The sequence below is a fragment of the Blastomyces dermatitidis genome, assembly GCF_000003525.1.
Source record: "Blastomyces dermatitidis ER-3 genomic scaffold supercont1.5, whole genome shotgun sequence".
Taxonomy (NCBI): Eukaryota; Fungi; Ascomycota; class Eurotiomycetes; order Onygenales; family Ajellomycetaceae; genus Blastomyces; species Blastomyces dermatitidis.
This window is the reverse complement of record NW_025544778.1, coordinates 819,186-1,070,677: the sequence shown is the minus strand read 5'-3', so window position 1 is coordinate 1,070,677 and position 251,492 is coordinate 819,186. Positions and strand designations below refer to the sequence as shown.

Sequence of the window (251,492 nt, the reverse complement as noted above, 5' to 3'; positions counted from 1 at the left end):
TGGCATTCAGATCTAGATTCATCACATCTGAGTGTGTGACTTGTGTCATAGAAGTCTGATTATCTGTTCTCTGCTGAGATATACTCAATTGCAGTATTTTCTGTTATAATTGACTCACTTATTTCTATACAATGAGAATATTGTATACTTTCTTCACTGTGTCTGACTGTAAGATTAAGCATTTTCATTCTGCTCTCAACTCAGATGTAAGATCATGAATGAAGATCTGTAAACAGAAAGATGTTGAAAGCTCTTCATTCAATGTGAGATAGTGTAAACTGAAGTGTGTGAAGTACAATGTAAGATCACTCACTTGTCTACACTCAGTGAAGTGTTTGTAACACTTATCTCATGTGTTCACTTTCTCAAAGTTGTGCAAGATTCATTTGAAAAACTCATTTCATGTTTATAGAAATGAATATTGCTCTGAGTCTGTGAGATTCATCTTTTTATCAGTTATTCATAATGACTTTGCTTTTCTGTGTAGAAACACAGCAGATCTTAAGACTTGTTGAAATTCTGTTGACTGTCTGTCTGTGAGTTCATATTTGATTTGATAATATAATCACATCTGACTTAGTCAGCTGATTACAGCATCATTTTTTTAATTATCATTGAAGCTTAGTGACTTCAGCAGATCTTCTGACTTAATATATCTCATACTCAGATTCTCATCCTGCACAGCAGTCTCTGATAATGTATATACTTCTGAAGAGATTGTGAATAATTGTGATGAAATCTTCAGATTCAGTATAGTCATCTATCTGTATAAACATTCAATCTCTCACTGCAGGTCTAAGATCTGGTTTTCTCTATTCTTATTGATAATGATGATTGTGTTGGCAAAGCTCTTCATAGTGAATACTTGATTCACAGTGAATGTCAATTGTTGTTTGACTTCTATCTCAGCCTGCCACTGTGTACACAAGGCCTCAATCTCATTTAGAATTCTCATACATATATGAAGCTTCAATTCCAGTTCAGCAGTCTCAGCTGCTTTTCTTACTGTTTTAAGTAAATTCTCTGAGAGATTCTGCATATCTTCCAGTTCAGGTAGTAGAGAAGAGTGTTGTTTGTATTAGCTAGAAGAGGTATTCATTTCAGTGATTTTCTCATTAATTGTATAATGTCTATCATTATATTATTCTATCACTATATTATTATATAATTTCTGTTATCATCATACAACTTCAGTGATGATCACTTCTCTCTTTTATCTCTTTGAGTGAAGAGTGATCTTCTTTGAATCTGATTTATCACTCTCATTTCTTTTTTTCTCACATCTCATTCATTCGCATACGTGGCATTCGCCTGGGTGTGGAGTTTTCCCTCAACAAGTGAAGCAGTATCAATCAGATGCTCTTTTGCTCACTGCTCTTTGTACACTATCTTTTGAGGCATTCTAGGACCACACTGGCATGATAACTATGAATCACTTCATAGGCAGAATTATCATGTTCTGAAGGAGCCTGTGCTTCTCACCAGTTTTTAGACATGCTATCAGATGTGATTCAAAGGTTGCTTAAGCCAGTGTATAATTACAGATGTACACCGGCTTCTTATATTGTAATCTTGTACACTAAATTAATTAGCATACACTATGGCCCCTTTACACTCATACGCGTACGCTAGTAGTTCGGAAGCGGCCGCGGTATTATCCGACGGTCGTACGTTCTTCCGAACCACAAATGTACAATAGTTAACTTTACAGACATAGAAAAAACCCTGAGAACTAAAGTTCTCAGGTAGATGTCATAGTCTCTGACTGCATACATCTATAATTGAAGAATAATAATAATAATAATAAAGATAATTTCTAATCTGATAATCTTGAGAGCATAGAAACTATACTTTTAAAGAGAAGAGTATTATCACACTTCTAACTATATTAAGACTCTGTTACAGTTTCACACAGCTTATCACTTTTATATGAATGATTTTATTCATTTCACAGACTATCTGAACTGGTTTTCAATCACTCTATAACATCATTCAGATATATTATAGAAAGATTCAATTGATAAATATAAGAACCTCACTTCTATATAAGATTAGCAGATTACTCTTTCTTAACAATGAGATGCTACTAAGATATCACTTCAGCTATTCTCACTCATGAAATGAGAGAAGAGTATTCACTTATTATTTATATAGAATAGCTAGATACTGACTTCTCATTAAAGAAATCAGTAATTTATTTTTCTTCTACTAAAATAGATACAAGAGTTACTGTATATCTTATACAATCTTCTTAGTATACTAAGTATCATATCTGTGATATTCAATCTCACTCATTTTATTTGCAATATACACTGCATATCTATTTAAAAATAGAAATATGAGAATAGTGCGATCTCTGAGTTATGTGAATGATATTGATCTAGTCTACAGCTCAAAAACTATCAAAGAGAATTTGAAAGTAATTGAAGAAGCTGTAAAGGAAATCTTTATTAGAGCAGATATCAATCAAATTCAATTTAATATAAATAAAACTGAGTTAATTCACTTCTTTTCAAGAGTCAATGAGAAAGAACTATCTCTAACTCTTTTAAATAGAGAGATTAAACCCAGTGTAAATGTCAAATGATTAGAAGTATGATTAAACTCCAAGTTGAATTTTAAATATCACATTCAACAAAGAAATGTCAGAGCAGAAAGACTATTGAATAATATAATCAGACTATCAAATACAGAGAGAGGTCTATTCTTCCAGGCTATGAGACAGTTATATATAGCCTGTATTACATCAGTAGCTGATTATAAAGTTCAAGTTTGATGAAATAATCAAGGGAATTTCACTGAACTCTTTCAAAGTCTGTAAAACAGAGCCTTGAGAAGAATTCTGAGAGCATTCAAATTATCTTCTATTAAAGCAATGAAAATTGAAGCTTCAATTCCTTCTTCTGCTATTAGATTTGAAAAGGCCTGTATAAACTATGCTCTGAGAGTTGTAAAGATAAGCTTAAATCATATAATCAGAGAAAGAGTCTCTTCTTCATTTTCATCAATTAACTCTGGAAATGAACTGGATTGAAATAGATTTCTTAATTGAAATGAAAATAATTCTTCAAAGAAAATGCCTTCTCAACTGTACAGACTATGCTCTCTGATTAAAAATCAATTTTCTTCTTTAAATGTTGAAAAAGTTGATCATGAGAAGTTATCTCTCTGAAGAGAAAAGCTTGAATCTCTTATAGACTTACAAATAAGTGAACTATCAAAAGAGAAAGAATATGAACAGTATTTGAAGAGAATTTCTACAATCAATATAAAAGACTCTATTCTGATTTATTCAGATGACTTAAAAAATGAGAACTTGAATAGATTAGACACAGGCATTGCTTATACTGAAGATAATATCAATTTTATCTCAGATTTCTGAAATCTAGGCTCTGAATGTAAAGTCTTTGATGCTGAACTATTTGCAATAGTGAAAGCTTTCAAACTCATTAAAATAAAATCTTATAAAAGAGGAAATTGTTTGAAAGAGATATGAATATTCTCTAATAGTCAAGCTGCTTTAAAAAGACTTAGAAATAGTCAGATTCATAATGATCAAATGAATCTTAAACTGATCTTAAACTCTATTTTAAAAATTCAAAAGAGAAGAATATCAAAGCTGATAATTCATCTACACTGAGTTTCTGCTCATATGAATATTCATAGTAATGAATTGACTGATTCAGCTGTAAAAAAGAGTACAGAATTAAGCAGATCTATTCAAAAAATTATGTTCTGATCTTTTATAAAGAGAAAAATAAAAGAATCTTGTTTAGACAAGTGAAATGAAAGCTGGCAGAAACAAAAGAAGAGTATACATTATTCAAGATTTGAAACAAAATCCAAGTGAAAATCTTGTTCAATTAAATGTAAAAAGAAAATATTCTCATCTATAATACAGCTGAAACTAGGACATGGCTATTTCAAATCTTATATACAAAGATTTGATGATAGATTTAACTCAATAGAATGCTCATTCTGTAATATAAATGAGAATTCTGAGCATATTGTAATGCACTGTGCATTATACAATAGTTTCAGAGCCAGATTGAAAGAGAAGTATGATCTAAATCAATTAAATATGAGATTCTTATTCTCAACTGAGACAGGAATTAAATACTTAATAGACTTTTTATCAGAAACTCAAGCAGCTACAAGAAAATGACTAAATTCAGAATTATCTGAATATGAAGAGAAGAAAATCAACCAGATATAGTCTGTTAAAACAGCTATATACTATCTTTTAATAATTTGTTTTATTACAGTCTTTCTTTATTTTATCTTTTTCTTTCAATTTCTTTCTGTCTATCTATTTAATATGTCTATCTTTAAGACTGTGTTCTCTTTTCCTTTGTCATGATATTGTCAAATGATTTCAAAGTATGAGATGATGTTAAAACACTGTAATTTGTAAACAGTTTTTATATTCTGAGCTGAAATTTTCTGATTTTGCATATCTGAAATTGATGAATGTATAATAGTTAACTTTACAGATATAGAAAAAACCCTGAGAACTAAAAGTTCTCAGATAGATATCATAGTCTCTGACTGCATACATCTATAATTGAAGAATAATAATAATAATATCTGTGATATTCTCACAATAACTCTGTAGTCTATGAGCTCACTATCTAAGCAAGATAGTTAAGCTCATTTATACAGCTTTTCAAATAACTATCTCTACATGACACTGCTGACTAGCTATTACTTCAGTTCCGTCACATTACAGATATATCTGAAGATTATATTTAAAGACTTAGTTTGAGAATGTTTATAGATAGTAAGTATTTTTTATAGAAAAATAGCTTAATTCTGTAAGAGATGCTCAAGAATATTCTTTATTAAGATTGATTTATTTATAAGTTTAAAGAGTTTCTCTATTATAGATATAGAGAATAATATTCTATAAGTAATTAATAAGTTCTCTAAGACTTCTTTTATAAGAATTATTCATAATTTAAATAACTGCTTCTGAGTGTCTGCAGTAGAGTTCACAGAGATTGAAATATATAAGTTTTTAATTCTTTCAGTTATAATAAGCAGTTACTGACTGACTGAGCTTGAAATATAAAAATAAGAGCTCACAGATAATTATTCAGATATTTATAGCTTGATATAATATATACTATTAACTACTAGAAGTATTCACAGTAGAAAGATAAAATATAGAGATTAAATATATAATAGTATTCAAGCTGAGTTATAAATAGTATTTATAAACTTCAGTTTATATAGTTATATATAGTCAAGAGCTGCTAACTCTATTAATTATATAAGAGATAGAAATAGAGGTAAAGAATCTGTGAGAAGCGGGATTTCTTACAATATAATAATCTTTAACTATATATATTTATAATTGTAGAATATAATAATAATTATAAAAACTCTGAAAAATAATTATTTTAAAAAATATTATAAATTTTAGATTTTAAATTATAAGTTTTTTTATATTTTATATTTTTTATATTTTTTTATAATATTAATTTTATTTATTTTTTCATTTTAATTATATAAATTATAAATAACTTTAGTTTAATTTTTATATATATTTAAAAAAGTAATAATATTTTATAATAATACTCTCTGTTAAATTCTTAATAAATAAATATTTATATTATTATATTATATAAGTAAGAAATAATTTTATAATTTTATTTAATATTATTTTTAATAGTGAAATTAAAATTAAAAATATAAATATATTATTTATCTAAGATTAAATTTTTATTTAAAAAGTAAATCTGAAATTTTCAATATTAAAAATAAAGTGATTTAAAATCAATATAATAAATATATACTATAATTAGATAAAAGTAATACTTTTTAAAAAATATAACTACTATAAAGTTTAATTCTAATCTTAGACACAGTTATACAGTCAGTCTATATATAGTCAGAGACTATAATATAATAATATCTATTTAAAAACTGAAAGTTCTCAGAGTTTCTTTTATACTTTATTTAATAATTATTCATTTCAAATATATGAAGTAGAAAATTTTGACTCGAAATATACAAACTCTTTTATATAGTATATTAAACTTACTAACTCTTTAATATATGAAGAATAGTTCAGAAAGTATAAAGAGAGCTAGTCTTAAAAAAGATAACTTAATAAAAATAAAGAAGAAAGAAAATAATTAAATAATTAAATCTTTAAATAAGAAAAATTAATAAAGAATATATAAATTAATAAAGAGAAACTTAAACACAGTATTAATACCTGTTTAAATAATGTAAGATAATGATAATATAAAAGATAATAATTAATAGATGAGAAATTAATAACAGAATAATATTTTATAATAAAAGCTTTTTTATATATTTATATATATAAGTCTAATCATGTTTTAGAGTCTATGTAAGTGATAAAAAGCTTCTGTAAAAGAGTAATTTAACTGAGATTATAGTCATGACTCCTGTCTATATAGATTGTGTGGCTCTAACCCTATCACTCTACTAATTATATAAGTGGCGAGAATAGAAGTAAGGCCATCCGCGAGGAGTTGGGATTTCTTAGACAGAATTTGACTAGTGAAACACTTTAATTTCTAGAAAATCATTCATCACTTACAATAACTGAATATTCGCTCAGAATCAATCAACTTGACAAATCAAAAACACAGTAACGTGGCGGCGCGGGGGCGGTAAGACCACGGAGTCGGCAACGTTGAGGGGTTTAGGGTATGGTATATATCAGGCAAGCCGTTCGGGTGGGCTTAACGAGCCGCTCGGTGGCATCCCAACGGGGTCCATGGTGCCGCAACGGCGCCGTGATCTCAGTGACGTAGACCAACCGCCTTGCGGCAGTAACCAGCACGCGGCATACGTATGGCAGACCCATCCATTATCATATGAATGCGAGGAATATCCGATCGAACTGATCAGTGGAGGCCCGTGATAAACACAGGTAAATGAATCTTATAATTAAAAAAAAGAAAATGAAAGAGCGTATAACAAAGGAAATAAATTTTAAAGAGAGAAGAGATTTAAATGTCATTCTGTCAAATCAAGTTTATACTATAAGCTATAGCATATTTTGACACCCCCCCTATGTAACCAACGGCTTGCTTCTGTCCTCTTGGTCCACTGTTAGAGGTCGTTATTCCCCATAGAATGCCGCCACCCAGTTAAGCTCTTTAACTAACCCTAGAGATGCTCACTCTTAGCTAATGCCTAACGGTCAGCCCTGGGAGGCCGGGGGCAAGAGCAGGGAAGCCCCCACTACAAACATAGGTGCCGGGCGCGGTTGGTGAGGAGCCAGCCGTCTGATGGTCTTTTTAGGCCTAGGTCTTGAGCCTACCGGCAGCTCTTAACTATGACATAATGCCCCTAACCTTGCAGCTGCCTATCTCAGCATTCCAGCCTTATCAATAGGCTGTCATTTACAGTCTTGCAAACCACTCACTCAGGCGGTGGAGTTGGGGCGTTAGGTTCCTCCCTGGGCTCTATAACTATGACGATTCACCTCCCGTCCTCCATTTGCCCGGAGGTTGTGGGTTCAAGATGGCAGATTGGGGCATGCGAGCTCCCTAGAACGGCTGACAAGGACAGGGGTTGACGTCATGTCCAGCGTGCTTCAGCGTACCTGCCAGGTGGCAACTGAGTGGCAAGTGAAGTGGCAATTAGTTGCTTAGACTTGCTATGCTGGACACCGGCCTGCTCCTTAGGGGATGGTCACTGTGAGTAGTAGGCGCTCGGGACAACCCCCTATAATTTTGGGAGGAAGTTGTAACCGGGGGGCCGGGGCAGGCCGGTACGAGCATGCCCCTACTGTAAAAGTGGGTGGTCGGCGCGGCTGGCTGAACACCAGCTATTTTGAGGTTGAGGGTCTTTCGGCCTAGTGATTAGGCGCTTGGGCCCAGCAGCTCCATCATGACATAGACTCTAGATTAGAGTTGATATTTTTTTCATTTTTTAATTGTATAGTAAATATTATTATTTTCTTTATAGCAAGTTTTATTACTATAAAATTTATTTTAATTATTAGTAAATTAAGCTAGTTATAATTTTTTTATTATATAATATTTAATTTCTTTAATTCTTATATTAAAGTTTAAATGCTTTTAAATCAGATAATATTTAATTAATTAAATAAAGTGTTAATAACTTTACTTTTAATTTTTATACTTTTAACATTTAAGTTTTCTATACTATAATATATACTTTTTCATCAAATCAGATATTTTATCTGATTATAAATTAATTATAAATTTTAAATTTACTAATTTAATAATGTAATCATTGAATATGAAATTAATATGTTTATAATAAAAGTCTTAAAATCTGTAGAAGAATCAATGCTAATCTGTATAGAGTACGGAGTATAGAAGATATAATCTAGCTAGTGAAAGTGAGACACGTGACTGCAGTAGCCGGAGCAAACAACCCACTCACACTCAGGCCAGTGCCACACACTGCCAATGCTTTCAAAAACGCAATAACAATTAAATAATACAAAAAGTGACATCTAGTTTCCTAGGATTAGACCCATACGTGCAAATACACGCAAAAGAAAACGCCGAATTCCGTCCTTCCTAGATTGGTGTTAACCGCCGCCCCCAGTCGTTCTATCGCCGCGGGGTCTCACTGGTACCGGTAAATTATATCATTCTGGTTCTATATGATCCCCCCCTGTCAACCAGTAGGTTTTCTATATCCTCCCCTGGCATCCGTAGGTTCTCGCATTCTGGTTCTATATGATCCCCTGGCACCGGTAGGTTCGAGCGTTCTGGTTCCATACCATCCATATCATCCATAGGTTCTAGCGTTCTCGTCCCCTGGCACACGTAGGTTCTATCGTTCTGGTTCTCGTCTTTGGTGGCTTTGTTTATTCGCATCGCGGTTATTGAGCGGTTAGAGGAGTCAGAAAGGTGATTATCCGGCGTTTCTTCACGATAGGATAGGGCGACGTTGTGGTGACAGGCATTTTTGCTATGGGGTTATTTTAATAAAAAGGGACACTTTTAAGAGATGAATGTTAAACGGGATAGAAAACATGGGACACGTGACTGTAGTAGCCAGAGCAACCTTCTCAGATGGAATGGGTGGGTGGATGATTTGTCATGACATGGTCACAACGTACGAAGATCATGATTCTTGGCTCTAACCCAATTCAGTTAGTTTTTTTAGTTCCCGAACAGAGCAACAATTATCAGATTAATTAATGAGTTACATACAGGTTGTACAGGTTGTATACGGAGTAGATGTACAGAAGAGAGTACTACTACTCCGTAGTATTTTGCTGTTTCTCTGGGTGGATATGAAGGTTTTGTTCATTTTCTAGTGTCAAAATTGAGTCTCCAATAATAATCTCTCTAAGGGGCCCCACAACTGAACCGAACTGATAAATTTCTTGGGCTAAACCTCTTTAATCTTCGGAGAAATGATTGATAGCAGAGACTCAGTGAGACATCCACTCAAATTCTTTCTCAGGATATCAACCAAAAGGTTTGTGGCAAAGCCACAAGAGACAACAGGAATGTTAGAGTTGAAACACCTGAAACGCCGGATTGCTGTCCAGCGGGCGGAGAGGAGAAAACTCCGAAAGCAGAGCACTATTGTGGTCCAGTAGAAGCGGCGAAAGGAGCTGCGTTTCAAACAAACTCGCGAGAAATGGGGCGGACGCTTTGCCACAACTCCACTTGATGCTTCTGGGGCGCCTGGAAGGGAGCAGGGGCCCCGGGGGGGGGGGGGTTGTTGGCATTTGTTCCAGGCGCTCTCAAAGGGCGCTCTGGCCAGTCAGAGCCCTGAGATGTCGCACCGGACGTTCCAACGACAAGCCAGCCAGCAGCCAGGTTACTACTGCCAGTGTTGCCCTGTGGAAAGCCCGCGACCGACCCGCCAGCAGGCACGCCCGCCCCTAACCCCCTGGCTCCTGGCTGGCTACATCATTTCCATGCTCGCATCGAAACTGACAGTCGACTGGTTGGGCCGCATTTCTCTCCCCTCCCCCGCCCCCCACCAGGGCCACTGGGACTGTATGAGACCAACTAACTATCTATGCTGTAGAATCAATCAATTTGATAATGAGACTACCAAATACTTTGGTCCCGGTCTCATGCACGGAGCGGTTCAAGGAGCGCCCGAAAGACACCAAGTTCGGCTGTTTCCGATCAAGGGTGGTTTTTAAGAGCAAATCCTCTAGAAGTAGTGCCTCGCAGCTTGCCCTTTTTCTTTCTTCCTTGATTTACTGCTTGGAATCACGCCTCTGTATCCCACGTTTATTCTCCGCGATCACGCCCAACGGACTCTTTCGATTCAATCCTCTCCCTTCGACCAGGGCCAATTATCAGGAGCCACAGGCTACGGCATATCCCGGCCGTTGTCCGCTGATACCTGCCTGGTCCTCTGGGCCAGCCTTCACTTGACAACACCTAATCACCAATATCTCGTGCCCATATAATCTGTAAGCCTTCAATGCCAACTCACGACCTGGTTGATAACCCCTCTGGAAGGATTTTGGCTATCCCGCATGCTCTGGATAGCTGCATAATAACAAAGCTCACACTCACTCACTCACTCCCTCTCTCTAACTAACATAGTTATTACAGGAATTCCTGATAGCGTTACCCTTTTCGAGTCCTCTCAATACATTCCCCTGTTGCTTCGTTTTCGATGGCGATCACGGAAGGGTACAACTACCCCAATGCTGGAAATACCAGTTATGTCGTGCAGTACACTCGAGGGTTGTTAGGGGTCAATGTCAAACTCGATAACCTTCTCACACAGATAATATGCGGTACCCTTGGAGCAGCTTGTGTCGCCGTGCTGGCAACGAGATTTGGCCAGATGCTGAATGCCTATCTGCGTCGAATTACTTCCGCCCATGCAACCCCCAGGCAACAACGGTACTGGGCTACTGCGGAGTCGGCACTCTGGGCGGATATCAAGAAACATCTGGTATATGCACCGCTGGGGAGGAAGCGACATAATCGAGAATTTAAGCTCTCAGATGCTGTAAACGTGGGAACCTTGCCGTCGCGCCTGCATACGATCCTACTCGGTTCATATTTCTTGAGCCAAGTAGCATATCTCACTATCCTCGACTACAATGTCAACGAAAAGGCTGCATTGATTGCAGAACTGAGGGGCAGATCTGGTGTCCTTGCCGTACTTAACATGATTCCGCTGGTTATACTCGCGGGTCGAAATAACCCGCTCATTCGAATTCTACACGTCAGCTTCGACACGTACAATCTCCTACACCGATGGATAGGGCGGATAGTGGTCATCCACAGCGTCATACATACTTGCGCCTGGATGACGAACGCTGTTACCGCCAGTGGTTGGTCAAAAACCTTTCATGACTTGGGATCCACGAAATTTTTCACAGCAGGCCTCATCGGGACTATAGGCATGGTATTATTGCTGCTTCACTCGCCATCCCCAATCAGACACGCCTTCTACGAAACGTTCTTGCATCTACACATACTTTTGGTTTGCTTGGCAATCGCGGGAGTTTATATACATCTTAATGTTGATGGGCTACCGCAACTTCCGTGGTTGCAGTTCATCATAGCCTTCTGGGGAGCGGAGAGATTGGTTCGCTTCCTACGGCTGGCTTATCTGAATGTTTCTCGCCGCCATGGCCTCACTCGGGTCATGGTCGAGGCCCTCCCCGGAGAGGCCAGTCGAGTAACTTTCTTCCTCCCCAGAAACACCCATATACACCCTGGCAGCCACGTCTACGCTTACCTCCCCAAAATCTCCCTCTGGATGTCACACCCTTTCTCTGTCGCCTGGACAGAAAATGGCAAGTATCTCAAGCCACCGTCAAGTTCAGACGGCTCATCCCCACGCAACCTCCCATCATTCCAAAAACAGGAACCAGACCTCGACGACGCTACAAATTACCGCACCCAACCTACAAACGTAACCCTAGTCATGGCCGCACGCACAGGCATGACCCGGAAACTCTACGAAAAAGCGCTCGCCTCTCCACAAAACATTCTCTACACGACCGGTTTCATCGAGGGGCCCTACCGCTCCCACCCCTCCACCTTCTTCGGCAGCTACGGCACCGTCGTCCTCTTCTCCGGCGGCGCCGGCATAACCCACCATCTCATGCAGGTGCGCGAGCTGCTCGAGGCCGCGCAAGCCGGCACCGTCGCCACGCGCCGCATCCATCTCATCTGGTCCGTGCGAACCACCGAGCAGCTCATGTGGGTCAGCGGCTTCATGGACTATATCCTCCAGCTGCCCATGCGGCGAGAGATGCTGGTGACGAAGCTATTCATCAGCAAGCCGCGCAGCCATAAGGATATCAAGAGCCCCAGTGGGACGCTGCTGATGTTTGAAGGGCGGTGTCGGCCGGATGTCATCATTGAGGAAGCCATGGAGAATCATGTGGGCGCGACGGCTGTGTCTGTGTGTGGACCGGGTGCGTTTGCTGATGAGGTGCGCGCGTCTGTGCGGAAGCGAGTGGGCAGTGGGCCTGTGATTGATTTTGTGGAGGAGGCATTTACGTGGTGATTTCCTCTTGACGCTTTTTTTGAACATTCATATGCATAGCAGTGATGCAGGAGTCTGCAGGAGTCTGATCGGATCGTATCCTAAACCTTCGGCATACATATCGGTACTCTCTTTGCAGAGCGTCCCTTGTTTTGAATCCTAGGCCGTGTTTTCGTTTGCCTTTTTGCTCATTGGATTTCTATGCTGCGGAATCATCATCTACCGGGACTTTACTTGGGTACTCTCTCCCCTCATTTCCTCCGTTCTGTTCCTTCCCCAGACACTACTGCTCCTGCCCATTAGCCATGCCCTTTCTTATCAAAAGATTTTCCATGTAACGCATGCATCGCTATTGCTCGACATCGTTTGCAGATACTCTAGTATCACACACCCTCAAATTCTCCCCCTTCTTTCCACATGCCTACAGCCACTTTAATGCACCCACTTCATTTCTCAATTTTTTATTTCTTTTCGTACTTTTCCATTTCTCTTTTTCTTCTTCAATTTTCCATCTCTTCCCAACTATCTCAAAAGATCCCCGTTTGGATCCCATCAAATCTTTCCCTTTTGTAGCCAGTCAGGTGGCCTTTTTTCTATTTTCTTTCATTTTCTTTTTTCATTTTTCATATTCATATTCATTTTCATTTTCATTTTCATTTTCATTTTTTTTCATTTTCTTTTGTTTTCTTTCATTTTCTTTCATTTTCTTTCATTTTCTTTCATTTTCTTTCATTTTCTTTCATTTTCTTTCATTTTTTTTTTTCATTTTTTTTCATTTTCTTTCATTTTCTTTCATTTTCATTTTTTTTTTTCATTCATGCGTACATAATACTACTCATTACATACAATTTAGCTCACATCTATGGACATAGACAGAGATAAACATTTGTACAGTACATAATTAGACAAATTCAAGGGGGTTGATTTATACAATGCTATTCATTCTTTTTATTTCCAGACCCTGTGTGTGTTTGTGTGGTGGGGGGAAAGGATGAGATAGATGATAATAATATTTAAATAGGAATGATAAAATACAAAGTGAATTGTTTTGAAATCAGGAAGACACATCTGTGTAAGTGAAGAGAGAATTTTTTAACTGAGTTTTGAATCTGCTACAATAATGGTACGGTACAGCATAGAATGGAATGAATAGTATATATACTCTCTCAAAGAGAGGGGGAAGGGCGAGTGAATTCAGCCCCAGCAAGCAAGCTACAATACAGAATGTTGGTAGTTGCTCCGGCTACTTGCTGTCAAGGACCTCGCTAGCTAGATTGAATCACAAAATTTTAAAACACCATATATATTTAAAAGGCAAAAAGGAAATAATTATCAGCAAAGTGAGAAGCAATGAGAGATACCTATGGGGGAGGAAACAATGAAATATCAAACATTCTCAGATTTAGTTGTACCAGATATTTGATATTATTAATACATCACCGCCATCCACACTAACATTACACTACTACTGCCAGCCAGCTTGGACATATAGAAAAACTACATGCTTCTTAAAAAGCACCTTCAACAGTCATAAAAACCACAGCATATATACAACTATAAAAGAAAAGGCAGAGAAAGAAAGTCATATTTCAGTCATGCTACTCCTTACTATCGCCACCACCAACCATACTACCTACCCATGAACAAAAAAAACAAAGAATCAGGCAAGATTTCATAAAGGTACAGGCGATCGAAAGGAGAAGAAGACAAGGCAAGGCAAACAAACTGGGAAAACGTGGCGCAGCAAAGGGCGATATATACATGTGTATGTATGAAAAAAGACAAGTAAACACCAAAAAAGAAGGGAACAAAAGAAAAGAAAACAAAAAGAAACAAGCGAGATGAGCCGGTTCATTCAACGTGCAAGCAGAAGCAGAAGCAGAAGGAGAAGTAGAAGCAAGGGGCGGGTTCGTTTCATTCCATCAGGAAAAGCAGAAATAGGTATAATGAGCAAGTACCAAAACAAAAAAGAAGAAGATCGAGCGATCGCCCCTAGCCCCCGCCCCCCCCCCCCCAATCATATCAAATCCCATCCATCCATCAATGCAAGGCATGCAAGGATTCAAGGTAAGCGAGGTATGTAACATGTAACAACGACCAGCATCACAACCAGCCATACCCCTTACTTAACCTTCCAACCTCCAACGCCCAACATTTAGCATCAACCCCTCTTGGTCACTAGCCCCCGCATCCCGTAACCCGTATTCATCTTTCACCTCCCCCTCAAGCCTCCAGCGGTGGAGCCAACCGCCCCGCCGGCCCCGGGCATGTTCCCATCAACCATCACGTTCCGCGCATCTGGGTAGTACGTGCTACTCGTCAGGGGTTCGGTGTCTGTATCTCTATCTGTACGTATTACGCCTATACCGCGTACACCCCCCCTGGTCGTGGTCGTGGTATGATTACTGTTAAGATTATTATCGGGCAGCGACGTGGACGTGCTATACGTGTCCGCGAAGGGGTTCTCGACCTGGAATTCGCTGGAGTTGTAGTGGTATGGTGACGATGTGGCGTTGTTGCTGCTCGTGTGGGTTGCGTGGCTGGTTAAGGCGGCGGTGCGGGACGGAACGGTGGTGGTATGCTGGTTGTTCGTGGAGGGGAGCTGGGGTGGAGTTGTGGCCAAGGGGGAGACGGCGGAGCGGGGGCGTGGGGTTTGGGTTGTCCACCGGGCGCCGGTGGTGGTGGTGGTTTGTTCTGGAAGTGTTTGGGGAAAGGAGGCGGGGTGTTGGTATTGGTGTAGTTGTGCGTCGATTGGCTGCTCTTGCTTGTCTGAGCGGAATTTGTTCAGGGCTTTGCGTGGGATGGAGAGGAGCGGGACGGAGCGTTTCCCGGTCGGTACTTCATAGTTCTGTTGTTCGGGCTGATGTAGATGTGGCGGCGGAGGCGGCAGCTGCTGCTGATATGGCCACTGCTGCGAAACTGGCGGAATCTCTTGCTGAGAATTAGTCCTACTCGCGTTCCTCCTGGCGATAACAGCGGCGCGCTGGTATTTCGAGAACGCGTCGGAGAGTTTATCATTCGTCTCTATCAGCGTGAGCATGGTATCTTCGTCCGGTGCGGGATTCGTCGCGTTCATGTATCCCTGGATCGATCTGGAGGCAGCCTGGCAGCGCGCAGAGAATTCCCCCAAGAGGTCGTTGGAGTAGAACTCCGCTGTTGGTGTTGACTGGACGAGCTGAACAAGGAGTGAGGCGGAGGTGTTGGCTTCTGCTATTCTGGCGGTCAGTTCTTCGAGTGACGGGAGGCCTCTGGGCCGATGCTGGCGCGCAAAGTAATCGTCTCGCTGGCCCGGGTTGAATGGCTGCGCCCATGGCCCCTTTCGACTTGCCATCAGTAAACCAATGGTACAATCTTTACATTAGGTAATTGAGGGGAGTATCCTTACCGCACTCACACCCATTGCCTTCTCAAACTTCGCCTTCTCCCTCTTCCACATTTCGGCCAACGGCGCTAGATTCGGGTCGTGGCTCTTCTGTACGGAGAGGAATTCCAGCGTCTCTCGTAGGATCTGTTGTACACTCATATCCCGCCCGTCGCGCAGCATGACTTTAATCGTCGAGACGAATTTGGCATCGAAGTTGCGTGTGAAGGACGTTCCTGGGTTATCGGCCAGGATCCGGATGAGCATGATGGCATTGTACTGCTTGTAGCCTTTTTTACTATCTGGATTTGAGAGGACACGGCGGATCGCGTCTGCGGCTGCTTTTGCGGCGCTCGGGCTTGATTCCGCGGTCTCAACGATGGCGGGCAGGTGAAGGTATTCATCTCCCTAGTTTGTAAAAGAATACGAGAAATAGGGCTGTTAACGGCGGAGGCAAATAAAATCGATAAGGCCTCGTGGGGGTTGATATAAAATAGAGAGTGGCGGATGAAAACATACTGTATTGTTTGGTCCTCCAGACTCACAAAAAGCAGTCTATAATTATTATCATTACAACTATTAGTGGATTTTGTTTCTGTCATTCTGAGATGGATTTTTTTTTTTTTTTTTTTTTTTTTTTTTTTTTTTTTTTTGGCGCTTCTGCGACAGACAACAAAGCACCTACCAGTTCAGCCAATACGACAGCCTCTGACGAGCCTGGAGGGTAGGAAGAAGATCGAGATACGGATTGGGCTGAGCGAGAGAGGAGTCGTAAACGCGTCAGTAAGGATGTCATGATGGATCAACTCTGGCCGACGGGAGGATGAGTGCCATATAAAGAAAGGAGGGGGGCAAAGGCCTTCTCCTTCGTCCTGATGGATGGATGCGGCGTATGGACTCACAGGTATGTTTATTTATACTCCCTACGAACCGCTTCATGGTGAGGAGGAGGATCTGGATGCGCGGTGAAGCGCTACTATTCGCGATGTGTGGCCAGAAACGAACCAATGACGATAAAACGATGACAGGAACGGAAACGGTTGGCCAGTAACGAGAGAGAAGCAGAGATTTCCACAGGCTGCAGAAATGATATAAGCGTTGTTAATATAGAAGAGGTCGGGGTAGTCGGTCAGTCCGTCAGGGCGGGTTGCAGCGTTGGAGATGAAGCGGTGTCACTTGTACGGAGTAGTTAGTACTCCGTCCGTACAGAGTAGCGCGGTTGACTGCCGCAACGCTAGTTAGTGGAAATGAGGGTCGACAGGGCACGAAACAAAGAGGATGGATAATATAGTTAAAGAGCGGCACGGAGAGAGAGGGGAGAAGATGGAGCAGAGATATAGATAGGGCGAAAGGAGTTGATATCCGCAGGGATGGATTTAAGGGTGCAGCAGTTGACAATCTTAAATAATAACCTAGCAGTGAAGCTGACGCCAGATGTTTCAACAAGCTGGCGATATCTGAGGCTGGTGTCGGATGTCTGTCTGACTATCTGGCTATCTGACTTCTGACTATCTGACTGTCTGACTATCTGACTGTCTGATTGTCTGATTTTTTCACCCGTTCGCAGTGCGCCGGTTGAAGACACAAAAGTCGCGCCGGCTTAGCGCCACGCGGCCCTGGAGGGACAATAATAATATTTAACTAAAGTGTGCATAGTAAGTTAACAATTATTAATGGGCTATTTTGGAATCAATATCAACTAATTCCTGATCTCCCAAATTCATCAAACCTCGTCTCCTCTCCAGCATGATTCATCCCAATTCCCATGCTATGCTCATACATACTCATGCCCATGCAGTCTAATAATAATTGAATAAACCTGTTAAACTATTTGTCAACATCCGCTCCGCCGTTTTGTTATGTAGTTATGTATGTACTGTACTCCTGTTAATGTATATATGTATGTATGTATGTATGTATGTATGTATGTACATGTACATCTCAAGGTTCACTAGATACTATAATCTGTACCTAAATTATCTCTCGAATATTTAATATGCGGACCCAGGTGGTGTCTGGTGTGGGTGGTGTGGTGTAACTAACCGCGCGCTGCTCGTTCCTGTAATAATAATATTCAAATCAAATTCCTCCAAATGTGTCCCCAGCACACTCTTTTCCTCGCCTCGAATTCTGTACGCCGCCCACCACCGCTTCATTTTTTTTTTTTTTATATCCAGCCAAAGCCAGAGGAGATGTTCCTAGGTTACCTTACTCCGTTCTTCCCGGACAGTCCTCACCAACCCAACCCAACTCCACATACAGTCAGACACCAGCAGCATCCATGGATGGATTGATAGCAGTCGGAAACCTCGTCAACACAGTTGCTTTGGACTTGTGGTTCTGGTTATCTCGACCTCCTCCTGACAACTAACTAGTTAACCGTTCGAATGATAGCTAAGCTAGCTAGCTACTGGCGTGCACATTGAATTAATATCGTCTTCTTCCAACCCGACTCAGTGCCAGTTATAGTCGCGTGGATTCCCCCCCTTTCGTGCGACATCTGGATGATCTAGAAGAGAAATATACATATATATAACTACATATAACTATATATTTATATGTATTTAGTCCGCGGGGATAGACAACCCTTACACGAGGAAGTGCAGTTTCCAGCATGCAGTCCCAAAATACGACTCTTGGACAACATATCTCCCCTTCCCTCGAATGGCTCCAAAAAGAAAAGGACAATCGAACCTCGGGAACAGACCAACAAACCAACCAATCAACCAACCCAAACCCCCCCCCGGACGTGCTGCCCCGCTGAGTTGGAGAGTGTCGGTGGTGACGGAAGCAAGATGTTGACGCGTCAAGTTCGATCAGTCTGGGAACTCGACGTCACTCCATCCAACTGGAACGGCGGAACGGCGCCAAGGGAGGGGGAATGAGTACAGATTAGTTTACATGGGAACTCGCGGCCTCCGAACCTTTGGAGAATCAGATGACCTCATCCGGAGTATAATAAATCTTCTGAGATGTGTTCGAGTTTTCGATTTTTCGAGACCGTTTTCGCGGCGCATTCTCACCTTTGCGAAACTTCTGCACCCCGAACGAACAATTCATTAATGGGTCAGTCAGCCAGCCAGTGACGACGGATGGTTCGCCAGCTTGTTCTTGTCCCCGGTTGTTTTCATGCTGCGGGGGGGGGACGGCGGAGGGAGCAGAGGATGATCCAGCTTAACTAGCTGCATGCACTTTATTTTCCAATACCCAATAGCGCCTCGCCGCGATGAGAATTTGGGTGTGAATTGCACAGCCTCACGGGGACGCGTGCATCCTTGGCCTTGTGTGGCGAGAGTCCTTGGTGTTCTCGAACCCTTGTGGTTATTCCTTTTTCCCCTCTCTATCTACAGAATTTGGGAATGGGATGTCTTTGAGTAGAAAATGCGGATCATGCAGGAATTCCTATATTCGTCATCACAGGCCAGTTAAACCCCGGTTCACATCCAACATTACGAAGGCATAATTGTTCAACATGTTCAATTTCATCAATTCCCGAATTTGGGGAGGGGGTGCAATTTGAGATGCATACATGCAAGCTTGGCTGAGAAAAGAACATGCAGTGTTAGTACGAATTTCGAACAAAAGCGATCCGACAATCCCATCGCAACATCACAGTGTGAGAAGGATTTTCCCCTTCGAATGCCCCTGATCCAACTTCTCAAACGCCTGTTTATATTCCTCCAGCTTCCAAACACTGTCAACCACAGCCTTCACCTTCCCCTCCTCAAACAGCCTCCCAACCTCCAACAAATCATCCCCCCTGGGCTCCATAATGAAAAACTCATTCCTAACATCGTTCGCCGCACACCCCTCCGGCTTCTGCCCCTCAGGTGGCTCACAAATTGAAATAATCGCCCCGCCGTCCTTCACAGCACTCCAACACTGTCCCAGCGACTTCCCACCTTTACAATCAATCACCAAATCCACTTTCCCGCCCTCCCCCTCCCTCTCTGCCCAATCCTTAACACTGATCTTCGTATAATCAATAACCTCCGTCGCCCCCAACTCCTTCACCATCTCCACGTTCCCACTCCCACACACCGCCACAATCCCACCTACCCCCGCCTCCCTCGCCAACTGCAACAGCCACACCCCAACCCCACCCGACGCAGCCGTGACCAATACTTTCTTCCCCTTATTCCTCTCCCTCCCGCCCTCCCCCTCCCTCGACCCACTCAACCCCCCGCGCGTAAATAGCGCTTGCACCGCCGTTTCCGCGCTCAACGGCACGCTCGCAGCGGTAATCTCATCCACAACCGCGGGCCGCCGCGCTAACTCCTCCGTCGGCGCAATGGTATACTCACGCGCATTACCGGGCCTCTTGACGTTCGTGCGGCCCCAGACGGGCGTACCGGGGGGGAAAGGGGAGTTGGGCGGCGCCTGCACGACGGTGCCGGAGAGGTCGTAGCAGGGGACGATTTCTGCGGAGAAGAGATCGGGGTTCCAGGCGGGCCAGGTTAGTTCGCCGGCGCAGGGGGAGGTGGCGTGGACGCGGATGAGGTGGTCGGTTGGGGAGGAGGGGGTGAGGGTTGGCGGTGGGGTGCTTTTTAGGGTTATTTCGGGCTTGAGGGGGTCGGGTTGGTGGAGGGAGCGAATTGTGGTTGGGAGGGTGGTGGTGGCCATTTTTGGGGTGTTTTGTGGTGTTTTTATATATATATATATTTTTTTATGTAAGGTAAATTTGTAGATTGGGCGGTATAGGTAAAAAGCTCTTTGATTGAGATAAGGTAAGGTGAGTGAGATATAGATGTACGGAGTTCTTCTACAGTATCACATCACATACGAGACAAAACAACAGCCAGCATCCCTCGATTTTATATATACCCATCACAAACACGACAATATGACAGGACAATATGACAGCAAAAGAGCCCAGTCCAACCATCTACCTAATCCCTGGTCGCCAAATCGGCAAGTCGGCGGTTCCATAGCCCGTCCTTGCCCGCCACAGTGGGAGAAGCGCGACAGCTGATAATATCAATAATATTATATTTTCAAACAAATTATATCATATCGAGGCATCCAGACGTGGGAAACTGCCGCCCGATGGTCCCGATGCCCATCCATCGCGTAGTGCCGAGATCTATTCTGATGTCATTGAATCCCAATAGGCAAAAGAAGGGGGTCCAGAGCGATCTTTATTAGAAATTGTGCTGAATAAGTCTTGAATACGAGCGCGGAATACTAACTTAGCTTCGCTATGAGTTAACTTAGCTTTATAACCATACACAGTGATGTTCGTTGATATGAATTAAAGGCAGAGCGTAAAGAATTCCGCTCCTTGATAGATAGATTATTACTTCTTCTCGCCACTCCACAACAAGTTCAACTTTCTTTCTTGGTAAAAGCATCTGATTTAGTTGCTAATCCTGTTTGCACATTACAGCAAAATTTGACACACGGCGCGATAGTAGTGATACTCCATCCCGCGCGGCACGGTTGCTCGGTAGGCGGATGGATAAAGGTTCAGATCCACTTATCGAGGCCGTCAGTTTTTTGCTGGTGTGGGGTAACTAACTAGTTAAGTAACCCCCCCAATTTTTCCCGCGTGGATGGTGGGTAAAACCTGGACAAGAAGAGAATATGTTTTGAGGAATTACTACTAGCACACGTTTGAAATGAAACCTCAGAGGAAATAAGGGCTTGGATGTGTGATGTGTCGTCTCGTGGCCAACTACTAATTATGGGCTCAGGATCTCAGGATAATGGCTTCTCATTATGTCTGTGAGAGCTGAAGAAGCTGGACAATAACTATAGAATGGCAGGAATGAATCGTTGATTATTTAGTAGTGGTGAAAAAGAAGAAATGGAGAAAAGATACATCAGCTTTAGGGAAGGCAAATATAACAGATGTAACTAGTAAATCATAACCATACATATGTACATGTACACTAACAACCCTTAATAGAAATCCTTTTCCCCGCCATAACGAAACCATCCACATGAGACGCAGGACACGGGAATCAAGGAAATACTCATTCACTCTGCAAAACTATCCCACAAACCAGGAACATCCCGATAACACCCAGGACCCGCCGAATATCTTCTCTCGGTAAACCCACGATCAGACCCAACAATAACGCCAGAAAACCTCCCCGCGCCCCCTTGCTTGAAGCCATCGCTCACGACCTCCCGCCGTTTCTCGATGTCGTCCCATGACCCCCATCCCATCGTCAGCCCGAACGCGCATTCCAGAACCTGCTCCTCGTCGCTGCCTATGCATTGAACTATTGTCCCGTTAAGCCTGCAGTCGATGTAGGAACGCCTTTCCGAGGCCTCCTCAAAGCCAGTTTCTGGGATTTGCGGCGCTGGCACGTGCATTTCATGTGCGATTGGACCGGGTGGCAGCGCGGCCATGGTGGCGTTTTGATGCTGTGTGTCTGCCTGGACCTGTTGCGTAGGTTGTAAAGAAACAGCAGGGTCGTCGGCTTGCTGGTTTGTTTGCTGGGTGTGTTGGGCGACTGCTGGAGGAACAGGAGCGGGTCCTGACAGCACAGGATACTGCTGCATTATCAGAATATATAGAGGTGGGCTAGGAGGGACAGTCGCAAAGTGGACAGGCTGCGTTATTGCTGGATTAGGAGCGAGATTAGGAGGTACCCCCAGAGCAGGGTTCAGAGATACTGTCGCGGGATCTTGATTTTGGGCAGTTGCCAGTCTTTGACCCACGTTTTGCATCGCTGTAAGTGGGATTGGGTTCAATTGAGGTGTTGGCCATGCAAGGGGATCTGTGGGAATGACTTGCGCTAGATTTGGGACAAAAAATGGTGGAACATCCAGGATTTGATCTGTTGGAAAATACGGGACGACGAGGTTGTTCTGGTTGAAAAAGGGGGCAAGGCGAACATATCCGCAACTTACGAATTCCAGTTGTCTTAGGCAAGGTGGGACATCCTCGCGTGGAGGTGGGGAGTCCTTCAAACCCATCGAAGCCATTTGCTCGGATAGTGAGAGAGCCGGTGTGAATTGGTTGATAATATCAGACCAGGTACCTTCTCGGAGCTCCTGAAGATAATATTCGTCTCGAGTGCAACTTGGACGAACTTTATTGCTCACATAAGGACGAGGAAGGGTGCCTGGTACTGCGGTCAAGGAACAAGAGTCAAATTTTAAACACTCCAAGGAGCTATGGCACGCCGACTTAAAGAACTGAATCAAAAGGATCGGGCTGAACCAGCAATTTTTAAAAGTGAGCGTTTTGATGTGAGGAAATTTAAGTGGAGGTTCCGGAAGGCGACCATTGGCAGCATCCTGTGCAAAGTAAGTGATGGGGGCCGGTAGGATATGTTGGTTTCGACAGTACTCTCCCTTCGCATGCTCGCCTCCTCCAATGTATCCAACTGTAAGTCGTTTTAGTTGCACCAAGTGCGAGATGACGTTTTCTAAAAGGCGAGTTAACAGGGTGGATGCAGCACTTGGGGCAATATATTTTATCGGGCTCTGCGAATCCCAGGTCATATCTGATTCCTTCCAATCTGGAATAACCAAAAGGATGATGGTTGTTAGACATGGGAAAGCCTCAAAGAATCGAGGCTGATTGAGATTACCCAATAACCCGGAGGAAATACTAGAAATATTCAACGTGTGGACGCGTTGAAATGTACTCTTGGCATCAATTACTGCGTATATACAGGAACCTAGGGTAGCTTGAGCTGCCCAGGACGTTTCAAGCAGCCATTCAGTCTGTGCACGCGTAGGGTTTCTAGGATAGAGTCCACAATCTCCAATGGCGCGGTGTTCTCCATACGTTTTCCCTCTCTCAATTGTGGGGTCAATAGGTAACCTCCTGCTTCGAGGGAATGATAAACGTGGAGAGTCCAAATAATCCTCGTTGATCGCATCTTTAAGCCGGTATAAGCTTTTCGATGCCCACTCTGGGAGTATCGATTCAAGATACTCTTTTAGCGACTGCGATGATATTGACGCCACACGTTTGTTTCTAGGAGCTGACGCTACAGCTTGCCCGCAGAATACGCTGCGCTTTCCTTCAAATTCCAGTGAGTCGTCCACAAGAGTTGGGGGGTTAAGCCAGCCATAGCCGGTATCGAAACTCAGAGCAAACTCAGAGACATTGGTCAAGGTCCGAAACGCACGTTTCATTCTCTCTGCCTGGTCACCCACTTCCTCCACTCTTCTCAAGTAATCATATTCAACGTAGTCGGGCTTAGGCCATTCATACTCTCCCCAGAAGGTTTTCACCGTATTGTTATATACCTTTTCCGGAGGATCGAATAGTTGAATCTGGTCCAGCTCGAAACTTAAGCCAAATCGAGAAACACATCCCCCAAGTGTTTCAAAAAGATCAATCTTTTCGTCTGACGCTTCATCGGATGAATATATCATAGGCCCGAAGGGAACCACGGCGGTGCGAAAAAGGACTCGCTGGAGCTTGAACGCACACTCTTTATTCACCAAACGAAGATTGCAAATATCTTGACGGGACAGATATGCGGCAACGCAAGCGAAGAGCTCCACAGGAATGCCGTATGGTGGCCAACCTATACGTTGAGATTTAAAAAAGGATCAATGACATAGTTGGGCTGATATCTTTATTACCTTTTGCCATGTTGTGTACTTTTGAGATCAATCAAAGCAAAATCGATAGTTTCACCTACTTTTGCAAGTAAATAATGTCAGTAATCAGTAATTTTAACAATAATTAAAAATTAAAACATGTAGTGGACACTGGGCAAATGAGCTCGACCACGATCACCACTAGTCTATGCTTGTAGTTAAGGGGCCGAACCATTCCATCTATACCAACAAACAGATATAGATAAATTCTTTTCATCTCAAACTCATGCTCTAAAACATTCCACCAATATTGAAGACGATGTGGTTTTTTCCTTTTTCCATGAATCAGCTTGTGATGTATGAAGAACTTGAGAACTATTGTGATTGAAATGGAGATGGAGGGAAAAAAAAAAAAAAAAAAAAAAAAAAAAAAAAAAAAAAAAAAAAAAAAGAGAGAGAGAGAGAGAGAGAGAGAGAGATCAATAGTTGATCAAATGATTTCTTTTGAAAGGTAACACCTGTTCTCTGACACAGGATAAACAGAAGACTAAGGGGAGTGTAGCAGATAAAATATCCACTGACATAAACAACAGTACAGTACATAGAGTAGTTTGGGAGAAGGGGGGTTACACCTGATAGATTCTTTACTTTTTATGCCATGACTTCCACTCTATATGACAAGACTGCCATAATTGCATAGAGTGCAGTAATTGCCATATATCTTGCATACCTTGGTTTCTTTGTTGCACGTAGCTCTTATACCTCGTTTTGCCGACAGGAGGAGTTGGAGCAGTGCCCGGCCACACACTTATTCAGCAGTACTTATGGGTGGAGTTGTCCCAAGCTAGTACTTTTGTCCACGTATATAAGGTCAACAAGACGGAGTGGTAGTTGCGTAGGAGATCCAAAGGCCTGATGTGATACTCCTTCGTAGGGGTGTAACGATTTAATAAGTGACCATGCCGGAGCAGCTAGTTACCTACTCAGAAGGCACAGGTAGAGTTTATCCACCTGCAAAGAGATTAAGATGCATCCGTTTTCCAAGGCTTTGTCTACTGATGTATGGAGGAACCTGGGTTGGAGACGATCGATCACATATGAGCTGGCAAATGGAAGAGCTGGACATCGATGCTGGTCTGTAAATCTATCCGTTGATTCATTGCGCAGTTGGGAGAAAGGAATTCATTCGTTTTTCATTCAGCAAGGCCGAGAAAGAACAAGCCAGCTCCCAGGTCATACTCTTCGCCAGACGGTAGGAATAAGAGACCTTGATGATCGCACAAGGGAGGGCAACCCGCTAATAATATACGAATAGGTGGTGAATTACGTTAGGAAGTGTCGCCGGCTCTTCCCACTTACGTCATCCCGATCCCCTTGCCGAGAAGCTTATTTCAAGGGCATCAGCGGGATGCCGAGACAGAGAAAAATGGTAGGGATGGGGCTGGGATATCATTTATTTGTCAATCCTCCTCTTCAATTATTGCTATTTGTGGCACTTGGGAGCTACAGGTAGATTGCCTCATCAAGTGATCAGCCTGTCAGTGATCATACATGAAGCAATTCAATGTGAAGAGTTATATTAGAAGTCTTTTGACTATCAACTCTTGTGATATTCTCTTCTGCATGCAGAACAATTCTTTCAAAGTCAATGCTATATATATTCAAGATACATGAAGCTGAATCATCTTGTTCCAGGCTGTTCCCTGTTAATTATGCTGGGCATCTCTTGAGTGTCTAAGACAATATCCAATTCTTAGAGAGAGTTTTCTTTTTTTCTCATGCTGAGCAAATTCTTTATAGATATTACTTCCATCACCATAGTGATAAGAAGAATAGTTCAAAATGATTTTTACACTTGTCCATTTCTTCTCCTCTTTCTGATTCTCTTTCTCTGTCCTTTTTGTTTCACCTCGTTCACCATCAAAGCATCTCAACGGGAAGGTAAAAAAGTCAACTAGAAGACTTCGTAGCCGGCGATGAAGCCATGGATTTTCCGTCGATTGCATCGTCCAACAATATCATCCCTTATTGCAAAAAGCACTGGTGTTCACTCTGCAACGAGTTTATCGCAGAGTTTCCGCGCTTCGTGGAGCCAGGCAACCCGACCATAGGCCTTTGGAGATGGGTGTGTTCAAAGTCACCTTCCCACGCTATACTGATGGAAGATTTTGCCGTAGACAGGTGCAACGAACGCAAAATATCACATAACCAGTCCCGGAATGCAGGTGCTGAGGACTACCTCTTATGTTTCCAAATCACCGCGGCACCATCAACGAGATTGGATTCACCTATGGCGCACACACAGATGGCGGGTTGAGGAATCCTAGTTACTTCCACAGAGCATGTTTCGATGCTTTGATCGCGAACTCGAAAGATCCGCGCATCTATCGGAAACTCATCTACCTGTGTGCGGCCTTGGTTCCATTGTTTAAAGCTGTCGCGAGGAAATCCAACAACCACCAATGATTTCGCGTTGCATAGCATGACCATCCGCATGGCTAAGAGAGAAGTTGTGTCGGAATGGGTGTCACGGATGGATATGTTGGAGACATATGAATCTTATGTGTATCAAGATCTGCTTGTTATATTATCCGTGCACTATCTAATATATCTATTTCATACAAAAGATAGAGCTATTTATAGTAAAATATATGTGCGAGCCAAGAGAGCTAGCATAAGCGAGTATTAGACGAGCGTTGTAGTAAGCTGATGATGATGAGAAATATAGTAGTAATACGATGTTGGTGGCGTTCAGTAGTGTATAACCTCTTTTTCCTGACAAGTTGGCCTGGGATCACTTGTCCGCGGAGGAAATTGCGACAAAGGCTTTTTAGAAAGGACGAAGGCCTCAATGAGTTGCTCCTTAACATCTAGTGGAAAGCTCCAGCAAATATCAAGCTGGATATCTGTCGAAACAAGCGCCTCACATTGGCCAGAGCTTTTATTCCATTGCTCCAACTCCACGCCTGCCTCTATGACCTCACCATCTTTTGTGCCAAATCCGGTGGTATTTTCAGATTTCGTACGGATTTCTGATCCATATCTAATCCCAAGGACGTTAGTCATTATTGCCTTGGTGATCAAGCTGGTGTTCCCCTTCACTCTCGCTTGAGTCCGGACGAAAGAGTGACGGTTATATGGAGATATGAGAAACTTGGTTCGTATGTGCGAGCCCCTGGGATGGTGGCAAGTGGTAAAAAATAATAGTTTCTAGAAGCTATGCCGATACGATTACTAATTCAGTATTCACCAAACCCTATGAATTAAGATAGCGTGCGCACTCGATGGGGTCATTCTCGTCCTCTTTTACACTGAAACAAAGGTTATATAAGAGGCAACCAAATGACAGAGTTCGGGGCGTTGTGTGCAGAACCATTCCCAATAACCGCGCAACCTTGGGAGTTAGCTGATCTCCAAGCCCCTACTCCCAATTGATATCGGGGTTCCCGTCGGTGATAATGGCCCGCGTCGGACATTCATGTGGCCTACTAAAACGGCAGTCGTTGCTGTGGCCCCCTGCTTTGGCATTATTAGAGAGGATTAACCGATATCGTCGGGCGTTGGTAAATATTGACAAGGACAAGTATATCACAGAGGGCGGATCCGGAAATGAACTCAAGACCCCTCGCTGCCACTTGCGAGGGTCGGAGCTTGATACCATTGTCCATGATGTTAAAGCCCTCACGATGATGACTGTGGGGATAACACAGAAAACAGAATTATTTTAGATATTGCCTCTGACGTAAGTCATTTCAGGCCACTTTGTCCTCTCATTTGCTAATAAGTGTCACCAATGCTGATAAATAGGTAGTCTCGCTTCGCCTGGTGGTTCACCGAGGAGGTTGATATGATCCGCACCATCTAAAACTCGGCATTATTGTGAATTTACAGGGGGGGCCTTGAGAACCAAGACTAATTGTTGATTGGCCTGGTGACATGCTTTTGTTGGCTGTTGCAGGCGTGCGTCCAATTTGCCCCTTTCTCTCGAGGGAGTTCTCATTCGCTTTGTTGTGCTTGTCTGATGTTTTTAATCCATTTAATAATAAGGTAAGTCGGGAGACGTTGTAGAGAAAGTAGTTGGCGAGCTGTAGGATTTTTCAAGGAACATGAACTGTAACAAGTGTGCTTATGCTTATTAGAGTTCTTGTGGAGCAAATAATGAACGCCTGGCAAAGGTCTGGGGCGGCTGAGGCTGTGTTGAGGCTAACTACGGAGTAGATAAGATAAGATGGATAAGATAATCTCTTGGCACCTCGCCTCGGTCTCCAGCTAACTTTGTGCGGGACTGTCATAAAAGAGCAACCGATATAGTCGATGCTAGATTTCCCTGAAACGTTCCACCATGTTTCCGTGTTTGGCGGACTTCACCATCCGAGAATGACGTTGATGTGACAAATTTCTACATTTGACCGCCCGTCTAGATGTCCTAACCACCTCTTGGCCGTTTCGAACCAAGCCAATAACGTGCCTAAGCTTGCCTGCCCCAGTATTCTCCAGCGGACACCTCGAACCAGCCGAATCAAAACCTAATATAAAAAGAAGCAACGAGCCATTCAAGATTTCTTACGGCAGAAAAGCACAGAAAATGGCAGATCACATCCATGGTTCTTCCCCCGGCCACCCTCTTCACTCGGGACAGCTCCATCACCGCTCAGACACACCCACGCTGCCTCCAGCCATACCGGAGCAGCAGGCAACGGCCACTGGCGTCGAACCATTGCCTTATCCCATGCAACGGACGTCTTCTGACGAGGAAGATCAACGCCCGCCGCGTTATACACGCGACAATGACCCTTTCCAACTAGCTAGTAAGCTGAAGTCTGATGACGAAATCGATAGGATAAAGGCAAATACGGCACGAAAGCGAGGAGGCTGGACAAACGACGGCGTCAAGAGTTCCTCGAGAAAGTTGCAAGGCTTCTACAAATCCCAGAACGAAAACATTGAGAAGCTGCTGAAGCCAGTCGATGAACATGTGCGGCTGGCAAGGGAATACAACACCCAGAACCAGCTCAAATACAAGATCGCCGTCTATGGCAGTTTCGTTGCGAACGTCATCCTATCGATACTCCAACTCTACGGCGCCATTGCATCAGGATCTCTGTCACTGTTTACAACAATGGCTGACGCGGTTTTTGATCCGCTGTCCAACCTGACTCTGCTCATCAGCCACAAGGCTGTGAAACGTGTCGATGCACGCAAGTTTCCCGCCGGGAAGGCGCGGATCGAAACGGCCGGAAACATCTTTTTCTGCTTCCTCATGACTGCCGTATCGCTGATTTTGATTGCGTTTTCCGCCAAGAGCCTTGCTGATGGGAGCACGGAGGAAACATTGGGGTTCAAAGTCCCGCCCATTGTCGCCGTATGCATTGCGTTTGTAACTAAGCTCGCCTTGTTCTTGTACTGCTGGGCACTCCGGAACAAATATTCCCAAGTCCGTATTTTGTGGGAGGACCATCGCAATGATCTCTTTATCAACGGACTCGGTATTTTGACCTCCGTCGGTGGTAGTAAGCTCAAGTGGTGGATCGACCCAACGGGCGCCATGGTCCTCTCTTGCGTGATAGCTGTCCTATGGCTTCGAACAGCATATTCTGAGTTCCAGCTCTTGATTGGTGTCACTGCAGACACACACACGCAGCAGCTGATCACATATATATGTATGAATCGCACCCTCTATTTTTCTTTTCTTTTTCTTTTTCTTTTTCTTTTTCTTTTTCCACTACACTAGATACCTACCCTTCTAGCCCTGATACTAACTAAGCCTTCCGTCACTAACAAATTTACTTGGATGTAGCTATGACGCATTCCCCACTGATCCAAGCCATCGACACCGTACGCGCCTATACTTCAGGGCCGCGTCTGCTTGTGGAAGTCGACATCGTCATGGACCGCAACGAGACCCTTCTGGCCACCCACGATGTCGCAGAGGAATTACAGATAAAGCTCGAAAGCCTTCCGGACGTGGAGCGGGCCTATGTCCATGTTGACTATGAGACGACTCATAAACCAGAGCATTTCTTGAAAAAGGAACTCTGAGTTGAGAAGCCAAACTAGACATGTATGGCATTTTACTTGGCTGACTCTTATCGCACGACGTGGTATGTGTATGATAAATTCTTATATCTTGTGCGCAGGCAAGATTGGTTTTGAAGTTCGAGTGGCATATTGTACATGTACATCTCCTCTCTCCTCGTCTCGTCTTAATCTTTTAATGTTTTTATATTTTTATGGCTGGGGAGGCCATGGAGTTTCTGTATTTTTCAGACTCGATAACCATTTTTGGAAACGAAACGAAATAAATCATGATGAGATGAACGTCTAGACACCCATCATACTTTCACAATATTCTTTATTATTAGGTGAAAATATATACTTATTCATGTGGCTGTTGAAATACGTCAATTGGAGCGTCACACACCCTAAAGAGCACAGAAGAAGTTTTTGGAGAAATCAAGCATATTCTATCAAAGCAGTCATGATAAATTCGCTATTAACTGGCTCTCTCCATACCCGTCTACAGTCTACAGTCTATCCATGACACCCCCCTCGCAGAAACACCTTTTCAAAACTCCTTACCTTTACCCACCCCACTCCCAAAAATCTCATCCCTCCGCGCCTCCCGATCCCACACAACCCTCCCATCATCCTTCCGCTTGAAATACAAAATCCGATGCTGCGGAATAAACTCCTCGTCCGTCTGCTCCGACTTCCACCGATCGAGCGAAATCTCCTTTTCACCCAAGAACCGATCTTCATAGCCGATGATATACTCCGTGCCATGAAGTGACGGGTCCCAGCGGAGCCGACTAAGAATGTCGGAGGCTGGGCGCAGTTTCGCGGGTAATACGGGAGGTTTGGTGGTGGATTTGTGGGTATTTTTCTTTTTGGTGGATGGGAGGAGGTCAGATTCGGTGGTTGCTTCGTCGTCGTCGGCGTTGTCATCACCGCCCTCCTCTAGGTATATGTCTGAGTCGTCATCTTCTGAATCGGAGTCATCAAAGTCGTTGTCTTGGATGATGTAAGCACCCCAGTCTCTGTCGTCGAGATTCAGAGGTCCTAGATTGCCCTGCTTGACATGGGACACGTCTACCCAGGCCGATGCGGAATCGAAGTATTTCTTATAGTTGTGGATATTACTTGCAAATTGATCTATCGACGCTTGCAGTGTATCGTGCGCGAGTTTGCGATCAGATTTGCTAAGCGTGCGCGTTGGATCAGTGGCATGCTCTGCTTTTGTTAAACTGATTAGGTAGCAGCCCTGGTATTCACGCTCCTCTTGCGCTGGGGTGGAATCATCGTGGTCCTCGATCTGTGTAAACCTGGCAGGCCATATTCTGGTCTGGATGTCTGGAAATTTTCGATGTAGATCTGTTTGATTTGAAAGAGCTGGTCAGTTAAATGTATTAGACTAGATACTACTGTGATCAAGGGGCGCTCACCAGCAAGAAGGACCAAGCATCTGGATTCCAACCATCCCACCAACGAACTTCCCTTCGCTAGCGATAACCCCCAATACTGCACATTTATCTTGATATAACTGTTGTATGATCTCAGAAACTCATCGCCAGAAACGGATAAAGACGACTTTCCAGTGTTAGCCACAATCCCAACGAGTTCTGCCCAATTTGTATTTCCTTCTGAAATGAGATTATCTGCTCGTTTCATTTCATCGACTATTGTTCTCGTGGAAGGAATCGAAGCGGAGCGTGCAACATTCATAACAGGAGCATGGAGCGTTAGTATAACCATACCCTCCTGGGGCGTTCTATGATACAGAGGCGGTTTCTTATGGAAGCTCGGGTCATACATGACGCCTTCCTTCCAGTTGAAGTTTCCATAATAATTAAAAAATGTACAGAGGATATCTGCAGCGCTGGGTGCCGGAGCGGGAGAGGGGAGGAGCTTCATCACCTGGGACAGCATCATCGTGATATGGATTCCGCCAAGGTAGCCAAATTTGGAGGAGTAAATTCCACGGTGCTTAGCCCATGCCTTGATGATACGATGTAGTAAACGGAATGTAGCTGGATTTGGGACCGTTCGTTGAAGGTACGCTTGGTCCCGGTACGGTTGGAGTTTCATTAGAGGAAGCAATGCTAGGTCAAATAAGGGGCTAGATCGAGGTAGGTGAGGTACTTCTAGCCATCTATCAACCCACCCACGTTAGTTTCTGAATGTAAAGCTGAGTTTACCATCTTAAATTAAATCAAACACACCTTTCAGCAACAGCTGCTGCTGGACAATACTGCAAATCGAACTTGACGCTGTTGATTTCAAGCTCCAACATTGTCCCCGTAGCAGCCTTAACCTTCCTCAGGATTTTCACATCCCATTCTGCTCCCTTTTTGAGTCTCTGTAGAGTAAGCTCGAAGAAGACCTTCGAACTAATCGAACCAACACACAGACAATCCACATCTGACGAATCAGTCCAAACACCTAGTCCGTAAGAACCCACTGTAGTAACTACAATTGAGAGCCTCGGCTGGTCAATCTCTTTGCCTTTGCCAGACTCTGGCAATGAGCCATGCTGAATGAGATTTTTCAGAAGCGAAAATGCAGCTTTCCGTTTCTCTGCATCCTCCGACGATGGAACAATTGACTTGTCTGCCAGACATACTTTCAGCCCGGCAGGATTATCAAAGTTGGAGTGGGCCAACTTGGCATAAAGGGGCATAGATTTGAAGGGGTCAACGTCTTCTCCACCATTCGGGTCGAACTCCAATGACGCTCTAATCCCCCAATGGTCACTTGGAAATTGACGCTCAATATTTCCAGTTGCTTCATCAATTATTTCTACAGGAAAGCCAAACATATTGAACCCAGTCACCCGCAAATCGTCCTTGCTGAAAAGTATTCTGTCATATCGCTGAGGTCTTGGGTTTGCCGTGCTGTCAGATGAAATCGCGGCAAGCGAGTTCTCCAGAGGGTCAAATGTAGCCCCCTGCTCTCCGTCATATAGCTGTGTGAAATCTCGTTCAAGCCTAGCGGGCGACATCATGTCTCTGATCTTGGTGTGGGCTACTGACCACGAATCCCAGTAGCCAGCGTATTGTAACATAGTCTCTAGCACGGGCAGAGTCTCGATAGATCGCGAAGATATTGACTTTCTCCCAGAGGCTTCTTCATGAGTGATGGTAGAAGTTGTCATGTTAAAGTCACCGGCGATAACCTTGGGGTTGTTGGTATAGTTCGCAGAAAGGAAATTTGATAATTTCTGGAGCTGTTGCTTCCTTGCCGCAACAGCATAGTCAAATAGACCACTGGAAAGGTGAATTCCAGCGATTATCGCCGGCACGTAACCGGACTCATCAATTTTGCCAATATCGCTCAGAGCGAGAATAACTGCACCCTTGTGGTTGGTACCTAGAGGGAGCCAACTCCACGTAAAGTTCGAACGGCTCAACGCAACAACGTTTCTAATACTCGGTAATGGGCCGATTCCCTTCTGCTCTGGTGGACCATGAGTAGCGAAAGGATATGTTGTTCGAATAGCGTCGTGGCCAAGGATGTATGTCAAAAAGCTATCTGAAACTTCTTGAAGTACCAAGACGTCGGCCGTGGAAGCTTTGGAGAGAAGGGTCTGGAGAAGGATTTGATGCCTATCCGTTGCCGGAGGATATATAGAATCGACTAGGACATTGTAACTTGACACCTTCAATGCACTCTGAATTTGTTCCTCGTCTTCTGACCCACCGCTTGCTTCCGCAGGAGTCCAGATTCCAGCATCAGCTGCAAACATATAGGTAATCCTGGATTCAGCGCCTGAACCACCACGTTCTGAAATTGAATGCAAATATTGCGAAGAAAATTCCGAACTCGTTGGGGAGGTGGAAATTTTACTTCCATCTCTACCCTGTTCCATATCTTGAGGCGTGTCAACAATTTGATTAAATGTGGCCGCCCCATCCAAGTCAATTGTTCCCCACAGTTTCATCCTCCTCGTATTGCCCGCCTTTTCGCGGACCATGATTGCAAGCTGTCCCACCCGCCATTCAATAGGTGGGAGTAGTTTTGCTTTCGACAATAGATGATCACGAGCATTATCATCATTGGCCTTACTCTGGCCAATCGTCAGATGGGGTTGGTATCCTCTCTGCTGCTCGTTGGCGGGCTGCTTGAAGCCCTTCAGAATCACATTCCGAAAGTCGTTGAGATTAAGAAAACCGTCGCTCTCATCCGGTGCAAGGTAGACGATATTTCCGTGTCGTTGTGTGAAATTTCCGGGCTTATTGAGACGGACATGGAAGCAAGTGTCCTCAACTTCCGTGAGCCATGAAAAAAGATTTGACCGGATGAGATCAACGGCGGCTGGCAAGCGGTCAGTTGACACAAAGGGGTAAATAAAATTGACATGAGCTGGCCATTTTTCAAAGGCCTGGTCATACAACGCGCGGAGTCGATTAGTGTCTTCAACAAATGGTGTGGGAGGAATAATGCACAGTGCTGTTTGATATGCATTGAGAGTTAAGCTGGTTGTTCGAGGGGGCTCCGTGAGGTCCGCCATGGTTTTCAGAGAGGAAGTAACTGCCCTTAAGGAAGTCAATATTGTGGAATATAAAGTGAATATACTGAAAAATGGTTATGGTATCTCTTGAAGAAAAGTGGGAAAATTAGGAAAAGTTAAAAAAAAATCCTCATACAACGACGTTTGGATAGAGAATTTATACAGAAGCTGGTCCTGGCTTCTAATATCTCAAAAGCTTCTGCCGCTATGTTCAATATTTTTCAGTCATAGGTAACTATGGGATGACTGCCTCATAGAGATGCGTCAGAGCCCGCTCCCAAGGCATCCATCCACCCTGCTCCATTTCCAACCAGGGCCGACTTTGGTGTCCGTCTGCACACAGCTCACGAGATTGCTGAGATGATGCTGAGATGATGCTGGGATGTTGCTGGGATGTTGCCGCGGGATGAAGGGGGCTGAATTGAAGTTGGCGATGACTCCTGTTAATAACCACATTTAACAGCCACCCCCAGTGGATGCGCGAGGATTTCAAGCGCTAAATGTGGGGGAGGATTTCGACTGTCAGCTTCTGGTGGTAGCTCGAAAACGAGTCACAGACTCACAGCACGGAGGAACTAAGTACAGAGCGCAAGTGAGTCATTGAACAGTCACTCTGAGAACGAGTCTGCTTAGAATAGGCATTCTTCAATATGAATGAAGAAACGCCAAATGGGAATTCCCAACAAGACAGGTAAAAGCAAGTCGCAAATGAAATCAAGCTGCAACTCCAGGATGGGGAGGCGGAATGGCAAAAGATACCTCAACTGGCCAGCTTCGCCGCTGTTTATGTTTAGCGAAAAATTGTATGCTCTTTTGTCAGTCTGACTAAATATAAATGAATCGCACTAGAAAATAGAACCGGCAGAATATATAAAAGAGTAATATTCTATTGAAGTTTAACAATCGGTTCGTTCTTCTACCATTATTATTGTAGGCCAAGATGGGAGGAGTTAGTTCCCTTGGCACAATACTAGGACGTACGTCTACGGTCTAATCCGTTCTCTATCCAAACGAAATAAAAGAAAAAAGAGGCAGAAGAAAAGGAGGCAGAAGAAACAGTGACAGGCATAAATAAAACAACCAAAACACATAATTTTGAAAATTTTGAAAAATTCGCCGAACGCCTCAGTTCAGACACATCACAAAAAGCCCACAACTACTAACGTCGCAGTCAACATGGAACCCCATAGTATCACGCGAGCCTCTGCACTATCTCCAAACGCCCGATTGGAACCCCCCGTTCCATCTTTCGGCCGTGCAACGCCAGGACCGCTCCCGGGCTCATTGGATTGTGGAGGAGGCGGTGGCGTCGGCGATGCAAACGATTTCTTCTCCTGATTAAACGCCAAGCACGCTGTCGGGAGCGCGAATTCCTTGGAAATAATGGTGTGATCCGCTTCAAGCTTCTTTTGGAAGGCACCGATACCGATTTCCAACTCCGCAAGGACACCCACGTTGAGTTCGACGGTGGGGACGATGTTGGTGAAATTCCCAATGAGGTCTTCGAGGGTGGGGATGCGGTTTTTCTCGTCGTCGTCGTCGTCGTCGTCGCCTGGTAGAGCGGATGAGGTTGGAAGCGGGTTGCATTTACCGTCGACGTTTTTGAGTTGCTCGACTTTTACGTTGATGGAGGGGATGGTGAAGAAGGCGCCGACACCGCCTGTTGTGCCACCGATGAGGGAGTTGACGCCTAGAAGAACTTCGGGGCGGAAGCTGATATTGAATTCAAAGCCGGTTGGAACTTGTGCCTGGTAAGGAAGGGATGAGAATTTTGTGCGATCGCTGATTGAAGGGTTCAGTTAGTGCGATTCATGACTCGACCTTGGAGCTGTAAAATATGGGAAATTGGTAGTTATCAAAGTAGAAGTAAAATACACATACAAGCCTTGTGTGGTCGAGTTATTTAGGTCTCCAATATCGATCGTAAATCTCGCGTCATTCGGCACCTTCACGGAAATAAAATCATTTGGTCAGTTTCAACGGACGTTTTCTACCTTCATGCCATGACAAAGGTAAAGAGTGATAAAGTGTATAGGAAATATAGTGCTGCACATACGGAAACATTGAATCCATAGTCAAACTCAAGAGGTTCAGTTAGTGTCAGTGACATCTCAATCTCGGGCTTAAAAATTGGACCAAAAGCGACAATGCCGGGTATCTATCACTCCAAGTTAGAAAAATATTGCCCTTACAAAATGAAACGAAAGCGGCACAAATAAAATAACCCACTCACCATAAAGGGCGTAATAGGAATTTCTGGCAATGGTACTGAGAATTGCAAACCATTTTCTGCTAAATCCAGCTTCGTTGAAAGTTCGATATGCGCAAAGAGATTCTCGACATCGATCTGGATTTCACCATGTTCGAAATATCGAATGACATCAGTCACTAATTCCACTGGGTTGTCTATTGGATCCTCGAGCCTGAAGGATCCTTGAGAGAGGTCCACACTGCCAGCGACTGTACAGTTTTTGCATTTTAATGTCACTCCCTGGGGACTAATGTGGATGTTAGATCTGTGGCGTTTCTCTTGAACAGGGGCGGAAATAGAAAGATATATTTCTACTCACATGAATAGAGAAGATCCTGGGAATTCAGGAGGCATAATGACTTGGTCAATCACTTTCACTTCAATGTCTTCTTTGGATTCAGCAGGCGCGCTGGTGGCAGCTGGGGGGACCACTGGGAAATCTCTTTTTGTTGAACTTGGTTGTGCCGTCTCTGTAGGCGGATCTACCTGACGTTTCTTCAAATTGATATTTCGTCGTTCCAAAACTTGAGCTGATGATCTGCGGGCGAATGAGACTTCCACCATGCTGAAAGCATCTTTCCAGCTACTCGACATTTTTGATAGAATGATGATTTTTCTGTCCCTGAGGATAGTAACTTTTGTGACCCTGTGTTGTGGCAGTTTAGCATCAAACAACCAGCAAAATCAAAGCAGATCCAAGAGTCTTTCTTACATATGGGGTGCTCTTTGGTCCGCTTCATTGCAATTTAAATGCGATGACACCACGACAAAATCAGTAAGCTGTTCAATCTCCTTCGCCACTCGATCCAGGGCGTCGATCGAAGCAAAATGAAGTTCTATTTCCGTTGTGGAGCAAGAAACGTCAACAAGATCACTCTCAATGTCTTCAAGGGTCAAAATCGGCTTTTGGCTCCTAACCACCACACTGGCAGTAAAGACAGAGCCATCGGGAGCAGAAGGGGCGCTGCTGCTACGGCCTTCAAGGAAGTCATAGCTGGTTTCCCTTCTCAAAAGAGCGGCAGACACATCTCGTGTCTCCAGCGAGGATCTCAATGTTGCTGCAGACAGCACTCGAGCGCGGGCGAGTGCCGAACTAGGAAATGCACGAGCCAGCGACTCGTGAACAAACCCGGCCACGACGAACAGGTGCCATAGGAAAATACGGGAAATTAGACAGACGCCCATTCTTCCTCAGAGAAAATATAATGACGGGATGATAAAGAAAACCCACACCGGGAGGCTAAACCAAACCTCTGCGTACATGGAAAAACTCCCACAGTCGTCCATGATACCGGCGGGCCCTTATATATTTAATAACTTGCCCATCCCAATTGTCGCGACACAGGTCCCGACATTGCCAAGCCATTGATACGGGATGTTGGGGCTAGCTCAGGAGAATTCATTTTAAAGAATCATAGAGGTTCGCCCGTTGAGATCTGTGGGAGCCCTAGGCTTCCTAGTACGGACTAGCGCCCCGCACCAAGCATATATCGCTCACTAGATAGCTATCAACAATACAATCACTCAGATGTCCAACAGGTTATAGCCTGGATAGCTTTTTTTTTCATTAAACCTTCTGCAATCACTACTTTTTCTCTTATCTGAGGTATAAAATGTCTCGCGAGCTGCATCACTGAACTGCAGAAGGAACCTGACAAAAAGCAACTGTTTTGAAAGCTTTGATCGTGGGAAAAGATTGATTCAAAGAGGGGGTAAACAAATGCCTTCAAGAATGTGAGCTACTGCAGGATTGTTGGATACACCTGCAAGCAACATGGATATGGATGAAGAATACGGGCAGGATACACCTACTCCCATGCCGAGGGGGGGTGAAATGGGATCTCAAACTGGAGGTCAAATGAATGAAAACGCCATGATTCGAATGATGATGAATTATATGGAGAAACAGGACAAACGAATGGAAATGCTCATACAAAAGCTAGAGAGCAACTCAAGCTCTCTGTCAACTACTCAGGACCCTATTAGTGAGTATCAAAAGAATGCCAAAGCCAAGCTGGAAGGAAAGCATGTAATCATTCTCAACAGATTCATCAACTACTTGAAATGGAAGAGTTCAATCCTTGCAGATGCTCATCTTATTCAGGCAAAAGATGTTCTTATCAAGGGAGAAACAGTGCCTCCTACCACAGTGTCTCTGGATATTGAGCTTTGAAATTGGAAAAATGAGCTTCTCTATACCCAGATTTTCCAATCTTTGAACATCACTGTACGCGATTCTCTGGGACCATTGAATGAAGATGCCTATCTTGCTGTCACTATATGGAAGAATCTTGCTCGACACTATACTATATCTCGCGCAGAAGAACGCCTTCTAACCACTAAAAAGATGAGAGATTTACATCTCAAGAACAGCGATTTCCACACCTATCTTGCGAATTTCCGAGACCTTAAGACAAAGCTGGTATCTCTGGGGAAAAACTGGGCTGAGTGTACCTATCATGATCTATTCATTCTAGGATTGGGGGATTGACAACAGGAATTCATTAGAATGAAGCTGGATGAATTCTATGCTACTAAACAGAGCCCTATTCAGAATCTGAATCTTGATGATTTGATGAATCAACTGGCCATGCGAGTCACCATCAACATGCCTGCTACTATCACTCATCCTTTCACTGCGAGCCCTGTCACTGAACAATTTGATAAACACCAGTGCCACTACTGCAACAATACTGGTCATATCATCAAATACTGCTGATTTAAGAACCCAAACCTTGTGAATGCTGAATGGAAGAAGCGTAACAAGGAACATATCAAGACATTGAAGACAGCAAAGGATAAGAAGAATAAGGATAAAGATGATATTCTCATGAGCCAGCCAGACTATGAATTCTTTGCAGGAGTTTCCCCGGATGTCTATGAACTTATGAAGAATCAACCAAGTTATTCACAAGATGGATAAGAATATGATGAATATGACAGATGAATAAGATGGATTTGATTTCATGTATCAGACCTAGTCCTAATGAGGAAACTAGGTGCTGCTTTTTGTAATTAATTATTATTGCGGATTTGAATGATTTGAGAAAGATAGATAGGATAGCTGCACGGTAGCTAGTCCGAGGGGGGGTGTGGGAGCCCTAGGCTTCCTAGTACGGACTAGCGCCCCGCACCAAGCATATATCGCTCACTAGATAGCTACCAACAATACAATCACTCAGACGTCCAACAAGATCAGCCCAGTCAGCAAGAATAGGCGCGATTTAGCACAAGATTTTGCGCTGCTAATGCACGCTACCATGATGCGACGGTTTCTCCGCTGTTAGCTTGACATGGATGGGGGAGAAAAGCGGGATGAACTGTCAAAGCCAGCCTGCAAGGCTGCATGCCGGGGGAGCAGAAAAGGCGGCCGAAGTTCAGAACCACGGGCTCGGTACTAGGGTTACGTTGCTTTGCTGGTGACAGAAATAGCTTTGAGAACGCACCCCCCCCTCTATATTTTTGAGTTCACACTTCTGCAGCATTGCAGGGCCAATACTGAAATATCCCCATGTCCACGGGACTCCAACTTACGCTGTAGTACATGGCATGGATGTGCGATGGAGCACATAGCCGCAATTTGAGGATGATAGTCTGCCAATGCAGTCCCGAATATGGTTGGCGGAAAGCCTGTCCCGATTTTATGGAAGGCTCCCCAGAATGCAGTGAAAAGGGATCTTCAACTTTCCTCCCAGGAGCCCATGATCTCCGTGTACTCATTCTCTAGGTGGACTTGCGGGGTTTCAAGATACTGTTCTTGCCATGTAGTTATAGCCTGCGCACACTAACAGCAATGTATGGCCGTGGTTCAGGCACCCAGTCAATGCTTTCAGGTACACTTACATTTTCTAAAATGAGAGCTTCGTCCTCAATGCGGTTAGACGGTATTCGACATTTGTAGGATTGCGAGAGGGGCGGGATCCTAAACACAGCATCGAGGTGTGAGGTTTCACGATTCAGCTTTCGCCCGTTGAGGAAAATCGTAGCGCGGGATGATGCCCAGCCTGGCTTGGTCAATTCGGCGATGGCTGTCAGGTAACTAACTAACGAGAGAGTTCTATTTTTGACACTCAGCAACTCCGCCGTTCGCGCCTCTGAAAATTAGTTCTTTTGCCCTCATGAGAAGATTGATTGGAGTCATGAAGTGATAACTAATGATTCCTGGCTGTCACACCAAATCTTCACCAATTGAGGAGTTTCCCGCTTTGGCGCAATTGTTAGGCGGAGAAACGAGACCACGACCGTTTCGTTCACAGGTCTAAATCAAGCCGGGCACTGTAACTAGCTAAACTAGGAGAAAAGGGGGCCCAGCTGTTAAAAAATGAGGCTTGGGGCTTGGGGGGTGCTTGACTCTAGCGTCGACGTTTCTAACGCGTAGTTATGGAGTAAGTTAACTAGTTAGTTAGTTCTACGATCCATCAGCCCCGATAAGCTATATATAGCCGTTCTTATTCCTCGAGGATTGGACCTGACCTGCGGAGCTTGTGGTTCAATCGCCAGCCTGCAGTGCAAAACCTCCATGTGCGAATCGATGTGCAGCACAGGAACGTCAGAAACTAGAGCCGTTTTATCATGGGCCGCCGCGAAAAGTTGTTGAGATTGGTGGGTATGTATATAAACCTGCATCGCGCTGTACCTTAAATATATCCTGGGGGCCGGCTTGCAATGCTTCCGCATTGGGATTCGTCCAATGCCCCGCTTCTATTCTTGAGATATGCATGTTCGGCGTAACTGCGCATGTATCTACATGTACTGTACATGTACATACATGCATCATACGAACTCAGGCTAGATACTCAGATACTCCGCGGAAACAGCTAAACAGAAAGGAAAGGAATGTTATTGAGAGGCAAAGTTGAAAGAATCGAGTTCCTCGTCATAAGGCTGAGCGGTTCCATGCCATATTGCATTGTTCAAACGCTGTAGTTTTACTTTATCCACTTACTGCACATACTAATACGTATGCAGCCGGGCCCTGCTCCTTCTTAACTCACTCAGCGAAATCTCCGCAGGCTGCATCGGGGCTTGAACACAGGCAATTCCGACCAATGTATTGTATGGGTTCTTTCTTGGTTTGCTGACCGCGAGGTATGACCATTTGCTGAAACAGAAGAGCGGGACGGTATCTTCTGAAACAACATCCTAAATCAAGACATATGTGCCTAGGTATGTATGCAGTACGACCGTAGGTCCTTTACATCGTCGAAGGAGTCCTGGCGAGTCTGCTCCAGTTAGATGTTTCATATGTCCCATATATACGGTGTATGTACCGAATAGGTTGTGAAGCCCTGTTGGCCGACCCCATTTTGAAGTGACAATCAATTACCAGCAACTTGAGAGAAAAGAGGAAAAGCATTGCTGAATATTTCCACATTGTTTACGCTCATGAGCAATTATTGCTAATCATGTAACATCAAACTTCTCACCTAAATCAGGAAGCGTGTCGCTGAGGTGCAAGTTCTGAGGTGCAAGTGACTTGTCATGAGGTAACTAGAAGCGAGAAAATGAGCCTGTTATGCTCAAAATACGTCATAAAGTGCAACAAGCGAAGCAAAACATTTTAAATCCTTGGAATTCATTCCTTGGCGCAATTGTTCCTGTATGGAAATTTTCTGGTAGGAAGAAACCGCGGTTGAGTGTTTTCGGTAAACTGTATAAAGTTTCAGGGGCACCCCATCCCAGCGAAACATTGGTAAGAAAAACAAAAGAAAGAATGGGGAAGAATATAGGAAAGTTAAAAATTAGGATTACTGGCAACTATTAACTAACTTAAAAAGTTGAGTTTATATAAGGAACTCCTTCCCCCCCCCAAAAAAAAAGAAAGAGAACAAAAGAAAGAACAAGGGAACAAACTTTGAAAACATAGAGAAGAAACAATGATGAAAAAAAAAAAAAAAAAAAAAAAAAAATCAGCGCCGGCTTGTATGCGATTTGTGATGTATGAGTGAAATTGGGGAAATCAAAACAAACGCCAGAATGGTGAGTGGACAATGCGAGAGCAGAAAAACAGGGATAGGGAAAGAAGAAAACAAGAGGTTTCGCAAAAAGCAAGGGAATGAATATGAGGGGGAAAAAAGAAAAGAAAAACAAGAAACTGAAAAACCAAGCTTATGCAGAGTAGCGGTCTATTAAAGCGATCTTTAATTCTTCCTTTCCGTTCACCAAAAATCAAAATAAGCATATTGGCATAGTTGCGTTCAACCAACTTCTATGGGAATGAGAAAGAGAGAAATTTCGAGACGATGAACGCAAAAAATGAAAAGTAAAAGGGAGAGAATGCGCACAAGAAAATCCCAATGTGGAAAGTGAAAAAGAAAGGAAAGGAAAAATGACACCGCCAATCCGCTTCTAGATGTAAATAATACAGATGCGACCGAATGTCCAGCCAGCGCGCAATTAATCCAAAATATTGAAATCGCAAAAGTGAAACAAAAACCATAGAGGAAGCCAACCAAAAAAAAAAAAAAAAAAAAAAATTAAAGCACAAAAAAGAGAGTTGATTAAAAAGGGGATAATTCACTTCTTGGACTTGTGCGAATTTTTATTAGGAATGCTCTTAAGAATATCATCAAAACTCATCGTGGGATTATGGCTCTTTGGTCGCGAGGGGGTTTCAAACGGCACCACACTCGGGGGAAGCGGTAGTGCTTCCAAGCCCATGTAGAGGGAGGCGCGATTACCGCCTTTCAGACCTGGATGGAGGCCCGGCGAATGCTCCCTGGGTATTGGGATGCTAACAAGTGGCGGTGTTTGGCTACCAGGCGTTAAGAGCGGGGTGGGCTGTCTGTCTGACGAGGATCCTGTTACCGAAAGCGGAGGCGGCGGTGGTACGCTTCCCCCCGTGGACGAAGGCGGATACTGGCTCTGGAGTTGCTTCTCTGCTCCATCGCCATCAAGCATCACTGGAGACAACATCTGTTGTTGATTCGCCCACTTCATCGCTACTTCCCAGCAGTGACTGCGGCGATAGGCGCTGTCGGGGGCATTGGCGACTGAGTCATTAGGTAGACTCACTACGGCGGAGCCGTCGGCTACGCCGAACCAAGTTCGTCCGGATTTTAAATCATCACGGCACCATGGCATTCCGCCCCACGGGGCTATGGACAGGAAGTACTCCACCCCTTGCGAAAAGCGAACATCGGGCGCGTCGATAACGACCCTGGGCAATGATTGCAGGACGGAGTACATGAACAACCATTGGCCGCAGCGGTAGTCTGAGAGGTCGTCGCAGGTCCTCTCTTTATCTTTCGCTTGCTCACGTTCGAAGTGCATGAAGTTCGCGAGGAAATCTGTTGGTTTGATGCTGGCGTGGTTGTATGAGCCGAATAGGATTTCGCTGGCTTCACCGGGTGCGAGTCTTTTAGCCCGTTCCTTGCTTGCCCTTCCGGGATCCATTTTTTTGCGGATAGACATTATACTTGGCAAAATGGGTAGGTCAAAAGGAACCGGGGGTTGCACAGGTGGGGTGCTCCGGTCATATTCGCTCATCACCTGCCGAAGAGCACGGGTGGTTATATCCTGAGAACCTATAGAATCGGATTCATTCATCATCGTCATATCGGCTGTTCGAGTAGTCAAGGAAGTTCTATCGACAAGCATGTCGTAGAGATCCGAAAAGTCTTGGTAGAGCTCCATCAGAACTAGGCGACTCAAGCCGCTTTTGTCAGATTGGTTCTTTTCGGAACCTGGTTTTGGCGGCCAAGAGCCAAAACGCTTAGCATAGTAGGATTTGACATCTTTCCTGAATGCTAAGAAGGCACTCTTCCAGTTCTTGAACCGTACCTGTTTGGCTTCGTTTAGAGTGGTCGAGTTAGCGATACCAGCGAAGAGGGATGGGAAGTCAAAGTCGTCTAGCTTATCATGAATTATTTTGAGTTCTTTTTGTAGAGCACTAGAACCTTTTTCGATATTCTCCCGCGAGAGGTCCGAAATAAGGAGATACTTGGGGTGTTTAAAGTCTTCGTCCTTCAGTCTGCCAACACCATGAATGAATCCTTCCCGATATAACGGAAAGAACTTCATCCGCTCTCCTAGGATGATCGCTTCAAGAATTTTCTCGCGGCTCTTTCGCACGTCATAAATTCTCAGTTCGTCGCAGTACGCCGCAAAACTAGAGGTCGCAGTCTCTCCTAACCCTGAGCCGTCCAGATTGGCAAATTCGAATTTGGAAAGGAGGTCTGAAACTCCCATAAAAATATCAAAGACTTTGGGTCTTTTCGGGGTGGCAATTAAACATTGGCCAATTAAAAATGCAAATAGATTTCGAAACAGTATGAGCATGTGGACATCTGCGTCTATTAAGGTGCAGTTCTGGTTGGAAAGGTCACTTTCTAGGGGTACAGGGACATAAAGATGCAGCTGTTGAGGAGGCTCGTCAATCGAGTAGTCCCTAGATGCTCTGCTGGCCGAACTGCTCCGGTCATCCTCAAGAGATCCTATTTGGTTGTGTGCTGGTGGAGAACCTGTAGGGGGGAAGTTGAGCTGCGGCAACTCTTCTGGAATAGTGCGTCGCTTGAATTTAGGGGTTGGGTCGGAGCCTCGAGCCAGGAAGGTGAGAGTTGGAGAGGAGACGAAGATAGAAGAGTCGACCTTGAAAGAAGGTCCTCTGTTTGTATTTTGTGGGAATAAATATACAAATGTATCGGCGTGGTCATCCCATAGTTCATCAACCTACGTGGGAATAAGAGTTTAAAAAGTTAGGATAGCCACGGGCCGCAACCAGGAAAGTAAAAAAAAAAAAAAAAAAAAAAGAAAAAGAAAACCCATTTTCTCTCTCCCTTTAAATTCTCAACAGAGGAATATACAAAAACTAACCTTCTCCCCGCTCAAGAGCGGATTTAAATTATACTCAATACCCCGTCCAGCAATCCATGCCCGCATAGGCCGCTCGGGTCGTTTCAAGTCAACAGATGATACGCGGCTTTTCCCAGGCAGCCAACTCCGAGTCTTTGAGGACCTGGAATCTGTGCTGACTGCGGTCAAGAGCCCCGATCTCGAGGCAGGCCGTGAAAGCCCGCCCGCCATATTTGAAAGCCCACCACCACTCCAGCTCTGGCGTCGCTCAGCAGTTGAGTCAGGCAGATCAGGATTTACAGTATTTAGAGGCGGCCGAGGGGCCCGGTTGCCATTGTCGTCATGCGCTGAGGTTAGGGTGGGGAGCGGGGCGGACACGTTCCTATTATTCGAGGGGAGAAAGCCTAGAGAATTTGTCGAAATATGCTGTGCAGAGGCAGCATGACGAAGACCCAGGGGAGAAGAGGCACGATTCTGCTGTGGCTGTAGTTGGGCGCGTTGGCCTTGAGCGGTTCCGTACTGAGGAGGAGGGGTTTTAATAAGGGTGGCATGGCGGGAAGCCTTCCCGTCGTCATCTTGTTTATCCTTAGAGCCAAGCGAGAATAGAGAGGAAAGTCGCCTGGCAGATTTCCCGGGTATAGATAGCATTGTTTGTTTGATTATGGATTATAAAGAATGATTGGGCAGCAGGTAGGACTGTGAAAGGGAGGGCGTGAAGACGGTGGCACATTCATTGAGAAAAAAGGCACACAAGGCAGCAGACTGGTCACTGAAACATCCGAACTGATTAGCAGAGGCGAAAATAAAATAGAAAAGAAGTTTCAGAATCTCAGAATCATAAAATATAAAGGAAGGCTAGGGACAAAGCAAGGGATTCGGATCTCCCTGTCTGGGCTGGGTCTGTGAGGACGGAAGAAGATGGAGAAGAAGACGATGTAGTAGTAGTAGTTGTAGTAGTTAGTTGTAGTAGTAGTAGTAGTTGTAGTTGTAGTTGTATAGAATAAAAACTAAGTTCATTCATTAATTGGAACAACAACAACAACAACAACAGAAACAGAAACAACAAATAATATTAATAACAACTTATAATAGAGGGGATTTTGCAAGAGCTGCGCATGTTTAATTCTTGGCGCACATAAAAACCTAACAAGGTTGGGCGTTGATAAACCACCATGTATTGTTGTATTAGATCTTGATAGACTGGGTGTGGGGATGGGATGGATGGGTAGGGTAGGGTAGTGTGATATTTTAATAATCTGCTAGATATTCTTGACAGTTATTAGTTTAATAATATTAAAATAATGAATGAGAATGACAATTCATTCATGGCCTTGATGAGAACCACAAGGAGATGCTGCTGCTACTAACCTTCTTGCCCGCATGAATGGATACCTAACTACGGAGTACGCCTGTATGGTATGCCCCAACTCACATTCTTCCCAGTTTCTTGCGGCCGAACGAAGATTACAGGGCGCATAACTCTACTCCGTACGGAGTATATAAAGAAGCCAGCATAAGCATGGGAGTGGCGGACGCCAGCAAATTCAAAAAGACGGGACTTCATTTTTGCAACTTGCTAACCAAGACACAAGGTCCGGTCCTGGTCCTGGTACGTACTTTTGGACTGGACAACAAACCGCGTCCACAAATCGAGATCCGTGGACTTTCTTTAGTTGCATTCATTCTTATTTTGGGTCTCTTGGTTTTGCTCCACTTCGCTGGCCTCGCCTCAGACACTCACACTGCCTGCGTTGGGTTTCTATCTCGTATTCAGTCCTCTTCCTCTTTCTCTTCCTGTTATCATCTTTCTTCTTCTTCTTCTTCTTCTTCTTCTTCTTCTTCTTCTTCTTTCTTTGATACCTTGCCGCAGCAAAATATGACCAAGTTAACTGACTAGAGAATAGGCTACTCTGATGCCTCTCGCGCTGAGGTGACCCTGCTCCAGAACATACACAGTACCTACCGGTTGCACTGTCTGTCTAGCCGGGCCATTTGGATAGGTTGGTCGATAACCAACAAATATTCACGCTTTTATTGATCCGGCTTAACCTAAAATTTAAGAAAAAAAAAATGGGAGAAAAATGGGCAGAAATAATCTCAAAACAAGCGATTAGTAGGAGACCACCCCCCTCCCTCTTCTTTCACTAAGTCGACTTTTTCTCAGGCAACAAATTGAGCATCAGGCCTGAAATCTTGCATTCAAAGTTACTTCCTAAGGGTCTATGCATGATATCGTCAGCGTGCGAACAAATGGGGTAATAATTCGCCCAACGTCATTAGCGGATTCTTGGCCGTTTTTCAACAACCACCCACTGGATACCTGTGTATGGATTTTGGGACCCGTGTGGTTGAAGGTGATCCACATAGTGGCTCAGCAGCCGACCAGCGACGGCTGCCCGCTAACTGGCGAATTGACGCCTTGACGCCTGTTCTAACAAGGTAACACCACCACCAACCTGAAATTTCGAACTTTTAATAAGGCGGCGGTATTTGTTAGCCTCCCTCCGGTGGGCCGAACACCTTATTGTCTCCTCGAATCGCCCCATTTTTGGAGTGAGAACTGTCCGACCTGGGTGGTCCAAGAAAGATGTTGTGAGATGCTACTGCTGCAAAAAGCCCTTGAACAACTGGGAATATGGCACAAAGTAGATAAAGCAATTGTTTGTCTTTCTCCTGGTTCTGGATGAGTACAAGAACAATCTGGAAAAAATAGCAGCTTCTTCTAAAACCCGCTACCAGCGCCATAGCGCCATAGCGCCACTGGCTGCAACTTAACTAACTAGCCCAAGCTGGGCAATCCGATTGTGGCTGGTTTGTTTGTTCGTGAAGACCGCCACACGTTCATGTTGAAACACGCCGCCTTAAAAATAATTTATAATAATCCCGGATGATGCCCTTTTGCCCCTGGACAAAGACTGGGTGGTCAGTGTCAGATTTTAGCCTCACTCTGCCGATAAAAATAAGCACCTTATCTGCATTACTCTCTACCCAGTGACATTGGCCAAGCCTGTCAAAACAAGGGCTAGAGAGAGAAAAATAGGAATGCAAAAGAGCATTTCTCCAGAACGCAATTCTCGTTATGCTAAACTCTACCGGAACGCTCGAGCGCATCATCCACTGGCGAGATCCAGTCTGTAGTTTCCTGGGACGCCGCCAGGTGGAAGCTTCCGAGAAAATTACGCATGACAGCTGTGGTGTCCACTATGATTCGCAAGCTCGGCACCTTTCGTCCATCAGCCCCCTTCGCGGGGCTTAGTTAACTATTGGGAGCTACGCCAAAAACCATCGATTTTGGAAATCCCAAACCCGAACAACTCCTCCATTAGTTACACATTTATGTACTGTACGGGAGCGAGGGAATACGAGGGCTGCGGTTTTGCCTATCATTGATATCACCGTTATTCTTCTTCCAGTATTCCTCGGACTCTTTGTCCGGCAAACTAACGTTGAAGAGGAACTGAGGCAGAGGCCGCATTCCTTGCTTCACTTTTTCTCCCCTTTATTTTCGGAGAGATATTTTTTCAAACCCTGTATTATCCCTGGCAAGGCCGCTTTTTCTCGAGTGCCTCCAATCCAGCCTATCTCATTTACCAGCCTTTGTTTTGCTTTTCTTTTTATGTACTCCGTACTGAGGGTGCCGTGCAGTACAGTAGTGATGTCGTTTTCCCCCTTATATCTTTATTTTCTCTATTTTTTTACGTCCAAACAGCTGCTTCCACCCCAGCTCTGCTATACGTATGTAGCTGCCAAGGGGCGGTGTTTAACTTTCGAGGTCCAATGGACACGCCCGCGTTTCCGAACAGGAGCTCTTTTGTCTCGGCTTTACTCTGGGAGCACATCTAGCGATGTGCTTCGACACGACACTATGGTCCAGCAGCGAATCCGGGAACTGACGGACCGCATAATTCTTTATTATTATTAGTTACAGGAGTTTCGCCATGCGTGGCCGCAACAGCAGGGCAAATTCCAAATCCAAAACGAGCCGGCTCGGGTGGCGGCTCAACCGGCTATTTCTGGCTTCGATAACGTCCCTCCCTGCCCCTTGCGCCTCTACAGGGTCCATTCAACCTCCCTTGCCGCGCTAAACAACGATGAGAAAAAGAAAAGAGGACAGTGGCAAGAGAAAAAATTGCAATATGAAAATTAATGAAGAATACTGAGATGTCCCGAACAGAATCGAGACTGACAGAACATCATCATACTGTGAAGACAAGACTACTAGTACACTCATAAGAAATGATATGTTTAATTAAACAAAAACTGCTGTTGAACGATTTGTTGATTCCTTTAACTTTAAAAATTGAAAGTGAAAAAAATGACGAAAAATGAAGAAAGGGAGGCTAATTGTCGCTGACATGCGGCCCCGCAATCATCAAGTGTTGCTATAAATAAACACAGAGATATGGAAAAGAGCAAGGTATTTGATATGTATATTAGGAATTCAATAGCTTCAATCACAAGTGAGTTCACGGATAGATGTTCAGCCCCCTCATGCGATTATATATATATATAGAAGTTGTTGCCAGTTTGTTTCAGAATTCCCTGCTGAGCTGTGCCGATTTAAAAATGAAGAAATGAGGGTTGCAAATGGTGAAATGACGTAGTTGTGTGTACGGATTAATGTACATGTACTTTGTACCGTAGATAAGAAATACGCATGAGCGGCAAGACCACGGAATATCAAAGGTTAAAGAATTTTATATACCATGAACTCCGATAACTTAAAAGAATAATAAACAAAATTATTGCCCACCAAGTTTCTTTCAGGTCGGTCCTCGTCGACAGGGGATCTCGCTAGGACGGATTACAAAACAGCCAGAGGGCTAGCTGATATCCACAGTAATAAATCTGTCCCGCCAGCGGGGGTAATTTGGATGCTACATGTCTGGTAGTCTATACGGATTGATGTCCTTCTGTCGCTCATAATTGGATATTTTGCAAGCCTGGTGACACAGTCGCCGCTCATCAGCCAACACTTTAGCCGTATCCTCGCGATAGAGTTGTTCTGTTTGATTGAATGCTCTCTCAGATCGCTGATTGGCGGCTCTCTAAACTTCTTCAGCTAAAATTTTCGTAGAATCTAGCGAGAACCATGTCAGTATGGGTTTCCTAACGACGTTATTGAAAATATTAAGCGCTACCAGCAATTTCAGTGGTCACTTACAACCTTTGCGTGCACCTCCTTCGAAGAATTGCCTTTGGGTACATACCCCAGCAAGTCTTTGGCATACGCTGCGGCCGCGAGGGCTGCATATCCTTGCCATTGCTTGTTCTTGTGCGAATCCGAATAGTCGCAGATACCGCGGATAACGAGGCAATGAAAGTCGGCCACCATACCCGCTGCCTCCATATCAACACACAGAGCCCCAGTTTCCAACTGAAAATCTTCTCTTTTCCGTCCATCCTTTATAACGGCATTCCCAGAGGCGATAATACCGTAGTGCGTCCGTGGATCATTGCATTCGCGTTCATGTCTAGACACCTCCCACTTTTTCGGACATCCCTCACAGCCAGCCGCGCCAGCAGGGTGTTCACGCTCGATTCTGAATAACCGATCGTCTTGCACGCTAGGTCGATTGAAATTCTTCCTAGTCAGGGCATTTCTGCCGACTGCATCTTTCATGTATTGCGGATAGCGAGGATCCTCTATGAACTCAGCGGCCCTCATAACGTTGGCTGCTGCCAACAATAAACTTGGAGGGTTATTCAAGGAAGCAGTCCGATAAAGCTCACTACCATCGACGCACTTTCCCAAGTCATATTGAAGTAACCCTCCACATTTATCAAACGGGTAACTAATGACAACATCACCAAGGCGTATGTCGTGTACGGCAGACGGAAGACCACTTCCAATCCCAACCTTGAGGCCGATCCGCAAGGATTGAGGGAACGTGCGAACCATATTATTAACGACTATGGCAGCTGAGGCAGGTCCATTTGGTCTTGTAGATGGGCAGGCAATCACAATGTTGTGTTTGCCCATTCGGCCAAGTTTGTAGATATTTTTATCTGCTGGATCTTGCTGATCGAGAACTCCAAATTCTTCATCGAGCATTGCGCTAGCGGCGGCAGCCTCGATTGGAAGGCCACAGATCCAACCGATATGAAATTCGCCGAGTGGAGGACAACTCATTATGTTTGTTTCTGCGTAGTTCCGCGGGAAAGATATTGTTCGAAAGCCGCTGGGACGTGGAAGTCAATCCTTAAAGGCAACGCGGGATATATTCTGGAAGGGTTTGCCAATTCTAGATGGCTTCTCGATAGGGGACAAACTAAGATAGTGAAGTTGCAGAATAGTGATTATGTTGTAGAGTCATTGTTCGCAACGTGGGTGCCCCATCGATGTTTATATATTCTCGACATACACACGGTACGTTCAGGGGCTCCCGCCCAGAGACCTTTGAACAGCTTGAATTCTGCCAGCGGGCGGTTATAGAGAATTCATGTTGGAAACATTGGACTGTTGCTTGAGACAGGCCAATGGCACCTGCAGGAAACTCACCAGCTCGCCCCTGGAAAAATGATTGTCAATCAGGAACATATTTATTTAATCCTTGACCTTGCAATAGATCCATCCAGCCTTACACAGTTCACAGTTCTAAGCGCCAGGATCCCTGGTGAACGGGCCCATGTCTGACACCAATACAGCTCCTTATCCCCAGGGCCAGCCTAACCGTCTTACATAGCCCTTGGTTCTAAGCGCCCGGATCCGTGGATGGTGAACGAGCCCATATCCGGTGTCAATACAGCTTCTTGTTCTCAGGGCCAACGAATCTCAAATATCGAGTAGAACCTGTAACAGGGGAACAACGAATGGGAGCAGCAGGTCCCATAAACTGCGAAAGAATTGATATTTGGCTCAGGATGAAGGTTTGTCCAAAGTAGCAGACGACTGTTGAGACTACAGTTGTGCTAAACCTGGAGCCGCGCGCTAATCTAAAACAGACTAGCGGCGTACTTGCCCTAATTGACCTCCCTCCCGCTGAGCTGCAAAGTAGTTATGCGTTTTGGTATTTATTTATATACGGAACAGTAAATTTATTACATGGATAATTATAGACATTGATAAGGCATCATCAATTGCTTTAGATTACGCAGCCTCATCCCAAAACCAGACTCCATTCCCTTCCCTGAAAGACGAAAGTAACAAAAGAAAAACGGAAAGGGATGCCGATAAACTTATTTCGAGGATGGCCGAACCCCTCCCTCCATCCTATTCCCGCTCTTACCGCCGCCACATCAGCGGTTCTGTCCAGCCCTCTCCTCTCGACTCCGGCTCTCAACTACGGTCCAGATGAAGGAGACCCCGGCCTCCGCGACGAGATAGCCCGCTGGCTGTCTAACTTCTACTCCCCTCCATCCCCCGTAGCTCCTTCTCGCATCTGCATCACCGGCGGGGCCAGCCAAAACCTCGCTTGTCTACTGCAGGTGTTCTCTGACCCGTTGTACACGAAGAACGTATGGATGGTTGCGCCGACGTATTATTTGGCGTGTCGGATTTTTGATGATGCGGGTTTTGCGGGGAAGCTCAGGGGGGTGAGGGAAGATGAGGAAGGGTTGGATATTGGTGGTCTAGAAAGGGGTTTGGAGGCGAGTGAGGAGCGAGCAAGGGCAGAACTGAAGCGGGAGGGCGATCGGAATCGAAATTCGGGAGCAGAAGATTTTGAACTGGTATGCTGTACCCAGGGCTGGTAAGATGGGCTGTTCCCTCTCCCCTGCGTTGCAGTCATTTGCATCCATGACCGTCGGTTGCTCATTCTATATTCTCCCCTACGAGAATTACAGAGACGGGCCTTCAAGCCTTCCCGCCCGTGGCGGAAGCTATATAAGCACATTATATACACAACCCCGACCTTCTCCAACCCTTCCACAAGAATAATGAGCCTCCGACGTCGGGAAGAACTTGTCCGGCTTGCGAGGAAATACGACGCCCTGATCATCTCCGATGATGTATATGATCACCTCCAATGGCCCGCCTCTCCCTCTACATGCCCTATCCCAGAGTATCCAGGTGAAGCCACTGTCCCTCGCATCGTGGATGTCGACCGATTTCTCGATGGAGGGCCATTAGGAGAGTTCGGAAATGCTGTTAGCAACGGTAGCTTTAGCAAACTTATCGGTGCTGGGTGTCGCGTTGGCTGGGCGGAGGGGACTGAGAAATTTGTCCATGGCTTGTCACAGGCGTATGCACTATCCTTCTACAGTTAATATTAAAGAATTGGCTTTATAAAGACAAGGAATTTATGACTTGGAGACAAGCCTAGCTAACAATGACATATGCATTTATATACGGCACAGCGGGTCCTCGCGTTCAGGCGGCTGCCCCTCCCAGTTCACATCGACATTTGTCCGCGAGCTACTAGCTTCAAACTCACTGCAGACTCATATCAGAACCGTCCTGCAACCTGCGTACTCAAAGCGCTTCCACTCCCTCACCGCAGCCGTGCGAAAACATCTTTTCCCGCTTGGTGTGTCGTTGCCAAACGACCCTGCAAGTATCAGTTCCACGGAGACCGACCCGAATGCCAACACCATCAGCACTTGTAGTACCGGCAGTCAAAGTGGTATTGCCGGTGGGTACTTCCTCTGGCTCCGCCTCCCGCCAGGCCTGAGAGCTAGCAATTTAGCGAAGAAGGCGCAGGAGGAGGAGGATTTAATGATTGCGGGTGGAAATTTGTTTAAAGTAGTTCGGGAAGATTATGGCCATGGGAATGATGATTGCGTAGAGAAGAATCCAGAGGACTTTGAGGGGTTTGTCAGGTTGTGTTTTGCGTGGGAGGAGGATGGGAAGTTTGACGAAGGGGTTCAGAGACTTGCAAGGTTGATAAGGAGGGAAATGCGTGAAATTGAAAGAGAACCAATAATTTAACTGTATGGTTTACCTTGTTATTCGGCAGGCGTTGAACTGCGGCCTTTCCCTTCTTCACCCTGGTTTCGCCCTCTTATTATGGCTTGTTCATTCTCGGTTTACTCCACCCCAATGGCCCCTTACAATTTCATGTAAATAGCCTGGATCTTATCCCCACGACAGTCATGTAGATACCGGATCTAAGATCCTTACACCTGTTTTGCTCAATGATCTCATCCCATTTTAAAATCCACCTTGGTATGTCTGCTAAATACCAGTAGATCGCACTTCTCGAAGCATAACCCTTTTCCACCAGGTATCTATCTACCTACCTTTACCTTGTCTTTTACGTTTCATTTCTTCTATTGCTTTTTGCTTAGACACTTCTCCCACTTGTCTCTTGGCATGATTATGAATGGTAATAATCAAGCAGGAGTGATTCATGATTTGTGGTCGTCATATTGAAAGGTGGGTTCATCCTGAGAACCCAACTAAATAAGAATACTTCTCCTACGGAGCTAACTGGTAGTTAAATCGTATGTACCCAGCCGGCTCCAGTACCGCTCCCTACGAGTACAGAGCCCCTGGCCCCTGAATATCATGTGGTCACTGACACAATCCCGGAGACCAATCAGAAGCATATATATACCGCCTATTATATGCCGTTGGGTTTTCAACAAGCGTGGAAGGAATAAAGCCTCCTTCAAAAAATAGAGCAAAATACAAGCCCAATAGAAACGCAAAAGAACCCACTCTTATTAATCCCATTTTCCAAACCTCATCGTGGAGCCAGATTGTGTTCAGAGCCCGATTACAGAGTGTATCTGAAGTCTGGGTCGTCGACGAGGATCTTTTCCCCTCTATCTGCTTTGGCATTTTGCCACTTGAAGTACACAGTCATGAGGCAAATTGTGATGGCGACGCAGGCGCAAGCACTAGATAAATGAAGATATATGGTTAGAGAAAAGGGGTAATCCGTGAAGCGTGCTGGGAGCAGTAAATTCCCGGGATACATACGCCATTGTAGCAATGATTCCAGGGGTGTATGATGGTTTATCCTGCGTGCGGAAAACAAGACTTCCTGCGATTCTATGTGGCGGTTGAGGGTTAGCGTTGCACGTCATGCGGGGAGTCTCCGGTGCTTTGGCAGAGGAATGAATTCGTACCCTCCAATTCCTCCAAAGCCGGTCAAGGTCGCTGAGCAGAACGCGCGCTTCCATTGTCCTCTGATATTGTTGGCCTTTTAATTAAAGAAAGAAGTTCAAAGTTAGCCACTGTAATTTGAATCAAATCAGAAACTCATCAAGCGATATGGATAATTCTTTTACCTGGTATGCCATCACAAGCGGAACATTGGCATTGGCACCTGCAACACCAATGAAAACACCAAAGTATCTCACAGAGGGGTTATAATGGAATCCCATGATCGGCAAGCCGATCAGCGAGAGCACACTATTGAATACAATGAAAGGCGCTCGGAGTCTAAGGCGGTCCGCGAACCATGCTGTTGTAAACATTAAAATTGCGGAAAATGCGTATGGTGGTGCAATCAGACATTGAGAGGCAGCCATGGAAAATCCTAGGTTATCTTTGAGGATGATCGGGAGGAAAACTAATTATTGCCATTAATTAGTTGATGAGGGCATGCGATCGTGATTTTGGCCCATGAGGGGAGACTTACACGAAAATGAATAGGTGACAGTCGTAATACAGCTAGATAATGTTGGAAAATGAGCGCAAAGGAAGGGGGCGTTCTTGTGTAGGCGAACAGTTCGGCGTCAAGGGTGAGGGAGGTTAGAGGCAGGCAAGCTGCCAGCTACATAAACCAAATACTTACAAGAACATAAAGGCGAATCCCCAAATTTCGATGTCGCCAGCGGGTTTCAAGAATTTGACCAAGTTGAACTTTTCAGGCTCAACGTCGCCCCGCTCTCTGTCCAAACGCTCGACAATGAATTGGCATTCTTCTGGCTTCAGGAAGCGGAACGACGGCTTCTTTTGTTCTGCATCTGGGAAGCGAACAATAAATAGGTACCCGACAAGGGCGATAGCGACAGTAATCTTTGCTTCGCCATTAGAACACGTTTTGTCTGGTTTCTTCGGTAATAATACTTACCACACCCTCCATGATAAAAATCCTACGTTAAATTAGCTAAAATCCAAATTGGACATACACTGTACGAATAAGAGCATACTCACCAGCGCCAGCCCCGGATTCCTTGTACACCTTCCATCTGCATGAGCCCGTATGCGAGAATTCCAGAGAGTGCACTTGCAAAACTCCCAATCAGATAGAAGACCGAATACCGCCGTGCCACCTCAACTAGAAGAAGTCAGAGAAGAAGGCCTGAAGGGGAATTGATTTGATCTCCGGATGACTTACACTTCAAATACCATGTTGATAGGAGGTAAATCGTTCTTAAATTGGAATTAGTTAGGAGCTTTAGGTAGGCCCAGAGGGTATCTTACCCTGGAAAGTATCCCGCCTCGAGAATTCCAAGTATGAGTCTCAAAGCCACCATCGTGGTCCAATTATTGGCAAACCCAAAACAGATAATCACAATCCCCCATAACAAACAGATGCCCGGCAAAAAGAGGCGGGGGCCAATTTTGCGGCACAGGACTGTCATCGGAGGCTGAAAAATGACGTATGTGATGAAGAAGGTGAGAGTGATCAAGCTGTACCGGTACCCCTGTAGCAAATCGAGATCCTTTCGCATGCCCGCGATGGCGGCGTTGGAGACGTTCTTCCGGTCCATGAGGGAGATGCCGTACATCAAACCCAGCGCTGGGATGAGTCTGAAGTCTATCCGACGCCTAATGGCAGCGGCTTCTTTGGCTGAGAACATTCCGGCAGACTCTTCCTCTCCCCTGGATTTATCCTCGATCTGATCCGGAGGCAACTTCTCGTCAGAGGACGACATCGTGGTCTTGGCCATGGTTCCAGTTCAGATCCTCCTGCCTCTCTTTGGTTTTCAGGTGCCCAAAGTTGAAAAGGAAAATTAATAGGAAGATGGATAGGAGAGTGGGTTTGGCCCTGGTCATATTCTGTAGCCGGCTTTGCGAGGGCATTACAATTTATATAGGCCCGACCGAATCTGGGATTGCCCGCATGTTGCAGTCTCCCTGCCTTTCAAGAACGAGAGTGGCCGAGAACCTGGGTCCATCTCGGAAACTGAGGTTGCCATTCATTCTCGGGCAAAATGTGGATAAGATGGGAGATCTGAGGCAGTGGCAATGCATTGCGTTGTTCAAGACGTTATGCTTGATCCACGTCCCCGCGTTGTCTGTGAGCCGTGTCATAACCCAGAGAATTGACGCGGGGAAACACGAAGGACCCGGATGCAGGCCGAAGCCGGGACGCTAAGGAGTGCTTATCCATATCCGCCAGAAATGCTGGAGCGAGCCCCAAATGTCGACATGCTTGCTCTGGAGTCTGGAGTCTGGGCTGCTATAATTGCCCCTATATCCTTGCGATCCACACATAAGCTCCAGCGGACATCCACCGAGAATTGGAATTATTCGTGAGCTTCTTGAGTCAACTCTCAAAAGTGGAAAGTCATAGTTGGCGCTATCAAACAAGCCAACCCTGCCAACACTGCTCAGGATTCAAGATCATCATGAATGCTGTACATATCCAGGGCTTTCTATTCGCGAAAGAGTGTTAGTAGCCCTACGATCTCTACAAGAACGCCACAGTTCCCACGTGGATACTTTCTCCTGAGCTTGAACGGAGGAACTCTTTGGAGGGAGTTGTTTTGGGATGGCAAGTTCAAGATCCATCATCCCGACTACGCTAGATGAATAGAAATTTCGCATCAACAATTGGTCACTAAAATTCGGTCAATTGCCTAAAAGTACGGATAGGGGGTCAAGAGGCACAACCTGGCACAACTGGCCTTTTGCTGCTGGTTGGCCTTGTGTGTCATGAAAACTGCTTCTTGGCAATTAATAATGATAATCGGACTAGCCCTTCCGCTTTGTCGTGTCAGGAATACAATTATCAAAATCGATTTATAAGACAATACTAAAAAACATACGTGAAGGATAGGACAAACACTTACTGCGGGGGCAGGGGCCTTAGTTACTGCTTAACCTAACTGCAAGTAGTGCTAATGCTTTCCTCTATCCTGCGTATCGTATCAAGAAGGACGCGAACTCACAACCGAAAATATGAAGGATGACAATAATCAAGCTCGATTTCTATCACGCTCTGGCGTCTGGGACTATGGACGGAGGAGAAACCATGGAATAAGCCCAACTTGGGTAAAGTTGAGGGCCTTGTAGGCTTGTAGCCAGCTCAACTCTCTCAAATGAAACTTTTGTAAAATAGCTTTGGTAGAAGTTATAGTGTCACATGATACTTAAATCACCCAACTCATTTACTCTTCTTCAGTTCTTCTCACACATTTTCTTCAGAATAATATTTATTCATGAAATTAATAAGAGTTTCACTCTGATTATATTTTTTAAGTGTATATTTTCTAATTATTTATATTTATCTATACAGATATATACAGATTATTTATTAGATAATTGTAACTGCCTGCAGTCATAGAAGTTAGAAGTAGAGAGGTGAAGACCAGGAGATAAACGGTGAACAAACCAAATTACTTTGTAATTTGACTGGAAGTCACAAAAGTTTCATGCGGTTCCACTAGTCTTTTTAAACTTTCTTGGGCTTCGAATAAATTCATTCGAGTCATTAGTGGCCCCGGCAATACCGTAGAGAACTTTCAACAAAGGAAGAGCTGGCAAATTCCAAACAAAGCAACTCGTCTCAAGACACAACAACGAAACATATTTGCAAACGGCGGTCGTTTTGGCATATCTGCGGATCTGTGCTGCGGAGAGGCCGCGACCTATCCTCCTAGGCGGACACCACTCCTAGGAAGGGCATGTCCGCTGTAGAGATACTACCTGCTCAGTGCTCATTGATGTTGAAAATACACTTTGGCCCACGGAAGGAAGCTGGGCAGCGTGCAGATCTGTGTCTTTTCGAGAGCGCCCTGCCGGGGACCATCTTGGTGGCGTGCGAGCCCCGCCCGGAGGCCTGAGTTGAGAGGGTTTGGTACAGTCACTGCCCAAAGTAAAAGGGGCGGCACTCTGCGGCCACACGAACACCCGAGATGACCAATACAAAAATATGATACTTGACTCGGGTGGCAGCAGAAACATCTTTGATGATCTGAGGCAGGATGTGTATCTTGATAACGATTAGCCAGAAAACTGACAAAAATGTGAAAATGAGAAGTAGATATCATCAAAATGGAGGACGGCTGCGTCTACATGTTGCCGGAGTAGAAGCCAAGCATGTATGTCCTCTACCGACGGCAATGCCGATGCTCCGATTTCGGATTCTGCGGCTGGGGATCTGTTGTTGTTGGTTAGTTAGTTATCCCTTTGGCCACGCTGCACTGCACCACACGAGGCCAGAGTTCAGACTCCATACATAGGGTCGTTTGACTTGGGCGTATTCTTCAAAACCTCTCCACTGCAAGGTTAATAATTAGGAGTTTCGGTGTTCTCAGAGGGCAGCCTAATGGAGCTACGTGGGCCGTGAACACACAGCAAAAGACCGCGGTGACTTGGATTGGTGGGCGTCTCGAAGCAAATGGGTTTACCTGACGAACGTCCTCCAAATCCGTGATCCGAGCCCTCTACCCATCAGGAAATAGATCTACACAGTAGAGTAGCCTTGATGATGAATAGCCGAACAAGAGAGGCAGCCGAGCCGAAGCAGCTTTTCCAAAAACTAGGGCGGAAGGCTGGGAATTGTAGCAACCAATTTACCTTGAGCTAAAACCAGCCACGCTCTCAAAAGCCTGCTTGGCACTGCACTGCAGGGTATGATGGGCCAATGATTTAACCTTGCGAAAGGTAACACGCACTCTGTACGCTGCGTAAACTGCGTCGAGCAACCGGCTACTCAACATGGAGGGATTGCAGAAATGATAGTTCCAGAAGGATCAGTGCAAAAGCAACCTTGGAACGGAGTTACCCGTGTATGGCTCCCAGGATTTCTTGGTGGTTGGTTCGTTGGGGTATCAAATCCTGGAGAAAGTCTGCGCGCAAAAGCATCTCACGGGTGCAACAGGTTGGGATGAACTTTGAGAGCGATCTTGTTGCCTGAACATCGCTAAATCTGATGTGCGCAGCTGGGGGTAAAGAGGATTCCCCAGTAGTGGAGGCTTGCGCCCTTTCTCAATGCTCCGAAAGAAAAGCAATGGTTGATATTCCTGGATAGGGAGAGGGAAACCACACCCCGCGCTATACTCCCTATACTCCCCCAGATTCCAAATACTACTATTGATCTGCAGACTGTGAGAAATGCAAAGCGGGGCGAAATTGCCAGACGAAAACTAGACTGAGTAAATCTGCAAAAGGCGCGACCGCTGATGCCTTTTGAAGTGGCATCTTGCCTTGATAAGAACCATTGCAAGTAACTAGCATTTCCTAGTCATATTTTGGATTTCAGCTTCGGGCCTCCTCCATCCGCTGCATGCGGAATCCATTCTGGGAGATGTCAGCCGTGGCATGGAAAGCAGATATAAACACTCCTACAGCCAAAGTCCAGCTGTTGCAACTTCGGCAAATCGTCATCTTATGTAACTAACTTACTGTAGTTACGTCCACAGAGTCCATGGACGAAATTTCGTGTCTGCCCAACAAAAAAATAACGAGCTCTTGCATCGAACAACTGTATGCCACTCAGTTCAGTCCTCGACGCATGCCAATGCGATGGGAAATCCGCACCTACAACCGAATACCCCCACCCCAGCTTGGGCTCTCTGGCCGATCCTTTCGGCTCCTAGACTGTGTACGAAACAATAATCAAAATTATGTTCGAAAAGGCTGCGGAGCGCGGAGCAGAACCAAACCCGCTCTCGGAACAGCTCGTAAAAGGGTAAGCTGGGACCTGCTGGACATACTCCGTACAGACTAGGGTTATTGACCATATGCGAAATATTTCCCTAAGGGACCGGCGCCGCCACACAAGCTTGGATCCTAGATCTGGTTACCCCATCTAAATCAACCGATGGAAGGAATATACTTGCTCCGGTGTGGGCTCTTAATTGATGTGGTTGCTGACAGTTGAGACAACGGCGTTTGGCCAGCAACCAGGAGCGCGCGATCCCAAAACAGCAAAATGTTGACCACGAATTTTGCCAGATAATTGAATCTCGCGCCCCGTTCTAATAAAATCAGGGATGGGTGCACTGTTATTCATTACTGGGTGTTTTCCGATTTGTTTCCATTGACTCGATAAACTACCTGAATTGATAACCGATACAAGAACGCCTTGTGGAGTTAGAAAAGGAGAGTAAAAGAGAAGCGGACCTCCCTTGAAGTAAAAACGTTGGCGTGAAAGGATATAAAAGGGAGAGATGTAACGCCGTGAACTAAAATAAATAACAGGAGAAGAAAAAGAGTGACATGTTTCACTTTTAGAAAAAAACAAATTTCAACATTATTAGAACACATATACACGCGACGTTGGATGCGCTTGGAACAACAGTCACCATCATCCTAACTACGTGGGCATCCCTTCGGCATGGCAAGAATACATGGAATTGAAAAATAGAGGTAAGTTACAGTACAACTATATCTACGCCGTCGCCTGCTGGAACACAGCCAAGGTCGAGCAGAACGTATTGCGATTCTCAATCTGCTTCACAAGCCCTTGACCCCCTCCGCTTCTCGTGATCATGTTCGTGCTGGCCTTTGTACTAATGCCGTACAGGTGCACGGGAGAACAATCCACTTCAATCATGTTCTCCTGGCAGGATTCGGTGGCGAGACATTCCTGGTCGTAGTTCTCGAAGAAGCTGTACAGGCCGCCGCCGTAGAGGAACACATCGCTGGAGTCGAAAATGCGCAGGCCCCAGGCTTTCTTGCATGCGTCTGTTTGACAGTGGGAGAAATCTGGGTCGTGAAAGTCTTCGTTGGGTTTGAATGGGACAAGGGCGTTTGGATTGGCCTGGTAATATGGTGTTTCCACCTGGATCAGGGCCAGGAAAACGTTCTTTGCACCGACGATGGAGTACTGGTAGAGCTGGGAGTGTTCACTCGCGGAACCATAGAGCCAGACTGGTCCAGTACTTTCGATCAGTAAGCCACGGCCATTGTAGATATTAATCTGGCCATGATCCGGCAAATCCAGTTCATGATCTGAAACCCAGAGCCAAGTATTTTCAAAGTACCCAGAGGCTTCTTTCGTGATATGCATGAGCATGAATGCACCAACGCATTTGGGGTCTGGTGTGGTGGTGCTGTTGGGAGTCTTGGCACAGGTGTCGCTCTGTAGTTCCGTACCGGCAGAACCTCCAACTCTCATGTGCACGTCCCACATTCCGACCGAACCTTGTGTTGTTTCAGCAACATTCCACTCTACCAAAATGGCACCCGGGGCAGGTCCCTTGGTTTCGAGCATCAGGTCACTAATTTCAACGTTTCCTTTGTCGCCTGGCTGCCCGACTTGCAGCATAGGGATGGGTTTCGATTCGTCGGAGAAGGCCGGTCCAGATGCCATGAGAAGCGGCCAAATTTCACCGGTGATCTTGATTTCCTTGGGCACTTTGAGCGTGGAAGTGATAATATAGGCTCCGTGGTCGAAGTATACAATTTGGTCTGGCGTTGCGCTATCAAGTACTGCCTGGATTGCTTCTGTGTCATCCGTTACACCATCTCCCTTGGCCCCAGCACCCTTGACGCTAATAAACGACTTCGTGGGGACGTCCTCATACTGTGGCTTGGTCCGTTCAAATACCTTTCCAGATGGGTCAAGGAGAACTGCTGGTTTGGTGGGGCTGGCAAGTCCAGCACTGATTCGAGTTTTCTGGGGAGGTGTGGTAGGGCATGATGCAGGGTTAGGATCCGTTGGAGAGGGCGTGGGCGACGGTGGTACAGAAGACGCAACAGACGATGGGGTTACAACTGATGACTTCGACTCCGTAGCGTATGGCTTACCTTGCGATGGTGTTGGAGAATTGTGCGTGGACGGCGGCGGCTGGCGTGATGGAGTGGGCTCCGGGGAAATTGGAGCTGGCTCGGGTGCAGGTGGCGCGGGGGCACTGCAACTATCTCTCCCGATAATACGTTCCACTGTATAAACAGGAGCTGGTTGAGGCTCAGCCCCCCTCTTGACAATTTCTTCCACTATGTAAACAGGAGCTAGTTCTTGGACGGGCTTTCTCTTGGAGTTCTTGATGGGTAAGCTTCCCGCAGGAGTGAAGGCATTGCCCTGGGCCCATGAGGTGACGACTGAGCCTCCATTAAGGACAACGGAGCCATCGAGATGGGCCACCGCCACTTCAGAGCCTGTGAAGTCAACATTGTCAAGGATGAGAGTTCCTCCTGTTTCAGGAACACTGTTATCATCGTAAGAGGTGACAATCCCTTTTGGTGTTCCGATAAATGTGCTATCAAGGATGAGTACCGAGCCAACGGTCTGGTTAAAACCACCGTTAGACATGTTCAGACCAACGCCACAATTGTTCACGGTGATCGACTTGAATGTCCACGCCCAGTTCCAGTTCATGAACACTGCTGTGTTGCAGTTCTTAAACGTGAGGTTGCGAGTGGTAAACTGTTGGTTGCCCAAGAAGGCGCCGTAGTTACCACCATTGAAAACGAGGTCTGTCATGAAGCCTCCAGAACCGTTGTCCATAAAAATACCTTGTTGCCTATTAGCTTCACCACCACCTTGGACCATTTCGAAACGGATGTTCTGCAGGCTGCTGGCTTGTGCCACCTGCCAATGGATACCAGCACCAGATCCTTGATCCATGCCTGTCAAGTCGATAACGAAATTTCGAATGGACCGGAAAAAGTTGTTTTGGTTGGTATACCAATTAGCGCCCGAGTCGGTGTATGGATCAGCATCGATAACAGCAATTCCTTGAAAGGAGGCAGCAGCCTTGATAGTGGGCAGACCCAAAGCATCACCAACGAGCTGCGTGTAGTAATACTGGATAATCGGCTTGGAGACAACGTAGGTGCCTGCTGGGAAGTAAACAATGGCAGGGGTCACAGTAGACGAGTCGCAACCCAGTCCGCATCGATCTCCGGTTGAGATAGCTCGGTTGATCGCTTCAGTATCATCTGTGGTACCGTCGCCTGTGTCACGTATGGGTTGTTAGCAAAAAGCTTCGTGTGGCACGGAATGAGAAGGGGGAGCAACAGGGTTATCCAATACCATACCTTTTGCACCGAAGTCCTTAACGTTACGATATATCTGATACTCGCCGCCGGCCTCTCTGAATGCAGGGGCACCTTGGCGTTCGATAGAGCTCACCCAGAAATCTGATGCTTGAGGAGCCGGGTTCTCTTGGGGCATAGGAATAGCATTAACAACGCCTGATAACCCCCCCATCCATAGCCATATATGGGTGGCGCCCAAGAGGGCTGATGATAACCTCATCGTGCTTTGGTCAAGAGGCCTAGACAGCCCCAGAAGATGGAGATGGACACAAAAAAAAAGGGCTTGAAAACCCGTTAGGGTTGGTTGGAGAGAAAATATCCCAGCGCACAGCACCGGGTCTTAACTTGATGAACAGTTGTTGGTAAACAGCAGTCTGGTTTGAAAGTTGATAGCAGAGGGAGTGCAAGAAGAGAAAATGTCAAGAGAATGGCGAAGGGACGAGGAAGAATCTGAATGAGATAAATGACAGACTATGTATTGCAATGGGAAGAAGATGAGGTTGCTAGGAGGGTGAAGGAGGGGAGTTGGAGGTTGTGGACGCGACGAAGGGGGTAAGTTCCCCCAGCGCAATGATGGTTGTTGTGTTCTCCGTAGTCAATGAACGACCGCTGTGAATCAAGCAAGCGAGAGGAACGCTCGATGTGCCGCGCACGAGAATAACACCCGCTGCACACACAAAGAACAAGTTACAAAAGTAATGAGGGTGGTAGGGCGCAGCGAAGAAATAATGAATAGGAAGATAGATAAAAGAGAACGGAGTCGAGCAGAAGACAGGCTGCGATGCAGGACTTTGCGAACTATGTGTATTTTTGACTCCCATACATGCGTAATGCGCCGGTATTTTGGCGCCGCCGTATCAGCCACCGCCGCGCGCTAGCCCCTGATTTGCAGCGGTAATCCGGTGACAGAACAACGAACCCCTGAATCTTAAATGCGCCCAGCAAACCGCCAACCACTCACAAGTACGACACTCTGGCACAAGCCGCCAAAGGACCCTGTTTCCAGTTTGTCGTGATGAAACAGTTGGGATAGATTGTTGTTGATGGAAATGCAAGGTTTGGAAATTATTCTCAGTGTCTCCGCGGTTTGACAGGGCCGGGTTCGTTCATTATTGGTAAGAGGGCTAAAAGTTGAGTTTCTTTCTGTCACTAACTAGCGGCCTGCTTCAATTTATATCAATAACAAGTAACTTACTCTTTCTCTGCGACTATTCTGACTTCTCTATTCCAGGAAACCTGCCCAAGAGTCATCCATCGGGCGCTCCAGAACCTCCCCGCCCAGCCCTGGAATATTCATTCCTGTAGGAAAGCGCCCTGTGATGTGCTTCCCGCGGGCATCTGGGGATCACTCCCCCGTGCTCCAGTTTCAACCCATCCGAAGCCAACCCCAATACCGCTCTCTGATAGAGTGCCGCCCAAGATCTATTTGTTCCCTCCCCTCCAAAAGATTTCTCTCATGATCAAATCATCCCCTCCCATACACCACCATGTGGGCAATGTCACACAGGACTTCTGGGCATCAAGCCATGCAAGCATTGACAGAACAGGGAGCATAATGTGACGTGATGACCTGGAACAAGGTTGTTATCCCTGCTCTGCACATTCAATAATGCGAATGGGGATCGACGGTCCAGACGGTTCCGGGAGTTAGCACGCGCCACCAGGAGGCTGATTATGATTAGCCTAGCCCAGCTGCCTGTTAGCCCCATAAACAAGATATGTAACTAAGTGACTGCCGAGTTTCTTTCCTCGGCCGCCCTCACCTGCCGAAGACTTTGCTCTGCCAAATACAGAGTACATAATGTGGGCTTCTCGGCATTTATTTTTAACAATGAGAGCCTGGTTAACTCCCCCTCTCCACATCTATCAGGAAGACTTCCAAGATTATATGGATCTTCCTTTAGGCGGCCAGAGCATCGAGCGCTGGAAATTCCGGGTGCAGAGTGAGCATTAAATTTGGGATAACGGGCCGCCATTCAGCGCCTGGAAACGGGGACAGGGGAAGCTTGCCCGAAACAGAACAAAAATGACCAAGGCTTCAGCTGGAAAATAGGAACGGTTGGAAATTACCCCACTTACCCAATAATTATTATAATTTACTAGTGTTAAATTCTTCGAGGAAGTCTGAACAGGCACAAATGTCCTTTCCCCCTCAAGATCGATGTTTCCCTGGCTTCTGAAAAGGTATTAATTTATTCTTTAAAGTGTTTGCAGACAGTGGTCAGCAAGACTGCAAAGACGTGCATTATTAGGAGCACCTGAACTCGTAGTATTACCTACATGTACGGAGTAAAGTCAATACTAGTTGTTGTGAAATTTGTTCCTTGCGAGAGGAGTGCCGGTGCCCAAGCTCTCTCTGTGTGGCTCTACAATATCCCAAGACCTAATGCCCGTACTCAAGTCCAGCGCATTCAAAAGGAAAATGTTGGTTCAACTCCCCTTACACCTTACACCTTACACGGGCGGTTGGCTTCTCAACCTTCGAAACAGAGTCAGCACTAGTTAACTAACCCAAAGACCGCCCAAACCAACCCTTGACGTGTTGACTCTGGCGGGCGTTCCAAGGAATCTTCACCTGGGAGACTTGGCTAAGAATTTGACCGTGCATTCAGTCCTCTGTACCTCACCCATCCTCCATGCTCTGACATGATGTGATAATCCCACCCAGGACCGCTTGTCGGAAATTTAGACATGGATTTCCAAAACTATGGTGCAACGTCTTTTGGGGTGACAGACATAATAGCCACGCGATGATTCTGCACGAGGAATCCGATGCGCACTTTTACTCACAAAGGGCGCTGTTTCGGGATCCGCTCTAGGGACCTCGCGCTCCTCCTACCTCAGAAGGTGATTTAAGTTAATGCGTCTTTGTATCTAATAATAATGACTAAACCGTCGAATTTCGCGGGGAAGGATAACGGAGTGTATTTTGAAAACAGCCATGCTCTCAGCGGCGTAGAACAAAGAAATCCAAGGTGTAACAGACGCAGCATTTGGGATCGAATGCTTTTTCAGACCCCTTACCAAATAGTTATGTAGCTTAAAGGGTCCCAAACACTAACTGCCCCGGCCGTCTCCCACTCTCCATGAATATTATCCAATCTGATATGAAATGTGATCAGCGGGATGCCTCTCACGCTGACTGCCGTGTACATGTACTTACTTGCATCACTAGTTATATTACCGTGCGTGAGAACTGGAATAAAGGGGGTTTTGAGTATATGAAAGTCAATGACAATTTGAAGTTACGGTCTCTTGTTTGGCCAGTAGGTAATTCGCAAATAGCTTGAGTTTACCCTGGGAGTTTGGCCTGTAGAAGGGCAAAGAAAAGTATACAGTGTGTCATATTGATGTTTAATATATGTAATATTATAGCTATTAGTTACTTGGAAGGTACCTGATGAGGGCTTGCCTTCCGTCTGCCTCGGTTTCGCGGACAAAGGATTTGGTTTAATTTGTGACAGTTTCCGCTCAATAAGGAGATAGCAAAGGCTCCATGAGGCCGGTCGATTGGCTGTTCAGGAAATCTTGAGGGTTTTCGATGCTCGCATGTTGCCTGGGAAAGCGTGCTCGGATTAGATGACAGTATCGCTATTATTGCCCGAACCTACGATCATTTGTATGAGTCAAAGCATTGAGTTTAGTCGTTTGAAGTGCCATACTCTGGGCGGTTCGGAGAGGGATGGAATATGTTATTTTGAAGGAACTGGGAAGAGTGCCTCAGGTCCAAAACGAGCAATGTTAATCAAGAAAGCATAGAGTTCCTTGGTTTTCTTCAAGTATGATCCTATTACTAATTACCGGAAGCTATTGATAAAAAGCTGCGCCCAGTACCATATCCCATTTCCCATTCCTATCCATTGTTTCACATGCAAAAAACTAAAAATGAAAAAGAAAAAGGTGCAGAAAGTCATATCAAGTAGAGATAAAGAAACGAGTACGAAAACGAAGCATCAAATATCAAAATGAAGATGCCAAAAAGAGATATCAAAGACACGGTTATTCCCTAATCGACGTCCACGGCAACATAGTCCCTCTCTTCCTCCTCCTCTGAACGCACACTAGGACTTGGTGGCGTTCGTCTACCAGACCTCTCACTCTCCTGCTCCGATGCCTCAGTCTCGGAATCAATCTGCATAGCCTGGGATTCAGCTGCAACTTCCTCCTTCTCATTATTGGGATCTGCACTCCCCGCCTCCTCCCCCTCTGGCTCCCGACCATTCTCATTCCTGATCTGGTCCACCGAGATTCTCCGTCTAAACGCGTCCTTGTCGGCGACTACTTTTGGTAGAGTTAGCACGAGGACGCCATCAACCAACTTGGCACTGATATTGTCAGCGTCGACACGTGCAGGCTTATCGCGGGATCCTAGACTGATCTCCCGCTCAAAGACGCCAACTTCGCGGGATCGCCCGTCGACGATAAGGGCGTTGCTGAGTTCCTCATCCAGCTCGGGACGGTAAACCACACCTGCGAGTCGGAGGGTGGAAGTCTCGGCGTCATAATCGACTGAAATGTCCTTCTTCTGTGCGCCGGGGAGGGAAACATGGATGATGTATCTAGTTTCTGCATCAAAAACGTCGGCGCGGGGGACGAAGTCTACTTCTTTGTCTCCGGATCTTGGATCTGTGCCGTTGATTATGTTGAACACCTCGCCGACGTCAACGCCAAATTGGTTTGAGAAGTTGTTGATGAACTGTTGGAGGAGTTCATGGGGTGCTCCTGTTGATTGGTAGCCAGCGCCTGGTCTGCAATGGCGCTGCCGGCGATGAGGTCCCCAGGCATCCTGCGCAGGATGTCCCCAGGGTCCGCCACGTCCACGACGACATCCTCGGCCGCGGAACGGAATATCTCGGGTGTTCTCCTGCTCAGATTCTCTAGGGGTATTTTCGTCAAGCCCACGGGGGCGGGGTAAGGGGCGGTTATTCGAATCCTGTGTGGTGGGTTGGCTGGTGTTTTGGGCCCGTTGACGGTGGTGAGGGTGCCGATTTACATGCTCAGCATGGGCATGTGGTGTCTGTTGAGAAAACATGTGAAGTCCGTGCTCCCCAAAATCCGTAAGGATGTTCCATAGTGGGTGGGGCTGTTGGTTGAGATAGTAGACGTTTGCCATTTTTGTTGGCTAGAACTTGCTTCCGTGAAGATATAGAGAGTAGATGTAGGGTATCAAGAAATTGTCTTTTGTTTATTTATTTTTAATGTAAATGTAGAGTCGAGAACCAGAGATCGGATGAATAAGGGCAAAGAGGAGTGGTTATGAAAAAGGAAAGAATCAGGAAGGAGATGCGTGAAGAAGCATGTTATATAGACGATATTTCAAGGCATCCCACAGTTACGTGGACGCACGTCTTACAATATCACATTATCAAGCAGAGCTCGAAGTATCGAGAATGAACTAGAAAACATTTTGCCTCAACCAACGACAACCAAACTCACGGTACCACCTCCAGGTTTTGGGTCATTTTAACTTCCGTCAAAACCCCGCCATTCCACTGGACTGGCCAGGGGACGAATCGGGGGCAATTTCATGCTGTTAAGGCAGCAAGATTACGCCGGCCCCCGCAGGGGACATCAACATCTGATGCTGCTGTTCGGATGTGAGTGGACAATTGCCCCAGGCTGCACAATTAAAATGTTGTCGTACATACACCCATCCAGATCATTCGACCGTCGACGAGCATCTTCAGCGCTGTTCCAAGATTGGTAATTCGGGAGATCTTTCTGGAACGTGCTGGTAAGTTAGTGTTGGGGGTCCCGCGGTTGATCGGCCCTTCTACCAGCAGGCGCTGGTGGTGATTGAGCTCTTTTGCCCCAGTAGCCTACAGTTAGTTACAAAACACGTGATGATGATCTAAGTTAATCTTATCTTATCAGCATGTGATTTGGATTTGTGGCTGCAGATTCCCAACCGTCGCCGATTCCAATGCACGAGAGAGTTATCGCGATAATGCTCACTGCGGAGCAGAAATGAAACTCGTTCCACAGCTGTGATTATGTCTTGAAGTTTTGACCCATCTTATAGATTACGCACTTTGCCGCAACGCTCCGTCCGTCTTTCCCCGCAGGTATCTCGGTTGAAGCTCGCGAGGGCCAGTGTGAGTAATAATGAGGTCATGGCGGGCTTCATCCAGCATGAAACAACAGCATGTGTATGCCGGGGACTGAAATGAAGTTGGAATGCACCATTTTGCATATAAAAGACAATATTTCTGCTCATAATAAAGGACCCCGAGACTTGGTAGGATGAGAAAAGAGAGATTTCCCACCTAACTCGCACCATTTTCTTGACCACTTCCGCCCTCCTTCGTGTCACAATGGAGCGGCTTTCTCCGAACCTGTGTCGGATGCGGGTGATTAGTGATGCCCAGTTGCTAAAATATCCCCAGTGGGTGGCAAGTTCAGGCTTCCTGAGAGCTTCTACCACACCCCATCGACCGCTGTACGCTGAGAGCAGGGCACGAGTTCGCAGGTATACCACTGACCCTGTGCCGCGAGGAAACGAAGAGCGTGTTGTCATTCTAGGCTCAGGATGGGGAGGATGGACAGTTTCCCGGAAGCTATCTCCGAAGTTCAACCGCACCATCATTTCCCCCCGTTCGTACTTCGTCTTTACGCCCCTCCTCACCGATGCCGCGGTTGGATCCCTAAATTTCTCCGAGATTGTCGAACCCGTCCGTGATCGAAAAAACACTATCAATTTCATCCAAGCGGCTGCTCGAAGCGTAGATTTCCATCGCAAAGTTATAACATGCGAAGCTTCTGTTGTTCGGAGCGGTGTAACGGAATCAGCTCGTGTAGAACAAAACCAGCCTGAAAAGCAGCGGAGGGCGTGGGAGCAAGGCCAACTCTTCGAAGTTCCATATGATAAGCTGATTATCGCGGTTGGTTGCGCCGCTCGAACCTTCAATACACCGGGTGTAAGGGATAATGCGCTGTTTTTCAGAGATGTCGGCGACGCGAGGAAGGTCAAACGGCGCATCCGCGAATGTTTCGAGCTAGCAGCGATGCCGAGAGTCACTCCTCAAATGAGACGGTATCTTCTGCATTTTGCTATTGTCGGCGCAGGCCCTACCGGAACAGAGCTTTCTGCAAGCCTGCGCGATTTTATTCACAGAGATATGTTCAAAGTCTACCCGCAGCTGAAGGGCGATGTCCGGATAACTTTATATGACGTAGCTCCTACTGTCCTCAGCATGTTCGATAAATCTCTATCTAGCTATGCTATGGAGACGCTGAAAAGAGAGGGTGTGACGATAAAGACAAACCACCATATCGAAGAATTGCGCTGGGGCGAACCCAACGCCGAAGGCCCCTACGAGATGGACCCCAAAAGCTGCTTGACGCTCAAGATGAAAGAAAACGGCGAGGAAGGGGTGGGTATGTGTGTGTGGGCGACAGGGAACGAAATTGGGCCGTTCGTCAACAGAGCGCTCAACACAATCGATCAATTTCCAGTATCGTCTGCAGTGGCAAAGGAAACAGGGAGCCGCGTCACCCAACCCGGCAATACAACCTGGAAAGTGAAGAAGGCCCCTAAAGTTGGCGCAATTCTCGTAGACGACCATCTACGAGTACAATTGGAGTCGGCAGAAGGCCAAATCGCAGTCTTACAAGATGTCTTCGCTGTTGGAGATAACTGTATGTTAGAGTCCGGCTCTCCCCCAGCAACTGCTCAAGCGACTAGCCAAGAAGCCATCTGGCTGTCCAAAGCGCTCAACCGGGGTAATATAGACCAGTCGCCGGGTTTCTCATTCAAGAATCTCGGAGTCCTTGCACACATCGGCAGTTCTAAGGCTTTGATGCAGCTGCCTCATGAAGGCGGTAGTGGGCAGGACAGCGATGGGTTTTTCCGCTGTATAAAAGGTTACCCCGCCTGGTTGATTTGGAAAGGAGCATACCTGTCCATGAGTATGAGTTGGAGAAACCGATTGAAAATACTATTCTCGTGGTTCTCGAATTGGGCGTTTGGGAGGGACGTGTCCAGATATTAATTCGATTGTACCGTACTTGCAGTTCGTTCCCATCAATTTCTAGGCCTGCCATGCTTTTATAATACTTATTTGTTTAAGCGTCTTGTTTGAGATCTTCCCATATTCTTTCTGAAGATCATATTTTATATAGAATGGAACAAGCCGCATATCATCCACTCTATGTCCGATAGCCGGGTCGGCTAACCTCCTACTAGGGAAGGCCCAAGCTTCTTCGCCGAGGCTAAAGCTTAGCTGGAACATCTCCAAGTGACATCAAACAGAAGCATTATGCCTTGACAAAATAAAGGAAGCGTAGAAGCAACATTAGATGTAAGTTTCTAAGACTCAAAGACCGACCTGAGCCGTAAAATATGTGTAGATATCGAGCTGGCGCGGCTCCCTGGCCAGCTCTTCTTCTCGGGTTCGGCCATTTGCAGGAGTTATCCAACCGACTCCGCAGTGGTGCCGGCAATATAGCCTTGGAAACCCATGAATTCCCCTCTTTAATTTTCAGCTATCTCCGCATCTTTTAAAACAAACCGTGTATTCCAACTTATCACTTGGAAACACAGATGATAATGCCATATTCACAAACCCCCTAACTACTTCAATAAACACAACAGAAACCGGAAGAGATAAAGTAGAGCAAACAAATCCACTATCCCACCAACCATGTCCGCTGAACCTGCCTACAAGGCCATTGCCCGCAAGAAGCTTGCGCAGCTCGAATCTCGGATTCCTAGAGAATGGCGTCTCTCCAGTCAATGGATCCCTGCTGGAATGCTGTCCGCCGAAGAGTCTGTCATGGTCACGAACAAGTATGATGCGGTTAACGTGATGGATGTGCCACGCAAATGTGGTGTGTTGAACCCGAAGGAACTGGAAATTACGGAGAGATGGGACATTAAGGGGTTGTTGCAGCAGATTGCCACGGGCAAGCTATCTGCTAGAGAGGTTACAGAGGCGTTTTGCAAGGTTGGTTTCCTTTTTTTCCTTTTTGTTTATTCGTTTTCATTTACATATTCTGCCTGGATGGAGGTTTCGATGACCATATATATACCTACCCTCTCTACTTACATCTCGCCTTGGTTGGTTACAACACTATTCCTTCCAATTCATACTCTTCATAGCAAGTTTACAGATATGGCCTTTTGAAATAATATATAGCTAACCATCTCCAGCGCGCCGCAATCTCCCACCAACTCACCCGCTGCCTGACAGAGCCCCTATTTGAACAAGCCCTGACTCGCGCCTCAGAACTAGATGCCCATTTCAAACGCACGGGTAAAACCATGGGCCCTCTCCACGGTCTCCCAATCTCCGTCAAAGACACCTACGACATCAAAGGCATCGACTCAACCACTGGTTTAGCGGCTCTTGCATTCAAACCTGCGACTGAAAATGCACCACTGGTGGACCTGCTGCTCGACCTAGGCGCCATAATCATTGCAAAGACCAACATCCCCCAGACTCTCGGCGCCCTTGACAGCGTTAACAATCTCTTCGGCCGCACTCTGAACCCTCTGAACCGCAAACTGACACCAGGAGGCAGCTCTGGCGGCGAGGGTGTATTAGTTGCCATGAGAGGTTCAATGATAGGCCTCGGCACTGATATCGGCGGCAGCATCCGCATCCCAGCCATGTGCCTTGGGATTTATGGCTTCAAGCCAAGTATGGGCCGGGTCCCGTTTGGCGGCCAGTTGAGCGGGAGTGTGCCTGGCAAGACGCGAGTTGGCCTGCAGCCTGTTGCTGGTCCGATTGCACGATCGATGGCAGATATAGACGCTCTGATGAGAGAAATTGTGCCGAGAGCAGAGCTGTACGGTGAAGATTGTATCCCCGGCCAATGGGGCGTCAGTGAGACGCAACGCTCATTAACGCAACCGCGTAAATTCACCATTGGCATCCTTCCGTCCGATGGACGCATCCGGCCGCTGCCACCCATTGCCAAAGTCCTGACCGAAGTAGCACAAGCCCTCCGCAAAGTCCCTGGCGTCGAAGTCGTCGAGATCCCCATTCCCGCCGTACTGGGCGACTGCCAGCGCGTGGCAAACGAGCTGATGGGCCTGGATGGGGCGGGCGGTATGGCTGATATCCTAGAATCTACCTCGGAGCCTCTCATCCCATGGCTGCAGACGAGATTTAAGCGCGGGACTCCTAGAACGCTTGCACAGGCGTACGCGAGTCAGGGCCGTAGGTCCGAGATAGAGAAGGAGATGATGAAGATGTGGACTCTGTCATCGTCGTCCGATTCGGGCTTGCAATCTAGAATGAGGAAAGTGGATGCGATTATCCACCCCATTGCCCCACACCCCATTCCCGAGCATGACCGCTACAACGCCGTCGGATACACATCCAGCTGGGTTCTGCTTGATTATGCCGCCGGAGCCGTGCCTGTGCGGAAGTTCACAGAAGCGGATCTCGAGCTTGGGAAGGAGATGGATGGGAAGGTGCTATCGAATTGGGACAAGAGGAATAGGGAGCTGTGTATGTTTCTGACTTTTTACTATCCTATCCTTTCTTCTTTTCTGGTTATTGGCTGTGCTTCCGTTGCAGCATTAGTAAAGCCCATTTATGATTAAGTTATTAACGAGATTTGCAAAACAGGGAACTCCAATACCGTTGACCGACGTGTCTACCTCGATTCACCCCTGAGCATCCAGGTCATTACCCCTAGGCTGCATGATAATGACCTGTTTGAGGCTATGTGCATTATTGATAGCGCTATACAGAATGAGCACGCTAGAGGCAGTGGGCAGGGATCGAAGTTGTAAAACTTTCCTTTGAGGTATCTTCGACTGAGGGCTGGACTGGAACATTGAATATACTACCCTCCGTTTTAGAGCGGGTGTGGCCCGAGGAATCCTCTCACTTCTATATACGCAATATACCTTGATAACCATTTACTCAATAGGCAGATGTAAGTTTTGGGAGCTACAGCATAGGTGTTTACGATATCTTTCCTCGCCGTAAGATAATCTTTCTGCCTCTCTATCTCTTATAGCAGGTGAGGGGGTTAGTTAATAAAAACCTCAGCTTGATCCGCCGCCAGTAAGTAGCTTAGTCCTCCTCCCTGTCTTTCACACACCTGACAGGTACAAAAATGAACATGTAGCAAGTATGAGAAGAAAAGTAATTTCTGCAGCAATGCATAACAATAGGCTCAAAAGCAGGAAGGACATAAATGAGATTGACATATATTCGCTTTGTGTTTCGTGCATAGTCAAACATTTAATAACCATAAGTTGCTCGTAGCCTTTGTGTCAAATGCTCCTCAGCCGTCAGAGGCCTCGCACTCGGATAACCCCTACGCCTTAGCACGTCCTTAAACTCCTCCTGGTCAGCTTCCCCTGGCAATATTGGCTCCATAAGGACATCTCTATCCGGCTGCACAAAGAATAGCATGCTGAGCCGGTCTGTGTTCTCACTCTCGTTCCGAGGAAACGCCACACGGCGGATTGTGGAGCACAAGCGGCCGCAAGCCTAGAATTCGAGTGCATGCATCAGCGATGTTTACTACAATTGCATCTTTGATGCATGGGATATCGATCCATTCATTGTTTATCAAGGCCTGTAGACCCCCTTGATCACTAGGTTGACGGAAAAGGAGTGTGATTCAGCCATAATCAGTATGGGCGCCTGCTCTTCTTATATCGTCTTCGACCCCTTCTGAAGTCCCCTGGGTGCTCTTCTGGATTGCAGGTTATTAATAATGTATCGAGCGCAGCCGGCTTTCACCACCTTCGTGGTGTTTCGATATATAATCTCGAGAGAGCTAAATAAATAACCAGTTGTTCAACGTACTGTCAGGCAAATATCTCCAAACTTATATTGGTCGAATGTCTGAAGTATTTAAACGGTCAGTAAGCGATTCCCATTTCCCACAAAACTACTCCGTACGCGATTCTTGTCTTTCCCTCATTCAGAATTGTGGATAGCGACTGTCTCAACCCAGCATCGGGATTCGTAAGACAATACGACTCTTAAATATCCATGACCTTTACCAGCTAGGCTACTCGAAAATAAAACCATGACATGTTCGGCGACTGTATCTAGACAGCGGGTTTTAAGAGGAGCAAAATCCAGGAACCGGATATGATATCGTCTTTACTTACTTCTCATCCCGGAAACCCGTGTCCCTAAATCGCAAGTAAGCTATGATGAACGAGGGGTTAACTCAAGAACGAGCCAATATACCAAGCCTCCACCGCCCGCAAACCTCATCTTCTCCTCTTGCTAGTATTCTTGAAGAAGTCATCTGCTAGATCAAATATTTTGTTTCGCAACATTGTCTGTTAACTCGTGGCCAGTAAGGTAGAAAAAACCGGCGTGTTTCCCGACCCTCATGAGCTCTGGCGCAAGCTCCTCCACTGTGCTAAAGGCACGGAGGTCAATTATGGGTAGAGCTGATGCCATAATATGGACTAGTTGTGAATGGTGATATGCAAGTACTTTGGGGCTACGTGTTAACCGGTACAAAGTGAGTGTTTTTGCAACCGTGATGCTGCTGAGGAAAGACAAGAGGAGCTATGACGCACAAAATGCATGATCAACTTAAAAAATTAATTTACTCAAAATTAACCACGGAACAACTTTCATGATTGTTTTCGGTGGAGCCCGTAGGCTCCGACGAAGTTCTTTGATTATCTGCCTAAATCTAGAAATGCCTAGTGACTATCTGGAAGGGAAAGTGGGACAAAGAAATGTCACCCCTAGGTACGTACATACAACTGGAAGAAGCTATTACAACAACAGTATTGCGGGGAGAAAAAAATAAAAGTGGGTTCCTGATATGGACCTGGTGGTCCCAACGGAAAGGTTAAACAATAAAAAAAGACAAAAAGCAGCTCAAAACAATGAACCCTTGGTGCATTCTCCAAGAACCACAGTAGCTGAAGGAGATCTGGTTCGGGATGAGGACAAACTGAAAAAGAACTGTAGGAAAGCCACGTAAGAGAAAGTGGTGAAGAATAAAGTAAAGGAATTTGCAAAGAAAAGGATGGGTCGTATCTGATGATCTCTTCTCCTACTTCCCGATACGAGGGTCGACTGACACACTCAATCTATGGCGACAAAACGGCTGGCGCGGTTAGTAGTAGACTACGTATTGGGTCTTTGGCTGTCGCAAGATTTACCAGTCCTGGGCCTTGGATTATAAGGGCCAAGTTGGGTCTACCTCGCGACTGTCAGCTTAAGAATGATAAGGGCGGGAAAAAAAAATCAAAACCAGGTTTGAAAATCTTCTCATCCAATACCCTTGTGACAACTGGGAATTATTATGCAGGAGCTGCGGCAGATGGTATGCCATTCGATGCACGGCGTTTCGCAGGGTATTCGGTTGGCTCTTCATTCTGTATAGAGTTAGTGTTAGCGGCGAAACTCATTCCGATCCCGTCGAGATCGAAAGACCACATATCAATATATAGCGAAATATTTTGCTGCTGGTAGGGTTAGTAGTTTGTTTCCAAGGCGGCTAACTTACGTCCAACTCGTGAATGCTTCTCTTTTGTGCGGTCGCTTCGGACTTTTTCACGACCTTCTTCTTCGGTCGAGATGGTCGCACCTCTCCAGGCTGGAAGACATCATCAGGAAGGTCGTAGCTAGGACTGGTATCAGTAATGGTCCAACAAATGCTTTAGGAAAGGAGCAGGTAACGCACTTGCGGACGTGCGTAATATTAATATCATTTATGCCAGGCTGGTACTGTGGCCATGAAGTGCAGGTACTTTTGAATATGTGCGTGTCGGCCGAGATGTCTAGCGATCTTGCAGCACCTTCGAGAGTCAGTTGTATCATGGTAAGTTGTGGGAATGCCTACCTGGAACTAAAGGCTTGACTTCAAGTCCAATGTAATAAGTTGTCGTGTAGAGTGTACAGCCATTATCTCCATTCGGCTGATCTGTTTCCCGCATGGGAATAGCCCCGCCACCATTTTGAGAAGCCGCAGTGTGTTGTGGATCGTTCGTCTCGTCGGTAGTTTCGGTCTTCGTGCCTTTCGCCTGGTACTTCGTTGATCCGCCCATCACCTCTGCGATCTCCTTCTGGTCCTTACATATATGAATCCGTTCGAATCCCTTCGGGAACGGATGTGCAATTTCAATCGAAGATTTCCTATCAAGTGCTCCGACCAGATGTCGTAGCTTAGATTCCACAAGGCCAGACCACACAGATTGTGCATCTTTGCTTCGACTTGCTGAAGTGATACTGAGGTAATACTTATAGTCCTGCGAGAAGAATGTGTGGCGAGTGAAAAGGTCGTTCCAAGTCAATTGCCCAACGAATATTCTGTCGGCAATATCCCCACCGCGTTTTAGCTCACGAAGCAGGACAGCTTTCGTCGACAGTGAAACATTGTGAGTCGCGCACATAGATGGATATGCAGGTGTAATTATGGGCATCAAGTGATATTTATCGCCGTGGTAAATCTAAACACGCATGTCTAAGCGAACCTTGTCAATGGTTAGAGCAGTGGAAATCAGGCTCACCTGCGGGTTCCAAACTTTCATCTGGAGCGGGCCTTCTTCTATAGGCTTTAGTAACACTGGCTGTGGCCATTTCCATTGATTCATTATGCGGAAAAATTTTCCCACGATCGCTGATCCGGTAGCTTGGGGATAAAGCTGGCAGACTCTGGCCACAAGCATAGCCCATGCAACGCCTCCGGGGAATCCTACGATGTTCGAATAAATCGCTCGTCCTAAAAAAAAAGCACAGTATAAGTATCTTACAGTAGGAATAAAGGTGAATGCTACATACGCTGTGCCCAAAGCTTAATGGCGCGTAGCGCAAGCCGAAATGTCTTCTGTTGGGGGACAAGTTCTAGGATCTCATCTGTCACCCGTGTCCCGTTGACACATCTTATCTCTTTCTCATCTAACCCACGTAGCAGATCCTTATTTTTCAGGTCTAGATTCAGGGGCACGGAATGGACGAGGAGACGGGCATATATAAGATCGATGCTGATGCCGGACAATTCAATCTTAATGATCGGAACGAAAGCATCTGGAACAGGAGTTAATTTTTCAATGGCACCCAAAGGTGCCATATTTTCTAAAACGGGAGGAAAATCGGAAAAGAAGTCCTCGAAAGACACATGTTTTGGGCCAACAACCAGGGTGTCAATATCAGAACCTACCGCATGACCACCGAAACATTAGTGTATACCATCTCAGCAGGTCAGATGGGGCTACAAATGAAATGATAACGAACCTGGACCATATACGCCTAGCCGATAACTGCCATATGTAAATATCTTCCCTCCCGCAACATCGATAGCTGCCTGCGATAAACCCTTGCGCCGACTAACCACCTTCACGAATTCGACTGTCACCCGCTGGATTAGTTGTAATGTCTGTTTTCTAAAGAGGAAATCGAGTTAACTCTAGTTCATCAAGAAGAGGAAGAAGAAGAAGAAGACAAAAAGAAGACAATAGCCATCGTTTAGATACATACCTCCGCTCAGTCTCTGCCGGCGCTTCGAAGTTATTTTGTCGCTTTAGCTCAGCGGTTAAATCCTCGTTCGCAGCGATCTCTGCTGGCGTGGGCAAGGCGTTCGATACCGGAGGAGTTACTCCCCACTGTCTGACCGGCGCCGCAGCCATAGCTGTGAGACCGCGCGGTCCCTCGTATGATGATTCGCTAGAGGATGTTAGGTTCACTCGAGCAATAAAGGAGTATTACTGCGAGATGAAGGAGGTGATCATAGGTTGGATGGAAGAGATAAGGGAAATCCAGACAACGAGAATAAAGAACAGAAGGCAGCCAAACAAAGAAAACAAATCCCAAACACCAGAGCAGACACTGTTGAAATAAATAGAAAGATGTAACGAAAAGAGAAAGCGGATGGCTGGAGGTTGGAGAGTGAAGCTGGTTGAAGTTCGGCATCGCTTCTGGCGCGTTCTTTCACCCAGAACGGATCCGCGCCAAGGTTCGGCTGAGCTGAGTTATTATGGCTAGGCGCGCGGCAAAATACTCAGGCACAATGTCTCTTCTAAAATTATATTCGACATGCGCGTACCATTATATATATGTATCTACAGTGGAATGTCTATTGTCTTGAGAGCAATATGGCTCCATATTTAGATCAGCGAACTATCTCAGGGAGAAAACCTTACTATTTGTACCCCCGCAGGTACTGTCCATCGTGTGTCGAATATGTGAAGTTGCTACCTTTTGCCCATGCCATACAAGCTACAATCATGAGCCAATCACTAGACCTCAACCATACATTGGGGTATAGTTAATTCAAAGAGGGTGCATAAATTTGCAAACACGAGAAATCAGTCCCGCTCCCACTATGACCCGATTTGTTAGCGGGATATTCGACCCCAGTATTGCCAAATCAAGCCCTTCGTTAATCTCGAATTGAGTTCTATGGACAAATACGGATATTTTCAATCCGAATAAAATCTCGCAAGAAAGGCATAGAGCCATGAATTATCTCGGCTTGCCGGGATCAGAATTGGGCACATCTGCATACATAACGTGAGAGTTGTCAATATCAGCTCGCCTTATTACTTAGATACCGATCATACGTTTGTGGGATGTGTCAGTCTGGCATAGGCGTGGTTGTCAATTCTCAGATTGATCATTTCAGCGCAGGATGGCTGTATATAATCATCCTCTAGCATCAATTCTCACTTGAAACCTCATTTTCTCTGCCTACAGTTACCAAACACGTCAGATAATTATCCTCCAACCTGAAAATCCGATGAGTGAAATAGTCTAGGCACATTCTTATTCGTTCTTGATCTACCCTCACCGCAGAGAACATTGGAAAGCTGATAAAGCCGAAATATACGCCGGATTCATACACCGTTGCGATCATCTGCCCGATGGGCATCGAAATGGCCGCGGTTGAAGGCATGCTAGATGATACCCACCCGACCATTGCCATGGGCCGGGACGAGAGTATCTATACGTTTGGGTAAATAGGATAGTATAATGTAGTTATTGCTGTGTTGTCTGGAATGGGGACTAGTCCTGCGGTAATAGTGGTGACATAGACCCTAAATGACTTCAAGTCAATTAGATTTGGATTGCTAGTGGGAATTGGTGGCGGCATCCCTGTTGATGGAGAACATGATATTCGGCTTGGAGATGTGGTGGTAGGCAAGCCTACGGATACGTTTGGTGGAGTGGTCCAGTTTGATCGAGGCAAGATCTACAAGGATGGAAGGTTTGAGAGGACAGGAGCGTTGTCCAAGCCTCCGAATTTGCTTTTAGGAACTGTGGAAAAGCTGCGGGCAAGACACTATAGACAAGGAAGTGAACAAATTCCTCAAAATGACCTAAAAAGCTCCAAGGATTTGCTATTCGAAGCAACATATTTCCACCCCGAGAAAATGAGCACATGCCGGGCTTGCGATCCAAGTAGGCTTGTTAACCGCGAGGAACGATATGAAGACTCCCCTGAAGTCCACTATGGTACCATCGGATCTTCCAATATGGTTATCAAGGACATCATCACTTGAAATAAGCTATACGATGAACTCGGAGTCATCTGCGTGGAGATGGAGGCCGCAGGCCTGATGGATGAGTTCCCCTGCCTAGTCATCCGAGGTGTATGTGATTATGCAGATTCCCACAAGAACAAGGAGTGGCAACCGTACGCTGCAGTCACAGCAACCGCCCACATGAGGGAGCTTCTGGAGACGATCCCCGCGTCCGAGGTTAAACGGACTCCCCCAGCGGCCGAATCATTCAAGGTAAATCACTTTGAATTCTGTACAGAACTCTGAATGTTTATGGGAAGCTGATGACACCTGGAATTGCCAGGACCCTCCTGATATGCAATTAAAAGATAAAGTTGCCCGGTTGGAAAAGACGAATCAGCTCCTTGAGCAAAGCAATCAGTCCCACGCCAAGGATATCGAATCCTTGAAGGCAGAGCTCAAGGCATCACAAAAGGAATTCCGCAAGTGGACAGCAAGCGGTGGGCGACCGATTGCGGGACAACAATTCGGAGGAAGTGGTGGAGCTGAAAGCATAAATCCGAATGCGGTAAGTGCTTTGCCACGACTGATATAATAGATATAAGGGTCTTACTTACATGTACGTTTCAGGGGTGGGTTGGTATGATTAGAAAAGATGTCGTTGATGCAGCTATCAAGGGGAAACATGACGAATTTAAAAGGGATTGTGTCGAATTGAAAAGGACAATACTTACTCAATGGGCCGCTACGGTGGTGAATGATCCCTCCGTCGCGAAATTTTTTGAGCAGTGGTTTCACTCTCCCCGTCTCTTGTATGTGCCTGGACTCCTAATACTCACGCTGTTTGGGCGGATTCTACAAGAGATGATGCTGAAAGATTGCTTGTCTGGTGTGACGATTGTGCGAGCGGCGGTAAAGCATACAGTGTAACAACAAGATACTGGACTCTGTGGGCCCTTTTTGAGTACGTGGGGGTTGTTTCTGCGTTGCGCCGTTGAAAGCATGATCATATTTAATTTATCTTGCTTTCGCTTACATAGTATATTTTCTTTCCTCGGGATATTTAATCTCAATGGAACTACGTTTTGGCTGAAAATGTTCGGGCATATATATGTCGTCGAACACCCCTACGGAAACTATGACATCAATGAGTTATGCACAACATCGAAATTCTACTATATTTTTAGCGGTGATGGCTTCTTCAATTTGAATCATCATCATATATAGGGTTGAAGTTGGGGTTGAGTGGACATATCATCCGTGTTTTTTGATCCCTTGGACCTCGGATCCGAGCCGATGGTTGCCCACCGAACTGCGGGGCTAACAATCGTAGGAAAGGGGCTCTCTTTTCACTCGTCCGTGAAGAGTATTAGGCCCAACCGCCTGATTTTGGCGTTTCAGACTACAGAAATGAAGCTTGGAATCAGATGGGAACAATGCGCTCTGATGAACTCGGTGGCTGCCCACACACCCACACCCGGCAAAAAGGCTCTTGCAAACCCCCACCTTGCGCATGGTGGGTGGGACCATGGCCGAAAATCGAGAATAGTGACAACTACAAGCCATATAGACAGCCCATTGACAATCGACGTCTGTATTGCATTTAAGGCGTTGCGACGCATCCTGCTTCTTATAGCAATAAACCCCATGTTCCCTAGTAAGAATGGGTAGCATCCGTCCCCCATTCGCCAAAGTCGAAGCATCACGGCCCGATTTCGACCATTCGGCCCCGCTCACTTTCACCAAATCCCCCAATCCCCATTGGAAACAAGGACAAGGAGGAAATGATAACCAAGCCAGTCTCGAGAAGAACCATGTTGAAATCGACCCCTACGAAACGGGCCGGTCACCCAACCTCAATTACAAACTCATGATCTCGGCCGTCGTACCTCGACTAATTGGTCTATTAAGCACGAGATCGAAGGACGGGCAGACTGTAAACCTTGCCCCCTTCAGCTTTACGCAGATGGTCAACTTTGATCCTCCTATTATCGTCGTGGGAATTACAGGGGAACCAAATCCACCAAAGGATTCTCTCCGCAACATCCTAGAAACAGGCGAGTGCGTTGTCAACACAGTCAGCGAACATCACCTCGAAGCTGTCAATCACTGCTCTATTAACGTGCCACATGGCGTGTCCGAATTCGAACTGTCAGGACTGCACACCGCGCCGTGCACAACTGTCAAGGCTCCCCGAGTCAAGGAGTCGATATTCTCGATTGAGGCGAAACTTGTGGAGACGAAGGAGTGGGAGAGCCGGGCGAACCCAGGGAAGAAGAGCGGCGTGATGGTGATATTAGAGGGTACAAGATTTTGGGCGCGAGAGGATGCGATAAATGACGAGCGGAGCCTTCTCGATCCTACTATTTTACGACCTGTTGCCCGCCTTGGTGGGATATCATACATGAGAGCGACGACTATAATGGAGATTCCACGACCTTCAGTAGACCAGGCAACTCCAGCATCGGCTACTAGCAGTTATCCGCCGCGTATATAGACTATGGCTGGCTGCTTTCCTTCCTTTTCTTTCATTCTCTTCTTTTTTCATTTCGTTTTCAATAGACGGATTGGATTTTGAAATTTTGGAGCATACATTATATTTACAAGCATCAAATGCTCGCTTACGCTCGCTTTGCTGCTTGCGCAGCCCCCTCTACCACTTCCACCCTCCCCCGACCACCCCTTCCACCCTCTACCCCGTCTACCACCACCACCGCCTCTACCTCCCCATAGCCCCCCCTACCACTTCCACCCTCTACCTCTAACCCCACCTACTCTACCACCCTCTTCCACACCGTATCACCTCTACCACCCCTTCCACCCCTTCCACCCTCTACCCTCTCTACTGCCTCTATCACTCTCTCCCCCTACCACTCTCTTCCACCCCGTATCACCTCTATCACCATTATCAGATTAATCAGAGCCATACAGACTGCAGGGCCAGCTGTTCAATCCCATCTGAATTCAAAGAGATGCACATGACATCACATGAGATCATGTTACAGAGAATTTAGCAGTGCATGCCATGAACACAGAGATCAAAAATGAATATAGAGAAAAGTATAAAGAATGTAAATACTGTAGAGAATGTATGAAAAGAGCAGAATGAAAAAAAGAATGAAGATTAGAAGATTGATCTGAGCTGTATGAGTCAGAGCATTCAAATATTTTTGGTAGAATACACATGATACCACATTACAGTGTTTTTTGCATGGAAAAGTTGGTTTTTCTATAATAAATAGAGTATATTAATGAATGTATTGTCAGGTCATATAATCTGGCTTACTAATCCTTCCACCATATAACTTCCCACAAGCTAGCAACCTTTTCAATCAAGCAAGCTTTACACCTTTCACATGTATAGGTTGTAATGAATGTAGAGAAGAGTATAAAGAATGTAAATACAGTAGAGAACATCTGTAAAGGAAAGAATGAACATTAATATCAGAGCTGTATGGGCTGCAGAGCTGGCTGGTCAATGGGGTGCATGTGATATCATGTGAGGTCATGTTACGTTACAGGGCATTTTACTCGGAAAAGTTAGTTTTTCTATAATATATAGAGAGATTTATTGCTAGGCATATCGTCTTCCACATTTTTCAGTTTCATAGACATACTGTTCCTGCTGGGAGCAATATCTATCTATCTATGTATCTATTTTATTCTTTTTGGTATTGGGTGCCGGCAATACAAATCACTTCCCGAATGCCAAGACCCTTCAGTAGCCGCGGCCGCTTAATTTACCCCAGTCGTTCACCACCGCCGCCGCGGTGACTTGCCACGACCACCACAACCTCATCGCCCGGATATATTTATTCCAATCATTCTATATCCCGGCGATGTGACTAACCATCCGCCCCGTTTGGTATACTCATCTGGGATGTGTCTCTTTAAGCCTTTGCCTTCCCTTGGTCGCGATCGGCCACCCCGATCCCTGTTCTCGTGAAAACGACGAGCCCGATGCCGCGTGTCCGCCAAATGCGCTTGTCAGTCCGCTTGCAATGAGCCTGTCTTCTCACGGCAAACAGGTTGCTCAACCGCGACAGATCCGCTTCGTTTCTACCGATGGGCAGCCTCAAACAAAGAGGCGCAGGGTCGCTGCTGCGTTGGTCATCCCCCTCTTTTAGTGTTGCTCTGCAACAAGCTTCCGCTACCTTTTGTCCCTGATCCATTCAAAGCTAACACTTGCGCCTCGTTCGCTATAGCTGCAAAACTTGTCGGAAACGGAAGATTAGATGCTCTGGGGAACGACCAGGTAATTATTGATTTATCCCAATATCCTCTGGGCCCTAATAAAATGCGTTCTCGTACTGTGACTAAATCCGAGTGAGTGCAGTTTGCAAAACTTGTTCAGACTATGGCCACAACTGCTTGGGATACAAAGACCCCGCTGCCACGTTAAATACCCGCAAAACTACGAAGTCGGATACCGCGCCCACACGTCGAGATGATGCGACAAGCGCTTCGCCGCAGACATCGAAATCTGGGTTGCGGCCGAATGCGCCTGTAACCGCGGCTCGGTCAGATCCTAGCCCAGTTTCTGCACCACGAGATCAGCAGCCTTCCCAAAACGGACGTAGGCAGTCTGCAGTTGTTGAAAGCCCTCAAAGTAGTAAGCTAATCGCCCGTTCCTTGCGTGCTTCTTCTTAGCTAGTCACAGCTTCGTATTAATATGACAGAGCAGATCGATCTTTGCTCCTTGAGAGCAGTCGCACCCATGTACCCTACTTTCGTTACTTCGGACCCACTGCAATTGTCCCTGGCTATAAACAGATGGTATGGTTACAATATTTAAATTATATAGGGTTTCTCTGATTCCCATCCTGGAAACAGGTCGTCCGTGTTAGGGAGTCAAAACAAAGCAATCCGTCGCTATCCAATGGTGAGATCAGCTCAAGCCGCCTTGATATCCTTTCCGAATACACTAATGCTTCCTATCCAGAATCCCTCTCGTCTATTCGAAGCCCGAAAATCTCGGATAGGGCAGCATCAACATCTTTAGGTTCAACGGAATCTCGTTCCCATAGCATCCCGTTTTATTACCCTGACGATAACCTACCAGTTAGTGGATTAATATCCCATCTGTGCGAGGTGTTCTTCACCCACCTTGGCTGTAATTTTCCCTTTCTACAGCGCGATAGATTTCTCCGAGACCTGAGAGAAAAACGGGTGGAACCAATTCTAGTCGACGCCGTATGTGCAATGGCGGCAAGGTTCTCGCTTCATCCGCTCCTGACATTACAGGCCCAGAGCATCGAACCTAAGATATCCACAAACAGTGAACGAAATCATGCCCATCAAGGACAACCATTTGCACATCGTGCAATGTGTGCGGTCGTTGAAGCTCTCTCCTTCCCAACTCTAACTGTAGTGCAGGCGTGCCTCTTACTTGCCTACCTCGAGTTCGGATCGAATCATGATAGTGGACTATGGATGTATTTAGGCATATCCATTAGAATGGCACAGGATTTAGGAATGCAGAAACTAGAGGGGATGAAATTCAGATATGGACGAACAGGCTTGACTCCAAAATGTGTTACTTCTGGCCATGGAAGTAGTTACAATGACGCTCATCTGGAAAACGAAGCTGAACCACTCATCAGCCCTGATGACGATGGTAAATTTGCAACATCCGCTGACCGAGCCAAAGAGCGCGAACGAGTGGATTCCTTTTGGGCCATTTTTTTCCTAGACCGTGTTATCTCGTCTGGAACTGGCAGACCAGTCACACTACGGGATGATGATATTGAAATTTTCTTCCCATTGCAATCGGAGTCTGCACTCTCTAACGGCTGGCCGGGCCCATTTCCACCTCTTATGAGAATTATCCATCTTTATGGCAGGATAACTGATCTTTTGAATGCGATAAAAGAAGTCAACCATGTCACTCCTGATATATTAAAGCGCTTAGCTAGCATGGAAAGCAACCTAACAGGTAACTTACCTTCCACTATCCAGTTGCATGGCTGCAGCTAACATTGAACTAGGTATCTATCAACGACTTTCGCCAAAGCTTCATTTCAATGCTGCTAATTTCCAGGACTATGTGAAAGCTGGTGAAGGGACCAATTTCATTTTACTTCATTTCGTAAGTGATATGAGAGATCTATCATTTATTATTAATGACTTCGCTAACAGCTGCAGTGGTTTCATACCTTGATTGTGCTTCTCCATCAGCCAACGTTGCTCCATTCTTTTGGTGGGCGTATTCAACAGCTCTTTCCAAATAGCCGAGAGCTATCAATGTCATCTGCAAAAACGATCGCCGACATTTTGGCTTTTGCTGAGCTTATTGATGCCAAAAGCTTTATTGGAAATCCTTTCACTAGCCAACCAATATATATTGCTGCTTGTGCATTTCTAATGGAGAGCGCCTTTTACTCCCAGCCATCATCTCGGACTGAATCTCCCCCTACATCCTCTGCCGGTCCCCCGGTTAGCAAATTTACTCTGCCACCTGTTGAACCATCTGCATCGTCAGAGCGAAACTCCATTGCGAAACACATCTTGTTAGCGACTGCAGCAAAAGAAAACTATCAGCGTTGCTACAAAGCCCTCAAATCATTGGAAGTATACTGGGAAGGTGTTCGATACATTTTAACCGTTCTTGACCAAAAGGCAAAAGGAATTGGGGATCCGCAACTTTACACGGACGAAGATATGGAAAATGCCGCTGAACCACGGCCAACGGCAACCTCCGGAGCAGCTCCGCCGGGGTGGAAGCGGACACGACAGGATTCCCCAGAGCCGATCTCTGGGGCATCGGATGCTTTTGTCGAAACTTCACATCATTCATCCCAGGCGACTGTTGGACCTGTTGGGTCACCGAAAATGGATCCAAGCCAGGGTATGTTAATCTCTTCCCAATCATTTTACTCTCGCTCGCTAACCCATTTTGCATTAGCCATCGGTTGGGCATTGACAGGAGCTACGGATTCGGCACAACCAAATCTAAGTTTCCTCTATCAGATGCCACCACCCCAACCAATCTCCATGCTCCGTGCTTCCCCAAGTCTCAACCCCCAGTATCAGGGCGAATACCAACCCGCAACCTCTCAAAATAACCCTCCCTCTGGGACAGTTGCCCGTTACCCTCCAATCACAAGCCACTACCAACACAGCGCTGAAAATCTCATATCGGCACACCATCAAAACACACATCCCTCGCCCGGACAATATTCCGAAGTTACGTCGAATGATATAGCTTCAGCTAACACCTCGTACCGCTTAGCTGGAAATTCCGGTTTTCCGAGCCCTGTCGTCCAGACTGAAAGTCCAACGGGGAGACTTCATAGCGACCTGAGCACAGGGTATCTCGCCCGCGATCACACCGCCACCTCGTACAACTATAGCGTCCCTCAGCCCTCCATGGGCCCCGCTCGAAATGAGAACCGTCGCCTGTCTACGCTTAATACTCCCTTAATGTCAAATGCCAATACTAACCTAGGTGGCAATAACGGAATAATGACGATCGAGAGTCAAGATGTCGACATGAATGCGTTGCAAGATCAAGCTGCCTTCCCGTTTTCGTTTGATGGAGATTTCATTCCTTGGCTAGAATACTTACCGCCGGACGTGATGAGTTATTTTGGCGAACATCAGGGGTATCGCCCCATGATGGATCCAGATGACGATGGGGGAGAGGGGCGGCCTCCCCCTTCTGCTTAAATAATTATCACATCTGATTTTCTTGGTTTTTTATAATACATATTCGCCGTACGCCACTGTTATTTTGAATAATTTTCTTTTCCATGTTATCATCTCTATTATATATTGCTAGTATTTTAAGCTAGTCATTCTCTTTCGACGAGGGCTGGCGCATAGGCATTTGGTTAGGCGGATGATTGGGTATGGGTACTTATACCCCTCAATGTTTCAATTTTTGATTTCTAGTACATATAAAAATGCACATACCGATTTTCTTTGGTTGGTTGCAGTGTTTTGGTCCCTCTATATGTACTTTCTATTCATCCCCACCGCGTTAGTTCTTGAGTTTGCGCGCGAGATTTTAATTTATATACATCACGACCGCTTGCATCTCCCTGGCCTTCTTACTATTAATTTTTATTTTTTTTCTCCCTTCTGGTCTGTAATGTGACACTATATGGATAGGGATATCCCGTGTGGTTGGTGGAACTTCGGACCCATCTCATCGGTTCCCGCCTCATCCTTGTCTGGTTTGATTTGCCCACGTCGTTCATGAACAAAGGGAGGGGAGGGGAACATCAGGCAAGCTCGGTCATTGGCTGCACTAAAAAGCCGTTTCACGACTTCTAGTTACCAATCCGGTGTGGTTCGGGCCCCTGCCACAGAATTTCTGTACTGTACTGGTTGCCCCCCACAACGCGCATCACCCCCAACCTCCTCCAAACAGAGGGAAATCCGACATTTATCTGACTACTTGAAGAACATTTTCTCCCTCGACTCGATATCAGCTGGGAATTTAAATATTTACGCAATATCAACAAAAGATATCATTATCACTATTCGGCTAATTTTCAGGATTTGCACTTTTTTCTTTTGTTTTTTGCTTTTGTTGTCGGCGTGGACTAAATTATGAGCAAAGCTTATGATCAAAACTTGAACATTATTTTCAAGAGGACCTTTATTTTGGCAGGTTGTGTATATTTCTCCGTGCGCACAATTTACGATCGATCTTGTGCACCGCGGAATTCTTGAGCATATCTCTACGAACCAGAACAAACATCAGAAACTGTTGGGGAGGGAGCAATCAAACTCCGAAGTAGTGATATCCGTTGAAAGCGCGGGGCTGGATCGCATCGAGTAAATATACGCAGAACTGAAGCCATGGCAGATTTGGCTCCAGAACCGGCAGCATCGGATGCTTCAGACGCAGGGGCCCGTGATAGTAACGAACTCGCTCGCTCGCCATCATCCGCTCTTAATGAGGGAGAATCTCAGCTGCTTGAGGAGAAAGATCCAGCTGCCGCAGTCCAAGCAGACACATTTATCTCGGGCACTGAACCCAATTTGTACGATCATCATCATCACGAACGCCCTCATTCCTCTTCCTCGTCTTCCGAACCCTCGGCCACTTTTACTAGCGATGAAGACTATTTCGATGAAGAGGGCCGACACGCCGCAAGGTCAACATCCAGCCGCTCATCCATATCTTCCTTACCGGGTTCAGTCGTCGTATATCCATCAGGAAAGCACGATTCCCACGGAACCATAACACCCTCTAATTTCCGTGGGCATTATATGCAACATTATTTAGAGGGCAATAGTGACGACCCTTCGCCCGTGAATAGCACCGGGTCTAAAAAGAGCAAATATCCTTCCCGGCTTTCAAAGGTTGCGCCTGGCGTGCGAGATCGTGACTCACCGTTTAGACACCCGAGTTCGGTCCGCGCGATGCAAATGGGCGATGAGGAAGAATACAATGGGTATGGATACGGGTACGACAACGATGATCTCACACCTTCGCGATCTCGGAGGCATCGAGGTGGTGGTCGTGGGCATTCATGCCAGAGTGTGTCGGGGATGTCCATGCACTCGCTTGTCTCGACACCGCCGTCTGCTAAAGGGAATTATAAATCACCCCGGGCGAAGGAGGAGCCAGTACAAAAGGAGTACCCCCTCGTTCTTCTCCATTGTACTTTACTACCACCGTCTCTATCACTACCACAGGGCATGGGAACACCTAGTGCACAGCTTCTCCAGGAGGTGCTGCCAGAGAAGTACTGGGCGAGGTGGAAATTGTTGGAGGATAAAATTGTCAACTCAGGTGTACTGAGGTATCGGGGGTTGCTGATATCACATCCTCAAGAAATGTATGATTTGCTTGAGGAGCGGTTATTGGAGAGTCTAGAGCTTGTTCGGCCAAGGTTGGGATACGGCCATTTCCTTGGTCGGGAAGATGCAGACAATGCAGATGATGCAGACTGGACGTCCGGGGCGAAAGAGGACTGCGGGGATTCGAGCGATGGATGTGAGGGGGAAAAATGCGCCGATTGTGGCGCAAGGGTACTTCGGCATTTAGAAGGGGAGAAGCGGAAATGGGAGATCAAAGTGTATGCCGCCAATGGTCTTATGAGAGCCGGTGCTTGGGCGGCAGCGTGGAGAGAAATGGAAAAAGTCGATGTCGAGGTTGGATTGGCGCTTCCAGTTGAAATTAAACGGGAGCTAGAGCGGAGAATTACCGAAGAGGATCAGATGAAACTCGAGGAGGCACGACGTTTGTCGGAGGAGGAGAAGCGGAGGCGAGAAATTTACGGAGAATCACCGCCACCCACACAGGAGGCCATTGATGGGCTTGAAGATGATGATATAGTTCCTCCGTTTCAATCTGATTTTGACCGGTCTTCACCTCCGCCCTCCTTTGAGCAACCAGAGCCACGGACATTCGAGCATGGGCGAGCCAATGGGCATACCAAACCCAGTGAGATAGATCTGCAGACTCTCTGTGCAAATTATATCCGCGTGCTGGCTAGCGATAGACGGAATGTTGCGCTTGCTTTCCTCAGCGTCCTTGTCCTCTACCTATCAATTAGCATGGCGAGGCAAGAGAGCACTGTTGTCCACCCCACAACAAGTCCACGACATTTCGTTCAGCCAGATATATCGACACCAATAGCTATGGAACACAGCCCGCCCTCAATCGTCATTTCCCCTACTATAGCGTCTATTGAGCCGGAATTTCCATTGAACTCCGTGGCGGACGATAGGGTTATTCACCCTACACCAGCATGTGGAAGTCCCAATTTCGGAATACCATCTGTTGATAGTATGCAATTACAGCAAACTCACGCATCGCAACCCACTCCGAACCGCGCTGCACATCGCTGTCAAAGCGAAGCTCAGTCCATTGAATCCTCCGTACAGCCCCAGCTACAGCCACCAGTCGTATCGGAACCTACAGTAGCAGCCCAACCAAACGAACCATCTCCTAGCCAGCATGACAACATCGTTTGTTCATCAGTTCAAACCATGCCACCCCAGCCCATACAACCGACTAAAGACCGCGACTCTACATCCAGCGATCAAATCATAGAACCAGCGCAAGAATCGTTAGCCGTAGGATGTCAACCATCAACACCAGCCTCATCATCAACAAGTTTTGAGAACCCATCGGCAGAAACCATAAAACCGTCACCGTAGGCTATGATGCAAGAAAGAGTAGAGGAACTGGAACGACAGCAAACACAGTCAGCAGATCCTGCGCCACTTCCTGAGTGTGTCAGGATGCCAACTGAGGCATAATTACAGTCTCATTTGCCTTAACCAGCCCACACAGCTACGGCTGACGATGAGACACCATTGTTGTTCGTTGCTTCGACATGATATAGCGTGTTACTTTCTTTCATTTGTTCTTTTTTTTCTCATTTGTTTTCATTTTCTTTCCTTGGCCAGCGCAATGAGCATTTGATTTTACCCCATAATGAAGCGATATCTTTTTTTCTTTTTGACTTTGAATTTAAAATATGTACTTGTTTGCGTCAAGTCTACCATCCCTGCCTACCCTACCGTCCCATCAATCCGCGTCTGTTGCTTTAAACTTCACATCGGTTGCACTGGGATTTTTACCTCGTTGCCCCCAATTGTTTTGGAGGAAGGATGGCTATTATTGTTGCTGTTTAGCTTTAGCTGCTATTTCTGCGTCGTTCTGTGCAGGATCTTTCTTTTTGAGCTGGATTATGAATTGATGAAATGCTTCATGGACATATGTGTATGTACGTACGTTAGTTATTAGATAGATAGCCAGAATTTTAGTGCTAGAATGATTGATGCAACACACTGGATTCAATGCTTGCTGGCAATTAATGGCAGTGCTTCTGAAACACATAGACAATGTAAAGTGGTTGGGTCTATAGACGGTTGGAATAATGTGTGTGTCTGTTCTGACATTCTACTTATTCCACTTCGAACATATTTTTTGTTAGTAATGATTCAAAGACAGGAAGAACAAAAAAACACATTATCCACCAAGTATTGTCCGTCCATGCCTGTCTGTAGCCACTCTGGTTCCATCGATCGGTCGCTATTTTCAGCCTCCCCGCCACGCAAGAACCTTATATCTCGGTCCCCACACACAACCTTCCTTCAACTACCAGCTCACTCCTCACCCACCATTCCACTCAACCCTGCTGCTACGTGTGCCAAGTACTCCCCTCCCACCTTCGCAGGAGTACCTGATACGTGGTCAATCAGTGTCAGCGGCGCCGGTGGCTGTAATTCCGATGCCACAGCCCTAACTCAAAAGCCCCTTCCTTACCCGATAAGGTTTGCCTAGCTAGCCTGGATGAGGATGATGCTGAACATGGGGTGGTTGCCTCCAACCTCGACAACATCTTTCCTCGTATCCCTACCCACTCTTTCTCCGCTTGCTTGACTGAGACAACGATCGTCGGTATCCTCTTTGTTTGTTGTGACTGTCCCGGTACAGGACATGATGAATACGAAGAATGGGCCATCATCAGAGGCTAGCCCTTTCAAGAATTTCTGAAGGCCGCGGGAAACATTAGACATGGGTTGGAGAGCTATCATCGGCTGGGGCTGGGTAAGCTGTCGGAAGCTATTGTTGATCCATGGAACTTGCTAACTTGGGGAAAACTTTCCTCCAGTATCCATGGATTCCCAAAAATCAGTTCGTTCTATTAATTGGCGCAGGTCAAGCTGAAAACCCAGCTGTGAAGGTAGCATTTGTCAATGAACGAATCCGTATGTGGTCGGAACTACGCAATAATGAACAGAACGAGCGAACATTGATCACCGGAACATTGATCACCGGAACATTGACTCCACCTCGTGCTCTGAAAGAGACACAGTACATGCCAAAAATAGATAGACGCTACGGATGCATTGACATCAGAAATAATCACTCGAGAAACATGTGCCAATCAACTCTCCAGCTCAAAAATTCCTTTGGCTTTAAAGAGTGGTCAATTGGAGTTTGTTCTCCTACCCGACACCGCAGAGCCAACGGTGCTTGATTACGGTTGGCTATCAGCTCAGTTTATGACTTCTTCCGGCGGACTGTAGTGAGATATGAATGACTAGCCTCACCTTCTCCGAACCCAAACGGCCAAGGGCGGAGAAGATGGAATAAATGCCAACCTCGGGAGATATAGAGAGCCGGCAGCCTTCCATCGTGATTGTCCTGGTACTTCTTTTGCTTTTGGCCGCAGTAACTAAGCTTTCTGAGAGGCTAAAAGTAAGTCTTCGTTTTTCTAAGCCATCACGCGCTGCACTGGTGCTGGAATCCGCGAAATTCGATAGGCTAGGGTTAAAGGCAAGGTTGGCTGCTTGGGTGGGCTTGGGCATGGAGCTGTGTCTTAGTTTGAGACCCTGCGTGCAGATCCCTGCTATTCGGGTATGGCGTCGATGACATGTCGATAACATTTAGCCGACGTAAAGGAATCCGCTTGCGAATTCCGCGAGGTCTCGGTACTTCTACTTCGCTTGTCTATATTGGGGTAATCTTGGGGAACTGCGAAGTATATAAAATGGGAGCTTGGAGCCCGCTTCCTCCTTTTTCATTTTCAGCATTCCATTCTATCTTCATTTAACCAGTGTATGATCTACTCTTCCTCGCCGTTAACGTATCACGCTCGTTTTCAGCTTACTTCAGTGTTTATCCACGATATAGCTGCCTCCTTTTTTGATACTTCCCCAAAAGTTCTATCCATCAAGCCACCATGAAGCTCGCCACACTGTTCATCGCTGCCGCAACCGCAGTCCTCGCTGCCCCAGCCAGTTCCCCAGCTGGGGACATTACCAGTCGTCAAATAAACGGCAAAATCTACCCACACCGCACATTCCGCTACTGGGTCTCAAGCGGCAAACTCAAAGAAGACCCACAGGACCAACTTCTTGTCGTGAAAGACGGCATCGCCGCACACGAGACAACCACAATCGTTACCTTCGACATCTCCCCCGACCTCCAGGGCCGCCGCTGCAGGCTCCAATTTGACCTGTGGCCCCGCGACGTCTCCAGCGGGTCCAAGCAGGCGGACGTTTTCACCGTCATCGACCCACCGACGCACGACTTCTCCCCGGCGACAGTCTCTCAATGGCGCCCTGCCGCACTGGCAGAGACGCAGCGGAGCCGTGATATCCATCAAGGCCGTATCCAGGTTGAAGCGCCGGGAAGCGCGGACTGGATCCAATCATTCCATGGATATCCTGAGTTCGACTGCCCTGCTGGACAACTTTTTGCCCTTGAGTATGTTGGTGTCAATGATGCTGTCGCCATTCGCTGGGATATTGGAGTGACTGGACCCATCATTATCCCTTTGTAAGGTGATGATAGCGTCGATTTGTCTCTTCCTTTTTGACATCCTGTCTTGGATTGGTGATGACTTAAATTGGATATATATGTATATGTGTGTAATGTTGGTATTTATTGGGTAAGGAGATTGATTGAAAGGGGACTTTGAATATTGACAATGATGGGGGGAAGGAAAGCCCAGTTAGCGGATCTTGGTTTCACTATGATATTTTGACATACCTCTCCTTAAAAGCTTAAATTCAGAAAACCCTAGAACGAACGTTGATCGATCGCTTCGGCATCACATTGATGTGTCTCTTTGATCTTTTTCACATATTTTTCGAAGTGATATATGAGTGAATTTGAAGAGTTGCGGTTCTTGGGGCTGCCGCGCGGATGACATCATTGGTCGCCACCACCACCCGATGGATGGTTTGGCCAAGGGGTAAAATAAATCCAGGAACAGCCCAGACTTGCCCAGAGATCGGGCAGCGCGGAACGGCTCGCCCCTGTACTGAGTGACGGGAGTCCCTGAGTTGCCACCACTGCGCTCAATATCAAAACCATTTCAACCTCCTCCTCTGACCTGGAATACTGCCATGACCAGGTTTGATGCGGCTGTTTCCTCTGGATATGCTTGATGCTTCGTCCATCCCCAAGCCCAGTTCCAGTACAAGCCTGCATGTTGTCCCGCCAATCGACGGCGAGGGTGCTGGAACGAGGGTGACTAAGCAGCTGTTCCGCTAGTCCTTAACGGTGCTAGTGTCTCCACGAGAAACTCTCGGCATTTTGCTATTCCGTGATTGGTCGTGAAAAGTTTTCGGAGGAAAACTCTCGATCGCGGACTTTGATCTTCTTTTTATAATAAAAGACTTTTTCCACTTTCTTTTCTGTGGTCATATTATACTACTAATAATAATCCCACCCTCCCCCGTTCTCTCGTTTCGGGCCCCCCTCCACTCCTCCCTCTTTGTCGCGACCTCTCGCTTATTAGTTTGTGTATATTCCTTTCACAATGGCTGCTGCTGCTGCCCCTTCTGCCCAGCTGGATGGCGTCAAAAAGCCAGCCTTGCCTACCCCCCAGGGCCCTCAGTTGAGCGGCATTAACCTGTACGCAAGATTCGCCTTTGCTGGCGCTGTCTGCTGTTCAGCTACCCATGGCGCCCTCACACCTGTCGACGTGTAAGTCCCATTGTCTCTCTTCTTCTTGTTTGTTGTAACCCCCTTTCTACGCCTGTCCGTTGTTTACCCGAGGCTAACAATGGCAATCGCCTTGCAGTGTCAAGACGAAAATCCAGCTTGAACCCCAGACCTACAACAGAGGCATGATTGCAGGATTCAGACAGGTCGTTCGGAATGAGGGAGCTGCCGCTCTCCTGACCGGTTTCGGTCCTACTGCTGCGGGTTACTTCCTCCAAGGTGCCTTCAAGTTCGGAGGTTACGAGTTCTTCAAGAAGCAGTCAATCGACTTCCTTGGCTATGAGACTGCCGCCAGGAACAGAACTGCTGTCTACCTCTCCTCCTCTGCTCTTGCTGAGTTCTTCGCTTCCATCGCTCTCTGCCCTCTCGAGGCCACTCGTATCCGTCTCGTTTCTCAACCTGGTTTCGCTTCTGGTCTTGTCGGTGGATTCGGAAAGATCTTGAAGAATGAAGGAATCGGTGCTTTCTACTCTGGTTTCGGCCCTATCCTCTTGAAACAGTAAGCTTTCTCCTCCCCAACCCCAAAAGCATCCGCGCATACATACATCGCTTTGATTTAATTTGTACTAATTTCTCTAAAGGGTTCCCTACACTATGGCCAAGTTCGTCGTCTTCGAGAGAGTCTCCGAGGCTCTGTACCGTCATTTCGACAAGGATACCCTCTCTAATGGCGCCAAGACCTCAATCAACTTGGGATCTGGTCTTGTCGCTGGTCTTGCTTCCGCCGTTATCTCCCAGCCTGCCGACACTATGCTTAGCAAAATCAACAAGACTGAAGGCCTTCCAGGTGAAGGAAACATGTCCCGCTTGATCAAGATTGCCAAGGATCTCGGACTCAAGGGCAGCTTCAGCGGTCTTAGTGCTCGTCTCTTCCTGGTTGGTGCTATCACTGCTGGCCAGTTTGCTATCTACGGTATGTTCCCCGGTTCCTTCTCATTCTGAATTTCCTTGTATAATCGTTTTACTGAGTTCCTATTCTCTACAGGTGACATCAAGCGCGTCCTCAACGCCACTCAGGGTATCGACTTGAAATAAATTCTTCCTTGATTATCCTCAATTTACCGCCTACCCGTTCCTTTAACCCTCTCGATACCTACCTCCTAGAACACCTGGTCGCGACGCACTATTTGACCTTCCTTATGTCCCTAGCGGATTCATCCGGGATGTAATTTTCTTGCTTTCTTTCTTTCTTTCTTTCTTTTTTTTTTTGGATCAGAATTCCTTTTGTTTTTAAAAAAGATGAAAAGTAATGAAATACCAGATAGACAAGCTGTTACTTTTTGTTTGAAATAACCATGTCCGCAAATAACTTCCCCTTCGATTTTTGTTTCGTTTGTATTCATTTGTTCCCTCTCTTTTCAAAAAAATAAAAATTGGCATGTACTATTCTTCATTTCATTTCTGTGCGTTTCCTGGTTCGTTTCTACTGTCTGGTCTTTTTTTTAGAGCAACTTTTTCTATTGCATGTATAGATAGAGGGTGATGGATATTCCCTGATTTTTCCAAAAGAACCTTTTTGCTTTTCTATATGCCATGGATAGTGTTCATAGAGTTGCTTTCTCATTGTCGTTTCTAGAAGTGTGTTAGATAGAGCCCATTTCTTTTCACCCTCTGATAGACATTGTATAGCATTTCTCTCACAAAAGTTAATATTCCTACTCTTTTTGTGCATTTACAATGTTGCCACCAGTCTAACCACATGCGATAATTAAACTGAACGTGATGATATGATTCCTCAACCATGCCAAGACCGTTCTTTCCTATTACAGTTAGTACGTAGAATAGTCGCCTACGGCTGATCTCTCATTGCCGCATCTTAAAACCACCAACCACTCATTCCACGTGTCTCCTTTCTGAACATACCAAACCCATATACGTACATACATATACCCAGTACATATTTACCTTAATACTCCCTGTCTGCTATACGATTTTCCAGTTACATTGCTCATCATATAGGAGACCCATTCTTTGATCAATTGCCCCTGGTCCCCTGAACTGTGCATCGGTGTATCAAAAAATCACAGGCCGAACTACCCCTGAAACTTTATTTAACTATCCACACGCTAATTCTTTTTTTTTTTTTTTTTTTTTTTTTTTTTTGTTTATTTTATTCTTTCTTGCTATTTGAGAACAACGAGATCATAACTCAAGCACAGAAAGGAAGAAGAGAAAGAAAAAGAAAGAAACGGAGCATGAACTAAACTGCGTATACGTACAGAGTATACTACTACAGTGAGACAGACGTGCGTGTGCACGTGACGTGTGATATCTTTCTTCCCTTTTTTCCCAACACTGTCTGCATTAGTTTCTGAGAAGTGCATCCTGTCCAGGGTGTTTGAGGCGGGAAGTGGCTGCGGCGGTGTCTGTCGGGACCCTCTTGTTGCGGAAGAATGGGGTCTCTTATATCGTCAGCCTACCAGTATATATTTCGGAAGCGGGAGACGCAATGGCTTGATATTGACGGTAAGTTTTGTCTTTTTTGGCTGACCCTCTTCCTATATGTAATTTTATGGATTTTTATGGATCTCCGTTGTTGGGTCTCATTTTCTGTCTGGATACGTAATTCATTTCTGACCGGCGACGCTTTATTCGGTTTATTCGACTGTCCTCCGCAAATTTTTAAGCTCTTCCATTTCAAAACTCAATACCGTCATTACCTATGGTTTCTCTTACTACCTTCGCAAAATTCCCGAAAGAAAACAAGTAGCACTTCACTAATCATTTTCCCAGACTTCAACCCCGATGAGTCGGGTGAGCAAAACCAGCTCATGCTCCAGGCCTTCGAGTGGTACGTGCCTGATGACCAGAAACATTGGCGACGGCTGCTGGCAGCCCTGCCAAGTCTTAAGGCGATCGGAGTGACCAGTATCTGGCTCCCACCGGGCTGTAAGGCCATGAGCCCGTCCGGCAACGGGTATGACATCTACGACCTTTACGACTTGGGCGAGTTCGATCAGAAAGGGTCCAGGGCCACGAAGTGGGGGACTAAGGAGGAGCTTGTTGCTCTTGTGAAGAGGGCGCATGAGATGGAGATTGCGGTCATTTGGGATACGGTGCTTAATCATAAAGCTGCGGCTGATCATACGGAGAGGTGTGTGGCGGTTAGGGTTAATCCGAAAGGTGGGTTTCTGACCTTTTAAATTAAATGCCACTAATGGGCCATGGGGAAGGGGTTTTCTACGTCTGTACTACCCAAAAATACGTCCAGTGTTGATACTAATGCCACAACCAAAACTTTAGACCGCAGAAAAATCATCAGTGAGCCCGAGGAAATTGAAGCTTGGTTGGGTTTTTCATTTCCTGGTCGGGGGACAAGGTACAGCAAAATGAAATATCATTGGTACCATTTTACAGGAGTCGACTATAATGCCCGTAATAAGAAAACAGGGATATATAAAATCATGGGGCCCGATACTAAGGACTGGGCGCGAGATGTTAGCAAGGAGAATGGCAACTACGACTATTTGATGTTTGCGAATCTGGACTACTCCCATCCAGAAGTTCGTGAGGACGTCCTGAAATGGATTCAATGGATAGGTGACCAACTACCGATCGCTGGTCTCAGGTTGGATGCGGTAAAACACTATTCAGCTGGGTTTCTAAAAGAGTTTATCGGCCATGTTCAGCGAACGGTTGGGCCTGGCTGGTTCCTTGTGGCTGAATATTGGAAGGTAGAAGTCCGAGAACTTTTGGAATATTTAGGACGAATGGACTACCTGGTCTCGTTATTTGATGCGCCATTGGTCCACCGGTTTTCTCAGATTTCGAGGACGGCAGGCGCTGATTTGCGTAGGGTCTTTGAGGGGACTTTGGTTAAATATGAGCAGAAACATGCTGTGGTGCGTTTTTATCTAGAAACCCCTCTTCAACCGATCGACAAGAAGGTACAAACGGGTTCACTAACATGTCGGAGTGGCTAGACATTTGTCATGAACCATGATACTGTAAGTTTGTTTTCTTTGTTTCACTACACAAATTCTAGCCACTTTCAAATTTCTAACAACAATCCAGCAACCGTCCCAATCCCTCGAGGTAAATTATTCTTGCCAATCGCCCACTAAAATGACGCGTCAAAAAATTAGGGCCTCCTAACAACCAAATAGGAACCCATAGAAGATTTCTTCAAGCCGCTCGCATATGCCCTAATCCTCCTTCGCAAAGAGGGCCACCCCTGCCTTTTTTACGGCGACCTGTACGGAATGTGCGGTGGCTGCCAGGGCATCCTCAAACCCTCCTGCAATGACCGACTAGCCGACCTAGCCCTTGCTAGAAAATTATATGCATACGGTCGACAGCGCGATTATTTTGATAAAAGGAATTGTATTGGTTAGTTTCTGCCCCTTTGCTTTATACATATCTGCTCGAAATCTCGTGCAACCCCTGTATCCACCCCCAAATCTCGGGTGCCTGTCATGATTAATTAACACTTCTTGTACAGGATTCGTCCGCCTGGGCGACTCAGCACATCCAGATGGTCTCGCTTGCGTCCTCAGCAACGGCCCTGCCGACACGAAGCGCATGTATGTAGGAAAAGCGCATGCGGGCAGCGTCTGGACGGAGGTTTATGGTTATTGCCGTTCCAGAGTGAAGATTGACAGTCGCGGTTATGGTGTTTTTGGTGTGGTGTCACGTAACGTGAGCGTCTGGGTTCGTGAGGATGCCATGGGAAGGGAGAGCTTTGGGAAATTGTACGTGGTTGTTTTTATTCTTCATCTATGTTGTCCTAATGAGTCGAGGCTAATCTGCAGCTGGTATACATACAGTGATTCGGATATCTACTCATATCTAGTTACTGACTGATGTGCCATTACACACTCTCCCCACTAGCCCACATGTTTGCTTTTTTCTTCCTTTCTTTGTGCCTCATACTCACCGTCTACTACTTCCCTCCCCTTACTGATTTCCTTTCTCATTGTTTTTATATATATCTCATTCTCGTTTTTGATCTATTACCTGTACCTATCTACGCACCTCTGCCTCTTCCCCGACCTCTACCATGTTATATATTGCACATTTTCCGTCTTCGAAACTGGAGTTAAGAGTCTTTGGTTTAAAAGCTTCGATTTTTGAGCTCACCTTGTAATGCTTCCTACCATTCTTTTTGAATATTTCCCCCCCAATACCTGCTGCTGGATTTTACACAGCATAATATCTCTTTATTTAATCACTGTCATAAATAAACATAGACAAACTAATCTTTCTTTTTTCATTTGAAGCTATCAGAGAAATTTCTCCGTTGATTTATCGAACTTAGTCTATCTTAGAAATCAAAAAGTCAATACACAAGTTTTGGGGCATAATTGCGAGTCATCAGATCAGTATATATGCCATACAAAAAATTGAGAGGAGAAATATCTATCCTGAAATAATGGAATGAGGAAAATCATGTACTGCTTATCCCATGTTCGTCTGCATGAATACATAGAACCATGCCATGATCATCAAACAATCATCACCATTCATCCATTCATTCCAAACGAGAGAAAGCAAAACCCGCCATAATTATATGCGGAAACAGTGTGCCCGCTAACCCGGTCCCCAAAAAACCCGCAGGAAAGAAAATACACAAACCCAGAAGAAAAAAGAAAGAAAAAAGATCACAAATCCCTCTTCCCCACCAACCGCCCCTCAATCTTCCTCCTCTCCGCCTCCTTAACAGCCATCACCTCCTCCCTCGTCGCATCAAACGCAACGGTAGCCTGATTAAACGGGTTCTCTTCACTCTTCTCAAACTCCTTCCGCACAACCTCAATGCGTTGCTGCCTCCGCAGGCCCGGTTGCTCCTGCTCAATCTCCGGCAACCGGCGCCTCTCAAAGGCGGCGTATGCGGCTTTGAACCTCCGCTCCGGATGGCGGTCGATCTTGGTCGTCTCGGACGAGGTGGTGAGTGAGAGGGCGTCGAGCGCGTTGTCGATGCCAGTGGCGTTGAGGGCCGGGGTGGCCTTTTTGTGCCCTGTGGGTTTCTCGTCGGCGTCGAGCTGGGAAAGATCAAGGGTGCCGGCGCGGGGAAGGTTCTTTTTCGAGGCGGATTTTGCGCCGGCGCCTTTGGGTTTGGAGGGGAGGGAGGCTTCTTCGGCGGCTAGTTGGGCTTCGCGTTCGGCTTTTTTACGGGCTGCTTCGGCCTTTTTGGTTTCGGCTTGCTCTCTGGAGAGTGGGTTGTCAGTGGTGCTTTTTCTCTTGGGCATATTAAGTGTGATCATATCGGTATTGTTGGCTCCTGGTGTTGAGTTGGGTGAAAGTGGCTCGGGTGTGGGGGGTCTCTCATACTTCTTCGCAGATGATTTGGCTCCCTTCGACCATTCGCGAGCTTCCTCCTCGGCTTTTCTAGCGTTTGCAGCCGCCTCTTTCTGCGCGGCAGCTTCGGCTTTCTATAGTTGTGTACCGCTAGTTCAGCTACATTCCCAAAAGTGAGGACATAGCTGTATTTGGGAGGGGTATGATATCATACTCTCGCATTGCCCGCCGCCTTCTTCGTGTTTTCGCCGCCCTTCTTTCCCGCCATAGTTGCGCGATATAAATACACTATGCAAGATCTCAGACAACGTTTTAAAAAATAAAGGGAAAAAGTGGCTTTGCTAGGACGAGGGTCACAACTGTAGTATGTATATCGATCTATGAGTTTGCGGAGTGAGTCGGCGTGATAAGTTGATCGAGGTCAATTTTTTTAGGCAGTGACAACATCGGGATCACGTAAGCATGAATTAGTCGTTGGTTAGGCCGATCGAAAAGGGCAAATATTGAAATGGAGTCAATCAACCAAAGCTCCAAGCAAAACTCCATTGTCTAAATAAGCGTAAAATCATCATCATATCTCTTCTATTGGAAACACGGCTCGTTATCATAAACCTCATAAACATCGAATACTCAAAGGAGAACCCAGTATCTAAAATTCACTGCACACAAAATGGTGCTTTTGCTCCCAATCCCAATACTCAGCCCCACCAACCGATCTCCATTTTCCCGGGGATTCATAAGATCACGAACTTCCACATCATATGTGCAATTCCTTTTCCCTCTCTATCACTTATTCTCCGTGCTGTCTCAGGTGCTTGCGTAACTTCAGAATTGCTAAAGCCAGTGTTGTCGCAAGAAACCGCAGGAAGAATTCAAGCTAGCTGGGAAATCAAAAAGCGAAAATAAAACCAAATCAACTAAAAGCAGACAGACAGTACATGAGGCAGGCAAAAATCTGGCATAATACGAGGTAGGTAATATCTTCAGGGTTACATGCAGCCAAGGAGCAGAATTATTAGGGACCGATGGGGACAGAAAATTGCAGCGAAACAACAGTAACGAAGAACATAACCCAGGACAATAAGGAAGGATTCGGTTGTTTATCGGAATCATGTCACAGCCTTCCCTCACCTTCCTCACCATCAACGTCGACGACATTCAAAGTTTCAAATCCCAGATCTCTTTCTGCCAAACTTTAACACCGGTAATATCATGAAACTTCAACCCGTCATGAACTGTTACCTCACCATGCCCTACCTCCTCCTCATCATCATACTCATAATCCTCATCATCCTCATCATAGGAGTTTTCTACCTCGCTCCCCCATGGAAAATGCACTTCTTTCTCCTTGCCTTTGAGGCTCCCAGAAGCATGATGAGCAGTAGATGATGGGGGATGGCCGAAACCGTCTCCAACCCCATTCCTGTCCTCATCCGCGTCCTCGTCGTATAGTGAATGCACATTTTTACTCCCATCTTTTGAGCGGGAGGAGGAAGCCGGGTGATACTCTAGGCGGGAAATGGAATTTGTTCCGGGTTCTTTCACCGCATAACTTACGGCGATATATTCTACTTTCATGTGGGGGGATTGGATTACATTGTCGATGGCACAGAGCCTGATCTCACGGAGCATGCCTGAGCAGGAATCATTTTGGGTAAAGAGGATGTGCAGAACCCGAAGAGAGCGTAAGCCGTGCATGTTCAGCATAAGCACGTGCTGTTTCGATTTTAGATTTTGTCAGTATGTTCTACATACAGTTTTCGTGGGAAGGGGGGATGTGACCACACATAGGCAAAAAGTATGGATGCATTGGAAACTTACAAAATTAGGCGAGTTCAGGGCAACAACGAGCTCCTTTATCGCCGAGCCGCGTCGACCAACAAGCAGGGCGGCTTCTTTATTCAAAACCCAGGACGAGTCGTTGTCGTTTCGAATCATCAAACGCTTCAGATGTGTCACATGCTTTGTAAGTACCTGCTTCTTGATGTCTTCAATTACCACTTCCGTCTTGGGTGCGAAGGACTCGACTTTTGACCGATTGCTCCTTTCCACCATGAAGAGCTCTTCTAAGTAGTTCAGGCCATTCAAAAACGCCAGAAAGCTCGGTGTGACGTTATCTGTATGGATTGACGTTAATTGGAGTGGAGTGGTCTGGTGTAACTTAGTGAGCATGGCCCAGAATGGCCGTTGTGGTCCGACGTTCAGAAGACAGAGATGCTTCAGTGCCGAAAGATTGACGGCTCGGCAAAGTATGGATGGTTTCACAGGGATCAGGTGAATAGATAAACTTTCCACTGGGATTCCATGGTGTAGGCGAATATACGCTTGGATGGCGTCTTCAGTATCCTCCATGCCTCCGATTTCTTGATGCAATATAGAGGTCGGCGAGCCAGTATGCCAAGAATTGCCAGAAGCCCGAATAGGCTGTTTCCCTTTATATGATGAGCCTGATGCATGCCCATCCGCATCAGAAGAGAATACATTATTAGGCTGGGACAATTTCGGCTTGTCATGCAAAAATGGAACTGGGTCCTGATCTTCCGCAGAGCTCTCACTCAAGTCAAGAAACTCCTGATCTTCACCATCTTCATCGTTGACTTCATCCGGGTGCTCCATATCAACCATATCCTGCAACTTATCCTCAAATTCTTTCTCTTCCGGCTCAAGCATAGCGGGCTGCTGAGGATCTTCATTATGCATACCCTGTTGGAACTTACTGAAAATGCTCTCTCCGGCGTCGGATGGAGATGACGAGTAGTCCGCAAAGGCCTTACCGGTAGGCTTCCAATCATTGGCCGACTTTCCCGGGTGTACAGCATTGTTTTTATGCATAGATCCCGGGGTAGTCCATGAAGATCCAGGAGGGTAAGATCCCTGCGAGGGGTAAAATATTCTTTTGTTCGATGGTGGGAACTGTGATGACTGTGGATATACCAGACCAGGATGTTTCATAGAATGAGTTCCTTGGTCAAAGCCAAATGTAGTTTGGGATTGAGGCGCGCTAGTTCCGAATAGTGAGCCTTGCTTTTGTGTACCTGGGCCTTGTGCAAGTGGTGCTTTGTGAGAGTGCTTCTGGCTAGTGAATGGTTTCTTCTTCCCCTTCCGATAGACATTTGTGGCTTCATTTCTCTCCAGATAAATGGCTGCTGCTCTCTCGATCTTTTGAAGAGCCTTCAAATAAATGCTGGAGCCCCTGGAAGCGCCCTTGCTCCGTTCTAGCCTATGTACGATTGCGGACAGCTTTTCCACAAACATTCGATCTACGTCATGTTGCAATGGCCCGAGCGCTTGGATTTCTTTGTCTGCATTAGAAATTGCACGGTCCGCAATTCTCTCAAGGTTCTGCTGTATAGCAGTCCCTTTCTCCAGCCCAAAAATTTGAGCAAGGGCCTTCTCCTGGGCAGCACGTTCAAGGCGCACACCAGCATCATTCGTTGTAGGCGGGTTTCCGAATAATGATTGCGACCCTACGGGTGGTGGAGGCGGCGCTGGAGATGCCATCAAAGGACCGTTTAAAAACCCGCCATCGTCGTCTTCTTGTACGGTATCCGCGTCCGATGGATCCACAGGTTTCTTCCGAGCTTTGAGAGCCAGCGTATCCGAAAAAGATAGTTTTAAGGTTTTAAGAGTGGTTGACGACGATGAAATGCATTCCGCAATTTCTGGGACATAATCAAGGGTATCCACATCTAAAACTGCCAAGCTCTTCAAACTTGAAAACCTAGAGAAATTCCGGGCAGTATGAGAAAGCTTTCGAATATTCAACCGCTTCACTAGTTTTACATCAGCATTTGCCAAAAAGCCTTGCGCGGAACCCGAAGGGGGCGGTGGCTGATGATGATGATGATGGTGGTGATGGTGGTGGTGGTGACTATCATAGTGATAGTGATTCGTGGTTGGCGGCATAGAGGCAGTAGTAGGAGCGCCAAACGACAATGAGCCGGAGAGAGGTGGCATTGGCGAAGATGGGCAAGTAGGTAGCCCATCTTGCAATCGAACATGGACATTTTGGAGGCTTGTGTGCTTGCCTAATGTTGCGAAGATAGCGGGACTAAGCTCCACACGAACATTCCACCTAATAATCGGCTCAGAAATAAATAACTTTAGAAAAAAAAAATCACAAGCTAGATGTAGTACGAATAGGAAGTAGCTTACCGGAAACTTTCCAGGGCCACTATCTTTTTTATAGTTCCGAGTAGTAGAGTATTCAAAAACCTCCCAGAGCTAGATCTATATTTGAATTCCGAAGCTACACTTGCGTCAATACGATTGTCCTGAACTGTATCCAGGGATATTTCCTTGATATATGCGGCGTAGTTGTAGTCACTTATAGTCAGGGTATCCAGAACACCAGTTAGACGACCCAAAGTCAGTTGTCCTGTCGTTGGATCACGCTCATCAAAAACATGACTTAAGGAGCGATAGAGCTGGGCTGCAGCGAGGTCATGGAAAGGTTTTGAAACGCGGGAAAGGTTAACCAAATCCGAAGAGGAAGCCTAACAAAGCCGAGAAATGCGTGTGTTAATAAAGATGAGAGAAGCTAAGCGAATAGTGTTATCATTTTGCGGGGTTTGCGAGTACTCACATAGGAAAATATGGCATTGAGCGTCTCCGGGGGAAGACATAGTATTGGTGGTTTTTTTGGCTTTTTCTCGTAAAATGAAGGGCCAAAGCCATTAATGGGTGAATACATCGAGGCAGGGGGTTAACCAGCTAGCTATCAACTCTATAATCGGTAGAAGGGAGCTGATCCCGACGTTTGCGGGGATCCTTGGATCAAGATATTTGCACGGAGACAACACAGAACTGGGGATTCAAAGTAGTAGAAGAGAGATGATTGAACTTGAAATGACATTCACATTCATCAATATAAAAAGGTGATGCACGGAATAAAATGTAACATATAGCAAGACGGTAGAGCAGAAAATTGATAAACTCTCTAGGGCAAGTCGCAAGCTCAAATAGTCAAAAACAGGCTACTGTAGACTCTTGTATTCCTGATAGATAGGTATGAGTATGGTGGAGATAAACAGGCATCAACTAACAGCTGGCGTAGATATTTATTTCGAAGCAAACCAAGCTAGGTAGGGTAGGTAACAATCGGCAGTGTTGTATGGGGGGTGGCATACATAGCCAGACAACAACTGAAGTGTCCTCTATCTGCAGAGAGCCTTGAAGACAAGCTAGATAAACAGAAGCACAATGAGTGAATCTAGACGAGCAACAAGAAGGGGAGAACAGAAGATGAAGAAGAAGAAGAAGAAGAAGAAGAAGAAGAAGATGGAGAGGAAGAAGAAGCAGAAGGGAATGACTCAAGTTGGTGAAGTTGAAACAAGACAAGACAAAGATGGGGAATGCAGCAATCATGTTAAGCAGCAAACAAGAGCTTGGGCCGGGTAGCGGTACCTCCCGCCCCACGCTAGATGGTATGCGGATCCAGGTCACTTTTAGCGCCCGTGACTTCCAACATTCTGCCTTGCTGACAACGCATCCTCAACCCAATTCGGAAGTGCCCAGAACCTCGACTTCACCGCGCTTTTTATATTGAATTGTATTGCACATACATTCACGGCACTGCCTCCCAATCTACATACCTACTTAGTAGGTATTTACGTCTCCATGAGCTGAACTGTATTAAATATCTCTTCCCTCCCATCTACGCCATGCGCCTCCTCTCTATTCTCCCCACCCTCCTCACCTTGCTCTCCCACCTCGTCTCCGCAGAACACACCTCTAATTGGGCCGTCCTCGTCTCTACCTCCCGGTTCTGGTTCAACTACCGCCATCTCGCCAATGTCCTCTCCCTCTACCGTACGGTCAAAAGGCTCGGGATTCCCGATTCCCAGATCATCCTGATGTTACCAGACGACATGGCCTGCAACCCTCGCAACGCATTTCCAGGAACGGTATATAACAACGCCGACCGCGCTCTAGACCTATACGGCGACAACATAGAAGTAGACTATCGTGGCTACGAAGTGACTGTAGAGAGCTTCATCCGACTCTTAACAGACCGGCTAGGTGACGACGTGCCCCGCAGCAAGCGACTGGGGTCTGATGCAGGAAGCAACGTCCTTGTCTACATGACCGGGCACGGCGGAGATCAGTTCCTGAAATTCCAGGACTCAGAGGAAATAGGCGCGTGGGACTTGGCTGACGCTTTCGGGCAGATGTGGGAAAAGAAACGATACCGGGAATTGCTCTTCATGATCGATACCTGCCAAGCCAATACCATGTACACCCACTTCTACTCCCCCAACATCATCGCCACGGGTTCCAGCGCCCTCTCTCAGTCGTCCTACTCCCACCATGCCGATAGCGACGTGGGAGTCGCCGTCATCGATCGCTGGACATACTATATTCTCGAGTTCCTGGAAACGCAGGTTACGAACCAGAACTCCAAGCGTACTCTAGGCGACCTCTTTGATTCGTACGACGAGTCGAAGATCCATTCTCAGCCCGGCGTGCGGTGGGATTTGTTCCCTGGCGGTGAAGCAGAAGGTAGACAGCGCATAGTTATGGATTTTTTCGGCAATGTGCAGAATGTCGATGTCGAAGGGAATCACGGAAACGCAACGGCCGATGCTAACTCGCTAAGGGAGGACCTCGTGGCCATCGCCAAGTTAGTTGAGGAATGGAGACTGCAAGAACCACAGATACATGCACAGTCCACTCCAGAATCGGCATCGAACAGCACCGGCGAGGGCGAAACGCGTCAAGATAACACTGGCACGCCGTTCAAGATCTCCCCTGCTGCCATGAAAATGGACGACTCGAATAACTGGAGTAATCAGCTTGTGGGATTATCTGTATTAACGAGCCTGGGGGCGGTCTGGTTTGCTGGCTCTTTGCTTGGGAAACCATAGCTGTGTTTTGATATTTTTTACGCTCTGATTCATTGTTTCCATTTCACTTCTAAGTCTGTTTTACCATCTATACCTCTTCTTTTGCTCTTCCTCTCTCTCTAAATTAGCTAGCGAGGGAAAATTTGTATATATATATTCTTCCTTTCTTGAAAGCTTTACGGATTGGACTACTTCATAGACAGACGCACAGTCTCCCTCCCTCCCCCCCCCATCACTCTCTATTGTAGTCTATGCCTCTCTATTACTTCAGCACACGTACAACCCCAAAATGGTAAACGGGTAGCCGAAAGAAAACCCGAACAGCCAAAATGTTTCAAGCACATCAATGGGTCAAAAAGAACACGGGTCAAAATGTAATCATAGAATATATACCATGAAGGAAGACAAGAGGCAGTCAGCCGGGAGCAAACTGACCTCATCGCATCCGGGGGTACAGATTGGGGTGAAAATAGGGAAGGAACAACATAAACACGAAGCGTGGGAAAAAGAAAAAAAAAAAAAAAAAAAAAAAAAAAAAACCAGAAGAAAGATGAAGTACATGAAAAAAAGAGGGAAAAATCAACCAGTATTCACATGTATTACTTTCCTTCATATGAAACATTCTACTCCATCTTTGTAACTAGACTAGGGGTGGGGTAGGGTAGGGAGAGGATGAGGAAAAAATGTGAAAAAAAGCAAAGGAACAAATAGCAACAAAATAGTCATTATAGGAAACGCCATCCAGCAATAACCCTCCATACCCGCACAACGCTATATACAAGGTCTTTATGCTTCACGACGACAAAAAAGGAGGGCGAAATGGATGAAAGGAAAGCGCGGGCCATACTCCAAAAAATAACCTAATTGTAAAGAACGCGAAAAGGGGGCTCCAAAAGCATGAAATACGTGGAAATGTCGTGATAAGGGGAGGCAAGTAGTTTGCCAGTAGAGAGAAATGGGAGAATCAGGTCGGGAAAGGATGGGGGGGGATATATTGCGAATAACAGACGAGGGGTAACTGGGGAAATGGTTGAGATATATCGTAAATGCCGAGGAGGTAAACGGTGAGGAAAGTGGCCGATGGGATGGGAAATAGAAGAAAAGCGGAGGGCAACGCCCCGATGATAAGAGCTCGCAAACTGTACATCAAAGATGGAATGTTCAACAGATGTAGTCGGACCCCATAACGACGCTATGAGAGGTCTGTTGTAGGATTGGCAAGCATTGCAATGTCCGGCATCATGCAATGACCAGCCACTCATATTACCCAACAACGCTCCTGAAACTTAGCGCCTCAAGGAATCCGCCCAGATCTTCCTTCTGCACTTCCACAACACAATGCTCGAAGCTGTCAATTCTCACCCGGGCATTCGTCTCGTGAACAACCTCTTGGAACGCAATTCCAAAGCGGTTGCGCGCAATGCTTCGGCTGTGAATGCTACTCCGCTCATCAAAATCATCATCCGACTCCGAATCAGAACCAGACGAAGAATCATCATCCTCTTCTTCCTCTTCTTCTGTCCCATCATCCTCATCCTCTCCACGCTCCGCCCTCTCAGCCGCCCGTTTAGCCCGCCTCTCGTCCCTTTCCGCTCTCCTTTTCTCCTGTGCTTCCTTCTTTTTCCGCCTCTCATCGCGTCGCTGTGCGAGAGCGGCAAAATCCACCACCCCTCCCCCACCACCGGTTCCAACGACTACATAGACGTTCCTATCTTCGTCCAAGCCAGCCAGGACAAGTGGGGTCCCGACTGCCCGTTTGCCGCCGACTTTCATTCCGTCTCCCTTTTCTTGTTCTTGAACACGAACAGCTTCTCCAACCCATAGCGCGAGTTTAGTTAATGCGCCGGGGTTGGTGAAAAGTTTTACATCTGGCCCATCCTTGACCACCGCAATTCTAAATGCCCGTAAATGCCGGATTTGGTGTTTGGATAGTAGCGAGGTGCCCGTGCGTAAGATCGCACGGTGCAGATGTTGTGCAAGGGGTAACGAGCTGAGGAGATTTGTTGGGGATTCGGATGAGGTTAGCGAAATTGCGTCATAGGCACTCCAGAAACGGGCAAGTATCTGGGAAGAGTCCGAACTCGGATCGGAAACGTCACTGGTCGCACTGTCGTCTTTTTCCCGGACGGTCTTTTGAAAACGGTGCCGATCGCTATCTGATGAAGTGGGATCTATTTTGCCGACTTCAAGAATAGCGCCAAGGATCACGCCAACGTCGGTGGCAGACAGACATGCCTTCCAACCCCAACTGCGTACAAATCCCCAGCCAGCATAAGTCCCAAATTGAGCTCCCGAGGATGCCTGCGGCACCAGGCCCTCCAGTCCGTACATTGGAGCATACTTGAGTAGTTTCTGCCGCAATCCACGCTTGAGTTCCATGTCCATGTGAGTATAATTCTGCTGACATTGGCTAAGACTCACGCCCATTTTGGCGAGAAGTTTGTGTAGACGCTTACGCCCATTTTCGCTCCAAAGATGAAGTCTGGCAGCCAGGTACGGGCTATGGAGCATGCTTTCGTACAAAGACCAGTGGCGGACGAGGAGGAATCGTGGTTCTGGAGAAAGCAGAATCGAAGTATCGTTGGGTGAGCGGCCAGTGGTGGGTATAACACCGCTGACTTCGCTCCTTTGAGCTTCACGGCCAGTCTCGGAGAGTTCGGGCGGGTTTAAGCGACGAACTTCGTCTCGAAGCACCTGCCTAATGCGCTCACCTCGCTCACCTCCCCAGCCAGCTGAACCTCCAGACTCTGACGCATTAGATATCCCGACACCCGTCATGGTTCGTCCTGATAGCTCTAAGCTGGATACACCAACAATTGCCAGCCACAGAAGGTCATTATCTTCCCGGCCAAGTTCTGATGCAAGCGAGTATAATAGAGACGATATTGGCTCAGAATATGATGTGCCCAGCGAGTAGTACGCTCGCAATACACCTTCGTGTTTTCGTTTTAGTCGCACTAACCGACGCCGTAGAGCACGCGCCGAGGGCTGTTTCGGCGCGGCTGGAGATTCGGAGCCTGAGGAAGGAGACGGGGAGCGAGATGACTGGGAGGAATCTCGCGGTTGACGTTCATAACGGGTTGGCGATGTTATAAAGGATCCCTACAATATAGCCATTAGTCTAAGTATAAAATTAGTTTGTGATGTAATGGTACGAACAGTGTTGCTCCTGCGCCTTTGTCGCGGTGGCCCTTCGTCATCGGAGTGGTCATCATCGTCATCACGACCGGGCCATGACTTTCTTTTCTTCGTATGAACTCCAGAATCTTCATCTGTGTCCGTAGGACTGTCAGAATCGTTGCTGTCCACATCATCCTCGTCCAACTCGGGCATTTCTAGGAGCGCGCAGTAAGCCTCCCTTTCAGCCGCTAATTCCTCCTCGATGTCGCCATCGTCAAAAACAATTATTCCTTCATGTGACTTATAAGATGGCGTGATACATCCTTTATTCAACCCAACACTGCGTCTCTGATGTAAATCTTGTTCTTCCAGTCCAGCGTGTCCGGGGTATCCTCCAAAGACATTCCCCAGATTCCATGGTCTTCTAGCATCAATGACCCAAACTTCAACACCACCCATGCTCCCTGTCTCGTCCACATCGAGACCTAATACATCACTTAAATCTACCAGGCCGCCCACGCCCATACAGACGACCACTCCCCCGCTCCCGCCCTGCGTGGTTCGCATGGGACGAACCAGCTCTTCTCCAGCGCGGGATAAATCGCCATATCCATTAATTGGCTGTATTTTGTGAGGAATATAATCTCGTTTGAGTAATGTCGTCAAGATTCGACATGCACACAGCGCATCTGGCTCCAGGGCGGCAAGTATCAGTACGGGTGGGGAGAGAGGATGGTGGGATCGGAGGAGATCAAAGTAAAGCTGGGAAATAAGATTCCGAGGTAAATACATCGCAGAAAGAAGCAGCAGATGGGACAAGCAAATTAAACATCGAATTGGTCAAGTTGGGCGTCTCTATCTCATGTTGATGTTTGGGGAGATGTGGCGGCTGTGGTGGAGGAAAACGCGATATTGTTTTCACGCGTCGAACTAGAAGTCAACCTTGGAAGTCTCTGGTAAAGCAAATACAAAGATACGGTATTGAAACTTACGCCCGATTGTGGTCATGTGATTTATTTCTTAAAACAACTTAGCGCGGTTGACCCCAATTGACTTTTGAATCCGATGCTTGCTAAATGTTCCTCAGTGGAAAGAACCATGGTTCCTTTTCATGATTAAAAGCTTTATTGTGGGCAGGCATAGATTGCAGAGCTGTTTTCACTCAGTCCAAAATTTTCTTCAGCGGCTAATATGGTTCATACCCGCAGAATTTCTTTATTCCATGCTCTCGGGATCTCAGCTCAAGTAGAGGACCTCGACAAACCTACAAAGACGATGAAACTTTTCAATCACCAGAAACTCGTAGAATTGGAAATATCATATTCTCTTACAATGTTGGAATACTTGATAGGTGAAAGCTCCCTGTCTGCCATGACATTTGCGAATCAACCATGACATGCGGACTGAAAAGCGCCATGGGTTACTGTCAGCTTTACTATATACACATATATATAATTCAATCAAATAGGTGTTGAATTTCGAGTAATCGATGTTCCAATGATGAATTTATTACATTTCTACTTTCAACTCCATAGCTCCTTGCTGCAAGGACAAAATCGCCTATGCTGTCACAAGATGATGGACTCGCACCGAACCCGAAATCAGCAAGTGATGACTACAAAAATAGTTCTAGAAACCGCAGTTTTATTTATTTTCCTACAAAACAAGAGCAAACTAACAAAGAGCAAACACGCTGATGATATTGCGGCTCTTTGAACCGCCTAGGGCTAGTCCGGCCCGACAAATAAGCTTCCGGCGCTCCTCTCCGCTCCATCTCTTGGACCTCGGCATACCGACACGCCGGCAATACATCATGCTGCAGATGAAATGCCTTGATTTATATAAAACCAAAACTCGCCATATCTGTTCAATCATTTAGTATCTACATACGATATTTCAATGGATCTACGCTAAGTGCTGCTCACCATGCCTCTTCTAACGCTCCACCTTCTATCTCTTACCCCCAACACCGACCCAAGAAGCTTTGTGAAAGAGCTTAAGAAGTCCCCAGGCGTCGAAGTCGTGGTCTTCTCCCGCCCAAGGCATGTGGTCGTCCGTTCTAACATCCTAGACGGTAACCCACTACAAACTACAAAATGGGACCTGCTAGTCCTCCTACGATCTCCTCAGAACTCAATTCCCGCTCCCCTTCGAGCTGCTTATATTATAAGTGAGTATTCCGTCAACGTGGGGATTCCGTCAAAGTTGATATCAACATATCCAAGCCGCGCTGAGAAGTTGAAACGTGGAGCTACTTCGGTACCCATTACGGGTTCTCTGGATGCTGCTCGGGGTAAACCTTCGTCTCAGAACCTGGAGCTCTCGCCTGATCTACTTGGGTTCATGGATGAGCTATTGAAGACGCATGACAAGCCTGTGACTATGCTTAATCTTCTACATTTCCACCGTGGTGGGAAACCTGAGTACTATAAATATGGGCAGGTGTGTTGCAACTTTTATTGATGAGTTTATGGTGTTTGCACCTTAGTGACAATAGACCATTGACTCTTTCAATCAGGGATTCGTTAAGGTTGCCGGTAGAATTGGTGGTGATGCGAAATTGGTTGGTAATGTCGTTAAACCTGCTGCGGGCCTGCGCGATTCTCGGGGAGACCCAGACCGACCTGAGGGAGACTGGTGGAACGAGATTGCTATTGTTCATTATCCGTCCATCCGACACTTCTGCGACATGTTGGCTTCAGATGAATATCAGGATATCAATTCCAAGCATCGGCTGAATGTAAGTCTGAGACGCTTTTTGGATTATGTTGCGTAGAGATTACCAAGATGTGAATGGGTTCTAATATAGCTGGACCGTTAGGCTTTGAGGGATACCTTTCTTCTGTGCACTACAGAATTTGATGTTGAGGATGACGAGCTGTCCGCGAAGCTGTAGTAATTTTGGCAAATCCGTATGGCTACCATGATACACAGTCACAGCCGGCCTGAAGTTTCTAACTAGTATTGAATGATTCTTTAACCAGAGCTGAAGGGTAATATAATATTCGTTCCTGCTATTAAAAATTTTACCTTCACCGAGTACACTTCCAAGCCGCTCGCTTTCCGGTTGTAGTTATTGAAACAATCCGCAAGCTGCTAAATAGGAATAGCCGTCGTTAATGTATTTAATTGGTCCTTTGGCTAGCGACCCGAATCTCTAAAATATTATATAGTCCCCAATCATGTATTGTTATTTTCTCAATTCTTGATCACGAAACGCTGGGTCAACTGCTCTCACAAATCTGCAACAGCTAGATATATCGTAGCTCAAGAGGCGGGAACAATCTTAAATCTGTGCTCCGCCTGCGAATAAATATGCCTTGGCCCTTCATTCCTTCTTCCTGTGCAGACTGCGCTCATGACAAGATTTGTGTTTTCAATACTCTGGCCGGATAATCTCTGGCCGGATAGACTCTCCATTTTCCAGAGCATTGGAAGTTTATTTCCATGATCTCAGGGCCGCCAGTTTGAAATCACAAAGAGGGGATAGCAATTCTGACTCAATTTCCATTCCGATTTTCATTTATTATCATATCCTCCTATCTTCGCCAGCAAAGTGATTCCTGGGTACTTGAAGGTCGACGTAACTATGGCTTTAAAAAGGGAAGCCTATTTAAATTAAAGTGCCGCACCTCCAAACGGATACACAGCTCTTTTTTGGGAGCAAGCAAGCCTCCAACTTCATTAAGTGGGTAAACCGGGAGTTGCTGAGTGGATCAGTTCCTCCATTTCACGGACTGTGTTGCCTGCCTCGACCCAGTGCTGGTGGCTATCCGCAAGCTAGGCTCCGACTTGAACAATATAAGTATCGTGTGCTCTACCGCGCGGTGTGGGATGTCCTATCCAAGAGATTCCGATAACTGCTTTTACAGAAAAGACTCCACATAACGCTATAGAATGATGGATAGCAAGGAAAATGCTCCTCGGATCAAAATCGTCGCACCGGAAACGCAGCCTGAAAACGACAACAATGCTGATGAGAAGAATTCTCGAGGTCGCAAACTTGCTGGAAGGATATCCCAACTCGACTAGCCTCCAAAGAGCTTGGATTTCACAATATCCGGTGTAGACTGCGAGTACAAAGTTCATTCCAGCGTCATTTGCTCCCAGTCACGATTTTTCGAAAGGGCAGTAAGGGGGAGATTTGCGGTATGTCTCTAATTCTTCCCCCATATGGAGTCCCTTTACTTCCGGTCCCTGCTTCTCCATTTCAGCTATGTGGCAATTCACCAAGCGAACGAATTGGCTAACTTCTTACTAGGAAGCAACTACGAAAAGAATACATCTCCCGGAGGTGGATGCCGATTCTTTGGAATTATTAATTTCAATTATATACGGCTTCGAATCTACATATTCTGCAGAGCTCTGGCCGGAAGGTTATGAGGATATCAGGGGATTACTTGACGGTGTTGACCAGACAAATCACTACACTATACCGACCGAACCTTCAATAATCGATTTTGAAGGCTCTTCGGACAGCTCCCAGGAAAACACAGGTCTTCGACTGCTCCGCTTATACTCTCTCCTTGACCGGTTCGATATATTTTGGCTCCAAGCTTGAGCAAAAAGTATCGTCCTTTTATGGGCTAAAGTCAATATCCGCAACGCCAGCATTTATAGAAGTGATTCAGGCGGTTTACCGATGCGAGACTGGAAACTACACCGAACTCGTCGACGGAATCTTCGCACTCGTCTTGGACAATGTGGATTTATTGATTACCGACGAGGACTTTTACGAAGTGGTAGTGGAAAACGGGGAACTCGGAGAAGAATTGCTTCGACACATTCTATTGACGAACAGGATTGCTGATTCAGCTTTGGGCATGCGCAGCTCTCTGATGAAGCTGCACAATATTGGGGGGAAGAAGTTGGTGTATGAAAGGGTAAAATTGCAGCTGAGAACTCACCACTAGTTGACTCAATTTTCGGGCCTGGCTAAACCGCCTGTATAGTAGATATTAGTGATTCCCAAGAATAATTGAATCATGGTACATGGTTGAATATCCTGCTTCATAAGCCGACGGGGCCTGCTTGCTTCTTCTAACACTCGAACAAACATGGAATCTGACACTCAATGTTACCATTTCTCTCCAATGAGCACAAAGCCATAGCAGACTCTTCTTCTATTACTGCTATGATAACTAACATAACAACCCCAATCCCATCCAAACATTTGATATCTTTACTTTCCGGGAAATTGTCGTGCAGGGAAATTTCCAGGTGTTATACCCCTAAACAGGCTGGCTGAGAATCAAAGCTCTGACGTCCCTGATCTCATAGCTATCATTTAAACCCACCACAGAAACAAACCCCGTCAACCTCGCCGTGGCATACATATGTAACTTATCTCAAATTTAGTCCTCCGCCGTCTTCGGTTCCCTCCTCATCACGTAATACTCAACGTCCCACTTGCCCATCAAATAGTGGCCGTGCTCGATATCGACAAACCCATGCTTGAGATACACGGGGTGCGCCATCATGGAAGACTCGAGCCAAATAGGCACCATTAGATGGTTAGCCAGATCGCGTCCCCAGTTTATTAGCCGGCTGGCGAATCCTTGGCCCCTATATTCGGGGAGGACGAAGAGGGTATCTAGCTCTGGAAATAATGTTAACTGGTGTTAACATTGATACATGGATATAGCTGGACAGGCGCCGAACGTGGACCGATGTATATAACTGATCATAAGAAGCACGCAGGTATTCTTGAGTTGATCTGCTCTCGTCCAGTCGATCTGTGCCAGGGCAGGATCTTTACATCAGGGTGGAGAGGGGCGTAGATCTATATCAAGCCTAGAAGACGCCGGCGACGAGAGAAATGAAACAAGCGGAGACTCACGGATATGGCCCTCCTTCAATAGCCTCAGCTTCCGATCCACAATGGCTTTAAACATCGTATCCAAAATGCTCTTATCCTCCGGATCCTCAAGCCATATCATATCATCCATACTCAGCTCTGGTCGCTTCAGGGGAACGTACACGGGATTCAGCTTGTAATTGACCACTGCGGCGATTTTATTACTATTGTTCGTATCGATGGCCTTGAGCCAGATGGAGTTACTCTGGGTGGCGAACTGGTTCAGGCTCCGCTCCATGAAGATCTGCCGGTTGCGCGGGGTGTTCTCGCCATGGATGAGCAACTGGAAGGGTTCATGTTGGAACGCTTGGAAGTGGCCTTCGATTATTTCCTCCCAGTCTGAGGCTTCGATTTTGGTGATAACTAGATGCACCATGACTTAGGACCTGGAGCCGGGTTCTTAGTATCTTGTAGCGGGTATCGTAGTTATTTTTTCCCCTTAATCTTTGGTGATCGGAAAAAAAGTTATGGGGTCGGCCAGGTAGGATCGAAGTTGCTTACCCCGGTCGTTCTTTTAGAATGTATTAATTAGATCATCACAATTGCTAGCGGCCAAATTTCTGATACTTAATCATAGCTGGTCGGTGGTGGATTTCATTAGCAAGATAGCTGCAAGTACTGACAAACTGACGTCTGCTTGTTCTTATCGCTGTAGACAATGCTCGTTGGGAAAATTGGCGATATTTGCTAATTACTTACTCCCATCCGCTCTCGACCATGGGCCGGTGCAGGTACACCCATCTCAGAACTATTTCATTCGTACCTTGACGTTTGGATGCTAGTTATATTGACTTAGAACTTCTTGAAGCGGAATGAATGGAACAGGAACTCAACTTGAAAACGCTGCTATGTGAAAGCTCGAACGGGGAAAAAGAAGCAATGTGCTACCCGCTACCCTCATATATTTCATTACAATATAGGAACTCAAATAAACTACTGCACATGCTCCTGCCAGCCGAAATCCGTTTTCACCCTGATACCCATTGGAGGTGTGGTTTGGGTCTGACTTTCCGAGTCAATGTCACTGGTCCCATTTCTTCTAAAATCATCCATCTCGAACTGCGCAGAGACTGTCGTTAGCATAGTCTCGTCATCCGCCGGTCGCAAGCGCATTCGACCGTTTCCAGATGTCGTCTCATCCACTGTATTTCCTTTAATTCGTTTAAACCCGCTCTTCTTGGTCCCGTCCACCGTAGTACTTTGTTGTGTTCGCACCAACGCAGGTGTAATGCCTGGGCCAGTACTGCTGCTTTTCCCAAATTCCGTCCCAAATACAGAACGGCTCACCCGCTGGAGAAGAGGGCGTAGGGTTGGTAGGCAGGCGCAGACAATGCCAAGGCATGGCTCGACGAAGGACCAGAGGAAAATATTGACGAGAATGAATGTAACGTCCTTTGCTCTCGCGAGGTCGCCCATAAATTTTATCCTAACAATACTTACGACGCAGACACTGTAAAACAGCCAAATGGTTATTAGCTATGGAACTTCTAGTGAGAAGAATAGTGCTCAGACAGGAGCAGGACATCACGCACAAGGTGCCTAACAAGAACAAACTGGATACTAGGATCTTTTTCGTTCTGGGCATCTGAAGCCTCCAGATCAGCGGTATGGGAACAAGAAGAATCAATACGTCCGTAGCGACATTTGCTGCTGCATTTCCGAGGTAAAAGACGTGTGGATGGAAGAGGCAACGTCCAGACTTCGCGTCCTCGACCTGGGTCCAGTAATAGGATATAGGCTGGCAAGAAACGAGGAGAGTGACGGTGCATGCGATGTAATAGCCGCCAGAAAGGAAAAAGCAGACCCACATCGTCCAATTCATCCCAAAGATACGTCGATAAAATAACAGGATTGAGAATTTGATGAGTGGGACGTTGAGGATATACAGGAACATGTATATATAATGGATCTTCCATCAACCAAAAAGTCGTCAGTGATTCTATTTCGCGTTGTTCAATAATTCTTTTTATCCTGCAGCTCACCTTTATTAAAATCATCACGTCAGACAGAGGTATAACCCAGACATGCCTCCCAAGGCCATAATTACCCCCTGAAATCAACCACTTCGGTTAGAATGGATATTGAGAGTCAGATTCAATTGCCCAAGGTAACCCTCACCTATTATTGCAAGGACGAAACTGCATGTTACCGAAAACTGGCAAACAAATAGTTAACAACCCATCAGAGTCCGGCCGGTTACTGGAGAACTCACGAGGGAAAGTAATATTAGCCAATCATCGATTTTAATTGCGAAGTTCTGTATCTTGGTTCTTGTATAGAAACGGAGAGCAACGGCAATGACAGCAAGGCCATATACTGTTGCCGCGGAGGCATTGAATTCACGATTGCGGTTTTCCGTGAGGTCGATACCGGGAGGAGGCTCACCAAGCACGCTCATCACGCTCAGGAGCCTCGAAAACGAGGCGGAAAGCAAGGCCGGAGAACAAAACCAAATATAATAAAGAATAATAATGGCAGATAAATAACTCACGACAGGAAGCCCCTCTCATCCACGGAAAAACGAAAATTGTCCACATCTCGCATCAGATCTGCAGCAGGTCTATCTTGTTTTATAAAAAGGCGATGGACAAGGCACTAGAAGTTTGCATTGGTTCCCTTTTCCATGAGAGCAAATAGGACGAAGCCACTAATAAGAACATGATGAAACTTCCACGCGATCTCAAGCCTCAGGGCCGCGGATAGAGCTTACCATTGGTGGCTTTGGGCTCCCTTCTCCATATAGCGCGCCGCCGCCTGGGATCGTGGCTGCTATCAGCACGCGAACACTGGATTCTGCGAGGGGTCTTGCTGGGATCTTGGGGGCGTCTTCAAAAATATCGCGTGTTGACTTAGTACAGTACGGAGTACTCCTCAGCGACTTCCCCAAGGCTAGAGTCGGTATGCATCATATTAGCTTGCTGTGTTTTGAAGCCCAAGGCATTAGGAATAGGTGGTTTCTCGCCGTTATGTCATGGCCTCAAGTTATGGGATCTGTTGACTCGAAGAAAGTTTCGTGTGGGGGTTATGCAGTAAGCAGCGCGGAAAGGGCTGATTGAATTCCAATCATCGCACCTCTCCGCGCGCGCTCATATGTATGTATGTCACCGTCTTGGCTTGTGAGGCTTTGGGAGCCAGGGGGGATATTCTTCCGATCAACGCGTCGATGCCATTGACTGATTTATTTTAAGTTTGCTCCGTTGCCTGAAGGGCTTTGACGAACACTTTTTAGAGGAGCAACCTGCCATATCAAGTTTAGACGGTGAATAGAAGGTTTCCTTAGTGAGCGCACTATTGTGCCCGTGGGTCTCAGGGGCGCTGCTGAATGCAACCGAAATTGTTTTCCGTAAAACTGCGAGTCTGTCTGTCGCAAAAAGGCCACTGCAGTCTGAAAACCATCGCGAGCGCTACTACATCAGCTGGACAGCAGACAACTAACAGAGTTAATTGGTATGGAGATAGCAGTGTCTAGCATTCCGTCTTCATTATATAACGATTCGCGGGCCGCAGGACAGTGTCAACCGGATGCTTGCCGTCCTCATGATTCCGTTACGTTGTAATCTAGACTAGCGCGGCGCCAGCGGTAACTAGCATCCAGACCCATGTCATCAGAAGGCATCGCAAAGATTTTCCCACAGCTGTTGTTGGCTGGAGCCCGAACCTGACAGGCTTGCAATTCCCCGATGCTTTTGTGCAGACTCCGCCTGGGATCGGAGTTAATGTCTACTGTCACCTCGCTTAACAGCGCGCACAGTTGCGACGTTGATTGGTGCTATTCCGCCAGAACAAGCGAAGCATCCTTGATTCTCTGTTCAGGAAAATCCGAAGCTTTTCCTGATTATGATGAACGCTGGAAAATCTCAGATTTGGAATATTCAAGATGCGTCCCTGACTGGTCTGGAACTCCAACCAAGATACATTTTCTGTTTACGGAGTAGTTTGCTCTGACTCGTGCAACTGCCATTTCGCTGTTCCGTCCGGATCTTCAAGATGTAGCCTCTATTTCAAAATAATGGATATTTCAACAGTTTCCGCATCCTCATCGCAGATCTGTCGAGCATGCCCTACAGAGTGGGGGCGAGTTGCTGCATGGCTTCTAAAAACCATGTGGCAAGTCCGCTCAGAGCCAACGAGAGTTTATCCGTACAGACGCCCTACTTATTAGGTTACTCTTGATAATCACACCCCCTCACTACTAGACAGATCAGCCTGGGAGTGATGATTGCTTTTTATACGAAGAAGCTGAGCATATTATCCCCGAAGCTAGATCTCCAGGGAGTATTATTATTACTATGCGTAGAGTCTGAAGTCTGTGACTTCAAGTTTGTACTCTTATAACAGCTTTTCATATATATCATTGATGCAAATTCTTTCGTTAAAGTCATCGATTTGAACCCCTTCTCCCTGCTGTGGTCGAGTGCTTCTTGCATTCCAAGGTTCTTATGTATGTGACCACTCCATGGCTTTCCCGACCTCAGTTTCGTTGCAAGACTCCCATTATTTTCCGTCAGCAAAGCCGAAGATTCCTCCACCATCACCTGCTCACCTTGACTGTTCATGCTGCAACCTGGTCAAGCCCAACATTTGGCCAAGAGAGGGCTTAATGCCACGTTATCTAATCCAGCCCCACAAGAAGCCCAGGCTGGTTTCAGATGCTTGGAGGACCTCCTTTTTTGTCATGGCAAAACGATATATACTGAAGGCGAATAGATCCGCGAGAGGCTCTGGATGCTAGCTTTCATCTTAACCAGGGTTTACTGGGTTATCTTAGCTTACTATGATTTATCAGGTCCGCCAACTTCAAGTTCAACACCCTCGCGCTAGCACAGATGTTCAAAAGTGGAGAGGGGAATTTGGTTGGACTCGCATCACACCCGAAATGGAAGGTCACAACTTACACTCCCTAGTTTGAAAGACGGGCAATAATCGATGTGTTGTGTCGCGTGTTAGCAGTGTTGTTGGCACCGCCCGAATCTATCCTACTTCAATGGCACCCGTACCGAAGCATGGCTCGTTACGGACTCACCCTTAGTCTCCCTCCACTGATCTGAGGAACGAATTGATCAATGATGAAACGAGGCTGTGTTTAGCGATGGGAATAGTAGTACGTTATAATCTTTTACTCTTGCGCCTACTATTCACTCCTACTGAGAGAAAGCTCTCTCGCTGAAGGCAGTGGATGTGAGCGAGGATGTAAAGGGCTGCCATAAATGCATGTCAAAACCGGGGCCGAACTTGTCTCAAATCTTGTGGGACACGGTGAAGATGTGATACTGCCCAACCGTGGGCGCGCGGAAGTTATCCCCTTGGGTATTACCGTACCCCTGAGGTCTGATGACCCAGAGGCAAATCCTCTTCCAAGGAAAGCTATACTAGACATGTTAGTGATAATCTTGCAGTGGGCATAACATCGACTGACTGGCCTCAGAGGTGGAATATATCTCTAGACGTCAACGATCCTGATGGATCATCTCTTGACTTTAGTCCGTTTGAGATGGTGTTTAAGGGAACTTGTGTCACGTTTGACGAAATTCAAGACGAAATTCAGGATGTTGATTATCCCTCGAACATTTACAGGATAGGGTACTATTCGCAATTGCATCTAAAACCTGGCTTGCCTGTCAAGTTCATAGGACACTTCGTACGCCAATTATGAACCGGATTGTACAGTTGATCTTCCTAAATAAAGGGGCGTGTGTTGACGTTCTCCGTTTCCCACTTGTTCAGTTTATAATCGTTCCACCCGCCCGTACCTCTCTATGGCGACCCGTTTATATAATGTCATAACTAGTCAACAACTTCCACCTTGGTAGGACGAGCGCGTGAACATACCAAACTGTACCAGAATATATTTGACCCTCACCTGGGTCGCCAGGACGCATGGGCCATAGGCGCGGATGTAACTTGTCACCAGCGCCTCTTTTCCAGAGGTGAACGTTCGATTGGGTTATATCTTCTTCAACATACCCATCTTTAGGCAGGATGTCTTTGCTTAAGGGTGCGCTGATAGTGACAGAGCCAACCTTTACAAAATAGGATAGCATTTTTCAAAGCGTTAACGCCGGGTTCAGCAACAGAGGTAAAGCAGCGGTATTTGTCCACGATGACCACATGTGCATGGGCAGTAATCCGGATTTTGATACTCCTAAGGCACTAGAGCCGATCAAGAAACAGCCAATGAAAGTCATAGACGTCGTGGAGAGTTCCTGAGGGTTGTGGAGATCCGGATCTTGCGCAGGCCTGCGCCAGGGAGAAGTTCGGAGTTAATGACACCTCCAGGTGTTTAGTGCATCTGAGGAGAGCGGGAGGTGAAATAACTTCCCAGAATTTCTTCAGAAGAGGCGGTTTCTCACAGTATCCACTGAAGGCCTGGAGAGATCGCATGTCGGCGAGTACAAACGTTGTCGACCCATATATCGATAACAGGCATTCCGAGGAGCTATAGCAGGTTAGCATACGTACAATACCTCACTACTTGAAGGAGTCATGCTCTCCCGAATACACACATAATTTTGCACTATAACAGCATGGGTATATAAGCACTACGGGTCGGGACATCATTGTTTCCTTGTTGCCGTTTCTTCGAACAAGTCACTCCCGAAACCGAAAATGTACACATTGCTTGATCACCGTGTAATTCCGCAGCAATTTCGCCGCAAGCCGAGGGATTCAAATAGGGGGATTTGAGCCGGCGGCTGTATTCAACATTTATCTTATGGTGATCAAGGGGAACACCAAGCTGATTCCTCAACGCCTCGATGTCCTGCTGTAGCTGGTCTTCCACTTGGTACTCTGTAGTACATTGCCAACGGCAGAGATGTGAATTGTTGGCGTCGGTAAAGTTGCTATGCCATAGGATATGCGGGGGAAGTCCGCAGGAGTGCCACAGCTCGAGGTAAATCGAGTCTCGGATCTCGCGGGGCAGGACGCTGATAAATCCAAATTGGACTTGTGGGTTCATAGCCATGCTGTTGGTGGTTGGCTGGGCGGGGATGCTAGAGTAATGAAAGGTAGGATATTTCCGATAACAGCGAGGGGTGTATATAGGTATGCCTTCGCATGTATTCTTTCTTGATAAGGCGAAATTATACACGCATGCAAGCCGGGTGGGCGGTGGGTAGTAGTGTGTTGGCTACGCTTGTAGAACTAATAGAGTTCGGCAAATCTCTCCATCATGGATGTAATGGTTAATAGATCAACTGAAAGTGCGTGAGGTTGTCCCAGGAAAGTTCCAGGCCTCGATGGTCACAATGCCTTCTCGGCCTTGCTACGTTTCAGAGACCGGTTGGATGGATGGAGGTGGGCTGGTTCAGGTTCAGAAGTCCTGCCATCGAACCAGAGACATGTAGACGCCCAGATTCTGCCGTACCGGGCTTTCAAGTAGGAATATTACGAATCCACCTTAACAAATAAACTATTCTTGTTAAATAACACCTCTGGATAGCCCCGCGTCCAGGGAGGTTGACGACAAGGCGACCTGACAGCACGAATTAGGGCTATGCCAGCACCAATCAGGCAAGACGCAGTGGCTTAGGGCTGCACCGTCCATGTAAGAACATGCATGACCTCCCGCAACGGAATCTGCCTCACCTCACTGCTTCAGGCCATTAGAAAAAAGTGGTATATAAAATAGAGGAACTTGTCCCACTTTTTGTCGTTTCTTTATGATTCAATTTCACTCCTTTACCATCTAAATCAGTAGTCAACCGTTGTGGTTCTCATGCTAACACTTTCAGAGGACTTTTGAAATTCTGTCTACTGTCAACTCCTATTATACACTACTTGATAAATCGATAAACTCGATATATTTTTTTTCTATATCTCGCGCGTATATGCTTGTCCGACTTTCAAACAACTAACTGCCATATATCAATAAAGGAAGAAAGAAAGAAAGAAAATGTCCGGCTTCATGCGCTCCTTGAGGAAAGGGATCAAGCGGGCGGAGAAGGGGAAGAGCAAGATATATGACTGGGCGAATCAACCGGCGTCTTCGCAAGACCAATCACCTCATCTTGATCTGCCACCAGCTTACTCGCCCACGGAAAGAGATCAGCAATACAGCGTACGAAGTCATGAGACCATAGAATACGCTCAGGAATGCGCCGCTGATACCTCGCCATACGCCTTTCTTCGTGACTTCGACACCATCCTCGTTGTCGACGACAGCGGAAGCATGATAGGCTCCAGATGGCACGAAACCAGAGAAACAATCGCAGCTATAGCTCCAATCTGCGCCGAGTTTGACGACGATGGCGTGGATGTATACTTCTTGAACGAAAATAACTGGGCGGAGCCAGCAACCGGAGGCTTCCCGAGAATCAAAACATCCGCTGCTGTTAACGAGCTCTTTGATCGGGTTCATCCATCGGGACGAACGCCCGTGGGAGCTCGACTGTATGACATCCTCAAACCGTATCTGAAACGCGTCGAAGATATGTCGAAGGCAGCTCCTTCTAGCCGATTTAGCGGGTCACCTGTTAAACCGATTAACATCATCGTGATCACAGATGGCATCCCCACTGACGATGTGGAAACGGTGGTGGTCAACGCAGCGAGACGGCTGGACAAATGCGACGCGAAACCGTGGCAAGTGGGGATCCAATTTGTGCAAGTTGGCGATGATCCATCCGCGAAGAAGTGGCTCCAGAGCCTCGATGATATCCTACACAAGCGATACGACATTCGGGACATCGTTGATACAGCACCGTGGAGCGGGGCCGCCCTTACATCGAACACGATTTTGAAGATCATGCTGGGAGGGGTTGATAAGAGATACGACCGACAAGCTGTTTCCAAAGCGGGGGGCAGATAGTGGTTCCTCCATTTCTTTCTTCCGTCCTTCTTTCTTCCCTTTTTCCTCCTTTGTTCCCATTCCGGGATACCTTAACAGGTTTATCACGTATTTATTTACTCATCCCAACTTGCTTTATTTTCATTTCGGTTATTATTGGGTGAAGGATCCCCTCAGATTTTTGATTCCCTCGTATTCGGATCTTGTATTCGTATCGAATGGTGCCCTGAGCACTTCCAACACTTAAAAACAATGTCATTTTCTTATCACTTCTGTTGTAGATATCTCATACCGTCATATTCATATAATTTTGCCTTATAACTTTTCAAGTCTCTGCTCTCGAGATAGCTAAATCGCTACCAGAGGACGTTCACTGCCTATCAACCAATCGTCAGTCAGTCTCCATATAAATGCTATCAGAAAAACAGAGAAAAAAAGAAGAATACCAAATGAGTAACTAGCGCCTTGTAATTCGTAATCCATGCACCAGAAATTGGCGACAAATAGCAGCAATAATCAGAAAACAAGTATGCAACCAGAATCAGTTTCTGAAAAAGTGCATGTGCAGGCCCAATCACACATGTAGAAAATGGAAATGTTTCATTTTCCAATTCCGGAATGACAGGACACAAGCGATGTTGTCTTGTGTAATTAATGATATGCAGTACTGTTGCTCAGGTACCGCCTGTTGCGCTGACAGGTTCGTCGTAGAAAATATTTTCGCCTTCCCGTTATGCCGGAGAGGCCGCGTTCAAGCTTGATATACCCGATACCCCATGGAACCAAGCAGAAAAAGATCACCAAGAATTTTTGGCTTTCAAAGGGTCAGGATATGTATGGAATTTGATATTTTCGGCAGCGTTTCTTTCTCGCTCTCCTCATCAATCGGAGACAGAATTAATTCTCCACCCATATGCAATGGTAATGTCACCACGGCATATCGTCAGCACAACATTTTTTGTACAAGACTTTAAAATATATCTCAGACCAGAGGGTACGGCACGACCTTTCTGTGCAATTCGCAGCAGGATATGCCATGCCGGGGTCTTTTCGTACGGATATCCGGGGCTGAGAACCGAAATAATTTGCGAAATACTAGATACTTGCTGACTTGAGCTGAGAGACAAGGGGAGTTTGGCAAAGTCGACTTTGATGATGAATAGTCCATGGCAACATTTTGGCTATTCTGGAATCAAATAGTTACGGAGTAATTACTCCCTAGTCTGTGCGGACTGCGCAGAATGGAAGTATATTAAATTGAGAGACATGAAACTCTCTCGCTAGCAACAGGTAACTAGTGCAATTATTGACGATCAATCAATCAATTAATGGGAATTTCCCTGTGTCTACTCTGTACTACGTAGTTACTCTGCAAAATCATCAGAGCATCATCGCGTTAAATGCTGAACCTCGGCAACACGCGACACGCCGCAAAGGAAAACAAAAACCCTCAGTTGGAACTCCTCCCCAGAACCATAAAGGCAAACATACAGATGTACGCTGCGTTCAGAGTACTGCTACCGTGCTACGAGGTTAACAATTTAAATATGCCAATATCGTGGCGCCAAAGTTCCTGTCACAGCTATCCGGGAACCGACCCCTATCTAGGGTCCGAAGCACCCAATTGACACTCCCACATTAGCGTCGTCCGCGGCCATGTTGTGGCTTGGGTAACTTGAACGCAAAACGAGCCTGGATGAATGCCGCCTGCTGATTTGCCAGTCATTTTGCCATCTCAGTTCTCATAGCCTCACGACAGCAGGCGATTATTGACTGGCTTGGGGACAGCCAAGTGGGCCTTTGCTGATGTCCCCAGGCTGAGGTTCAAACAAGAAGATAGGAGACTCTCCGCGGGGTAGGGTACGAAGGACGGATTACTCTCTCCTGCAGGCACGGAGAAGGTTGACTAAATACTAGTTATCTATATTTACACTGTACCTATTTTTGATGGGCATGCTGCAGTTTGAATAACCGCCGTAAGTTTCCTTGCTTGAAACTTGAAACAAAACAAACCGACCTCCGCCGCCGCCGCTTTCTCCCTCATTTTACCGAAACTGGCGCCCAATTGCTGGAATGTGTTTGGAGCCCGGGTTGGGAATTTCACCGTACGAGCATCTATCTAGCCATGCTCCGGTAATTTATTGGCTTTAGCACCGCACCACAGCTTCTCAGCCTACTAAACGTGGCCCCAACTATTGCTCTAAACAGGGGTCAGCGCTGGACTACTCATCAGGATGCGGCGCTTCATGGATTCGGACCGTTCGCAGGAAGTACGGAGTACAGAGGTATGATTCTTTGCGATGATAGCGACGATTATTATTGTCCCGCAGAAAACGACATGCTATAGATTCCGGGTGGGTGAGAAACGTCCGCATCGGCTGTGAAATCCGTGATCACGTCGTCATTGATCAGGGCCAGCCCTGGTGGGCCGCTGGTCCACTCCGCGCTCTGTAGTACGACTGCTCAGACCTTGGGTGTTTAACTAGTTCATAGACTGGTTGGAATTATGACTCTATGAGGCCAGCTCCAGCCTCCCGATCGTCAGCTTTGTCCTCTTGTTAAGTTTTGCGAAAATAATAAAAGTCTACTTCGTTGGCCAGTGACGATACCTATCCATCAGCAGTGGCACCAAAGCCACACCTAAAATGCTGGTCTATTTCTCATCATATTTGGGCCAATACCGAGTTTCCACATTTTCATATATGGCTGTGCTCTTTTCGTTTCAACAGACGCTGTCCCTGGGGAGCGTTTGTTTCTTTCAAAATATAAGCTCATCTCCTGGCATGTCCAAGAGTATCTTTTGAACTAACTTGAGTATTCCATCCCATTTGCTCCCTCAGCAAGCGCCAGGAATTCCCTTGCATAATTAAATCCCCATTCAAATCTGGAGCGCTTCCGCCATCGCCCGGCCCGATCATTGGATCCCCTCGAACCTTGACCACCGGCCTTGCTTGCGTGCCAGAATTTCATCCAGAGGCACGTCGTTACCGGGTTGAAACCAGATACCCAAAATAGAATCGGTGCTGGCGCGACTCGAGGGCTCGTGAATTGGCGTGGGCTGCGTCTTGGCCGGTTTAAATATATTCGAGGCATTTGTATATATAAGATAGTATATCTGCTAGGATGTATAAATGTTGATATCCAACCGACCGGGCCCTTCGTTTTTTCGTCTAGATCGATCTTGGGGTTTCGTTAGGGGAAGGAGAACTGTTTTTCTTTTTCTTTCGGGAGCTTTGGCTGGCTGGATCCAGATTACACTCCTTCAGCGCTCAATTCGTTCTCGGGCAATTCCAATCGCTTCTCTATGTACACTCCTTTTGCATAGCTCGACGCAAACATGAACAGCTCATCCACGACTTTGATGACATTTCTTGTGTAAGATTGACTTGTCTTTGCTGTCTTTTTGGCTTGCTACTGACGGAGAACCAGCCGCACTCCCCCAAATACTAGATCTGTCAAGCTGTTTGGATCATGGGACAATTTCACGAGGGCATATCCGATGGAGAAAGACAGTCGGATGGGCAGGGGCCATTGGAAAGGATGCCATACCTTTACCAATATCATATGTGATGGCGAAACCACACCATCGGCTCCAGGAAGGGATGGCGGTCTGAGGATGGGTGGTACATATTGGTATTATGTGAGTTAAATTATCATGTAGGAACTCCAGAAACGTAGACCGCTAACCAATAATCATAGTACCAACTTGACAATGAAGTTGATTTCTTCAATGAGGCCGAGCCAGTGACTACTTCGTGTGCGCTTTTGCCAGGTCAACCTCTGAACGTTCTCAATGTTCCTATCCATTTGCCATCGTCACAAACACATCCTGGACGCGGTACCAGGCCCGGCTCCCGAATATCCAACCATGAAACTATGGATCCTGCCGACAAATATATGAACCCGAGAGCTCCACCTAGGCCCGCTTTACCTCGTCTCACTACATCACCAGCAAAGCTCATGCGTACAGGCTACGGTTTAACATCCCCCCTTTCTTCCGGATCCTCCCTACCCCCCGTTAACGAAAGAAGATTTTCCCATCCTCGCGACCTATCAACACGACGAAGAATCCGTGTTGGAGGCAAATTATCTCTAGACCTAAAAATCTCAATTAACCATTCCCCCAAGGCTAATTCTCTGCGATCCGCCATCCTGAACTTTACCTCTCCGCGGTTCGGTGAGAACGAGGAGAGCAGAGGCCGCCGTCACCATAAAATAGAGAAAAGTCATATCATAAGAGTACCCGAACCAGAATCGTACTCAATCACGCACTGCAATAACCTATCTCCCACGTGGAGTATTGCGGACAGTCTCAACAAACCTTTGCCCCTCCCCCAAAATTCTTATGTTGCCGATGGATATGTGCCCTGCGAGTATTCCAGTCGGAATCAATTCCTTGGAGAAAGCCGGAGGCCATCACCTTTGAAAAACACATGGGCCGTTGAGGATCCATTGGCTCATAGACTTGACTCTGGAGCGACCGAACGAACCCGCTACCTTGACATCGATCCGTATCAAGAGTCGGTGGCTCAACAAAGTACGCCCAGGGTTATTGTTCCACATCAATCGGGAGGTGACATGCTTGGTCCAGAAACGTCATCTCCGCTGGGCCTGAATGGGAAACGTTTGCCAAGCCTCCCGCACAGCCCGACTTCCGCCATCGACGCGGAATTTCACTCAGCAGAAACGGCGCATCTTTCCCTTGGCGACGAAGAATACCTCCAGAGCCACTTCTCCGACTTCACTGCTGATTCTCCCGATAACTCGTACTCTCCGGACTCTTTCCTCCAGCCCGGTGGCAGTCGCTTCTCAGAATACAGTACAGATACAGATAACGCTTCACCCTGCTCTATGACATCTGCATCGACATTTAATAACGACAATACATTCTCCTCTACCGCCTACGAAGACAATGAGGTGGCATTCGAAGCCGCACTGACCGATCCATCTGCTCCCCCCTCATCCCTCTCTGATATCGCTTCGAATACATCCCCGCAGCCCAACGTATATATAAACAGCGCGCACCAGCATCGCGAGTCTAAATCTTCCGGGTCTTGCTCTGGAGACCTTGGCCTATCCGCCCTTTACATCTCCAATTCTCCCGGCAATGAAGTCGAACGATGGAGCCCCAAAGCCGATAAAACCACCAACCACGGCCGGAAAGCTAGTGATGCACACCCCGCAACCCCTTCCTGGACGAGCTTAATATTAAAACATAGCAATTTTACACCCAAGACCAATTCATTCGTTATGGACGATAACCCCGAGCTCCGCACTCCCCGCGCAAACCCTGCAAATCGCCGTGACCAGCTGAACAACAAGGACAGTGAGCAAATCTCGAGTCGTGGCGGCGACGAACAGCGGCGGCCAAAAAACTGCTCTGTCAAGTCGTCTACGATGCAGGATTTAATGGATGAGTTGAGTTACTTGGGCGGTGTGATCGAGGACAACGCGGTGAAGAGTTGTTAAATAATAGTGCAACATTTCCCCAGAAGATATAACTCTTAGCGCTTATTCATTTTTCCTTTTTTAATTTTTTATCAATATATCGTTCGCATCATGCGATCATACATGGACTCCCATCTCTTCGCGAATAAGGAGTCACCGGAAGGCGTCACCATACATCTGTTGGCATGTCTTCTGTATTTCTTGCCTTCTTTTCCGTATCGTCATTATAGACCATATCTCATTTTAGCTTGCTTGGATTTTCTATCTAGTCCTAATCGGTTATGTTGTTAGGAAGGAGTTTGGGCGTTCTCTCCGGTTATACAGGGATGAAGTAACTTAAGGCAACATTACATCGATTCGCGATTCGCATAATGGCTACCCTATATATACATGTTATAGGGGATTGGAAACATTGTTAATATAAGAATAATATCAATAATAGAGGCTTTTATGATCTGTGGGTTGGAATTCTTTCAACCCTCTGTACATTACATCTCTGCTTCCTAGATATATTTGCTCTTTGTGCTCCTCATTTAAAATGGCGTAGAATAGGCTATAGCTAATTAACTTTTAAGCTCTTGATGGAGAAATAATGGAGCAGTTTGAAAGTGGAATTAAAAATATACAATACCGTTACGCGCTTGCTGTTGTGATGTTGACATGTGTGCAAATGGCATCGCTGCTGCTAATGAGATGCAAATATGAAACTATCTATATTCGGAATTTTTGTGGGCGCAACCACGTAAGTTAACTTAGTTAACACCTGATCTTCTCAACACAACACTTCAAAACAGTTTTTGACTTCATTCCCCCCAACAACACAGTGCCATTATAGATCCAACACCCCTAATTAAATAATTACACGATCATGCCTAGATTCCCACAGGCAAAACCTCCAAATTAATCTCAATGGAAAGTCAGCACCATTTCATCCAGACTCCTAAACCCAATTAGAGCGCGTGGAATAGGGTCAAGAAGAACATAGTGATACGTCAGGATCACGGGCATGAGGAGCTTAGAATAACCAATTTTTTCCATCGTCTTCACGTTTCATTTTTCTCCCTATTACCCTCTTCAAACTGGCCCATTGGACCATGATGGACTCCCCACACCTGCCTCAGTTGGCATCAGTCGCTGAGAAAACGCTCACGTCAAAATGCAAGCCCGGATCAATGGCGTACTGTCCAACAATGGACCTGGTCGCGGTGACTAGCGTGGATGAACGAGTGGATGTTTTCAGGCTGAATGGGCAGCGGGTGTTTGGGGGTGTTTATGGTGAGGGTGGACGTGGCCGTGGTGGAGGCGAAGTACGAAGGATCAAGTGGAAGGGCAGCGGTAAGGGGTGTATTTCCTTTTTTTTCTTCTACTATTTACGGATTAAAATATTATATGTCCAATTTTATACTTTCATTCGCCTGCGAGTTCCCTACATTACGTTCCGAACCTAACAGGTACAACCAGGTCATCTCCTCGCCGTCGTCTGTTCTGACAACATCATCCGCATCTTAAGTGCGTATAGCGGCAAGACCGTACATCAATTACCATGTGGTCCCTCAGCGGCATCTTTTTCAACTGCGTCCGCACCGACATCTTCTCCCACATTTCCAGCGGGCCCCGCCCTATCGGTTTCTTGCCTTGGCTGGGGAATGAACTTTACCGATGGCAAGAGCGCATTGAAAAGCCTTCAGGATGCGGAAGGAAGGCTTACCGTTGATGATCTTCTATCGACGGAAATGCAGTTGTCGAAAATCGCGCAGTTGAAGGCGGATTTGCCGCGCGAGCTGGCTATGCTAGATATGGAACGGTCTTTGCCTAAATTGAGCACGTTGCCGTCTACGGGGAATGAGTGAGCCTTTCATTTTGGTTTTGTGTTGCAATATGCTCAGGTGATATTTTTTTTTTTTTTTCTCTCTCGCTAATACATCTTCCGTAGCGACGATGTCTTTGGGTCTCGAGCATCGATTGATTCCATCTTTCATGCAACCAATAAAAACACAGGTGACTTTGTCGATGTCTTGTTAGCTGGCTTCGACGACGGCACTATTCATCTACGGATATTTGACTGCTTCGATGTTGGCTCGTTTCATGTTGGGAGCTCTCTTGGAGGCTCTACCGCTAGCAAAATTCTACTTCACGCTTCTCATCCCATTAGCTCTACACATTCCCTTTTGTTCTCCACGGGAAATGGTTTGCGTCTTGTCACTCTCGATCTGCGATTTATCACGAAATCCGGAAGGTACTTATCGCTCCTCGCATCGAAAATCACGCAGTTACAAAATTTGCTACGGTATATCAAGCAAGTCCAGGCACAGATACAACTCGAGTGGAAAAATGCTCAGGATCTTCCGAGGCGGTATATCCGGAATGTAACAGAAGATTTACAAGACAAGTGCGCGTGCGATTTTGTGACAGCCGCATACCACCTACTTGTGACTGGAGACTGCTTCCAACCACTGAAGGAGTTTCTCGTAGACGTCCTTGGCGATAGGGTATGTAAGTAATCCTGTATAAATCATACTATAGATGTAGTTTTTAACTCATATTTAGGGCTATAAACGTTGGGAGAAGGCAGTTACATCCGGCTACGAGGCACTGAGACGACTGATCCACGAATGCCTTTTGCCAGCACTGGAAAGATGTGGAGTCCTCCTGAGCCGGCTAATAGGGCTCTCAAAATTCCACAAGCTCAGCCCGATTCTCGGGCTGGAAACTACAGACCTTGAGAAATGCCAAGACACTGTGGACTGCCTTAACCTACTCTCCCATAAAGTACTCATACATAGTAGCCGTGAGCTTCGAGAGTTCGCCGCATTTGCAAAATGGTTGAAACATGAGGTTGACCTGCAGGCTGCCGATCCGCTATCTGCGACTTATGAAGAGCTAACAGAGAGCAGCGATTCGCTCGACCACGGGCAGATACTAAGCTACATCCAAGGAGCAATGACTCGCAGTGCTCTACAGGATTTCATCCAGCCTGTCCCGGCACAGTCGCCTCCTAACCGATGGGAGCCGACAGGGCAAGACAGCTCGTTTTATGAAACGTATAAGAAATTACTCCAGCAGCAGGATAAGAGAGGGTCAGATCAGATCGATATGCCGTTGCTGAGCGATCTGACTTCTCGTCTTCGACTCCAGAGTGAAAAGGTGTTCACACAGATTGCGGAGACGCAGCGACGAGGTATCCTCCACCGGTCGCCGTTGTCTCTTGGGCCTGATTGTGATGCGGGAGTTGTAGATATGACGATGAATTTCGGGGTAAGCTGAAAAGAACTTTCTCAGCCCTGGCGATGCTTTGATATTTTGACGGGACTGTTAACATTACTGGCATCCTTAGCCTTTCGAGGACTCTACGTACCCATCTGTATACATTGCGTCGAAATCAAAAAGCTCCCCATGGATATGTAAGCGCTAGACACATGAAATCCCGATCCTCACCCTTCCTATCAGATATTTACGTGTCTTATTTCTTGCACAGTTTATATATATCGAGTTGTCATCGATACAATCAACGGCGTCAGTTCAACGAAAGCCACGCTCCTCGCTGCAATCAACTTACAGCGAGGTAATATCACAGAGATAAAATTCGTCGAAGACGGTACATTAATGCTTCTCTTATCTGACTCGGGAAACACTCACCTCACCAGCTTCCCCTACACCCCCAACTCGAATGCTATATTCCACCCTAATTACATCAGAGTAGGCGAAGATGGTTCTGGGATTTCCGCTACCCTAGATTCCGTGGTACCCGCAGAGCAGGTGACGCACCTAGATATCGCGAACCCGGAACAACATGCGGAATTTGTGCGGCATACTTTCCTCCAGCAGGAGGGTATGGAGCCAGCTGAGATGCAGGTTAATGGGCGGAAGGGAAGAAGGGCTGTGTGTGTTTTGTACGCTGATGGGTTAAGGTATACTGTATTTGATATCGATAGTTCAGAGGGCAGGGAAGAGGAGGAGGAAGATGGAGATGGGGATGGGGAGATGGAAGTGGAAGATTAGGTTATGAATAATCGAGCATAAACCTTCCGCCTCTCTGTTTGATTTTTATCCCCTTTTTATTTACGATCCTTTCGTATCACGACGGGGGGAAGGAAATTTATGAGTACGGACGGAGTTACCAGGCAGAGAAGGGTCTATTTCACCTTATGTAATATCATGTGGCTATCAAATCGAGTCGCCCACAAATCAAGGTAATCTAGATGCCTGTCAAATCAGATCAAACGAATGTATAGCCCAAACAGATAATGACGATTAACCAGTATTATGCTATCTGAGAAGTAGGGGTTGGTTCTATCAACAAGATGTAGTGCAAGGAGATGAATCTCTCTAGCTTTCCTCAGAAGAAATTGCACCAGACTCCACCAGCGGCTGCATGAGAAAATCATCATAAGCTAGTTCCTCCGCTGTTGGCCTCTCCTCTGGCATCCAGCGTAATGCCCTTCGGAGAAAGTTTAGGAATAGGGTGCGATCTTCGTTGTTTAGACGCCGCTCGCGTGTTTCAAAGGACTGATCCCGTATGGGCACAGATCCCTTCCAGTGTAAGAATAAGTGCTCGTAGGCGATTATTCAGTGGTTCGCAGCTTGGCATGATATGTACTGATAGCTACTAGAAGTATTCATGATAGAAAGATAAATGTAGAGATTAAATGTATAAATAGTATTCAAGCTGAGTTACAATGTGTGACTGTCTGGGACCAGGACCAAACTTTACAGTTATCACATTGCCTAAAAGCATTACTTCTGATCATGATTTATATTCATCACATTAATCTTAAATCACTTTATTTCAAATATTAAAGGTCTCAGATTCACTTTTCAAATAAAAATTTAGTCTCAGATAAAGAATATATTTGAATTCTTAGTTATTGTAAGAGGCCTACACTGAATAGATCAGTATTAATATATAGATCTTATATAACAAAAGTGAAAAACATTAGAGAAGGAAAACAAAAAGAGAAAGTGTGAGAATCAGTAATCAGAGTGAATATTTATATGCATATGAGATAAAGCTTTAGAGTGAAAGAATAGAAACTCTGTGAGTTCTTCAGCTGAGAATCAGTGACTGAGAATCAGAGCTTTCAGCAGAAATCTATGAAGTGTAATTAAAATAGTCTTATAATTGAGCACAGTCTGTCACATTAGTCTCTTCTAGACTGACCGTGTGACCGTGTCTGAAACCAGGACCAGAATTTTTGATAGTCTCATTATCAATTCAACAGATTCCATTACACAGTTCTAACATTAGATAGTAGTTTCATACTGTTTCAGTGAGACTTACTGTCTACTCTTGTCACATTTTTCAAATGAGATCATGATTTCCACTTCTCAATTTAAATTATTTTTATTGCTTTAAATGACTTTAAATCTTATTTAAGTATTATCAAAAAGTGTTACTTTTTAAAAAATTAAAAATAGTCTAAAAAAAACCTTAAAATGTCTAAAAATAGTAACTTTATGCTAAGAATGAAACTAAATGAGATTAAATGAGATTACTTTCTCATTTTTTTCAAGTCATGATTTCATTTTGAGATCTGATATATAGTCACTTTTAGACTGACTGTCAGAAGCATGAATTTCATGTTTGATCTCATTTAGTCTGATCTCATACATTTCTTGGCGTGAATCCTGCTGAGACTGGCTATCAAAAAAACATACAAAGTGACTATATATCAGATTTTAAAATGAGACCATGACTTGAAAAAAATGAGAAAGTGATCTCATTTGATTTCATTTAGTTTCATTCTTAGCATAAAGTTACTATTTTTAGACATTTTAAGGTTTTTTTTAGACTATTTTTAATTTTTTAAAAAGTAACACTTTTTGATAACACTCAAATGAGATTTAAAGTCATTTAAAGCAACAAAAATAATTTAAATTGAGAAGTGAAAATCATGATCTCATTTGAAAAATGTGATAAGAGTAGATAGTAAGTCTCACTGAGACAGTATGAAACTACTATCTAATGTTAAAATCATGTAATGAGATCAGTTGAATTGATAATGAGACTATCAAAAAATCTGGTTCTGATCTCAGACACGGTCACACGGTCAGTCTAGTTACTTTGCATGTTTATTTAATGATTAGTCTCAGCAGGATTCACACTAAGAAATGTATGAGATCAGATTAAATGAAATTAAATGTGAAATTCATAGTTTCAGCAGTCAGTCTAGTCTCTTCTTTCTAGAAGTAAGCACAGTTCTTATCAGTCAAGAGCTGCTGTATCAGATAGTACAGAGTCTGAGATTCAGATTGAAAGATTATAATTAACTTATTTTATAAGATATTATCAGTCACAGCTGTGAGATCTTTTATTAAGAATATCTTTAATCTCTTACTCAAGTTTATTATCTTCTTCTATAATCTCTGATAATTATCAGTTAGAAGTTAGTTGAGAAGAGAATAAGTTAGTAGCAGTGTGATAGAGTAAGCTTATATAAAATATATTATAAATCTCTGACAGAGTATTAAAATAGTAGTTATAACTATCTAAAACTTCTGTTACTATGTATTTTATATAATAATAATTTAGTATATAAGATAGATATATAATCTGTATATTTTTAATTATTATTATTATTATTATTATTCTTTCATTATACTTATATATAAGTGAAGCTTATAATAGAGAGATTCTGCAAGCATCTTTCACAGTAATAACTGTTCTTATATAATTTAATGTCATGTAAATTAATGTTCAGTGATGTTTTTAATTAATGTTACTATTATACAGATGAATCTGTACATAGACTAGTCACTGAGATTATGAATTTCATGTTTGATTTCATTTGATCTGATCTTATACATTTCTTGATGTGAATCTGTAAGAAATTCTGCTTCTTGCGGATTCTTTACCTCTATTTCTATCTCTCACATAATTAATAGAGCTAGCGGCTCTTGACTACACACAACTATATAGACTGAAGTTCATGAATACTATTCATAACTCAGCTTGAATACTATTATATATTTAATCTCTACATTTTATCTTTCTATCATGAATACTTCTAGTAGTTAACAGTACATATTATATCAAGCTGTAAATATCTGAATAATCATCTGTAAACACTTATTCTTACATTTTAAGCTCAGTCAGTCAGCAATCACTTATTATGACTGAAAGAACTAGAAACTTGCATGCTTCAATCTCTGTGAACTCTACTATAGACACTTAGAAGCAGTCATCTGAACTATGAATAACTCTTATAAAAGAAGTTTTAGAGAACTTATTAATCACTTATAAGACACTATTCTCTACATCTGTGACAGAGAAATTCTCTGAACTCATGAATAAATCAATCTCAGTGAAGAACATTCTTGAGCATCTTCTATGAAATTAAGCTATTTTTCTACAAGAAATACTTACTATCTGTAAACATTCTTGAACTGAGTCTCTAAATATAATCTTCAGAGATACTTACAAACTGAAAAGAAACTTTCTTAAGCTGTAATTACTTAAGATCACTTATTAAATTATAATCTATAAAAGCTTTTACAAGTTTGTATTTGAAATTGACTTATAAGTCTGACTATGTGATATAAAAGATAAAGAAGCTGTTATCTATATAATAACAGATCTCTATTATACTGAAGTCAAGAACTGACTGAATTATTTAAAGAATAATTATAAGAGATCTCACTGATCTATTCTTAAGACTTATCTAGAGAATAAGTTAAGAAACTCTACAAGTTAAACAGAGAATATCTGAGTTATAATCATTAATATTAGAAAAAGAGGTGAGAAATCTGATGAAGAATACTCACAGCACTTTATAAAATTATGATATGAATTAAGATCTGTGAAAACAGAGCTCTGAAATAAGATCTGAATAATAATATTTATAAAGAAGCTGAATAAAGATATACAGAACAAGCTTATTAAGCAAGACTCTAAGTTCTTAACTCTGAAGAAACTAATAACTCTTATTTATTACTTATAGATTACTGTGAGAGTCACAGACTTATAAAGAGTGAATCACTGACTGACTCTGTAAGAGTCAGAACAACAGAGAACAGATTTATTAGAAAAAGATAATAAGATACAGAGAGATTTATATCTAACTGCTGAGTAGAGAGAGAGAGCTTCATAAGCTTCTATAAACAGAGTATATAATAGAGAGACTAAGAAAAAGAGACTCTATTTTATCTATTCTAAATCAGAATATCTCTGTATAAACTGTTCAGATAAACTAAAATAGAAATTTATAAAGTTACAGACAGAGTCAGTAATAGTCTTCTTAAGAGTTTTAAAGCTGACATCTGAATCTGTTACTTCTTCAATGAAAATACTTGCTTACAGAGAGAGATCACACTGCAGTACTACTACTCTATAAGTAGACTGACCGCCGGGATCATGAATTTCACGTTTGGTCCCATTTGATCTGATTCCATACATTTCTTGACATGAATCCCGCTGGGACTGGCTATCAAAAAAACAGATAAAGTGACTATATATCAGATCTTAAAATGAAATCATGACTTGAAAAAAATGAGAAAGTGATTCCATTTGATCCCATTTAGTCTCATTCTTGACATAAAGTTACTATTTTTAGACATTTTAAGGTTTTTTTTAGACTATTTTTAATTTTTTAAAAAGTAACACTTTTTGATAATGCTCAAATGAGATTTAAAGTCATTTAAAGCAATAAAAATAATTTAAATTGAGAAGTGAAAATCATGATCTTATTTGAAAAATGTGATAAGTGTAGACAGTAAGTCTCACTGAGACAGTATGAGACTACTATCTAATGTTAAAACTGTGTAATGGAATCAGTCGAATTGATAATGAGACTATCAAAAAATCTGGTCCTGGTCCCAGACACGGTCATACGGTCAGTCTATCTATAAGTATAAGAAGTATTAATGAACTCAGAATCTCAGGTCACTGTAGTGTCTCTAAAGCTCATGAAGTAAATAAGCTGAAAGATGAAAACTGAAAATCTGCTCTTATAATAAGCAGAGTATAAGAACTCAGATCTGAGAGTTGAGAGACTTATAAGAGTTATCTTTGAATTACAAGATCTCTCTGAAATCTGAAGAAGATTTGCAGAAACTGTGATTATTACAGATATTACAGATAACATGTACTTAGAACTTGTATAACTTTAAAGACATAATTCATATATAGCTGTTTATAAGTCAGGTTTATACTTCTGATCAGTGTTAACAGACTCACTTATAAAGATAGAATCAGTTAATACTGCAGAGTTAATTAGAGAAGATAAGCTCATCTATATAATAACTTTATAAGTGTCTGAGAATCTCACAGTTATGAAAACTGAGCTTCAGATATCAGAGAAATACTGAGATCTTACAGAGATGTTCAGCTCAGTAAAGATAGCTGAGCTTTCTTCTCACTATAAGAAGAATCTGATAATAGATTTAATAAAAGAGTAGAAACTCTTCTGAGAATCAATCTATAAACTCTTTCATTATGAGACAGAGATCTTACAGATCTATGTAAAGAAGAATCTGAAGAATAACTTTATCTGATCTTCACAGATCTTTACAGAAGTCTCTGTGATATTTATAAAGAAGAAGAATAAAGATCTCAGATTATATATAGACTATTATAATCTGAACTTCAAGATAATAAAGAGCTGCTACTCTCTATCTCTGATTAAGAATGTAATTAACTGTCTCACAGAAGCTGTCATATTCACACAACTGAATGTAATCAATGTATATACACAGCTGTGAATACAGTCTGAGAATAAATGAAAGACTGTCTTTAGAACTGCACTGAGATTGTTTAAATATCTAGTGATGTCTTTTAATCTGATTAATATTCTCACAACATTTCAGTCTTTCATTAATAAAATACTTTATATATATCTGAATGTTTTTATAATAATATATCTGAATAATGTGATGATGTACTTCACAAAGAAGAAAGAACACACTGAGTATATATGAAGTATGTTAAAGATCTTAGATAAGACAGAACTGTATATTAAGTCACAGATACAGTGATGCTGTTTCACTTTGATTTCTTACTCTTAATCAGATTAAAGACAGATGTCTTCTTCTTTATAATTTCAGAAATAGTCTTATAACTACAGTTAAATAAGAACTGAGTTTCAGTGATCTTTTTCTTACAGAAGATGTAACTTATAAAGATTAACTATGATATTTATAATCAGAAGCTTCTTATAATAGTGAAATTCTTTCATCACTAATATCACTTCTTTAAGAGCCTTGTAACAGTGATTACTATTAGAACTGATTATAACAGCTTATAATAGTTTACTTCAATTAAGAAACTCTTACAGTAGCAGATTCACTGAGCTCAGAGACTGAGTGAGTTCTGATTCAAGAGAGAATATATTAAGAGAACTAAGAACTCAGCAGACAGATTCTCTGACAGATCAGACTATATTAAGAAGATCAGAATAACAGATACAGAGAGACTAGAGAAGACAGAAAAGCTTTACAGAATGCTTAGACTGAGTGTTATAAAGAGATTGACTGAAGAGTCTCTTAATTTCCTGTGAGAGAAGAGAAGAGAGAAAGAGAAGAAGTCTGTATAACTACTCTCTATAATACTGAGAGTTAACACTCTGAGAATCTCTATGAGAATTCTTGAAGAGAGTATCTATAATCTGAAGAGTTTACAGACTTTGAGAAGTGTTATGAAAGATCTGATATAAGAAAAAACAGAGTATAAGTCTTTGTAAGATCTTCTATTCAGATTATCTGAACTGTAACTGAAGAATAAATATACTCAGTATATTCAAAAACTGCTCATGACAGAGATTAACTCTGCAGAAACAAAGAATTGAAGAGACTTAAATAGTCTCTTATAAAGAGAGAGCTGAATTTATATATCTGTGAATAAGTTTCTATATATAGAACTTATTAAAAGATATCATAACTCTTCTCTAGCAGATTATTTTACAGACACTAGAACTTATAAGTTACTTATAAAAAAATACTTCTAACTGAAGATGTAAGAACTTATGAAGAAGATAGTGAACTCTTATACTGTTTATCAGAGTTCATAGATAGTGCAGTTCAGACTATATGAAGAACTTACTTCTCTACTCATTTTATAAAAATCTTGAGAATAGCTAGAAATGAATGCTCTTATAAGTCTCTCTGAAAGTAAGAATATATATAATACCTGCTTTGACAGTGTGCTGATGATAGTGAATTACTTCACTAAGATAACACACTTTATACTCACTTATACTCACTTAAAGTCAAAGAATTTGACTTATATCTTCATCTACAATGTAATCTGATTGCATGAGTTATCTATAAACATTATCTCAGATAGAGAATTAATCTTTATAGAAGAGTTCTGATCTGATCTGATAACTATACTGAAGATCTTATAAGATCTAAGCACAGCTTTTCATTAACAGACAGATAATCAGATAGAATATCTGATGAGTATATTAAAACAGTATTTGTGATACTTTGTTAATTACAATCAGAATGACTGAGTGTATTGATTACTACTTATAGAGTTTATATACAATAACTTAAAGTATATCAGTATAGATAAAACTCTCTTTGAGATACTCACTGAGACTCATCTGCAGATGATCTTGATAGACTTATAAGAGTACACTATAGAGTGTAATAATACCTGTGAACAGGCTGAGAGAATTCAGAAGATCTGAGAGAAAGTCTGTAAATTCTTGAGAAAGACTCAAGAGTATCAGAAGAGATACTATAACTTTAAGCATATTATAAAGAGTTTTAAGAAAGATAATAGAGTCTGACTGAGTCTAGAAAATATTATTATATAAAGATCTAGTAAGAAGCTGAATCTCTTATAGACAGAGTCTTACAAGATTATGAAGAAAGTTAGTTTACAGTTCTACAGATTGAAACTGTTATCTGAGTTATAAATATACAATATTTTTCATATCTCTTTACTCTGTGAATATAAGAAATTCTTAGAAGAGAACTCTGTAACTTATCACTCTGTTTATAAAGTACTAGAGAATAAAAGAGAATATCAGATTAAAGAAATTATTAACTCAGAGAAGTGAGATTATAAGCTCTGATTTAAGATTCAGTGATAAGAGTATTCTGATAAGATAAATGAGTTTACTTAAGAATTATTCAGACAGATAAGATATCTACAGAAGCTGAGATATAACTTTCATACTGTAAATTCTGATAAGTCAGAATGACACAGTCTTCACTAAGAATCTAATTATAATAAAGATATTAATACTGTCATTTATAAGTTCTAGTTTATAAGATAATGAGTTTCTACTGAGATGAACAGTTCACAGTGTATATAAGAGAAGAAGAAATCATACTCTTATTAAAGCTAAAAAATAAGAAAATAAAAACAGAGCTGTAAACACAATTTAGAGACTAATAAAGAAAAAACAAAGAAAACTTAAATTCACATTCTCAATACTTATAATACTCAATTCTTTTATAACTATTAATTTCTCTCTTCAAAGAAGCAGAGAGTATTATATCTGTGATACAGACAATTATTACATTTAATATGAAGACTATCAAAAATGCACAGACTTCACAGATATCAGAGTATATACAGTTGTAACAGAATCTTGAAGACTGATTATCTGCATGTGTGATCAGATACTTCTCATGAAGCTATATCTACTCTCTCAGTTATACTGAAGTATTCAGTCTGAAAATAATTGAGATACAGAGAGAGAGCTCATCTGCTCAGATTAACTTCTATCACAAATTCATGACATTTATATTATCTTGATTATTCAGATTTTGCAGATACCCGGGAACTCATCTCTTATTAACAATGAAATTGTGAAAATGCACTGCAGTATGAGAATCATTGATAGAAAATCTAGACATATTCACATATATCTGATCAGAGATTGTATAAGTAGAGAGAGAGTGATCATAGACTCACAGAGCTGCAGAAGACACTGATAACATCAGAAGCTTTACAAGAACTATCAGCTAGAGTCTGTAAGAAATTACTTATAAGAAGACTTACAGTAAAGAGAGAGACTATACTACTTGAAGTCAGAGACTAATCTGAGAAAGGCATGAAGTTAACTGCTGACTCAAAGATTGAGTGCAGTGACAGAACTGAAAGAGATGAAGATACTGTTGTAAGTGATAGTATCTCTGCTTTATCAGCTGATAAAAAGTGATCAGAGAAGTTATAAGAATGCTCATAAGAAGCTCAGCAGTGATCAGACATTGTTTACAAAGATATTAAAATTGAAAAATTTTTATTCTTAAGAAGTTCTTGAATCAATATACAGATATTGTCAGAAACACTCTCTCTCTATTATCTGAATAAAAACACTTCACAGATGAATAAGAATACTCACAGTTTATAAGAATAAGAGCTGTTATAGAAAAAGAGAAAAGAAGATGAGATTCTGCAGACAGATCTGAGATATTTATACTACTCTAGAGAGATTTATTTACACTGTAAGTGATTCTGTGAAACAGTCAGATCACTCTAGTAAATAAGAGTAATTATGAATTACAGATCTGAATCTTTCTATATAACTATAAAGAGTAATTGCAGACTGTGAACATCTTGATTCTATAATTCTACAAAGTTAATGAAAGAATGAAAAATTCCTCACAATTCTACAGTGTTAAAGAACAATGATTTATAAGAATAAGTGAAAGATTAACTTATAAATACTTCTCTTTAATGAGAGTGATCTCACAGAGAGTGATTCATCTGTAAGATGAATCTGTACAATGATTATACAAGAATCTTGTAAAAATAATTAAAAGTCAACTGAAATTCTTCTGTATGAAAGATATAAGATAAATCTATATAATAGTCAGAGAAGAATCTGTAGATTATAAAGAATCTTATAGAATAAGAAACTGAGTGATAGACTTTTTTCTCTTCATAGTAATAAGAAATTTTTCCTCACTGAGATTTTTTATAGATGTGAAGAGTTTTTAGTAAGTGTCACTGCAGTGCTGAGCTGACTCTATGAAGTCACTCAGTGAAAGACTTCACAGATGAAGTCTTAGAGAGAGAGAAATATGTAAGAAATTCTGCTTCTTGTGAATTCTTTATCTCTATTTCTATCTCTTATATAATTAATAGAGCTAGCAGCTCTTGACTACATACAACTATATAGACTGGAGTTCATGAATACTATTCATAACTCAGCTTGAATGCTATTATATATTTAATTCCTATATTTTATCTTTCTATCATGAATACTTCTAGTAGTTAACAGTACATATCACGCCAAGCTGCAAACACCTGAATAATCGCCTGTGAGCACTTATTCTTACAGAATTCCACTGAGACTAGCTATTAAAAAAACATGCAAAGTGACTATATATCAGATCTTAAAATAAAATCATGACTTGAAAAAAATGAGAAAGTGATCTTATTTAATCTTATTTAGTCTCATTCTTGATATAAAGTTATCATTTTTAGACATTTTAAGATTTTTTTTAGACTATTTTTAATTTTTTAAAAAGTAACACTTTTTAGTAATACTCAAATAAGATTTATAGTCATTTAAAGCAATAAAAATAATTTAAATTGAGAAGTGAAAATCATGATCTCATTTGAAAAATGTGATAAGAGTAGACAGTAAGTCTCACTGAGACAGTATGAGACTACTATCTAATGTTAAAACTATGTAATGAAATCAGTTAAATTGATAATGAAACTATCAAAAAATCTGATTCTGATCTCAGAAACAGTCACACAGTCAGTCTATCTATACATGTGATATTTCTGCACAACTTCATACATAGTATGCATATATAATTAGTACTGTACAGCCTTTCTTATTCAGTTAGTTATAATAATTAGCACTTCATCATCTGCTATAAGATAGATATAAATCTCATCAATCTCAATAATCTCAACCTTTTTTTAAAAAGTTAGTCTTATATCTCATATTATTATTATTATTATTATTGCAGGAATGAAAGATACTGAAATGTAAGTCAGTAGTGAGATAGATTAACTGTTAACTTTATCTAAACCTTTCTTTATTCATATTATTCTCTCTGATTTGCATTTGCATTTGCAATCATTATTATCATTATCATTATTATCATTAAGTTTTCAATCTTCTCAGTATGAATTTCTATTCTCTAATTATATACTGACTCAGCAGAGTTATTTCTGAGTTACAGAATCTGAAAGATTGAAGTATATTCAATACTGTGTTAAAAATCAAGATAATTATTACTCACTCTCTCAGTTTCAGTTCTGAAATAGCTTCAAAATGTGATTTGAGAAAATATTCAGATACTCACTTAAGCAGTCAGATCATATAATTACTCAGCTTGTTAGAAAGTATTAAGAAAAGAAGAATATAATATAGAAAGAATCTGATACTGTCTGTAGTATAACAGATCTGAATCAGATACTGAATAAATGAATTCTAGTTCTTGATAATCTTGAAGAGGCTAGAAAGCAGATCAAAGAGAATGCTGTAACTGCAGAAGAAAATCATCATCAGAGATTCAAATGTATACAGAATGAAATGATGAAATAAAGAAGAAAAAGAAATTGAGAATAACTTGAGAACTTATCTACTTCTGAAACTACTACTACTATTGAATCTGACACTCAATTACCTGATATTATTCAAGAATTACAAGCTGTGTTGAATTCTATTACTGCTGCTATTCAATCTCTTACTGAGTTAAGAAATTCTTATCATTCTTCTTCTATTTCTGAGCAAAATAATAATAGTGAGCTGCAAGATGATGTATTGAATTTGAGAAGTCAGATTAATGAAATGAGCAGTCAAATAAGCACAATAAGTAAGCAGATGAGTGTAATAATGACACTACTTCAGCAGATGAATCAGCAGCATAGAGAAGAGTAGTAAATATAAATGATATAACAGATGAAATGATAGTTGAAGAAATGAGTAGAATGATAGATGAATTAATAGTTGAAGAAGTGAGTAAAATAAAGAGTGAAATAAAGAGAAAATGAAGAAAGAATAAAGAATGAAATGATAGATAAAATATATATTTACTTATATAAGCTCTTTAGTTGATATCTCATACAATATTTTTATATTACAGTTGAATTACATAATTATAAAACATTATCAACTTTTTGTATGAGAAGATTAAATTGTTAAAGTGATTTCATTGATTAATATAATACATCTCTGTATTATATACACAAATTACATAATAAATTATCAGATTGAGAAATTATTCTAAGATTCAATAATAATAATATTAATATATTAACAAAGAATCTATCATTATTTTATAATTAAATCTATCATCACTACTACTACTTTCATTTCACAAACAAATCTGTTATTACTACTACTGTTTTCATTTCACAATCAGATCTGTTATCACTACTACTACTTTCATTTCATAATCAAATCTATCATTACTATTACTCTCATTTCATATTCAAATCTATCACTGTCTGCTCTAATTTCTCATTCAAATTGTCTTCTAATTCATTTTCCTCTTCATTCATTCTCAATCTCCCTGTAAAATGCTTTTTCAAGGTTAGTAAAGGACAGTTAAATTACTCAGAGACTTGATTATCATAAAGACAGATTATTATATTAGTGAGTAAGTAAGTTATTATATAATAAGCTGTTACTGAAGTGCTTTGAATCTGATGAGTAGAAGTGAATAAGTTTCATACTTAATAATATTGAATCAATTCAAATTCATGCTTAACTGACACTCAGTTCTCTGTTATTATCTTATTAAATTTCTTTTACTCAGCAGTTAACTGATCTTCTCTAGGTTTTTTATACATTCTTATTATTACTGAAGAATCTGTATATACAGAATTTCTGAATAGATATAGTTATTCTGTTTCTGAAATATTAATAGTATTAAATAGAGCTTTTACTTCTGATTCTATTTAACTTTCATATCAGAGAAATTAATCATTACAGCTGTTAATAACTGAGTTATAGATTGAGAATAGCAATTCATCAGAAGTTATTATTTCTTAATATTTAAATTCATGAGTATACTTATAATCTGAATATATAAGATATTAATTCTCTGTAGACTGTCAGATCTGCTGCAGAGTTTTATTAATATAACTTTATATTAAATCTTCATCTTCTTAAGTATTAATATACTGATAATATTACTATAATTTTAACATAGTAAGATGAGTTGAATCTCAGTGAAGAAAATTCTTGAATCAATCTCTAAGATGAATAACTATATCTAAAAAGACACTATTTACAAAGCTTGTTAACTGTTCAAAAAGATCTGTGATATTCTTATATCAATTGAGAAATATTAAACAATTAAGAAGAATGCAAAATATCAGTTTATCAGATAAATTATGATGATATTTTCATTTAATCTGATTAAGCTGTATGTAGAATATGATTTGATAAATCTCATTTCTTAATGAATTGAAATTTGAATACTATTCACTCATCAGATATATTTTTAAGATTGAAATTAAAATAAGTATATGAAATGAGCAGCTGATATCAATATGAAAGACCTTGCTTTTTATTATTATTAAAGTTCAAAATAACTGTATAAGTAACAGCAGTAGTAGCAGTAGCAGTGATAATAGCTATAGCTGCTAGACTGACTGTGTGACCGTGTCTGAGACCAGAACCAGATTTTTTGATAGTCTCATTATCAATTCAACTGATCTCATTACATGATTTTAACATTAGATAGTAGTTCTATACTGTTTCAGTGAAACTTACTGTCTACTCTTATCACATTTTTCAAATGAGATCATGATTTCCACTTCTCAATTTAAATTATTTTTATTACTTTAAATGACTTTAAATCTTGTTTAAGTGTTATCAAAAAGCATTACTTTTTAAAAAACTTTACATGTTTTTTTGATAGCCAGTCTCAGCAGGATTCACGCCAAGAAATGTATGAGACCAGACTAAATGAGATCAAACATGAAATTCATGATCCCGGCGGCCAGTCTAATAGCTGCTGTAATCTCATCTTTAACATTCAAATTCATTTAATAATAATAATACTATTATTATTGTGATGATGAGATTATTATTATTATTATTATTATAACACACACTCTATAGAGTTATTAATAATTAGTATCAATTACAGTTACAGATTATTATTATATTCATTACTCAGTATATAAGAGGTTTTTAATTAGATAAATACGATATTTACAAGGTCTACATCACAGCAGCGCTGAATCATGGCATCTATATGTGATTCAAAGGTTGCTTGAGTCAGTATACAATTACAGGCGTACGCCGGCTTCTTATATATCATACACTAAATTAACTAGTGGCCGCTATGACCTCTTTACATTCATAAGCAAGTTCAGAAGCAGCTGTATTATTATTCAACAGTTATACATTCTTCTAAATCACATTCTCTCTCATCAGATTCAGTCACACTCATGTAATTATAATGTCTGCTCTAGCTTCATGCAGATTAGCATGTCACTAGTGTTTGTAATTATATGATTTATCTCTGATTCAGCTAGTATCTTATATACATTCTCACAAAGAAACTTTCACTATATTATATTACTCATTCACTAACTTTTCTCATTCTTCAATTATCTTCTTTATTATCATCATCATCAAATATTACTATCTTATTCAAGATTTCTACTTCTTCTTCTATTCAACTCTTTTCATCTGTTTATCTATTACATTATACACATTTCTGATGATGACTCTCTGTTCTTATAACAAGTGTTTTCATAGTGCTCATATCAGGCAGTTCATTAGCAGTAAGTGTAACACATTATAAAATATAATCAGAACTTGTTTATCTTCTAACAATTGTCAGAATATACTATTATAAATAGACTGACTGTGTGACCGTGTCTGAGATCAGGACCAGATTTTTTGATAGTCTCATTACCAATTCGACTGATCTCATTACATGCTTTTAACATTAGATAGTAGTCTCATACTGTCTTAGTAAGACTTACTGTCTACTCTTATCACATTTTCCAAATGAGACCATGATTTCCACTTCTCATTTTAAATTATTTTTATTGCTTTAAATGACTTTAAATCTCATTTGAGTGTTACCAAAAAGTGTTACTTTTTAAAAAATTAAAAATAGTCTAAAAAAAACATTAAAATGTCTAAAAATAGTAACTTTATGCCAAGAATGAGACTAAATGAAATCAAATGAGATCACTTTCTCATTTTTTTCAAGTTATGATTTCATTTTAAGATCTGATATATAGTCACTTTACCTGTTTTTTTAATAGCCAGTCCCAGCGGGATTCACGCCAAGAAATGTATGAGATCAGACCAAATGGAATCAAATGTAAAATTCATGGTCCCGGCGGCCAGTCTAATTATAAATAACATATCTTCTTCATCTTCTTATACATCTTCAACTCTCTTTTCTCTAGTGATATCTGATCATGTTTTTCTGATTATGTTGTATAATTGCAGATACTAATGTTTTGATTCACATAGAATCTTCACATGTTGACAGATTCATATTTATCAATGATTATGATCTCAATATTGAATCATTGATTAAGAACTTGAAGAATGTAATAATGAAGAAATTGCTTATACTATATATAACTGAGTCTCTTATATTTCTCTCTGCTTTCTCTATTTCTTTCTCTGTCACTTCTCTTCAATCTTCTACATCTATCTCTGTGTCTGATTCTCTCACTTCTGCTACTTCTATTTCTGTGATCTCTACTTCTGCTACTTCTGCTCTCACTGCTGCCTTCATTACTAGCTCTTCTTATTTTAAGAAGATATTGTATAGACTCAGTGAATCATATTTCTCAGTGTATACACTCTCACTCTTCTTACTGATCTCTAGAACAATTTATTATATGAAGACAGTGTATAATATAACTATCTAAAGCTCAGTCACAGATGCTGATTATTACATTTATTTTAAATATTTATAGTGAGATAATTATTCATTTATATTAGAGAATTACCTCTCTTTTCAACAGTATTAAAATTATAAGTCTTTTTCTTTTTATCTTTTCTTTCTGACACTGATTTTTCTATTCTTAGAGAAAATTATTATGAGTTTTATTATACATGAAGTTGTGATATTCACAGATATCAAGAAACTTTTTACAATTATAAAGTTTAATATTATAAGAATATCTACTCTAATGAATTTCTTCAGAATAATAGATCTGTATCAGTCTATTCTCTGATATCTGTCATCTGACTTTGTAATGCAGATAAAAGATATCTGTGTTTTCAGAAATGAGAACACAGATGTCATACTCTTTTACATCTGTAAGTGTGAGACTCATACATCTTATCTGAAATATTATTATAAAAATGAGCTGTTTATATACTGTATTCTGCTTTCTGTATTTCTCTGTGTCTCTCTCTCTCTTTCTGAGAAGCCTTGTGTGTGTTGTAATTATATATACAACTCTAAAATTAGTAAGTGTTCATTCAGTAACTATTCTCATCTCTGATTTTATAATTTTTATATACTAATAATAGTTCTTAGTTACTTCAGCATCAGAGATCATTCTAATTGAAGATGATAATATTACTCAGACTACTCTCTTCTATCTCTAAGCTTCTTCTGTCACTTTCTCTTTCTTCTCTGTGAGAAAGATTATACACACACTGAGTTATAAGTATTCAGCTCTGAGTAACTCTTACTATTATTTATTCAGTTCTACATCTTCTTCTTCTTCTGTTTCTTTCATCTCTGCTCTTTCTACTCTAGCTTCTGATTCTGCAGATTTCACACTCTTCTTCAATTTTTCTATATGTATATATACACATTTCTATATTAGCATTTCAGTCAATCTTGCAATAAATGACATTAATATTGTACACAGAGTAGTAGAGAAATCGGAGACATGTACAGTGTTGTTGTAAGAGCAGCTTACAGCTCTTGAATCTCTTACAGATCTCAAGTTTTAAGATTTTCTTTGTTTTTAATGTTTTTCAGATGATGTGGTGTTGAAAATAGATTATATATAGTGTATGAAAATAAATACAGTGTGTATAATAACATTTATCTTTACAGTCAATTCTTACAGTTAATAATCAATTCATTATTTCTTTTCTTTTCTTACACTTTTTCTTTATCTGCTAGTCACTTCTCTTACACAATCTCTATATAATACAGCATTCAGTGACTATATTCAGTAGCTTTTATCTTTTATAATTCTGTCTCATACATTATACTGTCTCTCTTTACTCACTTAGATCACTATAGTGAATAGCTCATTGAAACTAATCTCATCTGATCTCTGAGCATTCTCACAAGTTGAGATGACTTGATCTCATATGTTCACAGATGTTTCAGATAGTTCATTCTTTATAATCTCTGCAATTGAACTGATATAAACAGTTAAATTCAACTCTGAATCTCTTTTTCTTCTGTAATCTGACTCACATACAAGTCTGCTGCTTTGAGACTGCTTTTTATCACATTACACTCACTATCTGCAGTGTGTTATTATATGATCAGCTACAGTCTTATTACTTATTAAAGTATGATATTCATCTGATTTCTTTATTACTTTTCATTCTTTTCTTATAATTATGAAAAGATTGAAATAAGTGAGATTATCTGATTTATAAATGTCTATGATTTCTCTTACTTTGTAAGACTTTTCAATTATAAGTCTCTTCTTTTTCAACACTGATAATAGTGCTGTGAATAATTATAATTCATTCAGATCTTGCATCTTTGCTTTCATAAGTCATGAATTATTTATTAAGTTATATAAGATCTGTTTCTCTGATTTCTTCAATGTGTAAGTTCTCAGAGAATGTGATTTGAGTATTTTATAGAGTTCAAATTATCTAGATTAAAACTTCTCAGAACTCTCATTATATATGAGAACTTATATTCTCATCTTAAGACTTAATTTCTTAACTAGTGAGTCTCATATTCTTTTCAATTGAATTGCTCAGTTCAGAAGTAACTTATTAGCTTTTGTATGTGTGTGACTGATCTCTTTCACTCTTGATTTCATATTCACAACTGTTGTGTCTGCAACTGCTACTACTGTATTCATAACTGCTATTTCTGCTGTGTTTATAACTGTTGTGTCTGCAACTGCTGTTCTCTCTCTCATCTTTTTCAAAGCATTCTCTGAGATGCGCGGATGCATTCATACAATAGATAGAATGATGAACACTTGAAGACTGTATACTGTTGAATCTGTGTGACTAATAGTGCCTGTCTGAGATATTCATCTCATAGTCTCATAGGCTTGCTCACTAGATATTTTATCAGCATGTTGCTCAAGATTTCATTCAAGTATTTCATCTTTTCATTTATTCATGAATGATATAGTATTGTTCTATAATGTCTTATCTGTAACTGACTTATAAATGTCTCATCACTTCTTCTACAAGGTTCACACTGTATCAGTAGATCTGCATGATATTTCATAGTTAATATAGATCTTATTATGTAGAAACTTCATCATCATCTTCTCTATCATCTCTGAAACTGCTTTTATAACTGATCAGTCAGTAGTGTAATCAATAGCAGTGATTATTCATCAATTTTCATTTGATGTTCACAGTAATATATCTATGAGATTCATTCTTCATCATTTAAATGATTGTATTATATACTTCATCTGATATTATACTTTTTTATATTCTAACTCTTTCTTAGATTCTTTCACAACCTGATAATTCAGACACTTATAAGTGTATATCTGAATATTCTCAGCTATACTTGATCAGTATACTCTTAATTCAAGTACACTCATGAGTTCAGAGCTTTCTAAGTGACTGAATTTCTTATGCATGTGAGTCATCAAGTCACATCTAAATAAAGATTCTAGATAGAGAGCTTTCACATATTCTAGATCATAGTAAAACATAACATCATTTTTCAATTTTCTCAGCTTGAAGTTCAGAAGTATCTCTTCTACTACTCTTATAAGATACTTATTATCTGACATCTTATCATTCTCTAAGTAAGAGATTATGATATTCACTTATTCTGATTTCTTACACTCTCTCAGTATATTTAACATGAACTTTTCTTATATCTGATTCATAGAACTCTTATTTATCAAATCAGATCTGTGACTGATTGTCTCAGATATCACAGTATCTGATCTCTTTCAGTATTTGATATGAAGATTGTACACTTGAAACTCTGAGATTCAATATACTAAGTATTTGAAAGGTTTTATTATCAATTATAGATAGATAAGGCTTTTGTGATTCATAATCATTATTATTATATACTCATTGTTAATATATCTATTTCATAATATCAGTGTATACTTGATCACTAGTAATTTCTTTTCATATACTAAGTAATTGAGCTCAGTGTCTGATAGTTTTCTATCATTATATATCACTGAGTGCAGCTTGCTATTCTTACTCATCTATAGAAGAGCATCTCTGATAGCTCATTCAGATGTATTTATTTCAATGTAGAAAGATTTATCACAATCTGATTGAATCAGCACTGAAGATGTTATTATATATTTTCTCAGTGTGAGAAAAGCTTCTTTATACATAATATTTCAGATGATTGAATAAAACTTCTTCTTTCACAGATTTGTATTCATTTCTCTTAAGAGATCTGAAAGTGATGCAGATATTCATGTGAAATTCTTAATAAATCTGCAGTAATATGAAATCAACTTAAGAAACTGTTATATATAATATACATTTCTCAGCTGTGGTCAATTCACTATGATATTTAATTTCTTCAGAATGAGATATATACAGTCATTACTTACTACATGTTCTATAAACTTCAACTCTTCTATTTCAAACACATACTTTATTGATTTAACATAGAGCTTATACTCTATCAGAGTTGTAAGCACTTTATCAAGATACTTCAGATATTTATTATATAAGTTTGAAAAGACTAGAATGTTATCAAGATATATAAGATATGAGATTTCATTCTGTTTATGAAGAATTGTATTCATCATTATTTAAAAGATGATAGATGCATTTATCAGACTAAATAATATTATCAGAAATTTGAACTTCTCTTATTATATATTAAACACAGTTTACAGAACTAATAGTTTATCTACACATATCTGTCAGTATTCTGAGAGAAGATTAATTTTTAATAGATATCAGGTATTTTCAACTGTATTCAACTGTTGTTGAATCTGTGATAATGAATATTCATTCTTAATTATAAGCTTGTTAAGTGCTTAATAATTAATACATATCTGTCACTTCTCATTAGACTGACCGTGTGACCGTGTCTGGGACCAGAACCAGATTTTTTGATAGTCTCATTATCAATTCGACTGATTCCATTACACAGTTTTAACATTAGATAGTGATTTCATACTATCTCAGTGAAACTTACTGTCTACTCTTGTCACATTTTTCAAATGAGACCATGATTTTTACTTCTCAATTTAAATTATTTTTATTGCTTTAAATGACTTTAAATCTCATTTGAGTGTTACCAAAAAGCATTACTTTTTAAAAAATTAAAAATAGTCTAAAAAAAACCTTAAAATGTCTAAAAATAGTAACTTTATGCTAAGAATGAAACTATTATTATTATTATTCTTCAATTATAGATGTATGCAGTCAGAGACTATGACATCTACCTGAGAACTTTTAGTTCTCAGGGTTTTTCCTATATCTGTAAAGTTAACTATTATACATTCATCAATTTCAGATATGCAAAATCAGAAAATTTCAGCTCAGAATACAAAAACTGTTTACAAATTACAGTGTTTTAACATCTTCTGATACTTTGAAACCATTTGACAATATCATGACAAAGGAAAAGAGAACACAGTCTTAAAGATAGACACATTAAATAGATAGATAGAAGAGAATTGAAAGAAAAAGATAAAGTAAAGAAAGACTATAACAAAACAAATTATTAAAAGATAGTATATAGCTGTTTTAACAGACTATATCTGGTTGATTTCCTTCTCTTCATATTCAGATAATTCTGAATTTAGTCATTTTCTTATAGCTGCTTGAGTTTCTGATAGAAAGTCTATTAAGTATTTAATTCCTGTCTCAGTTGAGAATAAGAATCTCATATTTAATTGATTTAGATCATACTTCTCTTTTAATCTGACTCTGAGACTATTGTATAATGCACAGTGCATTACAATATACTCAGAATTCTCATTTCTATTGCAGAATGAGCATTCTATTGAGTCAAATCTATCATCAAATCTTTGTATATAAGATTTGAAATAGTCATGTCCTAGTTTCAGCTGTATTATAGATGAGAATATTTTCTTTTTACATTTAATTGAACAAGATTTTCACTTGAGTTTTGTTTCAAATCTTGAATAATGTATACTTTTCTTTTATTTCTGCCTGCTTTCATTTCACTTGTCTAAACAAGATTCTTTTATTTTTCTCTTTATAAAATACTAGAACACAATTTTTTGAATAGATCTGCTTAATTCTGCACTCTTTTTTACAGCTGAATCAGTCAATTCATTGTCATGAATATTTATATGAGCAGGAACTCAGTGCAGATGAATTATCAGCTTTAATGTTCTTCTCTTTTGAATTTTCAAAACAGAGTTTAAGATCAGTTCAAGATTCATTTAATCATTATGAATCTGACTATTTCTAAGTCTTTTTTAAAGCAGCTTGACTATCAGAAAATATTTATATCTCTTTCAAATAATTTCCTCTTTTATGAGATTTTATTTCAATGAGTTTGAAAGCTTTCACTATTGTAAATAGTTCAGCATCAAAGACTTCAGATTCACAGTCTAGATTTCAGAAATCTGAGATAAAATTGATATTATCTTCAGTATAAGCAATGTCTGTGTCTAATCTATTCAAATTCTCATTTTTTGAGTCATCTGAATAAATCAGAATAGAGTCTTTTATATTAATTATAGAAATTCTCTTCAAATGCTGTTCATATTCTTTCTCTTTTAATAGTTCACTTATTTATAAGTCTATAAGAGATTCAAGCTTTTCTCTTCAGAGAGATAACTTCTCATGATCAACTTTTTCAACATTTAAAGAAGAAAATTGATTTTTAATCAGAGAGTATAGTCTGTACAGTTGAGAAGGCATTTTCTTTGAAGAATTATTTTCATTTCAATTAAGAAATCTATTTCAATTCAGTTCATTTCCAGAGTTAATTGATGAAAATGAAGAAGAGACTCTTTCTCTGATTATATGATTTAAGCTCATCTTTACAACTCTCAGAGCATAGTTCATACAGGCCTTTTCAAATCTAATAGCAGAAGGAGGAATTGAAGCTTCAATTTCCATTGCTTTAATAGGAGATGATTTGAATGCTTTCAGAATTCTTCTCAAGGCTCTGTTTTGCAGACTTTGAAAGAGTTCAGTGAAATTTCCTTGATTATTTTATCAAACTTAAACTTCATAATCAGCTACTGATGTAATACAGGCTATATATAACTGTCTCATAGCCTGAAAGGATAGACCTCTCTCTGTATTTGATTAAGAATGAAACTAAATGAGATCAAATGAGATCACTTTCTCATTTTTTTCCAGTCATGGTTTCATTTTAAGATCTGATATATAGTCACTTTACATGTTTTTTTGATAGTCAGTCCCAGCGGGATTCACGCCAAGAAATGTATGAGATCAGATCAAATGAATTCAAACATGAAATTCATAATTCCAGCGGCCAGTCTACTTCTCATCTGTCTTTTTTATGAATAGAACTGAAAAGTCTCACATACTTAATAAGAGTTATATGAAACCAAGGCGTGTGGGTTCGAAACCCGCAGGGGATACATTAAATCCGGAACTCAAGCACCTCAGGTTCCTAATAAATACAGAGGTGTACAAATCGCTTCAATAAAATCGCTCTATGTTCCTGGGCTGGGAAGTTATTATCGCATGTATCTAATTGTCACTCCTTTGTATTTCCTATGTTCTTGTTATCTTGGCGTGGTCTCAACACCTGTATTTCCTCCTGTATAACCAACACTTGGCCTGTATTTAACATCACGCAAGGACTCATCATAAGCTCCGCTTGCATATGAGTATAATGAAAGAATAATAATAATAATAATAATAATAATAAGAGTTATATGAGATTATATTCTAGAAGATCTGTGATCTGATACTTCTGTTCTTTAAGATGTATTTGTAACAGAGATTATAGATTCTGATTGACTGATTTTGTGTCTCTTATATTAATCTCATATACAAATTCTCATTCTGGCAGTATTTCTAATGAAAGGTCTGTTCAGAAGATCTTCTTATACTTCTTTAAAAGCTTCTTCATACACTTGTTCTTCTGTATATTCTTTATCTTGATTTTCTTCACTTCTGAGTTCTGTATAATATACAGAATACTTTCAGATGAGATCTTGTAAATCATTCTCTTTACTTATTAATGTATAAGCAGATTTAACTCTTCTATATCAGAGATGTGAAATGTTCTTCTCATATTAGTTAATAGAATTGTATGAACTATTTTCTTTCTATCAGTCAACTGTATATAATATGTATATCATTGAATCTACAAATTGAATTTTTGAAATCAATTGAGTCTGAGAATAAGATTTTATTTTATATTCTGCCACTCTCACACTTAAATATAGCAAGATCATTCTTCAAAGTGCAAGAGAACTCTTACTATTACAGATAATATTAAATATCAGTTATCAGATAATCTTATATATTAGAGATTCTTCACTCAGCAGATCTCTTTCAGTCTTCAGATTATATAATTATTAATATATTGTATAGAAGCTTCTGTATCTGTTAACACTTTTATAGTTATCTCTTAATTCTTATTTAAGTGTCTCTTATACATTAACATTTCAGATTTCAAGATATTGAGATGAGTGTCTGCTTCATTCTCATCTACATCTCAGTCAGAAGCCTGCTTTCTCTTAATATTCACAGAATTCAGAGAATTCTCTAATACAGATATCTCTTTCACTTTGAAAACTTTTCATAGAATATCAGTGAGTATCTTCAAGTTCACTGATTCTGCTAGTTTTTTGACTTTCTTACTTCTCTTAACTGTGTACACTGTATGTAATCTTTTATATCATGATTTTAATATTTACAGTTGAAGCAAGCTCAATGCTTATAATATTAAGATTTTCATTCAGAGAATCTTTTTTTTAGAGAATTCAGTGCTTTAGTAATAATATTCAGATTTAGATTCATTATATTCAGATATATAACTTATATTATAGAAGTCTGATTACTTATTCTTCACTGAGATATACTTAATTACAGTATTTTCTATTATAATTGACTTACTTATTCTTATATAATGAGAATATTATATACTTCTTTCATCATATCTGATTATAAGATTAAGTATTTTCATTTCACTCTTAACTCAGATATAAGATTATAAATGAAGATCTGTAAATAGAAAGATGTTAAAAGCTCTTTATTTAATATGAGATAGTATAAGCTGAAGTGTGTGAAGTATAATATAAGATTACTCACTTATCTACACTCAGTGAAGTATTTATAATACTTATCTTATATATTCACTTTCTCAAAGTTATACAAGATTCATTTGAAAAACTCATTTTATATTTATAAGAATGAATATCACTTCAGATCTGTAAGATTCATCTTTTTATTAATTATTTATAATAACTTAATTTTTCTGTGTAGAAATACAGCAGATCTTAAGACTTGTTAGAATTCTGTTAACTATCTATCTATAAGTTCATATTCCAGCTGATAATATAATTGTATCTGACTTAGTCAGCTGATTGCAGCATTATTTTTTCAGTTATTATTAAAGCTTGATAACTTCAGCAGATCTTTTAACTTAATATATTTCATGATTAAATTCTCATTCTGCATAGCAGTCTCTGATGATGTATACACTTCTGAAGAGATTATAAACAATTGTGATGAGATCTTCAGATTCAGTGTAGTTATCTATCTATATAAACATTTGATCTTCTGCTACAGGTCTAAGACCTGATTTTCTCTATTCTTATTAATGATGATGATTATGTCAGTGAAGCTCTTCATAGTGAATGCTTGATTCACAGCAAATGTCAATTATTGTTTAACTTCTGTCTCAGTCTATCACTGTGTATACAAGGCCTCAATCTCATTTAAAATTCTTATATACATACAGAGCTTCAATTTCAGTTCAGTGATTTCAGCTGCTTTTCTTACTGTTTTAAGTAAATTCTCTGAGAGATTCTGTATATCTTTCAGTTCAGATAGTAGAGAAGAGTGTTATTTATATTAACTAGAGAAGATATTCATTTCAGTAATTTCTTATTAATTATATAATGACTATTATTATATCACTGTATTATTATATAATTTCTGTTATTATTATACAACTTCAGTGACATCTCTCTCTTTCATTCTTCTGAGTGAAGAGTGATCTTTTTTGAATCTGATTCATCACTCTCATCTCTTTTCTCACATCTCATCTATTCACATACATAGTATTTGTCTGAGTGTGAAGTTTTTCTTCAATAAGTAAAGCAGTATTAATCAGATGCTCTTTCACTCACTGCTTTTTATACACTATCTTTTGAGATGTTCTAGAATCACACTGGTATGATAACTATAAATCACTTTGTAGACAGAATTATCATGTTCTGAAGAAGTCTGCACTTCTCACTGATTTTTAGACATGCTATCAGATGTGATTCAAAGATTGCTTAAGTCAGTGTATAATTACAGATGTACACTGGCTTCTTATATATTATACACTAAATTAATTAGTGGCTGCTATGGCTTCTTTACATTCGTAAGCAAGTTCGGAAGCGGCCGCGTTATTATCCGACGGTCGTACGTTCTTCCGAACCACATATACCTATACAGAAAGACCGTGTGTACTAAATATTTCATGTGACTTGACGCTGCAGAATCTCTCTAATGAGTCCTTGCATGATGTTAAATACAGGTCAAGTGTTAATTATACAGAAGGAAATACAGGTGTTAATAGACTGACTGCTGAGACTATGAATTTCATGTTTAATTTCATTTGATCTGATTCTATACATTTCTTGGCATGAATTCTGCTGAGACTAATCATTAAATAAACATGTAAAGTGACTATATATCAGATCTTAAAATGAAATCATGACTTGAAAAAAATGAGAAAGTGATTTCATTTGATCTCATTTAGTTTCATTCTTGATATAAAGTTACTATTTTTAGACATTTTAAGGTTTTTTTAGACTATTTTTAATTTTTTAACAAGTAATGCTTTTTGATAACACTTAAATGAGATTTAAAGTTATTTAAAGCAATAAAAATAATTTAAATTGAGAAGTGAAAATCATGATCTCATTTGAAAAATGTGATAAGAGTAGACAGTAAGTCTTACTAAGACAGTATAAGACTACTATTTAATATTAGAACTATGTAATGAGATCTGTTAAATTGACAATGAGACTATTAAAAATTCTGGTTCTGGTCTCAGACACGGTTACACAGTCAGTCTAGATGTTAAGATTATGCTAAGATAACAAGAATATAGAAAATACAAAGAAGTGACAATTAAATACATATAATAATAACTTTTCATCTCAGAAACATAGAGTGATTTGTTGAAGTAATTTATACATCTCTGTATTTATTATTAGAAACCTGAGATGCTTGAGTTCCGGATTTAATGTATTCTCTACGGGTTTCGAACTCACATGCCTTGATTTCCTACGCCAAGGCGCTATCAGGTAACCGCATTAATCATTCAGTCACTGAAGCTGTATATTTTTAAGATTCAATTATACAAGATCTTCTATCTTATATTACTCAGTGAGATCTTATCAGATATTAACTTAGTTCTCTTAAGCTTGTTTAATACTTATTATGAAAATCTCTGCTCAGTTATAGATATTTCAAAGCTTTATTACTATATTATCAGTGATCTGAATTAAACTGTAGAGATTCAGTGTAATCTATATAATCTCTAGAAGATTTAACATCTTTATATAATAACTATATATAAGAAAGAACAGACTTATATCTATTAAGATAGTATCTCAGTCATTAATAATAATCTCTGTATATAGAAGAAGATTGTATTAATTATTTTATAAATAGTTATAGAACTTATAAAGATAGTTCTTTACAGTCAGAATTATTCATTTTAATATTTTATCAGTTTCAGAGTGATAAGCAGTTAATAAGTAATATATAATCTTAAGAATCTGATAGATTCTTGTTCAGAGAATGTTAATAAATTGACAGTCTTAGTTAGATATAATAGATCTCAGTAACTTATATATTTAATAGAATAAACTTTATAAGAAGACTTCAGTAACTTATTCAGTACTTATCTTATTACAAGATTTTAATATTATATCTTTATCTAATTAATTAATAATAATTAGAATACTTCTACAATTCTTGTTCTCAGAGAGATTAATAGCAAAGTCAATTATTATATCTTATTAAATTCTATTAGAAATATTAAATAGTTTCAGTAGATCTTTTCTATAATCTTTTCATAAAATAATAGAGAAATAATAGTTATAGTTTCAGACAAAGTATCTGATACTGTTCAATATCTCAGATCAGTAGAATTTTCAAGAGATTATTTAATATAGTTATTATTATTATTATTAGTCTTCAATTATAGATGTATATAGTCAGAGACTATAACATCTACCTGAGAACTTTTAGTTCTCAGAGTTTTTCTAATATCTATAGAGTTAACTATTATACATTTATCAATTTCAGATATGCAAAATCAGAAAATTTCAGCTCAGAATATAAAAACTCTTTACAAATTACCTTATTTTAACATCTTCTGATACTTTGAAATCATTTGAAAATATCATGACAAAGGAAAAGAGAATAAAGTCTTAAAGATAGACACATTAAATAAATGAACAGAAAAGAATAGAAAAGAAAAAGTAAAGTAAAGAGAGACTATAATAAAACAAATTATTAAAAGATAGTATATAGCTGTTTTAACAGACTATATCTAATTAATTTCCTTCTCTTCATATTCAGATATTTCTGAATTTAGTCATTTTCTTATAGCTGCTTGAGCTTCTGATAGAAAGTCTATTAAGTATTTAATTTCTGTCTCAGTTGAGAATAAGAATCTTATATTTAATTAATTTAGATCATACTTCTTTTTCAATCTGACTCTGAAACTATTGTATAATACACAGTGCATTATAATATACTCAGAATTTTCATTTACATTGCAGAATGAGCATTTTATTGAATTAAATCTATCATCAAATCTTTCTATATAAGATTTTAAATAATCATGTTCTAGTTTCAGCTGAATTATAGATGAGAATATTTTCTTTTTATATTTAATTAAACAAGATTTTCACTTGAGTTTTGTTTCAAATCTTGAATAATGTATACTCTTCTTTTGTTTCTGCCAGCTTTCATTTCACTTATTTAAACAAGATTCTTTTATCTTTCTCTTTATAAAAGATTAGAACACTATTTTTTGAACAGATCTGCTTAATTCTGAACTCTTTTTTACAGCTAAATCAGCTAATTTATTATCATGAATATTCATATGAGCAGGAACTTAGTGCAGATGAATTATCAGTTTTAATATTCTTCTCTTTTAAATTTTCAGAGCAGAGTTTAAAATCAGTTCAAGATTCATTTGATTATTATAAATCTGACTATTTCTAAGTCTTTTTAAAGCAGCTTAACTATCAGAGAATATTTATATCTCTTTAAAACTATTTTCTCTTTTATAAGATTTTATTTCAATGAGTTTGAAAGCTTTCACTATTACAAATAGTTCAGCATCAAAGACTTCAGATTCACAGCTTAAATTTCAGAAATCTGAGATGAAATTGATATTATCTTCAGTATAAGCAATGTCTGCATCTAATCTATTCAAATTCTCAATTTTTGAGCTATCTGAGTAAATCAGAATAGAGTCTTTTATATTAATTATAGAGATTCTCTTCAAATGCTGTTCATATTCTCTCTCTTTAAATAGTTCACTTATTTGCAAGTCTATAAGAGATTCAAGCTTTTCTCTTCAGAGAGATATCTTCTCATGATTAACTTTTTCAATATTTAATGAAGAAAATTGATTTTTAATCAGTAAGCATAGTCTGTATAGTTGAGAGAGTATTTTGTTTCAAGAATTATTTTCATTTCAATTAAGAAATCTATTTCAATTCAGTTCATTTCCTGAGTTAATTAATGAAAATGAAGAAGAGACTCTTTCTCTGATTATATGATTTGAGCTCATCTTTATAACTCTCAGAGTATAGTTTATACAGGTCTTCTCAAATCTAATAGTAGAAGAAGGAATTGAAGCTTTAATTTTCATTGCTTTAATAGAAGATGATTTGAATACTTTCAGAATTCTTCTCAAAGCTCTGTTTTACAGACTTTTGTGATTCGGAAGAACGTACGACCGTCGGATAATAACGCGGCCGCTTCCGAACTACTAGCGTACGAATGTAAAGGGGGTCATAGCGGTCACTAATTAATTTAGCATACGAGATTCAATATATAAGAAGCCGGCGTACATCTGTAATCATACACTGGCTTAAGCAACCTTTGAATCACATCTGATAGCATGTTTAAAAACTGGTGAGAAGCACAGGCTTCTTCAGAGTGTGACAATTCTGTCTACAAAGCAATTTGTAGTTATCATGTCAGTGTGATTCTAGAACACTTTAAAAGACAGTGTATGAAGAGCAGTGAGTGAAAGAGTATCTGATTGATACTGCTTCACTTGTTGAGGAAAAACTCCACACTCAGATGAATGTCATGTATGAGACATGAACAGATGAGATGTGAGAAAGAGAATGAGAGCAGTGAATCAGATTCAAAGAAGTTCACTTTCTACTCAAAAGAAGAATAAAAAAAGAAAGATGGCTATCACTGAAGTTGTACAATGATAACAGAAATCATATAATGATATAGTGATAGAATAATATAGTAATATAATAATACAGCAATATAATGATAGACATTGTATAATTAATGAGAAATCACTGAAATGAATATCTTCTCTAACTGATACAAACAACACTCTTCTCTGCTATCTGAACTAAAAGATATGCAGAACCTCTCAGAGGGTTTACTCAAAGTAGTAAGAAAAGCAGCTGAAATCACTGAACTGGAATTGAAGCTCTGTACATGTACAAGAATTCTAAACAAGATCAAGATCTTGTATATACAGTGACAGACTGAGACAGAAGTCAAATAACAATTGATATTCACTGCAGATCAAGTATTTACTATGAAGAGCTTTGTCAATGCAATCATCATCATTAATAAGAATAGAGAAAACCAGATCTTAGACCTGTAGCAGAAGATTAAATATTTACACAGATAGATAACTATACTGAATCTGAAGATCTCATCATGATTATTTATACTCTCTTCAGAAGTATATACATTATCAGAGATCACTGTGCAGAATAAGAATCTGAGTATGAAATACATCAAGCTGAGAGATCTGCTGAAGCTATTAAGCTTTAATAGTGACTGAAAAAATAATGCTGTAATCAGCTGGCTAAGTCAGATATAATTATATTATCAGATTAAATATGAACTCACAGACAGATAGTTAATAAAATTTCAACAAGTCTTAAGATCTGCTGCATTTCTATATGAAAAAGCAAAGTTATTATAAATGACTGATAAAAAGATAAATCTCACAGACTCAGAGTAATATTCATTCTTATAAATATGAAACGAGTTTTTCAAATAAATCTTACACAACTTTGAGAAAGTGAATGTATAAGATAAGTATTATGAATACTTCACTGAGTGTAGATAAGTAAGTAATTTTATATCATACTTCACACACTTCAGTTTACACTATCTTATATTGAATGAAGAGCTTTCAATATCTTTTTATTTACAGATCTTCATTCATAATCTTACATCTGAGTTGAGAGTGAAATGAAAATGCTTAATCTCATAGTCAGACACAGTGAAGAAAGCATACAATATTCTTATTATATGAGAATAAGTGAGTCAATTGCAATAGAAAATACTGCAATCAAGTATATCTCAGCAGAGAATAAGTAATCAGACTTCTATGACACAAGTCACACATCTGAATGCAATGAATCTAGATCTGAATATCATTACTAAAGCACTGAATTCTCTGAAAAAGAAATTCTCTAAGTAAAAATCTTGATATTGTAAGTATTGAGCTTGCTTCAACTACAGATGTTAAAATCATGATATAAAAGATTACATTCAATATATACAGTCAAGAGAAGTAAGAGAGTCAAAAAACTAGCAGAATCAGTGAGCTTGAAGACACTCACTGATATTCTATGAAAAGTTTTCAAAGTGAAAGAGATGTCTGTGTTAGATGACTTTCTGAATTCTGTGAATGCAAAGAAGAAGCAGACTTCTGAATGAAGTGCAGATGAGAATGATAAAGTGAATACTTATCTCAATATCTTAAGATCTGAAATGTTAATGTATAGAGAGCACTTGAATAAGAATTGAGAGATAGCTGTAAAAGTGTTAGTAAACACAGAAGCTTCTATATAATATATTGATAATTATATAATCTGAAGAGTGAAAGAGATTAGACTGGCCGGCGGGACTATAAATTTCACATTTGGTCCCATTTGGTCTGGTCTCATACATTTCTTAGCGTGAGTCTCACCAGGACCAAGCCTCAAAAAAATCTGAAAATGAACCATTTCTGAGAGAAATGATGTGAAAAATGACCAGATTTAATTCAAGAACAGTGAAATGAGAGTAATTTTCCAGAATAAACTGTGAAAGATAATCATTCTTTCAAAATCAGAATGAGACTGAGACTGAAGATCAAAATCAGTCTCATTCAGTTCATTCAGTGATTGCTTATATAATCAGAATTTGATAATGATTATTGATAACACTCATGAAACAACTAAATACATTCTTGTACAAGTTTATTCTTCACTTTCTCATGAAAACTACACTTCTCTGATATACTGTGATCAGAGGTATTAAACTGTCTGATAATTCCATGTTTTACAATCATGAGTTTCTTGATTGTTTCTCCTTGTAATTGTCCTCAGCAATAGTGATAAATATCTCAACTTGAGTTGAACTTTCACTTCATTCTCACCTCTGTCAATGGAATTGTCAGAATATCATGTGTCATCAGTGTAACAGTTGAATATGTACTCTCAACAATTTTTCATAACTCTAGAATTGATTTGGTATGTAAATTTGTCAGATCATCTTGAAGATAGTGATCAAATTCAGTTTTACAAGCATGTAGTTTTATCTGATTTTCAGTTGCAATCAATGTATGTAAGTTCTGTTTCAAAGTTAGTATTATAGTTCTATATGATATGAAGTGTTATCAAAGATCATTACTTACTAGGGAATTGTATTTCACTGTCTTCACATCTCAAACATCTGCTTATTCAAATCTCTGATAGTTGACATTGTAGTAGTCTCAGACTAATTTAACATATGAGTCTCATTTCTTCTCTGTTCAATCTTGAGAAGTGTAGATGTTAACTCAATGAGAGAGATCTAGTAGAGCTGCTACAGCATAGTACTCTGTAAAAGATTGTTTCATTTTGCTGTAGTAATATACCAGTTTATTTCTTACAGCAACAATAGTCTGCACTATAGCATTATCTCAGACTGAATTTCTTTTTGAGTGATTCAACTGCTTCTCAAGATGAGTAAATAAACTGTTATACACTCATCAGGCTGACTGCAGTATTGATGTACAAGTGATTGAGACTGTCTTTGTTATCTTATAAAACTGAAACAGTAAATCAATCACATATTTCAACTGAGTTCACTTCATATTAGAAAGTTTCAATATCTGAATCTTTTCTCAATCAGAGTGTTGCACTCAATGATCAATCATCTGACACAATTGAAGAGTCTGAACAGTCATCTTATATGTTGAACTTCACTGTATTCTAACATTCTGTATCATATTCAGTGATGTGACTGATTTGTTTGTTTATTGAATATTATGAAATCATTGTTATTATTTAGAAGAGATATAAATCACATTAGTAATGTTTCAAATCTATGATATTTAAATTATTAGTCAATCTATTCAAAATTAACAGTAGCATTACTAAAAAGTGTTATCAAAAAGCAATATTAAAAAGTGTTGTCAAAAAACATTATCTTTTACAAAGTGAATGCAAAAGTTACTTGAGTAACTACTTTCATCTTATTCTCATCCCAAGAACCAGCCATCTCATTATTCTTCATCTCAATGTTAAGATTCTTTATCAGTGTTTATATCACAAGTTAAATCACATGAGCAATGCAGAGAATATGATCTTGTTTATCATTTCAGAAATGCAAAGTCAATTTTTGCTTCAAGCTCTTCATCATAGTGTAGTTATTCACAGCATTGTCAGTTGTAATTATAAGAAGACTGAGACTAATATCTCAATAGTCATTTTTAATCACAGTTATTAATATCTCTGTCATATAATTCTCAGTATGACTACTGATCAATGATTCAAATTCAATTAATGTCTCTTGATAAGTTCAGTTCTTATCAATGTAATAATATGTAACTCTTATAAATGCAAGATTGTTTGTACTAGTTCATGCATTCACTGTGAGAGACACTCTTCAATGATTCTTCAACTCTGATTCTAGATATTGCATATTGACTTTGTAGTGTGTCTCAAGGTTGAACTGAAGACAGAATCAATGTGAAATATGAAGATTTGAATTAAGCATTTGAAGAAGTGTTCAGAATTCAGGGTTTTCAATTGATTGAAGAGAAAGATTCAGAGATATATATATGTGAAGTAATTATTCACAGAAGTTATCAGATGAGAGTTGTGAAATCAGAGTACTGATACAAGATCATTTTTACATGATTTTCTTCAAATTAGAAAGTTAGTATTATCAAAAATCATTATCTGATAGAGCAACTTATCAGCTCAGTAGTAATTTTCTGATTATTTTTCTTTTATTATCTACATTCTGATGACTTCAGATGTCAGAAAATTTCTTCAGAGCTATGATCAGTTCATGATGAATGTTTCTGAATGAAGTTGCAGTGATTGTAGCAAAGAGATGACTCTTCAGTAATCTGCAATGCAATCTGTTGATAATTATTTCATAGTTCATCTTAATATTTGTGTTGAGTTTTTCATAAATTTTGTGACCTGAAATTAGATGTGAAGAATGAAGTGATCATTCATCATAATTAAAAGAGAGCATTCTGTATTGAATTGTAAACAATGTAGACTTTGTGATTCACAGTGATTTCTTGAAGAGTTTGTGAATCTTCAATAGAAGTAAAAGAAGTGAAAGAAGTGGATTCAGAAGACATGATAATAATTTGAGAAAGATGATAATTTATTTTCAATAACTGATCACTGATGTGTGTAAGAAGAATTAATATAAGAGAAAATAATCTTGTTTCTTAGCTTAGTTATAATTTTAGTACTAACTCAGATTGAATATCATTGATGTATAAAAGTAAATAAACAATCTTGATTAATCTCTATTATATTTCTTGAAATATATTAATATTGTGAAAGAGAGTGTTATTAAATTATGTTATCAGATAATATCATTAAAAATATATTAATATTGTGAATATCAATGTTGAAAAAATATTGATACTTATACATTATAGTGATTTGTGAATCATGATAGTTAAATATATATATATATATATATCATTCCTGACTTGATTACAACTTGTACAATAATTTTTGAAAACTCAAAATCAATTTTAATTATTAATAATTAAAAACTTAAACTTATAACTAACTAATATAAAAAGAAAAAAATCTACTTCTTCTCTTTCTCATTCTTCTTATCATTCTTCACAATTCACTTCTCATTCTTCTTCTTCTTCTTCTTCTTCTTCTTCTTCTCCTCCTCATCTGAGATGATAATCATCTCAAAATCTCTCTTCACTGCTTTCTCAGAGAAGAGTTCCTGCTGCTCCTTCTCAGTCAGGTCAACCTGCACTTCAAAATCCCGCATTTTCTGGTCTACTGTCTCAGGTTCCATCTCAGCAGTAAGCAGATTGACATGCTCAGAGAGCAGAGCTGTCTTCTCAATATTCTGAATCATGAAGTGCATTCAAGACCTGAACAAGGCCTCAATTCCCTTCTTCTCTGTCAGCTCCTGCTAATCAATTAGAGAACAGAAGTATTATCAAAAATTATTATCTCTTAATAAAAAACTTATCAGTTTTGACTTCTTTGTCTTCTACTTCAATATCTTCTCAATCTTCTTCTGCTATCACTTATTTACAGTAACACTCTTCTTCTTCCTCTCTCTCTTCATCTTGATCTCAAATCATTCTCAGAACTTCTTCTGATCTCATCACTACTGTATGAGACTCTTCACTGTCTTCTTTTTCAATCTCTCATGAGTGATGTCATCTGCATTATTTCTATACTTAGTTCAGTCTAAATCTATCAGAAGTATTACTTAAAATTATTATCATTCTACTTTCTTATGAAGCCTCTTCAAGGCATTATAATATGTCTTACAATCTGTCTTCTCACACTTGAACACCTTCTTCTCCTCTCCCTTCAATCTGTGACAGCACTCACGCGCCTTGATGGTCCGCAGGACCGCAGAATATTTGAAGAGAAATAACATGATTGATTTTAATGAGTGTTGAGAGAGAGTGAAGACAGGTAATGATATGATGATGATGATGATAATGATGATAATAATAGTGATGATAATGATGATGATGATGATGATAATAGTGATGATGATAATGATAATAATGATGATAATGATGATAATGATGATGATGATGATAATGATAATAATAATGAAAGAGAGAGTGCATCAGAATATATTATTGACTTATCAAATATAAAGAGACAAAGAAACTATTAACAGCTTTCAGAGATGTACAGAAATGACTACAGTGTTACATAGCAACATTATCTTCATTCAATGCATGCACTATTGATATTCTTTGTATGCATTTATCATATAATCTATATCAGAGATACATGCAGAAAACAGATCTTTGTTGCTAGAAAGAATGATTGCAGCAATTCTCTGTTTTCATATTATAAAGATAAGTTATTCTCATTTCTTTCTTCTCTCTTTTCTCTTCTTCTTCAACTCATCACTAAGTTCAAGCTGGTATGAAAACTATTAAAACACTCATAGAAATCCTCAAATTGAAGAGTATAAACTAATCAAATTTTAAATGCAGATGAATCAAAATAATTCAATAATACTAATTATTCATCTCTCTCTCAATAAAACAACAGTCACATCTTCCCTCCCTCTCTCAAACAAAACATGGCTCGCGAAAAGCGAGTACCACGCCAGGCCATAATGACTAACACAGCCCCAGCACGCAGGGCTGCATACACACAGCACATACTGAACTGAGAGGCTGTGTGAGTTGCAAACTGATGACAGCATCCCAGGGAGAGCTGTGTGATGTGAGAAAGTCGCAACTCTCAGTCACATGTGCAGAGGGTGAATCACTGCAGTAAGTGTATGTGTATTGCATGAAAGTAACACTTTTTGATAATGCTCAGTCTCTGATATCATGAAAATAGAGTCTCTCTGTGAGATTCATTTTTATCAGAAGTTGAGAGATCTTATATTCTTCAAGACCATCTTCATGCGCCTTGTCTGTGAAATCAATGAGAAGAATCATTGATTTCAGTGTTCTGTTCTTGATGTCATTCAAGTGACAGCAGAGTTCACCCTGGCCACACTTTTTAAGTGTATGTTTTCTAATTATTCACATTTATACAGATATATACTGATTATTTATTAGATGATATTAAGACAATGACTTATTACAGCTGTATTATCCTCACTGTGAGAAATACACAGTTAATGATGAACATTGTGAAGACTCTGAGAAGTGAGTATTTTAAGAGTACTGCAGCTCTGTGATCTTGATTTTTTTTATTTTTATTTTTTGTTTTTTTCTTTTTCTGTTCTTTTTTTTTTTTTTTAATGTGATTTTTTCTTATATTTGTTTTGTTTTTTGTTTTTTATTTTTTTTTGTATTTTATGTTTTTTTCATAATTAAAATTATATGAATTATAATCTGTGTTCAGAAAAGTAATGATATTTGATAACACTCTCTATTGAATTTTCAACAAATGAGCACTATGTTATGATATTATATAAGTGAGAAGTGATTTCATAATCTCATTTAATACCATTCTCAATAATGAGATCAGAATGAAAATGTGACTAAGAATTCAAACATATTCTTTATTCAGAACTAGATTTTTATTTGAAAAGTGAATCTGAGACCTTTAATATTTGAAATAATGTGATTTGAAATCAATGTGATGAATACAAACCATGATCAGAAGTAATGCTTTTAGGCAACATGACAACTGTAAAGTTTGATTCTGGTCTCAGACACGGTCACACGGTCAGTCTAAAAGAGATTCACTGAGTGAAAAATCTCTGATGTATAAGATTATCTGATAACTGATATTTGATATTATCTGCAAGAGTAAGAGTTCTCTTGCACTTCAGAGAATGATCTTGCTATATTTAAGTGTGAGAGCTGCAGAATGTGAAATATAATCTTATTCTCAGACTCAATTGATTTCAAAGATTCAATCTACAGATTCAATGATGTACATGCTATATACAGTTGACTGATAGAAAGAAAACAGTTTATATAATTCTATCAACTGATATGAGAAGAATATTTCACATCTCTGATATAGAAGAGTTAAATCTGCTTATACATTAATAAGTGAAGAGAATGATTTATAAGATCTCATCTGAAAGTATTCTGTATATCATACAGAATCTGAAAGTGAAGAAAATCAAGATAAAAGATATGTAAGAGAATAAGCATATGAAGAAGCTTCTGAAGAAGTATGAAAAGATCTTCTGAACAGATCTTTCATCAGAATTGCTACTGAAATAAGAATTTGTATATGAGATTGATATGAAGAATACAAAACCAGTCAATCAGAATATGTACTCTCTGTCACAGATGTATCTTGAAGAACAGAAGTGTCAGATTATCAATCTTCTAGAATATAATCTTATATAACTCTTATCAAGTGTGTGAGACTTTTCAGTTCTATTTGTGAAAAAGGTGAATAAGAAGTAGTGAATGTGTATTGATTATTAAGCACTTAACAAGCTTACAATTAAGAATGAATATTCACTATCATGAATTCAACAACAGTTAAATACAGTTGAAAATGTCTGATATCTATTGAAGATCAATCTTCTCTCAGAATACTGACAGATCTGTGTAGATAAACTATCAGTTTCATGAACTGCATTTAATACACAATGAGAGAAGTTTGAATTTCTGGCAATGTTATTCAGTCTGATAAATGCATCTGTCATCTTTCAAATAATGATGAATATAATTCTTTATAAACAGAATGAAATCTCATATCTTATATATCTCAATAACATTCTAGTCTTTTCAAACTTATATGATGAACATCTGAAGTATTTTGATAAAGTGCTTATAACTCTGACAGAGTATAAGCTCTACATCAAATCAATCAAGTGTGTGTTTAAAATGAAAGAGTTGAAGTTCATAGAATATGTAGTAAGTAATGACTGTATACACCTCATTCTGAAGAAATTGAATGTTATAGTGAATTGACCGCAGCTGAGAAATGTACATTATATATAACAGTTTCTTGAATTGATCTCATACTACTGTAGATTTATTAAGAATTTTACATGAATATCTGTATCACTCTCAGATCTCTTAAGAGAAATGAATGCAAATCTGTGAAAGAAGAAGTTTTATTCAATCATCTGAAATACTGCATATAAAGAGACTTTTCTCACACTGAGAGAATATGTAATAACATTCTCAGTGCTTATTTAATCAGATCATAATAAATCTTTCTACATTGAGATTAATGCATCTAAATGAGCTATTGAAGACACTCTTCTACAGATGAGTAAGAATGACAAGCTGCACTCAGTGATGTATAATAATAGAAAACTATCAGATACTGAGCTCAATTATTCAGTATATGAAAAGAAATTACTAGTGATCAAGCATGTGCTGATATTGTGAGATAGATATATTAATAATAAGTATATAACAACAGTGATCACAGATTATGAAAGCCTTGTCTATCTATAATCAATGATAAAATCTTTCAAATGCTTAGTATGTTGAATCTCAGAGTTTTAAGCATATAATCTTCATATTAAATACTGAAAGAGATCAGACACAGTAATGTCTGATACAATCAGTCACAGATCTGATTTCATGAGTGAGAGTTCTGTGAATCAGGTACAAGGAATATTCATGTTAAACACACTGAGAAAATGCAAGAAATCAGAATGAATAAATGTCATGATCTCTCACTTGAAGAATGACAAGATGTTGAATGATAAGTGTCTCATAAGAGTAGTAGAAGAGATGCTTCTGAACTTCAAGCTGAGGAAATTGAGAAATGAAAATGATATTGTGCTTTATCACAATCTAGAATATGCAGAAGCTCTCTATCTAGAATCTTTATTTAGACATGACTTAGTGACTCACATGCACAAGGAATTCAGCCACTTAGAAAGCTCTGAACTCATGAGTATACTTGAATCAAGAGTATACTGATCAAGCATAGCTGAGAACATTCAGATGTACACTCATGAGTGTCTGAATTATCAGGTTATGAAAGAATCTAAGAAAGGATTAGAATATGAGAAAGTATAACATCAGATAAAGTGTATGATATAACTGTTTAAATAATGAAGAGTGAATCTCATAGACATATTATCATGAATGTCAAATGAAAATTGATGAATAATCATGACTATTAATTACACTACTGACTGACCAGTTATAAAAGCAGTTTCAGAGATGACAGAGAAGATGATAATGAAGTTTCTACATAATAAGATCTATATCAACTATGAAATACCATGTGAGATTCTAACTGATAATGATATGAATCTTATAGAAGAAGTGATGAGGCATTTCATAAGTCAGTTACAGACAAGACATTGTAGAACAACATCATATTATCTGTGAATGAACAGAAAGATGAAACACTTGAATGAAATCTTGAATAATATGCTGACAAAATATCTAGTGAGTAAGTCTATGAGACTATGAAATGAATATCTCAGGCAGGTGCTACTGATCACATGAATTTGACAGCATGCAGTCTTCAAGTGTTCATCATTCTATCTGTTGTATGAATTGCATCCGCGCATCCCGGAGAATGCTTTGAAAAAGGTGAAGAAGAGAGCAGTTGCGGATGCAGCAGAAACAGCAGTTGCAGACACAGTAGAAACAGTAGTTACAGATACAGCAGTAGCAGTTGCAGACACAACAGTCACAGATGCAGAATCAAGATTGAAAGAGATCAGTCACACACATGCAAAAGTTAATGAGTTACTCCTGAACTGAGCAATTCAATCAAAAAGAATACAAGACTCACTAGTTAAGAAATCAAGTCTCAAGATGAGAACATAAGTTCTTATACATAATAAGAGTTCTGAGAAGTTTCAATCTAGATGATTTAAGTTATATAAAATACTCAAATCACATTCTCTGAGAATGTATGCATTGAAAGAATCAGAGGGACAGATCTTACACAACTTAATCAATGATTCATGACTTATAAAAGTAAAGATGCAAGATCTGAGTGAATTATAATTATCTGCAGTACTATTATCAGTGTTGAAAAAGAAGAAACTTACAATTGAAAAGTCTTGTGAGATAAGAGAAATCATAGATGCTTATAAATCAGATAATCTCACTTATTCTGATCTTTTCACAATTATAAGAAAAGAATGAGAAGAAATGAAGAAATTAGATAAATATTACACTTTAATAAGTGATGAGACTGTAGTCAGTTGTATAATAATACACTGCAGACAGCAGACACAACACAGTAAAGAATAATCTTAAAGTGACAGACTTATATATAGATCAGATTACAGAAGAAAAAGAAATTCAGAGTTGAATTTAACTGTTTATATCAGTTTAATTGTAGAGATCACAGAGAATGAACTATCTGAAACATCTGTAAATATATGAGATCAAGTTATCTTAATCTCTGAGAATGCTCAGAGATCAGATGAGATTAGTTTCAATGAGCTATTTACTGTAGTGATCTGAGTGAGTGAAGAGAGACAGTATAATGTATAAGATAGAATTATAAAAGATGAAAGCTTCTGAATCTAGTCACTGAACACTGTATTATATAGAGATTGTGTAAGAGTAGTAACTAGCAGATAAAGAAAAAGTGTAAGAAAAGAGATAATGAATTAATCATCAACTGTAAGAATTGACTGTAAAAGACAAATGTTATCATATACATTTTATTCATTTTCATACATCATATATTTAATCTATTTTCAACATCACATCATCTGAAAAATGTCAAAAACAAAGAAAATCTTAAAACTTGAGATTTGTAAGGAATTTGAGAGCTGCAAGTCACTCTTGTAACAATATTATACATATCTTTGATTCCTCTACTGCTCTGTGTACAACATTAATATCATTTATCACAAGATTAACTGAAATGTCAATATAGAAATGTGCACATGTATGTATAGAGAAATTGAAGAAGAGTATGAAACCTGCAGAATCAGAAGTCAGAGTAGAAGAGATGAAGACAGAAGAAATAGAAGAAGAAGAAGATGCAGAACTGAATAAATGATGATAAGAGTCATCTGAGACTGAACACTTATAATCTGATATATACACAATCTTCTCTGCAGAGAAGAGAGAGAAAGTAATGAGAGAAGTCTGAGAGTGAAAGAAGATAGTCTCAGTGATATTATCATCTTCAATTAAAATAGTCTCTGACACTGAAGCAACTAAGAACTATTGTTAGTATATAAAACTGCAAAAGCAGAGATAACAATTACTGAATAAACATCTGCTGATCTTAGAATGATATGTGCAATTACAACACACATAAGACTTCTCAGAAAGAGAGAGAGAGATATGAGAGAATGCAGAAAGCAGAACACAGTATGTGAACAGCTTATTCTCACAATGACATCTCAGACAAGGTGTACAAGTCTCACATCTGTGAGTGTAAAAGAGTATGACATCTGTGTTCCTGTTTCTGAAAACATGAATATCTTTTGTCTGCATCATGAAGTTGAATGATAGACATCAGAGAATAGACTGATACAGATCTATTATTCTGAAGAAATTTATTAAAGTGAATATCTCTGTAATATTGAACTTTACAGTTATAAAAAGCTTCTTGATATCTGTGAATGTCATGACTTTGTACACAGCAAAACTCATAATGATTTTTTCTAAGAACAGAAAAATCAGCATTAGAAAGAAAAGATAAAAAATGAAAAGACTTACAATCTAAATACTGTTGAAGAGAGGGGTGATTCTCTGATATAAATAAATAATTGTTTTATCATAAATATTTAAAATAAATATAATAATCAGTGTCTGTGACTGAGCTTTAGATAGTTATGTTATATACAGTCTTCATGCAATAAATTGTTCTGAGAGTCAGTAAGAAGAGCAGAAGTATATATACTGAGAAATGTGATTCATGAAGCCTATACAATATCTCCTTGAAATGAGAAGAGCTGATAATGAAAGCAGAGATGATAAAACCAGAAGTAGCAGAAGTGAGAGTTATAAGAACAGAGATAGTGAAAGAGAGGGAATCAGACACAGAAGCAGGTGTAGAAGATTGAGAGAAAGCAGCAGAGAAAGAAACAGAGAGAGCAGAGAAGAATGTAAGAGACTCAGTCACACATAACTATACTGACCGCCGGGATCATGAATTTCATGTTTGATCTCATTTGGTCTGGTCTCATACATTTCTTGGCATGAATCCCGCTGAAACTGACTATCAAAAAAACAGATAAAGTGACTATATATCAGATTTTAAAATGAAACCATGACTTGAAAAAAATGAGAAAGTGATCTCATTTGATCTCATTTAGTTTCATTCTTGGCATAAAGTTACTATTTTTAGACATTTTAAGGTTTTTTTTAGACTATTTTTAATTTTTTAAAAAGTAATGCTTTTTGATAATGCTCAAATGAGATTTAAAGTCATTTAAAGCAATAAAAATAATTTAAATTGAGAAGTGAAAATCATGATCTTATTTGAAAAATGTGACAAGAGTAGACAGTAAGTCTCACTGAGACAGTATGAGACTACTATCTAATGTTAAAACCATGTAATGAGATCAGTTGAATTGATAATGAGACTATCAAAAAATCTGGTTCTGGTCTCAGACACGGTCACACGGTCAGTCTATATATAACACAGATAATTTCTTCATCATCACATTCTTCAAGTTCTTAATCAATGATTCAACACTGAGTTCATTATTATCAGTGAATGTGAATCTGTCAATATATGAAGATTCTATGTGAATAAAAACAAATATATCAGCATCTGCATTCACATAAAATTGTGTCAGAAAACACAATCAGAAATCTGCTGAGAAGAAAATGATCAGAAGTGTATAAGAAGATGAAGAAGATGTATCATTCATAATAATACATTATTCTGGTGATTGTTAGAAGATAAACAAGTTCTGATCACATTTCACAACATATTATACTTACTGCTAATGAACTGCTCAGTATGAGTACTATAATAACACTTATTATGAGAACAGAGAGTCATTGCCAGGAACACATACAATGTGATAGATGAACAGATAGAAAGAGTTAAACAGAAGAAGAAATAGAAATCTGAAATAATAATAATATTCAATGATGACAATGATGAAGATAATAATTGAAGAATGAGAAAAGTTAGTGAATAAGTAATGTAATATAGTGAAAGTTTCTTTGTGAGAGTGTACACAGAACACTAGCTGAATCAGAAATAGATCATATAATTGTGAAATACTAGTGATGAGCTAATCTGCATAAAGCTAGAGTATATGACATGGTCATGTGAGCATGACTGAATCTGGTGAGAATAGACTGGCCGCTGAGATCATGAATTTCATGTTTGATTTCATTTGATCTGATCTCATACATTTCTTGACATGAATTCTGCTGAGACTAATCATTAAATAAACATGTAAAGTGACTATATATCAGATCTCAAAATGAAATCATGACTTGAAAAAAATAAGAAAGTGATTTCATTTGATCTCATTTAGTCTCATTCTTAGTATAAAGTTACTATTTTTAGACATTTTAAGGTTTTTTTTAGACTATTTTTAATTTTTTAAAAAGTAACACTTTTTAGTAACACTCAAATGAGATTTAAAGTCATTTAAAGCAATAAAAATAATTTAAATTGAGAAGTGAAAATCATAGTCTCATTTGAAAAATATGACAAGAGTAGACAGTAAGTCTCACTGAGACAGTATGAGACTACTATCTAATGTTAGAACTGTGTAATGAGATCTGTCGAATTGACAATGAGACTATCAAAAATTCTGGTCCTGGTCCCAGACACGGTCACACGGTCAGTCTAGATGGGGAAGGATGTGGTTCAGAAGAATGTACAACTGTCAGATAATAATACAGCCGCTTCTGAACTACTAGCATATGAATGTAAAGAGGGCCATAGCGGCCACTAATTAATTTAATGTACGAGATTCAATATATAAGAAGCCGGCGTACGCCTGTAATTATACGCTGGCTTAAGCAATCTTTGAATCACACTTTGAAAGAGTTCAGTAAAATTTCCTTGATTATTCCACTATTTAATATAGTTATTTATAACTTAGATAACTGATTATATACAAATTATACATCTCTTATATTATTCAGATATGTAAGAGTTCAGACTAAGAGACTCAGTATCATTTATAAAATTACAGAGTATTATTATTATTAATTAAGTATTCTGAGATGTTAATTCTTATATGTAATTCTGAAAGAAATTAGAATACTTCTTAATATACTACTTTAATGAGTACTTAAAGAAGTTTATCAGTTTGAGCTGCTATATATCACAGCTCATTCAGTGTAGATTTAAGAGAAGTTATTCTAATTAAAGAATCATATATAATGCTATAAATTGTTTTATTATAATTAACTAGTATTTTCAGATGTAAGAGCTGATGCTCTCAGTTTATTCAGCAGATATCTGTTATATCAGAAGATATATCTTACTTATTATTTGTGGCGGGCTGCGCCCGATCAATCATATAGACTATTCCATTACACTCCATAGATTCTTCCATTCCCGATCGCCGATCCGCGGCCGCTACGAACGCGTACGCTCCGATCCTCGGCCATTCCCGATCGCCGATCCGCGGCCGCTACGAATGTACACTCCGATTCTTGGCCATTCCCGATCACCGATCCTCGGCCGCTACGAACGCGCGTATATTCTTCTGCCCCGAAGCTCCACCACATACATCATCACATACATGTATAAATATCCACCTCAATCACTGATTCTTGCACTTTCTCTTCTTTCCTTCTCTAACATTTTTATCTTTGTTATATAAGACCTATCAATATTATACCGATCTATTCAGTGTAGACCTCTTACACTATAAAAACATTCATTGTCTCCTTATTAGAAACAATTATTCATTGAGAGATATTCAAATGCATAACAACATATAAGAAATAGAGAAACAGTCACACAGTTAAGCAGATACTGAGTTCTCAGATAGAAGCTTGCTTGCCAGTCACCCTGGCCCTGTAACAAGATCTTACAAAGAGAATAAGATCTTACATATAAGAGAACATCAGCAAAAGACCTGAGAGTTCTGACACTCAGACATATAAGAATACAATTACACTTCTTCAGATTTCACAGATATCATACATTCAACAATCAATATAACCATGTCTAACAATAATATGGAACTCTCAAACATGAGCATAGACACAGTGCCACAGTGACTCTGAGCAATGTTGAAACTACAATAACAATAAATAGCTAATATGCATGCAACTCAATAACATCAATATGAAGAGATTTAATAATTATCATAACAAGAAATTCATGCAATTCCAATATCTACAGAATCAAATACAAAAGCATCAAAAGAACACTTAGATACTTCTGTATATTTCAATGCTTCTGATCTCACTCTCTACTCATCATGAAGAATGAAAATGCTTATGAAACTGAGTGTAGATGAAGATTTCATCAGTTCATTAATTAATCAAGATTAATATATCAATGGACAATTGAAGAATCACATGAAACAGAAGTTTCATTCATGAATGAAAGCATGTGAATCAGTGTTGCAAACTTCTGATAATATTATGAAATATCTTGATATTCTGTTTCAAGACACTGCTATGCAACAGAAAGCATTAGATTGATTACAGAGTATTTAACAGAGAAACACTTCTCTTACAACATTCATTCCTGACTTCAATACTAAGATTCTAGAAGCAGGTGATCAGTCTTGAGAGAATCAAATGAAGATTAGCATGCTCAAGAAGACATTGACTTTCAAACTCTTACAGGCTCTTATAAGCACAGATAAAGACTCAACTTATGAAGGCTTCTACACACAGCTTCAGACAATGAATGATCATCTTATCAAGCTTAAGAACATACAGAACAGTGATAGAAGACATTATATCTCAGTGACTTATACACCTGCACTGAGAAATAACAATGATGCAGATGCCATGAATTGAGTAGACTCAAATATCTATATATAAGCAAGGGTCTCTGTCATCTGAACAGACTTCTAAGTCTCTAAGATCACTTCTGAAGAAGTTGTCAATCAATATCAATATAGAGTGTGCATCAACTGTAACTGATCAGAATACATTGCTTTTAACTGTCAATCAACCTATATGTCTTCTTGTTCAAAGAATGAATCAGTGCCTGTTCACATCAACCACATTGCATTAGAGAAAGATTCAGAGAATAACTATGAGAATGTCTCAGTGAAACAGAGAAAAGATTAGCTTCTATTCAAATTCATAAACAGAAGCTTGAAGAGGTCAGATAATAACAATTTAAAGAGAAGATAACAATGAATGCAATTCTTGTATTCACTGTGATTAATAACATGTATAATATGAAGACTATGATAGACAGTGATCTATATCACTATGTAATGATAAAATCTTCAGTCATAAGACATCATAATCTTCAGTGTATCCCTCTATCAAAACCCTGACTCCTCACAGGATTTGATGATTCAAAAGACATTTGTACCTGTTATATGATGAAGCTGATCATAGATGTAGAAGAACATCAACATGAAGATGTCTATACATATGAAGTTGATAATCTTGATTATAATCTTATATTAGAACTTGTCTGACTATCTGAACAAGGCATCTTATTGAATGCTTGAAACAGAAGCTTGATATTCTCTAACAATGATAGAGTTCATGAAGATGATATTCACAAGATCATGAATCTGACACAGATCTCTGTCAACATGTACAAAATACTCTGAAAAAGAAGTTATCATCAAAATCATCAACAGAGTCATCAACAGCAAGATTATATGTCAATCTATTTCACCAGTCTGACTGATATCAAAAAGGCCCTAGAAAAGTTATCCTGTATTATAATAACAGATTCTTGTACAAAACTCTCTTAATAATATCATGAATATCTAGATATCTTCTGATAAGATAATATTACAAACATACTCTTCTTACAAGATTCTGAAGTGAATCACAGTATCAAGTTAGAGAAAAAGAATGATAAGAACTCTGAACTATCATGAAGCCCTCTTTATAATATGTTCTGAGATGAACTTCTTCTTCTTTGAAAGACACTCAATGATCTGTTGAATAAAGAATTCATATACATTAGTAACTTCTTCATCACAGCCTCTATTCTCTTTGCAAAGAAACCAGATGAAGGACTTCAATTCTGCATGAACTACTGAGATCTGAACAGATTGACAAAGAAAGATCAATATCTCTTATCTCTTATCAATGAAACTCTAGCACAGATCAGGCAAGCTCAATGATTTATAAAACTAGATATCATCATCACATTTCATAAGATTTGTATCACTGAAGAAGATGAATGGCTTACAGCATTTCAAACATATTATGACCTCTTTGAATGAATAGTCACACTCTTTGAACTGGCTAATGCTCTCAGTACATTTCAGAAGTATATTAACTGAGTACTTCAAGACTTTCTTGATGAGTTTGCATCTGCTTATCTAGATAACATTCTCATCTTCATCAATGAATTCAGAAAAGAACATCAGAAACATGTGCAAAAGATATTACAATAGCTACAAGAAGCAGGACTATCAATAGATATTGATAAGTGTGATTTTGAAGTCAAGAGTATCAAGTATCTGGGTTTTATTATAGAAGCTGGTAAAGAAATTTGAATGAATTCTGAGAAAGTCTCTGCTATTCTTGAATGAGAAGCTCTGTGTACTGTGAAAGATGTACAAAGCTTCATCAGATTTGCTAACTTCTATCAGTGATTTATACAAAACTTCTCAGATATTATAAGATCACTTACAGATCTTACTAAGAAAGACTCAGTATTTCAATGATCAGTGAACACTGAAGCTGCATTTACACAGATGAAGAAGATGTTCATCAATACCTCTCTGCTGATAACATTTAATCTCAATCATAAAACAGTTGTTGAAGCTGATTTCTCTGACTACATGACAGAAGAAGTGATATTGTAATATGATGATGAAGATGTTCTACAATCATGTGTCTTCATGTCTAAGAAACTGAGTCTCACTGAATGCAATTATGAGATCTATGACAAGGAACTTCTCACAATTATACACTGTTTAGAAGAATGAGACTCTGAACTTCAAAGTGTCTCTGAATTTGAGATAGTCATAGATTATAAGAATCTCAAATACTTTATAACTATCTGTAAACTTATCAAATAACAGATGCAATGATCTGAGTTTCTAAGCCACTTTCATTTTACAATACACTACTGTCCTGGCAGTTAGAACTTGATGACAGATGCTCTCTTATAATAAGAGTAAGATATGCTATCTGATATAACAGATACTCACTGAATGAACTGAGAGCACTGGCTCTTAAACCTGAAGATATTAATTAATCAAGATAGAACAGCTCACAGCATTATACATACTTCTCTGATTAGAACTGATATTAATATCTTCACTTCTTCTACACTGAATGAACTATGACATACAGTAGCTCAGACTGATGAACTTCTTCAGACTCTCACTGAAGTAGTATATCAAGAAGTACTTCAATTTCTCTCAGAACTATGTATCAGAACTGATATCTCAGAATGCTTAATTAATAATAATAACACTCTACAATTTCATGAATGATGCTGAATTCCTCACTCTGAATTCTTATGCACTCAGATAATGCAAGAGATACATGATTTATATATGACTGGTCATTCAGGCTGTAAGTAACTGTATAAAATGATCTCTTAAGAATTCTACTGATCTGAGATATTAAACAGCATCAGACACTTCATTTAAAACTGTAATCACTGTTCTTCTGTTATCTCATGAAAGAACTGTAGAAAAGATCTACTGAAATCACTCAATATCTCTGATAGAATCTGACAAGATGTAGCAATTGACTTCACTATTGATCTATCTGAGAGCAAGAGCTGCAGGAACATTCTAGTCATTATTGATCAACTGAGTAAGAGTGTAATATTAAAATCTTGTGATAAGATGAACACTGAACAAGTTATTAAAGCCTTCTTACAGAGTTCATTCTATCAGATGCATGAATTGCTGAGATTAATAGTATCAAATCAGAGCTGTCAATTTATGAGTACTCTCTGAACAAGAATCTGTCAAGTTCTCAAGATTACACACTGTCTGTTAACTGTCTATCACTCTGAGACTGATGATGCATCAGAACAGACAATTCAGACTGTAAAGAATTATCTTTATAAGTTCTGTAATCACTTATAAGATGATTGATATGATCTTCTTCTACATGCAGAGATCACTATCAATGATTGAGATGCTGTTTCAACAGGTATAAGCCTGTTCTTCCTTACACATAAGTATCATATGAAAGTGTTGAATCTTCTAGAGATCACACAGTTCACACTGAATCTCTGCAGTCTGATTCAGATCACTGATAATATAGTAACAAAGCTTCAAGACACCTGTGACTGAGCAGAGGCCTTTATGACAACTGTGAAATAAGACTAAGAAGATCAAATCAACATCTGACAAGATCTCACAGAGCAGTATAAGATAGAAGATCTTATGTGATTGAATCTCAAGAACATATAAATCACATATTCATCTCATACACTAGACTACCATCACATCAGATATAAAGTGATAGAAGTTCTAGATAGTCACAACTATTATCTTGACACATTATCAGAGATTTATGATATATTTCACACAAGCTTGCTCTGCTGCACTGTCACTGACTCATTCTCTTCTCAGCTGACTTCTGACTGACAGCCGCCAGACATTATAGAAGAAGATAATGAGCTTGAGTAAGAGATTGAAGACATTCTCAATGAGAGATCCCGCGGCTGCAGCTGACAATATCTGATGAAATGGATTGACTACAATTAACTGACCTGGACTCTGAGTTCTGTGTTATTCAAAACAGCAGCCCTTGACTGATGGGAACTGCTTCTGGAAAGAGAGGGCTAATGTGGCGGGCTGCACCTGATCAATCATATAGACTATTCCATTACACTTCATAGATTCTTCCATTCCCGATCGCCGATCCGCGGCCACTACGAACGCGTACACTCCAATCCTCAGCCATTCCTGATCGCCGATCCGCGGCCGCTACAAATGTACACTCCAATTCTCAGTCATTCCCAATCACCGATCCTCGGCCGCTATGAACACGCGTATATTCTTCCACTCTGAAGCTCCACCACATACACCATCACATACGCGTATAAATATCCACCTTGATTGCTGATTCTCACACTTTCTCTTCTTTCCTTCTCTAACATTTTTATCTTTGTTATATAAGACCTATCAATATTATACCGATCTATTCGGCGTAGGCCCCTTACATTATTATTATTATTCTTCAATTATAGATGTATGCAGTCAGAGACTATGACATCTACCTGAGAACTTTAGTTCTCAGGGTTTTTTCTATGTCTGTAAAGTTAACTATTATACATTCATCAATTTCAGATATGCAAAATCAGAAAATTCCAGCTCAGAATACAAAAACTGTTTACAAATTGCAGTGTTTTAACATCTTTTGATACTTTGAAACTATTTGACAATATCATGACAAAAGAAAAGAGAAAAAGAACACAGTCTCAAAGATAGACATATTAAATAAATAGATAGAAAGAAATTGAAAGAAAAAGATAAAGAAAAAGATAAAGTAAAGAGAGACTATAACAAAACAAATTATTAAAAGAGAGTGTATAGCTGTTTTAACAGACTATATCTGATTAATTTCCTTCTCTTCATACTCAGATAATTCTGAATTTAGTCATTTTCTTATAGCTGCTTAAGTTTCTGATAGAAAGTCTATTAAGTATTTAATTCCTGTCTCAGTTGAGAATAAGAATCTCATATTTAATTGATTTAGATCATACTTCTCTTTCAATCTGACTCTGAGACTATTGTATAATGCACAGTGCATTATAATATACTCAGAATTCTCATTTGTATTGCAGAATGAGCATTCTATTGAGTCAAATCTATCATCAAATCTTTGTATATAAGATTTGAAATAGCCATGTCCTAGTTTCAGCTGTATTATAGATGAGAATATTTTCTTTTTATATTTAATTGAACAAGATTTTCACTTGGGTTTTGTTTCAAATCTTGAATAATGTATACTCTTCTTTTGTTTCTGCCAGCTTTCATTTCACTTATCTAAACAAGATTCTTTTATTTTTCTCTTTATAAAAGATCAGAACACAGTTTTTTGAATAGATCTGCTTAATTCTGCACTCTTTTTTGCAGCTGAATCAGCCAATTCATTATCATGAATATTCATGTGAGCAGAAACTTAGTGCAGATGAATTATCAGCTTTGATATTCTTCTCTTTTGAATTTTCAAAACAGAGTTTAAGATCAGTTCAAGATTCATTTAATCATTATGAATCTGACTATTTCTAAGTCTTTTTAAAGCAGCTTGACTATCAGAGAATATTCATGCCTCTTTCAAACAATTTCCTCTTTTATGAGATTTTATTTCAATGAGTTTGAAAGCTTTCACTATTACAAATAGTTCAGCATCAAAGACTTCACATTCAGAGCCTAGATTCCAGAAATCTGAGATAAAATTAATATTATCTTCAGTATAAGCAATGCCTGTGCCTAATCTATTCAAGTTCTCATTTTTTGAGTCATCTGAATAAACCAGAATAGAGTCTTTTATATTAATTGTAGAAATTCTCTTCAAATGCTGTTCATATTCTTTCTCTTTTGATAGTTCACTTATTTGTAAGTCTATAAGAGATTCAAGCTTTTCTCTTCAGAGAGATAACTTCTCATGATCAACTTTTTCAACATTTAAAGAAGAAAATTGATTTTTAATCAGAGAGCATAGTCTGTACAGTTGAGAAGACATTTTCTTTGAAGAATTATTTTCATTTCAATTAAGAAATCTATTTCAATCCAGTTCATTTCCAGAGTTAATTGATGAAAATGAAGAAGAGACTCTTTCTCTGATTATATGATTTAAGCTCATCTTTACAACTCTCAGAGCATAGTTCATACAGGCCTTTTCAAATCTAATAGCAGAAGAAGGAATTGAAGCTTCAATTTTCATTGCTTTAATAGAAGATGATTTGAATGCTTTCAGAATTCTTCTCAAGGCTCTGTTTTACAGACTTTGAAAGAGTTCAGTGAAATTCCCTTGATTATTTCATCAAACTTGAACTTCATAATCAGCTACTGATGTAATACAGGCTATATATGTAGAATAGTTGAAGGTTGTATTGATAGATCTATCTACAGGAACATAATATAGTGGTGGGTCACGTGATCTAGTGAGATCGCTAACCGCAACAGCTGTAAGAGCCAACACCCCCCCTCAAGATAACAAGAATCACATACAAAAACACTCAAACCACCAAGATAGTCTGTCAAAACCAAATACAAATGTAAAATTAAACATTCCCAACTTTTATGCCTGTAAGACCTAGCAAAACCATGAATCATGCAAATGTCACATTGTCTAGGGGTTTAGTGAGTTCATCCGCCGCCATCTGAGCAGTGAAAACATATTCTAAATCAATGACCCTCTGATTCAACTGTCAACATGAAAAATGGAAACATGTGTCAATGTGCTTGCTTCAGACTGTAATGACTGCCATCTTTGTGAGATCTATGGCATTCTTATTATCAGCGAGGATCCATATTGAAGATGTAGTGATGAAGCTGAGCTCAATCATGAGGTTCTGGATCCATGTTGCTTCGTGGACCGCCTCACTAAGAGTCACATATTCAGCCTCATTGAAACTTAGAGATACACAAGGTTGCTTCACTGAATACCATGAAATCGGGCTGTCTGCAAGCTTAAAAACATAGCTGGATGTTGATTTCCTATCATCATTCAAGGGGCCGGCCCAATCGGAATCCGAGTAGCTGAAGGGTAGGTAGGAATCATCAGGGAAATCAGGGATAACAGAGGGATCAGTAGGAACAGTAGGAACGGTAGGAATGGAAGAAACAGAAGGAATGGACGAAACAGACCCCTCATACGGGCCGCATCTGTAGAAAATGCCCAGATCCATGGTCCCTTTCAAATAATGTATAATGTGTAATAGGGCCTTCCAACATTGAGGTGTTGGATCAATGTTCTGTTGAGCGAGTAGTGAGGCAGCGCGAGCGATATCAGGACATGTTTTAACTGCAAGATATTGCAAGCAACCCACACCATGTTGGTATCATCAAATTGTGAAACCAGCCTCTTTCTCAGGTATAGAGGAATCATCAATACAGAATCCATCCTTCATTGATATTCTGGTGACAGCTGTATTATCAAGATAGAAATCTTCAACAAGGCATTTGATATATTAATAATATATCAAATCAATTCTCTTATCTGAACAATTAATCTTCATACTTAAATACTTGATTGACTGACATAGATCCTTGACTTTCAATTTCTCACTGAGCATACTCACTAGTCAATCAGCATTCTCAGAAGCTTCAGATATGATGTTGAGATTGTCAACATAGATCATCATATAGAGGTGACATCTGAATGTATAATACCAGAGTGCTGAATCATGAGCGCTGACTGTAAATCCAAGATCACTCAACAGAGCTATCAAGTAATCATATCAGATCTTCACTGCAGGGTCCAGGTCATATAGACTATCCTCAACTGTGCAGACAAGTGTTTTCAGTGAATCTGTCTCAAATCCAGTGAATTGTCTCATATAGACCTTCTTAGTGAGATGCTTATGAAGATATGCTATCACTATATTCATCTGACAGAGTGTTCAACTGCGTAGTGCTGCTATTGTAAAAAGAATATGATTGATAGTATCAGTGATGACAGGAGCATAGGTCTCTTCTCTAGAATCCTTCTTAAGTCAGTTATCATAAATCACTCAATGTGATTTCCTAAGAATATCATCAGGATCAGCATTCAGGTCCGCAGGCCTATCTTTCTCAAGGAACACTTAACAGTCTGGAGCAATCAGTTCACCCCTCGGGACATCAGATCTAGGGATCAAACTCCATGTATTGCATCTCTCCAGGTCAGTAATCTCGCGTTGCATGGACTTCTTCCAATAATCTCCTACCCCCCCTGGCCGTGATGCGGCATCCTGGTAGGACTTCAGGAGGTTACCTGTAACGGGGCTTGAAGTGTAAGTAGCCAGCGATTTCGCAGGCCGCAACCATGTGGAATTCGGATCATCAATATTGGGAGCATCTTCATCATCAATCAGATGAATATCAGGTTCCAGTTCTGGTTCCAGTTCGCCGGCATTATTAATGGGTGCCACAGATGTGACAACTGGTTTTTTGATGATCAGGAATCTCACATCACTACTGACAATAATCTTGTCAGATTCAGGATGTCATAGGCGATATATTGATGTGCCACTGAATTCAATGATATGATAGGAATCAGCATGTGAAGAAAGCTTATTCATGAGCTACTGAGATTCATGTAAGTGAACAAAAACCTCTGCACTCAATCAGTGAAAATGCCTTACATTCAGTGAGATATTCATAAGTGCACATCAAGAAATCTTATGTGAACTTGAAATCACAGAAGTCTCTGCAGTAGAGGATCAAAATTTCAAGTTATAAAGAACCATAGATGTGAGAGTATTATTAATTATTACAATCACTGTCTCTAGAACATCTGCTCAGAACTTCTTAGGAAGATTTTCTTTCAAAAGAGCAGCTCTAACTCATCCCATGATAGTGCGGATCTCACATTCAGAAACATCATCCTGGTGTGATGAATGTGATACTGTTGATTCCCATTTGATACCATATGAATTCATAACTGTGTGCATACATGTGAATTGAAAAACATCATCAATATTGGTCTGTAGAAAAGCAGAGACTGTATACCTGAGATTACTCATGAATCTGAGTCACAACTCAAAGTATTGAACAGCCTCATTCTTGAACTTTAAAAAATACACTCAATAGTAGCGGGTCGCATCACAGATGATAAGCATTCAGTATTTCATCCCCTGGCGGGACTCTAAGGAGTGGTCAGAGAGGTCTTTCAATGTATGTTCATCATCTGCAAGGTTAATATGAATCTTCTCAATGAGTTGAATAGATCTAGGCATCAGTGTTTTCAAATAATCTTGCATTATACCAGCCTTGACACATTCCTCACAAAAGAACTTAGTCTTAGAACCTTTAATTGTGACTTCAGTATGAGGATCCTTGGCCATAGCAATTATAGCATCAGTGTGAATGTGACCGAGGTCACAGTGCCAGTTCAAAAGAGTCTTTGATATCCTTGTATTCTTGAGGCCTGTATTCGGGACTGTAGAATCAATGTTATTAACAGTAGTAACAGTAGTCACAGAAAGATCAACTTTTCAGTCAAAATTGTACTTGTGTGACATCACAATATACTTGACTGTCTTGTTCAGATGATTGGGATCCTCATTGAACTCCTGTTCATTGACCTTATATATGTTGTTCTGGGCAGTCTGAACTGCATGGAAAATAATGCTGTTCAGAGCTCTGCAAATGAAAAATGAGGGAATAGTGAAAGACAATGTAAATCAGAATCCCTGATCTTCAAGCTTTGCAAATGAGAGCAGGTTAACTATAATATTAGAAATATAGTGAACATTCTGCAAGTTAACATCATCACTCTCAATCTTTAAGATAACAGTCTCAATCTTCTTGACAAACCCAGTTCCCTCAGTTGCAGAATCAACAGAGATATTATCATTAAAAGATTTGATATTTGAAAAAGAATAAAGCTCATCTGTCATATTCAGGCTTGCACATGTGTTCAAATATCAAGATCTAGAGGATGGTTTTCCAGTGACTGTGAAGAAGAAGTAGAACTCAATCTTTGTAATTGCTGCATTCACTGCTGATTGAGAACTCATTAAGTCATTCTTCTTCTCTTTCTTCTTGTCATTCTTCTTGTCATCCTTCTTTTTCTTTTTATCAGAGTGTAAGATGAAACACCTATCAACAGTATGTTCATATCTTCTGCAGTGAGTGCACTTTTATACAGATGTGCTTTTGTCCTCATCTTTGTCCTTATCTTTGTCCTTATCTTTGTCCTTTTTTGCAGTCACAGAATTGGCCTGAGGCTGCTTTTTCCACTCAGTGGTGATCTTCTTGAATGTATGATTGGTCAGTTGCTTCATCAAATCATCAATATCAATGTTGACAATGAGTCCCTGGCCAGTGGAGAAAAACTCATTCAAATATGTCTTGATAAATGATCTTTGATAATCCTGCAGGTTGTTGAGGAAAAGATCATGATATACATTCTCAGTGCTCTGACAGAGCTCCTTGTGACAGGCAATAAGATAGTGAAAACATCTCTGAAAAGTAAGATAATCATTCTTCTTGACTTGTAATTTTGTCAATTTCTTGAAGACATTAACTCATTCTTCTGCCAGTGATATCATATATTCAATGTTGATCTTGTCCCACAGAGCCGCAGCATTGTCAGCTTTCAAGGTTTCAATAGTGATTCAAATGTTTTCAACAAGACTCAATAGCATACATCTATATAGAGACTTGGAACGGATCCTCCACTTCTCAGAGTTGATATGATGTGTAAAAGGGGATTCTCATTGAGTTCTCAATAGAATGTCAGTTTCATCAATAACTTCTGCATCAGTCAACATATCAACACACCAGGCTTTATAATTAGAGCCATCAAATGTGGTCACTGATTTGATATCTAGTGCATATTTGACTTCCTTCTGGTATTCCTGTAACTCATCCCTTGTAGTGTCTCTTTATGCAGGGACAGATGTAGTGAGATGTTGAGTGGTTTCAGCTGCAGCCATCTGGTTCTGTAGCATCATCTGTATAAGATTCATAAGATTGTCTGCGGTGCAATAGATAGGTTGATTCAGATCATCATTAAAAGTCAGCATTTCGGGGGTGAGAAATGATGAAGAATTTGAAGGGTTAAAATGAACAGATTCTGCAGATGAATGTTAACTCTGCTTTCCTTTGTTCTGAAGTTCCTCTGTTATCTCATCATCATCAAATTCCATACTCTGGCAAAAACTGACCTCAGCCTCATCTTGTAAGTCAGGAGCTTCCTCATAATGAGTGGTCATTCTATCAATGAGTCATCTAGTGAAGTGTGTGATCCTGGGCCTTGAGCTGAACTCTGGAGTAACAGGTGTATCACTCATATCAAGGTGGCTCTGCTTCTTCTAGGTGTGTAAAAAAAAATAAAAAGTGATATTCTTCACAATGAAGAATGTGCTTTCTCAAAAATATAAAGTATATGAATTCACTGACTGGCAGATTCAGGGAAAATGAAATATCTCTAATAAAGAGTAAGAGTCTTTTCAAAAAGGGTGAACTATCCATGTTAAAAATATGTTGGTACAATGTTCTAAAAAGAAAAACATGCCATCCGGGCTATAACCTGTAGAATAGTTGAAGGTTGTATTGATAGATCTATCTACAGGAACATAATATAGTGGTGGGTCACGTGATCTAGTGGGATCGCTAACCGCAACGGCCGTAAGGGCCAACAATATATAACTGTCTCATAGCCTGGAAGAATAGATCTCTCTCTGTATTTAATAGTCTGATTATGTTGTTCAATAGTCTTTCTGCCTTGACAGTTCTTTGTTGAATATGATATTTAAAATTCAACTTGGAGTTTAACCATACTTCTAATCATTTGACATTTACACTGGGTTTAATCTCTCTATTTAAAAGAGTTAGAGATAGTTCTTTCTCATTGAGTCTAGAAAAGAAATGAATTAACTCAGTTTTATTCATATTAAATTGAATTTGATTGATATCTGCTCTAACAAAGATTTCCTTTGCAGCTTTTTCAATTACTTTCAAATTCTCTTTGATAGTTTTTGAGCTGTAGACTAGATCAATATCATCCATATAACTCAGAGATTGCACTATTCTCATATTTCTATTTTTTAATAGATATGCAGTGTATATTGCAAATAAAATGAGTGAGATTGAAGATCTCTGTGGTACTTCTATTTTTATCTCAGTCTTGTCTTGTTTCATTCTATCAAAGAAGAGTTGTATAATTCTTTTAGACATAAAACAGTTAACTCATTTTATTAGAGAAAGTGACAGTTTTAATATCTTCAATGTCTGAATTAACTTTGACTTTGAAACATGATCAAATGCTCTCTTTATATCAATAAAAACTGCAGTTGAGACCAGACTCTCATGTTTTACTATTTGAATATCATGAACAACTGAGAGAACAGTGTCAATTACAGAACACTGTTTTCTATCTCTCATTTGTTCACTGAATAAAAGAGAATCATCTATAGAGCTTATAAAAGATAGTTGAGTAGCTATTATCTTTTCTAAAATCTTTTCTAAACAGTTCAATAGAGATATTACTCTATATGACTTAGAAATTGAAGTTTTTCTATTAGGTTTTGCAAGAATCACTTCAGTGGCTTCTCTTCAGCATTCAGAATGATATTCATTTTTCAAGAGATTGAAAAAGAGCTTAAAATATTCATTCTTTAAGTAGGAATATGTATTTTGAATAATTAAGTGATTAATTGAATCAGGACCTGCAGCAGTTTTAACAGAACTTGAGAAGATAGCTGACTCTAATTCATCTTATGTAAGATCAGGCCATTCTCAGTCATTTTCATCAATGTAGTTGAGAAGTGATATATTCTCTTTCTCTGAATCTGAATCTGAGTCTGATGAGTTCTGAAAGAGAATTCTCATGAAAGCTTGACATTTTTTCTCAAAAGAGTTTGCTGTATATGATTCATTCTGAAACTCATATTCTAAGGCTGGAAGTTTTGCTACACTTCTTGTTTTAATATAGTTAAAAGCTTTAAAAATTTCCTTCTCTTGTGCTTCTTCAAGAAATTTATTCCAGCAGTCTGTTTTAGCTCTTTTGATATCTGAAAAATATTCATTTCTGACAGCTTTGAACTCTTCATCAGATATTATATTATTTTTTCAATCTCTTCTAGCAGTAGCTAATTCTTTCCTTTTAGATGAGATATTCTCATTTCATCAAGGTTTTGAATACTAAGAAGATTTTCTTTTTGAAATATTATCTCTAACACTTGTTAGAATAATAGATGTAATAAGCTTCACTCTATTCTCAAGCATTTCATTTAAGATATCTTGACCAGAATTTCAATATAGCTCATTCTGTCTTTCAGATTTTAGCAGTTTTATACTTTCTTCAACTGCTTTTCAATCAGCTTTTTCAAAGTTATACTGATTAAAGAGAAGAGGATTTTCACTCATTTGTTTTTCACTCAGTTCAATATCAAATTGAATAATCTCATGATCTGATTCTGATGTCTTATTTGAATCAATAAATCAGTTTACAAGTCTTCTTTTCATTAGATTTTGTGATATGAAGATTAGATCTATAATAGACTTCTGTTTCATGTCTTTTCTAAAGAATGTTTATTGATCAGACTTATTAACCAAATCTATTGAATGCTCAAAGGTTCATTTAATCAGATTATCAGCTCTCACTGCTCTCTTGTATTCTGAATTTCATCAGAGATGATGTGCATTGAAATCTCCTGCAATTATAGAGTTTCTTGATGAAGTTATGTTCAGAAATCCTCTATCAATTGTTCAGATATTGTTATTTTTCTTCAATGACTTTTCATTATAGATATTTATGAGCTGTATAGTATCAAACTCATTTTCTTTATCTATAATATCACTCATCAGAATATCAGGGTCAGACATGATATTAAATCTTAGATTAAATTAATATCTTGATCTCTTTCTTTCATAGATCACTACTCTTGACTTTATCTCAGACTTTTGAGATAAAAAGTAGTAGTAGCTTGAATGAGAAATAACATATTTTTGCTCAGCATCAAAATTCGGCTTCTGAAGCAGTATAAAATCAACTTTTTATTCAAATGCAATTTGAAGACAAGAATAAATACAATTTAAGTTTCTATTCATATTATTTTGAATAAATGTGATTTTTGAAGAGTTTTTAAACTTTTTTTGTTGTTTTTGTTGTATATTCATACTAAAAGAGAGTAGAGTAGAATCTAATCACTATCATCAGATAGTAGATTATAACTGTTCTGAAAAGTAGAAATCTCAACTGCTTGCATTATATCTAGTTTATCATCAGAGTCATTTCTCAATTCTCTAATCTTAACAGAAGTTTGAGGATTCAAGTTCTGTTTACATTTAGCTGAAGAGTTGAAGTTTGAAGATCTAGATAGTTGAGAGTTTCTTCTTTTTGAGCTTGCAGTTGTGAGTTTACTGGCTTGACTCTTCTCTTCAGTTCTAGATTGACTTTGAGCTTCATCTTTTCTTCAGTTCTTTTGAGTTCTAGAAGCAAATATACATTCTTTTGAGCTAGATGCATGTTTTTCTTTGCAATTAGAGCACTTAAGCAGAGTATGTTGACAAATTTCACCTCTTTTTGAGCATGTTTCACATTTATGCTCACTAGTTTTATGATCTCTGGCACAGAATGCATATTTTGAGTCTCTAAAACATGAGATTGCAAAGTGTTCATATCTTTGACAGTTTGAACACTGTGTTTGAGCTTTGAGGTTCATTCTTGAGTCTTTGTATTCATGAACTCTCATTTTCAAACCTGCTACTCTTACTTCAGAGATCTTTGACTGTTCAAGTGTTTTTGTATATACTAGAACAGAGGCATTTCTCCTGCTTTGTCTGAACTCAATTGAATTTAGTCATACAGGCTTCTTTCTCAGTTGAATAGAGTTGTATTCTTTCAATTCATTTTTGAGAAGTAGCATTTCTTCTTCACAGTCAAAAATTTCAACTGAAATATTATAAAGAATGAATTTGTTCCACTTTTCATCTCTTTCAGATAGAATTGTTGTGTTTAACAAAGATTCTACTGCTGACTTTCAGAGATTCTCATTCTGAATAAGAAATTCAGCACTGAATTCAGGCATTGTAGTCAGAATAATGAAGTTTTCAAAGAATGATGATTCAATTGAAGCTATAACTGATTTTTGAACTTCAATATCAGTCATCAACTGAGAAAAGAACTGCTGATTAATTTCATTTCTGATTCTGAAAATGAGATTTGAGTTTAGCTTGTTTCTTTGCAGAATGTCCTGATTTGAGACTTTGAGAATAAGTCTTCTATTTCTGAAGATTTGAAAGTTTTTCTCTTTTTGCATTTTCTTTTTCACTTTTCTATGAATAGAGACATGAGCAGTATTCTTCTCAGTTTTCTCAGGGTTTTGAGCAGGTTTTGAGACAGCAGGTTTAGAGACAGCAGGTTTAGAGGCAGCAGATTCAGCTGCTTGAGCATATATTTTCTTCTGATTCAAAGAAGAAGAAGAAGAAGAAGTAGAAAAGAAAGAAGAGCAAACTGAAGAGTCAGTGATTGTATTAGAAATTTTCAAAGTTTTTTGAACTGTGTTTGAAATTCCAAGTTTGAACTTGATCACTTTCTGTAGTTGTCTAGCCTGAGTATGAAGAATTAACAGAACTTCTTCATTCATCTCACTCAGACACTGCTTTTCAAGAATTTTACTTGCTTTTTCAAGTTTCTGTATTTCAAGAACTTGTTGTTTCTCTATCTCTTCTTTCTTTCTTCTCTTCAGAATTTCAATCTCAGAAATAGTATTTGAGAAAGCATCTTTCTCCACATCAACTGAGTGTACTTTTGAACTCATTGTTCTTACTCAATGAAAAGTTGGTCAGACTAATTCAATTGAGATATTTATTAAACTCTTTTTGAATTGAAAAGTTGATCAGACTGTTTCAATTAAGAGGTTTCTAAGTCTGTTTTCAATTGAAAAGTTGGTCAGACTATTTCAAAAGAAGAATCGCAGACTTTTGTGTATAAAACACCTGATTTTTTTCACACTAGTTCAGTAACTAGGTTAGATTTTTGAAGAGAATCTAATAAACTAAAATTGATTTTTAAGATAAATCAATAAAATCTTTACAATCTCTTTCTTGGGATACAATGAGGAAAAGTATGATATCAATTGATAGTAAATCAGATGATATGACAGTTTTTGAGAGAAAAACTGACAAAAAATAAATCAATTTTTTAAAGAGAAATTGATTAAAACTATTCAATTTTATTCTAAATTATTCAATTCTTCTCACACAACAGGTGTGCAACTCAAATCAGTTAATAAAGAGTGTAAAAAGAAATTAAGTATTAATGAAAGCTCTTCAGTCACTGAAAAAGTAATTCTTACTTAAAAGAATATGAAATTATGACAGAAAACAACTCTGTTTTTAATTCTTTGTAAGAATATTGTGTAAAACCCAGAGAAAAACACCTTACTTTTTTAAGAGAAGTAAAAAACTATTTCTAAAATCTTTTTTTTGCATTAACTGCTGCAGAAGAATGAGATAGAAACTGCTAAGATATACACTACTGTATACTCTCTATCAAGACTTTCCCTCTTCAGAGTCTTGATATTATAGAGAATATAAGTCTGTTTCTATATAATAATATAAATATTGTCAGCAGGATGTAGAGGAACTGGTTATTTATATCTCAAAATAGAAGACTTTGTCAATGATTATATCAATATAGAGTTAATTCTCAAATTCAATAGAAACCTAGTGTTGCTGTTCTCAATCTCTTGCAGAATCTATTGAATATTGAGATATTAAAACTAGATTTAATATATCTCACTGTGCAGGGATCAAAGGCTCAGTCAGACCTTGGAGTATACTGATTTTATAGTTGTCGTGTCTGCTGATTATGTATTGAGTACAGTTGCTGAGGTATCTTTTTGTACTTTTCTGTCGGGGATGGGCCAGATTGAGAGGGGTGGTACGAGGGCGAGACTTGGTGTTGATGTCCAGATACACTGAAGACAGACCGCGGAGGTTGCACTTCAGAAGTGGCCGTTGGTTATGTGCTTGATATTATCGCCGAGGTATCTTTTTGTATTTTTCTGCCGGGGATGGGCCAGATTAGGAAGGGCGGTACAACGGTGGGACTTGGCGTTGGTGTTTTGGAACATCAAAGATGGACAGGGTTTTCGCGGAGGTCGCTCCTCAGATATCTCCACAACTACAGATCGGGGATCTTCCAAAATCGAGAAGATTGGTGCATATGGCTAGGTCTCTTCACCTTACAATTTGTATGGCACTTTGGCCCGGGGTTGTGGTGTGGTAGGGGAGAACGGGGGATACTCCCACACAGGAGTTTCGAACAACGTCCGGTTCACGTTTGGCTGGATAACTCCACCACCACACAGGGTATGCGGTCGGCGATGGGGTCAGAATGCTCGTATGATCGAGGGCTTTTCGATGGATCTATCGGCGGGTTCTTATTCGAAAAATTGAGCGAGTTCGTGGTGGAGCGGTTGCTGACCTTTTCATGATTATATAGATATATCTTACTCTTATTATAAAAGAGTATCTATTATTAAGTTCTGACTGTCAGAGCAGTAGTGTATTATGAAATAAAAACAGTTTAATAACTCAGATTATTATATCTATTATTCAGTAAGCTTACAGATAATTGTGAAATACTTGAGATTCTTATAATCTGTAATTATCTCAAATTTGAAGATATTTCAGAGTTTAAAGTCTCATTCTTCTAGATAGTATACTATTGTAAGAAGTTTCTTATTATAGATCTCATAGTTATATTCAGCAGAACTTAGTTTCTTAGATATAAAGATGTATAATTGTAAGATATTTTCATTATTATATTATAATATAGCTCTCTCTATAATATAGTCAGAGAAGTCAGCTTTAATAACTATTTTATAATCAGAGTGAAATATTATTAGTAGAGAGATATTAATAAATATCTTCTTTATCTATATAAATACAGCTTCAGTGTCTGCTGATTATTAAAATACTAAGTTATTATAGATATATTACTCTCACTATAAGAGATACACAGTTAATAATGAATATTGTAAAGACTCTGAGAAGTAAGTATTTTAAGAATGTTACAGTTCTATGATCTTGATTTTTTTTATTTTTATTTTTTATTTTTTTTGTTGTCATTTTTTTTTGTTTTTATTTTATTTTTTATTTTTTTGTTTTTATTTTTTTGTATTTTATATTTTTTTATAATTAAAATTATATAAATTATAATCTGTATTCAGAAAAGTAATAATATTTAATAACACTCTCTATTAAATTTTCAATAAATAAGCACTATATTATAATATTATGTAAGTGAGAAATAATTTCATAATCTTATTTAATATTATTCTCAATAATGAGATCAGAATGAAAATATGACTAAGAATTTAAATATATTCTTTATCTGAAACTAGATTTTTATTTGAAAAGTGAATCTGAGATCTTTAATATTTGAAATAATGTGATTTGAAATCAATGTAATGAATATAAATCATGATCAGAAGTAATGCTTTTAGATAATATAATAACTGTAAAGTTTGATTCTGATCTCAGACACGGTCACACAGTCAGTCTACTTGAGTCAGCGTATGATTACAGGTGTGAGAGCCCTAGGCTTCCTAGTACGGACTAGCGCCCCGCACCAAGCATATATCGCCCACTAGATAGCTATCAATACAACCACTCAGACGTCCAACAGGTTATGGCCCGGATTGCTTGTTTTTTTTTTTTTTTTTTAAACCTTCCGCTACTACTACTTTTTCATTTATCTGAGGTATAAAATGTCTCACGAGCTGCATCGCTGAACTGCAGAAGGATCCTGATGTAAGGTGACTGTTTGAAAGCCTTGATCGCGGGGAAAAGGAGTGGCATCTCCTATATCAACTGCTGGATCCTGACGAGAAGCCAGGGGAGCTTCGATCGCGGGGAAAACAGAATCCTGATGAGAGGTCAAGGATGCTTTGATCGCGAAAAAAAAAGGATCCTGATGAAAAGCAACTGTTTTGAAAGCTTTGATCGCGGGAAAAGATTGATTCAAGGAGATAAACAAATGCCTCCAAGAATGCAAGCTACTGCAGGATTGTTGGATACACCTGCAAGCAACATGGATATGAATGAAGAATATGAGCAAGATACACCTACAAGCAACACAGATATGAATGAAAACAATGAATACCCTGGGCCTAGAAATGAACCAGGTCAAATGAATGAATACACCTTGATGATGAGAATGATGACATACATGAAGAAACAGGACAGATTGATGGAAATACTCATATAAAAACTAGGTGAAGACTCCGATTCTTTGTCAATATGGAATCAAATGGATATCTTTGAACAGAGGGATGATTTGATGGATCAACTGGCTACGCGTGCCACTGCCACTCCTACAACTACTACACCTACCACTGCCATTGCTCCTAGCCACCCTCCATTCACTGTGAGAACCACTGCGAGAACCATTGCAAGAATAACTGCAAGAACTGTCATGAGAACCACCGCGAGAACCACCATGAGAATCACTACAAGAGCCACCGCAAGAATCACTCATCCACACTACTACTACAAGCTGAGACCTCACAACCGCCGAAAGGGGGAGGGATAAATGAATATGATGAATACAACAAATACAGACGAATACAAATGAATACAATGAATGTGATGGATTTGAAGGATTTGAGCACTACTGTGCGGTAATTTCATGTATCAGGCCTAGTCCTAATGAGGAAACTAGGTGCTGCTTTTTGTAATTAATTATTATTGCGGATTTGAATGATTTGAGAAGGATAGATAGAATAACTGCACGGTAGCTAGTCCGAGGGGGGGTGTGGAAGCCCTAGGCTTCCTAGTACGGACTAGCGCCCCGCACTAAGCATATATCGCTCACTAGATAGCTATCAATACAACCACTCAGACGTTCAACAACAGGCGTACGCCGGCTTCTTATATATGTTATACTAGACTGACCGTGTGACTGTGTCTGAGACCAGGACCAGAATATTTGATGGTCTTATTATCAATTCAACTGATTTCATTACACTGTTTTAACATTAGATAGTAGTCTCATACTGTTTCAGTGAGACTTACTGTCTACTCTTGTCACATTTTTCAAATAGAATCATGATTTTCACTTCTCAATTTAAATTATTTTTATTGCTTTAAATGACTTTAAATCTCATTTGAGTATTACTAAAAAGTATTACTTTTTAAAAAATTAAAAATAGTCTAAAAAAACCTTAAAATGTCTAAAAATAGTAACTTTATGCCAAGAATGAGACTAAATGAGATTAAATGAAATCACTTTCTCATTTTTTTCAAGTCATGATCTTATTTTAAGATCTGATATATAGTCACTTTGTATGTTATTTTAATGATTAGTCTCAGCAGAATTCATGCTAAGAAATGTATGAGATCAGATTAAATGAAATTAAATATGAAATTTATGATTTCAGCGGTCAGTCTATATTATACTAAATTAATTAGTGACTGCTATGACTTCTTTACATTTGTAAGCATGTTCAGAAGCAGCTGTATTATTATTCAGCAGTTATATATTCTTTCAAATTACATTCTCTCTTATCAGATTCAGTCACACTTATATAATTATGATTTAAGCTCTAGCTTTCTGCAGATTAGTGCGCTGCTAGTATTTATAATTATACAGTCTATTTCTGATCTAGCTAGCATTCTTCTTACACTCTCATAAAGAAACTTTTACTATATTATATTACTTATTCACTAACTTTTTTCATTCTTTAATTATCTTCTTCATTATTATTATTATTAAACACTATTATCTTATTCAAGATTTCTACACCTTTCTTCTTTATTAAGCTCTTTTCAATCTATTTATCTATCATATTATACACATTTCTGATAATAATCTCTAATTCTCATAACAAGTATTACTTAGACTGGCCGTCAGAATCATGAATTTCACATTTGATCTCATTTTATCTGATCTCATACATTTCTTAGCATGAATCTCACTGAGACTAATCATTAAATAAACATGTAAAGTGACTATATATCAGATCTCAAAATGAAACCATGACTTGAAAAAAATAAGAAAGTGGTTTCATTTGATCTCATTTAGTCTCATTCTTAATATAAAGTTACTATTTTTAGACATTTTAAGATTTTTTTAGACTATTTTTAATTTTTTAAAAAGTAATACTTTTTAATAATGCTCAAATGAGATTTAAAGTTATTTAAAGTAATAAAAATAAATTAAATTGAGAAGTGAAAATCATGATTTCATTTGAAAAATGTGATAAGAGTAGACAGTAAGTTTCACTGAGACAGTATGAAACTACTATCTAATATTAGAATTATGTAATGAAATCTGTTAAATTAATAATGAGACTATTAAAAATTCTGATTCTGGTCTCAGACACAGTTATATGTAGACTGACTGTGTGACCGTGTCTGGAACCAGAACCAGATTTTTTGATAGTTTCATTATCAATTCAACTGATCTCATTACACAGTTTTAATATTAGATAGTGATTTCATACTGTTTCAGTGAAACTTACTGTCTACTCTTATCACATTTTTCAAATGAGATCATGATTTCCACTTCTCAATTTAAATTATTTTTATTGCTTTAAATGACTTTAAATCTCATTTAAGCATTATCAAAAAGTGTTACTTTTTAAAAAATTAAAAATAGTCTAAAAAAAACCTTAAAATGTCTAAAAATAGTAACTTTATGCCAAGAATGAGACTAAATGAGATTAAATGAGACCACTTTCTCATTTTTTTCAAGTCATGGTTTCATTTTAAGATCTGATATATAGTCACTTTACATGTTTTTTTGATAGCCAGTCCCAGCGGGATTCATGCCAAGAAATGTATGAGATCAGACCAAATGAGACCAAATGTGAAATTCATGGTCCCGGCAGCCAGTCTAGTCATATGATCAGTCTAGTATCACTGTAATACTCATATCAGACAGTTTATTAGCAGTAAGTGTAACACATTGTGAAATGTGATCAGAACTTGTTTATCTTCTAATAATTATCAGAATATACTATTAAAAATGACATATCTTCTTTATCTTCTTATATATCTTCAATCTTCTTTTTTCAGCAGGTATCTGATTGTGTTCTCTGATTATATATAAATGCAGATACTGATATATTTGTTTTAATTTACATAGAATCTTCACGTATTGACAGATTCACATCTGTAGATAATAGTGAACATCTTAATATTAAATTATTGATCAAGAACTTGAAGAATGTGATAATGAAGAAATTACTCATATTATATATAGCTGAGTCTTCTGTAGACTGACCGTGTGACCGTGTCTGAGATCAGAATCAGATTTTTTGATAGTTTCATTATCAATTCAACTGATCTCATTACACAGTTTTAATATTAGATAGTAGTCTCATACTGTCTCAGTGAGACTTACTGTCTACTCTTATCACATTTTTCAAATGAGATCATGATTTTGACTTCTCAATTTAAATTATTTTTATTGCTTTAAATGACTTTAAATCTCATTTAAGTATTATCAAAAAGCATTACTTTTTAAAAAATTAAAAATAGTCTAAAAAAAACCTTAAAATGTCTAAAAATAGTAACTTTATATCAAGAATGAGACTAAATGAAATCAAATAAGATCACTTTCTCATTTTTTTCAAGTCATGATTTCATTTTAAGATCTGATATATAGTCACTTTACATGTTTTTTTAATGACTAGTTTCAGTGAGATTCACATCAAGAAATGTATGAGATTAGATTAAATAAGATTAAATATGAAATTCATAATCTCAGCGGCTAGTCTACTCAGCAGTCAGAACTCAATGACAGATACTCTCTTATAATAAGAGTAAGATATGTTATTCAATAAAACAGATATGTGTTGAATAAACTGAGAACATCAGCTCTTGAATCTGAAGATATTAGTTGATTAAGATGAAATAACTCATGACACTATACACACTTCTTTAATTAGAACTGTTATTAATATCTCAACTTCTTTCAAATCTATACTAGATGAATTATGATATATAACAGCTTAAACTGATGAACTTCTTCAAGCATTTATCAAAGTAGTACATTAAGAAGCACTCTGATTTCTCTCAGAACTATGTATAAGATCTGATATCTCAGAATGCTTAATTGATGATAATAATACTCTGTAATTCTGTGAATAATACTGAGTCTCTCACTCTGAATTCTTATGTATCTGAATAACATAAGAGGTGCATGATTCTTGTATAACTGATTATTCAGATTGAAAATAACTATATTAAATGATCTCTTAACAGTTCTACTGATCTGAGATATTAAACAGTATCAGATATTTTATCTGAAACTGCAATTATTATTCTTCTATCATCTTGTAAAAGAACTGTAGAAAAGATCTGTTAAAATCACTTAATATCTCTGATAGAATCTAATAAGATATAATAATTAACTTTACTGTTAATCTCTCTGAGAGTAAGAATTGTAGAAATATTCTGATTATTATTATTATTATTATTATTATTCTTTAATTATAGATGTATGCAGTCAGAGACTATGACATCTACCTGAGAATTAAAAGTTCTCAGAGTTTTTCCTATATCTATAAAGTTAACTATTATACATTCATCAATTTCAGATATACAAAATCAGAAAATTTCAGCACAGAATATAAAAACTGTTTACAAATTACAGTATATTAACATCTTCTGATACTTTGAAATCATTTGACATGACAAAAGAAAAGAGAACACAGTCTTAAAGATAGACACATTAAATAGATAGATAGAAAAGAATAGAAAGAAAAAAGTAAAGTAAAATAATGAGAGACTGTAATGAAACAAATTATTGAAAGATAGTATATAGCTGTTTTAACAGACTATATCTGATCAATTTCCTTCTCTTCATATTCAGATATTTCTGAATTCAGTCATTTTCTTATAGCTGCTTGAGTTTCTGATAGAAAGTCTATTAAGTATTTAATTCCTGTCTCAGTTGAGAATAAGAATCTTATATTTAATTGATTTAGATCATACTTCTCTTTCAATCTGACTCTGAGACTATTATATAATGCACAGTGTATTACAATATACTTAGAATTCTCATTTGTATTACAGAATGAGCATTCTATTGAATCAAATCTATCATCAAATCTTTGTATATAAGATTTGAAATAGCTATGTTCTAATTTCAGCTGTATTATAGATGAGAATATTTTCTTTTTACATTTAATTGAACAAGATTTTCACTTAGGTTTTGTTTCAAATCTTGAATAATGTATACTCTTCTTTTGTTTCTGCCAGCTTTTATTTCACTTATCTAAACAAGATTTTTTTATTTTTCTCTTTATAGAAGATCAGAATATAATTTTTTGAACAGATCTGCTTAATTCTGAATTTTTTTTTACAGCTGAATCAGTCAATTCATTATCATGAATATTTATATAAGCAGAAACTCAGTGTAGATGAATTATCAGCTTTAATATTCTTCTCTTTTAAATTTTTAAAATAAAGTTTAAGATCAGTTCAAGATTCATTTAATCATTATAAATCTGACTATTTCTAAGTCTTTTTAAAGCAGCTTGACTATCAGAGAATATTTATACCTCTTTCAAACTATTTTCTCTTTTATGAGATTTTATTTCAATAAGTTTGAAAGCTTTCACTATTACAAATAGTTCAGTATCAAAGACTTCAGATTCATAGTCTAAATTTCAGAAATCTGAGATAAAATTAATATTATCTTCAGTATAAGCAATGTCTGCATCTAATCTATTTAAATTCTCATTTTTTGAGTCATCTGAATAAATCAGAATAGAGTCTTTTATATTAATTGTAGAAATTCTCTTTAAATGCTGTTTATATTCTTTCTCTTTAGATAGTTCACTTATTTGTAAGTCTATAAGAGATTCAAGCTTATCTCTTCAGAGAGATAACTTCTCATAATCAACTTTTTCAACATTTAAAGAAGAAAATTGATTTTTAATCAGTGAGTATAGTCTGTACAGTTGAGAAGGCATTTTCTTTGAAGAATTATTTTCATTTCAATTAAGAAATCTATTTCAATTCAGTTCATTTTCAGAGTTAACTGATGAAAATGAGAAAGAGACTCTTTCTCTGATTATATGATTTGAGCTCATCTTTATAACTCTCAGAGCATAGTTCATATAGATTTTTTAAAATTTGATAGCAGAAGAGAGAATTGAAGCTTCAATTTCCATTACTTTAATAGAAGATGATTTAAATACTCTCAGAATTCTTCTCAAAGCTCTGTTTTACAGACTTTAAAAGAGTTCAGTGAAATTTTCTTGATTATTTCATTAAACTTGAACTTCATAATCAGTTACTGAAATAATACAGACTATATATAACTGTCTTATAGCCTGGAAGAATAGATCTCTCTCTGTATTTGATAGTCTGATAATGTTGTTTAATAGTCTTTCTGCCTTGACAGTTCTTTGTTGAATATAATATTTAAAATTTAACTTAGAGTTTAACCATACTTCTAATCATTTGACATTTAAACTGGGTTTAATCTCTCTATTTAAAAGAGTTAGAGATAGTTCTTTCTTATTGAATCTAGAAAAGAAATGAATTAACTCAGTTTTATTCATATTAAATTGAATTTAATTGATATCTACTCTAACAAGAATTTTCTTTGCAGCTTTTTCAATCACTTTCAAATTCTCTTTAATAGTTTTTAAGCTGTAGACTAGATCAATATCATCTATATAACTCAGAGATCACACTATTTTCATATTTCTATCTTTGAATAGATATGCAGTATATATTACAAATAAAATGAGTGAGATTGAAGATTTATATGACACTTCTATTTTTATCTCAGTCTTATCTTATTTCATTTCATCAAAGAAAAGTTGTATGATTCTTTTAAACATAAAACAGTTAACTCATTTTATTAGAGAAAGTGACAGTTTTAACATCTTCAAAGTCTGAATTAACTTTGACTTTAAAACATGATCAAATGCTTCTTTTATATTAATAAAAACTGCAGTTGAGACCAGACCTTCATACTTTACTATTTGAATATTATGAATAACTGAGAGAACAGTGTCAATTACAGAACATTGTTTTCTATCTCTCATTTATTCACTGAATAAAAGAGAGTTATTAATAGAGCTTATAAAAGATAGTTAAGTAGCTATTATCTTTTTCAAAATCTTTTCTAGACAGTTTAATAGAGATATTACTCTATATGACTTAGAAATTGAAGTTTTTCTATTAGGTTTTATAAGAATCACTTCAGTGACTTCTCTTCAGCATTCAGAATAATATTCATTTTTTAAGAGATTGAAAAAGAGCTCAAAATATTCATTCTTTAAGTAGAAATATGTATTTTGAATAATTAAGTGATTAATTGAATCAGGCCCTGCAGTAGTTTTAACAGAACTTAAGAAGATAGCTGACTCTAATTCATCTTGTGTAAGATCAGGTCATTCTCAGTCATTTTCATCAATATAGTTAAGAAGTGATATATTCTCTTTCTCTTTCTCTGAATCTGAATCTGATGAGTTCTGAAAGAGAATTCTTATAAAAGCTTGACATTTTTTCTCAAAAGAGTTTACTGTATATGATTCATTCTGAAACTGTAAGAATAAGTGCTCACAGGCGATTATTCGGGTGTTTGCAGCTTGGCGTGATATGTACTGTTAACTACTAGAAGTATTCATGATAGAAAGATAAAATGTAGAGATCAAATGTATAATAGCATTTAAGCTGAGTTATGAATAGTATTCATGAACTTCAGTCTATATAGTTATATATAGTCAAGAGCTGCTAGCTCTATTAGTTATATAAGAGATAGAAATAGAGATAAAGAATCTGTAAGAAGTGAGATTTCTTACATATCTTCTTCTCTATAAGACTTCATCTGTGAAGCCTTTCACTAAGTGACTTCATAGAATCAGCTCAGCACTGCAGTAATACTCACTAAAAACTCTTTATATCTATAAAAAATCTTAGTGAGGAAAAATCCCTTGTTATTATGAAGAGAAAAGAGTCTGTCACTCAGTTTCTTATTCTGCAAGATTCTTTATAATCTACAGATTCTTCTCTGACTATCACACAGATTCATCTTGCATCTTTTATACAGAAGAGTTTCAGTTAACTCTCAATCATTTTTATAAAATTCTTATGTAATCATTACACAGATTCATCTCATAGATGAATCACTCTCTGTGAAATTATTCTTATTAAAGAGAAGTATTTATAAGTTAATCTTTCACTCATTCTTATGAATCATTGTTCTTTAACACTGTAAAATTGTGAGGAATTTTTCATTCTTTCATTAACTCTGTAGAATTGTAGAATCAAGATATCTGCAGTCTGCAATCACTCTTTATAGTTATATAGAAAGATTCAGATCTGTGATTCATAATCACTCTTATTTACTAGAGTGATCTGACTATTTCATAGAATCACTTACAGTGTAAGTAAATCTCTCTAGAGTAGTATAAATATTTCAGATCTGTCTACTGAATCTCATCTTCTTTTCTCTTTTTCTATAACAGTTTTCATTCTTATAAACTGTGAGTATTCTTATTCATCTGTGAAGTGTTTTTATTCAGATAACAGAGAGAGAGTGTTTCTGATAATATTCATATATTAATTCAAGAACTTCTCAAGAATAAAAATTTTTTCAATTTCAATATCTTTATAAATAATGTCTGATCACTGCTGAGCTTCTTATAAGTGTCTTTATAACTTCTCTAATCACTTTTTATCAGTTGATAGAGCAGGAACACTGCTGTTTATAACTGTGTCTTCACTTCTCTCAGCCTTATCACTGCATCTGATCTTCAGATCAGTAGCTAATCTCATATCTCTCTCAGATCAGTCTCTGACTTTAAGCAGTGTAGTCTCTCTCTTTGCTATAAGTCTTCTTATAAGTAATTTTGTACAGATTCTAGCTAATAATTCTTGTAAAGCTCTCTGTGTTATCAGTGTCTTCTGCAGTTCTGCAGATCTATGATTATCTTCTCTCTGCCTGCACAATCTCTGATCAGATATATGTGAATATGTCTAGATTCTCTATCAATGATTCTTGCATTGCAGTGCATTTCTGCAATCTTATTGTCAATGAGAGATAAGTCTCTGAGTATCTGTAAAATCTGAGTAATTAAGACAATATGAATACTATGAATTTGTGACAGAACTTAATCTGAGCAGATGAGCTCTCTCTCTGCATCTTAATTATTTTCAGGCTGAATACTTCAGCACAACTGAGAGAGTGAACACAGCTTTATAAAAGATATCTGATCACATGTATAGACAGTCAGCTCTTAAGATTCTGCTATAACTGTATATACTCTGATATCTGACTTCTCTGAAGTCTGTGCATTTCTGATAATCTTCATGTTAAATATAATAATTGTCTGTATCACAGATATGATACTCTCTGTTTCTTTGAAGAGAGAAATTAATAGTTATGAGAAGATTGAGTGTTATGAATGTTAAGAATGTGAGTATGAGTTTTCTTTATTTTTTCTTTATTAATCTCTAAATTATGTTCACAGCTCTGTTTATTTTCTGTTTTCTAGTTTTAATAAGAATATGATTTCTTCTTTTCTTATATACACTGCAGACTGTTTATCTCAGTAGAAACTCATTATCTTATAGACTAGAATTTGCAAATGACAGTGTTAATATCTTTGTTATAATCAGGTTCTTAGTGAAGATCATGCTATTCTGACTTATCAGAATTCATAGTATAAAAGTTATGTCTCAGCTTCTATAGATATCTTATCTGTCTGAATAATTCTTAAGTGAACTTATTTATCTTGTCAGAATACTCTTATCACTAAATCTTGAATCAGAGCTTGTAATCTCACTTCTCTGAGTTAATAATCTCTTTAATCTAATATTTTCTTTCACTCTCTAGTACTTCATAGATAGAGTAATAAGTCACAGAGTTCTCTTCTAAGAATTTCTTATATTTATAAAGTAAAGAAATATGAAAAACATTGTATATCTACAACTCAGATAACAGTTTTAATCTATAGAACTGTGAGATAATTTTCTTCACAATCTTATAAGACTCTGTTTATAAGAGATTCAGCTTCTTACTAGATCTCTGTATAATGATGTTTTCTAGACTCAGTCAGACTCTATTATCTTCTTTGAAACTCTTTATAATATACTTAAAGTCATAGTATCTCTTCTGATACTCTTGAGTCTTTCTCAAGAATTTGTAAGCCTTCTCTCAGATCTTCTGAATTCTCTCAGTCTGTTCACAGACATCATCACACTCTATAGTGTACTCTCACAGATTTATCAAGATTATTCATGAATAAGTCTCAGTAAGTATCTCAAAGAGAGTTTTATCTGTACTGACATACTTTGAGTTGTTGTATACAAACTCTGTAAGTGATAATCAATGTACTCAGTCATTCTGATTATAATTGATAAAACACTGCAGATACTGTTTTAATATACTTATCAGATATTCTGTCTGATTATCTGTCTGTTAATAAAAAGTCATGTTTAGATCTCATAAGATCTTCAGTATAGTTATCAGATCAGATCAGAACTCTTCTATGAAGATTGATTCTCTATCTGAGATAATATTCATAGATAATTCATGCAACTGAATTATATCACAGATAAAGATATAAGTTAAATTCTTTAACTTTAAGTTCTTATAAGTGAGTATAAAGTGTGCTATCTTGATAAAGTAATTCACTATCATCAGCACACTGTTAAAGCAGACATTATATATGTTCTTACTTTCAGAGAGACTCATAAGAGCATTCATTTCTAGCTGTTTTCAAGGTTTCTGTGAGATGAGTAGAGAAGTAAGTTCTTTATATAATCTGAATCATACTACTCATAAATTCTGATAAATAGTATAAGAATTCACTATCTTCTTCATAAGTTCTTACATCTTCAGTCAGAAGTATTTTCTTATAAGTAACTTATAAGTTCTAGTATCTGTAAAATAACCTGCTAGAGAAGAGTTATAATACTCTTTTGATAAGTTCTATATATAGAAACTTATTCATAGATATATAAATTCAGCTCTCTCTTTATAAGAGATTATTTAAGTCTCTTCAATTCTTTGTTTCTGCAGAATTAATCTCTGTCATGAGTAGTTTCTGAATATACTGAGTATATTCATTCTTCAGTTACAGTTCAGATAATCTGAATAGAAGATCTTATAAAGACTTATACTCTGTTTTCTCTTACATCAGATCTTTCACAGTACTTCTCAAAACCTGCAAATTCTTCAGATTATAGATACTCTCTTCAAGAATTCTTATGAAGATTCTCAGAGTGTTAACTCTCAGTGTTATAGAGAGTAGTTATATAAACTTCTTTTCTCTCTTCTTCTTCTTCTCTTATAGAGAATTGAGAGACTCTTCAGTCAATCTCTTTATAATACTTAGTTCAAGTATTCTATAAAGCTTTTCTGTCTTCTCTAGTCTCTCTGTGTCTGTCATTCTGATCTTCTTAACATAGTCTGATCTGTAAGAGAATCTGTCTGCTGAGTTCTTAGTTCTCTTAATATATTCTATCTTGAATCAGAACTCACTCAGTCTCTGAGCTCAGTGAATCTATTATTATAAGAGTTTCTTGATTAAAGTAAACTATTATAAGCTGTTATAATCAGTTCTAACAGTAATCACTGTTATGAGACTCTCAAAGTAGTAATATTAGTGATGAAAGAATTTCACTATTATAAGAAGCTTCTGATTATAAATGTTATAGTTGATCTCTACAGATTACATCTTCTATGAGAAAAAGACTACTGAAACTCAGTTCTCATTTAACTGTAGTTATAAGACTATTTCTGAAATTGTAAAGAAGAAGATATCTGTCTTCAATCTGATTAAAAGTAAGAAATTAAAGTGAAACAGTATCACTGTATCTGTAAATATCTATTTTAATCTTATAAAGACTCTGTGAGCTTCTGAGATAAGAAAGTTCTCACAGTTCTCTCTTCTTAACAATCTTTTCATTCTCTATTTATAGAATAACTTCTTCTTATTTTCACTCTTCAGCATGTCTGTAAGAGTCAAGAAGATTCTTATGAATATAAAGATAAATCATCTATAGAAATTCACAAAGCTCAGAAAGATCTGAATCTTATAAATACTAGTTAACTTCAGTTATAATAGAATAGTCTCAATCTGTGAAGATTTTATCTGAATATTATCTACAGTGATTACATATTCTAGAAAATTAATTCAGTGAGTACTGAAGTTGCACTTTATAAGCTTAATATACAGTTCTGTCTCATCTAAAATCTTTAACACACTTTATACATGCTCAGTGTGTTCTTTCTTCTTTATAAAGTACACTATCATATTATTCAGATATATTATTACAAAGATATTCAGATATGTATAAAGTGTTTTATTAATAAAAGACTGAAATGCTGCAGAAACATTAGTCAGATTAAAAGATATTACTAAATATTTAAATAATTTCAGTGTAGTTCTAAAGACAGTCTTTTATTCATCTTCAAACTGTATTCACAGCTGTGTATATGTATTGATTATATTCAGTTGTATAAATATAACAGCTTCTGTGAGATGATTGATCATATTCTTAATCAGAGATAGAGAATAGTAACTCTTTATTATCTTGAAGTTCAGATTGTAGTAGTCTATACATAATCTGAGATCTTCATTCTTCTTCTTTATAAATATCACAGAGACTCTTACAAAGATCTGTAAAGATCAGATGAAGTTATTCTTCAGATTCTTCTTCATATAGATTTGCAAGATCTCTGTCTTATAATAAGAGAGCTTATAGATTAGTTCTCAGAAGAGTTTCTATTCTTCTATTAAATCTATTATCAGATTCTTCTTATAGTAAGAAGAAAGCTCAGCTATCTTTACTGAGCTGAATATCTCTGTAAAATCTCAGTATTTCTCTGATATCTGAAGCTCAGTTTTCATGACTGTGAGATTCTCAGATACTTATAAAGTTATTATATAGATGAGCTTGTCTTCTCTAATTAACTCTACAGTATCAACTGATTCTATCTCTATAAGTAAGTCTGTCAACACTGATCAGAAGTATAAACCTGACTCACAGACAGCTATGTATGAATTATGTCTTTAAAGTTATACAAGTCTCAAGTACATGTTATCTATGATGTCTGTGATAATCACAGTTTCTATAAATCTTCTTCAGATTTCAGAGAGATCTTGTAATTCAAAGATAACTCTTGTAAGTCTCTCAGCTCTCAGATCTGAGTTCTTATATTCTGCTTATTATAAGAGTAGATTCTTAGTTTTCATCTTTCAGCTCATTTACTCTGTGAGCTTTAGAGACATCACAGTAATCTGAAATTCTAAGTTTATCAATACTTTTTATACTTGTAAGACAGCAGTACTGCAGTACAGTCTCTCTCTATAAGTAAGTATTTTCATTGAAGAAGTAATAGATTCAGATATCAGCTTCAAGACTCTTAAGAAGACTGTTACTGACTCTATTCATAACTTCTTAAATTTCTATTTTGATTTATTTAGATAGTTTATATAAATATGTTCTGATTTAGAATAGATGAAGTAGAGTCTCTTTTTCTTAATCTTTCTATTATATACTCTATTCACAGAAGCTTATAAAGCTCTTTCTTTCTACTCAGCAGTCAGATATAAATCTCTCTATATCTTATTATCTTTTTTTAATAAATCTGTTCTCTGTTATTCTGACTCTTACAGAGCTAATTGATAACTTACTCTTCACAGATCTATGACTCTTACAGTGATTTATAAGTGATGAATAAGAGTCATCAGTTTCTTCAGAGTCAAGAACTTAGAGTCTTACTTAATAAGCTTGTTTTATATATCTTTATTCAGTCTCTTTATAAACATCATTATTCAGATCTTGTTTCAGAGCTCTGTTTTCACAGATCTCAATTTATATTATAATTTCATGAAGCACTGTGAGTAGTCTTTATTAGATTTCTCATCTCTTTTTCTAATATTAATGATTACAGCTCAGATGTTCTCTGTTCAGCTTATAGAGTCTCTTAACTTATTCTTCAGATAGATCTTGAGAATAGATTAGTGAGATCTCTTATAATCATTTTTTAAATAATTCAGCTAGTTCTTGACTTCAGTGTAATAAAGATCTGTTATTATATAGATAATAGCTTCTTCATCTTTTATATTACACAGCTGAGCTTGTAAGTTAATTTTAAATACAAACTTATAAAAGCTTTTATAGATTGTAATTTAATAAGTGATCTTAAGTGATTGCAGCTTAAGAAAGTTTCTTTTCAGTTTACAGATATCTCTGAAGATTATATCTAGAGACTCAGTTCAAGAGTGTTTACAGACAGTAAGTATTTCTTATAGAAAAATAACTTAATCTTATAAGAGATACTCAAGAATGTTCTTCACTGAGATTGATTTATTCATAGATTTCAAGAGTTTCTCTGTCACAGATGCAGAGAATGATATTCTATAAGTAATTAATAAGTTCTCTGAGACTTCTTTTATAGAGATTATTCATAGTTCAGATAACTGCTTCTGAGTATCTGTAGTAGAGTTTGCAGAGATTGAAGTATATGAGTTTCTAGTTCTTTCAGTTATAATAGGTGATTGCTGACTGACTGAGCTTGAAATATAAGAATAAGTGCTCACAGACAATTATTTGAGTGTTTACAGCTTGACATGATATATACTGTTAACTACTAGAAGTATTCACAGTAGAAAGATAAAATGTAGAAGTTAAATATATAATAGTATTCAAGCTGAGTTATGAATAGTATTCATGAACTTCAGTCTATATAGTTGTGTGTAGTCAAGGGCCGCTAGCCCTATTAATTACGCGAGAGATAGGAATAGGGGTAAAGAATCCGCGAGAAGCGGGATTTCTTACAGAAACTCATATTCTAAGACTGAAAGTTTTGCTACACTTCTTGTTTTAGTATAGATAAAAGCTTTAAAAACTTTCTTTTCTTATGCTTCTTCAAGAAATTTATTTCAGCAGTCTGTTTTAACTCTTTTAATATCTGAAAAATATTTATTTCTGACAGCTTTGAACTCTTTGTCAGATATTACATCATTCTTTCAATCTCTTCTAGTAGTAGCTAATTCTTTTCTTTTAGATGAGATATTCTCATTTCATCAAGATTTTGAATACTTAGAAGATTTTCTCTTTAAAATATTATCTCTAATACTTGTTAGAATAATAGATGTAATAAGTTTCACTCTATTCTCAAGCATTTCATTTGAGATATCTTGATCAGAATTTCAATATAACTCACTCTGTCTTTCAGATTTTAACAGTTTTATACTTTCTTTAACTGCTTTTCAATCAGCTTTTTCAAAGTTAAACTGATTAGAGAGAAGAGAATTTTCACTCATTTATTTTTCACTCAGTTCAATATTAAATTGAATAATCTCATGATCTGATTCTGATGTCTTATTTAAATCAATAAACCAGTTTATAAGTCTTCTTTTCATTAGATTTTATGATATAAAGATTAGATCTATAATAGATTTCTATTTCATATCTTTTCTAAAGAATGTTTATTGATCAGACTTATTAATCAAATCTATTAAATACTCAAAGATTTATTTAATTAGATTATCAGCTCTCACTGCTCTCTTGTATTCTGAATTTCATCAGAGATGATGTGTATTGAAATCTCCTGTAATTATAGAGTTTCTTGATGAAGTTATGTTTAGAAATTCTCTATCAATTATTCAGATATTATTATTTTTCTTCAATGACTTTTCATTATAGATATTTATAAGCTGTATAGTATTAAACTCATTTTCTTTATCTATAATATCACTCATCAGAATATCAGGGTCAGATATGATATTAAATCTTAGATTAAATTAATATCTTAATCTCTTTCTTTCATAGATTACTACTCTTGACTTTATCTCAGACTTTTGAGATAGAAAGCAGTAGTAGCTTGAATGAGAAATAATGTAATTTTGCTCAGCATCAAAATTCAGTTTCTGAAGTAGTATAAAATCAACTTTTTATTCAAATACAATTTGAAGATAAGAATAAATACAATTTGAGTTTCTATTCACATTATTTTGAATAAATGTGATTTTTGAAGAGTTTTTAAACTTTTTTTGTTGTTTTTGTTGTATATTCATACTAAAAGAGAGTAGAGATAGAGTAGAATCTAGTCACTATTATCAGATAGTAGATTATAACTATTTTGAAAAGTAGGAATCTCAACTGCTTATATTATATCTAGTTTATTATCAGAGTTATTTCTCAATTCTCTAATCTTAACAGAAGTTTGAGAATTCAAATTCTGTTTACATTTAACTGAAGAATTAAAGTTTGAAGACTTAAATAGTTAAGAGTTTCTTCTTTTTAAGCTTGCAGTTATAGATTTACTGGCTTGACTCTTCTCTTCAGTTCTAGATTAACTTTGAGCTTCATCTTTTCTTCAGTTCTTTTAAGTTCTAGAAGTAAACATACATTCTTTTAAGCTAGATACATGTTTTTCTTTGCAATTAGAGTACTTAAGCAGAGTGTGTTGACATATTTTATCTCTTTTTAAGCATGTTTCACATTTATGCTCAGTAGTTTTATGATCTCTGACACAGAATGCATATTTTGAGTCTCTAAAACATGAGATTGTAAAGTATTCATATCTTTGACAGTTTGAACACTGTGTTTGAGCTTTGAGATTCATTCTTGAGTCTTTGTATTCATAAACTCTCATTTTCAAATCTACTACTCTTACTTCAGAGATCTTTGACTGTTTAAGTGTTTTTATATATACTAGAATAGAGGCATTTCTCCTGCTTTGTCTAAACTTAATTAAATTTAGTCATACAGGCTTCTTTCTCAGTTGAATAGAGTTGTATTCTTTCAATTCATTTTTGAGAAGTAGCATTTCTTCTTCACAGTCAAAAATTTCAACTGAAATATTATAAAGAATAAATTTATCTCACTTTTTATCTCTTTCAGATAGAATTATTATGTTTAGCAAAGATTCTACTGCTGACTTTCAGAGATTCTCATTTTGAATAAGGAATTCAGTACTAAATTCAGACATTGTAGTCAGAATGATAAAGTTTTTAAAGAATAATAGCTTAATTGAAGCTATAACTGATTTTTGAACTTCAATATCAGTTATCAACTGAGAAAAGAACTGCTGATTAATTTCATTTCTGATTCTGAAAATGAGATTTGAGTTTAGCTTGTTTCTTTGCAGAATATTCTGATTTGAGATTTTAAAAATAAGTCTTCTATTTCTGAAGATTTGAAAGTTTTTCTCTTTTTGCATTTTCTTTTTCACTTTTCTATGAATAGAGGTATGAGCAGTATTCTTCTCAGTTTTCTCAGGATTTTGAGCAGGTTTTGAGACAGCAGATTTAGAGACAGCAGATTCAGCTGCTTGAGCATATGTTTTCTTCTGATTCAAAGAAGAAGAAGAAGTAGAAAAAAAAGAAGAAGAGTAAGATAAAGAGTCAGTGATTATACTAGGAATTTTCAATGTTTTTTAAACTGTGTTTGAGATTTCAAGTTTGAACTTGATCATCTTCTGTAGTTGTCTAGTCTGAGTATGAAGAATTAATAGAACTTCTTCATTCATCTCACTCAGACACTGCTTTTCAAGAATCTTACTTACTTTTTCAAGTTTCTGTATTTCAAGAACTTATTATTTCTCTATTTCTTCTTTCTTTCTTCTCTTCAGAATTTCAATCTCAGAAATAGCATTTGAGAAAGCATCTTTTTTCACATCAACTGAGTGTATTTTTGAACTCATTGTTCTCACTCAATGAAAAGTTAGTCAGACTGTTTCAATTGAGATATTTCTAAGTCTGTTTTCAATTGAAAAGTTGATCAGACTGTTTCAAAAGAAGAATAAAAGACTTTTATATATAAAACACCTGATTTTTTTCACACTAGTTCAGTAACTAGGTTAGATTTTTGAAGAGAATCTAATAAACTAAAATTGATTTTTGAGATAAATCAATAAAATCTTTACAATCTCTTTCTTGAAATACAGTGAGAAAGAGTATGATATCAATTGATAATAAATCAGATAATATGACAGTTTTTGAGAGAAAAACTGATAAAAAATAAATCAATTTTTTGCAGAGAAATTGATTAAAACTATTCAATTTTATTCTAAATCATTCAATTCTTCTTACATAACAAGTGTGCAACTCAAATCAGTTAATAAAGAGTGTAAAAAGAAATTAAGTATTAATGAAAGCTCTTCAGTCACTGAAAAAGTAATCTTACTTAAAAGAATATGAAATTATGACAGAAAATAGCTCTGTTTTTAATTCTTTTTAAGAATATTATATAAAACCCAGAGAAAAACACCTTACTTTTTCAAGAGAAGTAAAAAACTATTTCTAAGATCTTTTTTTTTTGTATTAACTTGTAACATGGCGGAACCGAAGCGGTGGCTAGTTAATGATGTCATGTAGAGGTAGTTGTTTGAGAAGCTGTATGAGTGAGCTTGACTATCTTGCTTGAATAGCAAGCTTGTAGGTTACAGAGTTATTGCAAGAATATCACAGATATAATACTTAGTATACTAAGAAGATTGTATAAGACATGCAGTAACTCTTATATATATTTCAGTAGAAGAAAAATGAATTGCTGACTTCTTTGATGAGAAGTCAGTATCTAGTTATTCTATATAGATAATGAGTGAATACTCTTCTCTCATTTCATGAGTGAGAATAGTCAGAGTGATATCTCAGCAGTATCTTATTATCAAGAAAGAGTAATCTACTGATCTTGTATAAAAGTGAGGTTCTCATATTTATCAATCAGATCTTTCTATGATATATCTGAATAATATCATAGAGTGATTGAAAACCAGTTCAGACAGAATAAAATCATCTGTATGAAAGTGATAAGCTGTGTGAAACTATAACAGAGTCTTGACACAGCTGAGAGTATAATAATGTTCTTTTCTTTAAAAGCATAGTCTCTATACTCTCAAGATTATTAGATTAGAAATTATCTTTATTATATAGTAACAGTTATCAACTGATTAGCAGTGCATGTGCTGTGTGTGATATAAAGAGATAGATGAGTTTTTCTACTGACTGTGTAGATCTTTCTTTGCTCATCTTTGTTCAAATCAAACATATGATAAGTAAGTTCCTTATATATTGATTTGAAATGAGGAAAATGTAGTTAATAAGTAACTTACAGATCTCTCATTATATTCTGTTCTATGTATGAAATTCTCTGCAAAAGTGATGTGTTTTAGAGACAAAGCTAACAGTAGTGATAGGATTTTTTGAAAAGATTTTCTCTTTTTCATAAAATATTTTTCTTTCTCTCTTTCTCAATTGTAATAGTGAGTGTATGAGAGTATCATTCTTGAAGAATAATAAAGAACTTATTCTGACATTTTCTAGTAAATAAATATCTTTGTGATGTGACTGCGGTCTCTGTGACTATCAAGAAAGCCAGATTGAAGACAGTGATGTTAATGAGTCATGAAAGCACTGCTTTCATTGTCACATCTTCTTCTACTTCTCTTGCAGCTGTGGTGAAAGTTGCTGTATCTTACAGTGAGATGTCATCTCTTCTACCAGTCAGTGTGTCTGCATTCAGTCTGTTCTCTGCCTCTCTCACTGCTGTTGTGACACTGTCCCTCTCCCCAGTCAATATAATGATGTATGACCTCATGTAGTCATTTGAAGAGAAACTCAGAAAGAGCTTGATGTCAGAGACAGTGACTCTGAGAAGCTCAATTTATAGTTTCTCTTTCATGACACATCTGAGCTCTGCTCAGACTGCTGCTGAGTTAGATCTGCAGAATTCTGCAGTTTCTTTGTCTTCTCTCTGTGAAGAGACTTCAGTGCAGTCTCTGATCAGCACTGCTACTTGTCTGTGCTGTGTTAATTAGCTGAAGAAGAAGAGAATCTTATATATCTATCTCTTCTCTCACTTCTGTTATTTCTGTTATATCTGCAATAATGACTTCTATCTCTCTATAAGTATTATCTCACAGAAAGATGTTGTATCAGCTCTGATAAGAAGTCTAAATACTCAAGCAGTACAGAGTGAGAGTCTCAGAGCTTTAAGTGTTAATAGATTCTGTCAAGACTGAAGAGATTCTTCTTGCTCATCTATAAAAGAAGATGAAAGTATGAGTTTCTGAGATAGAAAAACATCTCAGAATGACTGATTCTAAGAAGAGATCAGCTGATACTGCTATTGAAAGTATTATAAAGATTAATCACTGATTAGAGAAAATCTCACTTCAATTAAAGCAGATAACTGAGATGCTTTGTAAATTAATAAGTTAATACTTTAAGTATCTCTTATACTCTTTTACAGCATGCTTCTCTATAACACTGCAGTGCTAACTTCTCAGTAGACAAAGATATCAGTACTGAAGACTTCAACAGTGAAGAATAAGTTTGATAAGAATGTAATTATTAGTGAGTAGACTCTGATTTCTCTTTTTACTTTTTCAGCAGGCTGCAGCTCTATTAGAATAGCAGCAGTCTACAAGTTAATAATATTAATCTTTTTATTCATTTTAAATATTCCTTTTCTTTTAATCACTTCAGGAATTTTACACTTATATAGTCTCATTAAACTTTTAAAAATTCTTTAAGAGAAAATAGAAGAAGAGTGCTACAGAGTCTATAAGATACTAGCTTATCACTGTAAAATTATCTCTAAAAAACTCTTTGAAAAAAATGAGAAGTCTTAAGCAGTATTTCTTACTCAATGTCTCTGACATGTAACAGAGTGATCTCTACTAGCTGTCTCATAGCTTATAATCTCTTTCTCAGCATTTTTCAAATGCTCAAGCAGTTCTCATGAATTCTCTGACAATGAATAATCTTCTCATTTAATGAGATATTGAAGCTTGTTATAATATGTTCACTTATTCAATATTTTCTTCATAAGATATTTAATATCACTCTCAATCTCAATGTCATTCAGCTGAGATGACTCTGTCTCAAAGTGTTACTTATAGAGCTTTAAATAGAAAATGTGAAAAACAGAATGAATTGATTTCAATTCTGTATGTAATTTTAACTTATATATCTGTTTACTTATCACTCTTGTTACTGAGAAAGATTCTAGTCACTGCTCACTGAGCTTCTTACATAGTCTCATTATCTTGATATTCTTTGCTGAAAGTAGTACTTGATTCTCTATCAAGAACTTCATTGAAAGATATTTTCAATTATAGTATTTTATCTACTGCTTCTGAGTGTGATGAATGCTTTTCACTATCTTCTTATGAATTTTATTTAAAAGTTTCAATCTCACTTTTACTTCTGATACTGAGAAGTATTCTATTCTCTGTATCTGTTTAACATTCTGACTATCTATTCTTCTCTTTGAAACATTGTCTGTGATGTCACTGAGTAATGAAGAATTATATTCATAACAAGTATAGAAAGAAAATATCTTTAAGATTACATTCTTTATATTATTATATATGAATTCAGTAGTCAGAAGATGTTTAAGCTAATCATTCTAATAATATAAATAGAACACTTAAAGATACTGTTCTAGTATCTGATTCTGATATTTAGTCTGATCATCTGTCTGTGAATGAAATGTAGTACTGAGAAGATGTCTTATTATAGAATAATAGTAAAAAGCTGATTAATACTTGCTGATAAAGAGAGATTCTCAATCTGTTATTAATGATTTCAGAGCACTGTGATTATAAATAATGATATTTAAAAACAGATCAGTTAATTCAGAGGCTTTAATCTTTTTATAAGTAGAAATATATCTAATTATCTTTATAAAGTGATTAACAATGATTAAAATTGAGTCATATTCTTTGACTCTTATTGACTTTGACAGATCAACTATGAAATTCATTGATAGATTCTGTCATAAGCTCTTTAGAACAGACAGTGATACTAACTTATTATATTACTTATATCATGAGATCTTTATTCTTTGACAGATATTATAAGTTTTAATACACTCTTTAACATCTGTCTGAAGCTTATCTCAAATATATTTATATTTTAGAAGCTTCTCAGTCTTCTCTAACTCAAAGTGCTCTGTATGAGAATTATTATGATGAATTCTCAATAACTTCTGATGCATCACTCTGCTATAAGAGATGAAGACTGAATTATTCAGTAGTAGAAGTTCACATTCTTCTAGTTATCAGTGACTTGATTTCTTAGTGATATCATCTCACTCAGAGTCTGTCTCTTTCAAGTTTAAATCAGATTCTTTCTTCTTCAACTTCTGAATTCAAGCTACAGTAGAGATGTTCTTCTTCTATAACTCATTAATGAATTTCAAAAGTAGTTGAGTTGAAAGATTGTAGACTGTTTCATTCTTTATCAATTCAATGATTGTAAGATATAATATGAGAAGCTTATAATCTTCAGTGTCAATTCTCTGTAAGAACTCAGATTTTCTTTTATCTTCTATACTGAGTTATACAGCTGTCTTTTCAGCACTGTTTCTGAGCTTCAGAGAACTTTAACTCTCTGCAGCCAGCTTCTTCTATAGTGATGACAGAGATTCTTTTATAGAATTCTTCTTCACATTAATAATATTATAATCAGACTGTTTAGATAATGTATCAGTGAGATTAAGCTGATCTGAACAGTATCAGATATAGAAATCATACTTCAAAAGCAGCTCTGCTCATCTGACTTAATATTCTGTCAAGCTCTTTGTTATCAAGAAGTAATGCAGATTTGTATAATCAGTGAGAACTTGTACTGAATACTTACTACTCTGAAGATAATATCATCAGATCTTAAAGAATTTAATAATTGCTAATATTTTCTAATTATGAGTATTATATCTTCTCTGTGTGAGTGATAACTTCTTGAAGAAGAAGATCACTGATCTTTATTCATAGTGTCTTATAGACTCTGTGAAAAAGTCTTCTCTCACAGATAATTCATTGCCTATTTTCTCAGAAGTGATTATTCTCTGATTCTTTCAATGTTAAAAGATCTCTGATGTCAACTGTGAAAAGATTTCACAGATCTCATTCTTAAATACATCAGTCTCACACTGACTGAGTAAGTTAGAATTAAAGTGATTCAGTATTATGATATCTGTGAAAGCTTGTTTCAATTCTGTAAACATCTGCACAGTATCTTGAATAAGAGTAAACAGTCTTATTTTTCTGTCTTTCACACTTCTCTTTAACAGATCTGTAAGAGGGGCAGTAATCTGTAAATATGCATAGATGAATTATCTGTAGAAATTTGTAAATTCTAGAAACATCTGCATCTTGTGATATGTCTGCAGCACTGATCAGTTCTCAATGATGAAGACTCAGCTTCTGTTTATTGAAATGTCATTCATCTCAATAATATAATCTAAGAAATCAATCTTCTGCATGTAGAATGAGCATTTGTCAGTATTTGTATAGAGTTAATACTGTCTCAAGTGACTTAACACTTCTTGAATATGAGTATCATATTCTTTCTCTGATTTCAAGAAGATTAGAATGTTATTCAGATATACTATGCAGAAGATATTGACAAGACTCTGCAGTGTCTCATTTATATAGATCTGAAAGATGACTGAAGTGTTATAAAGATCAAAAGATAAAACAAGATATTCAAAATTGCTATACTTGATATGAAAAGCTGTTTTTCAAATATTGTCTTTATTAACTCTGATTCTATGATAGATATCTTATATATCAATTTTTGAGAACATCTTTGCTTCAGATAATTGATTAATCATCTCATTAATTAATGATAATGAATAGTAATTCTTAACTGTCATCTTATTGAGGTCTCTGTAGTCTATATATAGATGTAGTCTATTATTCTTCTTGAGTATAAAGAGTATAGATGTCTCTGCTGAACTCTTTGATGAATATATTCAGTTCTTTAATTGTACTTCTTCAAGATATTTGTGCAGAACATTCAATTTCTTTATAAACAAGTTGTAAAGAGATCTATATAACACTGTTACACTGTCTTCAAGGCAAATCTTATATCATATCTTAATGTCAGAAAACTTCACTGCTTCTCTTTCTGAAAAGACATTCTTAAAATCTGTAAAGAGATGTCATATACATTCATCTTCAATGACAGATACTGCTGCTAATCTTGCAGTGAGAATAATAGCTTCTTTATCTATCTTCAAGTCTCAATCACCTGCTACATAGTATATCAACTCAATCTTTTTCTCAAGATTCTTTCAATGAAACTCTTCAGATTTCTCTATCACTGTCTCTTCATCAGTGAGATAATACTGTCATATCTGAGTAACTCAGTCAATGAGAGAATTGTTTTCTCTTAATTATGAAAGATCTAGAATAATGTTCTCATCTATGATATTAACTGTGTGAAGAAGCAGACTGCTCTTTTTAGAGATTTCTTCTAAGTCTGTGACTACACACTTCACTTGAATTATGTTAAAATGATGACATTTTATTTCATCAGTAAATTTTGTATGATCTGACAGATCTATCTTCTTTCAACTCTTCATTAAAGAAAAGAAATAGAATATAAAATTAGTATCTATTCTGAAGTCAAGTAGGCATCTTACTGATATCTTCTCATTTGAGATATACATTGTGATTATAATATAAACTTGAAGATATGAGAATTGTTAATTCTTTTCTTTCTCTTCTTTATCTTCTACAGATATGTTTGTCAGAAGAGAAGTTAACTTTAAGAAGATATCTTCTCAGTTTCTTCTCTTCTTCAGTTTCTTATAATCACTGATATAGTGATCATCAGCTCTGCAGTTGAAACAGAGATCTTTATTAAATCTTTTTTAATATTTCTTTACAGTGAGTGAAGAATTAAAATACTTGAAATTCTTCTTTACTTTCTTCACACTGAAGCTGTCACAGTGTTATTTAGATCTTATCATTGATTACTTAGAAGAGATCTTATTAATCTTTTTCTCAGAGAATTGATTATTCAAATAGATCTGAGAAGTCAGGTTGACAAGCTCAGTGTAATTAATTGATAAACTCTGATATTGTGATATTGTTATCTGCACCTTGTGAGTCAGCTTCATGAGATAAAGCTGTGTTTTTAATTGATTTAAATCATCAGTTAATTTCTCTTAATATTCTTTAAATCTTACATTGAAATTAGAAGAATTCTCATTATCTTATTAATATAATAAGTTGAATCACTGCACTGCTGTGAAGCTGTGATTATAGTAATCTTCAATTTAATTCAGTAGAAAGTTCTTGAATTCTTCGCTTCTCTTGCAGCCGCAACAGGCACAACCGCTCCACCACGAACTCGCTCGATTTTTCGAATAAGAACCCGCCGATAGATCCATCGAAAAGCCCTCGATCATACGAGCATTTTGACCCCATCGCTGACCGCATACCCCGTGTGGTGGTGGAGTTATCCAGCCAAACATGAACCAGACGTCGTTCGAAACTCCTGTGTGGGACTATCCCCCATTCCCCTCTACCACACCACAACCCCGGGCCAAATTGCCATACAAATTGTAAGGTGAAGAGACCTAGCTATATACACCAATCTTCTCAATTTTGGAAGATCCCTGATCTGTAGTTGTGGAGATATCTGAGGAGCAATCTCTGTGAAAACCCTGCTCATCTTTGATGTTCCAAAACATCAATGCCAAGTCTCACCCTCATACCGCCCTTCCTAATCTGGCCCATCCCCGGCAGAAAAATACAAAAAGATATCTCAGTGATAATATCAAGTATATAATCAACAGTCACTTCTGAAGTGTAATCTTCATAATCTGTCTTCAGTGTATTGTATCTAGACATCAATACCAAGTCTCACTCTTGTACCATCTCTCTCAACCTGGCCCATTTCTGACAGAAAAGTATAAAAAGATATCTCAGTAACTGTACTCAATACATAATCAGCAGATACAATAACTATAAAATCAGTATATCTTAAGATCTGACTGAGCCTTTAATTTCTGCACAGTGAGATATATTAAATCTAGTTTTAATATCTCAATATTCAATAGATTCTGTAAGAGATTGAGAACAGCAATACTAGATTTCTATTGAATTTAAGAATTAACTCTATATTGATATAATCATTGATAAAGTCTTCTATTTTAAGATATAAATAACCAGTTTCTCTACATTCTGCTGATAATATTTATATTATTATATAGAAACAGACTTATATTCTCTATAATATCAAGACTCTGAAGAGAGAAAGTCTTGATAGAGAGTATATAGTAGTGTATATCTTAACAGTTTCTATCTTATTCTTCTACAGCAGTTAATATAAAAAAAAGATTTCAGAAATAATTTTTTACTTCTCTTAAAAAAGTAAGATGTTTTTCTCTGAGTTTTATACAATATTCTTACAAAGAATTAAAAACAGAGTTATTTTCTATCATAATTTCATATTCTTTTAAGTAAGAATTACTTTTTCAGTGACTGAAGAGCTTTCATTAATACTTAATTCTTTTTTACACTCTTTGTTAACTGATTTGAGTTGCACACTTGTTGTGTGAGAAGAATTGAATGATTTAGAATAAAATTGAATAGTTTTAATCAATTTCTCTGCAAAAAATTGACTTATTTTTTATCAGTTTTTCTCTCAAAAACTGTCATATTATCTGATTTATTATCAATTGATATCATACTTTTCCTCACTGTATTTCAAGAAAGAGTTTATAAAGATTTTATTGATTTATCTTAAAAATCACTTTTAGTTTATTAGATTCTCTTCAAAAATCTAACCTAGTTACTGAACTAGTGTGAAAGAAATCAGGTATTTTATACACAAAAGTCTTTCATTCTTCTATTAAAACAGTCTGATCAACTTTTCAATTGAAAATAGACTAATAAATCTCTCAACTGAAATAGTCTGATCAACTTTTCATTTGAAAATAGATTAATAAATCTCTCAATTGAAACAGTCTGACTAACTTTTCATTTGAAAATATACTGATAAATCTCTCAATTGAAACAGTCTGACTAACTTTTCATTCAGTGAGTAAAATGAGTTCAAGAGTATACTCAGTTGATGTGGAAAAAGATGTTTTCTCAGATGTTATTTCTGAGATTGAAATTCTAAAGAGAAGAAAGAAGAAAGAAATAGAGAAATAACAAGTTCTTGAAATACAGAAACTGGAAAAAGCAAGCAAAATTCTTGAAAAACAGTGTCTGAGTGAGAAGAATGAAGAAGTTCTGTTAATTCTTCATACTCAGGCTAGATAACTACAAGAAGTGATCAAGTTCAAACTTGAAATTTTAAACATAATTCAAAAAACATTGAAATCTTTCAGTACAGGCACTGACTCTTTTTCATCTTCTACTTCTTCATCTTCTTCTTCAAATCAGAAGAAAATATATGCTCAAGTAGCAGAATCTGCTGTCTTCAAACCTGCTAGTTCAAAATCTGCTTAAAATTCTGAGAAAACTGAGAAGAATATTTCTCAGATCTCTGTTCATAGAAAGAAAAAAAAAGAAATATAAAAAGAGAAGAACTTTCAAATCTTCAGAAACAGAAGACTTATTCTCAAAGTCTTAAATCAGAAGAGCTTGTAAAAAAACAAGCTAAACTTAAATCTTATTTTCAGAATTAGAAATGAAATTAATCAGCAGTTCTTTTCTCAGTTAATGACTGATATTGAAGTTCAAAAACCAGTTATAGCTTCAATTGAGCTATTTTTCTTTAAAAACTCTATTATTTTGACTACAATGTCTGAATTCAGTACAGAATTCCTCATTCAGAATAAGAATCTCTGAAAATCAGCAATAGAATCTCTACTGAATATAATAATTCTATCTGAAAGAGATGAAAAGTGAGACAAATTCATTCTTTATAATATTTCAGTTGAAATTTTTGACTGTGAGAAAGAAATGCTGCTTCTTAAAAATGAATTAGAAGAATACAATTCTATTCAACTGAGAAAAGAGTCTGTATGACTTAATTCAATTGAGTTCAGACAGAGTAGAAGAAATGTCTCTGTTCTAGTATATATAAAGACACTTGAATAATCAAGGATCTCTGAAGTAAGAGTAGCAGGTTTGAAAATGAGAGTTCATGAATACAAAGATTCAAGAATGAATCTCAAAGCTCAAACACAGTGTTCAAACTGTCAAAGATATGAATACTTTGTAATCTCTTATTTCAGTGACTCAAAATGCGCATTCTGTGCTAGAGATTACAAAACTAGTGAGTATAAATATGAAACATGCTCAAAAAGAGGTGAAATATGTTAATATACTCTGCTTAAGTGCTTCAATTGCAAAGAAAAACATGCATCTAGCTCAAAAGAATGTGTATTTACTTCAAGAACTCAGAAGAACTGGAGAAAAGATGAAGCTCAAAATGAATCTAAAACTGAAGAGAAAAGTCAAGCTAGTAAATTCACAACTGTAAGCTCAAAAAGAAGAAACTCTCAACTATCTAGATCTTCAAACTTCAATTCTCCAGCTAAATGTAAACAGAATTTGAATTCTCAAATATCTGTTAAGATTAGAGAATTGAGAAATGACTCTGATAATAAACTAGATAGAATGCAAGCAGTTGAGATTCCTGCTTTTCAAAATAGTTATAATCTACTATCTGATAATAGTGATTAGATTCTACTATATCTTCACTCTCTTTTAGTATGAATATACAACAAAAATAACAAAAAAAGTTTAAAAACTCTTCAAAAATCACATTTATTCAAAACAATATGAATAGAAACTTAAAATGTATTTATTCTTGTCTTCAGATTGCATTTGAATAAAAAGTTAACTTTATACTTCTTCAAGAATCAAACTTTGATACTGAGCAAAAGTACATCTTTTCTCATTCAAGCTATTACTGCTTTCTTTCTGAAAAATCTGAGATAAAATCAAGAGTAGCAATCTATAGAAGAAAAAGATCAAGATATTAATTTAATCTGAGATTTGATATCATATCTGACTCTGACATTATAGTGAGTGACATTATAGATAAAGATAATGAGTTTGATACTATTCAACTTATAAATATCTATAATGAAAAATCATTGAAAGAAAACAACAATATCTGAATAATTGATAGAGGATTTTTGAATATAACTCTCTTAAAAAACTCTATAATTGCAGAAGACTTCAATGCATATTATCTCTGATGAAACTCAGAGTGCACAAGAGCAGTAAGAGTAGATAAACTAGTTGAATGAACTTTTGAGCATTCAATAGATTTAGTTAACAAGTCTGATCAATAAACATTCTTTAGAAAAGGCATGAAACAGAAATCTATTATAGATCTAACTTTCATGTCACAAAATCTAATTGAAAAAAGACTTATAAACTGATTTATTGATTCAAATGAAACCTCAGGATTGAGTTATGAGATCATTCAATTTGATATTGAACTGAGTGAAAAATAAAGAAGTGAAAATCCTCTTCTCTCTAATCAGTATAACTTTGATAAAGCTGATTGAAAAGCAGTTAAAGAAAGAGTAAAACAGCTGAAATCTGAAAGACAGAGTAAGCTCTATTGAAATCAAAGTCAAGATATATCAAATGAAATGCTTGAGAATAGAGCAAAGCTGATTACATCTATTCTTCTAACAAGTATTGAAGAAAATATTTCAAAGAAAAAGTCTTCTGAGTATTTCAAATCTTGATGAAATGAGAATATCACTTCTAAAAGAAAGCAATTAGTCACTGCTAAGAGAGATTGAAAGAATCACTTAATATCTGATGAAGAGTTCAAAGCTATTCAAAATGAATATTTTTCAGATATTAAAAAAGTCAAAACAGATTGCTGAAACAAATTTCTTGAAGAAGTATAAGAAAAAGAAGTTTTCAAAGCCTTTAACTATACTAAAACAAGAAGTGTAGCAAAGCTTTCAACCTTAGAATATGAATTTCAGAATGAATTATATACAGCAAATTCTTTTGAGGAAAAATGTCAAGCTTTTATGAGAATTCTCTTTCAAAACTCATCACATTTAGAAGAGAAGAATATGTCATTTCATGAATATATTGATGAAAATAACTGGGAATGATCTGAGCTTATATATGATGAACTAGAGTCAGCAATATTCTCAAGTTCAATTAAAACTGCTGCAGGGCCTGATTCAATTAATCACTCAATTATTTAAAACACATATTTCTACTTGAAGAATGAATATTTTAAGCTCTTTTTCAATCTCTTAAAAAATGATTATCATTCTGAATGCTGAAGAGAAGCTACTGAAGTAATCCTTATAAAATCTAATAGAAAGACTTCAATTTCTAAGTTATATAGAGTAATATCTCTGTTGAACTGTTTAAGAAAAATTCTAGAAAAGATAGTAGCTACTAGATTATCTTTTATAAGCTCTATTAGTGATTCTCTTCTATTTAATGAATAAATGAAAGATAGAAAACAATGTTCTGCAATTGATACTGTTCTCTCAGTTATTCATGATATTCAAGTAGTAAAGCATGAAGACCTGGTCTCAACTGCAGTTTTTATTGATATAAAAGATGCATTTGATCATGTGTCAAAGTCTAAGATGATTCAAACTTTGAAGATGTTAAAACTGCCACTTTCTCTAATAAAATAAGTCAATTGTTTCATGTCTAAAAGAATTATACAACTATTCTTTGATGGAAGAAAATAAGATAAAACTGAGATAAAAATAGAAGTATCACAAGAATCTTTAATCTCACCTGTTTTATTTGCAATATACACTGCATATCTATTCAAGAATAGAGAGATGAAAATAGTGAGATCTTCAAGTTATGTAGATGATATTGATCTACTCTACAGTTCAAAGACAATCAAAGAGAATTTAGAAGTGATTGAGAAAGCAGTAAAGAAAATCTTTGTTAGAGCAGATATCAATCTAATTTAATTTGATATGAATAAAACTGAGCTAATTCACTTTTTTTCCAGGTTTAATGAGAAAGAACTAAGTCTAACTCTTTTAAATAAAGAGATTAAACCCAGTTTAAATGTCAAATGACTAGAAGTATGATTAAACTCCAAGCTGAATTTTAAATATCATATTCAACAAAGAATTATCAAGACAGAGAGACTATTGAATAGTATAATCAGACTATCAAATACTGAGAGAGGTCTATTCTTTCAGGCTATGAGACAGTTATACATAGCCTGTATTACCTCAGTAGCTGATTATGAAGTTTAAGTTTGATAGAATAATCAAGAAAACTTCACTGAACTCTTTCAAAGTCTATAAAACAGAGCTTTGAGAAGAATTCTGAGAGTATTCAAGTCATCTTCTATTAAAGCAATGAAAATTGAAGCTTCAATTCCATCTTCTGCTATTCAATTTGAAAAGGCCTGTATGAACTATGCTCTGAGAGTTATGAAGATGAGCTTAAATTATATAATCAGAGAAAGAGTCTCTTCTTCATTTCTATCAGTTAACTCAGGAAATGAACTGGATTGGAATAGATTTCTTAATTGAAATGAGAATAATACTTTAAAGAAAATACTCTCTCAACTGTATAGACTATGTTCACTTATTAAGAATCAATTTTCTTCATTAAATGTTGAGAAAATTGATCATGAGAAGATATCTCTCTGAAGAGAAAAGCTGGAATCTCTCATAGACTTACAAATAAGTGAACTATCTAAAGAGAGAGAATATGAACAGTATTTGAAGAAGATCTCTACAATTAATATAAAAGACTCTATTCTGATCTACTTAGATAACTTAAAAAATGAGAATTTGAATAGATTAGGCGCAGGCATTGCTTATACTGAAGATAATATTAATTTTATCTCAGATTTCTGAAATTTAGGCTGTGAATCTAAAGTCTTTGATGCTGAACTATTTGTAATAGTGAAAGCTTTCAAACTCATTGAAATAAAATCTCATAAAAGAGGAAATGATTTGAAAGAGGTATGAATATTTTCTGATAGTCAAGCTGCTTTAAAAAGACTTAGAAATAGTCAGATTCATAATGATCAAATGAATCTTGAACTGATTTTAAACTCTGTTTTGAAAATTCAAAAGAGAAGAATATCAAAACTGATAATTCATCTGCATTGAGTTCCTGCTCATATGAATATTCATGACAATGAATTGACTGATTCAGCTGTAAAAAAGAGTTCAGAATTAAGCAGATCTATTTAAAAAACAGTGTCCTAATCTTTCATAAAGAGAAAGATAAAAGAATCTTGTTTAAACAAGTGAAATGAAAGCTGGCAGAAACAAAAGAAGAGTATACATTATTCAAGATTTGAGATAAAATCAAAGTGAAAATCTTGTTCAATTAAATGTAAAAAGAAAATATTCTCATCTATAATTCAGCTGAAACTAGAACATGGTTATTTCAAATCTTATATACAAAGATTTGATGATAAATTTAATTCAACAGAGTGCTCATTCTGCAATATGAATGAAAATCCTGAGTATATTGTAATACATTGTGCATTATACAATAGTCTCAGAGTCAGATTAAAGAAGAAGTATGATTTAAATCAATTAAATATGAGGTTCTTATTTTCAACTGAGACAGGAACTAAATACTTAATAGACTTTCTATCAGAAACTAGAGCAGCTATAAGAAAATGACTGAATTCAGAAGTATCTGAATATGAAGAGGTGGAAATTGACTAGATATAGTTTGTTAAAACAGCTATACATCATCTTTTAATAATTTTGTTTTATTATAGTCTCTCTTTACTGTACTTGTTTTCTTCTGTTCTTTTCTCTATCTATTTAATATGTCTATCTTTAAGACTATGTTCTCTTTTCTTTTGTTATAATATTTTCAAATGATTTCAAACTATCAAAAGGTGTTGAAATACTGCAATTTGTAAACAGTTTTTGTATTCTGAGCTGGAATTTTCTGATTTTGCATATTTGAAATTGATAAATGTATAATAGTTGACTCTATAGATATAGGAAAAACCCTGAGAACTAAAGATTCTCAGGTAGATGTCATAGTCTCTGACTGCATACATCTATAATTGAAGAATAATAATAATAATAATAATAATACTCTTGAATTCTTCTTAAGTCATGACAGTATTAGTACACTCAATCTTTCTCTTCTTGATAATTCAAGTAGTCACAGAGATGTCTTCAAGAAGATTAACAGTATATATTACTCATATCTTATGAGTATTATACTGACTTGAATTAAGGCGGAATTTCTGTTCAAGAATACAGATAAAGCTGTGAAATTCAGATAAGATATTTCTCTTATATTTCAGTGAATCTCTGATCTTAATCTCTCTATCTCTATAATAGATGTAGATGTGTAGAGGCTGTGACAGTGATAGAGCAGTTGAAGAGCTCATATCAAAATGTGCAGTAGGTTCAGAAATCTTGAATTTCTGCTGAGATAGAGATATACACACTCTAGAAAATGATGTAGTATTTTTCTCAGAGAATGAGATCAGATCAGTCTCAGTATAAGTGTATAAAATTATATCAGTCTGTTAGAGCTTGACTGATTCAAATATATAATCAGATTGAGTGATTTAAATTATAATATAATAGAACTAAAGCAGTGACTAGTCAGCAGTGTTATATAGAGATAGTTGTTTGAGAAGCTGTATAAGTGAGTTTAACTATCTTACTTGAATAGCAAGCTTGTAGACTACAGAGTTATTGTGAAAATATCACAGATATAATACTTAGTATACTAAGAAGATTGTATAAGATATGCAGTAACTCTTATATATATTTCAGTAGAAGAAAAATAAATTACTGACTTCTTTGATGAGAAGTCAGCATCTAGCTATTCTATATAGATAATGAGCAGATACTCTTCTCTTATTTCATAAGTGAGAATAGTCAGAGTGATATCTCAGTGACATCTCATTGTCAAGAAAGAGTAATCTGCTGATCTTGTATAAAAGCAGAGTTCTCATATTCATCAATCAGATCTTTCTATAATATATCCGAATAATGTCATAGAGTGGTTAGAAACCGGTTCAGACAGGATGAAATTATCCGCATGAAAGCGATGAGCCGTGTGGAACCGCAACAGGGCCTTGGCGCGGCCGGGAGCGTGACATAACTGCTGCAGAAGAATGAAATAGAAACTACTAAGATATACACTACTGTATACTCTCTATCAAGACTTTTTCTCTTCAGAATCTTGATATTATAGAGAATATAAGTCTGTTTCTATATAATAATATAAATATTATCAGCAGGATGTAGAGGAACTGATTATTTATATCTTAAAATAGAAGACTTTGTCAATGATTATATTAATATAGAGTTAATTCTCAAATTCAATAGAAATCTAGTATTGCTGTTCTCAATTCCTTACAGAATCTATTGAATATTGAGATATTAAAACTAGATTTAATATATCTCACTGTGCAGGAATCAAAGACTCAGTCAAATCTTGAGATATACTGATTTTATAGTTATTGATGTGCTGTTGACTTGTTGTTCACTGATTATGTATCAAATGCTGTTGCTGAGGTATCTTTTTGTATTGTTCTGCCAGGGATGGGCCAGATTGAGAGGGGTAGTACAAGGGTGAGACTTGGTGTTGAAGTCTAGATACACTGACGACAGACCGCGGAGGTTGCACTTCAGAAGTGTCTGTTGATTATGTGCTTGATATTATCGCCGAGGTATCTTTTTGTATTTTTCTGCCAGGGATGGGCCACATTGGGAAGGGCGGTACGAGGGTGGGACTTGGCATTGATGTTTTGAAACATCAAAGGTGGACAGGGTTTTCGCGGAGATCGCTTCTCAGATATCTCCACAATTACAGATCAGGGATCTTCCAAAATCAAGAAGATTGGCGCATATGGCTATGTCTCTTCACCTTACAATTTGTATGGCAATTTGGCCCGGGGTTGTGGTGTGGTAGGGGTGAACGGGGGATAATCCCACACGGGAGTTTCGAACAACATCTAGTTCATGTTTGGCTGGATATCTTCACCACCACACGGGGTATGCGGTCGGCGATGGGGTCAAAATGCTCGTATGATCGAGGGCTTTTCGATGGATCTATCGGCGGGTTCTTATTCGAAAAATCGAGCGAGTTCGTGGTGGAGCGGTTGTTTTTGAACTTCTGCTGCTGTTCTGATCATTATAAACTAATTAAGCAAAGATATAATATTAAAATCTTGTAATAAGATGAATACTGAATAAGTCACTGAAGCTTTTCTACAGAGCCTGTTCTATCAGATATATGAATTACTGAGATCTATAGTATCAGATCAGAGTTATTAATTCATAAGTACTCTCTGAATAAGAATCTATCAAGTTCTCAAGATTATACACTATTTATCAACTGTCTATCACTCTGAGACTGATGATATATCAGAACAGACAATTCAGACTGTAAAGAATTATCTTTATAAGTTCTATAATCACTTATAAGATGATTGACATGATCTTTTTCTATATACAGAGATCACTATCAATGACTGAGATACTGTTTTAACAGATATAAGTCTGTTCTTTCTTACACACAGTTATCACATAAAAGTATTGAATCTTCTAGAAATCATACATTTCACACTGAATCTCTGCAGCTCAATTCAGATTGCTGATAATATAGTAATAAAGCTCTGAGATATCTGTGACTGAGCAGAGACTTTCATAATAACTGTGAAACAAGATTAAGAGAATTAAATCAATATTCACTGAGATCTCACTGAGTAATATAAGATAGAAGACTTGATGTAATTGAATCTCAAGAATATACAGATCACATGTTCATCTTATACACTGAATTATTATTATATCAAGTATAAAGTGATAGAAGTTCATGATAGTCATAACTACTATCTTAACATATTATTAGAAATTCATAATGTCTTTCACACAAGCTTGCTCTATTATACTGTCACTGACTCATTCTCTTCTCAACTGATTTTCAACTGGCAGCCGCCAGAGATCATAGAAGAAGATAATGAACTTGAATGAAAGATTCAAGATATTCTTGATAAGAGATTCTGTGACTGTAACTGATAATATCTTGTAAAATGAGTCAGCTATAATCACTCAATCTGAACTCTGAGTTCTATATTATCTGAGACTGCGGCTCTTGACTTATAGAAACTACACACAATCAGAGAAGAGAAGAGTTAATGTGACAGACTGCATCTGATCATTATATAGATTATTCTATTACACTTCATAGATTCTGCTGAAAGCTCTGATTCTCAGTCATTCTCAATTATCAATTCTCAGCTGAAAAACTCATGAAATTTCTATTCTTCTGCTCTGAAGCTTCACCGCGTACACACTATGTACACATATAAATATTCACTCTGATTGCTGATTCTTTCTCTTTCTTTTCCTTCTTTAATGTTTTTCACTTTTGTATTATAAGATCTATATATTATACTGATCTATTTGATGTAGGCCTCTTATAACTTGATTATTCAAAACACATATTTCTACTTGAAGAATGAATATTTTGAGCTCTTTTTCAATCTCTTAAAAATGATTATCATTCTGAATGCTGAAGGAAAGCTACTGAAGTAATTCTTGCAAAACCTAATAAAAAAGCCTCAATTTCTAAGTTATACAGAGTAATATCTCTGTTGAACTGTTTGAAAAAAATTCTAGAAAAGATAATAGCTACTAGATTATCTTTTATAAGCTCTATTAGTAATTCTCTTCTATTTAATGAATAAATGAGAGATTGAAAACAATGTTCTGCAATTGACACTGTTCTTTCAGTTGTTCATGACATTCAAATAACAAAGTATGAAGACCTAGTCTCAACTGCAGTTTTTATTGATATAAAAGATGCATTTAATCATGTTTCAAAGTCTAAGATGATTCAAACTTTGAAGATGTTAAAACTGCCACTTTCTCTAATAAAATGAGTTAACTGTTTTATGTCTAAAAGAATTGTATAACTATTCTTTAATGAAATGAAACAAGATAAGACTGAGATAAGAATAGAAGTATAGTAAGAATCTTCAATCTCATCAGTTCTATTTACAATATACACTGCATATCTATTCAAGAATAGAGAGATGAAAATAGTGAGATCTTCAAGTTATATAGATAATATTGATCTAGTCTACAGTTCAAAGACAATCAAAGAGAATTTAGAAGTGATTGAGAAAGCAGTAAAGAAAATCTTTGTTAGAGCAGATATCAATCTAATTCAATTTAATATGAATAAAACTGAGTTAATTCACTTTTTTCAAGATTCAATGAGAAAAACCTAAGTCTAACTCTTTTAAATAAAGAGATTAAACTCAGTTTGAATGTCAAATGACTAGAAGTATGATTAAACTCTAAGTTGAATTTTAAATATTATATTCAATAAAGAATTATCAAGGCAGAGAGACTACTGAATAGTGTAATCAGACTATTAAATACTGAGAGAGATCTATTCTTTCAGACTATAAGATAATTATATATAGTCTGTATCATCTCAGTAGCTGATTATGAAGTTTAAGTTTAATGAAATAATCAAGATAATTTCACTGAACTCTTTTAAAGTCTGTAAAACAAAGCTTTGAGAAGAATTCTGAGAGCATTCAAATCATCTTCTATTAAAGTAATGAAAATTGAAGCTTCAATTTCATCTTCTACTATTCAATTTGAAAAGACCTACATGAACTATGCTCTGAGAGTCATGAAGATGAGCTTAAATTATATAATCAGAAAAAGAGTCTCTTCTTCATTTTCATCAATTAACTTGTGATTCAAAGGTTGCTTGAGCCAGCGTACGATTACAGGCGTATGCCGGCTTCTTATATATTGTATGCTAAATTAATTAGTGATCACTATGACCTCTTTACATTCATAAGCAAGTTTGAAAGTGGCTGTGTTATTATCTGACAGTTGTACATTCTTCTGAATCACATTCTCTCTCATCAGATTCAGTCACACTCATGTAATCATGACATCTGTTCTAGCTTCATGTAGATTAGCATGCTACTAGTGTTTATAATCATATAATCTATCTCTGATTTGACTAGTGTTCTGTGTACACTCTCACAAAGAAACTTTCACTATATTATATCACTCATTTACTAACTTTTCTCATTCTTCAATTATCTTCTTCATTATTGTCATCATTAAATATTATTATTATTTTATTTAAGATTACTATCTCTTCTTCTGTTCAACATCTTCTATTAATTTATCTATCACATTGTACATGTTTCTGGCAATAATTTCTTATTCTCATAATAAGTATTATCATAGTACTTATGCTGAGCAGTTCATTAGCAGTAAGTATAATATGTTGTGAAATGTATATAATCAGAACTTGTTTATCTTTTAACAATTATCAGAATATATTATTATGAATAACATATCTTCTTCATCTTCTTATACATTCTTGACTGTTTTTCTTCTAAGTGAGTTTCTGATTGTGTTTTCTGACACAATTTTGCATGAATACAGATGCTGATATATTTGTTTTTATTTATATAGAATTTTCACATATTGACAGATTCACATTCACTGATGATAGTGAATATAATATAGAATCATTGATTAAAAACTTGAAGAATGTGATAATGAAGAAATTGTCTGTGTTATATATAATCAGATCTTCTGTATCTCTCTCTGCCTTCTCTGTTTCTTTCTCTGTCACTTCTTCTCAATCTTCTACATCTATTTCTATGTCTGATTCTCTCACTTCTGCTACCTCTGTTTCTGTGACTCTCACTCTCACTACTTCTGATTTTATTATCTCTGCTTTCATTATCAGCTCTTTCTGTTTCAAGAAGATATTATATAGTCTTAATGAATCACATTTCTCAGTGTATATACTTCTGCTCTTCTTACTGACTTTCAGAATAATTTATTATATAAAGACTATGTATAACATAACTATCTGAAGCTCAGTCACAGACACTGATTATTACATTTATTTTAAATATTTATAATAAAGTAATTATTCATTCATATCAGAGAATCATCTCTCTTCTTAATAGTATTGAGATTATAAGTCTTTTTCTTTTTCATCTTTTCTTTCTAACACTAATTTTTCTATTCTTAGAAGAAATCATTATGAGTTTTACTGTGTACAAAGTTATGATATTCACAGATATCAAGAAGCTTTTCATAACTGTAAAGTTCAATATTGTAGAGACATCTGCTCTGACAAATTTCTTTAGAATAATAGATTTATATCAGTCTATTCTCTGACATCTGTTATCTGACTTTATAATACAGATGAAAGATATTCATGTTTTCAGAAACAGAAACATAGATATTGTACTCTTTTACACTCACAGATATGAGACTTGTATGTCTTGTCTGAAATATCATTATGAAAATAAGCTGTTCACACACTGTGTTCTGTTTTCTACATTTCTCTGTGTCTCTCTCTCTCTTTCTGAGAAGCCTTGTATGTGTTGTAATTATGTGTACAATTCTAAGATTAGTAGATGTTTATTCAGTAATTATTACCTCTGCTTTTGTAGTTTTATATGCTAATAATAGTTCTTAGTTACTTCAGCATCAGAGATCATTTTAATTGAAGATAATAACATCACTGAGACTACTCTCTCTCACTCTCAAGCTTCTCTTATCACTTTCTCTTTCTTCTCTGCAGAGAAGGTTGTATGCACACTGAGTTATAAGCATTCAGCTCTGAGTGACTCTCACTATCATTCATTCAGTTCTGTATCTTCTTCTTCTTTCATTTCTTCTGTCTCTGTTCTCTCTGCTCTGACTTCTGATTCTGTGAGTCTCATGCTCTTCTTCAATTTTTCTACACATATGCATATACATTTCTATATTGACATTCCAGCCAATCTTGTGATAAATGACATTAATGTCATATACAGAGTGATAGAGAAATCAGAGACATGCACAGTGTTATTACAAGAGTAGCTTACAGCTTTTGAATCTCTTATAGATCTCAAGTTTTGAGATTTCTTTTATTTTTGACATTTTCTGAGTGACATGATATTGAAAATAGATTAAATGTATGACATATAAAAATGAATGAGATATATGATAACATTTGTCTTTTACAGCTGACTCTTACAGTTGATAATTAATTTATTATCTCTTTTCTTTTCTTACACTTTTTCTTTATCTGCTAGTTACTACTCTTATACAACCTCTATATAATACAGTATTTAATGACTAGATTCAGCAGCTTTCATCTTTTATAATTCTATCTCATGCATTATACTGTCTCTCTTCACTCACTCAGATCACTATAGTAAACAGCTCATTAAAACTAATCTTACTCAATCTCTGAGTATTCTCAGAGATTGAGATAACTTAGTCTTATACATCTGCAGATATTTCAGATAATTCATTCTCTGTTATCTCTGTAATTAAACTGATGTAAACAGTCAAATTCAACTCTGAATTTCTTTTTCTTCTGTGATCTGATTCATATGTAAGTCTGCTGCTTTAAGACTGCTCTTTACTGTGTTATACTCACTGTCTGCAGTATATTATTATACAATCAGCTACAGTCTTATCACTTATTGAAGTGTGATATTTATCTGATTTCTTCATTTCTTCTCATTCTTTTCTTATAATTGTGAAAAGATTGAAATAAGTAAGATCATCTGATTTGTAAGTATCTATGATTTCTCTTACTTTGTGAGACTTTTCAATTATAAGTCTCTTCTTTTTCAATGCTGATAATAGTGCTGTGAATAATCATAATTCACTCAGGTCTTATATCTTTGCTTTCACAAGTTATGAATTATTTATTAAGTTATATAAGACTTATCTCTCTGATTCTTTCAATGTATATATTCTCAGAGAATGTGATTTGAGTATTTTATATAACTTAAATCATCTAGATTGAAACTTCTCAGAGCTCTCATTGTGTATAAGAACTCACATTCTCATCTTAAGACTCAATTTCTTAACTAGTGAGTCTTGTATTCTTTTTAATTGAATTGCTTAATTCAGAAGTAACTCATTAGCTTTTACATGTGCATGACTGATCTCTTTCAATCTTGATTTCATATCTGTGACTGTTATGTCTGCAACTGCTACTGCTGTGTCTGTAACTACTGTTCTCTTTCTCATCTTTTCTGAAGCATTCTCTGAAATGCACAGATGCAATTCATACAACAGATAGAATAATAAATGCTTGAAGACTGCATACTGCTGAATTCACATAACTAGACTGATCATGTGACCGTGTCTGAAACCAGGACCAAACTTTACAGTTGTCATGTTGCCTAAAAGCATTACTTCTGGTCATGGTTTGTGTTCATTACATTGATCCCAAATCACATTATTTCAAATATTAAAGGTTTCAGATTCACTTTTCAAATAAAAATCTAGTCCTGAATAAAGAATATGTTTGAATTCTTAGTCACATTTTCATTCTGATCTCATTATTAAGAATGGCATCAAATGAGACTATGAAATCACTTCTCACTTATATAATATCATAACATAGTGCTCATTTGTTGAAAATTCAACAGAGAGTATTATCAAATATCATTACTTTTCTGAACACAGATTATAATTCATATAATTTTAATTATGAAAAAAACATAAAATACAAAAAAAAACAAAAAATAAAAAACAAAATAAACACAAGAAAAAATCACATTAAAAAAAAAAAAAAGAAAAGGAAAAGAAAAAAACAAAAAATAAAAACAAAAAAAATCAAGATCACAGAGCTGCAGCATTCTCAAAATACTCACTTCTCAGAGTCTTCACAATGTTCATCATCAACTGTGTATTTCTCACAGTGAGAATAACATGACTGCAATGAGTCATTGTCTTAATATCATCTAATAAATAATCAGTATATATCTGTATAAATGTGAATAATTAGAAAACATACACTTAAAAAGTGTGACCAGAGTGAACTCTGCTGTCACTTGAATGACATCAAGGACAGAATACTGAAATCAATGATTTTCCTCATCAATTTCATGGACAAGGCGCGCGAAGATGATCTTGAGAAATATAAGATTTTCTGACTTCTGATAAAAACAGATCTCACAGAGAGACTCTATTTTCATAATATCAGAGACTGAGTATTATCAAAAAGTGTTACTTTCATGCAATGCATATACACTTACTGTGGTGATTCACTCTCTGCGCATGTGGCTGAGAGTTGTGGCTTTCTCACACCACACAGCTCTCTCTGAGATGCTGCTGTCAGTTTGCAATTCACACAGTCTCTCAGTCCAGCATGCGCTGCATGTATGCAGTCCTGTGTGCTGGGGCTGTGTTGGTCATTATGGCCTGGTGTGGTACTTGCTTTTCACGAGCCATGTTTCATTTGAGAGGGAGAGGGAAGACATGACTGTTGTTTTATTGAGAGAGGGATGAATAATTAGTATTATTAAATTATTTTGATTCATCTGTATTTAAAATTTAATTAGTTTATACTCTTCAATTTGAGGGTTTCTATGAGTGTTTTAATAGTTTTCATACCAGCTTGAACTTAGTGGTGAGTTGAAGAAGAAGAGAAAAGAGAGAAGAAAGAAATGAGAATAACTTATCTTTATAATATAAAAACAGAGAATTGCTGCAATCATTCTCTCTAGCAACAAAGATCTGTTTTCTGCATGTATCTCTGATATAGATTATATGATAAATGCATATAAAGAATATCAATAGTGCATGCATTGAATGAAGATAATGTTACTATACAACACTGTAGCTGTTTCTGTACATCTCTGAAAGCTGTTAATAGTTTCTTTGTCTCTTTATGTTTGATAAGTCAATAATATATTCTGATGCACTCTCTCTTTCATCATCATCATCATTATCATCATCATCATTATCATCATCATCATCATCATCATCATCATTATCATTATCATCATCATTATCATCATCATTATCATCATTATTATTATCATATCATTGCCTGCTTTCACTCTCTCTCAACACTCATCAAAACTAATCATGTCATTCCTCTTCAAATATTCTGCGGTCCTGCGGACCATCAAGGCGCGTGAGCGCTGTCACAGATTGAAGAGAGAGAAGAAGAAGGTGTTCAAGCAAGAGAAGACAGATCACAAGACATGTTATAATGCCTTGAAGAGGCTCTGCAAGAGAGTAGAATGATAATGATTTTAAGTAATACTTCTGATAGATTTAGACTGAACTAAGTATAGGAATAATGCAGATGACACTGTCTGTGAGAGATTGAAAAAGAAGATAGTGAAGAGTCTCATACAGCAGCAGTGAGATCAGGAGAAGTTCTGAGAATGATTTGAGATCAAGATAAAGAGAGAGAGGGAGAAGAAGAGTGTTACTGTAAATAAGCAGCAGTAGAAGGAGATTGAGAAGGTATTGAAGTGAGAGACAAAGAAGTCAAAACTGGTAAGTTTTTATTGAGAGATAACAATTTTTGATAACACTTCTGTTCTCTAATTGATTAGCAGGAGCTGACAGAGAAGAAGGGGATTAAGGCCTTGTTCAGGTCTTGAATGCGCTTCATGATTCAGGACATTGAGGAGACAGCTCTGCTCTCTGAGCATGCTAATCTGCTTACTGCTGAAGTGGAACCTGAGGCAGCAGATTAGAAAATGCAGGATTTTGAAGTACAGGTTGACCTGGCTGAGAGAGAGCAGTGAGAACTCTTCTCTGAGAAGACAGCAGAGAGAGATTTTGAGATGATTATCATCTCAGATGAGAAGAAGGAGAAGAAGAAGAAGAAGAAGAAGAAGAAGAATGAGAAGTGAATTATGAAGAATGATAAGAAGAATGAGAAAGAGAAGAAGTAGATTTTTTTCTTTTTATATTAGTTAGTTATAAGTTTAAGTTTTTAATTATTAATAATTAAAATTGATTTTGAGTTTTCAAAAATTATTGTACAAGTTGTAATCAAGTCAGGAATGATATATATATATATATATATTTAACTATCATGATTCACAAATCACTATAATGTATAAGTATCAACATTTTTTCAACATTAATATTTATAATATTAATATATTTTTAATGATATCATCTGATAATACAATTTGATAACACTCTCTTTCACAATATTAATATATTTCAAGAAATATGACAGAGATTAATCAAGATTATTTATTTACTTTTATACATCAATGATATTCAATCTGAGTTAGTACTAAAATTATAACTAAGCTAAGAAACAAGATTATTTTCTCTTATATTAATTCTTCTTACACACATCAGTGATCAGTTATTGAAAATAAATTATTATCTTTCTCAAATTATTATCATGTCTTCTGAATTCACTTCTTTCACTTCTTTTACTTCTATTGAAGATTCACAAACTCTTCAAGAAATCACTATGAATCATAAAGTCTATGTTATTTACAATTCAACACAGAATGCTCTCTTTCAATCATGATAAATGATTACTTTATTCTTCACATCTGATTTCAGGCCATGAAATTTATGAAAAACTCAACATAAATATCAAGATGAACTATGAAATAATTATCAACAGATTATATTACAGATTACTGAAGAGTCATCTCTTTACTGCAATCACTGCAACTTTATTCAGAAACATTTATCATGAACTGATCATAACTCTGAAGGAATTTTCTGACATCTGAAGTCATCAGAATGCAGACAATAAAAGAAAAATAATCAGAAAATTACTACTGAGCTGGTAAGTTACTCTATCAGATAACAATTTTTAGTAACACTAACTTTCTAATTTGAAGAAAATCATGTGAAAACAATTCTGTATCAGTACTCTGATTTCACAACTCTCATCTGATAACTTCTGTGAACAATTACTTCACATGTGTATATCTCTGAATCTTTCTCTTCAATCAATTGAAAACTCTGAATTCTGAACACTTCTTCAAATGCTTAATTTAAATCTTCATATTTCACATCAATTCTGTCTTCAGTTCAACCTTGAGACACACTACAAAGTCAATATACAACATCTAGAATCAGAGTTGAAGAATCATTGAAGAGTGTCTCTCACAGTGAATGCATGAACTAGTACAAACAATCTTGCATTTATGAGAGTTACATGTTATTACATTGATGAGAACTGGACTTATTGAGAGACATTAATTGAATTTGAATCATTGATCAGTAGTCATACTGAGAATTATATGACAGAGATATTAATGACTGTGATTAAAAATGACTATTGAGATATTAGTCCCAGTCTTCTTACAATTACAACTGACAATACTGTGAATAACTACACTATAATGAAGAGCTTGGAGCAAAAATTGGCTTTGCATTTCTGAAATGATAAACAAGGTCATATTCTCTGCATTGCTCATATGGTTCAACTTGTGATGCAAACACTGGTAAAGAATCTTAACATTGAGACAAAGAATAATAAGATAGCTGGTTCTTGAAATGAGAATGAGATGAAAATGATTACTCAAGTAACTTTTGCATTCACTTTGCAAAAGATAATGTTTTTTGACAATACTTTTTGATATTGCTTTTTGATAATGCTTTTTGATAACACTACTGTTAATTTTGAATAGATTGACTAATAATTTAAATATCATAGATTTGAAACATTGCTAATGCAATTTGTACCTCTTCTAAATAACAACAATGATTCCATGATATTCAACAAATAAACAAATCAGTCACATCACTGAATATGATACAGAATGTTAGAACATGATGAAGTTCAACATATGAGATGACTGTTCAGGCTCTTCAATTGTATCAGATGATTGATCATTGAGTGCAACACTCTGATTGAGAAAAGATCCAGATATTGAAACTTTCTGATATGAAGTGAACTCAGTTGAAATATGTGATTGATTTACTGTTTCAGTTTTATAAGATAACAAAGACAGTCTCAATCACTCATACATCAATGCTGCAGTCAGTCTGATGAGTGTATAACAGTTTATTTACTCATCTTGAGAAGCAGTTGAATCACTTAAAAAGAAATTCAGTCTGAGATGATGCTATAACACAGGCTATTATTGCTGCAAGGAATAAACTGGCATATTACTACAGCAAAATGAAACAATCTTTTACAGAGTACTATGCTGTAGTAGCTCTACTAGATCTCTCTCATTGAGTTAACATCTACACTTCTCAAGATTGGACAGAGAAGGAATAAGACTTATATGTCAAATTAGTCTGAGACTACTACAATGCTAACTATCAGAGATTTGAACAAGCAGATGTTTGAGATGTGAAGACAGTGGAATACAATTCTCTAGTAAGTAACAATCTTTGATAACACTTCATATCACATAGAACTATAATACTAACTTTGAAACAGGACTTACATACATTGATTACAACTGAAAATCAGGCAAAACTACATGCTTGTAAAACTGAATTTGATCACTATCTTCAAGATGATCTGACAAATTTACACACTAAATCAATTCTAGAGTTATAAAAAATTGTTGAGAGTATATATTCAACTGTTGCACTGATGATGTGTGATATTCTGACAATTCCATTGACAGAGATGGAAATGAAGTGAAAGTTCAACTCAAGTTGAGATATTTATCACTATTGCTGAGAACAATTACAAGGAGAAATAATCAAGAAACTCATGATTGTAAAACATGGAATTATCAGATAGTTTAATACCTCTGATCACAGTATATCAGAGAAGTGTAGTTTTCATGAGAAAGTGAAGAATAAACTTGTACAAGAATGTATTTAGTTGTTTCATGAGCATTATCAATAATTGTTACCAAATTCTGATTATATAAGCAATCACTGAATGAACTGAATGAGACTGATTTTGATCTTCAGTCTCAGTCTCATTCTGATTTTGAAAGAATGATCATCTTTTACAGTTTATCCTGGAAAATTACTCTCATTTCACTGTTCTTGAATTAAATCTGGTCATTTTTCACACCATTTCTCTCAGAAATGGTCCATTTTCAGATTTTTTTGAGGCTTGGTCCTGGTGGGACTCACGCCAAGAAATGTATGGGACCAGACCAAATGGGATCAAATGTGAAATTCATGGTCCCGCCGGCTAGTCTACACATAACTAATAGCATCTGACTGAGATATTCATCTTATAATCTTGTAGACTTGCTTACTAGATATTTCATCAGTATGTTATTCAAGATTTTATTCAAGTGTTTCACTTTTCTATTTATCTGTGAGTGATATAACATTGTTCTATAATATCTTGTCTATAACTGACTTATGAAATGCTTTACTGCTTCTTCTATGAGATTTGCACTGTTATCAGTCAGAATCTCACACAGTATTTCATAGTTAATATAGATCTCATTATATAGAAACTTTACTATTATCTTCTCTATTATCTCTGAAACTGCTTTCATAACTGATCAGTCAGTAGTATAATCAATAGCAGTGATTATTCATCAATTTTCATTTAATATTTGCAGTAATATATCTATAAGATTCATTCTTCATCATTTGAACAGTTGTATTATATACTTTATCTAATATTATACTTTCTCACATTCTAACTCTTTCTTAGATTCTTTCACAATCTGATAATTCAGGCACTTGTAAGCATATATAGACTGACCGTGTGACCGTGTCTGAGACCAGGACCAGAATTTTTGATAGTCTCATTGCCAATTCGACAGATCTCATTACACGGTTCTAACATTAGATAGTAGTCTCATACTGTCTCAGTGGGACTTACTGTCTACTCTTGTCACATTTTCCAAATGGGACCATGATTTCCACTTCTCAATTTAAATTATTTTTATTGCTTTAAATGACTTTAAATCTCATTTGAGCGTTACTAAAAAGCGTTACTTTTTAAAAAATTAAAAATAGTCTAAAAAAAACCTTAAAATGTCTAAAAATAGTAACTTTATGCCAAGAATGAGACTAAATGAGACCAAATGAGACCACTTTCTCATTTTTTTCAAGTCATGGTTCCATTTTGAGATCTGATATATAGTCACTTTACATGTTTATTTAATGATTAGTCCCAGCGGGATTCACGCCAAGAAATGTATGAGACCAGACCAAATGAGACCAAATGTGAAATTCATGGTCTCAGCGGCCAGTCTAAGCATACATCTGAATGTTCTCAGTTATACTTGGCCAGTATGCTCTTGATTTAAGTACACTCATGAGTTCAGAGCTTTCTAAGTAACTGAATTCCTTGTATATACAAGTTATTAAGTTGTGTCTAAATAAAGATTTTAGATAGAGAGCTTCTGTATATTCTAGTGTAAGAAATCCCGCTTCTCGCGAATTCTTTACCTCTATTCCTATCTCTCATGTAATCAATAGAGCTAGCGGCCCTTGACTACACACAACTATATAGACTGGAGTTCACGAATACTATTCATAACTCAGCTTGAATGCTATTATACATTTGATTTCTACATTTTATCTTTCTACTGTGAATACCTCTAGTAGTTAACAGTACATATCACATCAAGCTGTAAACATCTGAATAATTGCCTGTGAGTATCTATTCTTACATTTCAAGCTCAGTCAGTCAGCAACTGCCTGTTATAACTGAAAGAACTAGAAACTTATATACTTCAATCTCTGTGAACTCTACTGCAGACACTCAGGAGCAGTCACCTGAATCATGAATAATTCTCATGAAAGAAGTCTTAGAGAACTTATCAATCACTCACAGAACATCATTCTCTGCATCTGTGACAGAGAAACTCTTTAAACTCATAAATAAACTAATCTCAGTGAAGAACATTCTTGAGTATCTTCTACAGAATCAAGCTATTTTTCTACAAGAAATGCTTACTATCTGTAAACACTCTTAAACTGAGTGTCTAGACATGATCTTC

The 251,492-nt window shown here is 39.1% G+C and overlaps 49 protein-coding genes across 54 annotated transcripts; 27 read left to right on the top strand and 22 right to left on the bottom strand.

The window, feature by feature from the left end:
* Positions 1-9,408: 9,408 nt before the first annotated feature.
* Positions 9,409-13,174, top strand: BDCG_04871. Of its 2 annotated transcripts, none has more exons than XM_045420517.1 (2): positions 9,409-10,408; positions 10,545-13,174. In XM_045420517.1, the coding sequence occupies exon 2, from the start codon at positions 10,618-10,620 to the stop codon at positions 12,472-12,474; it is 1,857 nt and encodes a 618-aa protein (XP_045276610.1). In that variant the 5' UTR covers positions 9,409-10,408; positions 10,545-10,617; the 3' UTR covers positions 12,475-13,174. The 2 variants fall into 2 exon arrangements, with proteins under 2 accessions (XP_045276610.1, XP_045281040.1); XM_045420518.1 differs by having other exon boundaries at positions 9,722-10,408; positions 10,554-13,174.
* A 45-nt stretch (positions 13,175-13,219) lies between these two features.
* BDCG_04870 (uncharacterized protein) lies at positions 13,220-17,570 on the bottom strand. Its single transcript, XM_045420516.1, has 5 exons — positions 16,717-17,570; positions 16,500-16,567; positions 16,334-16,369; positions 15,839-16,222; positions 13,220-15,769 (listed from the first exon to the last, which is right to left on the bottom strand). The coding sequence occupies exons 1-5, from the start codon at positions 16,751-16,753 to the stop codon at positions 14,666-14,668; spliced, it is 1,629 nt and encodes a 542-aa protein (XP_045276609.1). The 5' UTR covers positions 16,754-17,570; the 3' UTR covers positions 13,220-14,665.
* A 3,779-nt stretch (positions 17,571-21,349) lies between these two features.
* Positions 21,350-25,626, bottom strand: BDCG_04868. 2 transcript variants are annotated; one of them, XM_045420515.1, is made up of 5 exons: positions 25,059-25,626; positions 24,561-24,619; positions 24,371-24,425; positions 22,676-24,312; positions 21,512-22,315 (listed from the first exon to the last, which is right to left on the bottom strand). In XM_045420515.1, the coding sequence occupies exons 3-5, from the start codon at positions 24,378-24,380 to the stop codon at positions 21,794-21,796; spliced, it is 2,169 nt and encodes a 722-aa protein (XP_045281039.1). In that variant the 5' UTR covers positions 24,381-24,425; positions 24,561-24,619; positions 25,059-25,626; the 3' UTR covers positions 21,512-21,793. The 2 variants fall into 2 exon arrangements, with proteins under 2 accessions (XP_045276608.1, XP_045281039.1); XM_045420514.1 differs by lacking the exon at positions 24,561-24,619 and having other exon boundaries at positions 21,350-24,312; positions 24,371-24,428.
* Positions 25,627-25,784: 158 nt separating this feature from the next.
* On the bottom strand, positions 25,785-28,343 carry BDCG_04866 (uncharacterized protein). Its single transcript, XM_045420512.1, has one exon. The coding sequence runs from the start codon at positions 27,392-27,394 to the stop codon at positions 27,080-27,082; it is 315 nt and encodes a 104-aa protein (XP_045281038.1). The 5' UTR covers positions 27,395-28,343; the 3' UTR covers positions 25,785-27,079.
* Positions 26,191-26,865, top strand: BDCG_04867 (uncharacterized protein). The gene has a single exon (XM_045420513.1). The coding sequence runs from the start codon at positions 26,313-26,315 to the stop codon at positions 26,643-26,645; it is 333 nt and encodes a 110-aa protein (XP_045276607.1). The 5' UTR covers positions 26,191-26,312; the 3' UTR covers positions 26,646-26,865.
* On the top strand, positions 27,117-28,372 carry BDCG_17030 (uncharacterized protein). The gene is made up of 3 exons (XM_045426197.1): positions 27,117-27,489; positions 27,601-28,070; positions 28,136-28,372. The coding sequence occupies exon 2, from the start codon at positions 27,787-27,789 to the stop codon at positions 28,054-28,056; it is 270 nt and encodes an 89-aa protein (XP_045281037.1). The 5' UTR covers positions 27,117-27,489; positions 27,601-27,786; the 3' UTR covers positions 28,057-28,070; positions 28,136-28,372.
* A 213-nt stretch (positions 28,373-28,585) lies between these two features.
* On the top strand, positions 28,586-32,678 carry BDCG_04865 (cation diffusion facilitator 1). Its single transcript, XM_045420511.1, has 2 exons — positions 28,586-29,988; positions 30,126-32,678. Exons 1-2 carry the CDS (start codon positions 28,914-28,916, stop codon positions 30,365-30,367), a joined length of 1,317 nt encoding a protein of 438 aa, XP_045276606.1. The 5' UTR covers positions 28,586-28,913; the 3' UTR covers positions 30,368-32,678.
* Positions 30,894-34,835, bottom strand: BDCG_04864 (uncharacterized protein; the record flags this gene model as incomplete). The annotated part of the gene is made up of 3 exons (XM_045420510.1): positions 30,894-31,699; positions 31,771-32,477; positions 32,548-34,835. The coding sequence occupies 3 exons, from the start codon at positions 34,833-34,835 to the stop codon at positions 30,894-30,896; spliced, it is 3,801 nt and encodes a 1,266-aa protein (XP_045276605.1).
* Positions 34,836-35,974: 1,139 nt separating this feature from the next.
* Positions 35,975-38,271, bottom strand: BDCG_04863 (GPI anchored protein; the record flags this gene model as incomplete). The annotated part of the gene is made up of 6 exons (XM_045420509.1): positions 35,975-36,617; positions 36,717-36,781; positions 36,892-36,993; positions 37,069-37,333; positions 37,406-37,732; positions 37,799-38,271. 6 exons carry the CDS (start codon positions 38,269-38,271, stop codon positions 35,975-35,977), a joined length of 1,875 nt encoding a protein of 624 aa, XP_045276604.1.
* Positions 38,272-38,860: 589 nt separating this feature from the next.
* Positions 38,861-39,805, top strand: BDCG_17029 (uncharacterized protein; the record flags this gene model as incomplete). The annotated part of the gene is made up of 3 exons (XM_045426196.1): positions 38,861-39,220; positions 39,290-39,508; positions 39,584-39,805. 3 exons carry the CDS (start codon positions 38,861-38,863, stop codon positions 39,803-39,805), a joined length of 801 nt encoding a protein of 266 aa, XP_045281036.1.
* A 1,999-nt stretch (positions 39,806-41,804) lies between these two features.
* On the top strand, positions 41,805-41,945 carry BDCG_17028 (uncharacterized protein; the record flags this gene model as incomplete). The annotated part of the gene is made up of 1 exon (XM_045426195.1): positions 41,805-41,945. The coding sequence occupies one exon, from the start codon at positions 41,805-41,807 to the stop codon at positions 41,943-41,945; it is 141 nt and encodes a 46-aa protein (XP_045276603.1).
* A 679-nt stretch (positions 41,946-42,624) lies between these two features.
* Positions 42,625-48,543, bottom strand: BDCG_04861. 2 transcript variants are annotated; one of them, XM_045420508.1, is made up of 4 exons: positions 48,336-48,543; positions 47,248-48,099; positions 45,901-47,147; positions 42,781-45,756 (listed from the first exon to the last, which is right to left on the bottom strand). In XM_045420508.1, the coding sequence occupies exons 3-4, from the start codon at positions 46,525-46,527 to the stop codon at positions 43,603-43,605; spliced, it is 2,781 nt and encodes a 926-aa protein (XP_045281035.1). In that variant the 5' UTR covers positions 46,528-47,147; positions 47,248-48,099; positions 48,336-48,543; the 3' UTR covers positions 42,781-43,602. The 2 variants fall into 2 exon arrangements, with proteins under 2 accessions (XP_045276602.1, XP_045281035.1); XM_045420507.1 differs by having other exon boundaries at positions 42,625-45,756; positions 45,901-47,138; positions 47,248-48,535.
* An 874-nt stretch (positions 48,544-49,417) lies between these two features.
* Positions 49,418-52,754, bottom strand: BDCG_04860. 2 transcript variants are annotated; one of them, XM_045420506.1, is made up of 2 exons: positions 51,047-52,729; positions 49,418-50,959 (listed from the first exon to the last, which is right to left on the bottom strand). In XM_045420506.1, exons 1-2 carry the CDS (start codon positions 52,010-52,012, stop codon positions 50,942-50,944), a joined length of 984 nt encoding a protein of 327 aa, XP_045281034.1. In that variant the 5' UTR covers positions 52,013-52,729; the 3' UTR covers positions 49,418-50,941. The 2 variants fall into 2 exon arrangements, with proteins under 2 accessions (XP_045281034.1, XP_045281033.1); XM_045420505.1 differs by having other exon boundaries at positions 49,419-50,959; positions 51,044-52,754.
* Positions 52,755-53,046: 292 nt separating this feature from the next.
* Positions 53,047-54,748, top strand: BDCG_04859 (aminotransferase; the record flags this gene model as incomplete). The annotated part of the gene is made up of 3 exons (XM_045420504.1): positions 53,047-53,550; positions 53,665-54,062; positions 54,178-54,748. 3 exons carry the CDS (start codon positions 53,047-53,049, stop codon positions 54,746-54,748), a joined length of 1,473 nt encoding a protein of 490 aa, XP_045276601.1.
* A 790-nt stretch (positions 54,749-55,538) lies between these two features.
* On the bottom strand, positions 55,539-57,666 carry BDCG_04858 (phthalate transporter; the record flags this gene model as incomplete). The annotated part of the gene is made up of 10 exons (XM_045420503.1): positions 55,539-55,662; positions 55,745-55,816; positions 55,894-55,967; positions 56,056-56,339; positions 56,409-56,440; positions 56,565-56,788; positions 56,844-56,865; positions 56,927-57,050; positions 57,111-57,145; positions 57,197-57,666. The coding sequence occupies 10 exons, from the start codon at positions 57,664-57,666 to the stop codon at positions 55,539-55,541; spliced, it is 1,461 nt and encodes a 486-aa protein (XP_045276600.1).
* A 1,617-nt stretch (positions 57,667-59,283) lies between these two features.
* Positions 59,284-61,633, bottom strand: BDCG_04857 (uncharacterized protein). The gene is made up of 6 exons (XM_045420502.1): positions 61,484-61,633; positions 61,349-61,427; positions 60,521-61,243; positions 60,180-60,221; positions 60,017-60,101; positions 59,284-59,933 (listed from the first exon to the last, which is right to left on the bottom strand). The coding sequence occupies exons 3-6, from the start codon at positions 60,661-60,663 to the stop codon at positions 59,805-59,807; spliced, it is 399 nt and encodes a 132-aa protein (XP_045276599.1). The 5' UTR covers positions 60,664-61,243; positions 61,349-61,427; positions 61,484-61,633; the 3' UTR covers positions 59,284-59,804.
* Positions 61,634-61,638: 5 nt separating this feature from the next.
* Positions 61,639-66,464, bottom strand: BDCG_04855 (glucan 1,3-beta-glucosidase). The gene is made up of 3 exons (XM_045420501.1): positions 66,126-66,464; positions 64,931-66,054; positions 61,639-64,846 (listed from the first exon to the last, which is right to left on the bottom strand). The coding sequence occupies exons 2-3, from the start codon at positions 65,148-65,150 to the stop codon at positions 62,337-62,339; spliced, it is 2,730 nt and encodes a 909-aa protein (XP_045276598.1). The 5' UTR covers positions 65,151-66,054; positions 66,126-66,464; the 3' UTR covers positions 61,639-62,336.
* Positions 66,465-68,936: 2,472 nt separating this feature from the next.
* Positions 68,937-70,043, bottom strand: BDCG_04854 (uncharacterized protein; the record flags this gene model as incomplete). The annotated part of the gene is made up of 1 exon (XM_045420500.1): positions 68,937-70,043. One exon carries the CDS (start codon positions 70,041-70,043, stop codon positions 68,937-68,939), a length of 1,107 nt encoding a protein of 368 aa, XP_045276597.1.
* A 1,201-nt stretch (positions 70,044-71,244) lies between these two features.
* BDCG_04853 (NADH dehydrogenase) lies at positions 71,245-72,921 on the top strand (the record flags this gene model as incomplete). Its single annotated transcript, XM_045420499.1, has 1 exon — positions 71,245-72,921. One exon carries the CDS (start codon positions 71,245-71,247, stop codon positions 72,919-72,921), a length of 1,677 nt encoding a protein of 558 aa, XP_045276596.1.
* A 279-nt stretch (positions 72,922-73,200) lies between these two features.
* On the top strand, positions 73,201-76,120 carry BDCG_04852 (fatty-acid amide hydrolase). Its single transcript, XM_045420498.1, has 3 exons — positions 73,201-73,875; positions 74,082-75,387; positions 75,508-76,120. The coding sequence occupies exons 1-3, from the start codon at positions 73,573-73,575 to the stop codon at positions 75,672-75,674; spliced, it is 1,776 nt and encodes a 591-aa protein (XP_045276595.1). The 5' UTR covers positions 73,201-73,572; the 3' UTR covers positions 75,675-76,120.
* On the bottom strand, positions 76,015-77,316 carry BDCG_04851 (uncharacterized protein; the record flags this gene model as incomplete). The annotated part of the gene is made up of 3 exons (XM_045420497.1): positions 76,015-76,383; positions 76,705-76,743; positions 77,242-77,316. 3 exons carry the CDS (start codon positions 77,314-77,316, stop codon positions 76,132-76,134), a joined length of 366 nt encoding a protein of 121 aa, XP_045276594.1. The 3' UTR covers positions 76,015-76,131.
* Positions 77,317-77,481: 165 nt separating this feature from the next.
* On the bottom strand, positions 77,482-80,868 carry BDCG_04850 (poly(A) polymerase). The gene is made up of 8 exons (XM_045420496.1): positions 80,353-80,868; positions 80,110-80,258; positions 79,657-80,031; positions 79,386-79,597; positions 78,719-79,325; positions 78,560-78,674; positions 78,383-78,500; positions 77,482-78,251 (listed from the first exon to the last, which is right to left on the bottom strand). Exons 1-8 carry the CDS (start codon positions 80,499-80,501, stop codon positions 78,177-78,179), a joined length of 1,800 nt encoding a protein of 599 aa, XP_045276593.1. The 5' UTR covers positions 80,502-80,868; the 3' UTR covers positions 77,482-78,176.
* A 28-nt stretch (positions 80,869-80,896) lies between these two features.
* On the top strand, positions 80,897-82,373 carry BDCG_17027 (uncharacterized protein; the record flags this gene model as incomplete). The annotated part of the gene is made up of 2 exons (XM_045426194.1): positions 80,897-81,826; positions 81,932-82,373. Exons 1-2 carry the CDS (start codon positions 81,735-81,737, stop codon positions 82,371-82,373), a joined length of 534 nt encoding a protein of 177 aa, XP_045281032.1. The 5' UTR covers positions 80,897-81,734.
* A 39-nt stretch (positions 82,374-82,412) lies between these two features.
* On the top strand, positions 82,413-83,264 carry BDCG_17026 (uncharacterized protein; the record flags this gene model as incomplete). Its single annotated transcript, XM_045426193.1, has 3 exons — positions 82,413-82,607; positions 82,678-82,902; positions 82,965-83,264. The coding sequence occupies 3 exons, from the start codon at positions 82,413-82,415 to the stop codon at positions 83,262-83,264; spliced, it is 720 nt and encodes a 239-aa protein (XP_045281031.1).
* A 480-nt stretch (positions 83,265-83,744) lies between these two features.
* On the top strand, positions 83,745-84,831 carry BDCG_04848 (flavoprotein oxygenase; the record flags this gene model as incomplete). Its single annotated transcript, XM_045420495.1, has 2 exons — positions 83,745-83,850; positions 83,993-84,831. The coding sequence occupies 2 exons, from the start codon at positions 83,745-83,747 to the stop codon at positions 84,829-84,831; spliced, it is 945 nt and encodes a 314-aa protein (XP_045276592.1).
* A 1,504-nt stretch (positions 84,832-86,335) lies between these two features.
* BDCG_04847 (C6 transcription factor) lies at positions 86,336-90,002 on the top strand (the record flags this gene model as incomplete). The annotated part of the gene is made up of 9 exons (XM_045420494.1): positions 86,336-86,439; positions 86,540-86,589; positions 86,671-86,946; positions 87,019-87,110; positions 87,168-87,216; positions 87,277-88,269; positions 88,322-88,422; positions 88,479-89,181; positions 89,239-90,002. The coding sequence occupies 9 exons, from the start codon at positions 86,336-86,338 to the stop codon at positions 90,000-90,002; spliced, it is 3,132 nt and encodes a 1,043-aa protein (XP_045276591.1).
* Positions 90,003-91,142: 1,140 nt separating this feature from the next.
* BDCG_04846 (uncharacterized protein) lies at positions 91,143-93,455 on the top strand (the record flags this gene model as incomplete). The annotated part of the gene is made up of 1 exon (XM_045420493.1): positions 91,143-93,455. One exon carries the CDS (start codon positions 91,143-91,145, stop codon positions 93,453-93,455), a length of 2,313 nt encoding a protein of 770 aa, XP_045276590.1.
* Positions 93,456-94,583: 1,128 nt separating this feature from the next.
* Positions 94,584-95,618, bottom strand: BDCG_04845 (uncharacterized protein; the record flags this gene model as incomplete). Its single annotated transcript, XM_045420492.1, has 2 exons — positions 94,584-94,796; positions 95,361-95,618. The coding sequence occupies 2 exons, from the start codon at positions 95,616-95,618 to the stop codon at positions 94,584-94,586; spliced, it is 471 nt and encodes a 156-aa protein (XP_045276589.1).
* Positions 95,619-95,992: 374 nt separating this feature from the next.
* BDCG_04844 (uncharacterized protein) lies at positions 95,993-96,595 on the top strand (the record flags this gene model as incomplete). Its single annotated transcript, XM_045420491.1, has 1 exon — positions 95,993-96,595. One exon carries the CDS (start codon positions 95,993-95,995, stop codon positions 96,593-96,595), a length of 603 nt encoding a protein of 200 aa, XP_045276588.1.
* A 984-nt stretch (positions 96,596-97,579) lies between these two features.
* Positions 97,580-98,799, top strand: BDCG_04843 (mitochondrial phosphate carrier protein; the record flags this gene model as incomplete). The annotated part of the gene is made up of 4 exons (XM_045420490.1): positions 97,580-97,746; positions 97,844-98,263; positions 98,346-98,677; positions 98,750-98,799. The coding sequence occupies 4 exons, from the start codon at positions 97,580-97,582 to the stop codon at positions 98,797-98,799; spliced, it is 969 nt and encodes a 322-aa protein (XP_045276587.1).
* Positions 98,800-99,595: 796 nt separating this feature from the next.
* Positions 99,596-103,072, top strand: BDCG_04842 (alpha-amylase). Its single transcript, XM_045420489.1, has 8 exons — positions 99,596-100,429; positions 100,498-100,887; positions 101,008-101,606; positions 101,688-101,711; positions 101,779-101,799; positions 101,871-102,093; positions 102,206-102,455; positions 102,531-103,072. Exons 2-8 carry the CDS (start codon positions 100,536-100,538, stop codon positions 102,565-102,567), a joined length of 1,506 nt encoding a protein of 501 aa, XP_045276586.1. The 5' UTR covers positions 99,596-100,429; positions 100,498-100,535; the 3' UTR covers positions 102,568-103,072.
* On the bottom strand, positions 102,890-104,433 carry BDCG_04841 (uncharacterized protein). The gene is made up of 3 exons (XM_045420488.1): positions 104,216-104,433; positions 104,035-104,135; positions 102,890-103,911 (listed from the first exon to the last, which is right to left on the bottom strand). Exons 1-3 carry the CDS (start codon positions 104,267-104,269, stop codon positions 103,365-103,367), a joined length of 702 nt encoding a protein of 233 aa, XP_045276585.1. The 5' UTR covers positions 104,270-104,433; the 3' UTR covers positions 102,890-103,364.
* Positions 104,434-104,477: 44 nt separating this feature from the next.
* BDCG_04840 (uncharacterized protein) lies at positions 104,478-109,407 on the bottom strand. The gene is made up of 4 exons (XM_045420487.1): positions 108,587-109,407; positions 108,157-108,497; positions 105,823-108,076; positions 104,478-105,717 (listed from the first exon to the last, which is right to left on the bottom strand). Exons 1-4 carry the CDS (start codon positions 108,692-108,694, stop codon positions 105,160-105,162), a joined length of 3,261 nt encoding a protein of 1,086 aa, XP_045276584.1. The 5' UTR covers positions 108,695-109,407; the 3' UTR covers positions 104,478-105,159.
* BDCG_17025 (uncharacterized protein) lies at positions 109,204-109,401 on the top strand (the record flags this gene model as incomplete). Its single annotated transcript, XM_045426192.1, has 1 exon — positions 109,204-109,401. One exon carries the CDS (start codon positions 109,204-109,206, stop codon positions 109,399-109,401), a length of 198 nt encoding a protein of 65 aa, XP_045281030.1.
* An 81-nt stretch (positions 109,408-109,488) lies between the features above and the next one.
* Positions 109,489-111,815, top strand: BDCG_04839 (GPI-anchor transamidase). Its single transcript, XM_045420486.1, has one exon. It carries the CDS (start codon positions 109,665-109,667, stop codon positions 110,865-110,867), a length of 1,203 nt encoding a protein of 400 aa, XP_045276583.1. The 5' UTR covers positions 109,489-109,664; the 3' UTR covers positions 110,868-111,815.
* Positions 110,839-114,901, bottom strand: BDCG_04838 (cell division control protein 45). Its single transcript, XM_045420485.1, has 2 exons — positions 114,006-114,901; positions 110,839-113,948 (listed from the first exon to the last, which is right to left on the bottom strand). The coding sequence occupies exons 1-2, from the start codon at positions 114,756-114,758 to the stop codon at positions 112,110-112,112; spliced, it is 2,592 nt and encodes an 863-aa protein (XP_045276582.1). The 5' UTR covers positions 114,759-114,901; the 3' UTR covers positions 110,839-112,109.
* Positions 114,902-115,658: 757 nt separating this feature from the next.
* Positions 115,659-117,339, top strand: BDCG_04837. 2 transcript variants are annotated; one of them, XM_045420484.1, is made up of 4 exons: positions 115,743-116,136; positions 116,218-116,408; positions 116,485-116,706; positions 116,788-117,339. In XM_045420484.1, the coding sequence occupies exons 1-4, from the start codon at positions 115,893-115,895 to the stop codon at positions 116,860-116,862; spliced, it is 732 nt and encodes a 243-aa protein (XP_045281029.1). In that variant the 5' UTR covers positions 115,743-115,892; the 3' UTR covers positions 116,863-117,339. The 2 variants fall into 2 exon arrangements, with proteins under 2 accessions (XP_045276581.1, XP_045281029.1); XM_045420483.1 differs by having other exon boundaries at positions 115,659-116,408.
* A 524-nt stretch (positions 117,340-117,863) lies between these two features.
* Positions 117,864-118,527, top strand: BDCG_04836 (uncharacterized protein; the record flags this gene model as incomplete). Its single annotated transcript, XM_045420482.1, has 3 exons — positions 117,864-117,960; positions 118,036-118,115; positions 118,228-118,527. 3 exons carry the CDS (start codon positions 117,864-117,866, stop codon positions 118,525-118,527), a joined length of 477 nt encoding a protein of 158 aa, XP_045276580.1.
* A 144-nt stretch (positions 118,528-118,671) lies between these two features.
* On the bottom strand, positions 118,672-120,327 carry BDCG_04835 (uncharacterized protein). Its single transcript, XM_045420481.1, has 2 exons — positions 119,806-120,327; positions 118,672-119,565 (listed from the first exon to the last, which is right to left on the bottom strand). Exons 1-2 carry the CDS (start codon positions 120,197-120,199, stop codon positions 119,321-119,323), a joined length of 639 nt encoding a protein of 212 aa, XP_045276579.1. The 5' UTR covers positions 120,200-120,327; the 3' UTR covers positions 118,672-119,320.
* Positions 120,328-120,756: 429 nt separating this feature from the next.
* On the bottom strand, positions 120,757-122,221 carry BDCG_04834 (uncharacterized protein; the record flags this gene model as incomplete). Its single annotated transcript, XM_045420480.1, has 5 exons — positions 120,757-121,273; positions 121,356-121,732; positions 121,806-121,873; positions 121,942-121,978; positions 122,036-122,221. The coding sequence occupies 5 exons, from the start codon at positions 122,219-122,221 to the stop codon at positions 120,757-120,759; spliced, it is 1,185 nt and encodes a 394-aa protein (XP_045276578.1).
* Positions 122,222-123,139: 918 nt separating this feature from the next.
* BDCG_04832 (uncharacterized protein) lies at positions 123,140-129,195 on the top strand. Its single transcript, XM_045420478.1, has one exon. The coding sequence runs from the start codon at positions 127,718-127,720 to the stop codon at positions 128,630-128,632; it is 915 nt and encodes a 304-aa protein (XP_045276576.1). The 5' UTR covers positions 123,140-127,717; the 3' UTR covers positions 128,633-129,195.
* On the bottom strand, positions 125,061-126,787 carry BDCG_04833 (uncharacterized protein; the record flags this gene model as incomplete). The annotated part of the gene is made up of 5 exons (XM_045420479.1): positions 125,061-125,187; positions 125,653-125,843; positions 126,013-126,259; positions 126,283-126,337; positions 126,436-126,787. 5 exons carry the CDS (start codon positions 126,785-126,787, stop codon positions 125,061-125,063), a joined length of 972 nt encoding a protein of 323 aa, XP_045276577.1.
* An 851-nt stretch (positions 129,196-130,046) lies between the features above and the next one.
* BDCG_04831 (uncharacterized protein) lies at positions 130,047-134,696 on the top strand. Its single transcript, XM_045420477.1, has 3 exons — positions 130,047-131,986; positions 132,041-132,251; positions 132,311-134,696. Exons 1-3 carry the CDS (start codon positions 131,949-131,951, stop codon positions 134,078-134,080), a joined length of 2,019 nt encoding a protein of 672 aa, XP_045276575.1. The 5' UTR covers positions 130,047-131,948; the 3' UTR covers positions 134,081-134,696.
* Positions 134,697-134,810: 114 nt separating this feature from the next.
* On the top strand, positions 134,811-138,804 carry BDCG_04830 (anaphase-promoting complex subunit 4). The gene is made up of 6 exons (XM_045420476.1): positions 134,811-135,394; positions 135,521-135,905; positions 135,993-136,548; positions 136,607-137,314; positions 137,394-137,460; positions 137,535-138,804. The coding sequence occupies exons 1-6, from the start codon at positions 135,154-135,156 to the stop codon at positions 138,056-138,058; spliced, it is 2,481 nt and encodes an 826-aa protein (XP_045276574.1). The 5' UTR covers positions 134,811-135,153; the 3' UTR covers positions 138,059-138,804.
* Positions 138,805-172,632: 33,828 nt separating this feature from the next.
* On the bottom strand, positions 172,633-172,878 carry BDCG_17024 (uncharacterized protein; the record flags this gene model as incomplete). The annotated part of the gene is made up of 1 exon (XM_045426191.1): positions 172,633-172,878. One exon carries the CDS (start codon positions 172,876-172,878, stop codon positions 172,633-172,635), a length of 246 nt encoding a protein of 81 aa, XP_045281028.1.
* A 21,407-nt stretch (positions 172,879-194,285) lies between these two features.
* Positions 194,286-195,362, bottom strand: BDCG_17023 (uncharacterized protein; the record flags this gene model as incomplete). The annotated part of the gene is made up of 2 exons (XM_045426190.1): positions 194,286-194,564; positions 195,315-195,362. 2 exons carry the CDS (start codon positions 195,360-195,362, stop codon positions 194,286-194,288), a joined length of 327 nt encoding a protein of 108 aa, XP_045281027.1.
* Positions 195,363-200,967: 5,605 nt separating this feature from the next.
* BDCG_17022 (uncharacterized protein) lies at positions 200,968-201,593 on the top strand (the record flags this gene model as incomplete). The annotated part of the gene is made up of 1 exon (XM_045426189.1): positions 200,968-201,593. Exon 1 carries the CDS (start codon positions 201,171-201,173, stop codon positions 201,591-201,593), a length of 423 nt encoding a protein of 140 aa, XP_045281026.1. The 5' UTR covers positions 200,968-201,170.
* A 1,491-nt stretch (positions 201,594-203,084) lies between these two features.
* BDCG_17021 (uncharacterized protein) lies at positions 203,085-203,978 on the top strand. The gene has a single exon (XM_045426188.1). It carries the CDS (start codon positions 203,414-203,416, stop codon positions 203,693-203,695), a length of 282 nt encoding a protein of 93 aa, XP_045281025.1. The 5' UTR covers positions 203,085-203,413; the 3' UTR covers positions 203,696-203,978.
* A 41,722-nt stretch (positions 203,979-245,700) lies between these two features.
* BDCG_17020 (uncharacterized protein) lies at positions 245,701-245,862 on the top strand (the record flags this gene model as incomplete). The annotated part of the gene is made up of 1 exon (XM_045426187.1): positions 245,701-245,862. The coding sequence occupies one exon, from the start codon at positions 245,701-245,703 to the stop codon at positions 245,860-245,862; it is 162 nt and encodes a 53-aa protein (XP_045281024.1).
* Positions 245,863-251,492: the final 5,630 nt, after the last annotated feature.

Coding starts and splice junctions, on each gene's coding strand:
- BDCG_04871 (XM_045420517.1), top strand. CDS start 10,618: ATGGCGATCACGGAAGGGTACAACTACCCCAATGCTGGAAATACCAGT.
- BDCG_04870 (XM_045420516.1), bottom strand. CDS start 16,753: ATGAAGCGGTTCGTAGGGAGTATAAATAAACATACCT. Junction 16,568..16,716: donor GAGTATAAATAAACATACCT/GTGAGTCCATAC, acceptor TCTCTCGCTCAG/CCCAATCCGTATCTCGATCT. Junction 16,370..16,499: donor CTGTCGTATTGGCTGAACTG/GTAGGTGCTTTG, acceptor TAATAATTATAG/ACTGCTTTTTGTGAGTCTGG.
- BDCG_04867 (XM_045420513.1), top strand. CDS start 26,313: ATGGATTTTCCGTCGATTGCATCGTCCAACAATATCATCCCTTATTGC.
- BDCG_04866 (XM_045420512.1), bottom strand. CDS start 27,394: ATGACTAACGTCCTTGGGATTAGATATGGATCAGAAATCCGTACGAAA.
- BDCG_17030 (XM_045426197.1), top strand. CDS start 27,787: ATGGCCCGCGTCGGACATTCATGTGGCCTACTAAAACGGCAGTCGTTG.
- BDCG_04865 (XM_045420511.1), top strand. CDS start 28,914: ATGGCAGATCACATCCATGGTTCTTCCCCCGGCCACCCTCTTCACTCG. Junction 29,989..30,125: donor GCAGCTGATCACATATATAT/GTATGAATCGCA, acceptor ACTTGGATGTAG/CTATGACGCATTCCCCACTG.
- BDCG_04861 (XM_045420508.1), bottom strand. CDS start 46,527: ATGCTATCTATACCCGGGAAATCTGCCAGGCGACTTTCCTCTCTATTC. Junction 45,757..45,900: donor CGCTCTTGAGCGGGGAGAAG/GTTAGTTTTTGT, acceptor ATTCCCACGTAG/GTTGATGAACTATGGGATGA.
- BDCG_04860 (XM_045420505.1), bottom strand. CDS start 52,012: ATGAGTTGTCCTCCACTCGGCGAATTTCATATCGGTTGGATCTGTGGC.
- BDCG_04857 (XM_045420502.1), bottom strand. CDS start 60,663: ATGTTGAGTAGCCGGTTGCTCGACGCAGTTTACGCAGCGTACAGAGTG. Junction 60,222..60,520: donor GTGGCTGGTTTTAGCTCAAG/GTAAATTGGTTG, acceptor TTAACCTTGCAG/TGGAGAGGTTTTGAAGAATA. Junction 60,102..60,179: donor CCCAAGTCAAACGACCCTAT/GTATGGAGTCTG, acceptor CAACAACAACAG/ATCCCCAGCCGCAGAATCCG.
- BDCG_04855 (XM_045420501.1), bottom strand. CDS start 65,150: ATGAGGTTATCATCAGCCCTCTTGGGCGCCACCCATATATGGCTATGG. Junction 64,847..64,930: donor TAAGGACTTCGGTGCAAAAG/GTATGGTATTGG, acceptor TACGTGACACAG/GCGACGGTACCACAGATGAT.
- BDCG_04852 (XM_045420498.1), top strand. CDS start 73,573: ATGTCCGCTGAACCTGCCTACAAGGCCATTGCCCGCAAGAAGCTTGCG. Junction 73,876..74,081: donor TTACAGAGGCGTTTTGCAAG/GTTGGTTTCCTT, acceptor AACCATCTCCAG/CGCGCCGCAATCTCCCACCA. Junction 75,388..75,507: donor CAAGAGGAATAGGGAGCTGT/GTATGTTTCTGA, acceptor TTTGCAAAACAG/GGAACTCCAATACCGTTGAC.
- BDCG_04850 (XM_045420496.1), bottom strand. CDS start 80,501: ATGGCTGCGGCGCCGGTCAGACAGTGGGGAGTAACTCCTCCGGTATCG. Junction 80,259..80,352: donor CCGGCAGAGACTGAGCGGAG/GTATGTATCTAA, acceptor TTTCCTCTTTAG/AAAACAGACATTACAACTAA. Junction 79,598..79,656: donor CATTAAGCTTTGGGCACAGC/GTATGTAGCATT, acceptor CTTTTTTTTTAG/GACGAGCGATTTATTCGAAC.
- BDCG_04842 (XM_045420489.1), top strand. CDS start 100,536: ATGCTCCAGGCCTTCGAGTGGTACGTGCCTGATGACCAGAAACATTGG. Junction 101,607..101,687: donor ATGAGCAGAAACATGCTGTG/GTGCGTTTTTAT, acceptor CGGAGTGGCTAG/ACATTTGTCATGAACCATGA. Junction 102,094..102,205: donor TGATAAAAGGAATTGTATTG/GTTAGTTTCTGC, acceptor CTTCTTGTACAG/GATTCGTCCGCCTGGGCGAC.
- BDCG_04841 (XM_045420488.1), bottom strand. CDS start 104,269: ATGGCGGGAAAGAAGGGCGGCGAAAACACGAAGAAGGCGGCGGGCAAT. Junction 104,136..104,215: donor AGGCGGCGGGCAATGCGAGA/GTATGATATCAT, acceptor ACACAACTATAG/AAAGCCGAAGCTGCCGCGCA. Junction 103,912..104,034: donor GCCAAATCATCTGCGAAGAA/GTATGAGAGACC, acceptor CCCACTCTCCAG/AGAGCAAGCCGAAACCAAAA.
- BDCG_04840 (XM_045420487.1), bottom strand. CDS start 108,694: ATGTATTCACCCATTAATGGCTTTGGCCCTTCATTTTACGAGAAAAAG. Junction 108,498..108,586: donor TCAATGCCATATTTTCCTAT/GTGAGTACTCGC, acceptor CGGCTTTGTTAG/GCTTCCTCTTCGGATTTGGT. Junction 108,077..108,156: donor GTGGCCCTGGAAAGTTTCCG/GTAAGCTACTTC, acceptor GCCGATTATTAG/GTGGAATGTTCGTGTGGAGC.
- BDCG_04839 (XM_045420486.1), top strand. CDS start 109,665: ATGCGCCTCCTCTCTATTCTCCCCACCCTCCTCACCTTGCTCTCCCAC.
- BDCG_04838 (XM_045420485.1), bottom strand. CDS start 114,758: ATGTATTTACCTCGGAATCTTATTTCCCAGCTTTACTTTGATCTCCTC. Junction 113,949..114,005: donor AAAGGCGCAGGAGCAACACT/GTTCGTACCATT, acceptor GCTATATTGTAG/GGATCCTTTATAACATCGCC.
- BDCG_04837 (XM_045420483.1), top strand. CDS start 115,893: ATGCCTCTTCTAACGCTCCACCTTCTATCTCTTACCCCCAACACCGAC. Junction 116,409..116,484: donor AGTACTATAAATATGGGCAG/GTGTGTTGCAAC, acceptor TCTTTCAATCAG/GGATTCGTTAAGGTTGCCGG. Junction 116,707..116,787: donor ATTCCAAGCATCGGCTGAAT/GTAAGTCTGAGA, acceptor CTGGACCGTTAG/GCTTTGAGGGATACCTTTCT.
- BDCG_04835 (XM_045420481.1), bottom strand. CDS start 120,199: ATGGTGCATCTAGTTATCACCAAAATCGAAGCCTCAGACTGGGAGGAA. Junction 119,566..119,805: donor ATTGAAGGAGGGCCATATCC/GTGAGTCTCCGC, acceptor CATTATTTCCAG/AGCTAGATACCCTCTTCGTC.
- BDCG_04832 (XM_045420478.1), top strand. CDS start 127,718: ATGTCCGGCTTCATGCGCTCCTTGAGGAAAGGGATCAAGCGGGCGGAG.
- BDCG_04831 (XM_045420477.1), top strand. CDS start 131,949: ATGAACAGCTCATCCACGACTTTGATGACATTTCTTGT. Junction 131,987..132,040: donor ACTTTGATGACATTTCTTGT/GTAAGATTGACT, acceptor ACGGAGAACCAG/CCGCACTCCCCCAAATACTA. Junction 132,252..132,310: donor GTGGTACATATTGGTATTAT/GTGAGTTAAATT, acceptor CAATAATCATAG/TACCAACTTGACAATGAAGT.
- BDCG_04830 (XM_045420476.1), top strand. CDS start 135,154: ATGATGGACTCCCCACACCTGCCTCAGTTGGCATCAGTCGCTGAGAAA. Junction 135,906..135,992: donor TTGCCGTCTACGGGGAATGA/GTGAGCCTTTCA, acceptor CATCTTCCGTAG/CGACGATGTCTTTGGGTCTC. Junction 137,461..137,534: donor AAAAAGCTCCCCATGGATAT/GTAAGCGCTAGA, acceptor TTTCTTGCACAG/TTTATATATATCGAGTTGTC.
- BDCG_17021 (XM_045426188.1), top strand. CDS start 203,414: ATGGATATCTTTGAACAGAGGGATGATTTGATGGATCAACTGGCTACG.